The sequence below is a fragment of the Rana temporaria genome, chromosome 4 (genome assembly GCF_905171775.1).
Source record: "Rana temporaria chromosome 4, aRanTem1.1, whole genome shotgun sequence".
NCBI lineage: Eukaryota > Metazoa > Chordata > Amphibia > Anura > Ranidae > Rana > Rana temporaria.
In genome coordinates, this window is record NC_053492.1 from 462,556,977 (window position 1) to 462,828,416 (window position 271,440).

The window sequence follows — 271,440 nt, forward strand, 5'->3', positions numbered from 1 at the left end:
TGTAATCTCTTGCAAGAAACTCATAACAGTAAACTCAAACTTTTCTTTCATCACCATAACAGGGACCTAAATCTAAGAAATTCATAAAGGATGCATTTTATAGCACTAAAGCAGTAAAGGTTTACTTCAAGGGGAACTCCATTAAAAGTGAATCATGTGAATTTTATTGCTATAAACATCGAACAGTGCCAGTGTGTGCATATCTTCCATTATAGGTCCCTCAACGTTCCCTTTTTCATGTCACATCTCTCTAGAAATCCCTAGATAGCAGCTGTGAAAACTCAATATAAAATCCTTTACGATATATTTTATTATTATATACAAGTACAGCATCTCACAAAAGTGAGTACACCCCTCACATTTTTGTAAATATTTTATTCTATATTTTCATGTACACTGAAGAAATTACACTTTGCTACAATGTTGTGTAGTGAGTGTACAGCTTGTATAACAGTGTAAATATGCTGTCCCCTCAAAATAACTCAACACACATTTTATGTGGCCACCATTATTTTCTAGCACTGCCTTAACCCTCTTGGGCATGGAGTTCACCAGAGCTTCACAGGTTGCCACTGGAGTCCTCTTCCCCTCCTCCATGACGACATCACAGAGCTGGTGGATGTTAGAGACCTTGCACTCCTCCGCCTTCCATTTGAGGATGCCCCACAGATGCTCAATAGAGTTTAGGTCTGAAGACATGCTTGGCCAGTCCATCACCTTTACCCTCAGCTTCTTTAGAAAAGCAGTGGTCATCTTGGAGGTGTGTTTGGGGGTCATTATGTTGGAATACTGCCCTGCGGTCCAGTCTCCGAAGGAAGGGGATCATGCTCCGCTTCAGTATGTCACAGTACATGTTGAAGGATACAAAAAAGAGTTGGGACTTTAAATGAGATGCGTTTTTAGCAGTATGCAATTAAATATATATATATGGAATATAAAAAAAATGTTTCCATATTAGCCAGGCTCAAAGTTGTAAACCAAAAAAGCACTAAACCAAATTAATCTGTCTAAATGCATGTAAATAAAAACAGAGGTATAGTTGCACGTATCTGCAGATACCTGGGAAGCTGCAGGCCAGCGACAAGGCACTCTGTAAAGCTGCAGGTCCTACCTATGAATTTTAAGGTCTCCTGAAAAAGGAGCACAGGTGTGCTAATCAATAGATAGGGGGCAGGTGATAACCTAAAACCCACCCTTGCCTAAGGTTGGTCTAGCAAAAGAGAGCACTGGAAATCAAAAGAAAAGTAGGAGTGGAACAAAAAAGTACACACCTCCAAGACGACCACTGCCTTGCTAAGAAGCTGAGGGTAAAGGTGATGGACTGGCCAAGCATGTCTCCAGACCTAAACCCTATTGAGCATCTGTGGGACATCCTCAAATGGAAGGTGGAGGAGCGCAAGGTCTCTAACATCCACCAGCTCTGTGATGTCGTCATGAAGGAGTGGAAGAGGAAAAAAAAAAAAAAAAACACCACACATTTCCACGCTGAGTTTTCACAGCTGCTATCTAAGAATTACCAGAGTTCTGTGGAATGAGAAAGGGAGAGATGTACATTTTACTACAGCCTCTATGCACAGGTAATTTTAGCTTGAATAGAAAGATGAATGGTTTGTGTCACTTTAATGGTTTATATGAAGAGAGGGTGAAGTCAAACAGTTGCAGTCACTTACAGAGATGGGCTAGTCTATTAATTATTTAGACCCAATAACAATACACACTATGAGAAAATCAGACAACAGATCGTCCAATTTTTCTCATTATTTCACAGCAAAATCGGAATAGATGAACGAAAAAAGCTTTTCTGTTTCTGATCATGTGCAGGTCTTTTTCCAATTTTTCTTGAACGAAAATGGTACATATTAAAAAACGAAAATCGTTTGTTCCGTTCCCATACAAGAAAAACTTTGGAGTTCGTCCCTTTGGGAATTTTCATACGAAAAGTCGGAATTGGCTGTAGAAAGTTGTGTACACACTATACAAAAATCGTTTTTCGGACGTAAATATTTGCCCGATTTTCTTATAGTGTGTACGAGCCTCAACTTCCATATGCATCACCAGTTGGAGATTCTCATGAAACAGTCCATTTGGTGGAAAATCACATTCACAAGATTTTTCTACCCTATGGGGTTGATTTACTAAAACTGGAGTGTGCAAAATCCGGTGCAGCTCTGTATAGGAACCAATTTGCTTCAAGGGTTTTTATTTTTATAATTATTTTTTTGGCAAAGCAGAATTAACCACTATTCTACCGCCCGCCATCAAATGACGGCGGGACGAAGATCCTCTTGTTCTGGGCGGACGTCATATGACGTTGTGCCTTCCAGAGCCACTAGGGGGCCCGCTGCGTCACAGGGGACCCAATGCGTGCGCCCCTGGCGGCCGCAATGATCACCGGGCACCTGCGTTTTCCCGGTAACTGAGCAGGACCGTGGATCTGAGTGTGTAAACACACAGATCCATGTCCTGTCAGGGAGAGGAGACCGATGGCGAGTCCCTTGTACATGGGGACACCGATCGGTCACCTCCCCCAGTCAGTCCCCTCCCCCTACAGTAAGAATCACTCCCTAGGGAACACATAACCCCTTGATCGCCCCCTAGTGTTAACTCCTTCCCTGCCAGTCATATTTATACAGTAATCAACGCATTTATTTAGCAGGGATCGCTGTATAAATGTGAATGGTCCCAAAAATGTGTCAAAAAAGTGTCCGCCACAATATCGATAAAAAAATAAATAAAAAAAATGCCATAAAACTATCCCCTATTTTGTAGCCGCTATAACTTTTGCGCAAACCAATCAATATACGCTTATTGTGATCTTTTTTTTACAAAAAATATGTAGAAGAATACGTATCTGCCTAAACTGAGAAAAAATGTGTTTAAAAAAATAAAAGTAAATGGATATTTATTATAGCAAAAAATAGTGTTTTTTTTCAAACTTGTCCCTCTTCTTTTGTTTATAGCGCAAGATATAAAAAACGCAGAGGTGATCAAATACCACCAATAGAAAGCTCTATTTGTGGGGGAAAAAAATGATAAAAATTTGGGTACAGTGTTGCACGACTGTGCAAACGTCATTCAAAGTGTGACAGCGCTGAAAGCTGGCTTGGGCAGGAAGGGGGTGAAAGTGCCCGGTATTGAAGTGGTTAAAAAAGCTGAAGTTAGAAGTCAAATGGCTACCATGCACAGCTCCAACAGATTTTGCACTCTTCAGTTTTAGTAAATCAACCCGTAGGTGTCCGATACCCAAAGATTCAGTGATCTCAGATTACTTAAATTGTTACTAAAAGGCATTAGTTTTAAATAGAGTGGAGGGGAATTGGAACCCCTGTCAGTTTTTATTGCCGTCTGTGTCCCAGTTAGGGAGATTTGGCCTCTCCATCTGGTTTACCATTATCATTGAAAGTGAAAGTAAAGAACATGCCACATTTTGAGATGTCCCCTGGAAATGGGAAACACTAGTTTTGGTGATCTGGGGTCCTGAAGGAATTGTCTTAATCTGTAGAGAATTCCTCACTTCCTGTTTGGCTATGGGACAGGAAGTGAAGGGACATCTCCAAAATGGGACAGATGAGAGATATATATATATATATATATATATATATACATACATATATACACAAAATTGCCTATAGTTCTATTCTCTACCTCCTCCGCCTGTTGCACCAATCTTCTATTCTAAAGCTGTGGCATGTTCACCTCTGGTTCTAGTCCTCCACCATCCAGCTCTTTCCAAGCCAGAACCATCTAACTCCAAAAACAGAAAAGATGCAGATGCGCATGGTATAGGTACAGTGATGGCAAACCTTGGCACCCCAGATGTTTTGGAACTGAACTTCCCATAATGCTCAACTACACTGCAGAGTGCATGAGCATCATGGGAAGTGCAGGTCCAAAACATCTGGGGCCCCAAGGTTCACCATCACTGGTATAGGATATTAGAAGAGTAGATTAGTGGAACAGGCGTGTACAGGTAAGCGATATCACTTCAGTTTGAGGCTCCGTTCACACAAGCTGTGGCCGCAGCTCACAGCATGGGGTCCCGTTCACCGATTCAAGTGCGAATCAGGTCTGCATTTTGGCCTGAATTTGCACCCAAGTCGAACCATACGACGCACAGGACCCTTTCCAAATACGGACCGTGGACCCCCAGAGCTGTGTGAATCGGCTACATCGAGAGCCGGTAACACTCTCTCGTCATGCGATTTGGAGACCCACATATATGTAAACCCAGCCTCAATTCACCTCCCCAATCCCCAAAACTGTTCAATAAAGTTCCCCGTTAAAGACAAGATCCAGACTAATTTTCACAAACGGGCAAGTTTCATGTCTTGGGAAATGGTAAGGTTTACTTGGGGATCTTGAAAGGTCAACAATAGAACAGGGACTGATAATATATTTAGCAACTTCAATAATGCTATTCAAGCCTATAAATATATTAGTGGCCATTCAAGAGTTTAAAATCCTCAGTAAAATGCGTTTCCAAGTTTCATCCGAGGAGATGCTTGATTATTTATGAAAATTCACTGCAATCTGTCTGGTTGTTCTATGTTAATGACTTCCGTTATGTGGCACCTATTTAGCTCATTTGGGTTTATTAGCCGACATTCTACATGGAATGTGGACAGCCCAGTTTGTTGGCATATGAAAATGTTTCCACTGAGTGTTGTATGGCATTTATTTTAATTTCTTTGGAATGCTTTGAGAATGCAATTCATTTAATCCTCTCAGATTAAAATGCAAGCACCGTTACATAATATGAAGATTAAGCCCTCGTTCACATTGGAGCGACTTGTCATGCGATTTGACAGTTCAAATCGTATAACAAGGCGCACATTATTATCCGCAATCGCACTGTTCAAATCGGTGCAACGCCGACTTTGCGGTGCTGCATCATTTTGAAAAAAGGAGTAGTTAAATCCTACACTACTTTTAGCGATTTTGGGTGCGACTTGCATAGCAGTCTGTGCATGAAGCTGCACAAATGTCTTCCAAGTCACACTGACATGCAGCTTTGAAATTGTATGATTTCAGGTGAAGTCACACGATTTCAAAGTCGCGTTTAATGTGAACGAGGGCATAAGCTCAGATGTAACCCACTATAGTTTAAAGGTTATTAAAAGGGAACTCAACAAGTACATCAATGATCATCATCAATAATCCTCTAAATCCAGTGATGGTGAGCCTTGGCATCCCAGATGTTTTGGAACTTTATTTCCCATGATGCTCATGCACTCTGCAGTGTAGTTGAGCATCATGGAAAATATAGTTCCAAAACATCTGGGGTGCCAAGGTTCACCATCACTGCATCTATACCAAGGAACCTGGAGATCACCTGAATTCTGGGCACTGCTGCACAGAAGGCCTAGGCTTCTGATCAACTTAGTGCCAAGCCCTTCCCACATTTGGAACCTCTCCAACTACAGAGGGTCTGTAGTTTAAAAAGTCAAGGATAACACTTCATTTCCTGAAGAGAACAACTTATTTCAAAATGAAGTATAAAAGAGAAAAAAAAATGGGGGGGGGGGGGGGGGGAGAAAAGCACCACTACCTAAAAGCAGCATTTATTAAAACACATGGGTGAAAGGAAAAAAACAATATGCACTCACATTCAAGATATTAAATGGTGAGCCCCTCCGAGTGGATGTGATGTAAGGTGCTAGGAACCAGAAAGTTGGTCAGGGGAACACCAGGAAGTAGCAGACAGTGTGTAGATCACATGGACAACTACCACTGTGGGAGGTGCTTCTGGTGGCTCTTCCAGGTATTCCCCTGGTCAACTTCCTGGTTTGTAGCATCTTACATCACATCCACACAGAGGGGCTTGTTCACCCGCGGGTTGCTACCCGCGAGGAGATTTGATATGTTTTTTTTAAATGTCCTTTAACCTCTTCAGCTCCAGAAGATTTAGCCCCTTTTATGACCAGGCCATATTTTTGTTACAGCACTGTTATTATTATTGTTATTTTTGATACAGCACTGCGTTACTTTAACAATTGTGCAGTCATGCGACGCTGCACTTAAAAAATATATATAATAATAATAATAATAATAATAATAACCTTCCCCCCAAAAATAGAGCTTTCTTTTGGTGGTATTTGATCACCCCTGCGGTTTTAATTTGTTGTACTATAAACAAAAAAACGAAGACTGGAGATATAGATTTTTTTCCCAAAATTTTTGTCGATCCTTATTTTGTTTATAGCTCAAAATATAAAACCGCAGAGGTGATCAAATGTCACAAAAAAACAAAAAAAAACAATCAATCAGTAAAAATAGATAAAGGAGATAGAGATATAGATATATCTAGCTATATCTCTATCTCTCGCTATTATAAAAAATATTTTTACTTTTAAAAAACATATCCAAAACAAAATTGTAAATAAAATCTAATTTCCTTATCAATTTATGCCAATATGTACATATTTTGTTACATATTTTTGGTAAAAAAATGCGCCAATAAGCGTATATATTGATTGGTTTGCAGAAAAGTTATAGCGTCTACAAGACGATAAGATATATTTTTAGAATTTTTGGTGTAATGGTGGCGATCTGCGACTTATAGCGGAACTGCGGTGGACAAAATCGGACACAACACTTTTTGGGGACCAGTGACACGAATACTGTCACCAATAGTGATCAGTGCTAAAAGAAAAATGTACTGTCACTATACTAAGGACACTGACACGGAAAGGGGTTAACATCAAAGGGTAAAATGCAAGCCTAGGGAGCGCTTGCCAACTGTGTGTGTGTGTGTGTGTGTGATGGGGGTGCGCTTGTAATGTGGGATGGTTGCGCACTTATTTGTGTTTGGATTAAGTATTTAGATCTTAACAATTGCAGCCCCTTTATATATAAATAGGTTGTTTTGTGGGTAAGCGCGAGATTATATATATATATATTTTTTTTTTTTTTTTTACATAAGCAATCTATACTCTAAAAGAAAGATAGACTGGATTTATCACCATACCTAAACCTAGACTTTTTAAATTTTTTCTTGGTTATAGAAACGGGTTGTTTTTCTGAAAAATGTAGCCGTAATCTAAGCTCAGTCTGACATGTCAGCCATCCGGAATCCACCGTTTCAACGCCATCTGGCAAAGTAGATGAAAGTTATCAGTTGCGACAAACAACCTAAACATGTTCATGTTAATCAGATAAAAAAAAAATGCATTGCTTATACAACTGCTCAGTGACTTAAAGCGTCAGTCCACCCAAAACTCAGATTTGTACCGTATATTTGAAAAAAATTCAATAAAAATAAAATAAAAAAGGGGAAGAAGAAAGAGCAGAGACACCAAATAACTTAATTTGTCTCTTGGTGAGGAGATCTTTGCACCAGTTTCCAGCTTTTCCCTCCACACCACTATTTTTCTTTCATTTTTTTACAGAACAGACATTTTCTACCAGGGTGCCATGAAACCCCAGGGTTCCTCCAGAAGTTGCTCGGGGTTCCGTGAGTTGTGGCCGATTATTGTCTTATTTGATGGCACCTGCAAAGTTTTCAGGACCAACATTACTTGCCAAAGCCAGCAGAACACCAATTAACTTTTCAGCTGTCTTTAAAGGATATTGCGGGATCCCCGAACAGGCAAGTCTTCCGAATATTCAAATTCAGCAGCTACAATATTTGTAGCTGCTGAAATAATTTTTGGAGGGGGGGGGGGGGGTGGAGCTCCACTTTAACTTTCCAGATTAAGTAGCAGGGGATTGGTTGCTAGGATGCTGGGGGGGAGGAGATCAAAAGGGGGGGCCGGGACGTTAACAAAAGGGGGAGCCGGGACATTAACAAAAGGGGGAGCCGGGACATTAACAAAAGGGGGAGCCGGGACATTAACAAAACGGGGAGCCGGGACATTAACAAAACGGGGAGCCGGGACGTTAACAAAAGGGGAAGCCGGGACGTTAACAAAAGGGGAAGCCGGGACGTTAACAAAAGGGGAAGCCGGGACGTTAACAAAAGGGGAAGCCGGGACGTTAACAAAAGGGGAATGTAAAGAGGAGCAGTGCTGGGGGGAGGGTGCGAGCAGTGCTGTTGAGGGGGGGTTATGTTAAGCAGGGCAGAAATCTGGTATAAAATGGGGGTGTGTGATATAAAAGGGGGAAAGAGCAGTAGGGAGGGTGACATGAAGGGAGGCAAGTGCTTGGGGGGGGGGGGAGAGATGTAGAGGGGAGCAAAGCTGTGGAAGGAGAGGGGAGGGAGTTTCATGTGAAGTTGTAAAGAGGAGCAGTGCTGAGGGGGAGCTGTAAAGAGGAGCAGAGCTGTGTGTGGGAGGGAAATGTAAACTAATGTGAAGGGGAAACTGATGTAAAGTGGGGGGACTGTGATGTGCGGGGGGGACACTGATGCAAGAACAGGACTGTAATATAGAGGGCAGTGATGGGAAGTATCGGAGACTTCATACATACATGCGATTTGGACCTCTCCTGGAAGAATATTTTACTGATCGGACCTCCATGAATTTGAATTCAATACCCATTCTACAGTAGGAAGGAGAAGGCACATGCAGACACTTCCGAGGCAAACTTGCCTTAGTGAAAACAATATAAAACTGGATACCCCCCCTTCACCCAAATCATTATTAATTGCCCCAAGATCTTTCGGAGTGGGGTGTAATTTTAGGTTTCTGGCCAATCCTAAGCAAAAGGGGGGGAAAAACTGGAAACTACAGCAAGATAATTTCACCGTTGAATACCAAAGTAATTTGGAGGTCAGTGGGAGAGGAAGTCCACCGTTGTGGGAGGACCGACTTATCTGTAGAAATAATGTGACATCACCCATTACATGAACAAGAACTACAAGTGCACAACCACATTACCACAACACTCCACAGCAACTTGATCACTTGCCAGAGAAAGTTTCCTGGTGAAAAATTGGATTAAGCGTGAACACTCAAGATGCCAGAAGTCTCATGGAAATTTGGGATACCACAATACAAGGCTCTCCGCATTCATGTGAAAGCACATGCATGGTTAAATAAAGCGATGCAAAAAAACATCATAAACCAGAATATACTTTTCTATACATGAAGCTTTAGGTTAAAAAAAAATAAAAATAAAAAAAAATTGCACACAATGAACGCATTACAATTTTCTCTCTTTGGACACTTTTTTTTTTTTTTTTTTTTTTAGGTGGAGAATACTCTTCCTCTTTAAACCCCAATGCAGCATCATGTACAGTGCCTTGACAAAGTATTCATACCCCTTGAAATTTACAACATTTTGTCATGTTACAGCCAAAATGTTTTTTAATGTGATTTTATGTGATAGAACATAAGAAGTGGCACATAATTGTGAAGTGGAAGGAAAATGATAAAATATTTTCAAAACGTCAATACTTTGTAGAACCTCCTTTCTCTGCAATTACAGCTGCAAGTCTTTTTGGGGATGTCTCTACCAGCTTTGCACATCTAGAGAGGGACATTTTTGCCCATTCTTCTTTGTAAAATATCTTAAGCTCTGTCAGATTGGATGGATCAGTTCACAATGCCGCGACTTTGAAGCCAACATCCCAGCACAACTCATATGACTCCTTAAATAGAAGTCAAAGTCAATGGCCCAGATTCAAGAAGCTATTGCGCCCGCGCAACCATAGGTTGCGCGGCGCAATAGCCGTTTTGCTCCCGCGTAGCGAATGCCCCTGATTCAGGAACATCGCTACGCGGACTGCAGCCTAGGATATGACAGACATAAGCCTCCTTATGCCTTCATATTTCAAGCTGCATTCTTGCGTTGGCCGCTAGGGGGCGCGGCCATTGTGATCGGCGTATAGTATGCAAATTTCATACTACCACCGATTCACAAAAGTTGCGCGGGCCCTGCGCACGCAAGGTACGGAGTTTCCGTACGCCGACTTTAGCATAAGGCTGCTCCTACTCATAGTAGGCGCAGCCAATGCTAAAGTATAGCCACCCTTCCCGCTCGTGAAATTAGAATTTCACGTCGTTTACGTAAGTGATTCGTGAATGGCGCTGGACGCCATTCACGTTCACTTAGAAGCAAATGACGTCCTTGCGACGTCATTTGCCGCAATGCACGTCGGGAAAGTTTCCCGACGGAGCATGCGCTGTTCGCTCGGCGCGGGAGCGCGCCTAATTTAAATGATTCCCGCCCCTGGCGGGATCATTTACATTAGGCGCCCTTACGCAGGGCAAATTAGCATAGCGCCCGCGCAATTTACGGAGCTACTGCTCCGTGAATCGCGGGCAAATCGAAATATTTGCGTGGGCGCAGAGCAAAATCTTTGCCCTTTGCCCACGCAAATATTGCGCGGATCTACCTGAATCTGGGCCAATGCAAGTTGTGCCGAAGTCAGACCAAAAGTAGTGCAGGAATCTTTTTCCAAGCCAGAGCGACTCAAGTTACTTCTATTAGAACGGTTCCATTGCACTAAAAGATGCGGCATGTGCTCTCAAAGTCAGAGCTCATGTCGCAACCAGTGTGAACCGGGCCTCAATGCTTGGAAAAAATAAAAAATAAAAGGATGGACTCTGTCCAACGCTTAGGCCCCATTTCACACAAAGGGTTTGATCAGGTCTGCCTGCCACGTTTTTCTGGTGGACCTGATCAGACGGTCCCATTCACCCCTACACCCCTAAAACGGACCCGTGTCAGTGTACACCCGCCTACCTTCAATCCAATCTAGTCCATTAAAGAGGCTGCATATTTGCGTACTAGATTTTAAACAAAACTGTGCCAAGAGCTTGCGCCCCCAAGCACAGTAACTGGCGGCTAACTGAAAGTTCAGATTACATGACTGCTGTGCCAGCCAATCACGGTGGTCATATGATCATAAGCCCCGCCCTGCCTCCTGGCATCTGAAAATCTGATCCGTCCCAATCCATCTACGCTGATCAGATCGGAGGGCCGTCGGGTGCAAACAGACTGCAGAATCCTTTCACAACTACCAATCCATAGAGCAGAGAGGCCTCGGTCCATGTCCACTCTGAAGAAACTGACTGGACACAGACCTTTCATCCACCCGCTCTGATCTAGGGCAGTGTTTCTCAACTCCAGTCCTCGGGGCGCACCAACAGGTCATGTTTTCAGGATTTCCCTCAGATCAAACTGCTGTGGTAATTACTAAGGCAGTGAAACTGATAAAATCACCTGTGCACAATAATGGAAAGCCTGAAAACATGACCTGTTGGTGCGCCCCGAGGACTGGAGTTGAGAAACACTGATCTAGGGATCGACCGGTTATCGGTGCCGCCGATTATCGGTAGCCAATATTTACTTTTTTAGAATTATCAGTAAAAAACTGACCGATGGGAAGAAGGGTGACCGCTCCGATAGACCAAGAGAACTCTCTCACCAAATCCAAAACCCTGGGTGCCGGCAATGCAATGACATGCAAAAATGGATGAAAGCACTGTATGACAGTGTGAAACGCGTCAGATGTGTTTTTCTGATTTCTGCTGTGACATGTCAGTTTTGTGACCTATTTTATTAAAAAGGAACGCTTTTTTGGAGTGCGGCTGTCCTAGTCTTCTTCATCCATTTTTGCAAAAAACTGACCGATATTATCAATATTTCTTCAAGGGGTCTTACCGGGGTGATGCATGCAGCCGTTCTTTACAGCGGAGGGTCAGCTTTTTTAAAACAACAACCGATGCCGCTCAGCAGCCACTCAGCTGTTATTACAAGCAGCAGGAGGGGATGTTCCCCGTTTTCCCCCGCTCGCCCAGGCTCTCCTGTCCCACCGGGAGGCCCGAGCAACCAGCCAGCACGTCCGCCGGCTGGCCGAAGACCCCAAACAAAGCCGATGCTTCGTTCGGGTCTCTGATCTAGTAAACCGGAAGCAATGTCATGACATCACTTCCTGAATTACTGGCATCTTAATCACTTAAGGACCGACTCCTGCAGATATACGTCGGCAGAATGGCACGGCTGGGCACAAGCACATACCTGTAAGTCCTCTTTAAGCGCCCAGCTTAAACACAGCTTCCCCGTTCCCCGCAGAGGTGATCAAATACCACCAAAAGAAAGCTCTATTTGTGGGGGGGGGAGCCACTTCAAACGACCGCGCAATTGTCAGTTAAAGCGACGCTGTGCCGAATCACGAAAACTGGCCAGGTCCTTTACCTGCCTAAAAGGTCCGGGTCTTAAGTGGTTAAAAGGTGCCAGTTTTAAAAAAATAAAGTATCAAAAATGCTGATCTTGACATTTTGAATACTGTGAAGTGCCGAGGAGGGGTTTGGGGTCTCATAGACCCCCGATCCCTCCATAAAGAGTACCTGTCACATGCCTATTACTGTCACAAGCGTTGTTTACATTCCTTGTGAAACCAAGAACAGTGATTAAAAAAAAAAAAAAATGAAATGTACAAAATATAAATTGGCAAAAAATATTGTCTATCGTCAGGAGATGTAGCTTTTTTGTTCTGTCTTTGGCCGTGGCATGTATTTTGTGATCCATTTTTATTAAAAGGAGACTTTTTTTGGAGTGCGGCTGTCCCAGCCCTTTCTTTCATTCAAAGATGTAGCCGAAATATTTGTATGGTATCGGCACTGAAACAAGGATATCGGTCGATCCCAACTCTGATCAGCAAGGGAAGAGAGGATAGATTCATTACAGCAGTTTCTATGCCTAACCCTGGCTGGGAGGCCATGCCAATAGTGCCACTCTTGCCTCAGAATTCCTCAAGTATTTCTTAAAATTATATTACAGGAAATTCATCTAGGAAGGGTGATACAGTCACTATAATATGTATTAACCACAGCCACTAGGCAGAACTGGGAGTTCAGATAGTTTTATTTTTATTTTTTACATTTAAAGTCTCCAAGAAGTTTAAGCCAGCAGGTGGATGAGCTTGTCCGTAACCACGCAAAACTGAAATATATCAGTGATAATTGGAACAAAATAGTTTCCATCATACATGTTATTTATTAGTGATAACCTTCATGATCTGTGCACAATACCAGTGTCACTGCAATTATATGCAAGATGCAAAACATTCCAATTTTAAACTGGGTCAATGCAATTCAGCATTCTCACAGAGGGTCACCTATAAAGACTACAACAAAATGGCGGTCATCTGCACACAGGACACCAGCTCCCTGTTGCATAAATGTGAATGAGATGGGTAAAAAAAAAAAAAAAAAAAGAAATGGCTTCAGCTCCTGCTCTACTGTAGGGGATTCCTCAGACGTATTTTACCCCTCTACAATTAAGGCCCCCCCCCCCCCGAAACGTACCAAGTCTACCAAAACGTATAGTGTATTGCATTTGCAGGCGCTCCCATTGAACGTTAAAACACACACTACCACCCCAAACCACCCCTTAAGGCTGTGGACAGAGTTGTATACATGCTGCAGACATGATGCTTTGCAGTTGCAGCAGAAATTAAACTCCCTGTTTTGTTTGGTGGACACCAACCTGGCTGAACACAATTCATTCAAGTGAATGCACGGCATTGGTTTTGCACATAGCAGCCCCGATCCTCCTCTTCTCAGGTGTTCCACTGGCACTCCTGGTCCCTCCCCCCGCCATGTGCCCCCACAGCAAACCACATTGCGGGCGGTATTAACCCTTTATCGGACGCTAGCGGCTCATATAGCAAGGGCAACTGCCGTGTGTATGTATGTATGTATGTATGTATGTATGTATGTATGTATGTATGTATGTATGTATGTATGTATGTATGTATATATATATATATATATATATATATATATATATATATATATATATATATATATATATATATATACACACACACACACACACACACACACAAATAATGGTTTATTTCCCCCCCCCCACACTGCAAATGCATGCACCACAGCAATCACAAATTATAATAGATGATTTTACTTACTGTGAAGTCCAAACTCTCCATCATCTACGCAAGTTTCATCATCTGCAGATATTATAGAAGAGCAAAGAAAAACAAATTTACACATTGAAAAAAATAAAAGGCATTTACAGATACAAACATAAAGCTCCAGCAATACCTTGGAGGTCACTCATCCGCGTTCCCCTCCCCCCCTCCCCATACTGCTGTCTCCAGGGATTGGGCAGACTAATCTGGCCTATGTCAGTACAATATTGCTTAAGGGGTCCCCAGAGAGTATTTGAACACGGATGACGACATGGAAAGCCCATTGGTTGTGCTACACAAGGGGAAGATGGAGCAAAGCAGTTACTAATTTGGAAAATGTTTATTTAAAGCTCATGCTGAATCTGTTTATATATTTTGACTTCCCGTTTCCTTTTTTCTCCTCAACAACGTGCTAATTAATGGCTCTTTGGTTTGGGGACCTCAGATCCAATTATTCTATATTCAAATTTTAAGGAGGATGGTACCTTTCATTGTAGTATCTATATACTTCTCTTCAGAGGCTCTTATTTTTTAACGTGCTAATAAAGAACTTCCATTTTCATTACATACGTTTTTGAAGACCCAGTGATATGAATGGGTCTCTCTGCTTCTCTATCCAATGCACGCAGTTCATGGCTGGCAGGCAGGGCCAACAGGGTGCTGTACATACATAGCTTCCTGAACACATCACAGCACCCTGTCTCAGTACTGCCATCAGAAGCCCTCGGCCCTCATGCAAGCAGTGGGCTGTCTCTTGAGGAGGAGTTAATGCCTTGATGGGTGGATGTTATTCTGGAGAAGTGGGTGTTCCAAGGCAGACTACATTTGCATGCAGACCACCTACAGTGGGCATAAAAAAAGGAATCATCGCCTTTAAAACAATCCGATTTTGTTGCTTTGCAGCCTGAAATGAAGACAGACACAGATTTTGTTTTATCCAGCTGTATTTACTCAGTGCAACTTATAACATCCAAGTGAAAGATATAACACCAACATGTCAGAAAAAAAATCGAATTAAAAAAACAGAGAGAGTTGGAAAAAGGATCACCCCCTCCTAAAAATGACTCAGTCAGGTGTAGCCAATCACCTTCTCAATGGCACATAAAGCCATTTAACTTTCATCAGCTGTAGTCATTTGGATTAGCATGAAAAGAGCTTTCCTGGAGCATTTTAGTCCCTGGTAGTGCAACTGAAGCAAACCATTAACTATGGGTGGCAAGGCACTGTCAAAAGATCTTCGGGATAAAGTTGTGGAGAGGCACAAGTCAGTAAATGGATACAAAAAAAAGTAAAGCGGAGCTCCACCCTAAAGTGGAACTCCCGCTGATCGGAACCCTCCCCCCTCCGGTGTCACATTTGACACCTTTCAATGGGGGAGGGGGGTGCAGGTATTTGCACCCACTTCCGGCCACACAGTCTCGGGCAATCTGCGGGCATGACATTACCTATCGTAGCCCCCCCCACCCCCGTTGTGTTCTGGAAACATTCGGCTCCCAGAACACAGCGGGGGCCAATCGGCGGGCGTAGCGCGACTCGCGCATGCGCCGTAGGGAACCGGGCAGTGAAGCCGGAGCGCTTCACTTCCTGGTTCCCTCACCGAGGATGGTGGGGAGGGGGTCGCTCGTCCTCTGCTTCGGATGGTGCTGGACTCCAGGACAGGCAAGTGTCCTAATATCAAAAAAGTCAGCAGCTGCAGTATTTGTAGCTGCTGGCTTTTAATATTTTTTTTTTCAGCGCACATCCGCTTTAAGGCTTTATCAATGCTTAGAAGTACAGGGATGAGATGTAAACCTATGTGTTTTTTCACCTTAATGCATCCTATGCATTATGCCCCTTTCACACTGGGGTGGGAGGTGCGTCAGCAGTAAAGCGGCGCTATTTAGCGGCGCTTTACCGTCAGATTTGTGGCACTATTGGCCGCTAGCGGGCCGTTTTTTTGTTTTTGAAAAAACACCTTACAGTGTCCGGCCCCTCCCCCACCTGAGCCCCCGTTTTACTTACCTGAACCCTGAATTTCAGTTGGCGCGTCCCTGCCGTCCTTCTGTCCTTGGAGTCCCAGCTTTGATTGAATAGATTGATAGCAGCACAGCCATTGGCTCCCGCTGCTGTCAAATCAAGCTCACCAACCAATTAACACCATTCTTACAGTAAAGCATGAAGGTGGCAATATCCTGTTATGGGGGGGGGTATACTGGAGGAAGCAGTGTGCTGACAGAGGCATTCTAGAGGAGTGTGGGACCTTTCGTTACGGGGGTAATATCATATTATGGGGGTGTTTCTCTGCAGCAGGGATGTCAGGATAGAAGAAAAAAATGGATGGGAAAAAATACTGTCAAATTCTTGAGGAATAACTGATGCCCTCTGCCATAAAGTTGTCAATGGAAAGAAGGTTTATCTTCCAACATGACAATGACCCAAAGTACACAGCAACAAAAGGACCAGACAGGGGTTGAAGGAGGAAAAAAGGTGAATGTCCTTGCATGGTCTAGTCAGAGCCCAGACTTAAACCCCATTGAAAATCTGTGTAATGACTTGAAGACTGCAGTCCACAAACGGTCACAAACAAATTTAACGGAACTTGAGCAGTTCTGCAAAGAAGAGCGGGCAAATATTGCAAAGTCTGGATGTGGAAAGTTAGTAGAGACAAATCCCAACAGACTAAAGGCTGGAATGAAAGAAAAAGACGGTTTAACAAAATACTGGCACAAGCGGGTGATCCTTTTTCCAACTCAGTGATTCTGTTTTTGATTCCCCCCCCTCGCCCATTTTGATTGACATGTTGGTGTTTTATCTTCCACTCGGATGTTATAAGTTGCATTGAGTGCATACACCCGAATAAAACAAAAAACCTGCATCGGTCTTCATTTCAGGCTGTAAAGCAACAAAGTGTGATTATTTTAAAGTGGGCGGTTCTTTTCTATACCTGCTGTATATGTGAAGCTGAGCCTCCATGACTGAAAGAACTGACATGCAATGAATGAATGGAAGTGGGCCAGGTACAATCAGGCTGGGGAGGAAAGTGCCAGATGATGCTGGATGTCCTACAGCCAGGAAATGAGATGGGCCGACTTGCAGCAGGTTCTAATGAACACTGTAAGAAAACAGTGAAATTAGAATGAGGACTTTCGAGCGATATGAAACCCAAAACCAAAAATGTAACATATTGCAGCTTACCAATCATTAGATGTGGTGGTCGCATTTGTTTTCATTTTTTTAGGCTTTTTTTTTTTTGGAAGGAGCAGAGGAGGCACATTACTATAGCAGCATTGTCAGTCTGGGGCCTGAAAGTGTGATCTGGAGTTTGGCTTCAATTTGTTAGTGTGTCTAAATCAGCAATACATGGACATGGCATAGATCGCTGTGGTGATCTATCGCCGGAATTTGGAGAAAATACCTGTATTAGACAGGCATCTGCTCCCCCCTTTCTCCTAAAAAATGTCAAATGTGACACCGGGGGGGGTGGCAGTCCAGATAAGCGAAAGTTTAATTTTTGTCTGGAACTCCACTTTAACCACTTAAGGACCGCCTCCTGCACATTTACGTCGGCCGAATCGCATGGCTGGGCACATGCACGTAGAGGTACGTCCTGTGCTAGTACCCAGTCGTAGGTCGTGGGCGGGTGCGCGCGACCCGGTCCGAAGCTCCGGAACCGCGGGACCCAATCACCGCTGGAGTCCCGTGATCGGTCCCCGGAGCTGAAGAACAGGGAGAGATGTGTGTGAACACGGCTTCCCCGTTCTTCACTGGGGCGGCGTCATCGATCGTGTGATCCCTTTTATAGGGATCGCCGACATTAGAAGTAAAAAAAAAATAAAAAATTATAAAAATGCAATAAAACTATCCCCTATTTTGTAAACACTGTTAAACACTATAACTTTTGCGCAAACCAACCGATAAACGCTTATTGTGATTTTTTTTACCAAAAATAGGTAGAAGAATACGTATCGGCCTAAACTGAGGACATTTTTTTTTTATATATATATTTTTGGGGATATTTATTATAGCAAAAAGTAGAAAATACTGAATTTTTTTTCAAAATTGTCGCTCTATTTTTGTTTATAGCGCAAAAAATAAAAACCGCAGAGGTGATCAAATACCACCAAAAGAAAGCTCTATTTGTAGGGGGGAAAAAAGGATTGTCTGTTAAAGGGACGCAGTGCCGAATCGCAAAACCTGTCCGGGTCCTTTAGCTGCCTAAAGGTCCGGGTCTTAAGCGGTTAAAGGGGTTGTAAAGCCTCGTGTTTTTTCACCTTAATGCATCCTATGCATTTAGGTGAAAAAACACCTCGCAGTGTCCCCCCCCCCCCCCCCAGCCGTTTTACTTTCCTGAGCCCCGAATTTCTGTAGGGGCGATCCCGCAGCGCTCTCTCCATGGCTTCTCAGCTCTTCATTGGATAGATTGATAGCAGAGCAGCCATTGGCTCCCGCTGCCGTCAATCAATTCCAATGCTGAGTGTATGACACGGGAACGCACCCACAAGGTAATCACCTCGGGAGAGCGCTTTCCAGAGGGGGTTATCCAATGCGGAGAGGAGCCGCGGTGGGACCCCAGAAGAGGAGGATCGTGGCCACTGAGCAAAACGAACTGCACAGTGGAGGCAAGTATGATGTTTTTTTTTTAAAGAACAAACGGGAACCTTTAATACAGGGAAATGCAATTAGCGGACCTCCAGCTGTTGCAGAACTACAAGTCCTATGAGGCATAGCAAGACTGACAGCCACAAGCTTGACACCCAGAGGCATGATGGGATTTGTAGATTGCTGGAGGTCCGCTAAATTGCATATCCCTGTTTTAACATCACTTTAACCCCTTCCCGACCGCCGCCTGTACATATACGTCGGCAGAATGGCACGTACAGGCACATTGGCGTACCTGTACGTCCCTGCCTAGACGTGGGTGGGGGGTCCGATCGGGACCCCCCCCGCGACTTGCGGCGGTCGGGTCCCCTCGGGGAGCGATCCGGGACGACGGCGCGGCTATTTGTTTATAGCCGCTCCGTCGCGATCGCTCCCCGGAGCTGAAGAACGGGGAGAGCCGTGTGTAAACACGGCTTCCCCGTGCTTCACTGTGTCGGCGCATCGATCGCGTCATTCCCTTTATAGGGAAGACACGATCAATGACGTCATTACTACAGCCACACCCCCCTACTGTTGTAAACACACACACAGTGTACACCAAATCCTACAGCGCCACCTGTGGTTAACTCCCAAACTGCAACTGTCATTTTCACAATAAAGAATGCAATTTAAATGCATTTTTTGCTGTGAAAATGACAAAAATCCCAAAAATGTGTAAAAATTGTCCGAAGTGTCCGCCATAATGTCGCAGTCACGAAAAAAATCGCTGATCGCCGCCATTAGTAGTAAAAAAAAAAAAAATAATAAAAATGCAATAAAACTATCCCCTATTTTGTAAACGCTATAAATTTTGCGCAAACCAATCGATAAACGCTTATTGCGATTTTTTTTACCAAAAATAGGTACAAGAATACGTATCGGCCTAAACTGAGGAAAAAAAAAATTTTATATATGTTTTTGGGGGATATTTATTATAGCAAAAAGTAAAAAATATTGCATTTTTTTCAAAATTGTCGCTCTATTTTTGTTTATAGCGCAAAAAATAAAAACCGCCGAGGTGATCAAATAACACCAAAAGAAAGCTCTATTTGTGGGAAAAAAAGGACCCCAATTTTGTTTGGGAGCCACGTCGCACGACCGCGCAATTGTCTGTTAAAGCGACGCAGTCCCAAACTGTAAAAACACCTTGGGTCTTTGGGCAGCAATATGGTCCGGGGCTTAAGTGGTTAAGAATAAAAAAACCTTCTGACTTTACAACCCCTTTAACACTCCTCGCCCCAGACGGACAATGCTGCTGTGCCTCCTGTTCTCAATCCTCCGGAGTGGTCTCATAATATAGGTGGTGTGTTACTTGCCAGATCACCAGGTGAAAACAGAGGGGGGGAGTCATAGATAAGAAAACGAATGCAGTCACCAAATCTAATGATTAGTAGGCCGCAATACATAAAATTTTTGCTTTTGGGTTTAATAGCGCTTTAATAAAGGCAAATAGAGATTGTTGAATTGGGATTATTTCCCTTAGCTTAGTGAATGAGGCGACTTCTATCATCCAACCATTTACAAGCAAAAATGCATTTATTTTCCCTGCATGCGATCGGTATCTTTTGCAAAGAAAAAAGTTCAGTCTATTTGCCTTAAGTAAATTATACCCTTGCAGTTCAACAGTCTTTCTGTCTCCCCCCCCCCCCCCCCCTGTCTGGTTCAGGGGGGGGGCACAGATCATCATCGCAGATTAAAGAGAACCTGTCAGATGTAATAAACACATTCCTCATGTACGTTGGAAATTCATCCCCGATGCATGAGGTTTCCGGTGTTTATCTGTGGCTGGAGGGTACAGGTGCACCACCCAACCCCGGTCCTGGCAGCCTGTCAAACTAGGAAAGCCTGACAGCAGCTGCAGCTGGACAGGGCTGGGCGGTACAGAACATTGTGACCAACGATCTGCAGAAAAACAGAAGTTCTACCTCTTCTATTCCTTCTCTCTGCACAAGCCTGACAACTTGTGTTCATTCACCCAGAGACCTCATTTCAGATGAACACAAGCTCGGTTTTCCTTTAACTGACTATCTGCCATTTCAGATTTTATTCAGAAGAATAAAATGGAGGGTCAGCATGATTGGTGCAGGTGATTTGTGTAGGAAGTCTTTATGGATACAAGAAATTCTTCTCATCTAAACAATATCTAGTTTCCCCAGTTTTGGATCATTACTTTACTATGACAAAATCAAATACTCGCTGTAATTAAATGTCACTATAAAGCAATGCGTGCACAAGATTGTCAATGGGATCGATTTACTAAAAACCAGAGTGCAGAATCCGGTGCAGCTTTGCCTAGAAACCAATCAGCTTCCAGGTTTTATTGTCAAAGCAGAATAGAACAAGCTGAAGTTAGAAGCCGATTGGCTACTATGCACAGCTGCACCAGAATTTGCACTCTCCTGTTTTAGAAAATCCCTTCCATTGTGTCCTATCAGGCTTATTTTATAAGACATTGAAAAGTAAAAAAATAAAATAAAAAAATCACTATGGGAGAGAGTTACTAAAACTGGAGCACACATAATCTGGTGCAGCTGTGCCTAATAACCAATCAGCTTTCAGGTTTTATTGTCAAAGCTTGAGGCTGGGTTCACACTACTACACTACTTTCATCCTACTTTGCTCTGTGTTCAATGTTTCCCTATGAGAGCGTCTTGTAGCGTCCTACACAAGTCGGTCCGACTTTGAAAATGCTCCCTGTACTACTTTTGGTCCTACATTGATCCTACTTCAGGCCCATTGAATATCATTGAAGTCGGACCAAAGTAGTATCCTGTTCATGAAAGTAGGATGGATGTAGGACCAATGTAGGATAAATGTAGGACCAATGTAGCAGAGCAAAGTAGGATGAAAGTAGTGTAGTAGTGTGAACCCAGCCTGAATCGGAGTTCTACCCAAAAATGGAACTTCCGCTTTCCGGAACCCTCCCCCCCCCCCTCCGGTGTCACATTTGGCACCTTTCAGGGGGGAGGGGGGTGCAGATACCTGTGTAATACAGGTATGTGCACCCACTTCCGGGAATGACTGCCACGGGAGTCACTCCACTTCCTGTCCCCCCCGCTGCCTTCTGGGAAACACACTGGTCCAAGGAGACAGCGGGGACCACTGGGAAAGCGATGCGCGACTCGCGCATGCGCAGTAGGGAACTGGGCAGTGAAGCTGCAAGGCCGACGATGGCGACGGGGGCAGCAGAGAGACGAGCCATTGCTCGTCCTCTGCTGCCGATATGGTGGGCGAGCTGGAAAAGCAAGTATCCATTTATTAAAAGTCAGCAGCTGTAGTATTTGTAGCTGCTGGCTTTTAATATATTTTTTTTTTCGCGGGACCTCTGCTTTAAGGCCACTTAGTGCCAAAAAGGTCAAAAGGATAAAAACCGCCCGCCGGTTCAGCAGCACTGCCCATTGATTTCAATAGGCAGGGGCGCTTTAGTGGCAGTGTATTCACCGCTCCTACAGCGCCTCAAAGATGCAGCTAGCAGAAAAAAATGTTACCGTCCTGCCAGCAGGCCTTTCACACTGGAGTGAATGGAGCTGCTCTTTCAGCACGCTTTGCGGGCACTATTTTTTGCATTATAGCGCCTGCAAAGCGCCTCAGTGTGAAAGAGGTCTTACGCGTTTTTTGCGCTAAAAATAGCACCTGTAAACTGCCTCTCCTGCAGCCCCAGTGTGAAAGTCAGAGTGCTTTCCCACTGGGGGGGTGCGCTTGCAGGACAGGAAAAAAGTCCTGCGAGCAGCATCTTTGGGGCGGTCGGGGAGCGGTGTATACACCCCTCCCAAACCGCCCGTGCCCATTGAAATGAAAGGGCGCTGCTTTAAAAGGAGCACCAAGCAGGTGCTTTTAACCCCTTCTAGGGGGTTAAAAGTGCTGCTATAACAGTGGTAAAGCGTTGCTAAAACTAGTGCCGCTTTACCGTTAACGGGCACGTCGCTTCAGTGTGAAAGTGGCCTAATTGAAAAAGATTAAGTTAGAATTGGCTACCAGCCAGAGCTGCTTCAGATTCTGTGTGCACCAGTTTTAGTAAATCTTTCCCTATGGCAGGAGCCACACGCCTTTACATATTAATTTCTCTCAAGCATAAAAAAAAACTTTTGGTGGGATTTTTGAGGCAGAACTTACACAATACTCCAGTACTAAAAAAAATAAAAAAAATAAAAAAAAATGGAAATTACTACAAAAATTTAACACTAAAACAAATATTAATTAAAAACATTTCAAAGACTACCCGATTTGCCATACCCAATTCATCATCACGGTTCAGATATTTAACAATTTGTGAACTAAACCCTTCCAAATTTAATGTTTGGCGATCTCCCCAACACAGGACTTTATGGCTCAACGAGTTTCTTAAAGCTTGACTTCCTCAGAAGCAGGCGATAGGGTGATAAAGGACAGATACTCTAAACACCATAAAGAAGGCATGTCTGCCTTCCGCCTCGTATGTGTGGTGGTAAAGAAGTTTTCCGCTCTCCGTGTTGGCGAAAACGGTTGGCATGCTTGGATTCGGAGAAGGCCCATCTCTGGCAGCCAGACATCACAAGATGGCTGCCGGTAATCGGGCGCGCATGCACCCAAATGCCAAGAACCACCAAAATTTGTCATCTTGGACACCGGATGCATTGTTAAAAAGGGAAGTGAGGGTTCATACCCCCTGTAAAATTAAGTTAATTTGGAGTGTCTTACATGAAAGACTTTCTAGATAGAGACTCTGGTTCCCACTTCCAATGGGGAAGGCAATGTGTTTATGTATATTGGGTGGGGGTCTGGCAGATACACTATCTTTAGGAATTTTAGGTTTGTTTAACCGAGAACATGCTTAAAAAAATACATAAATACATTTAAAAAAAGTTAAGAAAATATATATATATATATATATATATATATATATATATATATATATATATATATATATATATATATATATATATATTTTTTGCAAGCATATAAATATATTTACATCTTAAGGGAATGAAGGTTTAAGTTTTTTTTTTTTACCTCACTGCAGTTAATCAGAGAGCCTGTGACGAGGGAGCTGGGGCCGGGATTGAGCTGGATTTGAGGACATGCAGAGCAGGGCTTGGGAGTGAGCATGCACAAGTGCCCCCATAGCAAGCGGCTTGCTAAGGGGGCACTCATCTGGGAGGTGGGTGAAGCCCAGAGCACAAGCAGGGGACAGCAGAGGAGGACCATAGCAGAGAGCAGGCAAGTATAGCATACTTGTTTAAAAAAAAAAATTATAATAATTTACAAACACTGGGGCAGTTTTCAGGCATTTTAGCGCTAGAAATAGCACCTGAACACTGTCTCCCCTGCCACCCCAGTGTGAAAGCCAGAGTGCTTTCACACTGGGGCGGTGTGCTTGCAGGACGGGGAAAAAAAGTCCTGCAAGCAACATCTTTGGGGCTGTTTTGGAATGAATGGGAAGTGCTTCCAATGCATCTGAAAGCCGCTTCGAAAACGCTGCAACATGGGCACTTTTAACCCCTTCTTGTCCCACATATAACATCTACTCTGAGGAATTTCAGGTTCTCTTGGACAACACATGGAACTTGCAATATACAAGTATTTTTTATTGAGGAATTTGATGCTGTATGTGGTTTTCTCTTGTGTTTAGAGTATTTATTCTTTATCACGCTCTATCGCCTGCTTCAGAAGAGGAGATCAAAGAAACGCGTTGAGCCATAAAGTAATCTGTTGAAGTGTTCACAGAGTGGTTGGGTGCACCAATTGTTAAATATTTAGACGATGACGAATTAGATATAGCAAATAGGGGTAATCTTGGAAATATTTAAGAGCCAGTTCACACCACATGCAGTCCAGTGTGTTTTTGATGGATTAAAAAAACGCATGGAAAGTAGGTTAAATGGTTTTTAATGGCATCGTTTACACCAGTGCTTGCAGTGCCAGGTAAAAAAAAAAAAAAAAAAAAAAGTAGAACATGTTGCATTTTTCCTGCAGTGGACTGTACTGAAACGCTGTAAAAACGCATCAAACACGCACTGGAACAAACATGTCCTTATTTAAAGTGATACTATGGGTTCGATTAAAACAAAAACAAAAAAACAAACCTGTCATACTTACCTCCACTGTGCAGCTCGTTTTTCAGTGTGTGGCCCCGAACATCCTCTTCTGGGGTCCTTTGGCTGCTCTCTCTGCTTCTCCCTGCATCAAATAACCCCCTCTGGGAAGCTCTCTCCCCTGAGGGGGGGTTACCTTGCGGGCGCGCTTCCATGTCCAGCATTTGGCATCCATAGCCGCCGAATGCAGTACTCGGCCCCCACGTCATTGGACGGGATTTATAGCAGCTGGAGCCAATGGCTGCGCTGCCATAAATCTATCCAATAAAGAGCCGAGAAGAGGAAGGAAGGAAGGAAGGAAGGAAGGAAGGAAGGAAAGAAAGGAAAGAAAGAAAGAAAGAAAGAAAGAAAGAAAGAAAGAAAGAAAGAAAGAAAGAAAGAAAGAAAGAAAGAAAGAAAGAAAGAAAGAAAGAAAGAAAGAAAGAAAGAAAGAAAGATCTTCGATTTTATATACTGACGAATTGTGCAAGTTGTGCCTTAAAAAAATAAAAACTTGTGGTGGGATTATTTTAACGATAAAAAAAAAAAAAAAAAAAATATGCTTTACAATTTATTGTGACCAGTTGAGGAAAAAAAATGATGATACGGATTACTGCACTTTGCCCGCCTTAGTAAATAAGCCTTTATGTATTTTTACTCATTCGCCATGCTGTGTATAGGAAATCTGATACAAGATCCCTTGCAGTAAATGGCCATACCTAAAGGATTTATCGATCGTGGCTGTAGATGGGTCTCCCACTTGTGAACTATGACTTGGCATGGACCGCCGGTGTTCTGCAAGTTAAAAAGTTAATGAACTGCATTCACGAATAGCATTACACCACTTTACCCCAATAATTTACCCTATCAAAGATTGCCGTGAGAACTGCCAGCAAGACCCGGTTACATTCATTCACCCAAATGAATCGTCATTGTCAGGGATACAAAGCATGTAACCATAAATTAATGAGAAAATATTTTTCTATACCTGAGGAAAGGGACAGAGCGATTCTCAGACTAAAAGGTTCATATTAAAAACAAATTAAATTAATAATTTTTGCACTTTTACATTGGTCCAGCATGAACCAATGTAAGGAAGCATGTGCCATACCAGAGGGATCCCCATGGAGGTTGGAAATCACTGTAGTAGGCACAGCCAAAAAGCTAAAACAAAACACACACACACACACACACACACACACACACACACGTACAAAGCTGTAACATGAAAGTAAGACACAAAGAAACCAAAACACATTTTGCACAATATAAATAAAAGTAGAACTATAGGCATTTTTTTCCCCCATTTGGATAAAGCAACGGAGGGTTAGAACCCCTGTCAGATTTTTATTTCTATTTATTTTTGTCATGTGTCCCATAGCCAAACAAGAAGTGAGAGGAAATCCCTGTAAATTAACCACTTCAGCTACGGAAAATTTACCTCCCTTCCTGACCAGACAATTTTTTGCTATACAGCACTGCGTTAATTTAACTGACAATTGCACGGGCGTGCAACACTGTACACAAATATAAGGTTTGCCCCCCGAAAATAGAGATTTCTTTTGGCCATTCGATCATCAAAAATCAACAATAGTAAAAAAAGTTTTTTTTTTACGCTATAAAACATAAATATATATATATATATATATATATATATATATATATATATATATATATATATATATATATATATATATATATATATATATATATATATATATATATATATATATATATATATATATATATATATATATAAATATAAATTTATCTTTACTAATTTAGGCCAATATGTGTTCTGCTACAAAAAAAAAAAAAAAAAAAAACGCAATAAAGTGTATATTGATTGGCTTGTGCAAAAGTTATGTATTTAGGGAATTCATTTTTTCACTAGTAAATGGCGGCGATCAGTGACTTATAGCAGGACTGCGATAGTGCAGCGGACAAGCGTATATTGGTTTGCGCAAAAGTTTAAGCATCAACAAACTATGGGATATTTTTATTGATTTTATTTTCATTTTTTTTTTTCTACTAGTAATGGCGGTGATCAGCGACTTGTGGCGGACATTCGGACACTGACACTTTTTTTGGGGACCAGTGACACTGATACAGTGCTAAAAAAAAGGATTTTTGTACTCACCGTAAAATCCATTTCTCTGAGTTCATAGACGGACACAGCCTTCATTGACCTTAGGGTTATGCTTCTTCCTACCAGGAGATTTAGGCAGAATTCTACAGCACTTAAGGTGTTAAAAACTTTCCTTCATGCCGCTCCTCCCAGGGGGCGTGGCTCCCCCAGGCATAACCCCCACTCTGCTCTAGCAGCTTCAGTTCGTAACAAGCAGTACAAACCAAGGAGGGGTGGGTGCTGTGTCCGTCTATGAACTCAGAGAAATGGATTTTACGGTGAGTACAAAAATCCTTTTTTCTCTTTCGTTCATAGACGGACACAGCCTTCATTGACCTTAGGGACGTCCCCAAGCAGTGTCAAAAAAATTCGAGGGGTGGGAAAATAACACAGCAAAAACAGGTTACACCCCAAACAAAACCGGAGTTACTCAACGGAGGAACTCCAACCGTAAACTGCCGCCTGTAACACCCTGCGGCCGAAGGAGGCATCAGAAGATGCACTCACATGCACTTTTAAGACTTAGAAAAAGTGTGGAACGACGACCAGGTCGCTGCCATACACCCCTGTAACACAGAGGCATGATGTCAGAAAGCCCAAGAGGCCCCGATCGCCCTGGTCGAATGCGCCGTAACCCAAAAGGGAGGCGCCTGCCCCTTCAGGGCATAGGCCTGAAGCACAATCCGTCGGATCCACCCCGGAAAAAAGGTGGCCGACGAGACTACCAGGCCCCCTGGTAGAACCAGCCAGCGACACGAACAGTGAGACCGACTTCCGGAACGGAATCGTAGCAGATAAGTACATACGTAGGGCCCGAATCACATCCAGAGGATGTAAAAGTGGCCACCTCCCTCCATTTCGGCCAAGGACATAAGGATGGAAGAACAATGTCCACACCAACGTGAAAAGCCGAAACCACCTTGGGGAGAAAAGACGGCTGCGCCGCAGCACCACCTCATCCTTATGGATGACCAAGCAGGGAACCATGCAAGACAAGGCCTCCAGTTCAGACAAACACTAGTCTGATCGAGGTAATTGCTACCAGAAAAAATCACAGTGGAAATGCCCACGACGAGCCACGGCCACGTGACAACGCAGACCTTCCTGGGCTAGAACCCAGAGTCAAATGCCTGAAGGGCAGGTACTCTAGCACTTGAGCTAAACCTGCTCCCGTCTCGTGACAGTCAACAAAAAACCTCCCGAATGTCCACAAAGGGAGCATCCAGAAGAACCAAAAGGACTAAATACAAGTCCCATGGGGGTAGTGGAGGGGCCATATGCCAGACCCCCAGAACAGACGTACGCACCAAGGAGTGAGACGCCAAGGCTCATTGAAAGTAACAGCCAGAGCAGAAAACTGATTCCCAACTGTACGTAAGGCGAGAGCCTGATCCACTCCCTGCTGTAAAAAACAGCAGAATCCTGGATACCACGTACGTACGTACGTACGTACGTACGTACGTACGTACGTACTAGGGTGCCATTTCATCTCCTCACCAGAGATGCAGGCCCTCCACGTATGATGTAAATCCTACGTGAGGTAGACTACCGTGCCGGCAGCACGGTCGAGACCACCGAGCCCAATAGGCCTCGGGCCTTCAGCCCCAGGCTCTCAACAGCCACGTCGCTAAGCCAGTGGCTGTAAAAACAGGGTGGAAGATCGGACCCTGTAACAGAAGATCAACCCCCAGGGGAAAATGCTAGGGGGCGTCAGCCACCAGACGCACCAGGTCCGCGTACCAGGAGCGACGCGGCCAATCTGGGGCAATCCGAATTGATAAATACCCTCGGCTTCCACTCTGCGCAGCAGGCGAGGAAGAAGCTACCGAGGAGGGAAGGTGTAAAGCAGGCGATAGCGACCCCAAGGAGCCACCAACGCGCCTGAGGCGTCAGCCCACGGGTCCCGTGACCTGGCCAAAAACATGGCACCTTCCGGTTGAGGCGGGACACTAGAAGGACCACGCCTGGAGTGCCCCACTTTCGGCACATATACTGAAAAAACCCCTACGGGTGGAGAGACCACTCTCCGTGGTCAAGCACAATCCGACTTAGGAGTCGGCTTGCCAATTCCGTACTCCCGGAATGTACGCGGCCAATAGAGCCGGAACGGACCCTTCGGCCCACCAAAGTATGTGCGCGACCCTCGTCGCTGCAACAGAGCTCTGTGTGCCTCCCTGAAGGTCAACGTACGCCACAGCGTTGACGGACAGGGTCCCGAATGGTCGACCCTGTAGATCCAGGGACCCCCAGGCAAGGCAAAGCTCGATTCAGAACAATGATTGGTAGGTGGGTCGCCACCTGAGTCCAGCACCCCAGGGCTGACTGGGTGCCCCAAAAACCCCTCCCACAACCGGAGAGGCTGGCATCCGTCGCGACCACTGTCCAGTGGCTTGGCCGAAACGACTTCCCGGCCCGAAGCACCGGAAAACATCAGCCACCACACCAGGGACTAGATGACTCATCCGAACCTGGTAATCCAGAGATGACGGAAGCTAGTCCCCACGTGACAACAGGTCCTCCAGTAGCACCCTGGCGTGGAATTGGGCATACGGAACCGCCTCGAAAGAGGCCACCGTCAGATCCAGAACCCTCAAGCAGAATCGCGGAGATGACCACCACTAGGTCGACAACTGCTGCCCAGCAGATTGCAGAGTCTTAAATTTTTCCGTTAGGAGAACAAAACTCCCGCCCCGGCGGAATCCAGGACTAGTCCCAGGAATTCCAGTCCCAGACAGGACCAACACTGACTTCTGGACAAAAACAGAAGCCAGCCAAACTTCCTGGAGAGTCTGACACGTGATAGACACGGCTCCACAAATGCAGAGTTCTCAGAAGCTCGTAGGAGAATGTCGCCCAGACACCCCACGATAAACCCCCGCTGACACAGCCGGGCCAGTATCGGGACGAGCACCCCGGTAAAAACCTGTGGTGTCGACACCAAGTCGAGCGGGAGGGCCACAAAAAGAAAAAGTCCTCCCTGACCGCAAAGCCCAGAATCTCTGGTGCTTAGAGCATATGGGAACATGCAGGTATGCGTTCATGACATCCAAGGACGCCAGAAAAAAATTCCCATCCTGAAATTTTGTACTTCACAAAAAAACAAACGAGGGCCCTGAGGCCCAGGATTGGACGGACCCCGTCCCCCATGGGGATTACCAACAGATTGGAGTATTACCCCTGAGACCGTTCCATTGAGGGAACTGGCACCATCACTCCCCCGATCAGAAGATCCTGGACAGAACCAACCAGCTAACCGGAGGAAGCCAGAGGACGGAGGAAAAAATCTGTTAGGCAGCCAAGAGAGAAAATCTATCTTGCACCGCGAGAAAACCTCGCAAAGCCAACGGTCGGAAAGAAGAGGCCTCAACCGAGCCGCAAAATCACAAAGCCAGCCCACCACCCGACACGGGCGGGGGCAGACCTACATGCGGAAGCAATACCGTCCGCAGGCCCATAAGGCACGTGGTGCCAGGCGCGTCACAGCCCCGCAGCGGGGGCCTTAGCACCGTGCAGAATACCCCCCGTGCTGGGCGCACAAACTGCTCGGGAGAGGAGGGCCCTCGCCGACGGCGAGGCTCCTTGCCCTTCCTAGCAGAGGAAGCAGTGTACTCTTACCACCCGTGGCATCCCTAGGGGTGCCAACCCGGGAGGCCCAAAAAGCCGCCCACCCCTAAAGGGGTGAGTCCACCAAGGACCCTTTGAGGATCGGTCCGAAGACCAGCATGTAAGCCACACGAGGCGGCGCAAACACCCCCACACAGGCGGAGGCCCTGGAAAGCAAGGGAAGCGCATCCAGGACCGACTCACAGACGAACTACAGACCCCGAACCAAACGTTCAGCTAGGTCCTTACAGGGCTCAGCAGCATCTTGTGCCCCCAGCTCCTGCAGCAGGAGCTACAGCCCTCTAGTCAGAGTCTGTGACACCAGAGACCGCGTCAAGACCGGTCTCAGCGGGGTACCCACAGGCAGGAGCCCCTTCCACGGGCAACGTGGCGGCTTTGCTCCATCCGGACACTGGAGGGTCCACAGGAGGAGAGACCCACCTACTTACAAAGGGGTCGCAAAGCATTCAGGGACTGAAAAAAATAAATATATATATATATATATATATATATATATATATATATATATATATATATATATACACACTGCGGTGTAACATAAAAAGTCCAAATAAGGAACACAGTTGCAGTGCGCTGCGTTTTTGCGGAACCCAAAAGGGACCGGTACAACTGGTACCTCCGCCAAAACCACAAACCGTCTAGTTACTGAGCTATAAGCTCTAACCGCAGAAAATAAGAGCTCCAACAAATTCCTTGGTCGCGTGGGTTTCTATAGCCCGCATCCACTGACACCACAGAACCAGACGCAATAGCCGGGCATAGTATAATGTCAGCGGCATCCCCCGAAGCAGGCTCAGGGAGGGGGGGCTTTTTTACCCCCCAACCAGGCACTAGCTGCTTCAGAAATAACACTCCCTCAACAGAAGTGGCAGGGGGAGGGGCATCAAGGGTTAACTCAGGCCTTAGTGGGGAGGATAGTACCTAGTACAGGCTCCAGGGCATCCCACCACCGAGTCAGCCAAACTGCTAAGCAGAGAACCACCCACGGTCACCTCCCGGCTGTTCCAGCTCTATTCTGAGCATGAGGGCCCCCAGGGAACTCACCACCCCGCCTGGTGCATCGCGCTGAGAGGAGCCTGATGATGTGCTGAGAAGCCGGCTGCGCTGCTGACAGTCCCCACGGAGAGATTCGCGGTCTCTCTGAGCGCTAAAACGGCCACACGAGGCCAAACGAAAATTAAAGATGGCCGCCGTAATGCAAAAAAACTGCCAAGGACCACAAGAAAATGGCCGCCGAGATATACATTTTTTTTTAAACAGACAGCCAGCAGCCACAGCAGCATAGTAAAACAGCACACAAGTCCCGCAGAGAACACTACAGCCCCCTGCAGTGAACACACACAGCCCCCGCTACGCACACAGGCCCCGGTGATAATAAAGAGACCCCAGAAAAAACCCCCCTCACAGCCGCTACCCAAAAGGGAAGGAAGGAGAGGAATAAGGGAGAGAGGAAAGCAGGGCGAACCCTCAGTCGACCTCCCCAGGGAAAATTCCAGCCAGACCACTTACCTGAGCAAGGGTCACTACTTACCTGTCCTGCGACTACCGGCTGGAGGTATCCCGGACAGAACCAACGTCCGCTAAACGGCATGGCTGTCGGCCAGACACACTGTGACAAGGCCATAAAGACCGGTCATATGTGTGCCCTAGAACCGAAGTTCCCCGGCCGCCCCTGGAGCAAAGGGGCCTGTCGTGGACGTCCCAAAGCTGAGCTGAGGGCCGGCACACGCTCGAAGGCCGAACCTGGGGGGACTACAAGGGTCGAGGACCCAGCCTGTCACCCAGTCGGCTGTTGATAGAAGAATCGCAGGATTCAAAAATGCAGGAACAAAATAATAAAAAGCGAGAAAAAATCGCAAGAAAAATCGCAAGAAAATTGCAAGAAAAACTCCAGAGTCCAGGACTCCAGAGAGAGCCTGACTCTCCTGACGGTTAGGCAGAAACAAACTGAAGCTGCTAGAGCAGAGTGGGGGTTATGCCTGGGGGAGCCACGCCCCCTGGGAGGAGCGGCATGAAGGAAAGTTTTTAACACCTTAAGTGCTGTAGAATTCTGCCTAAATCTCCTGGTAGGAAGAAGCATAACCCTAAGGTCAATGAAGGCTGTGTCCGTCTATGAACGAAAGAGAAATATGCACTATCACTGTACTAACGACACTGGCTGGGAAGGGGTTAACATTAATGGCGATCAAAGGGTTAACTGTGTGCCTAGCCAGTGTTTTCTTACTGTGGGAAGTGCTTGTACTAGGCAGGGATATGCAATTAGCGGACCTCCAGCTGTTGCAAAACTACAAGTCCCATCATGCTTCTGACTCTGGTGTCATGCTTGTGGCTGTCAGAGTCTTGCTATGCCTCATGGGACTTGTAGTTCTGCAACAGCTGGAGGTCCGCTAATTGCATATCCCCGTACTAGGGGAAGGCAAAGATCACAGTCCTTGCTTTGCAGGAACACAGGATCAATGCCTTGTTTACATAGGCAGATTGCCGTTCTGCCCATGTCCTTAAAGGGGAGGTTCACCCAAAAATACACTTTTTGACATTAGCTGTAGCATACTGCTAACATCTGCAGTATGCTGTTTTTTTTTTGTTTTTTTTACTTGTACTTATCGTTATATGAGCCCTTGTTTTCCGGCTCCGAGCGGGGAATCCTGCGGGGAATGGGCGTTTCTAAGCAAAGAGGAGTTGATTGACGGCTGCTAAGGTGCGTCTTGCCCTCTGTTTAATCTTCAACTGCCATGAGGCTGCACATGTGATCAGTTATGACACCAGCCATTGGATGGTTTGACAGTTTGGTTGAGAGCACAACCAATGTGACAGTTAGCATTCCCGGCATGCCAGGAATGTAACTGCTTTTTCAAACTGTTAAATTGATGGGTTTACTTCCGCTTTAAGGATGCTGGAAAGTTCATTTTGAGGGTGAACCTCCGCTTTAACGACCAGCGTAAGCCAGCGGACACCGGGTCTGAGCACTCGAGTCTGATACCTGAAGATGTAGGAACATGTACAAATACGTGATCCTGCGCAGCGCGGCCGCCCCGTAGTAGCAAAACTGCTATAGGGCGGTCGGCAAGTGGTTAAGGGAATCCTTTGGGGCCCCCAAAGGTCACCAGAACCAACGTCCTCATTGGACATTGGAAGAGTTCCCTTCTACTACTTTTCTGGGGACAACCCAAAATGTGGCATTTTCTTTTACTTTCAATGAAAATCGTAAACCAGACAAATAGGGTGAATCTCCCTAACGGGGCACAGATTGCACTAATAACTGAGGGGTTCTAACCCATCTCCCCTCTATCCAAAACAAAAAAAGTTTTGCCTTTAGTTATACTTTAATCTTAAACAAGAAATGTTAAAGAATATCTGACCCCAGCACTTCAAATTACTGATGTGCCTTCTGCACCATGTACTTGTGTTAAAAAAGGTATCCTGTTCTCTTTGTATTGCTTCCTTTGTGTGAAATCCCTGGTATTCCTGCCCATCCCTCTGCTTTCCTATCGCAAAACTGACCGCGCTAGGCATAAGAGAACATTCAGCCCAGTGTGGTCAGTTTTCTGGCTGTGTTGGGAGAACAGCCTTGCCTGTCCTCCAATGGCCAAGACCTGTGCTGACACGTCCCCCCTGCACAACCATTCGCTGGGAAGATCAGTGGACTGCCGTTTCTCCACCGCCAGTTCTCTATGTCCCTATGCAGCTCATGTTGTCACTTAGAAAAAAAAAAAGGGAGGAAAAAAAAAAAAAGTATTTATAATGAGATAATCACACACACGCGCACACACACAAAATGTTTTACCCTGCATCTCTATTTTTATACTGTACGGGGCGTTCTACAAGGAGAGGGTTCACATGTTACATACACATTCATTCAGTGACAGATGATTTGTTTACTTTTAGAAAACGCTACGCTGTCTAGACACCCAGGACCAGTAAGTAGTTTTATAATCATGTTTTATTGAAGTAAACCTTATAGTTGCACGCTAATAAAAGTAGATCATTTGCTAGCACAGATTAAAACGACCTGTAATTTCAGCTGACTCCTGTTAAAAAGGTATTTTAAAATGCTGAATTCTCCCCAATTTAAAGTTGATCTTCAGATTTTGTTTCAATTTAACCACTTGCTTACCAGGCCAATTCTGACACTCCTCTCAGACATGTAAAAAGCCGCGTTTTTTTTTTTTTTTTCAACCATTCTATATATTTTTTTTAGCAGAGGCTCTAGAGAATAAAATAACAGTCATGACAAAAATATAAATTGAATGAATTCAAAATAAAAAAAAAAAAAAAAAAAAAGGAAGAGAAACACAATATATAACCAAATTTATTGTAAAATATGAAGAATGAAGTTGCGCACAGTAAATAAATAGATAGCAAAAATTAAATAAAAATTGTGGACGCTCAAGGAATGGTGCCAAACTACAGTACTTAAAAATCTCTATAGGCAACGCTTTAAAATTTTCTACAGGTTACACGTTTAGAGATGTGAACGGACGTGTTGCTGCGTAGTTCCGGTCTCTCCCTCTACAATCCTGCTCCATCCTGACCGACCATAGACAGCAAACGACTCGTTCATTGCCCAATCCAGCCCAGAGCGTCTTCTGAAATCCCAGGGGGGCATTTGGGTGGACGCGAAAGTGACAAGGGAAGAAGCAACCCCTGGCAACAATGAGCATCACCACCCGCTCCTGCCAAGATGGCCGCCAGCAACACGGTTCATGGGCCTAGCACATCACCAGCCTCCACTCCTGATCTCTTTGAAGACGGCCAGGACATCTGCCCGCTGCTTTCTTCCAAGATTCCTGTACCCCAAGCCGTGTCCCTACAAGCGACCCCGGCCATGGCGGTCGCAGATGGCAGTAATGAGACTACTCTGTTGGAGGTCCTCGCCATCATAAAGGTAAACCACGCGGACCTTATAAAGGGGAAGGTGGATGAGCTAAAGATTGACTTAACAATCATGCGGCAGGACACGCAAGAATGACGTGGCCAAACAACGTATCAGTGACCTAGAGGACACTGTTCCCCCATCCTGCCCAAACTCAATACATATGGGGGATTGCAACCCTGGGGAGGATAAGGTTGATGACCTCGAGAACCATCTCCGCAGGAATAACCTGCATCTGGTTGGTCTCCCGGAGGGAGCGGGTGGAGGGATCTGACCTCGTAGCCTTCCTGGAGAGCTGGCTTGAGCAAGAATTTGGCCGCATTCAGCTTTCCCCCTGCTTTGCGATTTAGAGGGCCCATCAAGTCCCTGGATGCCCTCTCCCTGAAGGTCACCCTCCACGTACTGTGGGGATTCATCTCCTCAACTACATAGACCAAGATTCCATTTTGGGGGCTGCCAGGAGAAAGGGAAGTCTACAGATTAACAACGCTGTGGTTTCCCTCTCCTGACTACTCTGCGACGGTTCGCAACCGAAGAGCCAGCTACCAGCGGGTCAACCAAACCTTTGCAGAATTCTACCGCACACTATACGAGGATACAACTGTCCCTTCAGAACCAGACTTTCTAGGCTTCTTTTAATCTCTTGACCACCCAGCACTTGGTAGCCCCAGCAACTTCTCCTAGACAAACCCATCACGCTGGAAGTAACTACGGCCATACGCCCATTACCAACCAATAAAACTCCAGGCCTAGATGGCCTTCCTCAGAATGGTATCAGACACACATAGAGGAACTTGCTCCTCAAGATATTCCAAGACTCTTAGGCTGGGGAAACTTCCTGACTCTATGAACGAAGCACTCATTGTTGTCATACCCAAACCTGGTAAGGATAGGCTGCAATGTGGGTCCTACCGTCCAATATCCCTCTTAAACAATGACACAACACTAGCAAAGATTCTTGCCCTTAGACTTCAGACGGTCATTTTATGCCTCATACCGCCGGACCAATACGGTTTTATCCCTGGTAGGAGCACATATAACATTTGTAGATTATACCTGCATGTCCATGATGCAGCACGCACGAAACGTAGTGGATTGGTCCTATCCCCGGCAGAGATTGGGGGCATCCGATCTGGCCCAATAGAGGAGAAGATCTCGCTCTACCAGGACGATGCCCTTGTATACTTAGATGGTAGAGAGAGCTCATGTGCTAAACTATTGCATGTTGTAGAGGAGTTTGGTGCAGTTTCGGGGCTTCAGGTGGGTTGGGAAAAGTCCCAGGCCTTGCTCATTGGCCCCCGCTCTCCTGTTGAATATTTACAGAGGTCACATATTCAACCAACGTCCTCGTTTAAATACAAGGGTATTCAGATACATGCCTGAATATGAAGAACCTAAAGCGGAGTTCCAACCACAATTAGCATTTTTTAAATGTATGTCCTTTCATCCTGCGTTTTTATAATATAAATCCGGTCACTTACTATTTTACAATCCCCTGCCGATCCGCATAGATATTCAAAAAAGATCGTTTATAAAACTATGTCTACACAGTTGTCATTTTGCTTGTGGGCATTGTGAATCCTACAAGCACTTACTTTCTGGAAGTCTTGGATGGGGAGAGATAATTGGACAGCGCACTGCATCCTGGGAAATTATGACACACATTTCCCAGGAGCATTAGAGGGAGATGATGTCAGAATCCTAGGTGGTTTCAAAGGCAGATTTCGTGGGACTGCATAGCAACAGGCATTTCCAGATGAGTAAAAAATATATATATATATATTTTTTTTTTTTTTTTTTTTTTTTAACTTTAGGTCTAATGAGCACAATAATGAAAAAAAAATGTTTGGGATGGAAACTTCACTTTAATGTCATTCCTATAGTCAAACCGTACCTGGTCGTCATTGCCCCTTAATTTAATTGGCGGCAAAAATTGACTAAACCCTTTCCTCCTTTATCTGGAATGGTTACCAACCTTGTATAGCCAAGTCCTACCTACAGGCAGCAAAGGCCACGGGTGGCCTGGCCAAATTTATGGCATTATTTTCTTGCTTCCCAACTCACCAATGTCCATGGATTGGCTACACTCTGACCCCCAAACTCCCACCACAGCTCTCCTATTGACCCTCTTCGAACCTTCTACCTTGAACTGCATAGATCAAGGAGGTCTGGAGGCTCCAGATTTTACCGTTGAGGTTAGCTTTATGGCTTGGAGGGAGGAGACCTTTTATGGTCGCCTCCAGTTGGTGGGAGCGGATCCTTTGCAGAATTCTCATCGCAAATGGCTGTGGTCCATGCCTGAGCTTTCCGAGGACGACAGGGAAGAGGCAACCGAGATGTTTTCAGGATATAATTAGTACTGCTGACCTTCTGGTAAAGTTTAAGTTTATACACCATCTACATTACACACCAGCTAGGCTTGTTCGAATGGGTCTGGGCTGAGATATTGCATGTGCTAGATGTAATACGATTGCTGATTTCTTTCACACGTTCTGGACATGCTCTGGATTTTCAACCTTCTGGAAGTATTTTTTTTTTCTTTTTTCGACAACAAACTGCACCTACCGATACCTCACACTCAGAAGTTGGAAGTTGGACTTTTAGGAATTCTCAATGACCATGTTCCTCAGACACATGCCAGGAGTTTGTTACGTATACTGTTATTTTATGCACGTAAAATCCTACTACACTGGAAAGATGTGGGGCCCCTTTCGGCCCACGTTCCTTCCACATTGTTCATGGGATCATACCCAAATTCAAATTGATATACAAGAGTAGGGCATGCCCTAAGAAATTCACCCCAAAAATATGGCAACCATGGCTAGATGTCGGAGGATTTCTGGGGGGGTGGGGGTGTCCTCTCCTCACAGCTCTCCCAGTGAGTCTTCTACCAATGCAATCCAATAAACACTGCTCGGCAAAACGTCAAAATCGACATACAGAGATTGCCTTATATGAAACATCCAATACCTGGGGAGTTCCTTGATTTATATCATTGCTGTGGGGTCGTATGTGTTGTGGGCTTGAAGGTGTGGGAGCGTGAATGGCGGTATGTTTGTTGTTGGGGTACTTAAGTACAGACTGTTCAATTGATTTCTTTTATATGCCATCCGATTGGTACTGCCATGTGCACTTTACACACATGTAATAGCAGTGTGTTTTTGTTGTTTACTTTTGGTTTTTCAACAGATAAACACCTTTAGGACCCTTTCACATGGCTGGACCGTTGAGGTCCACCTGTCATTTTTTTCGGCGGACCTAAACAGGCGCTCCATGCAATTTTATGGAGTTTCGGATGTCAGAGGTGACATGTCCACTGACATCCGACCCGATCAAGAGAATTTTATTTTTTGAAGCACACCCATCCCTACCTGGACAGAAGTGAACACACACGCAAGTCGCGCCTACATATGTAAACAGCGTTCAAAATCACACGTGAGGTATCGCAAAATGCGTTAGGGTGTGAGCAATAATTCTACCACAAGACCTCCTGTAACTCTATACATGTAACCTGTAAAAAAAAAAAAAATGCAAAGCGTCGCCTATGGAGATTATTAAGTACAGTACTGAAGTTTGGCTCCATTCCATGAGTGTGCGTAATTTTAAAGCGTGACATGTTGGGTATCCATTTACTCGGTGTAACATCATCTTTCACAGTATATTAAAAAAACTCTCTCTCTCTCTACGCATTTGAAAAATCGCTGCGCAAATACTGTGCAGCATAAAAAGTAGCAACAACCGCCATTTTATACCCTATGGTCTCTGCTAAAAAAAAAAAAAACATATATAATGTTGGAGGTTCTGAGTAATTTTCTAGAAAGAAAATGATGATTTTTACAGTGAAGTGCCAGAATTGGCCCGGGTGGGAAGTGGTTAATAACAGAATGAGAGGTAAAGTGTGAATAAGTACATGCAGCTTTATGAAAGGAGGTAACTGGTAACGCTTGCCATACATACATATCTCACGAAAGTGAGTACACCCCTCACATTTTTGTAAATATTTTGTTCTATCTTTTCATGTGACAACACTGAAGAAATGACACTTTGCTACAATGTTGTGTAGTGAGTGTACAGCTTGTATAACAGTGTCAATTTGCTGTCCCCTCAAAATAACTCAACACACGGCCATTAAAGTGATTGTAAACCTTTGCGTTTTATTTTTTTTAAATAACAAACATGTCATACTTACCTCCACTGCTCGTTTTGCACAGAGTCTTCTGGGGTCCCCCGGCGGCTCCTCACCGCATCAGATAACCCCCTAGAAGAAGCGCTTTGCCAGGGGGTTACCGTGTGGGCACGCTCCCGAGTCAGGCATTTGCTTCCATAGACACGAATGCAGACTCGGCCCTGCCCCCCGGCACCCACATCATTGGATTTGATTTACAGCAATGGGAGCCAATGGCTGTGATGTCATCAATCTATCCGATCAAGAGCCGGGACCCCGTGCAGAAAGGGAGAGCGCGTCTCCGCAGAGGGAATGAAGGGGCTCAAGTAAGTAAATCGGACAGACGCTTTTTCACCTTCACACATTGGATGCATTAAGGTGAAAAAAACACGAGGGTTTACAACCCCTTTAATGTCTAAACCGCTGGCAACAAAAGAGCTCAAGGAGGAGAGCTCCGACAGCTGATTGGAGGGAAGGGACACACCCCCCTTTTCACAGCACACAGGAACAGAGCCGAGACTGTGAAACTGCTGGAGCTCCTCCCGTCATCTTTTTTTTCTCTTGGTGTCAGGATTTTTTTTTTGTCAGAAGTGATTCATGTGGATAGCAGAGAAAGTAAGCAGCAGACAGAAATGTCACTTCTGGATTTAGACACACTATAGAGCAGTGATGGTGAACCTTGGCACCCCAGATGTTTTGGAACTACATTTCCCATGATGCTCAACTACACTGCAAAATGCATGAGCATCATGGGAAATGTAGTTCCAAAACATCTGGGGTGCCAAGGTTCACCATCACTGCTATAGGAGGGATATGCTTTGTTCATATTTATCCTGTGAGGCCACTGGAAGTACAGTATCAACTGTATGTAGCTGCGGCCACATACCGCAGCATTGTGTTTTGGGTGCAAGGCGAGACTTCCTGTCTCATACCCGGGACACAGATCAGGCTACAGAGGAGTCTACAGCAGCAGCGCTCAGCCGCTCAGAGCAAGCAGTGTATTCTAGCTATGAATACAAAGCTTCTGCCGATTGGCAGAGTCAGAGATTGTGACATAATCAGACCACCTCTGACTCTAGCATTTATAGAATAGATTGCTTGCTCCGAGCGGCGTTGCTGTAAACTGATCTGTGTTCCGGGTATGAGACAGGAAGTCTTGGTTCCATGTGTTTCTTCATTATAGCACCAACTTTTTAGTACACAAGGTGCTTGGATGGATTGTCATTTTATTACATTGGTCATTAATAGCTCAATATGTGAGCAATTAAATTTGTTTTAATATTTTGTAAACAAAACGTTTTGATACACTTTATACATCACACATCCAGCGGCTGCACAGGTAAGGAACTCTTGCTTGCCCCAAACAAACAGGTGTCAAACTGGCAGCTCCTCCAGCTGTTGCTGAACTACAAGTCCCATGAGGCATTGTGATAGTTACAAGCATCACTCAAGGCAGAGGCATGATGGGACTTGTAGTTCTGCAACAGCTGGATGGCCGCCAGGTTTGACACCCCTGATGTAAAGTGTGTGGAAAGATGGAGTTCTTCTTTAACGTCTGGATGTTTACAACCACTTTAAGTCAGGAGAATCTCCACTGCTGGCTATTGTATTCAAGCAGCTGCAACACCCGCAGCTGTCTACATACCAGAACAGTGACCGTATAACGCTGGTATGTAGCGGCTTTTCCCAGCCGACTCCATCAGTTTTACAAATTGACTTGCTGAGTGGTGCCAGCAGGGCAACTCGCAACGCAAACTTAGCCCGATTCTGCAGGATTTGGCTGAAGTTCGAACCGTGTATGGCCAGCTCTGTAGGTTGAAATGGATGGACTTTTTTCAACCAGATTAACTATGTGGGCCAGTTCACACCACATGCATTTGTGTGTTTCTTTTTTTCTGCATCAAAAACGCATGGAAAGTAGGTTCGATGGTTTCCAATGACATAGCTCACATCAGTATGGTCAGTTCCAGAAAAAATAAATAAATACATTTATTATAACATGCTGCATTTTTCCTGCACTGGAACACATCAAAAACACACTGGAATGCCCTGGAACGCATCAAAAACGTACCGGACCCCAATACAGTGAAGAATAAATAAACCAGGAAAAAAAAAAAACACAAAAAAAAAAAAAAAAAAACACACGACATCTAGAATGCAACCGGAAACGCATAAAAAATGCGCATGCAGGAATGCATCCTGGAGTGCGTTTTTTGTGGTGTGAACTAGCCCTGTAACTTGAAAGAGATTTAACCCTCAATACAAGCTTCCAATTTACACCATTAGCAGCCTACGTGTAGATAGATGTATATTCAGCACTATGGCTGACAAGGCAGACAAACGCAAGCTGAATTCAGGGGACAGTCTTCGCCATTCGCCAGGAGCAGACATATAGAGCAGAGGCTGCCGGGCTACTGAAAGGTTTCCAGCTCTGCTTTATAACAAACGTAGTAAATCATTTACTGCACTCGAGGATCTACCAAAGTATGGTCATAAATAAAACAAACATACCCTTGGTTCCAGAAAGAAGCCCTTGAAATATCGATATTGTACTTTAGTTCCTTTTGGGAGTGTAACATTTGTTCTCCAGACCATACTGTAATGAAGGAACACAGAGACACTTATCACTATACAAGATCACTGTTCATTAACCACTTCAATACCGGGCATTTTCACCCCCCTTCCTGCCCAGACCAATTTTTTGTTTTCAGCGCTGTCATGCTACACTGTACCCAAATGAAATCTTTATGTTTTTTCCCCCCACAAATAGAGCTTTCGTTTGGTGGTATTTGATCATCTCTGTGGTTTTTATTTTTTGCGCTATAAAACAAAAAATACAGCGACAATTTTTGAAAAAATAAAACAAACAAACACTAAGGCGCCTTTCACACGGACGGCTGTTCTGCCGCAGTTAAAAGCATGTTTCTTTCTTTTGAAATTCAAGGCTCCAGGCACAGCGATCGCCTGCATTTGTACACTGCGATTAGCTGCGTTTACATGCAGCTACGTTTAGCTGCGGTTGGCCATTATTGTCATCCCCATAGCAACCGTTTTTATTTTTACGTGTCCTGTTTTTTCTTTTGTTGACGCGGCTATCCGCAGCTGACACAGTGCACTGCGTTTACCTGTAGTTATGTGCAGATAACTGCGCAAAATCGTTCCTGGACGCACTCAAATCTATTTTTTCTATCTGCACCAAACCGTATGTAATAAAACCGCAGCTAAACGTAGTGTGTGAATGGGGCCATAGGAAAGCATTGTGTGCTTTCAGCTGCGGTAGAAAATGATAAAATCCGCACCTAAAAGCACCATTCTATCCGCCCGTGTGAAAGAGGCCTAACACATATCGAATTTTGTTTTTTTAAATAATCTTTTTCCTCGGTTTAGGCCGATATGTATTCATGTACTAAGCGTATATTAATTGGTTTGCGCAAAAGTTATAGTGTCTACAAAATAGGGGATAGTTTTATGGCATTTTTTTTTTTTTTTTTTTGGCATTTTTTTTTTTTTTTTTTTTAAGTAATGGCAGTGACCTGCGATTTTTATTGTGACCGTGACATTGCGACGGACACGTTTTTGGGACCATTCACATTTGTACAGCAATTAGTGCTATAAAACTGCACTGATTACTGTGTAAATGTGACTGGCAGGTAAGGGGTTAACACTAGGGGGCAAGGAAGGGGTTAAATATGTTTCCTAGAGTGTGATTCTAACTGTAGGGGGAGGGGACTCACAAGGGGAGGAGACCGATCTGTGATTCTTTGTACTGGTAACACACATCGGTCTCCTCACCTCTGACAGGACATGGATCTGTGCGTTTACACACACAGATCCATTGTCCTGATGCGATCACGGTCAATCGCAGTTGCCCGGCAGACATTGTGGGCACCGGGTCCTGAGTGATGCTGGACGGCCAGGACGTCATCCTGGAGGGAGACAAGGTTCCTGCCGACGTCATTTTACAAGGACTCGTTAAGGAACTGGTTAAAGAATATATTACCCCAACATTTCATATTGCTAACATGTGGCTGCTGTACCATGTACTTGTATGAGAAAGTCTTCTGTTCTCTTTGTATTGCTTTCTTTTGTGTGTCCATCTCCTGTATCATAGCTGCTAGAGGGGTGCACTGCACTGAAATTTTGCTAATACTATTAGCAATGTGTATATTATATATATATATATATATATTTTTTTTTTTTTTAACTGTCATTTTTGGCCTAGTGCATTCTTTATTTTCGGTATCGGTTTTGGCACCAAAATTTCCATTCGGTGCTCCCCTAGTTAAAGGGGTTGTAAAGGTAAAAGTTTTTTCACCTTAATGCATCCCATGCATTAAGGTGAAAAAACTTCTGACAATACAACCCACCCCCCGATATACTTACCTGAGCCCTCGAAAGTCCCGTGCTCACCCTGGCCGTTCATTGGGTAGAGTGGATGGATTGAAAGCAGCTCAGCCATAGGTTCGCACTGCTGTAAATCACATCCAATGACACGCCGTGTCGGGGCCGAGTGATACAGTGAGCGGTAATAGCCTCTGGCTGTATCATGGGAGCGTGCACGCAAGGACTCCACACCATGCGAGCTCGCTTGCATTAAGGTGTGGAGTGCTTGCCTGGAGAAGCCGAGACAGCCGCGGGTTGGACCCCAGAAGAAGTAGTTCGGGGGCACTCTGTGCAAAACAGTGGAGGCAAGTATAAAATGTATGTTATTTAAAAAAAAAAATATATATATATATATATATATATATATATATATACACACACACACACACACACACACACACACACACACACACACACACACAATAAATATATATATATATATATATATATATATATATATATATATATATATATATATATATATATATATATATATATATATATATATATATATACACACACACACACACATACTTTTTTTTTTCTTTACTGATCCTTTAACTATATAGGATATACATAACATCCTTACCAAAAAGGGTGTCGTAGTACGAGGGCAAGCTCTCTTTTTAACAACAAACGAACAAGCAAGGAAAGCAGCAGTGACACATGGAACCCCCCTTTCACTTACCAATCATTGGGGTCAGGCTGCAGCATAACGGCATTTTGTGGCTTCCAGGCACCCAATTCTTCACTACTCCCACACAGTGCAATGACTTCCCCTGCAAAATAGAACATTTTATCTTTTAGACACAAGTATAGAAAACCAGGATATATCAGATTATTCCCAAATTTATACATGGAAGAGCGATTTGCTACAGGTGAAATGAGTACCGCTAAAGATCGAATTTTCCCCATGAATGCATGCAATTGGTTTTCCTATAGGCTTGTAAATCTAAGAGAGCTTGGTAAAATATGAACTACACTAAAATACAGTGCCTTGCAAAAGTATTCACCCCCCCTTGGCTTTTTACCCATTTTGTTACATTACAGCCTTTAGTTCAATGTTTTTTAATCTGAATTATATGTGATGGATCAGAACACAATAGTCTGAGGTAGTGAAGTAAAATTAGAAAAATATAAACATAAAACTATTTTTCAGAAATAAAAAAACTGATAATTAGCATGTACGTATGTATTCACTCCCTTTGTTATGAAGCCCATAAAAAGCTCTGGTGCCACCAATTACCTTCAGAAGTCACATAATTAGTGAAATGATGTCCACCTGTGTGCAATCTATGTGTCACATGATCTGTCATTACATATATACACCTTTATGAAAGGCCCCAGAGGCTGCAACACCTAAGCAAGAGGCACCACTAACCAAACACTGCCATGAAGACCAAGGAACTCTCCAAACAAGGAAGGGACAATGTTGTTGAGAAGTACAAGTCAGGGTTGGGTTATAAAAAAATATCCAAATCTTTGATGATCCCTAGGAGCATCATCAAATCTATCATAACCAAATGGAAAGAACATGGCACAACAGGAAACCTGCCAAGAGACGGCCACACACCAAAACTCACGTACCGGGCAAGGAGGGCATTAATCAGAGAGGAGCACAGAGACCTAAGGTAACCCTGGAGGAGCTGCAGAGTTCCACAGCAGAGACTGGAGTATCTGTACATAGGAGGACAATAAGCTGTACGCTCCATAGAGTTGGGTTTTATGGAAGAGTGCCCAGAAGAAAGACATTACTTTCAGCAAAAAACAAAAACTGCACGTTTTGAGTTTGTGAAAAGGCATGTGGGAGACTCCCAAAATGTATGGAGGAAGGTGCTCTGGTCTGATGAGACTAAAATTTTACTTTTTGTCCAAAGAAAACACTGTCGGGTGCAAACCCAACAAATTACATCACCCAAAGAACACCATCCCCACTGTGAAACATGGTGGTGGCAGCATCATGCTGTGGGGATGTTTTTCAGCAGTCAGGAAGGGGAAACTGGTCAGAGTTGAGGGAAAGATGGATGGTGCTAAATACAGGGATTTTCTTAAGAAAACCTGTACCACTCTGTGTGTGATTTGAGGCTAGGACAAAGGTTCACCTTCCAGCAGGACAATGACCCCAATCTGTGGTCAGACTTAAAGATTGCTGTTCACAAGTGCAAACCATCCAACTTGAAGGAGCAGTTTTGTAAGGAGGGAAAACATTTTTGTAATAAGCGTATATTGATCGGTTTGCGCAAAAGTTATAGCGTCTACAAACTATGGGAACGATTTATATGGCTTTTTTTTTTTATTATTATTATTACTACTACTACTAGCAATGGCAGCGATCTGCGATTTTTTGCAGTATGGCAACGTTGTGGCGGACAGGTTGGACACTTGACACATTTTTGGGAACATTTACAGAGCGCTCAGTGCTTCAAAATATGCACCGATTACTGTGTAAATGTCACTGGCAGGGAAGGAGTTAACACTAGGAGGCAATCAAGGGGTTAACTGTGTTCCCTCTTTTGTGTTCTAACTGTGGAGGGATTGGGACTCACTATAGGAGATGACAGACGTTTTTTCTACTTGGTAGAAAGACACAATATGTCCTTCTCTCCTCAGATAGCACAGGATTTGTGCGTTCACACACACACACACACACACACACACCCGTGCTCCCGCTCGTGCGTTGCCAGCGGCGATCACGCCCGCCGGCCATGCCCATTGGGTTCCCTGCTGTGATTGGACACAGCTGATCACATGGTAAAGAGCCACTGACTGTCTCTTTACCCTGATCTGAGATCATCTGTGTCCGGAGGACATGGCAATCACAGAGTAATCCATGGCGGGCACGAATAGGGGGGAGGACATCATATGACACCCTACCAAGACTGGCTAGCCATGCTGTAGCCGTCATTCGGCTATATTGCGGTCAGCAAGTGGTTAAAATCCTGATAAATGTGTTAGTCAGGGGCAGACTGACAACTCATGGGGCCCCCGGGCAATAGAAGATTATGGGGCCCCCGGGCTTACAGATGGCCACCACGCCAGGAGGCAGTGCAGAGGCGGGGCAGCTAAAATCTCTGGATTTTCACATCAAAAGCATGTGAGTTTCGGACATATCAGGAACAGATGTTAAAAAAAAAAAAACACAAACACACACACACACACACACACACACACACACACACATTTTTACATACTGTCCCTGGTTTTACTGAGCCTGGCAACCCTGAATCAGGGGCCCCCTAGTGGCATGGGGCCCTCTGGCAGTGCCCGAGTGACTCAATGGTCAGTCCGCCCCTAGTGCTAGTTCTCTCTTCTATTGGCCTTCAAACATGTCTGCCTTTACATCATTCCTCATGTAATAAAAACGAACAATTAACCGTTTACTCAACAAATACCTTTTTTTGTTTCAAGGTCAGCTCACAGGAAGGGACCACGCTCCATTTCTATCTACCGTATTTATTCGAGTATAACGCGCACACGTGTATAAAAAAAAAAAATCGGTATAAAATCATTGTAATTGCCAAAAATCATTTATTGTATTTACTGTATGTCCAGCCATGTCCCCCGCATGTGCAGCCATGTCCCCCGCATGTGCAGCCATGTCCAGCCATGTCCCCCGTATGTCCAGCCACCTACTGTTAATCACCGCAGCGCGGGAACATTACAGACAGCGTTCGTTTGAACAGCTGTTTTCCCTGCCGCGCATAGACACTCCCCCTCGCTCGCGATTGGACAGATCCGTCCAAGGGGGAGTGTCTATGCGCGGCGGGGAAAACAGCTATTCAAACGAAAGCTGTCTGTAATGTTCCCCGCGCCGCGGTGATTAACGTTGTAGCGACGTTGGTGGCGGTAGCAGGGGCTGCAGCGGGGGGGGGAGGGGGTAAGTATTCTATTCTAGTATCGGCGGTATTAGCGGGAGTACGAGTACTCCTGCTAATACTCGGTATTGGTCCCGCCACTGCCATCCCACCCCAGTCCTCGTTTATAACGCGCACCCAAAACTTTGATTTTTTTTGTTGGTATAAAATGTTGCGCGTTATACTCGAATAAATACGGCGTGATCTCTGTGCTTAGCAGTGGCGGCTGGTGCTCAAAATTTTTGGGGGGGCGCAAACGAAAAAAAAACAAAAAAAAAAAAACGATTGCAGCCTCACTGTACCTATCAATTGTCACCACTGTGCCATGCCATCAAATGCAGTCACTGTGCCATCAAAACGCAACCACTGTGCCATCAAAACGCAGCCACTGTGCCATCAAAACGCAGCCACCATGCCATCAAAACGCAGCCACCATGCCATCAAAACGCAGCCACCATGCCATCAAAACGCAGCCACTGTGCCATGCCATCAAAAAGCAGCCACCGTGCCATCAAAACGCAGCCACCGTGCCATGCCATCAAAACACAGCCACTGTGCCATCAATTGTCACCACTATGCCATCAAACACAGCCCCCAATTGTCGCCACTGTGCCCCCAATTGTCGCCACTGTGCCCCCAATTGTCGCCACTGTGCCCCCAATTGTCGCCACTGTGCCCCCAATTGTAGCCACTGTGCCCAGTACCCCCCCCCCGGCACTTACCTTTATGGCTTCTACGTCCCTCGATGTCCCTCGTCCCGCCATCGATGACGCTTCAGCCAATCAGGTTATCTGATTGGCTGAAACGCCTGTCAGTCTTATCCTCGGACGTACGGCCGGTACGCCCCGAGGATGAGCTTCAGGAAGCAGACTACAGCCTCAGGGCTGTACTCTGACAGCCTATCAGGGCCGCTGGCCCTGATAGGCACTTCCACACAGCCAGTCAGCTGCCGCTATTCAGCTGACCGGCGCTCAACTTCCGGCCAGCTGAATAGTGGACGGCAGCGGCGAAAATATACAGATTCATACAGTGTATGAATCTGTATATTTTACTGGCTGTGAGCGAGCCAGAGGGGGCGGCGCTCCTGCGTCCCTATGGACGCACCGCCACTGGTGCTTAGCCTTAAAAAAGCTAATGCAGCCACTAGATCCAAGGACTGGTAAACTGCAATATATGACATTTTTGTCCTTGGGTTTAGGTATGTTCCAAGCACAAACATCCTTTGCTGTACATAAAGGATTGGGTGACAGAACCCAGCATCATACTGGTCATTAAAGGGCGTCAGGTCATTTAAGGCCATGCTGTTTGACATGAAGTCATAAGAGAACAAAATCCTGGCTGCAATCCACTTCCTTAGACTGCAGAATGTCTGTCATGCAATATGTTTATCTTCTACTGCTTGAACCGAGAAGATAAACTTGTACACTTACGTGGCAGTATATTCCTAATCGTCACTGAACTAAAAAAAAAATCAACACAGGCATAGAACTAGTGTGCAGCCATCTCTCTTTAGAACATGAGATCAATCCAGGGCGATGATAGATGGAAGGTTATGCAAGATCCAGACTATGATGTCAAAACAATTGCCATAGGCACCCTGTGACTTCTGTAATCTCCCCGCCCAACCTTGGGAAAGTATTAGTCTCTCCCAGATGACCATCCTTCTTCATAAGATGAGGGCGGCACTGGAGTTGTGTCTATTCAGCACATAAACATGCAAGCTCAAAGGAAACTGACTGTGCATGTTTATGTCATAGCAAACAGATTACCAATTGACCTCCAGAAGATCAAAAAAAAAGTACTTGTACTCAGTCCTAAAAAAGTGGCATCGGGACAACCCTAGTTGTCGGACAATTTTAACCACTTAAGACCCGGACCAAAATGCAGGTAAAGGACCCAGCCAGTTTTTGCGATCTGGCACTGCGTCGCTTTAACTGACAATTGCGCTGTCGTGCGACGTGGCTCCCAAACAAAATTGGCGTGCTTTTTTTCCCCACAAATGGAGCTTTCTTTTGGTGGTATTTGATCACCTCTGCGGTTTTTATTTTTTACGCTATAAACAAAAATAGAGCGACGATTTTGAATAAAAATGCAATACTTTTTCCTTTTTGCTATAAGAAATATCCCCAAAAAAGATATAAAAAAAACGTTTTTTTTTCCCCTCAGTTTAGGCCGATACGTATTCTTTTCTTTTTTTTTTACACTACTAATGGTGGCAATCAGCGATTTTTTTCGTGACTGCGACATTATGGTGGACACAGACAATTTTGACACATTTTTGGGACCATTGTCATTTTCACAGCAAAAAGTGCTATACAAATGTACTGTTTACTGTGAAAATGACAATTGCAGTTTGGGAGTTAACCACTAGGGGGCGCTGAAGGGGTTAAGTGTGACCTCATATGTGTTTCTAACTGTAGGGGGGCAGGGCTGGACGTGTGACATCATTGATCGCCTTTCCCTATATCAGGGAAACACACGATCAATGACAGTGTCACAGTGAAGAACGGGGAAGACGTGTTTACACACAGCTCTCCCCGTTCTTCAGCTCCGGGGACAGATCGCGGGACTCCGGTGGCGATCGGGTCCGCGGAGCGTTGGATCGGGTCACGGGGGCGCGCCCGCGACCCACGATTGGGCACTTAAAGAGGACGTACAGGTATGTGCTTGTGCCCATCTGTGCCATTCTGCCGACGTATATGTGCAGGAGGCGGTCCTTAAGTGCTATAAAACATTTGTTGGAAAATCCGACAACAATTTCTCCGATGGAGCATACAAACGGTCTGAATTTTCTGCCAAAAACCCTGCCGTCCATACATTTGTTGTTTGAAAATTCGATCGTGTGTATGAGCTTTTACATGCTGGGAATGCACACACAAACTATATAATCTCTGCCTGATCAACTTTAGATCTACTAAAACCATCCAATAAATCTATACAATCAGGCAGGCAGGCCCTTGCACTGCATACTTGGTACCTCCAACAGGTATTGCACAATCAGATTGTAATGTGTGTGGCGAACCCAATATATATATATATATAGATGGCTGACTCACAGCTCTATATACAGTATAAGAAAGCAAAACACGACACAAATTCAGCATCACAGAACTGCAAACAAAGTGCTGAAGACCCATGTACAGGGTTACACATTGTGTAAGAAGTAATGTCTTAATTACACTCTCCAGGGATATTTATTACAACACTTGTTTTCTAACAGAGGATCAAATGGTTAGCAGGCAGAAGCAAACACTACAACGAAAGCTGGATACACACTATACAATTTTCTTTAGATATTTTCCTTTTAGATTTACCAAAACCATAGAAAATGGAGGTCAAACCTTAAAAACGGGAGTTCACCCGAAAAAAAAAAATTTAACATTAGATTGAGGCCAATTACGGGAAGCAGAATCGGGTGTTTTTTTTTTAAATCAATGCAGTACTTACCGTTTTACAGATAGATGTTCTCCACCGCTTCCGGGTACGGTCTTCGGGACTGGGCGTTCCTATTTGATTGACAGCCTTCCGACGGTCGCATACAGCGCGTCACAAGTTGCTGAACGTCAGTGCGGCTCTATACGGCGCTTGCGCACAGACGTTCGGCTACTTTCGGAAACTGGTGACGCGCTGTATGCGATGGTCGGAAGGCTGTCAATCAAATAGGAACGCCCAGTCCCCCAGCCCGGACCCGTAAGCGGCGGAGAACATCTATCTCTAAAACGGTAAGTACGGCATTGATTTAAAAAAAAAAAAAAAAAAAAAAAAAACACCCGATTCTGCTTCCCGTAATTAGCCTCAATCTAATGTTAAAAATTGATTTTTTGGGTGAACCTCCACTTTAAGAGCTCTAAACATATACTTATCTTGAACCCATGTTTGCCCTGCATGCTTAGCTGTAACGGCTCATTTATATTTGCTTCAACACACAACGGCTAGTTTACACTTGCTTCAAAACAAGGCTTCGCACACGCTTTGAGCTCTCTGAACACCAGTCAAAGCTCCTGTCACTAAAAAATTGGGCTAACTTTACTGTTTTTTTGTTTTTTTTTTAATTCATTGAAGTTTTGCATTTGAAAGACCGCTGGGCAAATACAGTGCGACAAAAAAAATTGAAGCAATTGCCATTTTATTCCCTAGGGTCTCTGCTAAAATATATATAATGTTTGGGGGTTCCAAGCAAAAAATACTGATTTTAACTTAAAGGGGTTGTAAGGGTTTGTTTTTTATTTTCTAAATGGGTTACTTTAAGCTAGTGCATTGTTGGTTCACTTACCTTTTCCTTCAATTTCCCTTCGAAATGTTTTTTTCTTTGTTTTCTTTGTCTGAATTTCTCACTTCCTGTTTCTCCTCAGTAAGGTGTTCAGTAAGCTGTTCTAAATGACTTTCCACCGCTCGGATGATGGGGGCAAGCTTACTGAGGAGAAACAGGAAGTGAGGAATTGAAACAAAGAAAAAAAAACATTCAGAAGGGAAATTGAAGGAAAAGGTAAGTGAACCAACAATGCACTAGCTTAAAGTAACCTATTTAGAAAATAAAAGACGAACCTTTACAACCCCTTTAAGAAACAAGTGTCAGGAAAAGATTTGGACTTTAAGTGGTTAAAGTGGGAGTTCACCCGAAAAAATTTTTTTAACATTAGATTGAGGCTCATTTTGTGAAAGGGAATCGGGTAGTTTTTTTTTAAAATCGAAGCCGTACTTACCGTTTTAGATAGCGATCTTCTCCGCCGCTTCCGGGTATGGTCTTCGGGACTGGGCATTCCTATTTGATTGACAGGCTTCCGACGGTCGCATACATCGCGTCACGAATAGCCGAAAGAAGCCGAACGTCGGTGTGGCTCTATACGGCGCCTGCGCACCAACGTTTCGGCTACTTTCGGAAAATCGTGACGCGATGTATGCGAACGTCGGAAGCCTGTCAATCAAATAGGAACGCCCAGTCCCGCAGCCCATACCCGGAAGCGGCGGAGAAGATCGCTCTCTAAAACGGTAAGTACTGCTTAGTTTTTAAAAAAACTACCCGATTCCCCTTCACAAAATGAGCATCAATCTAAGGTTAAAAATTAACTTTTCGGGTGAACCTCCACTTTAAGCTTCCTGCATTTACAAACAGAAGTTTGCTCCAAGAAGAAAGTTGGTTACAATGTTTCATGTTACAATCTTGGCAGACTGCCCAGATTTTTTCTTTACACACAGAAGTTTATCCCTTTGATCTAAGAAGGAAGCATTAGTTACAATGTTTCTGGTTAAGAACTTGGCAGACTGCCCAGATCTTTTCTTTTGACAGCTGAGTGAGCAGATAGTCTCTCCACTTGTTATATGAAAGAATCAGCAAACTGCATTGGAGATCTTCAGGGGGGTTGAATCGAGATCACGACTTTTTTTATTGATTAATTGTGCAGCTCCAATGTGGTTTGAAGCCGAAGCAAGTGTAAACGAGCCCTTAAAGCGTCAGCATACCAAGACATTTTGAACAATGTCATGCTCCCCACTTTGTGGGAAAAGTTTGGGGACGGCCCCTTCCTGTTCCAACATGACTGCGCACCAGTGCACAAAGCAAGGACCATGAAGACATGGATGAGCGAGTTTGGGGTGACTGGCTGCCTCCCCAGCATGGTTTTCCCAAGCTTACCCGTCTAACCAGGGAGCCAGGGATCCGATCGAGGTGTTGCGGCCGCTTACAATAGGGCTGATTGAGGACCGTAACTGTCCCTGTTTATCTCTATGATCAAACAGGCATCTCCAAACTACGGCCCTCCAGCTGTTGCGGAACTATACATCCCATGAGGCACTGTAGAACCCCGACATTCACAGACATGACTAGGCATGATGGGAATTGTAGTTCCTGAACAACTGGAGGGCCGTAGTTTGGAGACCCCGATAGGAGACTGGAAGCAACAAGCATTTTGTCACTTCTGGTTGGGGCAAATGTAAACAGAGCCATTATTTTTGGGAAAAGCATTAGATCCATGTATTTTTATAAAAAAAAAAAAAAATTGATCCGTTCTTTTCAAGGGTAGAGGAGAGATCTATGGTCTTATAGATAACCCTACAAGTCATCCTTGTTTGCTATCAAAAGGGATGTTTACATTTCTTGTGATGGCAATAAAAGTGATTAAAAAAAAAAAAAAAAAAAGGAAGGGACAGTGTGCAAAATGTATATATAATATTTTTTTTAAAAGCACCTCCGCCCTCCATGCTCACTTGCAGAATTGAACATATATGTAGGTCGTGCACACATATGTAAATGGTGTTCTCACCACACGTGAGGTATCACCACGGACGTTATAGCGAGAACAATAATTCTACCTCTAGACCTCCTTTGTAACTAAACATTTTGAAAGCGTTGCACAAGGAGGTTTTCTAGTAACTAGTATGAGCATGTGCCATTTTAAAGTGTGACATGTTAGCGATCTATTCACTCGGCACAACACCATCTTTTATAGCTTGCAAAAAAAAATTGGGTTTTAGGTTGTATTTTTTTGCATTAAAATTCATTAAAAAAGTGTAGTTTTTCACAAAAAATTGCATTTGAAAAAAAAAATTTAAATGTAAAAAATAAATAAAAAATTGTTGCGCAAATATCGTGTGACATAAAAAATTGCAACAACCGCCATTTTATTCATTAGGCCATTTGCTAAAAAAAATGTATATATAAATTTACATAATGTTTGCAGCTTCTAGGCAATTTTCTAGCAAAAAAATTAATAAATATACAGATTTTTAAAATGTAAACAAAAATAAAAATAGATGTCAGACTAGGCCTGGTCTTCAAGTGGTTTAAATTAAAGCAGAACCTCACAGAAAAATGGACGTTCCGCTCTTCCTTCTACTATTGGAACATATTTTTTTTGAGGGGAGTGGATTGGGCACATAGTTTGGGCAGGTACCTGTTCCCCAATTCATGCTGGAATCGCCAAGGTGATTCCACGGAAAGGTCGCTCCTCTCCTTCTCTGCTCTCAACCTTCACATCACAGATCCCAGGAGGCTGCAGGACCATTCACACAGTGCAACGCGGCTCACGCCTGCACAGTGGGGAGCCAACTGTGAAGACTTCAGTCGCCTTTCCATACTCAGCATGGAAGCACCAGGGACCCAATGACCAATAAAGAACCCGACCCGGGGGGGTGTTCGGCGCTGGATCGCTGAACAGGCAATCGTCTCACTCATTCATACCATGTGCAGTGACCTACATTTTCCTGCACAAGATAAATGCAGGATACTGAAAATGCACAAAGAAAACAATGTTTGTGTATGTGCCTCTTTCACACCACAACCTTGTGTACGTTTGCAGTCCAACGCAGTGCTTTAAAAAAGCACTGTGCATGTACTGTGTGCAATTTAATGCAATGCACATCAATGCAAATTAAAGTGATTGTAAAGAAGGAGGAAGAAAAAAAAAAAAAACACACACAGCTATACTTACCTGCTCTGTGCAAGAGAATCTCCTCTTCTCTGGTCACCTGATGACACTTTTGGCTCCTCCTCCATGTCTAGTGCCCCCATGGGAAGCCGCTTACCAAGGGGGCACTTGTGCATGCTCTCCTGAGCCACGCTGCAGCGTTCAAAGACACAGGCAATGGTACTCAGCACCCACTCCCTCGTTACTGACTTTGATTGACAGCCAATGAAACGTGAATGAGTCTTTCACGCTACTGTGAGTAAAGATGAAATAAATACTACAGAAAAAAAAAATGATATGAACGTAAAAAGCAGCAAAATGTGACAGTGTTCACCATACACAAAACAATAATAAAAATACAAAGAATGATCTTACGCTAAGAATTGATATCATACATACACACTAATAAATTATATATATATATATATATATATATATATATACACACACACACACACACATACATATACACATATACATATACACACACACACACATATAAAATGTGTGTGTGTATAGATTATATATGTGATATTTATAGTGATATCAATTCTTAGCGCAAGATCACTCTTTGTATTTTTATTACTGTGACACGCCAATGGCTCCTGGTGCCCCAGCAAAGCCAGCGAGACGCAGAAGTGAGGGGAGAGAAGATCAGCTGATGTGCACACGCTGGATTGAATGAGGGCTCAGGTAAAAAAAAAAAAGGGAGGGGGGAGGAGGCCAAGAATTTGATGCCTAAACATTTTTTACCCCATATAAAAATGCACGTTGCTGAACATGCATTTTCAATGTGTTGTGGATTTGTGCAGTATGATGTGAACAGGCTTGTATTGTCAAGGCTTCTTAGCACGAACCAGCTTCTAGTTCATTGTTGACTCTGTAGCAGGCTCAACATTATTACCAGGAACTGTTGTGCTTATTAGGCTCTGCACCAGATCTTGTCTGCAAAATTCTGGGAATCCACTTGAAATCCCCTCTGCAGCCCTCGAAAGACTCTCCTCTTTTGGAATACATGGAGGTCACTCCTAACCCTGCTGATTACAACAAAAGCTCAGTGCGTGAGCAACCAACTCTGCCAAACTTCTCAGCATCACACGGGAGGTGTACCTAAGCTTATTCAAATACGGCATTAGGGCTTGTTCCCAATACCTGAACAGGATCTGCATATAGATCAACACAAGGGCACAAAGAAAACAATTGTTTTTCTCTTATGTCACAATGACAATGGAGGAAACAAAGCCTTGTGTACACAAACAGCAAGGAGGCAGTAAAAACAAGTGTCAGGCGGTTGGATCCCAGGTTCACTGCCCTCTGCCTTGCCACCTAAAAAACTTAAAGTGGTAGTAAACTACAGCATGAAGAAAAAAAAAAAAAAAAAAAAAACTTGCCGCGATGGCATAATGCACTAGTACGCATACTAGCAGATCATAAAATACATACCATAGAACGAAGCACTCCAGCGGCGCTCTGTCACTGCGTGACAGGGCTTCCATCTTCCCCCACTCCTGGTCTTCCTTTCTGGTTCACGGGCTCTGGCTGTATGACTGGTCGAGGCCACGATGATGTCACTCTCACACATGCGTGCAGGAGCCCTCAGCTGCGGCATAGAGCTCTGAAGGTCCAGCATATCGTCACCGGCTACATTCAGTGTGAATATCTCCTGAACACCGCAAGTTTAGGAGATATTCACTTCACCTACAGGTAAGCCTTGTACTAGGCATACCTGTAGGTACAACTTACTAAAAAAAAAAAATGACTTTACTACCACTTAAAAGCGGAACTTTACCCATAACAATGTGATACAATATACAGTGGAACCTCGGATTACGAGCATAAACAGTTCCAGGAGAATGCTCATAATCCAAAGTACTCGCATATCAAAGTGAGTTTCCCCAAAGAAGTCAATGGAAACTAAAATAATTAGTTCCACATTGACTTCTATGGCATGCACTCACAAACCGAGTCAGGATTTCCCCCCAAAAATATGCTCATATTGTGAAACGCTTGTTAACCTCTTTACTCGCAATCTGAGGTTTCACTGTAATGCTTTTTAGCAAGGAACATACATTCCATAATAAATATGCTACTAACAGTGTGTGCTGTATCGCAGACACTATCCAAAATGTACTCTCTGCTTAACACACCACCCACACAGCCTCAACGACCCTTTTTTGAAGGGTGGGAGAGAGATCTGGACCGTAGATTCTCTGCGGCACAACACCACCACATTATCAGCTGTGCACTTAAATCGTCTATATGCGCCAAAATACAGGAGACAAATTATAAAATTCTGACCAGATGGTATTTTACACCGGCCAAGTTGCGCAGGTGTTTCCCGACCGCCTCAGATTGCTGCTGGCGGTGTGGGAAAGAGGTGGGCTCGCTACTTCAGGTCTTCTGGTCCTGTTCGGGATTGAGGGGCTTTTGGGGGGGGAGGTGCGCCGCATAACACAGACCTTCACGGAATATGAAATCCCAGACGATGCGGCGTTCTTCCTGCTTCACCACTCTACAATTCCCTTCAAATTGTACAAGAAATTGCTGGTGCGACATTTATTAAATGCCGCCAAGGCCTGCATCCCTCTGCTCTGGAAACATGCCCCCCCCCCCCCCCCGACCATTTCATGCTGGCTGAGAAAGGTGGAGGAGATAAAAAAAAAAAAAAGAAGATGGAGAATTTAGTCCTCACTGCACAACATAATCGTGAGCGGTACTCAGAGACCTGGAACATTTGGAATGCATTTGTTTTTTCTGATGAAGGGATGGCCCTTCTGCGACAGTAAATCAGCTGTGGACTGCCGTATGGCGCCGGAGTCATCCTCCGTTTCGATGCCTGCTCCCTGGATTGACCCCCCTCCCTTGTGTGTGTGTTCTCTCCTATTCTTTATGTTTTTTCTGTATCTACACTTTGCTTGTTCTGAGATTTCATAAGAAAAAGTGAAAAGGAAGTGGAGGGGTTCCGTATCTTTAGATGTCTACACTACGATGGAAACTCCCGTTTCCTGGGTGGTGCACTTACCTAGATGTTTATATTTTGTATTGCACGGTTGTGCGAAGACCCAGATATGAGTAATGTACTGTTGGGTGTGTCTGTAACCAGTTCAATGTAACACATACTGTCTGTAATGATGGGACCTCTCCCCTTGGTGTGATTCAATAAAAATTATATTTTGAAAAAAAAAAATATTAGTGTGTGCTGTAAATTGCCTCTAGCATGGTTCCCATTTCTTCTTGCTGGAGGCCACCATTTTGTTGAAGCCCAGAGCAGCAGTAAATCATAAAGCAGAACTAAACCTATCAATTTAACAGTATCAAAAAACCAGAAACATTCCTGGGATGCTGGGATTGCCAACTGTCACATTTGCTTGTGTCCTCAACCAAAACTGTCAAACCATCAAATGGCCTGATGTCATAACTGATCACTTGTGCAGCACCATGGCAATTGCAGATTAAACAGAAGCAGCTTCCTTAGCTGTAAAGGATAGGATGGTCTATTTCCGCTTTAGGGCTGTCAGCAGATCGGCCTCTACAAACTCGTCAGTGCCTAAAAATGGAGAGCAACTGAACATGTGCAGAGCAGGGTGAGACAGTGGGGGTTATTTACGAAAGGCAAATCCACTTTGCACTACAAGTGCACTTGAAAGCGCATTCGCTCTAAATCTAAGGGGTAGATCTGAAATGAGGGGGAAGCTCTGTTGATTCGATCATCCAATCATGTGCAAGCTAAAATGCTGTTTTTCATTTTCCTTGCATGTCCCCCTCGGATCTACAGAGACTTTACTTCCAAATGCACTTGTAGCGCAAAGTGGATTTGCCTTTATTAAATAACCCCCTGTGTATTACTGGATTTTAAACAGTATAGATCAGAGGTCTCAAACCGGCGGCCCTCCAGCTGTTGTAGAACTACAAGTCCCATCATGCCTCTGCCTGTGGGAGTCATGCATGTAACTGTCAGCCTTGCAATGCCTCATAAGACTTATAGTTTTTCAACAGCTGGAGGTCCGCCAGTTTGAGACCCCTGGTATAGATACTTTGTTTTAAAGTTTTACACTCTTAATTTTTTGACTAAAGTTCCACTTAAAGGGTCACTAAAGGATTTTTTTTTTAGCTAAATAGCTTCCTTTTCCTTACTGCAGTCCTGGTTTCATGTCCTCATTGTTCGTTTTTGCTTTGATGTTGCTGTAATTCCTCTCTGTTCTGGACACTTCCTGGTTGTCCGTTTCCTGATCACCACAGTACTGGGAGATTTCCCACTGTGGTGACTAATCAAGGAGGTGTGATTACTGTTTGTAAAACGAAACTGGATTGGTGCTGAGGGGTTTTAGACAAAGTATCACTGCCCTCTATTGGCTCTTTGTCTCTGTACATCAGAGAACCAGGAAACAACAGCAAAAACGAAACTAAACTGCAGGTAAATTATATGATTGGTTTTTATCTATTTTTAATCATTTTTAAAAATGAATCAGTTAACTATTATGTCTCTATACCCTGTAAACAGTTATTATAGGGAAAACATTTTTTTTTCCCCTTTAGTGACCCTTTAAACATGCAGCATGGAAAAGGGGGGGGGGGGGGGTAGGCCGTGCACCTACCATAGCAAATTAATTTCAGCAAATCACGTTTGACAGACCATTGAAATAACAGGACCATACTACAACTGCCAGTAAAATGGTTAGCTTGTGGTTGCGGGACAGTAATAAAAATACTTTGTCGGCAAAAAAATAAAATAAAAAGTAATTCAGGAGCTGGTAGTATTGCTTCCTGAAGGCCTGTAACATGCTTCTATACTGCCCTCTGAAATGCAATTCACTGTGAATAACTCTTCATAGGGGTGGTAGAGACCTGGCGCAGCTTTTTGTTTGTTTTTTATGTTTACTGTGTACTTCGCACGTTAGCTGCTGCCTTGAGATCATTGTGTTGCAGCGCAGTTTTCTTGTTTTTTTTCGGTAGAGACTGCCGCTGGGGTAAACAAGGCCAAGTGAGGGTCATTTGCTGAAAGGGAGAAAGAATGGTGACCAGGTTACATGTCACTGGAACCGAGCCCTTCTGGTTAAGAAAACGAAAGTCCCCGTCCGTACAAGAGCTCTGACCCGTTCTAAGTATCTGTTCTACGACATGCGTGTTATTTTGGCAATAGGCTTTTAATAGCCACTGACTGGAGACTTTCACATACACTCCTTGAAGACCAATTCCGTTCAAGGACAGGACAGTCTTGCACAAACCCTAAATTAGCCTCCTAATAATTTCACGACGGTTTTCCTGCCAGGAAAAAGGACAAAAACAATCACCACCTTTTATATGAATTTCTGAGAAGATGTGGAAGATTACATTTCCAATCAGCATGGAGAACAAGAAGCTAGCGGCATATTTCCAGCCAAATCCATTCCAAGCAGTTCCCCTTTCGGAGCACTTAACACTCATATTTAGGGAGTAACATGCTCCAGAACCCCTCAATTCCTCCCCCCACATGACAGCCTCCACATCTGATCTCACATATTTCAAAAATCACATCATTCATTCAAAGGAATCTGTGAATGAATAAAACTACATGTCCCGTCTGCCACGGATGGCTTGCAGTTTCTCAAAAGAACTTTGAGGGTTGCCAATGAGTGCTCTCATATTTCATAGACACTTCCTCCAGCTTTCAAGGGAACAACCCTTAGGCCTTGTACACATGAGATCCTCTGGCGGATTTTGATCTGATGGCTGTACACACCAGACGACCGGATAAGTCCGGCGGACAGGATTCCAGCGGATAGATTTCTTAGCATGCTAAGAAATTTTTATCCGCTGAAAATCCGTCGGCTGGATTTTTATCCGCCTGAAAATGTCCGCTAGGCCGTAGACACGACCAGATCCATCTGCTGGAACTGATCCGCGGATCAATCCCAGCGGATCGATCCGGTCGTGTGTACGGGGCCTAAGTGCCGGTTCACACTGCGGTGGTACGACTTCAGGGGCGACTCAGCAAGGCGTCCTGAAGACGACTTCAGAGGCGACTTGCAAAAAGATTTCTGTATAGAAGTCAATGCAAGTCGCCCCCGAAGTCGTACAAGAACCTTTTTCTAAGTCGGAGCGACTTGCGTCTCTCCTATTAGAATCATCCCGTTGAATAGAACGGGACGCAACTTGTCAGGCGGCTGAGTCGCCCCAGTGTGAACCGGCTCTTAGGCTGCATTCACACCTGAGCGTAGCGTTTTTGGTCGTTTTTTTCTGGCGTTTTGTCGCACGTATTCGCGCGTTTGCATACAGCGTTGTCCGACGTTTTTGAACTTCAACGTTTTTTATTTTAGCCAATAGGAAAAATGATCATCTCTTTCATCACTTGTTGCTATGTTTGTAGATTTTTTTATCTTCTGCCTGGTTGAAATGTTCCATTTCACAGAACAGATTAAAGCGACAAAACGCCAGTAGAAAAGCTCATTGTCGCGCTAGACGCGTGAATCGAGCGTTTCCATTACTTTCTATGGGAATACAAACGCCCAAATCCACCCAATTTGCGCGACAAAAAAGGGTCCGGAACTTGTTTGAGCTTCAGGCGTTTTGGAGTGGAGATGTGAACCACCTCCATAGAGAATGGATTTTTTCCCCTCTAACGTTTCGGAGCTTCAGGCGACAAAACTCTCAGGTGTGAATGCGGCCTTACAGGAGGTGCGAGCAAGAAAAATAAATAAAAATTTCCTAAAAATATCCCATAATTTGTAGACGCTATAACATTTGCACAAACCAAATCAATATACGCTTATTGGGATTTTTCTTTACCAAAAACATGTAGCAGAATACATATTGGCCTAAATTGATGAAGAAATAATATATATTTTTTTTTATTATTGAATATGTTTTATAACAGAAAGTAAATGTTTTTTTTTTCCCCCTTCTAAATTGCTGTTTTTGTTTAGTTTATAGCGCAAAAAACACAAACAAACTGCAGAGGTGATCAAATACCAAAAGAAAGCTCAATCTTTGGGGAAGCGGTTTTTGACGACGTGTACACCGAGGTTCACTCAGGAAGATGAGGACACACTTGGAACTCAATGGTGGAGAGAACAATGAGGGATGCTGCAAGTGGTGCAAAGTTTGTGGATTTCTTAGGCCCCTTTCAGTCGTGCGGACCGCATGTCCGCTTTTTCATCCATCCGTTTGCGGATGAAAAAGGGACATACATTGGTCCCTATGTGATTGCGGGTGTCAGCGGATAAACATCCGCTGACACCCGTAATCATCCGCCTTCGCAAACATCCGATTTTGCAGACGGAAGAAAACCCTATTTTTTCCTTCCGTCTGCGGATCGGATGAACACGGACACACGGTCCGTGTTCATCAGCTCCCCCATAGGGGAGAGCGGAGAAATGACAGGGCGGTCCCTGCACAGTGTGCGGCGACCGCCCTGTCATCCGACGGCTCCGCGGGGATCTACGGAGCGATCATTACTGATCCGCCCCGTGTGAAAGGGCCCTTAGAAGATTTCTAAATCACAAAAGTCTTTTGCACACAAGACTTGATCAACATTTTATGTCGTCACTTGTTATAGCTTATGAATGAAGCAATTGTTGTTTGCACATAATGTAGATAGAGAGAATGTGAGCAAGAGCGAGAGATTGATTCACATTGGGTGTTCATAGTTTATACATTGCTCAAAAAATTTATAAAAAGGAACACTTGGAGAACACATCAGATCTCAATGGGCAAAAATCTCATGCTGGATATCTATACTGATATGGACGGGGTAATGTGTTAAAAATGAAAGGATGCCATAGTTTGATGGAAATGAACATTAACCTACAGAGGGCGGACAGAGGGCTGAATTCAAAGACACCTCGAAAATCAAAGTGAAAAAAAAAATTATGCAACAAGCTAGTCCACTTTGCTTATATTTCATTGCAACAACTCAAAATGGTCCTCAGGTTTTTGGTATGGCCCCCAAGTGCTTGTATGCATGCCTGACAACATCAGGGCAAGCTTCTAATGAGACAACGGATGGTGTCCTGGGGTATTTCCTCCCAGATCTGGACCAGAGAATCACTGAGCTCCTGAACAGACAAGTACAACCTGGCGACGTCGGATGGACCAAAACATAATGTCCCAAAGGTGTTCTTTTGGATTTAGGTCAGGTGGGGGCCATTCAATGGCATCAATTCCTTCATCCTCCAGGAACTGGCTGCATGCTCTCGCCACAAGAGGCCGGGCATTGTCGTGCACCAGGAGGAACCCAGGACCCACTGCACCAGTGTAGGGTCTGACAAAGGGTCTAAAGAATTCATCCCAATACCTAATGGCTTTCAGGGTGCCATTGTGTAGCCTGTAGAAGTCTGTGCGTCCCTCCATGGATATGCCTCCCCAGACCATCACTGACCCACCACCAAACCGGTCATGCTGAACGATACAGGCAGCATAAAGTTCTCCGCGGTTTCTCCAGCCCTCTTCACATCTGTCCCATGTGCTCAGGGTGAACCTGCTCTCATCTGTGAAAAGCACAGGGTGACAATGGCAGACTTGCCAATTCTGGTGTTCAATGGCAAATGTCAATCAAGCTCTACGGCGCCAGGCAGTGAGCACAGGGCTCACAAGAGGACGTTGTGTCCTCAGGCCACCCTCATGAAGTCTGTTTCTGATTGTTTGGTCAGAGAGATTCAAATCGCTGCCCTGCTGGAGGTCATTTTGTAGGGCTCTGGCAGTGCTCAACCCTTGCACAAAGGAGCAGAAACCGGTCCTGCTGATGGGTTAAGGACCTTCTACGGCTCTGTCCAGCTCTTCTAGAGTAACTGTCTGTCTCCTGGAATCTCCTCCATGCTCTTAAGACTGTGCTGGGAGACACAGCAAACCTTCTGGCAATGACACCTATTGATGTGCCATCCTGGAGGAGTTGGACTGCCTGTGCAACCTTTACAGGGTCCAAGTATCGCTCGTGCTACCAGTAGCGACACTGACCCTAGCCAAATGCAAAACCAGTAAAAAAAAAAAACTGTCAGAAAAATCGAGTGGGGGGGGGGGGGGGGGAACAAAACACGTCAGTGGCCTCCACCTGTAAAACCATTCCTGTTTTGGAGGTTGTCTCCTTGTTGCCCATCTAGTGCACTTGTTTTTAAACTTAATTAACAACCCCCTCTGTATACACCCCCCCCCCCTTTGCTACTTAACTAACCAGATCAATATCCCAGGAGTTTCATTGACTTGATGCTATACTCTGATTAAAAAGTGTTCCTTTATTTTTCTTTAACAGTGTATATTGGTTTATGCATGATCACATTTTTAAGTTATTTTATTTGAATTTTATGGTTTTGAGAAAAGAGCTACACTAGTTCTTGGGATAATTTTGATTACTTCATGGATTCCTAAGCAAGTGTCTGCATGGATTTGAATGGCTCTTTATGGGAATACATAACCCTTCCTTGGGATTATACCATTAGAATTACTACAGTGGTCTTCTCTACAGAAGGTTCCAGTATCAAGATTTATCCACCATTTCCTCCACAGGCCTATATGGGTGAAGTGCATCCTCATGCATTTTGTTTGGATTATCTTCTGGGAACAGTGCCTTCATTATACAATATCTTTTCATCGGTGTCATGGAGATTCCTGAATGATTTAAAGTGGTTCTAAAGCCTCAAGGGTTTTTTTTTTTTTTTTTTTTAACATTAATGGAGCTGGCTGGAGGCAGAACAGTTCTCTAGTGTTTACGATGAGTAAGCCCTTACGCTGCACTTAATTGAGCCGCCTAGACTTCTGGTGAGTTACCACCCTGGAACACGTAAAAGAAAATATTTCCTTCTAGCACTCATTTCATATGTCTTATGAACTTTAATGTACAATTTTCATATTTGTTTCACTTATGTTTTGAACCTCATCACTTATTTATTGAACTTTGTAACAGAGAATTGAACCATTTTTGATATAGCACCGAAGCTTATTGATTGTAAAGGTTTTTTTTAATTTTGCACAGAGCAGCCCCGATCCTCCTCTTCTCTGGTCTCTCTTCTCCGCTCCTGGCCCCTCCCTCCTGTTTAGTGCCCCTCAGACAGCAGCTTGTTACAGGTTGTCACCCAAGCCGAGTCAAAGCTCTGTGCATCCATTCAGACACAGAGCCCCGACCTGACCTGGCCCGCCCCTCTCTCCCCTCATTGACTTTGATTGACAGCTGTGGGAGAAAATAGCACCACTGCTCTGTCTCAGCCAATCAGGAGGAGTGTACTGGGTGGCTGAGGGGGATCAAGGACATTGCCGGAGAGAGAAAGAGCTCAGGTAGGTAATTTTGGAAGGGGGGGGGGGGGGGTTTGCTGCTACACACAGGTGTTTTTTTTTATCTTAATGCATACAATGCATTAAGATAAAAAAAATAAAAAAAAAAAACTTCTGCCTTTACGGCTAGGTTCACACTGCTGCGAATTCAAAATCGCTGTACAATCTTGATTTTACCGCGATTTCGCGGCTGCGATTTTGCCACGATTTCGGCCGCAATTTAAGAGACATTTGTGCAGGGTTCAATGTAAATCGCGGCCCGAAATCGCAAAAAGTAGTACAGGAACTACTTTTTGAAATCGGTGCAGCGCCGCAGATGCGGCGTCGCACCGATTAGGACAGTGCCATTGCCGACAATTGCCGGCAAATGCCGCCGATTTGAGATGCGATTTGACATGTCAAATCGCATCTCAAATCGTACAGTGTGAACCAGGGCTACAAGTCCTTTAAGTATATTGCCTCTCTCTTGGTAGCAGCTAATGCTTTAGGTCAGTGGTCATCAACCCTGTCCTCAGGGCCCACTAACAGGCCAGGCTTTATGCATTACCTTGTGGGAGATGCAGACTACAATACTGCATTTACTGAGCAGAAAATAATATCACCTGTGATGCAATTCAGTCATCTTGCAAACCTGGCCTGTTAGTGGGCCCTGAGGACAGGGTTGAGGACCACTGCTTTAGGTGTTATCGCCGACTTGGTTTGCCTTCCAAAAACCTTCTATGCTCAGCTAAGGAGCAAGCACTCAGGGGTGCCCCTATGGAAAACGGCTTTCCATGGGAGCACTTGCTGAAGGGAGATGCCTGGAGCGCTGGCAGGGGACCCAAGAAGAAAAAGGATCGGGTCCATGGTGCCCCTTCCTCCCAAACACCCCTTTCTTGTTACTAGGTGAGAATTCTACCGGTGCTTTCTTTCTCTGGTTGGGTGCCCTGGGGTTTTATCGACACCTGACCCAATGAGTAACACTTTGCTTATCCATGATTTAAAAATATATTGGAAATATATTTTGAAATGCCCACTCATTGGGTTTTCGTTTGCATATTGTTCTTTTGTCCTATTTTTTTTTCCTCCTCTGCCTGCTCTTATTTCCCCTGACCTATATAGCTAAAATCTTGACTTTTGTTATATTGGTGGCATTGTAACCATATTAAAACATTTTTCAAATATGATATATGTTTTATCCAAGCCTTTGAATGAGAAAAAAGAAAGAAAAAAAGGAAAGAAAAGAAAAAAAGGAAAGAAAAGAAAAGAAAAGAAAAGAAAAGAAAAGAAAGAAAGAAAGAAAGAAAGAAAGAAAGAAAGAAAGAAAGAAAGAAAGAATTGGTGGCATTGTAACCATATTAAAACATTTTTCAAATATGATATGATATGATATATGTTTTATCCAAGCCTTTGAATGAGAAAAAAAGAAAGAAAGAAAAAAAGGAAAGAAAGAAAAAAAGGAAAGAAAGAAAAAAAGGAAAGAAAGAAAAAAAGGAAAGAAAGAAAAAAAGGAAAGAAAGAAAAAAAGGAAAGAAAGAAAAAAAAGAAAGAAAGAAAGAAAGAAAGAAAAAAAAAAAGGAAAGAAAGAATTGGTGGCATTGTAACCATATTAAAACATTTTTCAAATATGATATGATATATGTTTTATCCAAGCCTTTGAATGAGAAAAGAAAGAAAGAAAGAAAGAAAAAAAAAAAAGAAAGAAAGAAAGAAAGAAAAAAAAGAAAGAAAGAAAGAAAAAAAAGAAAGAAAGAAAGAAAAAAAAGAAAGAAAGAAAGAAAGAAAGAAAGAAAGAAAGAAAGAAAGAAAGAAAGAAAGAAAGAAAGAAAGAAAAAAGGAAAGAAAGAATTGGTGGCATTGTAACCATATTAAAACATTTTTCAAATATATGATATGATATGATATGATATATATTTTATCCAAGCCTTTGAATGAGAAAAAAAGAAAGAAAGAAAAAAGGAAAGAAAGAAAAAAAAGGAAAGAAAGAAAAAAAAGGAAAGAAAGAAAAAAAAGGAAAGAAAGAAAAAAAAGGAAAGAAAGAAAAAAAGGAAAGAAAGAAAAAAGGAAAGAAAGAAAAAAAGGAAAGAATGAAAAAAAGGAAAGAAAGAATTGGTGGCATTGTAACCATATTAAAACATTTTTCAAATATGATATGATATGATATATGTTTTATCCAAGCCTTTGAATGAGAAAAAAAGGAAAGAAAGAAAGAAGGAAAGAAAGAAGGAAAGAAAAAAAAAAAAAAAAAAAGGAAGGAAAGAAAAAAAAAAAAAAAAAAAAGAAGGAAGGAAAGAAAAAAAGAAGGAAAGAAAAAAAAAAAAGGAAGGAAAGAAAAAAAAAAGGAAAGAAAAAGAACGTGTTTGTTATTTTAAATAAAAAAAAAAAATTAAGCTTTAATATTTCTTTAAACTGATATCAACGTCAGGACTGTTTGGCCCGGTGGACAGTCAGGCATAAGATGTTATACACATAGAAAGGACTACATATCACAAATATTTGAGCATTATTGGAGATTAGAGGCTGAGATTTTATTATTGCAGTGACTGTATACTGTTATAAACAAACCATATTAGTATGATAACGAAGCGACTCATATAGCTTTGCGAGATTGCTTGACAGTTTAGATGGGCGTCACCTTGTGTGAAATGTTGACTTTATTGAAGATAACCAATAAATGGTCTGGGTGGATCTAGAATTGTATTATGTGACACATCCCTTTGGAATAACATTCACTTATAGGCTCCATGCACACTGAAGCTCATAAACTGCAGTTTATTGTTTTTTTTGTTTTTTTTAAAGCCCATAAACTGCACTCTAGGTTAGCCTATGTGTCCATGCACACATGGACGTTTTTTAGCGTTAATGAGCAGTGGAGATTATGGGCTTTTTTCTGAACGCCCGAAAATCGCGTTCAAAGTGCCGTTTTACGGTTAAAAAAAAATGCTAAAAAAAAACGCTCAAAAACGCAGCTCGCCAGCGTTTTTTATCCATTGAAAAAAAAAAAAAGCTAAAAAAACACTAATAAACGCTATTGCAAAGACGCTAAAAAATGTTGAAAGGCTCCCTGTAAAGCTACTGGCGTTTTTTATAGCTTGTTTTAGCTTCCAGTGCACATGGAGCCATACAGTACATTGCGAGGAATCTTTATTGAAGAATTTACGCATGCAAATATTAAATTTAAGCAAATAGCGCTGGTAGATCCGAAAATAACAGCTGGGGGAAAAAAAACGAGGCAAATGGTATACAAGTATAAATTGCCGCGCCAATATATAGAGACAATCCAAAATTCAAGGTGAACCATTAACTCAAATAAATAAATAATAAAAATAAAAAAAAACACAAGGTTTAGGATTGTGTCTATGGGAACGTTTGACCATTCTTTTAGAAGCACATTTGTGAGGTCAGGCACTGATGTTGGATGAGAAGGCATGGCTCACAGTCTCTGCACAAATTCATCCCAAAAGGTGTTCTATCAGGTTGAGGTCAGGACGCTGTGCAGGCCAGTCAAGTTCCTCCACCCCAAACTTGCTCAGAGTTTGGTATGAATTAGAGCGGAGACTGTGAGCCAGGCCTTCTCATCCAACATCAGTGCCTGACTTCGCAAATGCGCTTCTGGAAGAATGGTCAAACATTCCCATAGACCAGGGTTGCCAACTTTCAGTAAATTTAAGAAAAGTTTGTAAAATCTGTACTTTTTGCATCTGTCCTTGAATGTCCATTATGGACATGTAGGCTGCACGTCCGTAACTGACATTTAGCCTAGGTTCACACTGCTGCGAATTCAAAATCGCGGTAAAATGCACGATTTTGCCGCGATTTCGGACGCAATTTAATGTAAATCGTGGCCCGAAATCGCAAAAAGTAGTACAGGAACTACTTTTTGAAATCGCAGATGCAGCGTCGCACTGATTAGGACAGTGCCATTGCCGACAATTGCCGCCGATTTGAGATGCGATTTGACATGTCAAATCGCATCTCAAATCGTACCCAGTGTGAACCAGGGCTAATGGACAGATGCAACAGTTATGGATTTTCCAAACTGTTTGTATATTTACTGAAAGTTGTCAACCCGGCCATAGACACACTCCTAAACCTTGGGGACGGCCTTCCCAGAAGAGTTGAAGCTGTTATAGCTGCAAAGGGTGGGCCAACTCAATATTGAACCCTACAGACTAAGACTGGGATGCCATTAAAGTTCATGTGTGTGTAAAGGCAGGCGTCCCAATACTTCATATACACACACACACACCCATACGTGTCCAAAGGCCAAGTCTACTGCTGTGATGATGAAAATATTATGGGATCCAATGCCGGCAACACCCAAATGCACCGTCTCCTCAAATTAGGGAGTCTCCTCAAAGAGGCAACGGTGCACTTGGGTGTTGCCAGCATTGGATCACATAATATTTTCATCATCACAGCAGTAGACTTGGACACATTTGGGACTATATCTATCTATCTATCTATACACACACACACACACACACACACATATATATACACACATACATACACATACACACACCTGGATTCAGATAGCTATACGCCGACGTGACTCTGAATCTACGCCGTCCTAAATTTAAGCGTATTCTGGAAACCAGATACGCTTAAATTAGGCTAAGATACGAGCAGCGCAAGTCTCCTACGCCGTCGTATCTTAGGGTGCAATATTTACGCTGGCCGCTAGGTGGTGCTTCAGTTGAGTTCAGCGTAGAATATGCAAATGACTAAATACGCCGATTCAGAAACGTACGTGCGCCCGGCGCATTTTTTTTTACGTACGGCTTTTTCCCGGGTAAAGTTAGTCGAACAAATAGCTTGCTTAGTTAATGTTAAGTATGGCCGTCGTTCCCGCGGCGAAATTTGTCATTTTTACGTCTTTTGCATAAGTCGTCCGTGAATGGGGCTGGACGTAATTTCACGTCGAAACCAATACGTCCTTGCAGCGTACTTTGGAGCAATGCACACTGGGATATGTACACGGACGGCGCATGCACCGTTCGTAAAAAACGTCAATCATGTCGGGTCACCAATCATTTACATAAAACACGCCCCCTCATCCTCATTTGAATTAGGCGCGCTTACGCCGACCCCCATTTACGCTACGCCGCCGTAATTTAGGAAGCAAGTGCTTTGTGACTACAGCACTTGCCTCTCTGACTTGTGGCGGCGTAGCGTAAATACGATACACTACGCCGCCTGAAAGATGCGCCGCCCTACCTGAATCTAGCTAATATATTTTTTTTTTTATCCATTTTTATTTCTTTTCCATTTTTGAGTTAATCTTTATGAAGCTTGGATTTTCACTATAAGCGCAGCAATTTGAATATATGTAAATATTATTGATCTATATTTTACAAGAGCCTCTGTAATTTCCCAGGTGTGGCTGTAATATTTTAATTAATTGTTTTAAAGAGGACAATATGAATTCCTGCCAGCCAGTCTGTAATAAGATAAAACATACAGTGTGTGTGTGTGTGTGTGTGTGTGTTTTAATTCAGCAGCTAAAAACCTTTAGTGATTACATGGTACAAACCGCTAACCACAATAGTAATCAGTGGCCCGGATTCAGAAAGCAATTGCGCCCTTGTAACCATAGGTTACACGGCGCAATTGCTGACTTGCTCCGGTGTAACGAGTGCTCCCGATTCAGGAACCTCGTTACACCGGCTGCAGCCTAAAATCTGCGCAGCATAAGGCTCTTATGCCTCGCAGATTTTAGGCTGCATTCTTGCGGGGGCCGCTTCCATTGTGTATCAGCGTGTAGTATGCAAATTGCATACTACCACTGATTCACAAGCTTGCGCGGGCCCCGCGCAAGCCAGGTACGGAGTTTCCGTACGGCAACTTTAGCGCAAGGCTGCCCTTTCTAATAGTAGGGGCAGCCAATGCTAAAGTATATCCGGCCTTCCCGCGCCGTGAAATTTGAATTTCACGGCGTTTGCGTAAGTGAAACGTGAATGGCGCTGGACGCCATTCACGTTCACTTAGAAGCAAATGACGTCCTTGCGACGTCATTTGCCGCAATGCACGTCGGGAAAGTTTCCTGACGGAGCATGCGCTCTACGCTCGGCGCGCCTAATTTAAATGATTCCCGCCCCCGGCGGGATCATTTAAATTGTGCGCGCTTACGCCGGGCAAGTTTGCCGGCGCGCCCTCGCAATTTACGGAGCTACTGTTCCGTGAATCGAGGGCAGCGCAAAATATTTGCGTGGGCGCAGGGCAAAATCGTTGCCCTGTGCCCGCGCAAATATAGCGCAAGCTATGCTGAATCTGGGCCAATGAATAAATCAATTTCATTCAATAAAAATGGTTGCTTATACACCAGTGAAATTCACTGGTATAAGCAACCATAGTGTGTGTGTGTGGGGGGGGGGGGGGGGAATCCTGATCACTTTCCCAGAGTAGTACAATGTTATTATGGTAAGACTGTATTGCTCTGGTCACAGTGTATAAAAAATAAATAAAATTATAAAACATTTACATACTGTCACTAGTCAGTGTCCCTGATTACTTCCATGTCAGTTATACGATGATGCTGCTGTACTGCACTGGTGACAGTATGTAAAAAAATTAATTGTGAAAAAAAGGATTTTTCTTAATTTTCAAAAAAATTGTGACAACAAATTACACCTTGTTAAAAAAAAAAAAAAAAAAAAAAAATAAAATTCTCCATGCCTCTTACAAAATACATCATACTTCGGGGGGCGATTTGTATAGACAACTTTCCAGGAATCCGCACAGATGTCGGTCAGGCAAATCGCCCCTGAAGTCAAGCTGCATTGCCGAGTGGAAATAGTGCGACTTCAGCTGAACTTGTATGATTTCTAACCTGCACCAATGGGAACCTAGGCTGAATACATTCCAGGTGCATTAAAACAAAGTGTGCAAGACTTCGTACAATTTCACACTGGAAGTAATGTTAAGCCCCCCCCCCTCCTCCTCCTCCCTCCAAAAAGCAATCGGCAGTGCATTTTAGCATGTGCACATATTTGGGGGATGGGAGCTGTGTCTTTACCTGGCTCTGTTGCCCCTCTGATGTAGAAGGAGACCTGGGAAGGTGTCATGGTGAAGCCTTGTTGGAGGATTTCCCTGGAAAGACAGGAAACCGGAGACATCACACAGCTGTCAGCACTGATATAGGTGTCAAAACAAATGAGAAAAGAACCCCCCCCAGTGACCCCAACACACAAAGGGACACTCCAGGGACATTATAGAACATATACATCTCATACCAGTGACCTTCATCCCACCACAGAGGAGACACTCCAGACTCAGGGTAGAACTCCGCTATCCCACCACCACATACCCAAAAAGAGAGGGACCCCAGCACAGAGAGGACACTGCAACCACATGACAGACCCTCCTCCATCCCAGAGAGAGAGAGAGATCACCCACCCCCCCAGTAATGCAGAGAGGGCACCCCGTCACATGACAGAATCACCCCCCGCCCAAGAGTGCAGAGGGGACCCCCCAGTCACACGACAGAACCCCCCAGTCACACGACAGAACCCCCCCAAGAGTGCAGAGGCAACCCCCCAGTCACATGACAGAACCCCCCCCCCCCCCAAGAGTGCAGAGGGGACCCCCCCCAGTCACATGACAGAATCCCCCCAAGAGTGCAAAGGGGACCCCCCAGTTACATGACAGAATCCCCCCCAAGAGTGCAGAGGGGACCCCCCAGTTACATGAAAGAATCCCCCCAAGAGTGCAAAGGGGACCCCCCAGTTACATGAAAGAATCCCCCCAAGAGTGCAAAGGGGACCCCCCAGTTACATGACAGAACCCCCCCCCCCAAGAGTGCAGAGGGGACCCCCCAGTCACACGACAGAACCCCCCAAGAGTGCAGAGGCAACCCCCCAGTCACACGACAGAACCCCCCCCCCCCCCCCCAAGAGTGCAGAGGGGACCCCCCCAGTCACACGACAGAACCCCCCCCCCCCCCCCCGAGAGTGCAGAGGGGACCCCCCCAGTCACACGACAGAATCCCCCTCAAGAGTGCAGAGGGGGCACCCCAACACATGACAGAATCCCCCCAAGAGTCCACAGGGGACCCCCCAGTGACATGACAGACCCCCCATCCCCACCAGTGATCCTCCGACACACAGAGGACCCCTCTGACACCTGACAGAACCCCCCCCCCCAAAAGCGCAGAGGGGACCCCCCAGTCACATGACAGAACCCCCCCAAGAGCGCAGAGGGGACCCCCCATTCACATGACAGAACCCCCCCCCCCCCCCAAGAGCGCAGAGGGGACCCCCCAGTCACATGACAGAACCCCCCCCCCCCCAAGAGCGCAGAGGGGACCCCCCATTCACATGACAGAACCCCCCCAGAGCGCAGAGAGGACCCCCATTCACATGACAGAACCCCCCCCCCCCCAAGAGCGCAGAGGGGACCCCCAAGTCACATGACAGAACCCCCCCAAGAGCGCAGAGGGGACCCCCCAGTCACATGACAGAACCCCCCCAAGAGCGCAGAGGGGACCCCCCAGTCACATGACAGAACCCCCCAAGAGCGCAGAGGGTACCCCCCATTCACATGACAGAACCCCCCCCCCCCCCCCAAGAGCGCAGAGGGGACCCCCAAGTCACATGACAGAACCCCCCCCCAAGAGCGCAGAGGGGACCCCCAAGTCACATGACAGAACCCCCCCAAGAGCGCAGAGGGGACCCCCCATTCACATGACAGAACCCCCCCCCCAAGAGCGCAGAGGGGACCCCCCATTCACATGACAGAACCCCTCCAAGAGCGCAGAGGGGACCCCCAAGTCACATGACAGAACCCCCCAAGAGCACAGAGGGGACCCCCCAGTCACATGACAGAACCCCCCAAGAGCACAGAGGGGACCCCCCAGTCACATGACAGAATCCCCCCCAAGAGTGCAGAGGGGACCCCCCAGTCACATGACAGAATCCCACCAAGTCACATGACAGAACCCCCCAAGAGCACAGAGGGGACCCCGCAGTCACATGACAGAAACCCCCCCCCCCAAGAGTGCAGATGGGACCCCCCAGTCACATGACAGAATCCCCCCAAGAGTGCAGAGGGGACCCCCCCCAGTCACATGACAGAACCCCCCCAAGAGCGAAGAGGGGACCACCCAGTCACATGACAGAATCCCCCCAAGAGTGCAGAGGGGACCCCCAAGTCACATGACAGAACCCCCCCCAAGAGCGCAGAGGGGACCCCCCAGTCACATGACAGAATCCCCCCAAGAGCGCAGAGGGGACCCCCAAGTCACATGACAGAACCCCCCCAAGAGCGCAGAGGGGACCCCCCAGTCACATGACTGAAACCCCCCCCCCCCCCAAGAGCGCAGAGGGGACCCCCCAGTCACATGACAGAATCCCCCCCAAGAGTGCAGAGGGGACCCCCCAGTCACATGACAGAAACCCCCCCAAGAATGCAGAGGGGACCCCCCAGTCACATGACAGAATCCCCCCCAAGAGTGCAGAGGGGACCCCCAGTCACATGACAGACCCCCATCTCCACCAGTGATCCCCCGACACACAGAGGACCCCTCTGACACCTGACAGAACCCCCGCCACTGAGGGGTCACCTCCCTCCCCCCGGCCCCGTTCTTCCCTCACATTACCGAATACGGAGCCCCCCTCAGAAGGACGGAGCCGGTCCTCTAGAACCGTCACCAACGTCTCTCCTCAGACCGGTCTAAACCGGCTCAGCTCACCGGAAGTACTGACAGCTCACAGATACACACAGAGACTCTGCGGCACACAGCCACGCCCGCCAATTCCGGCACAGCCAACCCCAGAACAGCCCGCCCTCCGCCAATCACTAGGCGGACGGGGCAAAAGACGAGCGCCGATTGGCTGCGCAGGAAGCGCGTGTGTTGATGTTTATAGGGGGCGGGGTCATGCGTTGTAGATCTGCCCGCTGTCTCTGGTTTCCTTAGATGACCCGACAATTGTTGTCACAACTTGTTCCTGGAAAGGTCCCCGGAGAGCTCTGAGTCATGGATGGCTTCTCTCAGTAAACACCGCTAGAATGGGCCGGATCTATCCTGTATAGTAACAAATGTCAGGGGGAGCAGAGCATGGCATCTGCAGGTTGTAGGGCTGTGTATAGGAGTCAGCAGAGCAAAGGAGAGGGATCATCACTGCTGGAGAGGAGAGGGATCATCACTGCTGGAGAGGAGAGGGATCATCACTGCTGAAGAGGGATCATCACTGCTGGAGAGGAGAGGGATCATCACCGCTGGAGAGGAGAGGGATCATCACCGCTGGAGAGGAGAGGGATCATCACTGCTGGAGAGGAGAGGGATCATCACTGCTGGAGAGGAGAGGGATCATCACTGCTGGAGAGGAGAGGGATCATCACTGCTGAAGAGGGATCATCACTGCTGGAGAGGAGAGGGATCATCACTGCTAGAGAGGAGAGGAGAGGGATCATCACTGCTGGAGAGGAGAGAAATCATCACTGCTGGAGAGGAGAGGGATCATCACCGCTGGAGAGGAGAGGGATCATCACCGCTGGAGAGGAGAGGGATCATCACCGCTGGAGAGGAGAGGGATCATCACCGCTGGAGAGGAGAGGGATCATCACCGCTGGAGAGGAGAGGGATCGTCACCGCTGGAGAGGAGAGGGATCGTCACCGCTGGAGAGGAGAGGGATCGTCACCGCTGGAGAGGAGAGGGATCGTCACCGCTGGAGAGGAGAGGGATCGTCACCGCTGGAGAGGAGAGGGATCATCACCGCTGGAGAGGAAAGGGATCATCACCGCTGAGAGGAGAGGGATCATCACCGCTGGAGAGGAGAGGGATCATCACCGCTGGAGAGGAGAGGGATCATCACCGCTGGAGAGGAGAGGGATCATCACCGCTGGAGAGCAGAGGGATCATCACTGCTGGAGAGCAGAGGGATCATCACTGCTGGAGAGGAGAGGGATCATCACTGCTGGAGAGGAAAGGGATCATCACTGCTGGAGAGGAAAGGGATCATCACTGCTGGAGAGGAAAGGGATCATCACCGCTGGAGAGGAGAGGGATGGATCATCACTGCTGGAGAGGAGAGGGATCATCACTGCTGGAGAGGAGAGGGATCATCACTGCTGGAGAGGAGAGGGATCATCACTGCTGGAGAGGAGAGGGATCATCACTGCTGGAGAGGGATCATCACTACTGGAGAGGAGAGGGATCATCACTACTGGAGAGGAGAGGGATCATCACTGCTGGAGAGGAGAGGGATCATCACTGCTGGAGAGCAGAGGGATCATCACTGCTGGAGAGGAAAGGGATCATCACTGCTGGAGAGGAAAGGGATCATCACCGCTGGAGAGGAGAGGGATGGATCATCACTGCTGGAGAGGAGAGGGGTCATCACTGCTGGAGAGGAGAGGGATCATCACCGCTGGAGAGGAGAGGGATCATCACTGCTGGAGAGGAGAGGGATCATCACTGCTGGAGAGGAGAGGGATCATCACCGCTGGAGAGGAGAGGGATCATCACCGCTGGAGAGCAGAGGGATCATCACTGCTGGAGAGCAGAGGGATTATCACTGCTGGAGAGGAAAGGGATCATCACTGCTGGAGAGGAAAGGGATCATCACTGCTGGAGAGGAAAGGGATCATCACCGCTGGAGAGGAGAGGGATGGATCATCACTGCTGGAGAGGAGAGGGATCATCACTGCTGGAGAGGAGAGGGATCATCACTGCTGGAGAGGAGAGGGATCATCACTGCTGGAGAGGAGAGGGATCATCACTGCTGGAGAGGAGAGGGATCATCACTGCTGGAGAGGGATCATCACTACTGGAGAGGGATCATCACTACTGGAGAGGAGAGGGATCATCACTGCTGGAGAGGAGAGGAATCATCACTGCTGGAGAGGGATCATCACTGCTGGAGAGGAGAGGGATCATCACTGCTGGAGAGGAAAGGGATCATCACTGCTGGAGAGGAGAGGGATCATCACTGCTGGAGAGGAGAGGGATCATCACCGCTGGAGAGGAGAGAAATCATCACTGCAGGAGAGAAGAGGGATCATCACTACTGGAGAGGAGAGGGATCATCACTGCTGGAGAGGAGAGGGATCATCACTGCTGGAGAGGAGAGGGATCATCACTGCTGGAGAGGAAAGGGATCATCACTGCTGGAGAGGAAAGGGATCATCACTGCTGGAGAGGAGAGGGATCATCACTGCTGGAGAGGAAAGGGATCATCACTGCTGGAGAGGAAAGGGATCATCACTGCTGGAGAGGAGAGGGATCATCACTGCTGGAGAGGAAAGGGATCATCACTGCTGGAGAGGAGAGGAATCATCACTGCTGGAGAGGGATCATCACTGCTGGAGAGGAGAGGAATCATCACTGCTGGAGAGGGATCATCACTGCTGGAGAGGAGAGGGATCATCACTGCTGGAGAGGAAAGGGATCATCACTGCTGGAGAGGAAAGGGATCATCACTGCTGGAGAGGAGAGGGATCATCACCGCTGGAGAGGAGAGGGATCATCACCGCTGGAGAGGAGAGGGATCATCACTGCTGGAGAGGAGAGGGATCATCACTGCTGGAGAGGAGAGGGATCATCACTGCTGGAGAGGAAAGGGATCATCACTGCTGGAGAGGAGAGGGATCATCACTGCTGGAGAGGAGAGGGATCATCACCGCTGGAGAGGAGAGAAATCATCACTGCAGGAGAGAAGAGGGATCATCACTACTGGAGAGGAGAGGGATCATCACTGCTGGAGAGGAGAGGGATCATCACTGCTGGAGAGGAGAGGGATCATCACTGCTGGAGAGGAAAGGGATCATCACTGCTGGAGAGGAAAGGGATCATCACTGCTGGAGAGGAGAGGGATCATCACTGCTGGAGAGGAAAGGGATCATCACTGCTGGAGAGGAAAGGGATCATCACTGCTGGAGAGGAGAGGGATCATCACTGCTGGAGAGGAAAGGGATCATCACTGCTGGAGAGGAGAGGAATCATCACTGCTGGAGAGGGATCATCACTGCTGGAGAGGAGAGGGATCATCACTGCTGGAGAGGAAAGGGATCATCACTGCTGGAGAGGAGAGGAATCATCACTGCTGGAGAGGGATCATCACTGCTGGAGAGGAGAGGGATCATCACTGCTGGAGAGGAAAGGGATCATCACTGCTGGAGAGGAAAGGGATCATCACTGCTGGAGAGGAGAGGGATCATCACCGCTGGAGAGGAGAGGGATCATCACTGCTGGAGAGGAGAGGGATCATCACTGCTGGAGAGGAGAGGGATCATCACTGCTGGAGAGGAGAGGGATCATCACTGCTGGAGAGGAGAGGGATCATCACTGCTGGAGAGAAGAGGGATCATCACTGCTGGAGAGGAGAGGGATCATCACTGCTGGAGAGGAGAGGGATCATCACCGCTGGAGAGGAGAGGGATCATCACCGCTGGAGAGGAGAGGGATCATCACCGCTGGAGAGGGATCATCACCGCTGGAGAGGAGAGGGATCATCACTGCTGGAGAGGAGAGGGATCATCACTGCTGGAGAGGAGAGGGATCATCACTGCTGGAGAGGAGAGGGATCATCACTGCTGGAGAGGAGAGGGATCATCACTGCTGGAGAGGAGAGGGATCATCACTGCTGGAGAGGAGAGGGATCATCACTGCTGGAGAGGAGAGGGATCATCACTGCTGGAGAGAAGAGGGATCATCACTGCTGGAGAGGAGAGGGATCATCACTGCTGGAGAGAAGAGGGATCATCACTGCTGGAGAGGAGACATTGCGGCATCGCCGCTTAGCAAAGGCTGGACGGCTCGAGTTCTGCAAAGATAACGGCGTTCCTGCTTTGAAAAAAGTGGAGGGACGCCGTCCCCACGCGTTCCCGCAAGACTCGAGCCCTGACTGTAGCCAATCACATGGACAGTAGTAAACAATATGTCATTTTCTGGCCAGAGGTCAAGTGCTGGGAAAAAAAGTGTGGGAACTCACCCAAGATTCCCCACCCGCCCCATCCGTGTTAAAAAAAAAATGATAAAAATAAAATTTGGGTACAGTGTTGCATGACTGAGTAATTGTCATTCAGAATTACTCGAATTCACGAACGTACGCCCGGCCGATGCAGTACAGATACGCCGTTTAGGCTTTTCCCGGCGTAAAGTTACCCCTGCTATATGGAGGCGTACATGCGGCGTACCAATGTTAAGTATGGACGTCGTTCCCGCGTCAAATTTTGAAAATTTTACGTTGTTTGCGTAAGTCGTCCGTGAATAGGGCTGGACGTCATTTACGTTCACGTTGAAACCAATACGTCCTTGCGGCGTACTTTGGAGCAATGCACACTGGGATATGTCCACGGACGGCGCATGCGCCGTTCATAAAAAGCGTCATTTATGTGGGGTCACACAACATTTACATAACATACGCCCACATCTTCCAAATTTGAATTAGGCGAGCTTACGCCGGCCTATTTACGCTACGCCGCCGCAACTTACGGAGCAAGTGCTTTGAGAATACTGCACTTGCCCGTCTAAGTTGCGGAGGCATAACGTAAATAGGATACGTTACGCCCGCACAAAGATACGCCGATCTACGAGAGTCTGGGCCAGAGTGTATGACTCGGTCCCGCCCCCGGCGGCCGCATCATTGGATTTGATTGACAGCAGCGGGAGCCAATGGCTGGGCTGCTATCAATCTATCCAATGAAGAGCCGATCAGGCATGGGGAGAACGACTAGGGTGACCACGTGTCCCGGATTGCCTGGGACAGTCCCGCATTTTGCAGGTCTGTCACGGGCACATTCATTCCGGGACAATACAGTGTCCCAGAATGAAACTTGACACAGCCACGCCCCTGGGCCAATCTGATGCCCCCAAAAATGGCCGCCACATCACCGCTTTACTCACAGACAGTACTTGCCCTTGCGGGGAATGCCTGGAGAAGCACAATCCCTGCCCCCTGCTTGTGATTGGAGAAATCATAAATCCCGCCTCTTGTGTTCAATTACTGTGCTGTGATTCGTTACAGCACAAGCTGATTTTTGGGAATGGAGGGTGTCCCTGAATGGTAGTTTGGAAATGTGGTCACCGTAAGAACGACGTGGGGTCACGCCCTCAGAAATTCGGGGCTCAGGTAAGTAAAACGGGGGCTCAGGGGGGCCGGTGACTGCCAGGTGTTTTTTCACCTTAATGCATAGGATGCAACCCCTTTAAATCAATGTAAAACCAGCACAGGAAATAACATCCCCCCCCCCCCATTCACACAGAACAAATTTACTTTCACTGGGCAAATTGCTATGTAAATTCTTTATAAATAGACCCCTATGCAGTTGCAAAATATGTACAGTTATACTAACGCACAGGGCAGTCATCAGGAATTTAGGGGCCCCTTACACAGCTTCAGGCATGGGCCCCCTGGAGCAGAGAACCGGGGGGGGGGGGGGTGCTGCCACCTGAAATAAAGAAGCGGGTGGGGGGAGGGGGCTTTACAAAAAAAAGAAGAAATAAAGAAAATATATATAAAAAAAAGGGGGTAGCCACCTGGGGACCTCTGGGCCTTTTAATAAAAAATAAATATATATGTATATATATATATATATACATATATATATACAAATTATTATTATTTTTTTATAAAAATAAATTACAAAAAAGGGGGGTTGCCATCCGGGACCTCTGAGCCCTTTAATAATAATAAAAAAAAAAGAAACCTCTGGGCCCTTTAATAAAAATAAATAAAAAATATATATATAAAAAAAAATAAACATGTATAAAAAACGGGGGGTTGCCATCCTGGGTCCTTTAATAAAAAATAAATATATATAAAAAAAAAAAAATATATATATTTATAAAAAATAAAAAAAAGGGGGTTTGCCACATTGGGCCCTGGGGATCTCTGAGCCCTTTAATTAAAAAATATATATATATATATATTTATTATTATTAAAGGGCCCAGGGCCCCCGGATGGCAACCCCCCTTTTTTTATATTATTCTATTTCTTTCATATATATATATATATATGAAATAAATAGAATAATATAAAAAAAGGGGGGTTGCCATCTGGGGCCCTTTAATAATAATAAATATATATATATATATATATCAAAATATATAAAAAATATATTTTTTTTTATAAAAAAAGGGGGGTTGTCATCCGGGGCCCTGGGGATCTCCGGGTCCCCTGTACCCCTAAAAAATAATAATTAAAAAATATATTCAAAAAAATATATATTTTTTTTATAAAAAATAAATAAAAAAAAGGGGAGTTGCCATATTGGGCCCTTACAGGTGTACTGCCTGTACCCCCCTGATGGCGGGCCTGCTAACGCATGCCAGCGTAGCAAAGCTGGGGTTAGGTTTTGTGTTATCTTCCGCATTAATGGGTTAATTCATGAACCGATCCACCTCCACTGTAAATATTGCAGGGCAGGGAGAACCTGTTGCTGCACATCTGTTGCTGCCATCATTGCTGAATGTATGAATGGCCATGCCAAGGGCAGGGAAGACGAGTAGGGCAGCACATGGCCTAAGTCACAGAGCTGTAACGGTAATACGCCAGCGTGTAGCTGACTGCCATACACAAGGTCATCAGAGGACACGTATTCCTGGAACTTGTTATGTTGCCTCGTCCTGACTATCGAGGGAGAGATTAACATCATTGGAACAGGAATGCGGAAAAAATGGAAACGCCTGAGATATAGGGAGGTCAATGGGATGATTTCCTTCCGCTTATTAATTAACGTCTTCACAAAAATAATATTACGATGAATGCAGACAAATTGAATTAGCACCTTGATTCGTTTTTGAGTCATAATAAAAGGATATTTATTACTTTTATACCTAGCACACGTCTGCTCATTCATGGATAGATTGATTTCTAGAAGTGGGAGGAGCTTTCTGTAGAATCACATTGTTAAAGAGTGTTTGTTTTCATTAAAGATTTTTATTGGCAAAAATTCAAATAGTGAATAGGTACAAGACAAAACAATGCCAAGATTTTACCATAAATAGATAAAAATATTGTAGGGGGGAAAAAATTAACTGGCTTATCATGTTGGGCAGGGGTGTCCAAACTTTTTTGAAAGAGGGCCAGATTTGATGAAGTGAACATGCGTGAGGGCCGACTATTTTGCCCGACATTCTTAGAACTATCAAAATTCGGTCTAATGCCGCGTACACACAGTCGTTTTCCGGCATGAAAAAAAACCGACATTTTTAAAAACGTAATTTAAAATCATTGGGCCAGATTCTCGTAGATCGGCGTATCTTTGTGCGGGCGTAACGTATCCTATTTACGTTACGCCTCCGCAACTTAGGCCCCGTACACACGAGAGGATCGATCCGCTGAAATTGATCCGCGGATCGGTTTCAGCGGATAGATCCGATGGTGTGTACGATCCAGCGGATATTTATCCGCGGATATTTTTCGGGCCGACCGATTTCCAGCGGATAAAAATTTCTTAGCATGCTAAGAAATCTATCCGCTGAAATCGGCTCCAGCGGATCGATCCGGTGGTCTGTACAGACTCACCGGATCGATCCGTCCTAACCCATCCCTCGCATGCGTCGTAATGATTCGACGCATGCGTGGAATTCCTTATATGACAGTGTCGCGCACGTCGCCGCGTCATCATCGCGGCGACACGTCATCGCTATGGGAATTCGGCGCGGATTTCGATCCGATGGTGTGTACACTCCATCGGATCAAAATCCTCAGAGGATTTATCCGTGGAAACGGTCCGGAGGACCGTATCCACGGATAAATCCTATCGTGTGTACTAGGCCTTAGACGGACAAGTGCTGTATTCTCAAAGCACTTGCTCCGTAAGTTGCGGCGGCGTAGCATAAATAGGCCGGCGTAAGCCCGCCTAAATCAAATGTGGAACAGGGGGGCGTGTTTTATGTAAATAACTTGTGACCCAACGTGATTGACGTTTTACATGCTTTTCTCTGGTGGAATTGTTATGTAGAATTTTTATAAGTACACCCCTCAGTGTATCTGGGTGAATTATGTAAATGTTGTGTGACCCCACGTAAATGACGCTTTTTACGAACGGCGCATGCGCCGTCCGTGGAATATCCCAGTGTGCATTGCTCCAAAGTACGCCGCAAGGACGTATTGGTAATTGGTTTCGACGTGAACGTAAATTACGTCCAGCCCCATTCACGGACGACTTACGCAAACGACGAAAAAAAATTAAAATTCGACACGGGAACGACGTCCATACTTAACATTGGTACACCGCATGTACGCCTCATATAGCAGGGGTAACTTTACGCCGGGTAAAGCCTAACGTAAACGGCGTATCTGTACTGCGTCGGCCAGGCGTACGTTCTTGAATTTGTGTATCTAGCTGATTTACATATTTCTAGGCGTAAATCAGCGTACACGCCCCTAGCGGCCAGCGTAAATATGCAGTTAAGATCCGACGGCGTAAGAGACTTACGCTGGTCGGATCTAATACAAATCTATGCGTAACTGATTCTAAGAATCAGGCGCATAGATACGACGGCCCAGACTCAGAGATACGACGGCGTATCTGGAGATACGCCGTCGTATCTCCTTTGAGAATCTGGGCCATTGTGTGTGGGCTTCACATCGGTTTTTGGCTTCTGAAAAATGACAAAAAAAAATCGAACATGCTGCATTTTTTAACGTCGTTTTTTAAAATGTAATTTTTCGGGTTGTAAAAAATGATCGTGTGTAGGCTAAAATGACGTTTTAAACCCGCGCATGCTCAGAAGCGAGTTATGAGAAGGGAGCGCTCGTTCAGGTAAAACTACCATTCATAATGGAGTAAGCACATTCATCACGCTGTAACAGACAGAAAAGCGCGAATCGTCTTTTACTAACACGGAATCAGCTAAAGCAGCCCCAAGGCGAACAGAACTTCCCCTTCAGAGTGCCGCCGTACGTGTTGTACGTCACCGTGCTTTGTTCATCATTTTTCAAAAACGATGAAAGTGCCCGGTATTGAAGTGGTTAAAATTCAACATTTTGGCCCAGATTCTCAAAGGACTTACGACGGCGCAGCGCCATGTACGCCGTCGTAAGTCCTAATCTGACCCGTCGTATATATGTGACTGATTCTTAGAATCAGTTACGCATAGATATCCATTAGATCCGACAGGCGTAAGTCTCTTACGCCGTCGGATCTTAACTGCATTTTTTTTTACCGCTAGGTGGCGCTTCCGTCGAATTCCGCGTCGAGTATGCAAATTAGATAGATACGAGAATTCCCGAACGTACGCGCGGCCGACGCAGTAAAGTTATGACGTTTACGTTAGGCTTTTCCCGGCGTAAAGTTGCCCCTGCTATATGAGGCGCAGCCAATGTTAAGTATGGCCGCCGTTCCCGCGTCGAAATTTGAAAAAGTTACGTCGTTTGCGTAAGTCGTCCGTGAATGAGGTTGGACGTCATTTACGTTCACGTCAAAACCAATGACGTCCTTGCGGCGTACTTTGGAGCAATGCACACTGGGAAATTCCACGGACGGCGCATGCGCCGTTCCGCAAAAACGTCAATCACGTCGGGTCACAGTAGTTTTGCATAAAACACGCCCCCCTGATCCAAATTTGAATTAGGCGGGCTTACGCCGGCCGATTTACGCTACGCCGCCGCAACTTACGGAACAAGTGCTTTGAGAATACAGCACTTTCCCGTGTAAGTTGCGGAGGCGTAACGTAAATCAGATACGTTACGCCCGCACAATTTTTACGCGGCTGTACGTGAATCCGGGCCTAGAATTTACATATAGTCATTGGTTTGCGCTGAAAAAAAAATAGGATATGTTGCATTTTTGCACAGGATGTTACAATTCACCGCAATGTGTTGCGCACCATTATGCATGGAATTAAATTGAAGTTAAAAAGCGAGCACAAAGACGCATTTTAACGACTCGCTCCCCCAGGTATGAATGAGCGCCGTGATCCTGACATCCTGAGCTGTAATCCCGGATTTAATCCATTAATTAACAAAGCCGTTCGACTCAACCAAAGGCCAGACAGCCAACAGAATTCGTTACATTTGTTGATATGAATATCTCTGTCTCATTGCAGCTTCCTTTGATCTCGCACAGATTTTTAATTAATTGTTACCATAGCAACCTCGTCAGCACTAAATTGTGCATGAAATTACAGTAAAACATAGCTAAAAACTATAATTAGCTATTTTTAATTACCCACCACGGTATGTACTGTATGGGCTAGATTCAGAGAGAAATGCCTATCTTTAGGCGGGCGTAGCGTATCTCATATACGCTAGGCCGCCGTAACTTTGACAGGCAAGTCCTGTATTCAGAAAGAACTTGCCCCCAAAGTTACGGCGGCGTAGCGTATATGGGCCGGCGTAAGCCCACCTAATTCAAAATAGGCTGGTAGGGGGCGTGTTGTATACTAATTACTCGTGACCCCACGTATTTGACGCTTCTAACGAACGGCGCATACGCCGTCCGTGAAAGTATCCCAGTGCGCATGCTCCAAATTACGCCGCAAATAGTCAATGCTTTCGACGTGAACGTAACTTACGCACAGCCCTATTCGCGTACAACTTACGTAAACGACGTAAACAACGGTAAATTCAACGCTTTCCTGACGTCCATACTTAACATTGGCTACGCCTCATATAGCAGGGCTAACTTTACGCCGAAAAAAGCCTTACGTAAACGACGTACATCAATGCGCCGGGCGGACGTACATTTCTGAATCGGCGTATCTAGCTTATTTGCATATTCTACGCGGAAATCAACGGAAGCGCCACCTATCGGCCAGCGTAAAATATTCACCCTAAGATACGACGGCGTAGGAGACTTACGCCGCTCGTATCTAGGCAACAGTGAGGCGTATCTGATTCTATGAATCAGGCGCCGAGATGCGACGGCCCGCATCCGGAGTTACGACGGCGTATCTGGAGATACGCCGACGTAACTCCTTTCTGAATCTGGCCCAATGTATGTGTTACCTCAATGAACCTTATTGCTGACAGCAAAGCTGCGCTGTAGGGCTGTACAAGGTCAGAAGACAAGACCAGCAGAGAGAGAGTTAAAGTGTAACAAAAGGCAAAACTTTTTGTTTTAGATTTGGAAAGAGTAATGAGGTGTTAGAACCCCTGTCGGGTTTGGTATTGCTCTCTGGGTCCCTGTTGGGGAGATTCATTCTTTCTAATTATTCTGAACATTAATGTCATCTGGATATTGGAGAGGGGAAAGCCAAAAATTGCCACCAAAACAGAAATAGAGTGGAAATCTTCCAATGGGCACATTTGTTTCGGCTGTCTAAGGGCTCATTCACATGTGCGGCGCAAGTGGCGCAGTATTTTTTTCTATTCATTGTTTAGTAGTGTCAGTTGCACATAAAGGCTCCTAGACAGTGCAATGATACACAGGAAAAGTCACAAGCGTGCACACCAAGTGGTGTAGGGCTCCCCTCCTGCCGGCTACAGCTGCTGAATGAGCGGGAAGATCAGATTTCATGTTTACAAGTCCCTTCCTGCTGAATGAACTTAGTGACTGATCTGTACCAATCACTTCTGAGTTCATTCATCACTGAAGCATAGTTTTATGGGACAGACTGACCTGGGGGGAGTTATACGGGGGGACAAACTGACCTGGAGGGATTATACTGGGGAAAGATTGATTTGGGAAGGACGATTATACTTGGGGAATAGATTGGCCTGGGGGTTGTACTGGGGACAAAACAATTTGGGGAGGATTATACTGACTGACCTGGATGGATTAGACTGGGGATAGATTGACTTGGGATGGAGGATTATACTGGGGGACAGGCTGACCTGGGGGGGGGTGATTATACTGGGGGACAGATTTACCTTGGGGAGAGATTGTAGACAGACTGACCTGGGGGGATTATACTGGGGGACAGACTGACCTGGAGGGATTATACTGGAAAAAGATTGACTTGGGACAGAGGATTACACTGGGGAACAGACTGATCAGGAGGGGGATTATACTGTGGTACAGATGGACCTGGGGGGGGGGGGGGGATTGTACCGGGGGACAGACTGACCTGAGTAGGATTATACTGGGGGACAGACTGACCTTGGGAGGAGGGGGAAGGATTATACTGGGGGACATACTGACCCGGGGAGGATTATGGGGACAGACTGACCTGGGGGGGAGACTATACTGGGGGACAGACTGATCTTGGGAGGAGGGGGAAGGATTATACTGGAGGACAGACTGACCTAGGGGGAGGATTATAATGGGGGACAGACTGACCTGGGGGAAGGATTGTACTGGGGGATAGACTGACCTGGGGGGGAAGACTATACTGGGGGACAGACTGATCTTGGGAGGAGGGGGAAGGATTATACTGGGGGACAGACTGACCTGAGGGGAGGATTGTACTGGAGGATAAACTGACCTGAGGGGATTATACTGGGGAACTGTTATGTACGAACGTACGTGGTATTCAGAGCCTAGTTCGCAGGAGAAGGCCTCTCTTACAGCCCTGGCTCGGGAGTCGCTGAGGTGGGAACAGCAAGCTCACCGTGCACGCGTGAAGTATATAAAATGAAATAAATATATTGATATATTAATATGACATATATATTAGTGAATAGGCTGCTCCCCTGAAATTGAGACCAAGGTCAAAAGGTCAAAATTGAATAATAGTGATGTGTAAAGGGGGCGCTCTAAATAAATTGTGTAATCAAAAGTGACTAAATTAGAATGATCAAATAATCCGTCTGTGCCAACAAACTAATAAACAAAAATAGTGATAAGATAATATATACAATAATTGAATAATACAATAAATTGAAATAAGAATATATATAAAATATATATAAAAAGAGAGAAATTATAGTGATTAAATAAATAAAAAATATATAAATAAAGTCCATTCAAAAATTATTTGGGTGAAATCCATTCAAATATGTCCTTGGCAGATTCAACTGAGAGAACAATGTTGAAAATTCATGTGAAAGGTGTCGTCCTCCACCAAGAAAAGATCCCCCAAAAGTGCACTAATGGATGGCTTCTTACCACAAGAAGTTGACCTGATTGTTTAGAAAAGGTCAAATAAAGCGGTTGGTCACTAAACCAGTTGAAGGATTCAGCTGTGTAGCTTTGTGTCTCCTAGACTCAGGTACTTTTAGTAGTGCCTGGGACCCGGCACTGAGGCTAGTCGGCAAGGCAGATACACTGCAATGAAGGTTCCTCGTTGGGGAACTGACGTGTGAGATGGGATTCCTCGCTGGAGAGCCGGCGTGCATTCCAAGCACGGGAGCCAGCAGGACCGGAAGTGCGTCGTTCGTATGTAACTACGCGCCTCGACGTACGTTTCGTGGTAAACACGTCAGGACGCTTCCTGACGACGTATTATTCAATTATTGTATATATTATCTTATCACTATTTTTGTTTATTAGTTTGTTGGCACAGACGGATTATTTGATCATTCTAATTTAGTCACTTTTGATTACACAATTTATTTAGAGCGCCCCCTTTACACATCACTAATGGCAATAAATGACTTATCTAGTTAACATTCTAAAGTACCGGTAAACAATGATAGTGCTCCTACATGGTTTCCCATTACACCCCCCCCCCCCCCAGGTAAGGCACAGGTAGGGAGGGACGCGTTGCTTTCTTCTTTCTACTGAGAATAGACAGGCAAGGCAACCCTCATACTGTATGTGTCCTTTTCCATAAATATATCACCCCCCCCCCCCCCCTATACTAAATACTGCAGGTGAAGAAAACTTCCCTGCATCTGATTGGAGGGAGTCACTGTTCAGCCAACTATTTTCCGCTCTTTCAACAAGAGTTGGAAATTTTTGTCGAGCCCGGTGGGGCCAACAGGGCCATCCAAATTTTTTGCCAATCCATCAGGAATTGGCCAAAATTGAAGCCTTTTATGTCAGGCTTAAAAGCCTTGTGGCACTCAATAACATTTTACAGATTTTACTTTTATGAGTACTGACTTATGCCCTGTACACACGATCGGAATTTCCGATGGGATAAAATCCGATAGAATTTTCCGTTGGAATTCCGTTCAAGCTGTCTTGCATACACACTGTCAGACCAAATTCCACCGTCCAAAATGCGGTGACGTAAAACAGAATGATGAGCCATGCTTCCAAGCATTCGTCTACTTGATTCTGAGCATGCATGTTTTTTTCTCCGTCCGAGTTCCACACAGACGATTGGAATTTCCAATAGGATTTTTTTCCATCGGAAAAAAATAAAACATGTTCTATTTCTAAACTCCGACGGAAAAAAGGCAGATCGGAATATCCGATGAAAAAAATCCATCTGACTTTTTTCATCGGAAATTCCGATCATGTGTACAAGGCATTAGCCCTACACATGGCTAGAACAAAGACAAAGGGGGTCGGCACTGACAAAACAATGGAATCTGTCTGACAGTGAAAAAGGCAGTCCCACTTGCACTGCAGCAGATGGAGGACAATCTGTAAGGGGACACTCTGATGGGGACACCTGATGTAAGGGGGGACTCCAATGAGGACACCTGATGTGAGGGAACACCCTGATGGGAATACCTGATGTAAGGTAGCACGCCGATAAGGGACACCTGATGTAAGGGGGCACTGTGATGAGGACATCTGATATAAGGGAGAACTCTGGTGGGATCACCTGATGTAAGCTGGTACCCTAATGGGAATATCTGATGAAAGGGAACACTCTGATGGGGACATCTGATGTAAGGGGCACTCTGATGGGGACACGTAATCTAAGGGGGTACTCTGATGGAGACACCTGATGTAAGGGGGCTCAGTGATGGGGATACCTGTTGTAAGGGGGCACTCTAATGGGGACACCTGATGTAAGGGGGCTCTCTGATGGGGACATTTGATGTAAGGGGGCATGCTGATGGCGACATCTGATGTAAGGGGGCACTCTAACGGGGACACCTGATGTAAGGGGGCACTCTAATGGGGACACCTGATGTAAGGGAGCACTCTAATGGGGACTCCTGATGTAAGGGGGCACTGTGATGGGGACACCTAAAATAAGGGGGCTCAGTGATGGGGGCACCAGATGTAAGGGGGCTCTCTGATGGAAACACCTGATATAAGGGAGCACTTTGATTGGGACATCTGATGTAAGGGGGCACTCTGATGGAGACACCTGATGTAAGGGGGCACTCTGATGGGGACACCTAAAATAAGGGGGCTCAGTGATGGGGGCACCAGATGTAAGGGGGCTCTCTGATGGAGACACCTGATATAAGGGAGCACTTTGATTGGGACATCTGATGTAAGGGGGCACTCTGATGGGGACACCAGATGTAAGGGAGGATCAGTGATGGAGACACCTGATGAAAGGGAGGCTCAGTGATAGGGACACCTGATGTAAGGGAGGCTCAGTGATAGGGACACCTGATGTAAGGGAGGCTCAGTGATGGGGATACCTGATGTAAGGGAGGCTCAGTGATGGGGACACCTGATGTAAGGGAGAGCTCCGATGAGGACACCTGATGTAAGGGGTCACTCTGATGGGGACACCTGATGTAAGGGGTCACTCTGATGGGGACACCTGATGTAAGGGGTCACTCTGATGGGGACTTACCTGAGTCAAAGCAAAAGCATGATATTTGTATCTCTGCAGGAGGAAAATTTCACTGACCGCACCTCTGTGAATTTCAATGCAATGTCCCTGTTATAAAGGATGGTTTTCCTTGACTTTTGCCCCCGTAGTGACGCTCACTTTAAATGAAGCAGCCAGTATCCGCTTGGATATTACACGTTGAATGGAAAAACTCCTTGAACAAAGAATTTGGCTAATTTTATCGAAATAACTCAGCTTTGAGTGTACAGATGGAACCCAGCACCGCGTTCATATGTGATTACAGTCCTGCAAGCAACACCCCGCCAACATACCGCTGCCCTTTCCAACAACGAAAAGGTCACATTTAAAATACTTATTGTGTGTGGGAGATGTACGTCTTCTGTTGTTGCTGCGCTAAATAAACTCCGATTTATATAACATTCTCCTCTTAATGCCAAAATAAGCACATTTCATCCAAGATTATACAGCAAGTAGAGCTGAGATCCGAAGCCAGAACAAATATGGCACGGATTCCTGTACGGATCACGCTGTGAGTATTAATGCGCTGCTTGGAAGGAATGCAAGAAATGATGGTTCGCACTTTAAAGAAAACCAGACATGATTGAGCTTATGCAATAATTTGAATATTAATTCATCAACATTTTCATAAATATGCGGATTTACATTTGTTCAATTATTTTATACGACTTAAAGCGGGGGTTCACCCGCACATGACACTTTTTCCCCTTAGATTCCTGCTCGTTTTGTCTAGGGGAATCGGCTAGTTGTTTTAAAATATGACCTGTACTTACCGTTTACGAGATGCATCTTCTCCGTCTCTTCCGGGTATGGGCTGCGGGACTGGGCGTTCCTTCTTGATTGACAGTCTTCCGAGAGGCTTCCGAAGGTCGCATCCATCGCGTCACGATTTTCCGAAAGAAGCCGAACGTCGGTGCGCAGGCGCAGTATAGAGCCGCACCGACGTTCGGCTTCTTTCAGCTACTCGTGACGCGATGGATGCGACCTCTCGGAAGATTGTCAATCAAGAAGGAACGCCCAGTCCCGAAGACCCATACCCGGAAGCGACGGAGAAGATGCATCTCGAAAACGGTAAGTACGGATCATATTTTAAAACAACTAGCCGATTCCCCTAGACAAAACGAGCAGGAATCTAAGGGGAAAAGATAAAAAAACATCATTGGGTGAACTCCCACTTTAACCACTTAAAGCGGTGGTTCCCCTAAAAATAAAGTTTTGACATTGCATTTGCTATAATAATTACAGTTAGAATCGGCTGGTTGTATGTAAAAAATACCTCCGTACGTAGCGTTTGTATTATTCGTTCCCACCGCCACTTCCGGGTACGATGCTGGCGGTGGGCGTTCCTTATTGATGGACAGGCATCCGACCGACGCATCCATCGCGTCACGAGATGCCGAAAGAAGCCGAACGTCGGTGCGGCTCTATACGGCGCATGCGCAACGACGTTCGGCTTCTTTCGGCATCTCGTGACGCGATGGATGCGTCGGTCGGATGCCTGTCCATCAATAAGGAACGCCCACCGCCAGCATCGTACCCGGAAGTGGCGGTGGGAACGAATAATACAAACGCTACGTACGGAGGTATTTTTTACATACAACCAGCCGATTCTAACTGTAATTATTATAGCAAATGCAATGTCAAAACTTTATTTTTAGGGGAACCACCGCTTTAAGCCCCGAGCCTGTTTTTCAGATTCGGCGTTTACAAGACTAAAACAGCTTTTTTTGCTATAAATTTGCTTAAAACCCCCAAACATTATATATATTTTTTTCTAACACCCTAGAGAATAAAATGACGGTCATCGCAATACTTTTTGTCACACCGTATTTGCGCAGCGGTCTTACAAGCGCACTTTTTTTGGAAAAAAATCACTTTTTTGAATTAAAAAATAAGACAACAATAAATTTGGCCCAATTTTTTTATATATTGTGAAAGATAATGTTACTCCGAGTAAAATGATACCCAACATGTCATGCTTAAAAATTGCGCTCGCTCGTGGCATGGCGTCAAACTTTTACCCTTAGGAATCTCGATAGGCGACGTTTAAAAAATTCTATAGGTTTCATTTTTTGAGCTGCAGAGGAGGTCTAGGGCTAGAATTATTGCTGTCACTCTCACGATCGCGGCGATACCTCACTTATGTGGTTTGAACACCGTTTTCATATGCGGGCGCTACTCGCGTATGCGTTCGCTTCTGCGCGCAAGCTCGTCGGGACGGGGCGCTTTAAAAAAAAAATGTTGTTTTCTTATTTATTTTTATTGATTTTATAATTTTTTACACTGAAATAAAAAAAAAAAAATTATCACTTTTATTCCTATTACAAGGAATGTAAACATCCCTTGTAATAGAAAAAAGCATGACAGGTCCTCTTAAATATGAGATCTGGGGTCAAAAAGACGTCACATCTCATATTTAGACTTAAGTGCAAAAAAAAAAAAAAATGGAAATTTTGTCATTTAAAAAAATGACAACAAAAAAAATGTCTCTTTAAGACGCTGGGTGGGGGCCATCTTGCCCTCACTCGCATCCTCACACAACAGGTAGCAGCACCCGATCGCCCTCTCCCGCCACCAATAACGGCGATCTCGCGGCGAATCCACCGCGGAGACCGCCGTTATTGTTTACAGGCCTGCCCACTGATATCTCGGTTGTGGCAGCAGCTGCGCAGGTTTTTTACGTCGTTTTAGCCCACACACGATCATTTTTTACAACCCGAAAAACAACATTTTAAAAAACGACATTAAAAAATGCAGCATGTTCGAATGTGTTTTTTTTGTCGTTTTTTCAGAAGCCGAAAAACGATGTGAAGCCCACACACCATCATTTAAAATTACGTTTAAAAATGTCATTTTTTATTCATGCCGAAAAATGGCCGTGTGTACGCGGCAATATTGTAATTGAATGTTATTAAAAATTACCTTTCCTTTTCAATCTGCAGCGTTGTCATTTTCTGTAAAATGCAATATGGCAACCTGGAGGCGTTCTGTACACAGATGGAGAACAGAACGCCCCCTCCAGAAATGTCATTTTCCTGCTTTTGTGTGATTGGCTTATTGATTTTCCCAGAAGTCTGCACTAAGTTACAAGTCAGATTTTGGGCATCCCCTGCAACAAAAAAAAAATATTTTTGGTGAGGTATTACCAAAGGGAAATCATGTCTAAAGGGATGCTGACCCTGCCACTTTCCTCATTAGAGCCCTTCGGGTGCAGCAGCTGATTGATAATTGCACATTCACTCCCATTCACATCTGTTTTGCACATAGACACAGACAAACAGCTATTTCTTCCGAAAAAAAACAAAAGGTAGGAATCTGCAACAAAGTTTGTTAAAATCCATGCAATTTACATAGAGTTGCTCTTTAACTACTTGCCGACCTGCCGCCGTCATTCTACGGTGGCAGGTTGGCTCCCCTGCACGAGAGCCCGTAGCTCTACGTAGGCTCTCTCGCAGGCAACTAGGGGCGCGCGCCCCTGACTCCCGTGCGCTTGCCCGGCGGACGCGATCGCCGCCGGGCACACGCGATCGCTCGTTACAGAGCGGGGACCGGGAGCTGTGTGTGTAAACACACAGCTCCTGGTCCTGTCAGGGGGGGGGGGGGAATGCTGATCCTCTGTTCATACAATGTATGAACAGCGATCAGTCATTTCCCCTAGTGAGGCCACCCCCCCTACAGTTAGAACACACCCAGGGAACATACTTAACCCCTTCCCCGCCCCCTAGTGTTAACCCCTTCACTGCCAGTGGCATTTTTGTGGTAATCCAATGCATTTTTATAGCACTGATCGCTATAAAAATGCCAATGGTCCCAAAAATGTGTCAAAAGTGTCCGAAGTGTCCGCCATAATGTCGCAGGACCGAAGAAAATCGCTGATCGCCGTCATTACTAGTAAAAAAAAATATTAATAAAAATGCCATAAAAATACCCCCTATTTCGTAAACGCTATAACTTTTGCGCAAACCAATCAATAAACGCTTATTGCGATTTTTTTTGTACGAAAAATATGTAGAAGAATACGTATCGGCCTAAACTGAGGAAAAAAAAATATTTTTATATATTTTTGGGGGATATTTATTACAGCAAAAAGTAAAAAATATATATATTTTTTTAAATTGTCGCTCTATTTTTGTTTATAGCGCAAAAACTAAAAACCGCAGAGGTGATCAAATACCACCAAAAGAAAACTCTATTTGTGGGGAAAAAAAGGACGCCAATTTTGTTTGGGAGCCACGTCGCACGACTGCGCAATTGTCAGTTAAAGCAACGCAGTGCCGGATCGCAAAAAGTACTCTGGTCTTTGACGAGCAATATGGTTCGGGGGGTTAAGTGGTTAACCACTTGCTGACCGCGCTAAAGGCGAATGGCGGCTACAATGCGGACAGCTAGTTCTGGGAGGCTGACATGTGATGGCCTCCCACGATCCCACTCGCTGCGCGCCCACTACGGGACGTGCTCTGTGATCACAGATTGAGGAAACGAGCCAATCAGTGGCTCTTTAGCACGTGATCAGCTGTGTCCAATCACAGCTGATCACATATGTAAATAAAAGCCGGTTATCGGTATTCCTTTCCTCATGCTGACACGTGAGGAGAAGAGAGCCGGTCACTGGCTTCTCTAAAGGGGACATGTACACTGATAATTAGTGTCCTGATTATCAGTGCAGTCCCTACAGTGCTCATCAGTGCTGCCAATCAGTGCCTCCTCATCAGTGTCACTTATCGGTGCCGCCTACCAGTGCCCATCAGTGCCACTTATCAGTGCCTATAATTGCCACCTAGAAGTGCCCATCAGTGTTGCCTATCAGTGCCTCCTGATCAGTGCCTATCAGTGCCCATCAGTGAAGGAGAAAAATGACCTGTTTGCAAACATTTTTAACAAACTATGAAAAGGTATTTTTTTATTTCTGTCTTTATTCGTTTATTTAGCAAAAAATAAAAAACCCAGTGATGATTAATTATCACCAAAAGAAAGATCTATGGCCCGGATTCTCAGAGGACTTGCGACGGCGTAGCGCAATGTACGCCATCGTAAGTCCGAATCTGAGCCGTCGTATCTATGCGCCTGATTCTTAGAATCAGTTACGCCTAGATATCCATTAGATCCGACAGGCGTAAGTCTCTTACGCCGTCGGATCTTAACTGCATTTTTTTTTTTACCGCTAGGTGGCGCTTCCGTCGAATTCCGCGTCGAGTATGCAAATTAGCTAGATACGCGAATTCCCGAACGTACGTGCGGCCGACGCAGTAAAGTTACGACATTTACGTTAGGCTTTTCCCGGCGTAAAGTTGCACCCTGCTATATGAGGCGAAGTCAATGTTAAGTATGGCCGTCGTTCCCGCGTCGAAATTTTAAAAAGTTATGTCGTTTGCTTAATTCGTCCGTGAATGGGGCTGGACGCCATTTACGTTCCCGTCGAAACCAATGACGTCCTTGCGACGTCATTTGGAGCAATGCACACTGGGATATTTTACGGACGGCGCATGCGCAGTTCGTTCGGCGCGGGGACGCGCTTGATTTAAATGATACACGCCACCTACCCGCCGAATTTGAATTCCGCCGGGTGATTTACGCTACGCCGCCGCAACTTACGGAGCAAGTGCTTCGAGAATACAGCACTTGCCCGTGTAAGTTGCGGAGGCGTAACGTAAATCAGATACGTTACGCCCGCACAATTTTGCGCGGCTGTACGTGAATCTGCCACTTAATGTATAAAAAAAAAAATTGTTTGGTAACAGCGTTTTGCATGACCGCACAATTGTCATCCCTTCCTGCCCAGGCCAATTTTCAGCTTTCAGCGTTGTTACACTTTGAATGACAATTGCGCGGTCATACAGCGCTGTACCCATATGAAATGGTTGATTTGTTTCACACAAATAGAGCTTTCTTTTGGTGGTATTTAATTACCACTGTTTTTTTTTTTTTGCTAAGCACCCAAAAAATTGGAAATAATTTTTTTTTTTAATTTTGGTTATAAAATTTGACAAATAAGTAATTTTTCTACTTCACCGATAGGTACAGATATGCAGCACTGATGGGTACTGATTGGTAGCACTGATAAACTGCACCGATGGGTACTGATGAGGGGGTACTGATGAGGCTGCACTGATATGCAGTAATGATGAAAACTGATAGGTGGCACTGATGGGCAATGATGAGGCTGTACCGATACGTGACACTAATGGGCACTGATAAGCAGCACTGATAGGCAGCACTTATGGGCACTGATGACCTGCACTGATATATACCAACATAGTTTAACCACTTCTTGCCCAACAACGATGTCATATGACGTCGTCGACTTTTAGTGGGGATAAAAAAAAGGTGTTTAACCGCTTGAGGACCGCCGCACGACGATATACGTCGACAAAATGGCACGGCTGGGCACAAGAGCGTACATGTACGTCCCCTTTAAGATCTCAGCGTGGGTCGCGAGTGGGTCGCCGGCGGCGCGCTCGCAACCCAGTCCTCTACTCCGTGACCGTCCCTGTGGGAACAGTGGACCCGATCGCCGCCGGTGTCCTGCGATCGGGTCACAGAGAGGTTCTAGTGAGCCTGTCACTGATTGTCTGTTCCCTGTCATAAGGAACGACGATCAGTGACGTCACACGCACAGCCACGCCCCCCACAGTAAGAACACTCCCTTAGGGCACACTTAGCCCCTACAGCGCCCCCTCCTGGTTAACCCCTTCACTGCCAGTGTAATTTTTACAGTAATCAGTGCATTTTTATAGCACTGTTCGCTGTAAAAATGACAATGGTCCCAAAATGGTGTCAAAAGTGTCCGATGTGTCCGCCATAATGTCGCAGTCATGATAAAAATCGCTGATCGCCGCCATTACTAGAAAATTATTAATAAAAATGCAATACAGCTATCCCCTATTTGGTACACGCTATAAAGTTTGCGCAAACCAATCAATATAGGCTTATTGTGATTTTTTTTACCAAAAATATGTAGAAGAATACGTATTAGCCTAAACTGAGAAATAAAATGTTTTTTTATATATTTTTTGGGGGATATTTATTATAGCAAAAAGTAAGAAATAGTGAATTTTTTTCAAAATTGTCGCTCTATTTTTGTTAAAGCCTTTTTGGGGATATTTATTATAGCAAGAAGCCCCCCTACAGTAAGAATCACTTCCTTATGGCACACTTAACCCCTTAGCGCCCCCCTAGTGGTTAACCCCTTCACTGCCAGTGTCATTTTCACAGTAATCAGTGCATTTTTATAGCACTTTTTGCTGTGAAAATGACAATGGTCCCAAAAATGTGTCAAAAGTCTCCGAAGTGTCCGCCGTAATGTCGCAGTCATGAAAAAAAATCACTGATCGCCGCCATTACTAGTAAAAAAAAAAATATTAATAAAAATGCCCTAAAACTATCCCCTATTTTGTAAACGCTATAACTTTTGCGCAAACCAATCAATAAACGCTTTTTTTTACCAAAAATAAGTAGAATACGTATCAGCCTAAACTGAGGTAATAAAATGTTTTTTTATATATTTTTTGGGGGATATTTATTATAGCAAAAAGTAAAAAATTGTGAATTTTTTTCAAAATTGTCGCTCTATTTTTGTTAATAGCGTAAAAAATGAAAAACCGCAGAGGTGATCAAATACCACCAAAAGAAAGCTCTTTTTGTGGGGAAAAAAGGACGCCAATTTTGTTTGGGAGCCACGTCGCACGACCGCGCAATTGTCAGTTAAAGCGACGCAGTGCCGAATCGCAAAAAGGGGCCAGGTCCTTTGGCTGCATAATGGTCCGGGGCTTAAAGGGGTTGTAAAGGTTCGTCTTTTATTTTCTAAATAGGTTCCTTCATGCTAGTGTATTGTTGGTTCACTTACCTTTTCTTTCGATTTCCCTTCTAAATGTTTTTTTTCTTTGTTTGAATTTCTCACTTCCTGTTTCTCCTCAGTAAGCTTTCCACCATCATCCGAGCGGTGGAAAGTCAATTAGAACAGCTTACTGAAAACCTTACTGAGGAGGAACAGAAAGTGAGAAATTCAGACAAAGAAAACAAAGAAAAAAAATCATTTAGAAGGGAAATGGAAGGAAAAGGTAAGTGAACCAACAATGTACTAGCTTAAAGCAACATATTTAGAAAATAAAAAACAAACCTTTACAACCTCTTTAAAGGGGTTGTAAAGACAAGAATATTTTCCTCTTAAATTAAAGTCTGACAGTAGCTGATAAAGTAAAAAGTAATGTTTTGCATTATAACTAGTTTGATACCTGTGGAAATCGAGCCGTTTTATTCACCTCCGTCACTCCCGAATCATTATTCTCACTGGCCCAGATTCAGCATAGCTTGCGCGATATTTGCGGGGGAGCAGGGCAACGATTTTGCCCTGCGCCCCCGCAAATATTTTGCGCTGCCCTCGATTCACGGAGCAGTAGCAATTGCGAGGGCGAATTGCGAGGGCGCGCCGGCAAATTTGCCCGGCGTAAGCGCGCAAGTTAAATGATCCCGCCGGGGGCGGGAATCATTTAAATTAGGCGCGCTCCCGCACCGAGCATACAGCGCATGCTCCGTCGGGAAACTTTCCCGACGTGCATTGCGGCAAATGACGTCGCAAGGACGTCATTTGCTTCAAAGTGAACGTGAATGGCGTCCAGCGCCATTCACGAATCACTTACGCAAACGCCATGAAATTAAAATTTCACGGCGCGGGAAGGCCGGCTATACTTTAGCATTGGCTGCCCCTACTATTAGAAGGGGCAACCTTGCGCTAAAGTTGCTGTACGGAAACTCCGTACCTGGCTTGCGCGGGGCCCGCGCAAGCTTGTGAATCAGTGGTAGTATGCAATTTGCATACTACACGCTGATCACAATGGGAGCGCCCCCTAGCGGCCCCCGCAAGAATGCAGCCTAAAATCTGCGAGGCATAAGAGCCTTATGCCGCGCAGATTTTAGGCTGCAGTCGGTGTAACGAGGTTCCTGAATCAGGAGCACTCGTTACACCGGAGCAAGTAAGCAATTGCGCTGTGTAACTTATGGTTACACGGGCGCAATTGCTTCTTGAATCTGGGCCACTGACTTCCTGGTTTGCGGTGCGCATTCATTCTTGCTACATCACGGCCTAATGGTAATTACAGTTCCCATTAGGCTTAGCCTCCATGCCTGTGAGGGATAAGAGAGCATCTTCACACAGGGCTGTAGTCATAGGGAGGGGGTGAGCACATTCTGCTTTCCACCATGCAAAACCGCTCAGATGCTGGTGGAAAGCAAGAAGAGGAGAGAAAGGAAATGGCATTTTCAAACCTGGATTACTGTATTTTGGAGGTCAAAAGGAAAAACGAGGTAAGTGATATTTAAATGCTCTTGCTTACAGCAATCAATTGATCTAATAAAAAACCAACCTTTAGTGTTCCTTTAAGTGGTTTAAAAAATCTAAAGCCTCTAAATAAGCCATTTTCAAACCTCAAATGCAAACGTCCATAAAAAGACAACCAATGAAATAAAAAACAATGTGAAACAAAGTGTTCTAGTGTACGATATAATTCCAAAACAAAAGTAACAGAAAGTTCTGAAATGAATCTTCAAAGTTTTCTTTGTAATATTCTTCAAAGGCACATAAAACAAAAGGCCGGAAAACATTTTCTAGGTGTTTTATAAGTGAACAATAACGGTTCCAGCAAAGCACAGCGAGCTCTAAAGTCTTCCCCTCGGTGCTCTTCATTGAAACAAATTGTGCTGTATCCTTTCTCTCGGTGAGTACAGAAAAGCTCACAAGAACAATTTGACCTTTAGGTAATAAAAAAGATCTGAAAGTACTTATTACATAGAAACTCGGCTAATCATAGGCTCCTCCACCTCTTTATTGATCTTCCCTTCAGCATCCGGACAATTATTACTTTGTATGGAAACTCCGTTTTTCACAGCCTCCTCCATCTCCGCGTATTATCGGCTTTACACTCAATAACAACAAAAAATGGGGCAGTCAGGGGCGGACTGACAACTCATGGGGCCCCCGGGCAATAGGAGATTATGGGGCCCCCGGGCAATAGGAGAATATGGGGACTCCGGGCAATAAGAGATTATGGGGCCCCCGGGAAATAAGAGATTATGGGGCCGCCGGGCAATAGGAGAATATGGGGACCCCCCCGGGCAATAAGAGATTATAGGGCCCCCGGGCAATAGGAGAATATGCGGACCCCAGGCAATAAGAGATTATGGGGGCCCCGGGCAATAAGAGATTATGGGGCCGCCGGGCAATAGGACATTAGAGGGCCCCCTGGCAATCCATTATGGGGCCCACACAGTATACACACACATACTGTATACACACACAGACACACAATATACTGTAAGGGGTTTGCTTGGTAGCGGGGTGTGTGACCCCCTGGATGGGTTCACTACACACTGAATTTATACAGACAGGCAGTCGAAGACGGTTGAAAACAAAGATTTTGGTTTATTCTTCCATCCTGCTGGAAACAAGTGCAAGCATCCAAACAGCATAAACAAAATCAAACATAAAATCAACCCTGGGCACTTTGGGCGTCTACCTTCCACACAGGAACCTATCTATGGAGTCTGGCTCAGCCTAGTGCTGGGGAGACACTGCAGGTCATACAGCAGAAAAACAATAGTCTTTTGATTTTTATCACACAGAAAAATCTATTTCCTCCTCACCTTCTCAGAAGACCTTCAGCTACTGCTCTCTTTCACTCAGAAAGCCTCAGCATGCAGCCAATTAGTGGTAATCCTCTGGACTACTTATAGAGGCCTTAATTGCCTCATTCTGAACAGCTGAAGTCTTTCAACGGCCTTTAGCCTTTTCTGGCTACGTTTGCAGCCGACGCCTAATAACAATTGGTGTATTGTCTAAACAAGGCAGAAATGTATGTCCCGTCTGTGACAACACCCACAGATTTACCTGACTTCCTGTCACAATACACACACAGTATACATACACACAGAATACATACACACACTGAGAAGGTACTGGAGAGGCGGGGCAGCTATAACATACTGTCCCTGGTTTTACTGAGGCTGGCAACCCTGATGGGGCCCTCGGGCAGTGTAAAATTGTATAAAACCAAGATACAGTCACTCTTGTCTGATACATTCTTCACAAGTATAGGATCACTTCAAGCAGGGGTGCCTAACCTTTTGAAGTGCAAGGGCCACTTAAGCGACTTGGTAACCAGTCGCGGGCAACAATAAACGGAGCGGGTGGATGGCAGGTCCGTGTCCGCTCTGCATATGCAGAGTGGACACGGACACAGCCCACTATACTTTTTTTTGCGCATTGGATTGGAGGTAGGACACAAGTCTGTTTACATCTGCCACACTGTGGAGGTGAATGGAGGGTTCAATTGGGTCGGACTGACCGTGTGAAAGGGGTCCAAGGCTGTTTTCACACTGATGCGCTGCTGTTTACCAACGCAGTGTACCTTTGGCTTTCATGCACTTTGCAATAGACTACTATTATATTCTGCAGGTTTTTTCAGAAAGCTCACCAAACTCGCAGGCAATAACAGAAGTCTATGGCTTAGTGCAGGTAACCCGCAGGTGCGCTGCTCTGCATCTGCGGGTCAGTTTGAAAGCAGCCCAGTAACCACTGCAGAACAGATATGCTCGTATATACACTGTTAGGTAGATTCAAGTAGATTGGCTTAAATCTAGGTCGGCGTAGCCTAGCGAGTTTACACTACACCGGCCTAATCTGTAGAGCAAAGTTGATGATTCACCAAGCATTTGCGCGCCAATGTGCGCCGGCCAAACCTAAAGTTGGAGGCTTAAGCCGGTGCAAGTGGAAGTGGGTGTCAACTTATGTAAATGATTGTCTGAGCGTGGTGCAGTGGCTTACGCCCGGCCTGACTTCAATGGAGCATGCGCAGTGATGTTTTACCCGGAGCGCTTTCTTGTGCGCATGCGCGCATCTAGGTCGGCCGAACTTCCTGTTGTAGGCCGGCCTATTGGCTAGGCTCGAGCGTACTAGTACGGCCAGACATGCATCCAGTCGATGCAAAATTACATCCTGATTTCCCCCCCCTGAGCTTGGTAATTTTGCCCCTGGCTTTTACAGTAACGATGTCTGCTCCCGTGGTTGGTCCCGTGGATGCTTCCGTGGCTGGTCTCGTGGCTGCTCCTGTCACCCACAGGAAAAAAAAAATTCTCCCCGGGAGAGGGCTATTATTGATGCGATGGAGGAGTTTCATGAGTCCCTCCATGGCCCTTCCAGCCGGAATACCACCCGTGCCAGGAGGCAGGAGATATATGACACCATTGCCACCAGGGTCAATGCCCTTGGCAATGTCCCCTGCCTTGGCAAACATATTTAAAAAAAAATTAATGATATGCGGCTTCGGGTGCGGGAGAAGGTTGCCAAAATTCGGAAGCACTAGACTGGCACTGGGGGTGGCCCACCCTGTGCTGTCGAGCTGACCCCGGAGGAGGAGAGGATCGCCCGGTGTCTGCACAGGGAGCAGGTGGAGGGCATTGAGGGGTTTGATTCCCGGGAAGATGTCTTGAGGACAGGTAAGTGTGTTTTATATTTCCTATCTGGTGTGTAACATGTGTGGTTGGGGGAAGGGAACATGTGACAAGTGTGTGGGTCCTCCAACATGTGACTGCTTTATGTCATCCACAGATGTGCGGGAGGAGGCAGGCCCATCTGGGGTTGTTGGCCGTCCCACCACCTCTTCTGAGGAGCTTCCTGAAGACCCCCAAGACACTGTGGTGGAGGAGGGGACAGTCCACAGCACGCCTATAGCGGTGGTGCTGGATGACACCGTGGACCTTGCCCAGATTGGGCTTATTATTGAGGAGACCATGGTGATGGTTGGGCCCTCTACCACCTCCACCCCCATGATAGGAAGCCCCTCTCCCTCACCCACCAGCAGGGCAACCACCACCAGGGGCTCCCCATACACCCGCTCTGTCGCCTCTTCTGGCCCCAGCAAGGCGACCAGGAAGACCAGGGGTGTTGTGGGCGATGTCCAGGAGCAGATCGCCCAGGACCAAACCCTCCAGACCCAGCATATGGGGGATATTGCTGGGGATATGAGGAAGATCTCACAGGATGCTGGACATTTGAGAGAGGCTGTGCAGGAATTGAGCTGTAACAGCTCTTCTGTAGCCACCTGTATGGTAGACCTGGCCACCAAGGTGGATTGCCTTTCTGAGGCAGTAAATCAAAATACCTCTGCCATACAGGAGGAGGGGAGACGGAGACAGCGGAGTGAGAGGGCCAACCTCACAAGGAAATTGAGGATGCAGGCCCAGACCAACCTGGTCCTCACCAGGATCGCTGCTGCCTTGGAGGCCAGGCAGCCGTCACCTGGCAGGAGTGGGCCACCTGCCGATGTGCCACCTCCCGATCTCCCACCCCCCCCACCAACCCAGGCTCCGCCAAGCCAGCCGTCACCTGCAGATGTGCCACCTCCCGTGTGAAAGGGGTATGAATGTACAGCGACATAATTGGAGCCTTGGCGTGGCGTTGCTGCTCCCAAGTCCCGTCCGGTGTCCTTGGGTCTAATCCAATTAGATGAGGATGAGATGTGTCTGTGCTAGGGACCACAGTGGTGTGCATGCGTGCATTCTACTTGTGCCATGATTAATGTGTGTTTTTAACGTGTAAATATGTCTTCTGTGAGGCGTCTTCTGATTGCGGCTCCCACAGCAGACGGGGTACCCTTGGTTAGGGGGGGATTGTCTGGTTGGGGGGTCAGGTCATCACGTATATCAATCTCCAGGCCCTTTCTCACGGCGTAGTTGTGCAGCATGCAACATGCACCGATGATCTGGCACACAAAGTTTGGGGAATACAACAGGGTACCCCCAGACTTATCCAGGCATCGGAAACGGAACTTCAGGAGGCCAAAGGTGCGTTCCACCACTCCACGGGTACGTGCGTGTGCCTCATTGTATCTTCGCTCTCCTGGGGTTTAGGGAGTCCGGTATGGAGTCCAAGTGCATATGCAGAGTCACCTGGAAGGGAAAAGACAGGAGGATGTTAGTCATGCACGTGCCCCTCGTGATGTCTGCATCATGGGGGGGGACAGTCATACCTGACACCCATGTCACTCACCAACCAGCCAGGTGTCCCCATACATGTTCTGTTCGGGGGAGGGGGACAGGGTGGCGTTGGTTTGCCACCCCCCCAAAATATTGAGCACCAGCCGTCACTGATAGCAACCTAAATAACAAAAAAAAAAAAAAACAGTAAAAAAAAAAATGGATTAATTAAAAATAAATGAACAAAAAGGCTAATTTAATTCTCTACCGTCTTATATTACCTTAATCTCCTATACAGAATTAGTTAGCTATCAATCATTTGTTGAGGATAGATTTTGAGTCTTAAAGCGGTAATAAAATGCACTTTTTTTAAACCCTGGAAGACAAAGGCATAATGTGCTAGTATGCATCACTTACTAGCACATTATGAAATACTTACCTTAGATCGAAGCCCTCCGGCGGTGCACTGTCACTGCTGACAGGGCTTTCATCTTCACCCAGTCTTCCTTCCGAGTTTGCGACCCTCGTCCGTCTGATTGGCTGCTCTGCGATGACGTCACTCCCGCACGGGAGTCGTGTACTGCAGCACAGAGGTATGGTATGCCATCCCTTCAAAGCACATGCAATGGTGACGTCACTGACAACATCCCATGTGAATATCTCCTAAAAAGTGCATGTCTAGAAGATATTCACTGTACCTATAGGTAAGTAAAAAAAAGGGTTTACTTCCACTTTAAAAGGATTTTTGGTGTATATATCCGTGTGCGCACATAGAGCACATAAGAAAACGTACTATAGCACAGCCATTCATAGAACTCAAGCATAATTTATTGAAGTAAATGCAAACCCAACCACTAAAATTGCATTCAAGCTTTGACAAGCTATTATCACATGAAAAAAGGCAGTACATTTGAAATATGCCCTGAGAAAAACACATGAAGCCTGTTATCAGGAATCTATAGGAGTTCTGAAATCCTTTAAAATAGAACTTCAGTATATTGCGCATATTTTTTTTTTTCTTTTTTAGATTTTCTTTCATTTTGTTTTTTAGGATAGAAAGTGACTGGAAATCTCTCCAATGGTAACATACAGAAGAACACATTTTGAATACAGCATGAAAGAGTTAGAAACTCAGAAAGTTTTTTTTTTATATTTTTGTTTATGCCTTTCTGTCCCAGTGGCATCTGAACCCCCATTTTTTTATGGGTGTCACATGGGTGGAAATTGAGGAAAAAAATCTGCAATAGTGTAACAGACTGAAATAAAAACCTAAGAGAAATGGTAACTTTTCCCCACTGCACCCAACGCTAAAAAATTTAGCTAGTCTGGCTGGAGTAACCCCTAACCATGACCTTCAACCTAACCCTTAGGCCGGGTACACATGAACAAACATGTACGGTGAAAGCGGTCCGTCGGACCGTTTTCACCGTACATGTCTGCCAGAGGGCTTCTGTACGATGGTTGTACACACCATCGTACAGAAGTCCGCGCGTAAACATTACGCGGGGCGTGTCCGCGTCGTCGCCGCGACGATGACGCGGCGATGACGCGGATACGTGGGCAGGCCTGCCATTTAAAGGCTTCCACGCATGCGTCGAAGTCATTCGACGCATGCGAGGGACGGCGGGCGCCTGGACATGTACGGTAGGTCTGTACTGACGACCGTACATGTCCGAGCGGGCAGGATTCCAGCGGACGGTTTTAAAACACGTCCAGGAATATTTGTCCGCTGGGAAAAGGCCCGGCGGGCAAATGTTTGCTGGAATTCGGCCCGCTCGCGCCCACACACGACCAAACATGTCTGCTGAAACTGGCCCGCGGACCAGTTTCAGCATACATGTTTGGTCGTGTGTATGGGGCCTTAGGCCTCGTACACACGAGGGGACATGTCCGATGAAAACGGTCCTGTCCGCTCGGAGATTTCTGTCTGATGGTTGTACACACCATCAAACAGAAATCCGCGCGGACAGGATACGCGGTGACGTGTCCGCGCCGTCGCCGCGACGATGACGCAGCGACGTGCGCGACCCTGGAAGGTCAGTGCTTCCACGCATGCGTCGAATCACTTCGACGCATGCCAGGGCTTTCGGCCGAGCGGACATGTCCGGTGAGTCGTACAGACGACCGAACATGTCCGACGGACAGGCTTCCAGCGGACATGTTTCTTAGCATGCTAAGAAACATTTGTCCTCTGGAAACCTGTCCGATCCGCCGGAAAATTGTCCGGTCGGCCGTACACACGACCAAACATGTCGGCGGAAACTGGTCTGACGGACCAGTTTCAGCAGACATGTTCGGTCGTGTGTACAAGGCCTCAGCCTAACCGCTAACAGAACTAGTACCATATATACCATACCTTGGATGCAGGGCAACAACTCTGGTTTCAGTATTGCCGCGTACACACGACCGGTTAAACCGGCGAGAATGGTCTGATGGACCGTTTTCATTGGTCAAAACCGATCGTGTGTGGGCGCAATCGTTTTTTTAACCATCAGTTAAAAAAAAGCCAACTTGTTTTAAATTTAACCGATGGATTCCTAACCGATAGAACAAAACCGATCGTTAGTACGCACAACCATCGGTTAAAAATCCACGCATGCTCAGAATCAAGTCGGCGCATGCATGGAAGCATTGAACTTCGTTTTTTTCAGCACATCGTGTGTTTTACGTGACCGCGTTCTGACACAATCGTTTTTTTTAATTGATGGTGTGTATGCGCAACGGACCATCAGTCAGCTTCATCGGTTAACCGATGAAAACGGTCCATCGGTCCGTTCTCATCGAATGGACTGATCGTGTGTACGCAGCATATCAGTGAGCATAATTCCTATTTTTGCATTTGTTCCCTTGCCAAATAACACAGGATTACATTTAAAAAAAAAAATGCCATCCTGCAGTGTTTGAAATGAGTTCCTCTACTTCAAGGTTGAAATAATTGTATGATTATTTTAAACCTCTTATAAGATTCTTTGAAATATCAGCTGATTATAATGTGATCGCCAGTGTTACACGACATCTAAAAATAGATCATGTTAACCTTTAATTTTTCTGGATTTCATTTTTAAATAAAGATCCACAATCAATTTTATGGATCCCAAACAAATTAGATATGGAGGGCCAGATTCAGATAGATCAGCGGATCTTTAGATCCGCGTAATCTATCTGATTTAAGATCCGCCGCCGCAAGTTTTAGAGACAAGTGGGTAATTCACAAAACACTTACCTCCAAACTTGCGGCGGCGGATCGTAAATCCCCCGGCGGAATTCAAATTCCGCGGCTAGGGGGAGTGTAGTATTTAAATCAGGCGCGTCCTGCGCCGATTTAAATGCGCATGCGCCGTCCGCGAATTTTCCCGGCGTGCATTGCTCCCAATGACGTCGCTAGGACGTCATTGGTTTCGGCGCGAGCGCAACTTGCGTCCAGCGCTTTTGTGAATCGACGTACGCAAACAACGTAAAAAAAAAGAAATCGACGCGGGAACGACGCCCATACTTAACATTGGCTGCGCCTCATAGAAGCAGGGGTAAGTATACGCCGGAAAAACGCTTATGTAAACGACGTAAAGTGACTGCGTTGGGCCCGCGTACGTTCGTGAATTGGCGTATCCCGCTTATTTACATATCGTCGCCGTAAATCAGCGAGAACGCCCCCAGCGGCCATTTTAAAATTGCAGTTAAGATCCGATGGTGTAACACAGTAACACCTGTCGGATCTTAGGCATATTCTCTATGCGTAACTGATTCTATGAATCAGTCGCATAGATACGACCGGCCTAACTAATTTTTTTGAGAATCTGGCCCGATTAGTTTGTTTGTGACACATAGATGTTTTACCCAAAATGGGGAAAGGCATATGAGCTTGATCCCTTCTTGAGTATTCTCAGCTCTTTGAGGTCCTTCAAAAACATTGTTCATCTGTGAAATGCCGTAATCCTTCGGAGATATTGGCAATTATCGTTAATCAGCCTCAGCTTTCAGATATACAATTGAAGCTTGTTGGTTTATAGCTGGTGCATTGTGGACAGGGGATACTGTATGTCTTTGTACAAAGAAAAACTGTGTATACTTGTAGGCAGGTCCTACAAGTACTGTATGGGTTATTGTTTGGTTATTGTGGAGTTAACTGTGGACAGGGGGTGCATCAGCTTGAGGTAACATGCAGGGCCGTTTTTAAGGCAGGGCAAAAGGAGCAGCTGCCCTGGGCCCTGTCATTTTCTGCCTTATACTTGCCAACTATCCCAGTTTAAAGGGTCACTAAATGAAAAAAAAAATTCTTTAACCACTTACTTACTGGGCACATAAACCCCCTTCGTTCCCAGGCAAAATTTCAGCTTCCGGCACTGCGTCGCTTTAACTGACATTTGCGCGGTCGTGCGACGTGGCTCCCAAACAAAATTGACGTCCTTTTTTTCCCACAAATAGAGCTTTATTTTGGTGGTATTTGATCACCTCTGCGGTTTTTATTTTTTGCGCTATAAACAAAAAAAGAGCGACAATTAAAAAAAAAAATATTTTTTTTTTACTTGTTGCTATAATAAATATCCCAATTTTTTTTTTAAAAAACAATTTTTTTTCTCAGTTAAGGCCGATACGTATTTTTCGACGTATTTTTGTAAAAAAAAAAAAAAAAATCGCAATAAGCGACTGGTTTGCGCAAAAGTTATAGCGCCTACAAAATGGGGAACAGAATTATGATTTTTTTTCATTATTTTTTTTTTTACTAGTAATGGCGGCGATCTGCGATTTTTATTGGGACTGCGATATTGCGGCGGACTTATCGGACACTTTCGACACAAATTTGGGACCATTCACATTTATACAGCGATCAGTGCTATAAAAATGCACTAATTACTGTATAAATGTGACTGGCAGGGAAGGGGTTAACACTAGGGGGTGAGGAAGGGGTTAAATGTGTAGCCTGGGTGTGTTCTAACTGTGTGGGGGGAGGGGGGTGACTGGGGGAGGTGACCGATGCTGTGTCTCTATGTACAAGGGACACAGATCGGTCTCCTCTCCTCTAACAGCACGTGGAGCTCTGTGTTTACACACAGAGCTCCACGTCCCTGCTGTTACCGGCTGTGTCACCGACCATCGCGTGTACCCGGCGGACATCGCGGCTGCCAGGTACACGCATCGGGTCCCCAGCGATGCGGCGGCACAGTGGTTACCCGCCGCGCGCCCCCCAGTGGCGCGCGCGGGTAATGCTTTCAAATGACGTCCAAAGACGTACACTTGGCACCTGAGAACCGCGCTGTTGACGTCTTTTGTCAATAGCGCGGGTCTCAAGTGGTTAAAATAACAAACATGTTATACTTACCTCCACTGTGCAGTTAGTTTTGCACAGAGTGGCCCCCGATCCACATCTTCTGGGTTCCATTGGCGGCTGTCTCTGGTCCTCCCCGCAAGAACTCACCACATTCATGTGAGAGAGCTCGCATGGTGATGAGTCCTTGCGGGCTCGCTCCCGTGATACAGCGAGCGGCCATAGCTGCTCACTGTATCACTCGGCCCCGCCCCTCTGTGCATCGTGGCTTGAGTGCCTTGCAGGATCGCTAGCAGCGGAGCAGGACCGGAACTCCTGATGTGGAAGATTACCAGCATGGTGGAAAGGCCAGGAACAGCAGGCAGGCTGAAGACTGGAACAGGCCAACACTTGATGCTACGGCTCAGGGAATGGAGTAAGGGTTTAGAGGGAATAGGAACACAGGCAGGTGCAGGCAGGCCGGGTCATACACAAGCAAACAAGGTCGAAGTACAGGCTGGGTCGGTAGCAGGCAGGCAGCGTGGGAACCAGAGAAGCAGGCGGGTGCAGAGTCAGAGACAAGCTGGGGTCGGGGTGCAGGAGGATGGCAGGAGTAGTCAGAAAAAGCCGATTCAAACAACTGGAATGGGTACAGAGTAACAGGGAGGCAGGAATCACGGGGAACGCTGTAGACCAGATAGCATTGATCCTGGACATTTGTCTTGTTTAAATAGCCCATTTGGCACCAAGAACCATCACAACGTGCACGCGTACATGTGCCGTGCAGCTTTCTTCATTGGAATGTGGAGAACAGGCATCTTTCTGCGGCTGCCATCTTGGTTGCTGGCTTGCCTTTCTTGACAAAGGGTTTTCGCCCAACCAAGCTGAAACCAACAAGATCAGGTGATTTCTTAGAACTTCTATGGATATTTCATTTAGACCCCCTGCATTACGTGTGTTTGCGGGCATTGGCTGTGCTTCCCCATTTACTTGACTGGGTCGCATTTGGCAGGAATGCGTAAAGCCACCCACCCCACCCGTGATTGCGAAATGTTGCATAGTTTTTTCCACTGCTGCAAATCAAAACATTGCGGCCATGGAATGTGAACACATCCGTCATCTCTCATTGTAGTTTAACGGTATGAGGTTGGGGGGCTCAACTGTGCATTTTTATGGCCCCCCAAACCACACGTTTAACTTAGTCTTACTCTTTACCCCACAGCCTTTTTTTCCACAGTCTAATTTCTGTATTGATTAGGCCATTGTATTAAGGTACACACCTGTCTTAGGAAAACAAAAAGGTAAAAGTCCATTTACAATTAACAGAGTTATTCTTAGAAATAATGATGGAACAAGAGGAGATAAATGTGCGTCAGCGAATACTTACACAACAGGAATCAGCCTACACAAACCTGGCTAATAAGGGAAGATGGTCTACCAGAACAAAGGTCTTACAGTACGTGGAAAGAAGTGAAAAAAAAAACTGATGGCACAGTGCCTTGTTGTTTTATCTTTATTTTATATTCTCACCCTTTAGATAGAAGGTTTCCTGAGCAATCTATCTCCCAGTCTGGCAAACCCCTATTAGGGAAGGAAAACAGATCACTAAACATGGGCGATTTGTTTCGTCATCAATCAAAATTTACACAAAATCTCAGAATCACAATAGTATAGAATTTCAATAAATCAGAAATAAATTATAATAAAAAACAACAAATTCATTTGTAGTCATTCATTCATTTAATTCGGGTTGACATGATGCGATAGTTTGGGCCCTTTGGTAATGTTTGAAGCATCTGAAATAACAGACCCTTGATGACGTCATACATTGCCGACAAAACGTGCAGGATGGAGCCTTCTGGGATATGAAATTTTCGGTTGTTGGAGCGCAGGTGGAACGCAAACCGACATGTTTTAAATGTTGGATTTTATCTACCTAATTGTAAGTGTATTATTCTAGGTGACGTGTTATAATAAAGAGTTTATAATACTACACTATGAAAGCTCTTTTCTCTCTCTTTCTTCTCATCTGTAAACCTATGCTGATTGTGGCAAAATTCTTTGGGGGGCACAAAAAAGCTGAAAAATTCTGGAAAAAAACGCTCATTGAATGCTACCGGTAATTGTAAGTGCATTATTGTTGGTGTTATAATAAAGAGTCTATAATAGCACACCACAAGAGCTCTTTTCTCTCTCCCTTCTCATCTGCAAACCTATGCTGAGTTATATTAGGGCACTGGAGTGCCCTGTTATACAATCTTAAAGGACCTTTTAAATGGGATATCTGGTTGGATGCTAGCAGCAATCTGGATTCGGGTGTGTGGTGACCATGTTGTGTATTACCCCCCTTGCCGTCCTTGGCTCTCTGTAGTAGGGGAGTACGCTGTGCATCTATATGTTGGGGAAAGGACATCACTTCTGTCTTCACTTTCGGTGGATGAATATTTCACTGTAATTGGATCTTATTTGGACTTTTCTATCTTTATTTAAATTTTTATGGATTATTTTTCACATTAATGTCATTAACATCCATCACATCACCTTGTGGCATTTTCAATTACTTATAAGCATGGTGATTATATATTTGATTGTCACATCTTAAATGGGAGCGCGGTTACTATTATTACTATTTTAAATTTTCTTGGTAGTTGTTACACCTTATAACGGGCAGCTCCGTAAATACATTTTAAATTGTTTGTTTATTTTTTTTATTACACTTTTTTTTTCTTGTATTTTGGATACAGCATTAGCTATTAAAGGGGTTGTAAAGGTTTGTGTTTTTTTACCTTAAAGTGGAGGTTCACCCGAAAACTTAATTTTTAACATTAGATTGATGCTCATTTTGTCAAGGGGAATCGGGTGTTTTTTTTAAAATCGAAGCAGTACTTACCGTTTTAGAGAGCGATCTTCTCCGCCGCTTCCGGGTATGGGCTGCGGGACTGGGCGTTCCTATTTGATTGACAGGCTTCCGACCGTCGCATACATCGCGTCACGATTTTCCGAAAGTAACCGAACGTCGGTGCGCAGGCGCATTATAGAGCCGCACCAACGTTCGGCTTCTTTCGGCTACTCGTGACGCGATGTATGCGACCGTCGGAAGCCTGTCGGAAGCCTGTCAATCAAATAGGAACGCCCAGTCCCGAAGACCATACCCGGAAGCGGCGGAGAAGATCGCTCTCTAAAACGGTAAGTACTGCTTCGATTTTAAAAAAACTACCTGATTCCCCTAGACAAAATGAGCATCAATCTAATGTTAAAAAAAAATTTCGGGTGAACTCCCGCTTTAATGCACCTTAATGCATCCTATGCATTAAGATGAAAAAACACCAGGCAATCACGGGCCCCCCTACCGTTTTACTTACCTGAGCCAATTCACCTGCTCTGCGCATCCTCTTCTCCACGGAGTCTCAGCGTTGATTGGATAGATTGATAGCAGCGCAGCCCAGTGCCGATCCTGACCTCCCTGGGGCCCTAAGCAAAATTATGTCACATTAAAGTTGAGAAGCGGGGGGAGGGGGTGTTCTGCTGTTGGAAATTACATCTTACATTAAAGTGAGAAGTGGGGGGGGGCTGACTTCTTACCTCTTCTCCCATGCAGCCAGCGAGTTGAGAAGCTGGGTGAGGGGCCGAAAATAACTTCTCATCAGGCGGGGCCCTCTAGTAATTTGGGGGGCCCTCCGCAGCTTTGCGGGGCCCTAAGCAGCTTGCATAGTGAGCCTATAGGGCGGATCGGCCCTGGCGCAGCCATTGGCTCCCACGGCTGTCAATCGAATCCAATGATGCAGCCACCGGGGGACGCCGAGTGACGCGTCGGCTATGGACGCCGAGTGAATGACACGGGAGTGCGCCCACAAGGTAACCCCCTCTGGAGAGAGCTTCCCAGAGGGGGTTATCTAAAACTTGGAGAAGCCGCGAGAGCCGCCTGGGGACCCCAAAACAGGAGGATCGGGGGCCGCTCTGTGCAAAACGAATTGCACAGTGGAAATAAGTAGGACATGATTGTTGTTTAAAAAATATAAAAACTGAACCTTTACAACCCCTTTAAGTTTGTATCACATTTGGTTTAAGTCACTTATTGCGCAGGTGTAGGAACCAATTTGTAGGTTCCACATTTATTGCATCTAAAATAACATAACGACAAAAGAAGCGAAATTGCAAATTGATTTGAATCCTTTTCTTTTATTTGGATGATAGCGGCATGGTGGTCTTTGACTGTTGGATAATCAGCCGATTGTTTTTGCATTAACATTTTTCATTATTATAAAAAATGCAATACATATGAAATGGAAACATATTGCAATAAATTCAGGAAGGTATAAAAGTGAAACAAAAATCTCAACCACGACACTACCTGCTTAGAGTTTGCATGTGCGTTTCCACCGGGTACTCCGGTTTCCTCCCACACTCTAAAGACATGCTGGTAGAGTAATTGGATCCAGTCTAAATTGGTCCTAGTATGTGTGTATATGAATGTGAGTTCGGGAATTTAGATTGTAAGCTCCTTGAGGGTAGGGACTGATGTGAATGTACAATATACTACAGTATATGCGAGGTGCTTGTGTAAATTGACCCCTGTAATAAATAGATAAATAAAAGATGATTCCTACTTATTGTGATTGGGTTGGGTGGAATCTCAGAATCATAACATAACAAATGAATCGAAATGTATTTAGTTCCACTTGTTACTTCCAGATGTATGAAATAATAGATTAAAGGAGTTCTCTAAGCTAAAACTTTTAACCCCCGCTGTGCCCGGGCTGTAAAACTATACAAAATAAACTTTCACTTACCTGCCTACGATCCCCCGTTGTTCCGTTATCGGCGCCCGTGCTCCGGTTCCTGTCAGCTTCCTCTTCCTGCGGGTCGGTGACTCACCGTGCGCTCAGCCTATCAGCGGCCGCGGCGGGACATTGCTGCGGCCGCTGATAGGCTGAGCGCACGGTGAGCCTGCACACACTGCGCCTGCGCATCGCCGTTCGGCTCCTTTCGGCAATCGTGACGCAGCTTACGCGATGGGGAGCTCGTTTTTTGTCAAAACGTCAATCACCAGCATGTTAGGAACGCCCACTCCCGCGGGACTCGCATCCCGGAAGCCACGGGTGAATTAGCTGTACCAAGGTATGTACAGCATCAAAAAAAAACTAATAGGCATAATCGTATTGTAATGTGGGGGGCCAGTGTAATAAGAGAAAGTCGTTTTTTTTTTTTTGGAAAACAATTTTTATTGGTTTTTTAGACAAACACATCCGGAAAGGAAAAAAGGCACAATGGTTGTCACAAAATCAGCATGAGGTGGCATAAAAACTAACATTTCAAACCCCCATGCCCCGTCCCCTCCCGGAACGTAACTGCACCAGTCCCTCAACGGAGGGGTAATTTGACGCCAGATGACCCAGCCTGAGCCCAAGCTGGTCCACCGGCGCAAATACTTGGCTGTCAGTAAAAGGAACAGATAGAAACATGGCATATCATCCACTGCCAACATTCACACCAGCTCACACCCACATACAACCATACTGGCCTCCCAGCCCATCCCCCCCCCCACACACACACCCCAGCCCAGGCCGCCCGGAGCCCCCCCCCCACCCGCAGCCAGTTATGGCTGAGAGAGCGGGGTATCCCCCCAAAAGGAGTCCGCTATGTCTAGCCAGGGCTGCCAAATCTTGTAAAACTTCTTGGGACAGGCCCTTCCCTTATATATACACTTAAACATAGGTAATACCTTATTCACCATACGATACAACATTTGGGTATTCGGGGCAGAGGCACTCTTCCAATGTAGCAAAATCAGTTTCCTGGCATAGAATAGAACAATTCGTATCAAAGTTCGAGCATGGGTGGTAGGTACAGAGTCATTGAGCACCCCCAACAATCCGGTCTCCGGGGTTGAGAGGAACAGAGATGTGTAAAGTGTCCTTAAAAAAAGAAAATAATTCCCTCCAGTATAATAAAACAGCGGGACATGACCAAAACATATGTGAATAGTCGGCCTCAGTGGAGTCACACCTGGGGCAGGAAGCACTGGGATTCAGACCCATACGGGCCAACCTGGCAGGAGTATAGTGCAACTGGTGAATGAACTTAAATTGTATGTATTGATCATTAGAGCCTATAAGATCAAGGTACACACCTCCGAGGCGAGAAAGTCGTTTTTAGGGTGAACCTCCCCTTTAAGTGGCGCTCTGGCGTCCAGGCCTGTGAGAGAGGTCTGTCCAGGGGCACTTCGCCCTCGTTTTGCACAGAGTGGCCCCGACCCTGGTCTTCTGGGGTCCCTTGATGGCTGTCTCGTCTCCTTCCTGCTTCTGGAAATTCCCCTGGGAAGCGCTCTCCAAAGGGGGTTACCGTGCGGGCATGTACCAGAGTCCTGTATTCGGCGTCCATAGCCGCCAACTACAGGACTCAGCCCCCGCCCCCCACGTATTTGGAGTTGATTGACAGCAGCGCGAGCCAATGGCTGCACTGCTATCAATCTATCCAATGAAAAGCCAAGAAGAGCCGAGAAGACCAGGCCGAGATCAATCGCATTCTTGACGCGGGACTTTCGAGGGGTCAGGTAAGAAAACCGGGGGGCTAGGGGGCCGGCAAACATCAGATGTTTTTTCACCTTAATGCATAGGATGCTTTTTAATGGCATAGTTCACACCAGTGCTTGCAGTTGCAGTGCGTGGGGTGCCGATATCATGGGCGCCCTGGACAGGTAAGTGCCCTAATATTAAAAGTCAGCAGCTACAGTATTATCACCCAGGCTGGACCTCCTCTTTAACCACTTCATAACGTCATATGACGTTCACCAGGATAACATGCCGGCGCGCGCGCACCGACCGTGAGTGCGGCGTGTCAGTCTGACACGCCGCATCTCTGATCATGATAAGGAGCCTCTGTCAGAGGATTCTTGCAACGTGATCAGCTGTTACCAATCACAGGCCTAGGGTGACCACGTGTCCCGGTTTGCCCGGGATCGTCCCGTAATATACACTTTTGTCCCGTGTCCCGGGAGCCTTCAAACCGGGACAATGGAGAGTCCCGGAATCAACTGCCTGCCACACTCACTGCCGCTGCTGCAGCTGTAATTAAATGATTCTAAATCACTGGTTGCTAGGGAAGCCCCGCTTGGCTTGTAGCAACCAGTGACGTCACCGCAGTGTCCCGCTCTCTCTGCGGCTCCGACTCCACCCCCACCTCCTCCTCCTCCAGCGGCCAGCCGCGGTTCTTGCTGCAGAGAGAGCAGCAGCGTAACAGGCAGTGAGTCACTCACCGTTAGCGGCACAGACCAAGACCTCCTCCTCCTCCCCTCCAGGCATCGGTTGCACAGCTGGACTCGATCCGCCGCCCGTCCTGAGTCCCGACCTCCCGCGAGTCCCGACTTCCGCTGCGCCGCGGCGCCGGCCATCCTTGGAGCAGGGGCAGAAAAGGTAGGTGCAGGGGAGGGGGGGGGGGTTGACCATGCAATGGGGGGAGATATTATACAGTCCAGATTACAATTTGCAGGGGCAGCAGAGGTGACAGTGAGAGAGGGGGGGGGGGGTTGGTTGCATGGTGCACCCCCCTTTCTCTGTCACCTTTGCTGCCCCTGCAAATTGTAATCTGGACTGTATAATCTCTCTCTACCCAGTCCTCTGTCACCCAGTCACTCTGTCACCCAGTCCCTCTGTCACCCAGTCACTCTGTCACCCAGTCACTCTGTCACCCAGTCACTCTGTCACCCAGTCACTCTGTCACCCTGTCCCTCTGTCACCCAGTCACTCTGTCAGTGTCACCCAGTCACTCTGTCACCCAGTCCCTCTGTCACCCAGTCACTCTGTCAGTGTCACCCAGCCACTCTGTCACCCTGTCCCTCTGTCACCCAGCCCTCTGTCACCCAGTCACTCTGTCACCCAGTCACTCTGTCACCCTGTCCCTCTGTCACCCAGCCCTCTGTCACCCAGTCACTCTGTCACCCAGTCACTCTGTCACCCTGTCCCTCTGTCACCCAGTCCCTCTGTCACCCAGTCCCTCTGTCACCCAGTCCCTCTGTCACCCAGTCACTCTGTCACCCTGTCCCTCTGTCACCCAGCCACTCTGTCACCCTGTCCCTCTGTCACCCAGCCCTCTGTCACCCAGTCCCTCTGTCACCCAGTCACTCTGTCACCCTGTCCCTCTGTCACCCAGCCCTCTGTCACCCAGTCACTCTGTCACCCAGTCACTCTGTCACCCTGTCCCTCTGTCACCCAGTCCCTCTGTCACCCAGTCCCTCTGTCACCCAGTCACTCTGTCACCCAGTCACTCTGTCACCCTGTCCCTCTGTCACCCAGCCACTCTGTCACCCTGTCCCTCTGTCACCCAGCCCTCTGTCACCCAGTCACTCTGTCACCCAGTCACTCTGTCACCCTGTCCCTCTGTCACCCAGCCCTCTGTCACCCAGTCACTCTGTCACCCAGTCACTCTGTCACCCTGTCCCTCTGTCACCCAGTCCCTCTGTCACCCAGTCCCTCTGTCACCCAGTCACTCTGTCACCCAGTCACTCTGTCACCCAGTCACTCTGTCACCCTGTCCCTCTGTCACCCAGTCACTCTGTCACCCTGTCCCTCTGTCACCCAGTCCCTCTGTCACCCAGTCACTCTGTCACCCTGTCCCTCTGTCACCCAGTCCCTCTGTCACCCAGTCACTCTGTCACCCAGTCACTCTGTCACCCAGTCACTCTGTCACCCTGTCCCTCTGTCACCCAGTCACTCTGTCACCCTGTCCCTCTGTCACCCAGTCCCTCTGTCACCCAGTCACTCTGTCACTCTGTCACCCAGTCACTCTGTCACCCTGTCCCTCTGTCACCCAGTCCCTCTGTCACCCAGCTCTCCGTCACCCAGCTCTCCGTCACCCAGCTCTCCGTCACCCAGCTCTCCGTCACCCAGCTCCTCTGTCACCCAGTCCCTCTGTCACCCAGTCCCTCTGTCACCCAGTCCCTCTGTCACCCAGTCCCTCTGTCACCCTGTCCCTCTGTCACCCAGCTCTCCGTCACCCAGTCCCTCTGTCACCCAGTCCCTCTGTCACTCTGTCACCCAGTCCCTCTGTCACCCAGCTCTCCGTCACCCAGCTCTCCGTCACCCAGCTCTCCGTCACCCAGCTCTCCGTCACCCAGCTCTCCGTCACCCAGCTCTCCGTCACCCAGCCCCTCTGTCACCCAGTCCCTCTGTCACCCAGTCACTCTGTCACCCAGTCCCTCTGTCACCCAGTCCCTCTGTCACTCTGTCACCCAGTCCCTCTGTCACCCAGTCCCTCTGTCACCCTGTCCCTCTGTCACCCAGTCCCTCTGTCACCCAGCTCCTCTGTCACCCAGCTCTCCGTCACCCAGTCCCTCTGTCACCCTGTCCCTCTGTCACCCAGCTCTCCGTCACCCAGTCCTCTGTCACCCAGCTCCTCTGTCACCCAGTCCCTCTGTCACCCAGTCACTCTGTCACCCAGCTCTCTGTCACCCAGTCCCTCTGTCACCCAGTCACTCTGTCACCCAGTCACTCTGTCACTCTGTCACCCAGTCACTCTGTCACCCAGTCACTCTGTCACCCAGTCCCTCTGTCACCCTGTCCTCCGTCACCCAGCTCTCCGTCACCCAGCTCTCCGTCACCCAGCTCTCCGTCACCCAGCTCCTCCGTCACCCAGCTCTCCGTCACCCAGCTCTCCGTCACCCAGCTCTCCGTCACCCAGCTCCTCTGTCACCCAGTCCCTCTGTCACCCAATCCCTCTGTCACCCAGCTCTCCGTCACCCAGCTCTCCGTCACCCAGCTCTCCGTCACCCAGCTCCTCTGTCACCCAGCTCCTCTGTCACCCAGCCCCTCTGTCACCCAGTCCCTCTGTCACCCAGTCACTCTGTCACCCAGTCACTCTGTCACCCAGTCCCTCTGTCACCCAGTCCCTCTGTCACTCTGTCACCCAGTCACTCTGTCACCCAGTCACCCAGTCACTCTGTCACCCAGTCACTCTGTCACCCTGTCACTCTGTCACCCAGTCACTCTGTCACCCAGTCACTCTGTCACTCTGTCACCCAGTCACTCTGTCACCCAGTCCCTCTGTCACCCTGTCCCTCTGTCACCCAGCTCTCCGTCACCCAGCTCTCCGTCACCCAGCTCTCCGTCACCCAGTCCCTCTGTCACCCAGTCCCTCTGTCACCCAGTCCCTCTGTCACCCTGTCCCTCTGTCACCCAGCCCTCTGTCACCCAGCCCTCTGTCACCCAGTCCCCTGTCACCCAGTCCCCTGTCACGGGCCCGCTGATTTCATGATACGCCCCTGCCCCCAAAACTGGCAAAAAAATATGTAAAAAAACGTATTTTTTTTGGGGGGGGGGGGGGGGTGTCCCTGAATGGCAGTTTGGAAATGTGGTCACCCTAATCACAGCTGATCATTGCCTGAACCAGGAAGTGCTGGTAAACAGCTTTCCTCGGTCCGCGCTGACAGGGGGAGACGATCAGTGGCTCTGCCTGTCAGAGTGGGGGGCTCTGTGCTGATAATCAGCACATTGATTATCAGCACAGCCCCCTCAGATGTGCCAATCACCTGACAATCAGTGCCCAGCAGTGTCCCCATAATAAAAGACTGCCAGTGTCCACCACAGTGCCAATCAGAGCCCACCACAGTGCCAATCAGTGCCCACCACAGTGCCATTCAGTGCCCAGCAGTATCACTTGTCAGTAATTTATCAGTACCTATCATCAGTGCTGCCCATCAGAGCCACCTGTCAGTGCCAATCAGTGCTGCCCATCAGAGCCACCTATCAGTGCCAATCAGTGTTGCCTATAAGTGCCAATCAGTGCAGCCTGTCAGTGCCCATCACAGCCGCCTGTCAGTGCCCATCAGTGCCACCTATCAGTGCCCATCAGTGCTGCATAGCAGTGCCGCCTATTGGTGCCCATCAGTGCTGCATAACAGTGCCCATCAATTCTACATATCAGTGCCTCCTCATCAGTGCCCATCAGTTCTGCATAGCAGTGCCTCCTATTGGTGCCCATCGGTGCTGCATATCAGTGCCTATCAATTCTACATATCAGTGCCTCCTCATCAGTGCCAACTCATCAGTGCCGCCTCATCAGTGCCCATCAGTGAAGGGGAAAACAACATTTTATGACAGAAACTAAGGAAAATTTTATTTTTTTCAAAAATGCTGGTCTTTTCTAGTTTAAGAAGGAGAGAGATTTAACAAGCCTCTGGACTTTAACCACTTAAGGGCCGCCTACTGCACCTATACGTCGGCAGTTTGGCACGGCTGGGCACAGGCACGTACAGGTACGTCGCCTTTAAGAGCCCAGCCGTGGGTGGCGCTCGCGCACGCGACCCGGTCCGGAGCTCTGTGACCGCAGCCGTGGGACCCGCGGACCCGATCGCCGCCGGTGTCCCGCAATCGGTCACAGGAGCTGAAGAACGGGGAGAGGTGTGTGTAAACACACCTTCCCCATTCTTCACAGTGGCACTGTCATTGATCGTCTGTTACCTGATATGGGGAAAGACGATCAATGACGTCACACGTCCAGCCCCGCCCCCCTACAGTTAGAAACACATAGCGTTTTTTGCTGTGAAAATGACAATGATCCCAAAAATGTGTCAAAATTGTCCGATGTGTCCGCCATAATGTCGCAGTCATGAAAAAAACCGCTGATCGCCGCCATTAGTAGTTAAAAAAAAAATATTAATAAAAATGCCATAAGACTATCCCCTATTTTGTAAACGCTATAAATTTTGCGCAAACCAATCGTTAAACGTTTATTGCGATTTTTTTACCAAAAATTGGTTGAAGAATACGTATCGGCCTAAACTTAGGAAAACTATTTTTTTTTATATCTTTTTTGGGGATATTTATTATAGCTAAAAAGTAAAAAATATTGAATTTTTTTCAAAATTGACGCTCTATTTTTGTTTATAGCGCAAAAAATAAAAACCGCAGAGGTGATCAAATACCACCAAAATAAAACTCTATTTGTGGGAATAAAGGACGCCAATTTTGTTTGGGAGCCACGTCGCACGACCACGCAGTTAAAGCGACGCAGTGCCGAATCGCAAAAAGGGGCAAGGTCCTTAACCTGCATATTGGTCCGGGTCTTAAGTGGTTAAAGGTGTCAGGTAAAAAATAATAAATTACAATTTAATAAAAAATAATATTTTATTAAAAAGGTAAAAACACGATAGAAAAATCTATATTTCATCCCATCACTTTGACCATTCTCTAAAAAAAACTGTCTTCATGGTTGTGACAAGAATTTAACCCCACATCACGTTCAGCCTGAATAGCACCCATTTAAGTGAATAGGGCTGGGCGGCAACTGCCTCGCAATTGTGTGCAATTTGCGTCGTTGCTTCATTTGTAGGGTTAAAGCAGACGGTGAGGAGTCAACATAGTGTCTCTTCACTGCTTTTCTAATGCCTCTGAAAAGTAATTCAAGTGGGGATAGCTTTTCAGAGGAGCGACAGTCCTTGCCGCATGTGTAAACAAACCCTTATAAGTAAAAATAAATGAATCTGAGAGGGAGTTTATGGTTTATTAGGAACCTGTCAGACAGATTTGTTAGCTGTACGCAGCTCCAGCATATGAAATGGCCTCAGACCAGTAGTGTATTATTAGTGCTTTATTAAATAACTGGACAATTATCCGGCTCAAATCCACACTAAATAATATCGCATAACATTTTGCCCTTTTACAACATTTGCCTCAGCCAAGACACCGTAGTACAAGCTGCAGCCATGTTTGGTTAGGCTAGGAAACCCCATAGGAGATGCCAGCAGCGGCCATCTTTAATGTGGGCAATGTTCACTTCGTTTTTATTCGGTATCTGTTTCCTTTTGCCTTGAATGTTATCCTGAGGTAAGCTGACAGACACAATGAAATGCGGGAGATTTAAAGGTTAAAGATTCTGCTGTACAGGCTGCAGGAACTACAACTCCCAGCAGCTCCTCTTCCTTTTTGCTGCTGCTTTTAGCTGAACATTATATGTGTGCTGACCATCCCCTGCACCCAGGAACATGGGGGGTTGCTGCAAATCATTATTTCTCTAATGGGGGGGTTTCTACCATTGTTCATTATTGTGCTTCATGTAGATAGACACTTAGCAGCGCCTGAGTGCTGAGGCGCAACCCCCCCCCCCCAGTGCGTGCAGTGGTTCTGTCCAAACACACAACCACTGTATGCGCATGCGTGTGTAATCACTGATCTCTGGTTCACACTGATGCAATTTCAGATGTGAATCGGATCGCACGACAAGGGAAATAACATTGGTTCCTATGGAGCCTGTTCACATCAGTGAAGCACAGCTGCGATCCGACTTTGACAAAGGATACTGTGCTTCTTTGGTGCGATTCGGTAGTCCATAGGCTTCAAAGGAAACGCTTTCCCTCTGCCCTCTTCTGCACTGTCACTGTACTAATGACACTGGACAAGAAGGGGTTAATATCTAGGGCGACCAAGGGGGTAAATATGTGTTTATGTGTGTACAGTGTGCTGCTTTTACTGGGCGCATAGAACACGTGCAGAGCCCGCCAGGAAGTGTGCACGGCGCTGTGCTAATCACAGCCAAGGAGACATTGTCCCGATGCTCGGCTGCAGGGATCGTGAAATGTCTCCCTGGCTGTGATTAGCGCAGCGCCGTGCTCACTTCCTGGCGGGCTCTGCACGTGTTCTATGCGAACACGCCAGAGCTCATCCTTACTGGGGATCTAGTGGTTTTCATCCCCGGTCACTGAACACAGAGCTGTGTTCGGGAATATCAGAGCTGATCGCTGGGTGCCGGCGGTCAATCACTTACTGGGATTCGTTGATCGGCATGTGCTGTGACGAATCACAGCACAGCCTGACCCACACATGCACGGCCCCTGCCCCAAAGCACCCGCTCCCCATGTTGAGGACATGTGGCCTGGTATGGTTCAGAAGCAACGCTTGCTCGCCCCCCCCCCCTCTGTTCTGGCCTGCCAGGCTGCATGCTCGGATAAGGGTCTGGTATGGATTTTGGGCCCCATCCGCACCCATTTCCTGCACTTATTTTTTTTTTTCCATTTTGGCGTGGGGTTCACCTTAGATTGGGTAGGGGAGGGCGCGCCATTAAAAAATAAAAAACTTTTTTTTTCTTCCGCTGTCAACGGGGAAGCCTATTGACAGCTGATGACTCATTTGTTGTTAAGGACGCTGCGGCCGGCATCCCGACCCCTCTCCTTAACTACTTCCATACAGGGCATTTTTACCCCCTTCCTGCCCAGACCAATTTTTAGTTTTCATTTTGAATGACAATTGCGCTGTCATGCAACACTGTACCCAAATGAAATCTTTGTTTTTTCCCCCCCCCACAAATAGAGCTTTTGTTTGGTGGTATTTGATCATCTCTGCAATTTTTTTTTTTTTTTTTGCGCTATAAACAAAAGAGTGACCATTTTTTTTAAAAAACACAATATTTTTTACTTTTTGATTTAATAAATTTAAAAAAAAATAAAAAAAATTCCCCTCAGTTTAGGCCGATACGTATTCTTCTACATATTTTTGTAAAAAAAAATCACAATGAGTGTATATTGATTGGTCCGGCAAAAGTTATAGCGTCTACAAAACAGGAGATAGATTTATGGCGTTTTTATTTATTATTTTTTTTTTTTTACTAGTAATGGCGGCGATATGTGATTTTTTTTTTAATTGTGACCGTGACATTGCGGCGGACACTATTGACACATTTTTGGGACCATTCACATTTATACAGCGATTAGTGCTATAAAACTGCACTGATTACTGTGTAAATGTGACTGGCAGGGAAGGGGTTAACACTAGAGGGCGCTGAAGGGGTTAATATGTTGCCTAAAGTGTGTTCTAACTGTAGGGGGGAGGGGACCGATGTGTGTTCCTCTGTACTGGGAACACAGCATCGGTCTCTTCACCTCTGACAGGAGGTGGATCTGTGTGTTTGCGCACGCAGATCCTCACTCCTGCCGTGATCACCGGCAATCGGGGGTGCCCGGTGGACATCGCGGCCGCCGGGCACGCGCGCCGGGTCACGAGCGGTGCCGCGCGCACCCTAGATTGCCGGGAAGAGAGGACGTCATAGGACGTCTGCCTGGATCGAGGGAGGGTTCCTGCCAGCGTCATTATATAATGGCCCGTTAAGAAAGGGGTTAACAACCAGCTTTCGGTTTTTCAGAAACGCACTACAGTCCATATAACATGGTTTCCTATGGACGTAGTTCACATCTGTGCATTTTATGGAAAGGGCCGGGGTGACTTTTTTTTTTCTGGTTTTTGGTTCCATACAGAGGCGTCACTAGGGGGGTGCGACCCGCACCCGGGTGACACCTGTCGGAGGGGTGACACCATCGCAAGTGTAGTCCTGGCCTCCTTTTAGGATTTTTTTTTTTTTTTTTGCCGGAACACTTCCGGCGCCACGGCCGCACCTCCTCCTCCTTTCTACTTACCGGTGTAAAGCGGTAGCCGTGCCGCTCGGGTGGAGAATAGATAGCTGGGGAAGACGTCACACAGAGACTGAGAGCCGCTCTCAGATGTGCGGTAATTAGTGGGGCCCGGGGATGTCGGATTGCAACCGCCTGAGGTGCTGAGGTGAGCTGTTGTGCGCAGAGTTACAGCTCAGCCGGGGGGGGGGGGCAGGTGGTGCTGCTGGACACAGCTGTGTATGTATGTATGTATATTATTATATATATTAGTAGCTGAGCTAATCTGATGACTGCAGGGGTGGGTGGGCGGTTTTGGAGTCGGACACAGCTGTATTTTTTATATATATATATATATATATATATATATATATATATATATATATATATATATTAGCTGAGCTGCCCACCCTGAGCTGGTCTCATAACTAGGGGGGTGCTGTTAGTCACAGATATATATATATACACACACAAACACAGCCCTCAAAAAATCGTTTTGCGAGTGGATTTTGAGGGCTGGCGAGGAAGAGCTGCCTGGGAGAGAAAGGGGCGAGCACTGCTGGTTGTATGGGAGTCCTTCTCCCGACGCTCGCGGAGGGGAAGAGAGAGCGCAGGGGACATCACTAGCAGCTTTAATTTCAATACCCAAGTGTTCCCTGTACTCGCTGTCACACACAGCCCCGCCCCTGGTCCTGGGGAATTTGATAGACAGATCACCCGTCCAATCCCGGGACAAGTGACGCGTTTCAAAGTTCCCCGGCCAGGGGGCGGGGCTGTATGTGTTGGCGGGGAATTGAAATGAAAGCTGTTCCAGTGATGTCCCTCTGCGCTCTTATCATCCAGCCGGCAATGCTCTTCCTCTCCTCTGCTTCCCTGCATTATGGACACAGGTAGGCTGCATTGGTCAGGCTGTATTGGTGGACATTGGTAGGCTGCATTATGGACACAGGTGAGGCTGCATTGGTGGACATGGGCAAGCTGCATTGGTGGTCACGGATAAAGTTGCTTAATTCTGCATAAAACATTTAAAGTGGAGGTTCACCCCAAAAAATTTTTGTGGAGGTTCACCCAAAAATTTTTTTAACATTAGATTGGGCCTAATTACGTGAAGCAGAATCGGGTGTTTTGATTAAAATCAATGCAGTACTTACCGTTTTAGAGATAGATGTTCTCCCGCCGCTTCCGGGTATGGTCTGCGGGACTGGGCGTTCCTATTTGATTGACAGCCTTCCGACCGTCGCATACAGCGCGTCACCAGTTTTCGAAAGTAGCCGAACGTCGGTGCGCAGGCGCTGTATAGCGCCGCACCGACATTCGGCAACTCGTGACGCGCTGTATGCGACCGTCGGAAGGCTGTCAATCAAATAGGAACGCCCAGTCCCGAAGACCATACCCGGAAGAAGCGGAGAACATCTATCTCTAAAACGGTAAGTACTGCATTGATTTTAATCATAACACCCGATTCTGCTTCCCGTAATTAGGCCCAATCTAATGTTAAAAAATGTTTTTCGGGTGAACTCCCGCTTTAAGTGTAATTTCATGAGATAGTTCATGAGGGCGTGTTTAGAAGCGGAATTAGGGGCAGGGTAGGGGTTGGGTGGGGCGACCCTTGAGGCCTGGCTAGTAGCTCAGGACTTGAAATTTTGTATATATAGTAGCTGACTCGCCCACCCTAAGCTGGTCTAATAAAGGGGGGGGGGGGTGACACCAAGTTTTACTGCACCGGGTGACACCAACCCTAGTGACGCCACTGGTTCCATAGACTTCAATTGTTTAAAAACGTGTATTAAAAAAACACAAAATGCACTTGGAATATGCAAACTACAACCTGCATAGGTGTGAATCAGGCCTTACTGCACCCTGATTGGGCAAAGCTTTGCCCAATCAAGGCACAGAATACAGTATTCTGTGCAACGTGCAGTACACCCGCCGCACACCCTGCGAATTCGGGTGTTACCTGAACGGGGCGAACAGCCAATGTTGGGCCCGAACTCATGTTTGGGCCCAACCATTCCCCCAACTGTAATAGGATTGTGTATACAGTAGTACCTTGGATTACGAGCATAATCCGTTCCAGAGTCATGCTTGTAATCCAAAGCACTTGTATAGCAAAGCGAGTTTCCCCATAGGAATCAATGGAAACTGAGATAATTTGTTCCAGTGTCACTGCTAGGGTATGCAGTACTGCATGTGGCCAGAGGTGGGGGGGGGGCGACGAAAACAATCGGAGACACTCGAAGACACTTGGGAACCGAGTGTTTCTGAGCATCTCCAAGCATCACCAGCGCTGCCGCACCTCTGGCTACATGCGGTATGGAACACCCCAAGACTTGAACCATTCTCATCTTGTGAGACAACGCTTGCAAATCGAGTCAGGATTTTTTTTTAACCACTTGCCGCCAGCCATATAGCAAAATGACATTGGTAAAGTGGTTATGTTATCCTGACCGGACGTCACATGATGTGGTCAGGATAACAAGCAGCTGTGCACCCCCGGGGGTGCGCGCATCGCCGCGAACGTTGTTGTGGCGTGTCATTGCCAAACAATAATGCCTGCCACTTAGTGATGCCCATCAGTACCGCCTATCTGTGAGTAAAACTTCTTTACCCGGGGTCCCCCTTTGCCATAAACGCGCCGTTAACCTCTGCTATTTTTACCGACGACGCTATGGGCGGATTTCGGCGCATTTCGGACACTAGCGGGGCGGTTTCTATGGGCTGAAGCAGCGCATTGCGAGCGGTATAGCTGCGCTATTTATTTCAATGGGCAGCAGCGGTGATAGAGCGGTAAACTAGGGGTGCAACGGATCACAGTTGATCCGTGATCCGAACAGGTCACCCCCTTCGGATCGGAACACACTGTGATCCGCGGATTGCCGCGGCTCCGGAGCTAGGCCGAATCCGCGGCTTTTTCTAATGTTATGGCCGTGGCTCCGGAGCTAGGCCGAAGCCACGGCCTTTCCTAACGTTATGGACGCGGCTTGGAAAGGCCGCGGCTTCGGCCTAGCTCCGGAGCCGCAGGAATAACATTAGGAAAGGCCGCGGCTTCGGCCTAGCTCCGGAGCTGCGGCCATCTTGGTACACCCGGCGGCGGCCCTCCTCTGTTTACACCCACAGAGGAGGAGCCCGCACTCGTGGGACACACGCTGGGAGTGCCTGTACTGCCCGAGGGGGCTCTCTTGCCCTGAGAGGAGTGGGGGGGGTCTCTTGCCCTGAGAGGAGGGGGGGGGGGTCTCTTGCCCTGAGAGGAGGGGGGGTCTCTGTACTGAGAGGAGGGGGGGTGTCTGCACCGAGGGGGTACTATAGTGGGGGGGGGGGGTGAACAGTGGGCGGGGAGATGTGTATATTAGAGTGGGGGGTGGGGGGAGATGTGTATATTACAGTGGGGGAGAATTTTTTTTTTTTTTTGCCGATCCGAAAAATTATCCGATTCGTGACTCTTGATCCGAGGAACGATCCGAACCGTGAGTTTTTTGATCCGTTGCACCCCTACGGTAAACACACCGCTCCTTCTCTGCTCAAAAGATGCGCCTAGCAGGACTTTTTTTTACCGTCTTGCTAGCGCAACGCTCCAGTGTGAAAGCCCTCGGGGCTTTCATACTGGAGTGAATGGGACAGCTGTTTAAGGGCAGATTTCAGGCACTATTATAGCGCCTGCAAAACACTCCAGTGTGAAAGGGGGTCTAAAAGTGGTTGTAATGGTTCCCGTTGAAAAAAAAAAAAAATAACAAACATGTCATACTTACCCCCACTGTGCAGTTCGTTTTGCACAGAGCGACTCCGATCCTCCTGTTCTGGGGTCCCTCGGCGGCTGTCTCGGCTCCTTCCCGCAAGAGCTTACCCCCCCCCCCCGGGAAGTTCTCTCCCGAGGGGGTTACCTTGCAGGCGCACTCCTGTATCATACACTCGGCGTTCATAGCCGCTGAGTGTGAGACTCGGCCCCGCCCACCAACACCAGTGTCATTGGATTTGATTGACAGCAGTGGGAGCCAATGGCTGCGCTGGTATCAATCTATCCAATGAAGAGCCGAGAAGCCGCGGGGAGAGCGACGCGGGATCGCGCCCACTGAAATTTAGGGCTCAGGTAAGTAAACCGGGGGCTGGGGGGGGGGGGGCGGACACTGCAAGGTGTTTTTTCACCTTAATGCATAGGATGTATCAAGGTGAAAAAACACGAAGGTTTACAACCCCTTCCCTGCCAGTGACATTTATACAGTAATTAGTGTATATTTTTGGCTCTAATCGCTGTGTAAATGTCAATGGTCCCAAAAAAGTGTCAAAAGTGTCCGATCTGTCCGCTGCAATGTCACAGTCCCGCCTAAAATCAGTGATCACCACCATTAACTTCTTCAGACCCATTGTAAAAAGACGGCCACGAGGTGGCTCTACAATGCCGGGAGGCCGTCTTTTTACGGCCTCGGGTCCTCCATCCACTGGGGGGCGCACATGTGTACCCGGCGCATCACTGAGATGCCGATGTGCGTGCCTGGTGGCCGCGATGTCCGCCTTGTACTCACGATTGCTCGTCACAGAGAAGGGATGTGGATCTCTAGATCCAAGTCCTGTCAGGGAGAGGAGACAGATGCTGTGTCCCTTGTACATAGGGACACTGATCGGTCACCTCCCCCCAGTCAGTCCCCTTCCCCCACAGTTAGAATCACTCTCAGGGAACACATTTAACCCCTTCCTCGCCCCCTAGTGTTAACCCCTTCCCTGCCAGTCAAATTTATACAGTAACAGTGCATATTTATAGCACTGATCGCTGTATAAATGTGAATGGTCCCAAAAATGTGTCAAAAGTGTCCGATGTGTCCGCCGCAATATCGCAGTCCTGACAAAAATCGCAGATAACCGCCATTACTATTAAAAAAAAAAAAAAAATGTCTGAATTATTTTCCCTATTTTGTAGACCCTATGGGCCAGATTCACAAAAGAGATACGCCGTCGTATCTCTGTTTTAGGGGCTTCCTAACTATGCGACTGATTCATAGAATTAGTTACGCATAGTTTGCCCTAAGATCCGACAGGTGTCATTGAATTACACTGTCGGATCTTAGGATGCAATACCGCGGTCGCCGCTGGGGGGAGTTCGCGTCGTAAACCAGCGTCGGGTATGCAAATTAGTACTTCCGGCGATCCACGACGGTTTTTCGCGTTCACTACGTCGCTGCTAGTCTAGTTTCCCGTCGCAAAGTTAGTCGTTGTTTTAGCTGCCCTAACTTTACACAGCCCATGTTAAAGTATGGCCGTCGTTCCCGCGTCGAAATTCAAAAAAAAAATTCTTGCGTAAGACGTCCGGGAATACGAAAGTACGCTACGCACATCGCCGTTCGAAAAAATGATGTCACTTCCCGCAAAGCACGCCATGAAATTAAAAAGTGAGCATGCGCAGTAGGTCTGGCCGCGGGAGCGCGCCTAATTTGAATGGCACACGCCCCTTTGAATTATGCGGGCTTACGCATGAGGCCGTAGGTTTTCATTGCAAGTGCTTTGTGAATCAGGCACTTGCGATGAAAACTTGCGGCGGTGTAACGTATCTACGATACGTTACGCCGTCGCACTTCTACGTGAATCTGGCCCTATAACTTTTGCGCAAACCAATCAATATACGCTTATTGCAATTTACCAAAAATATGTAGAAGAATACGTATTGACCTAAACTGATGAAGTAATTTTTTATTTATTTTTTAAATTGAGGGGATATTTATTATAGCAAAGAGTAAAAAAATATTGGGCCAGATTCAGGTAGGAGATACGACGGCGTATCTCCAGATACGCCGTCGTATCTCTGAGTGTGTGGCGTCGTATCTTGGCGCCTGATTCTCAGAATCAGTTACGCATAGATTTGACTAAGATCCGACCGGCGTAAGTCTCTTACACCGTCGTATCTTAGTTGCAATTTTACGCTGGCCGCTAGCTGGCGCTTCCGTATATTTGCACGTCAAATATGCCAATTAGGCAGATACGCCGATTCAGAAACGTACGTTTGCCCGGCGCATTTTTTACGGCTTTTTCTGACGTATAGTTACCCCTGCTATAGGAGGCGCAGCCAATGTTAAGTATGGACGTCGGGACCGCGTAAAATTTTTCACGTTTTGCGTCGTTCGCGCAAGTCGTCCGTGAATGGGGCTGGGCGTAAGTTACGTTCACGTCGAAACCAATGAGTCTTTGCGGCGTCATTTAGAGCATGCGCACTGGGATACTTTCACAGACGGCGCATGCGCCGTTCGGAAAAAGCGTCATTTACGCGGGGTCACAATAAATTTACATAAAACACGTCCACATCTTCCACATTTGAATTAGGCGGGCTTACGCCGGCCTATTTACGCTACGCCGCCGCAACTTACGGCGCAAGTGCTTTGTGAATACTGCACTTGCCTGTCAAAGTTGCGGAGGCGTAGCGTAAATAGGATACGCTACGCCCGCACACAAATACGCGCTCCCTACCTGAATCTGGGCCATTGTGTTTTTTTTTTTTCAAAATTGGCGCTCTTTTTTTGTTTATAGCGCAAAAAAATTAAAACCGCAGAGGTGGTCAAATACCACCAAAAGAAAGCTCTATTTGTGGGGGGGGGAAATTTTTTTGGGTACAGCGTCGCACGACCGCGCAATTGTCACTTAAAGCGACTCTGTGCCGTATTACAAAAAAATGGCCTGGTCATTAAGGAGGAAAATCCTTCTGGGGCTGAAGTGGTTAAAAGGAAAGGAAACTGTTGAGAATTAAGGGGTCTTCTTTGTGATTTTAGTAGAAAAATAGACGGTTTTGGTTGAGTTTGCAGCTTGTAGTTCTATGTCCTCAGATCTCGGCACTGACCAAGAAATGGCCAGGGCGCGCACCTTGGCACTTGCTGTGTGGATGTAGGCTGGCTGTAGAGAGGGTTACTCTGCCCTCTAGTGGTTTGTGATGGTAAATCCAGCTGTTCTCAGGTTCCAGTCTTGATAACAGATGTTCTGATAGAAAAGCAGATGCCAACAGTCCTGTCCCCTTATAATGAAGATGTTGGCCCGGATTCAGATACATTATCGTATCTATCTGCGGGCGTAGCGTATGTCAGATACACTACGCCTCCGTAACTTAGGGCGCGAGTTCCGTATTCAGAAAGAACTTGCGCTCTAAGTTACGGCGGCGTAGTGTAAATGTGTCAGCGTAAGCCCGCCTAATTCAAATGTGGGCGTGTTTTATTTAAATTACTTGTGACCCCTCACGTAATTGACGTTTCTTACGAACGGCGCATGCGCCGTCCGTGAACGTTTCCAAGTGCGCATGCTCCAAATTACGCCGCAAACTGTCAATGCTTTCGACGTGAACGTAACTTACGTACAGCCCTATTCGCGAACGACTTGCGCAAACGACGTAAAATACGCCGCTGTTCGTTCGTTTCCGACGTCCATACCTAACATGACTTACCCCTGCTTTATGCGGGGTAACTTTACGCCGGAAAAAGCCTTACGTAAACGACGTAAAAAAATGCGCCGGGCGGACGTACGTTTCTGAATCGGCGTATCTACCTAATTTGCATATTCCTTGCGTAAATCTACGGAAGCGCCACCTAGCATCCAGCGTAAATATGCAACTAAGATACGAGGGCGTAAGAGACTTACGCCGGTCGGATCTTAGGGAAATCTATGCGTAACTGATTCTAAGAATCAGGCGCATAGATACGACGCCGCACACTCAGAGATACGACGGCGTATCCGGAGATACGCCGTCGTAACTCGTCTCTAAATCCGGGCCCCTCTCTGCCTACTTGGCTTTTTTGTTTATTTTTATTTTTACTGCCAGCAACAGAAATCATCACCTATCAGTGACGAGCTAAAAAATAAAAAGTCAAACAATTATACCGTATTCAGGAAAACCGTTCTCTCTATGTCTGTGTCCCTTTTTCTGCCATAGGCAATGTCCCCCCTATTGTGCCAATGCCATCATCCTTTCATGTTCTTATGGAAGAGACGGTGACAGGAAATAGACGGGCAATAGATGGTGATTCCAGCTGCCAACAGATTTTGCTTTCAACCTTTTGAAATGATGTTATTTGGTTAAATGATGTGCTACTATAGCTGTAGGGATCCCTGTTACTGCCATAGACACCCAACGCATGGCATAACTGGGCACAGCACCCGGATTTGCGTCACTAAACCCACAACAGTAAAATGAGACTGTATATGCAGTAAAACATGCTGGTTATTCTCACTGTGGAGACTAAGGGGTTAATCCTCTGCATTGTGTAGAAAGGCTGTTGATTTGTCTTCTCTGATCCTCTCCTTCTTTCACTGTCTCCAATCCATCTCTTGATAGTACAGAGCCCCAGGAGGCGCTCTGCACATGCTCAGTTTGGCATGTACTGCTAGAGGGCTAGATTCAGAAAGATAAGCGTATCTTTCTGCGGGCGTAACGTATCTCAGATACGTTACGTCGCTGTAAATTAGGGCGCAAGTTCCGTATTCAGAAAGAACTTGCGCCCTAAGTTACGTCGGCGTAACAAATGTTGTGTGGCGTAAGCCCGCCTAATTCAAATGGGGATGATGTGGGCGTGTTTTATTAAAATGAATGGTGACCCCGCGTATTTTACGTTTTTTACGAACGGCACATGCACCGTTCTTGAAAGAATCCCAGTGCGCATGCTCGAAATTACGCCGCAAATCGTCATTGCTTTAGACGTGAACGTAACTTACGTACAGCCCTATTCGCGAACGACTTACGCAAACGACGTAAAATTTTCAAAACTCGACGCAGGAACGACGTCCATACTTAACATAGGATACGCCTCATATAGCAGGGGTAACTTTACGCCGGAAAAAGCCTAACGTAAACGACGTAAAAAAACGCGCTGGGCGGACGTACGTTTCTAAATCGGCGTATCTACCTAATTAGCATATTCCTCTCGTAAATCTACGGAAGCGCAACCTAAGGGCCAGCGTAAATATGCAGCCTAAGATACGACGTGTAAGACACTTACTTACGCCTGTCGGATCTTAGGGAAATCTATGCGTAACTGATTCTATGAATCAGGCGCATAGATACGACGCCGCACACTCAGAGATACGACGGCATATCCAGAGATACACCGTCGTAACTGCTCTCTGAATCCGGGCCAGACTGTATATGCAGTAAAACATGCTGGTTATACTCACTGTGGAGACTAAGGGGTTAATCCTCTGCATTGTGTAGAAAGGCTGTTGATTTGTCTTCTCTGATCCTCCCCTTTTTTCACTGTCTCCAATCCATCTCTTGATAGTACAGAGCCCCAGGAGGCGCTCTGCACATGCTCAGTTTGGCGTGTACTGCTAGAGTGTTTTTTTTTTTTTTTGGGAGGGTGCATGTGTTTAGCACAGGGCCAATCGGCACTGTCCAGACAGATGGTCAGGGGTCATGCAGCCTCATAGGACATTCAGAGGAGAATGACAACTCCTCCTACAAGCTTTAACCAGACACTGATATAAGTCACAGGACTGCTATGTACTGCTGATGAGAAAAAGGTATTTAACAGTTTATAGTTACTACAATAATTGCATTTCGATGTTCTGTGTCCTGTGGGAGACCAGATATAGTGACTGCAGGGTCCTGGGTTTAGTAACACTTTACACCCCCTATACGCTATTTAAAATTCAAACAATCGCTCAGTGGGTGGTCCTGACGGCCGCATCCCACTCATCATCCTGTGATTGAAAAAGTGAGGGTGCCCAGGCAGAAAATTGTCAGCCAAACTGCGTCTGCATCCAATCAGATGCAACCTCGTTCTGCTATTCTGACAGCTGCTGGCGCCAACTATCGGAATACTATAGACAAGCAGGGGGATTCGTCCATCTGTGTTATATAGCATGGATGGAGGAATCTGTTAGATCTTTTTTCATCCAACCCTCAGGCTGAATGAATAAATCTAATAGTGTATCGCCACCTTTAGCGTGTGACAGTATCGCACAATCCTCTCAGTTTGATCATTTGGTTTGGGCTTTGAATTTTAAATACTTAAAAAAAAAAAAAAAAGTGATCTAGATACAGTGCCTTAAAGTATTCACACCCCTTGAAATTTTCCACATCTTCTCATGTTGCAACCAAAAACGGAAATGTATTTTATTGGGATTTTATGTGATTGACCAACACAAAGTGTCACATAATTGTGAAGGGGAAGAAAATTGATAAACGGTTTTCAACATATAAGTATCTGAAAAGTGTGGGGGGCATTTGTATGGCGCCCCCCGGAGTCAGTACTTTGTATAACCTCCTTTCTCTGCAATTACAGCTACAAGTCTTGGGGATGTCTCTACCAGCTTTGCACATCTAGAGAGGGATATTTATGCCCATTCTTCTTCTTTGTAAAATATCTCAAGTTCTGTCAGATTGGATGGAGAGCGTCTGTGAACAGCAATTTTCAAGTCTTGCCACAGATTTTCATTCGGATTTAGGTCTGGACTTTGACTGGGCCATCCTAACACATGAATATGCTTTGATCTAAACCATTCCATTGTAGCTCTGGCTGTATGTTTAGGGTCGTTGTCCCCTTGGAAGGAGAACCTCCCCTCCAGTCTCATGTCGTTTTCAGACTAACAGGTTTTCTTCTAAGATTGTCCTGTATTTGGCTCCATCCATCTTCTCAGCAACTCTGACCAGCTTCCCTGTCCCTGCTGAAAAAAGCATCCCCATAACATGATGCTGCCACCACCATGTTTCACGGTGGGGATGGTGTGTTCAGGGTAATATGCAGTGTTAGTTTTTCGCCACACATATAGGTAGATTCACAAAGAGTTAGGCCGGCTTTTCAGTAGATAAGCCGACCTAACTCTGAATCTACGCCGGCGTTTGTTTAAAGCGGTAGTTCACCCTCACTTACATCATTTTTCCATCGAGACAGCCATTGTAGCGCGAGCTACAGTATGCCTGTCCCGATTTTTTTACCCCCGTACTCACTGTGTACTCGTACATTAAAGATTTCGGCTCCCGCGGGGAATGGGCGTGCCTATGGAGAGGGAGGATGATTGACGGCCGGCCCTGGCACGTCACTCTCCCCGAAGACAGCCGGAGTAGGTCTCGGCTCTTCACGGCGCCTGCGCACAGGCTATGCGCAGGCGCCGTGAAGAGCCAAGCCTATTTCGGCTATTTCCGGAGAAGCGTGACGCGCCAGAGCCGGCCGTCAATCACTTTCCGTCTGGATTGGAACGCCCATTCCCCGTGGGCAGACGGAATCGTCTAGGTCGGATTAAACAGTGAGTACGGGGATAAAAAATGTAAGACCGGCATACTGTAGCTCGCGCTACGTTGCCTAATTTTATGATAGAATAAAAAAAAAAAAAACATTTTTTTTATTCTAGGGTGAACCCCCGCTTTAAGTGTATTCTCAAACAGAGATACACTTAAACATATCTAAAATAGGCCTGCTTGCACCGTTCTATCTTAGCTTGCAATGTTTCTGTTGGCCGCTAGATGGCGCTTCCATTGCGGCCGGTGCAGATTATTTAAATGAGGGGGATACGCCGATTCACAAATGAACGCAAGGCCTACACCGTCGCATTACGTCGTTTCCGTAAGGGATAGGCCGCCTAAAGTTATTCCATCTATGAGGTGGAATAACAATGTTAAGTACGGCCGCCGTTCCCGTCGCAAGGTTCGAATTTTTTACGTCGTTTGCGCAAGTCGTCCGCGAATCGGGATTTACGTCGTTTACGTACACGTCGAAATCAATAGGCCCGTACGGCGTACTTAGCCGCATTGCGCACTGGGAAATGTAGTCGCCCGGCGCATGCGCAGTGTCAAAAACGTAAAAAAACGTGAGGTAAAGCCTCATTTCCATACAACACGCCCCCTCCAAGCAATTTGAATTAGGCGCGCTTACGCCCGCTCGTTTTAGGCTACACCGCCGTAGATTAGCAGGTAAGTGGTTTGTGAATCACTACTAGCCTAAATAATTTTCGGCGGTGTAGCCTAAACAGGCTAGGCCGTCCTAATTTTAGGCCAATGTGTGTGAATCTACCTAATAGAGTTTTTCTTTTAGGCCAAAAAGTTCAATTTTGGTTTCATCTGGCCAAAGAACTTTCTTCCACATGTTTGCTGTGTCCCCCACATGGCTTCTCACAAACTGCAAACAGGACTTCTTATGCCTTTCTTTCACCAATGTCTTTCTTCTTGCCACTCTTCCATAAAGGGCAGATTTGTGGAGAGACCACTAATAGTTGTCCTGTGGACAGATTCTCCCCCCTGAGCTGTGGATCTCTGCAGCTTCTCCAGAGTTACCATGGGCCTCTTGTCTGCTTCTCTGATAAATGCTCTCCTTGCCCGGCCCGGTCAGTTTAGGTGGACGGCCATGTCTGGGAAGGTTTGCAGTTGTGCCATACTCTTTCCATTTTCAGATGATGGATTGAACAGAAGCTCCGTGAGATGTTCAAAGCTTGGGATATTTTTTTTATAACCTAACCCTGCTTTATACTTCTCCACAACTCTATCCCTGACCTGTCTGGTGTGGTGTATTACTTGGCCTTCATGATGCTGTTTTTTCACTAAGGTTCTCTAACAAACCTCCGAGGGCTTCACAGAACAGCTTTATTTATACTGAGATTAAATTACACACAGGTGGACTCTATTTACTAATTAGGTGACTTCCAACAGCAATTGGATCCACTAGATTTTAGTTAGTTGTATTAGAGCAGGGGTGTCAAAGTAAATTTGTGGGCCGCATCAGCATTATGATTGCCCTCAAAGGGGCCGGTTGTATCTCTAAGATTAGATGTCCAGCGCATCCCCTCCTCTTACATTAGATGTCAAGAGCCCCCCCACCATCAGAAGTTGAGTCCCCCACTCTCCCTTACATCACAGTGCACCCCCCTTTCCTTATGCTGCTGCTGGGAAGAAGATGGATGCATTGCTTGAAAGCAGAAAGTAAGGGTCTGGAGGAGGACCAGAGGAGGACTGGAGCTCTCCTGCCGCTGCAGGAGAGGTGCGAGGGCCACATGAAATGGCCTGGAGGGCCGGATTTGGCCCACGGGCCTTGTGTTTGACGCCTGTGTCTAGAGTAAAGGCCAGTTCCCCTTGGTGCGATGTCCGACATCAGATGTGATTCGCACTGCAGTACAAATCACACACGATCTCTGTGCAATGCGATTCCAGCCATACAGATAGTATGGCTGAATTTGCATCGCACTCAAGCCAAACTCGCACAGGACCCTTTTTTTTTGGTTTGCAGCAGAATCGATTCGATTCCTGTCAAAGTTTGCAGATTGCACTGTGATGTGCAAACTGATTTGGGGGTGTCATTAACTTTCAGTTGACACTCCCAGCAGTTGGCATAGGGCAGTGTGAGCTGCCGCCGGTAGACGGCGTGATCCGGGTCTCTAGGGGGGCTGAATACAAATACACGTAGAGGTCGACTGATATATCGGCCGATATTTGTCCGTTTTGGAGAAATCGGCATCGGCCGATTTTTATCCAAATTAGGCCGATATTTTACATGGCCGCTAACGGTGCCACAGATCCGGAGCTAGGCCGAAGCCGCGGCCTTTCCTGATGCTGTGACCGCGGATCCGTGGATTGCCGCCGCGGTCACAGCCTCAGGAAAGACCACGGCTTCGGCCTAGCTCCGGAGCCGTGGCCATCTTGGTACACCCAGCGCGGCGGCCCTCCTCTCTGTTTACGCCCACAGAGGAGGAGGGGCCCGCGCTCGTGGGACACACACAGCTCTCTGGTGTCTGTAGCAGGGGGGTGTGTCTATACTGGAGGGAGAGGGGGTTTGTACTGAGTTGGGTGACACCATTTTTTTTTGTGCTTGTGCCAATTAGTGCCACTTGCCATCCAGTGCCATCTGCCAGTGGCAATACCAGTGCCAATTAGTGCCACCTTCCATCCAGTGCCATCTGCCAATGCTACCTGCCAGTGCCAATACCAGTGCCACCATCCAGTGCCAATTAGTGCCACCTTCCATCCAGTGCCACCTACCAGTGCCAACTAAAACCATCAGTGCCACCTGCCAATGCCAACCAGTGCTAACTATTGCCACCCAGTGCCACCTGCCAGTGCCAATTAGTGCCACCTGTCAGTCAGTGCCACTTGCCAGTGTCACCTGTTAGTGCCACCTGCCAGTGCCACGTGCCATCTGCCAGTGCAATCTGCCAATCAGTGCCACCTGCCAGTGCCAATAAGTGCCACCTGCCAATCAGTGCCATCTGTAAGTACCATCTTTCAGTGCCATCCAGTGCAACCTGCCAGTGCCAATAAGTGCCTTCTGCTAGTGCCATCTTCCAGTGCCAATTAGTGCCATCCAGTGCCACAAGCCAGTGCCACCAAAAAAAATCGGCCTAAAATATCGGCCGCAAAAATCAGCATCATATATCGGTCATCGGCCGCCCTGATTTCTAAATATCGGCATCGGCCAGAGAAAAACCCATATCGGTCGACCTCTAAATACACGCCAAACTTTTTAGATATTTATTTGCTACAAACGTTGAAAACCATTTATCATTTTCCTTCCACTTCACAATTATGTGCCAGTTTGTGTTGGTCTATCACATAAAATCCCAATAAAATACATTTACGTTTTTTGGATGTAACGTGACAAAATGTGGAAAATTTCTAGGGGTGTGAAAACTTTTTTAAGGCACTGTATGTGTTTTCTGATACAATCAGGCTCTCTGGTGATGCTTGTCTGCAGGATCGGTGTACTTTCTCCATTCTAAGATTTCTTATTGTTTGTCATGGCAGGAGAATGGAGCCATCGGGAGCAGCAGCAGCCAGCCAATCCTCTCCCTCGAGCGGTGTGCTGGACCTTTCCTGTACATATGATCCATCAAAGAGTCTTCTTCAGCCGGAACCCCCAACTGGAACATTGGAGGAGGAGGAGGATTCCAGCTGTGCCTGGACCTTGGCTTCACAAGCATCTTCACTGAACTACACTGGTAGGGGGGGTTACTCTTCCTTTTTGGGTGTTTTGGACTTTTAGTAAAGGAAAGATATAGGGCCAGATTCACGTAGAATCGCGGCGGCGTAACATATCGTAGAAACGTTACACCGCCGCAAGTTTTCATCGCAAGTGCCTGATTCACCAAGCACTTGTGAGAAAACTTCCGCCGGCGGCCTCCGGCGTAAGCCCGCGTAATTCAAAGGGGCGTGTGCCATTTAAATTAGGCGCGCTCCCGCGCCGGACCTACTGCGCATGCTCCCTTTTGAATTTCCAGCCGTGCTTTGCGCGAAGTGACGTCATTTGTTCGAACGGCGACGTGCGTAGCGTACTTCCGTATTCCCGGACGTCTTATGCAAGAAGGAACAATTTTCAAATTTCGACGCCGGAACGACGGCCATACTTTATACAGCACATACGTGTGCTGTGTAAAGTTAGGGCACCAAAAACGACGACTAACTTTGCGACGGGAAACTAGACTAGCAGCGACGTAGCGAACGCTAAAAACCGTCGTGGATCGCCGTAACTACTAATTTGCATACCCGACGCTGGTTTACAATGCAAACTCCCCCCAGCGGCGGCCGCGGTATTGCATCCTAAGATCCGACAGTGTAAAACAATTACACCTGTCAGATCTTAGGGCTATCTATGCGTAACTGATTCTATGAATCAGTCGCATAGATACTCTGAGAGATACAACGGAGTATCTGAGATACTCCGTCGTATCTCCGCTGTGAATCTGGCCCATAATATGCAAACTATAATGATAATTAATTACTAATTTAACGTTGTACAAAAACAAGGCTTTTTTTTTTCAGCGGGAAAGCATGCAAATGCAGTTCCGGCCCCCTCATCACTGAAGGGGTGCTGGGGTGGTCTGGAGGGTCTGTTGTTGCTGGCGGGTGATCTATTGTTTCTGGGGCTTCTTATGTTGCTGGGGCTTCTTATGTTGCTGGGGAGGTCAGTTGTTGCTGGGAGGGATCTACTGTTGCAGGATGGGGTCTATTGTTGCTGATGGAGGTCTGTTGTTGCTGGGAGGGTATTTTGTTGTAAAGGGGATTTATTGTTGCTGGGGGTCCAATGTTCCTGGTTGAGAGATCTATTGTTGCTGGGGGGGGGGCTGTATTGCTAGGGAGGTCAATTGTTGCTAGGAGGGATCTACTGCTGCGCCAGGGGTCTATTGCTGCTGGGAGATTTAGGCTGGGTTCACACCATTGCATATTGGATGCGGTCTCGCCACATCCAATTCGCAATAGCAGGAGATTTTGATTGGCTCTCTATGGAGCCGCTTCACATATTTCCAGTGCGGATTTGCACAGGAGCCATGTGTGTCTCTTGGTCCGTTTTAGGCTGAAATCTGGCCTGAAACATTGAACGGGGACGCACAGGACCCCTGCTGTGAGCCGCATCGGTATTAGGTGTAAACGCAGCGCTAATGTTGCTGTTTGTTTATAGCGCAAAAAAGAAAAACCCCAGAGGTGATCAAATACCACCAAAAGAAAGCTCTATTTGTGGGGAAAAAAGGACGCCAATTTTGTTTGGGAGCCATGTCGCACGACCGCGCAATTGTCAGTTAAAGCGACGCAGTGCCGAATCGCAAAAAGGGGCCCGGTCATTGAGCAGCAATATGGTCCGGGGCTGAAGTGGTTAAATAGAAAACTATCTTTAGATAGATTTTTACTCCAAAAGCCATTTATTAAAATAAATTTGATTAAAAATAAAAAAATCTGATTTTAAATTAAAAAAAAAATCTGATTTTTTTTTAACCCCTTACGGACCGCCGCACGACTATTTACATTGGCAGAATGGCGCGGCTAGGCATATGGACGTACAGGTACGTCCCCTTTAAGAAGCCCAGCCGCGGGTCGCGAGCGCGCCGCTGGCGGCGCGCTCACGACCCCGTCCTGTGCTCCGTACCGCGCCCATGCGACCCGCCGACCCGATTGCCGCCGGTGTCCCGCGATCGGGTCACAGAGAGGAAGAACAGGCAGAGGTGAGTGTAATCAAACCTTCCCCGTTCTTCCTAGTGAGCCCGTCACTGATCGTCTGTTCCCTGTCATAGGGAACGACGATCAGTGACGTCACACGTCCAGCTACAGTAAGAAACACAAATTAGGTCACACTTAACCCCTTTAGCACAGGAACCCCCTACAGGTTAACCCCTTCGCCGCCAGTGTCATTTTCACAGTATTCGGTGCATTTTTATAGCACTTTTCACTGTGAAAATGACAATGGTCCTAAAAATGTGTCAAAAGTGTCCGATGTGTCCGCCATAATGTCGCAGTCACGAAAAAAAATCGCTGATCGCCACCATTACTAGTAAAAAAAAAAATATTAATAAAAATGCCATAAGACTATCCCCTATTTTGTAGACGCTATAGCTTTTGTGCAAACCAATCAATAAACGCTTATTGCGATTTTTTTTTTTACCAAAAATATGTAGAAGGATATGTATCGGCCTAAACTGAGGGGAAAAAAATATTTTTTTTAATATATATTTTTTGGGGGTATTTTTTAGAGTAAAAAATATAGGCCCGATTTCAGAAAGGACTTACGACGGCATATCTCCAGATACGCCGTCGTAAGTCCAAATGCGCGCCGTCGTATCTTTGCGTTTATTCAGGAACTGAGATACGCCTGAATTTTGAAAGATACGACCGATGTAAGTCTCCTTACGCCGTCGTATCTTGGGTGCATATTTACGCTGGCCGCAAGGGGCGCTTCTGTAGATTTACGCGTCGAATATGCAAATGACCTAGATACGCCGATTCACGAGCGTACTTGCGCCAGGCCGGATTTAGCTACACCGTTTACGTAAGGCTTACATCCGGCGTAAGTTTACCCCTCATAAAGCAGGGGTAAGTCATGTTAAGGTATGGACGTCGGAACTGCGTCGTATTTTACGTCGTTTGAGTAAGTCGTACGTGAATGGTGCTGGGCGTAAGTTACGTTCACGTCTAAAGCATTGAGCCGACGTATCTTAGGGAGTATTTGCGACGTGATTCTGAGCATGCCCACGCAAGCGCCGTTCGATCTGCCATGCATTTACATGGGGTCACGCTTCATTACAATACAACACGCCCACTGCCCTGCTACTTTGAATTACGCGGGCTTACGCCGGCCCATTTACGCTACGCCGACGTAACTTTGGGAGCAAGTGCTTTCTGAATACAGTACTTGCCTCTCAATGTTACGACGGCGTAGCGCATATGAGATGCGCTACGCCCGCTCAAAGATACGACAATGTATCTGAATCGCGGCCACTGAGTTTTTTTTTAAATTGATGCTATATTTTTATTTCTAGCGCAAAAAAGAAAAACCGCAGAGGTGATCAAATACCACCAAAAGAAAGCTCTATTTGTGGGGGGAAAAAAAAGACTCCAAATTTTGTTTGGGAGCCACGTCGCACGACGGCGCAATTGTCAGTTAAAGCGACGCAGTGCCGAATCACAAAAAGTGGCCTGGTCTTTAAGCTGCATAATGGTCCGGGGCTGAAGTGTTAATAAGCTAAATACACTGACCTAGCTATAAAAAGATCACGTCTCTCTATTCCTCTTTGATTTGAACACCTTGGGGTAGATTCAAGAAGCAATTGCGCCTGTGTAACCATAGGTTACACAGCGCAATTGCTTACTTGCCCCGGCGTAACGAGTGCTCCTGATTCAGGAACCTCGTTACGCCGACTGCAGCCTAAGATCTGCGCGGCATAAGGCTCTAATGCCCGCATATCTTAGGCTGCATTCTTGCGGTGGCCGCTAGGTGGCGTTCCCGTTGTGCTCAGTGTATAGTATGCAAATTGCATACTAACACCGATTCACAACGTTGCGCGAGCCCTGCGTACGCAATTTACGTTGTTTACGTACGGCGGTTTTCGCGCAAGGCTGCCCCTGCTATTAGCAGGGGCAGCCCATGTTACGTATACCCGTCGTTCCCGCGTCGCGAAATTAGAATTTTACGTAGTTTGCGTAAGTGAATCGTGAATGGCGCTGGACGCCATTCACGTTCACTTTGAAGCAAATGACGTCCTTGCGACGTCATTTGCCGCAATGCACGTCGGGAAAGTTTCCCGACGGAGCATTCGCTCTACGATCGGCGCGGGAACGCGCCTAATTTAAATGATTCCCGCCCCCTACGGGATCATTTAAATTGTGTGCTCCTGCGCCGGGCATTTTGCCGGCGCGCCCGCGCAATTTACGGAGCTTCCGCTCCGTGAATCAAGGGCAGCGGAGCAGATTTGCGGAGGCGCAGGGCAAAAACGCTGCCCTGCGCCTCCGTAAATAATGCGCAAATCTCTTTGAATCCGGCCCCTTGTTATTTAATCTTCCCAAAATACATATAACAACTTCCGCCATTGGTTAAAGACACACACAGCTTCAAAGAGAAACTCCAATGAACATCTTAGGCCATTACCCACCAGCCACATTAAATATACATTTGTACAGCTTGCTAGTGCTGAGATGAGGAATCCTTTGAGCTTTCTGTGGACTTGCAAAATATGTGAAGGAAGAGCAGCGGAAATGAATTTCCAGATAGGGAAGACTCGTTCGTTCAGCTGCATTATTAAATCTGGGGAGAGTCAGTTCATCTCCGGGATTATCTTCATTATGAAGCTGGAACCAAAAAATATCTGCACTTTCCACGGGATATTATAACCTTAAATGACTCTACATAATTTGTGTGAGTGGTGACGGTTCCAATTGGATAATGGCGCCAGTGGAGGGTCTCCTCCCTAAACTAATTTCCCAGTATACATATACAAAACTGAGATTATTCAAAACCCCTCCAGTGGACACAGATACGTGAGATTATGGGCCAGATCCACATACGTGTAGAACGGCGCAGCGTATCAGAGATACACTACGCCGCCGTACCTTACCTGGCGCATTTTCGAATCCTCAGCGATTTTGCGCCGTAAGTTACGGCGGCGTAGTGTATTTTTGGCGGCGGATTTGAAATTGGGCAGGGTTGGGGGCGGGTTTCATTTAAATGAAGCGCGTCCCCGCGCCGAATGAACTGCGCATGCGTCCTCCCCGAAAGTTCCCGCCGTGCATTGCGCTAAATGACGTCGCTAGGACATCATTTTTTTAACTTAGACGTGAGTTACGTCCATCCCTATTCACGGACGACTTACGCAAAAAATTTTTTTTTTAAATTTCGTCGCGGGAACGACGGCCATACTTAACATGGCAAGTCTATGTATACGCCGAAAAATACCAGCTTTAACTATACGCCGGGAAAAGCCGACTAGAGACGACGTTAGAAAATGCGACGGGCGTGCGTACGTTCGTGGATCGTCGTAAATCGCTAATTTGCATACCCAACACGGAAAACGCCACCCAGTGGACGCCGAAGTATTGCATCTTAGATCCGAAGGCGTACAAAGCCGTACACCTGTCGGATCTAACCCAGAAGCCGTCGTATCTTGGTTTGAGGATTCGAACTAAAGATACGACGCGGAAAATTTGAAAGTACACCGGCGTATCAGTAGATACGCCGGCGTACTTCGTCTGTGGATCTGGCCCTATATATTTAAAAATTAAATACAAAATGTTATTTCATCCAGTAAAAAAAAAAAATATTCAATAAAAACGTATACCATACATGCATGGACATGTAAACCCGAATCATGAAATGTAAGCTGGATACGCATATCTGCAGTGTTTTCTTATCTTGCTTCAAAGAACTGAGTCCTGTGGCTTTCTTCTGCTCCGTTCTTCTGTTATCAGCATGATAACTTCTTTTTTTTTTTTATTTATAACAGGGACAAGGCCCCAACGGGCCAACACAGTCCAGAGAATGCGTATGATAAAACAATAATCCATTTACAGAACATAGTGAATAAGATTATGCCAAATGGGACAACATGTCCGTCAACTGAGTGCTTTATGACGGCCGACATCTCTACATCATGACAGTGAGAGGTGTCTCGTTTGCCCCTGATGGTTGTCTAGACGTTACTTCTGTATGGAACATAAGATGGTAACAGGAAAAAAACTCCAGCGCTGCACATCTCAGTGATGTGCAGCGCTGAACTCTGCACTCTGTATGTAGCGCACCCCTGAACTCTGTACATGGCGCCCCCCTGAACTCTGCACTCTGTACGTACTGCACCCCTGAACTCTGCACTCTGTACGTAGCCCACCCCTGAACGCTGCAGTCTGTACGTAGCCCACCCCTGAACACTTCACTCTGTACGTAGAGCACCCCTGAACTCTACACTCTGTACATAGAGCACGCCTGAACTCTGCACTCTGTACGTAGAGCACCCCTGAACTCTGCACTCTGTACGTAGAGCACCCCTGAACTCTGCACTCTGTACGTAGAGCACCCCTGAACTCTACACTCTGTACGTAGACCCCCCCTGAACTCTGCACTCTGTACATAGAGAACCCCTGGACTCTGTACATGGCGCCCCCCTGAACTCTGCACTCTGTACGTACTGCACCCCTGAACTCTGCACTCTGTACGTACTGCACCCTTGAACTCTGCACTCTGTACATAGCCCACCCTTGAACTCTGCACTCTGTACGTAGAGCACCCCTGAACTCTGTACGTAGAGCACCCCTAAACTCTGCACTCTACGTAGCGCATCACTGAACCCTGCATTCTGTACGTAGTGCACTCCTGAACCCTGCATTCTGTACGTAGCCCACTCCTAAATCCTGCACTCTGTACGAAGCACACCTCTGAACTTTGCACTATGTATTTAGTGCACTCTTGAACCCTGCACTCTGTATGTAGACCGCCCCTGAACCCTGCACTCTGTATGTAGACCGCCCCTGAACCCTGCACTCTGTACGTTGCTCCTGGTATTTATTGTCCCTTTTAAGATCCTCCCACTGTTAGTGCAATTTTGCTACACCCAACTTTCGACGTGGTTTAGCTGGGGGTGGCATGGTTGAGTACCTGCACCTATTCTATGAGAAACAAAGCCCTGCTATATACGGTAATTTATTCTACAGAGAAGAGAGTGTTTAAGGATCAGAGACAAAGTCCCCGATCCAGAGGTAACAGATACTTTGCAGAAACATGTCAGCGCCGCCGCGCTAACTTATTGGTTTTGTAATTGAAGTTTATTTGAAACTGTGATGGACAGATTGATGAAGCAACTTAACGAACAAATGAATCACCCGCCTATCTTCACAGTGACAAGGCAAAGAGCGGCACAACAAATTAGACATGAGCTCAATACAAGAGAGATAGATGTTGTCTGCTTACTGCAGATCTGAATTGTAAGTGTGCATTTGCTTCGTTTAAAAATAAGAGCAGAACATACGACATTGTACAACGCTCAGTTGTTGTCAGATACAATGTATTTCCATTTCATTTAAAGGGATTTCCACTTTACCAGTCGAGGTATTTATCCTTTGTGATCCTAGAAGAAAGAAAGGTGGGTATTATTGAAGATATTTACGTCTTATGTTATGGCTTACTGTAATTAAAGTGGAATTATGGTCGCCGGTTTAAAAAACAAAAACGTGATCCAGCACTTAACCACTTCAGCCCCGGAGGATTTGGCTGCCAAATGACCGGGCCATTTTTTGCGATTCTGCACTGCGTCGCTTTAGCTAACTGTCGTGCGACGTGGCACCAAAACAAAATTAACGTCCCTTTTTTTTTCCCCCCACAAATAGAGCTTTCTTTTGGTGGGATTTGATCACGTCATTGGGTTTTATTTTTTTGCGCTTCAACCACTTAAGGACCTTGGGTGTTTTTCAGATTTGGTGTTTACAAGACTAAGGCCGTGTACAGACGACCAAACATGTACGATGAAAGCGGTCTGCCGGACCGTTTTCACCGTACATGTCTGGCTGGGGATTTCTGTACGATGGCTGTACTAACCATCGTACAGAAATCCGCGCGTAAACAATACGCGGGGCGTGTCCACGGTGTCGCCGCGACGATGACGCGGCGACGTGGGCGGGCCTGCCAGTTAAATGCTTCCACGCATGCGTCAAAGTCATTCGACTCATGCGAGGGATGGCGGGCGCTCGGACATGTACGGTAGGTCTGTACAGACGACCGTACATGTCTGAGCGGGCAGGATTCCAGCGGACTGTTTTAAAACAAGTCCAGGAATATTTGTCTGCTGGGAAAAGGCCCGGCGGGCAAATGTTTGCTGCACGCTCGTGCCTACACACGACCGAACATGTCTGCTGAAACTGGCCCGCAGACCAGTTTCAGCAGACATGTTTGGTCGTGTGTACGGGGCCTAAAACATTTTTTTTTGCTAGAAAATTACTTAAAACCCCCAAACATTATATATTTTTTTTCTAACACCCTAGAGAATAAAATGCCGGTCATTGCAATACTTCTTGTCACACCGTATTTGCGCAGCAGTCTTACAAGCGCACTTTTTTGGAAAAAAACACTTTTTTTTATATATTGTGAAAGATAATGTTACGCGGAGTAAAATGATACCCAACATGTCACGCTGAAAAATTGCGCCCGCTCGTGGCATGGCGTCAAACTTTTACCCTTAAAAATCTCGATAGGCGACGTTTAAAAAATTCTATAGGTTGCATCTTTTGAGCTACAGAGGAGGTCTAGGGCTAGAATTATTGCTCTCGCTCTAACGATCACGGTGATACCTCACTTGTGTGGTTTGAACACCGTTTTCATATGCGAGCGCTACTCACATATGCGTTCGCTTCTGCACGTGAGCTCGTCGGGGCGGGGCACTTTAAAAAAAAAATTGTTTTTGTTTTCTTATTTATTTTTATTTATTTTATTATTTTTTTTACACTGAAAAAAGTAAAAAAAAAATTGATCACTTTTATTCCTATTACAAGGAATGTAAACATCCCTTGTAATAGAAAAAAGCATGACAGGTCCTCTTAAATATGAGATCTGGGGTCAAAAAGACCTCAGATCTCATATTTAGACTTAAATGCTAAAAAAAAAAAAAAAAAAAATGGAAATTTTGTCATTTGAAAAAATGACAACAAAAAAATGTGCCTTTAAGACGCATGGGCGAAACTGATGTTTTGACGTCACTTCCACCCTGCTATGCTATGGGGACGGGTGGGGGCCATCTTGCCCTCACTCACATCCCCACACAGCAGGCCGAAGGACCCCATCGCCTCCGCCGCTACCGACGGCTCCGGCAAGCGGCGTAGGGCACGGGAGAGCGGCGGGAGGCCCTCTCCTGCCGTCGATAACGGTGATCTTGCGGCGAATCCGCCGCGGAGACCACCGTTATCGTTTACAGGACCGCTCATGCTAAAGATGGATACCTCGGTTGTGGCAGCAGCTGCTGCCGTTACCGAGATATCCATCTTTAAAAAAACGACGTATATATACTTATGTATATTTTGAAAGAAAGCTATATTTTTTTTATTTTTTTGCTATAATAAATATCCCCCCCCAAAAAAAAAAAAAAATATATATATATATATATATATAAAAAATATGGGCTCATATGTATACTTATACATATTCTTGGTTAAAAAAAATCGCAATAAATGTATATTGATCGGTTGGTGCAAAAGTTATAGCGTCTAGAAAATAGGGAATAGATTTATGGCATTTTTATAAATATTTTTTTTTTTTACTAGTAATGGCGGCGATCTGCGCTTTTTTTTTTAAATCGTGACTGCGACATTATGGCGGACACATCGGACATCTTTGACGCTATTTTGGGACCATTGTCATTTATACGCCGATCAGTGCTATACAAATGCACTGATTACTGTGTAAATGACACTGGCAGTGAAGGGGTTAACCACTAGGGGGCAATGAAGGGGTTAAGCGCGTCCTAGGGATTGATTCTAACTGTGGGGGGGCTGGACTACAAGTGACACGACACTGATCACTGCTCCTGATCACAGGGAGCAGTAGATCACTCTCCTGTCACTAGGCAGAACAAGGAAATACCTTGTTTACATAGCATCTCCCCGTTCTGCCGCTCTGTGAGACGATCGCGGGCACCTGGCAGACAACGAGTCCGCGGGACCCATGGGCACGCTCACCGAGCATGCGGCACGCGCCCGCGCGTTGGTAAATTCGAAGGGACGTAGAGGTACGTCTCTTTGCACAGCCATGCCATTCTGCCGACGTGTATATATACATGCGGCGGTCGGCAAGTGGTTAAAGCGTAACTGAAGTTCCCCTGTTACAAATAGCAAGCAGGCAGGATTTTATTGCAGAAGAGACATAAAATATATGTATCCCTACCTGCCTGCTTGCTGTTTTCACTGGGGCTGTAAAGTGTTTGGCAATGTAGCTGGCAAGGTGATGGCTGCTCGATACTCCCCCCCCCCCCACACCCCCGGCGTTCTTCTTGCCGTCGCTTGTCTGGCTGGAGCAAGTGCTCGGAAGCGACACTTATCAATTGGTCATCTCCTCGCTAGGCGGCTGGGGTGTGGTGGGGAGGTGGGGTTTGGGACACACCCTGTCTACCTATGCTCTAAGCCAGTGGTCTCCAAACTGCAAGCCTTTATCCGGGCCCTTGGGGCACTATCCCTCCCACTGATACAAGACCATATTCTGTCATCTGACACCAACAATGAAGCACAATTTCTCCCACTGACACCACTAATGGGGCATTATTCCTCCCTATGGTACAAACAATGGGGCACTATTCCTCCCCCTAATACCAGATGTTTTATAACACTGATTCCAGGAAAATTTCCACTCCGGCTAGCCAAAGTCCGGCCCTCCAATAATCTGAAGGACAATAAACCGACCCTTTGTTTAGATTGTTTGGAGACCCCTACTCTAAGCACATAGGAGCAAGGAACAAAGTGCTATACGTGCTTTGTAAGCCTAGCTACGGGGTCAGACAGGGCACCCCTCTCACCCCTTGTAGCCATCTGACAACGCAACCCTCTTGCCTTCGCTTGTCTGGGGCAAGAGCTTGGAACCGAGACAATTAGCCATCTCCTTGGTAGCAATGTTGTTGGCTGGCCACAGGGGGCGGGGGAGCGCCCTGTCTTCTTATGCTGAAAGCACATGGGAACATGGCCCAAAGTTCTGTGTAAGCCTAGTTATGAGGTTGGACAGGGCTCCGCTCCCATACCTTGTAGCTATCTGACAATGTAGATGACAAGGAGATGGCTACTTTATAACCCCGCCCACCCCCCTGCATTCCTTTTGCCATCACTTGACTGAAGCAAGTGCTTGGAGCCAAGTGCCACTGATCAATCAGTCATCTCCTTGCTAGTTGTGTTGTCAGATGGCTGCGAGGGGATGGGAAGCGCCTTGTCTACCTATGCTCAATGCACAAGGGAACAAGGGACAAAGTGCTATGTGTGCTTTGTAGGCCTAACTATGGGATCAGACAGGGCACCCCTCTCACTCCCAACAACGTAGCTGGCAAGGGGGCGGCTGCTTGATAATACCCCCATTTATCTTACCTTTGCTTGTCTGGGGCAAGAGCTTGGAGCCGAGACAAGTGCTGCTTATCAAATAGCCACCCCTCTCATAGCTTGCAGCCATCTAAACAGTAGCTGGCAGGGAGAAGGCCAATTGATACCTCTTGCTCTCCCCCTGCATTCTTCTTGCCTTTGCTTGTCTGGGGCAAGAGCTTGGAGCCAAGACAAGTGCTGCTTATCAAATAGCCACCATACATTGCAGCCACCTATACAGTAGCTGGCAAGGAGACGGCCAATTGATACCTCTTGCTCTCCCCCTGCATTCCTCTTGCCTTTGCTTATGTGGGGCAAGAGCTTGGAGCCGAGACAAGTGCTGCTTATCAAATAGCCACCCCTCTCATAGCTTGCAGCCATCTGAACAGTAGCTGGCAAGGAGATGGCCAATTGATACCTCTTGCTCCCCCCCTGCATTCTTCTTGCCTTTGCTTGTCTGGGGCAAGAGCTTGGAGCCGAGACAAGTGCTGCTTATGAAGTAGCCATGTCTTTGCTAGCTATGTTGTTGGATGGCCACAGTGGGGCGGGGGAGCGCCCTGTATTCCTCTGCTGAAAGCACATAGGAACATGGGACAAAGTGTCTGTGCTTTGTAAGCCTAGTTATGAGGTTGAACAGGGCACCCCTCCCATACCTTGTAGCCATCTGACAATGAGAAGGCTGCATGATAACCTCGCCTCCCCCCTGCATTCCTCTTGTCTTTGCTTGTGTGGCCACAGGGGGGGCGGGGGAGTGCCCTGTCTACTTATGCTCAAAGCATATAGAAACATGGGCTAAAGTGTTATGTGTGCCTTGTAAACCTAGTTATGAGGTTGGACAGGGCACCCCTCCCATACCTTGTAGCCACCTGACAACATAGCTAGCAAGGAGATGGTTGCTTGATAACCTTTCCCAGCCCCTGCATTCCTCTTGCCTTTGGTTGTCTGGGGCAAGTGTCTGGATCTGAGACAAGTGCTGCTTATTAAAGCGGAGGATCACCCAAAAATTAAATTTTTAACATTACATTCAGCCGAGTTGTCATAATGACAATCGGCTGTTTTTTTTTTATTTTACCCCGTACATACCGTATTTTCACCGCCGCTTCCGGGTATGTCTTCTGCGGGACTGGGCGTTCCTAATTGATTGACAGGCTTCCGACCGTCGCATACTGCGCGTCACGAGTTGCCGAAAGAAGCCGAACGTCGGTGCGCAGGCGCCGTATAGAGCCGTACCGACGTTCGGCTTCTTTCGGCAACTCGTGATGCGCTGTATGCGACGGTCGGAAGCCTGTCAATCAATTAGGAACGCCCAGTCCCGCAGAAGACATACCTGGAAGCGGCGGTGAAAATACGGTATGTACGGGGATAAAATAAAATAAAAACGTAATGTTAAAACATTTTCTGGGGTGAACCCCCGCTTTAAGGCTGCATTCACACCTGAGCGGCGGTCGTTTTTTCGGGCGTTTTGTCGCGCGTATTCATGCTTATTTGCGCGTTTGCATACAGCGTCGTCCGACGTTTTTGCACTTCAACGTTTTTTATTTTAGCCAATAGGAAAAATTATCATCTTTACATCACTTGTTGCTATGTTGGTAGATTTTTTTTATCTTCTGCCTGGGTGAAATGTTCTATTGATTTAAAGCGTCAAAACGCCCGTAGCAAACGCTCGTTGTCGCGCTAGTCGCTTGAATCGAGCTTTTCCATTACTTCCTATGGGAAATGAAAACGCCCAAAACGCCCCGATACGCGCGACAAAAAAAGGGTCCGGATTTTGTTTGAGCTTCAGGCGTTCAGCGTCGGGCGTTTTGGAGTGGAGATGTGAACCATCTCCATAGGGAATAATGTATTTTTTCCCCTCCAGCGTTTTTGAGCGTCGCGCTTCAGGCGACAAAACGCTCAGGTGTGAATGCAGCCTAAGTAGCCATCTCCTTCCTAGCTATATTGTTGGGTGGCCACAGGGGAGTGGTGGAGCGCACTGTCTGGCCCAGTTACGGAGTCAGACAGGGCCCCCCTCCCATACATTGTAGCCATCTGACAACATAGTTGGCAAGGAGAGGGCCACTAGATACCCCCCCCTCCCGCCCTGCATTCCTCTTGCCATCGCTTGTCTCGAGCAAGTGCGCTGTGTGTAATGTTCTTTGGAGAACAGGAGAATAAAAAAATAACGCCAGTGTTCTTCTGTAAATTCTCCTCCCTTTATAATCTTTGTGCAGAATGATGGGCAGGTCTCAAGTAGAGCTGCTTCCCCCTCTAAATGTGAGAATAGAAATATGGCGTCAGCCTTACCGGTTGGCTGGTACAATCTGCAGGCTCCAGCGCTGTCCTCCGGGTCATAACTTCCCTGCTGGGTAAATCGCTGACTGCAAACACGCAGCAAGCAAAGTGTGAAAAGTCAGATCTCCCATTCTACATGCCTTTTCAGGTTAGTGACTCACTCGGCAGTGAAGCCCTGGTCATGGATAATGGCGCATCCTGGGATTAGTCACTTTTATTATTTCCCTATTTCTGTCTCCCATCTCAGCCAACACTGCTGGAGGAGAATGCGTCAGTCTATTATCAAAGGCCCAGATTCACAAAGGAGATACTCCGTCGTATCTCTGAGTCTATCAGTTACGCATAGATTTCTATTAGATCTGACCGGCGTAAGTCTCTTACGCCGTCGGATCGTAACTGCATATTTACGCTGGCCGCTAGGGGCGTGTACGCTGATTTACGCCTAGAAATATGTAAATCAGCTAGATACGCGAATTCACAAATGTACGCCCGGCCGACGCAGTACAGATACGCCGTTTACGTTAGGCTTTTCCCGGCGTAAAGTTACCCCTGCTATATGGTGGCGTACCAATGTTAAGTATGGACGTCGTTCCCACGTCGAATTTTACGTCGTTTGCGTAAGTCGTCCGTGAATGGGGCTGGACGTAATTTACGTTCAAGTCAAAACCAATACGTCCTTGCGGCGTATTTGGAGCAATGCACACTGGGATATGTCCACGGACGGCGCATGCGCCGTTCGTGAAAAACGTCAATCACGTCGGGTCGTGGTTATTTTACATAAAACACGCCCCCCTGTTCCACATTTGAATTAGGCGAGCTTACGTCGGCCGATTTACGCTACGCCGCCGCAACTTACGGAGCAAGTGCTTTGAGAATACTGCACTTGCCCTTCTAAGTTGCGGAGGCGTACCGTAAATCGGATACGTTACGCCCGCCTATAGATACGCCGCTGTACGAGAATCTGGCCCAAAGTCTTTTGTTGCAAAGTCTTATGTTTTGTTGTATATTGTTACAATAATGTGCTCCCAAATTTTGGGTTTTCCCCAGAAAAGTAATAGAGGGAAATCTTCCAATGGGGACACTAGTTCTGGGGGGGGGGGGGTTGTAAAGGAAAATGTTTTTTTAACTAACAAACATGTTATACCTACCTCCACTGTGCAGTTTGTTTTGCACACAGTGGCCCCGATCCTGGTCTGCTGGGGTCCCTTGGCGGCTGTCGCGGCTCCTCCCCGCAACTACTACACACAGATATGACCCCCCCGGCGGGGGGGTTGACAGCAGCGCCAATGGCTGTGCTGCTTTCAATCCATCCACTGCAGCCAATCATTGACCGGGCTTCGACTCGAGGAGGATGATGGGGGCGAGCGCGGGACTTTCGGCATCATCTGATGTTTTTTCACCTTAATGCATAGAATGCATTAAGGTGAAAAAAATGTACCTTTACAACCCCTTTAAAGGAGTTGTAAACCCTCATAGCCAGATTCACATACATCGGCGTATGTTTAAGCTGGCGTAGCGCAGCTCATTTGAGCTACGCCAACGTAAAATAGAGAGGCAAGGCCAGTATTCACAAAGCACTTGCTCCCTAAGTTACGTCGGCGTAGCGCAAATGGCCCGGCGTAACCCCGCCTAATTCAAAATAGGCAGGTAGTGGGCGTGCTACATGTAAAGTAACGGCGACCCCATGTAAATGAGGGCAGTTGGTACGGCGCATGCGCACGCATGCTCAGAATCACGTCGCAAATACTCATTGCTTTCGACGTGAATGTAACCTACGCCCAGCCCCATTCACGTACGCTTACACAAACAACGTAAAATAAGACGGCAGTTCCGACTTCCATACTTTGCATGGGCTGTGCCACCTACAGAGGTGTTTTATCTTTACGCCGGCGTATGTCTTACGTAAACGGCGTAGCTTACTGCGACGGGCGTACGTACGTTCGTGAATCGGCGTATCTTGCTCATTTACATATTCAACGTGTAAATCCACGTACACGCCCCTAGCGGCCAGCGTAAATATGCAGCTAAGACACGATGGCGTAGGAGACTTACGTCGGTCGTATCTTAGCAACAGTGAAGCGTATCTCAGTTTGAAAATACGCTTAAAGATACGACGGCGCTCATTCGGACTTATGACGGCGTATCTACTGATACGCCGTCGTAAGTCTCTATGAATCCGGCTATCCATCAATCAAGCAATGGAAATTTTGCTTTTCAGAATCCTCTCCCCCCTCCGGTGTCATATTTGGCACCTTTCAGGGGGGAGCAGATACCTGTGTAATACAGGTATTTTGCTCCCACTTCCGGGCATAGATAGCTGAGCCACCCGCGGCTATCTACGCCACATTCGGCGTCTCTTCAGCCCTGCCTCGCTGTCTTCTGGGAGACACACAGGTCTCCGAAGACAGCAGGGACCAGTAGGATCGCGCAAGTCGCGCATGCGCAGTAGGGAACCAGGAAGTGAAGCCCGAAAGGCTTCACTTCCTGATTCCCTCACCGAAGATGGCGGCGGCAGCACCCGAGAGCCGAGGCACAGATCAGCTTCGGGTGCTGACATCGCCGGAGCCCTGGACAGGTAAGTGTCTTTATTTTAAAAGTCAGCAGTTGCAGCCGACTTTAAAAAAAAAAAAAAATTGGCGGAACTCCACTTTAATGCACGCTGCAGCTGGACCCCCCCCCCCCCCCCGAGGCCCCTTTTTTCTTACCTGAACCCGATCGTTCCGGCGACGAGCACAAGCCCAGCAGCTCCAGCCGCTGTCTCAGGTCCTCGTTGGATATAAAAAAAAAAAATGTGCAAATGAATAAGATCAATAAGCTCAATGAGTCCGATCGAATTATTGAAACACATCAAAAAGGGATAACAACAAACAGGACAAATAATGAGTGAGCATTAATAATAAATGAATAAATCCACGGTCTTTGAAACTTAAAAAAAAAAGATAAATGTTTGTTGAAACACCCTGTGATCCAATCTTCCGTGACTTCAAATGAGACAACGTGAATCCACCACCACATAGAGTGCAAGCTTGTCAGCTGCTCAAGCCTTCTAAGCTTGTGGCTAATACCCAGCCGGGGCCTTTGATCTTCCCAGCACCTCCGGTGACCGATAAGCCAAACGTTTCTGGAGACTCATAGGTAGATTCACGTACAGTGGAATAAAGTTACGGCGGCGTAGCTTAGTGTGTTTAGGCTACGCCGCCGTAAATTAGCTAGGCTAGTAGTGATTCTCAATCTACTTACCTGCTAATATACGGCGGCGTAGCCTAAAACGAGCGGGCGTAAGGGCGCCTGATTCAAATTGGTTGGAGGGGGGCGTGTTGTATGGTAATGAGGCTTGACCTCACGTTTTTTGACGTTTTTTGCTACTGCGCATGTGCCGGGCGCCTACATATCCCAGTGCGCATTGCGGCTAAGTACGCCGTACGGGCCTATTGATTTTGACGTGGACGTAAACGACGTAACTCCCGATTCGCGGACGACTTGCGCAAACGACGTAAAAAATTCGAACCTCGCGGCCATACTTTAACATTGTTATTCCACCTCATAGGTGGTATAACTTTAGGCCGCCTAAGGCCTTACGGAAACGACGTAATTCGACTGCGGCGGCCGTGCGTACCTTTGTAAATCGGCGTACAAGCTCATTTACATAATCTACGCCGGCCGCAATGGAAGCGCCACCTAGCGGCCATCCGAAAAATTGCAATCTAAGATAGGATGGCACAAGCCGGCCTATCTTAGATATGTTTAAGCGTATCTCTGTTTGAGCATACGCTTAAACATACGGCGGCGTAGATTCGGAGTTAGGTCGGCTTATCTACTGATAAGCCGGCCTAACTCTTTCTGAATCTACCTATCAGAGTATGTCCAGGGGTCAGCAGCCAGCCATGAGAATTACCTCGGTATGGTTATTATACCAATTGAAAAAATAGAAGAGAGTCACCATCGGTAAAATCGGGTGGTGTTTTATTTTGATAAAATCTGTGCTAACAAGCAGAGAATGCATAAGTAAAAAATGGCACCCGGCAATAGTAGTACAAACACGCCTGTACAGCACGGTGACGTCAGCACGTTGCTCCATCCTACGCGTTTCATCACTAAACTGACGTCATCCTGGGGCATGGGTGGCGTACTGACGCACTGCTGTAAATGGTCCACATATCCCACCCAAGCCTCGGTCTGAGCTTGGAGCAGCTGACATTGTTGACGTCATTTTGGTTGAGGGAAAACTAAAAAGACAGAACCCATTCGCCGACGCACAATTCTTGCCATACCATCACGTATATCATGACTGTCCTCATTGGATCGATTCATAGCAGCAGGAGCCATTGTCTACCGCTGCTGTCAATCAAATCCAGTGACACAGGAACCGGGGGGGGGGGGCGAGTCCTGCTGTCTGTGTCAATGGCACGAGTGCCCCCCATGGAAAGTGTCTCTGTGGTGGCACCCGATGAAGAGGAGGAGCCAGGAGCGCTGCCGGGACACCTCGGAAAAGGAGGATTGGAGACGCTCTGTGCAAAACTCTCAAAAAAGTCGAGTGCCCCCACAGCCAGCAGCTTGCTATAGGGGCACCCAAGCCGAGTCACAGCTCTCTGTGTCCATTTAGACACGGAGCCCTCCCCCCGACCCCTCCCCCCGACTGGCTAACTGACTTTGATTGACAGCTGTGAGAGCCATTGGCTGGGATCTGGGGCTCAGATAAGTAATAAGGGGGTGCTGGGGTAGCTGCTACATGCAGAACCTTCTGCCTTTACAACTCCCCTAACCACTTGGAGCCCTGACCATAGACAAAAGACAGCCACAAGGTGGCTCTAAAATCCTGGGAGGACGTCTATTGACGTCCTCGGTTCCTCTGGCCACTGGGGGGGGCACGTGAGCGATGCCTGCGCATCACTGAGGTGCCGATGCGCGTGCCTGGTGGCCGCGATGTCCATCAGGTATCCGCGATCGGCTGTTACACAGACAAGGACGTAGATCTGTGTGTGTAAACACACAGATCCACGTCCTGTGAGGGAGAGGAGACTGATGCTGTGTCCCTTGTACATAGGGACACAGATCAGCCACGTCCCCCAGTCAGTCCCCTTCCCCCACAGTTAGAATCACTCCCAGGGTACACATTTAACCCCTTCCTCGCCCCCTAGTGTTAATCCCTTCCTTGCCAGTCACATTTATACAGTAATCAGTGCATATTTATAAAACAGTTCGCTGTATAAATGACAATGGTCCCAAAAATTTGTCAAAAGTGTCCGATGTGTCCGCCATAATGTTGCTGTCCCAATAAAAATCGCAGATCGCCGCCATTACAATAAAAAAAAAAAATAATAAAAAAAATGTGATAATTCTGTCCCCTATTTTGTAGGCGCTATAACTTTTGCGCAAACCAATCAATTTATGCTTATTACGTTTTTTTTTCTTGTTTACCAAAAATATGTAGAAGAATATGTATCGGCCTAAACTGAGAAAAACATTTATTTTTTATTTATTTAAATTGGGATATTTATTGTGACGGTATTGGTATGATATCCCCGTCAAAGATTCCCTTCTTCCATAAGAACGTCACCCAATATTCCACTAGGAGGAATATTCCTGAGATCGCCCATTAAGCCACACATTAGTCCAGGCTTACTGCTAGAACAAGACAGACTTTAATGTTATATCACACAGCTTATATGTCATTTCCAAAACTGTTACAATGACAAATCTCCGCCCCCCTCACACTGGGGCTTCCATACAGATGATTAGGCAGACACGACGGAGCCGAGTCTGAAAACACATTTTCTTTAGACAATGACATAAATGACGCTGAGTACTAGTTGTACTGAATACATTAACTAGACCGCTCGACCCCGCATATAGAGAGATAATTACCACAATGAAGCAATCAGAATAATTAACACAAGCCACTTAAACACAGATCTCCTTCACACAACACAATAGATCAATTAACCTTTAGAAATAGTGAGGGGACATTAGCACGTCAATAACCTGTTAGCCAGGACAGAATCGCACAGGGCAAGCAGGGAGAATTACACTGAGACATATAGGCAAATGTATCACATTTATTATAGCAAAAAGTAAAAAATATTTAGCTGGATTCACATAGGGCGGCGTATGTTTCAGCCGGCGTAGCGTATCGTATTTACGCTACGCCGCCGTAAGTTAGAGAGGCAAGTGCTGTATTCACAAAGCACTTGCGTCCTAAGTTACGGCGGCGTAGCGTAAATGTGCCGGCCTAAGCGCGCCTAATTCAAATGAGGAACAGGGGGGCGTGTTTTATGTTAATGAATCGTGACCCGACGTGATTGACGTTTTTAACTAACGGCGCATGCGCCGTCCGTGGACATATCCCAGTGTGCATTGCTCCAAAGTACGCCGCAAGGACTTATTGGTTTCGACGTGAACGTAAATTACGCCCAGCCCCATTCACGGACGACTTACGCAAACGACGTAAAATTTTCAAAATTTGACGCGGGAACGACGTCCATACTTAACATTGGCTAGGCCAGCTTTTTGGTGGAATAACTTTACGACTGAAAACGCCTTACGTAAACGGCGTATCTTTACTGCAACGGGCAAGCGTACGTTCGTGAATAGGCGTATCTCGCTGATTTACGCATTCTAGGCATAAATCAGCGTTCACACCCCTAGCGGCCGGCGGAACTAGGCAGCTAAGATACGACGGCGCACGCTGTCGTATCTTAGCTAGATTTAAGTGTATCTCAATTTGAGAATACACTTAAATATACGACGGAGCAGATTCAGAGTTACGACGGCGTATCTACTGACACGCCGGCTTAACTCTTTCTGAATCTAGCTGATTGTGTTTTTTTTGCAAAATTGTCGCTCTATTTTTGTTTATAGCGCAAAAAAAAAAAATCGAAGAGGTGATCAAATACCACCAAAAGAAAGCTCTATTTGTGGGAAAAAAAGGACGTCAATTTTGTTTGGGAGCCACGTCGCACGACCGCGCAATTGTCAGTTAAAGCGACACAGTGCCGAAAGCTAAAATTTTGCCTGGGCAGAAAGGGGGTATATGTGCCCAGTAAGCAAGTGGTTAAGAGGAAAGGCTGCAGGAAAGGCCAATACAATCGCTTTTTTTAATAGCTTTTTGCTCCTAAAACAAAACCGTTCATTAGCAGCTCCCATATTTCTGTTTTAAGGTTCCATTTATATAATTGCAGAAATTCCTTGAAGATCACATGATATTATTGTTGCAGTAATTGCTGTCCGAAATGACTTTTACATCCGCTTCTCCTTCAAAGAAAGAGTGAATGGCTTCAAGGCTCCAGAAAGTAAATGAGTTCTTGGTGTGTCATTTATCTTGTATATCCTCAGACCTTCATTTTCTGGACAACATTTATAAGGAAAGTTCTAGGCTTGGCAGTTGTGTTTTGTGAACATGGCCTGATATAATTTAAAGTGACTCTAAGAAAAGAAAATGTCATGCTTGAGGGTTTGCTTAAAGCGGTTGTATACCCGCATATGCAATTTGTTTTTTACACCTGCAAGGCAAAAGACATAATGAGCTAGTATGCACCCCATACTTACCTCGGAACGAGGAGAAGAGAACTTACCTGGTCCACACCGGGCGAGATGTCATCTTGACTCGGCGTGTCTTCTGGGTATCGCCGCTCCAGCGCTGTGATTGGGTGGAGTGGCGATGTCGTCACTCCCGCGCATGCGCGTGGGAGACTTTAATTCGGCAAGGTCTGGCGGCTGCCGGTGACTTGTGCTTAAGGTTCCCCTAACGAGAAAGTTCCTTCAAGGACTGCGCAGGCGCAAACTTGCCGACAGAAATCTCCGAACCTCGCCCGGCATCCAGGCTCATTCTTTAACATCCCCGTGGATTGGAGGATGTTAGGGCGGGGGTTCACCCTAAAAAAAAAAAAATATATTTCTACCATGCTATCCAGCATACTAGCGCGAGCTACAGTATGCCTTTATGTATTTTTTTGGCGCCGTACTCAGTTTAATCCCTTAGTTAAGTTTCAGGCAGAGGGGAACATGATTGACGGCCGGCTATGGCGCATCACGCTTCCCGAAAATAGCCGAAATAGGACTTGGCTCTTCACGGCGCCTGCGCAGTCAGCTCCTAGTCTGTGCGCAGGCGCCGTATAGCGCCGTGAAGAGCCGAGTCCTACTCCGGCTATTTTCGGGAAGCGTGACGCGCCATAGCCGGCCGTCAATCATGTTCCCCTCTGCATAGGAACGCCCATTCCCCGCGGGTGTCTGAAATTTAACTAGGGGATTAAACTGTGAGTACGGCGCTAAAAAAATAAATAAAGGCATACTGTAGCTGACTCTAGTATGCTGAATGGCAAGGTAGAAACTTGTTATTTAGGGTGAACCACCGCTTTAAAAAAAGAGCCAGGAGGCCGAGCGAGCGGAGCGAGGACGTGAGGCTGACTGGCCACTTTCCTCAAAATCCACGTCGCCCTGAATCCTGGCCGAGGTTCGAAGATTTCGGTCGGGAAGTTTGCCCCTGCGCAGTCCTTAAAGGAACTTTCTCGTTAGCCGGAACCATATCGGCAGATCAGATTGCACCTGCGCAGGAACTTTCACGTTCGCCGGAACCATATCGGCAGATCAGATTGCACCTGCGCAGGAACTTTTTACGTTCGCCGGAACCATATCGGCAGATCACCGGTCCTTTAGCCGAGGATCCCCCCTGCGCATGCGCCGCTGCAATCAGCGGCGCATTGCGAGGGGAATATCTCCTAAACCGTACAGGTTTAGGAGATATTCTCTATACCTACAGGTAAGCCTTATTATAGACCCTTATTATAGGCTTACCTGTAGGTAAAAGTTAAAAAAAGGAGAAAAGGAGGAGCCTGGAGTGCCAATGGGGGACCTGAGAAGGAGGAGCATGCTGGGCTGCACAGAGCAGGAAATTATAATATGTCATTTAAAATAATGCCCTTTACAATAACTTTAAAATAGAGTTTCAGTCAAATCTAACTAGTTTTAAAAATGCTCCCTTCCCTGTCCCAACACCAATGCTGACTAACCTATGTAAGAAAGATGTATACACTTACCTATTTTCAGTCTACTCCGGTCCGGTCACATGATCCTCTTTGTCAGCCAACGACAACTGCAGGGAAGAGGAGAGCGCGCTCAAGGTCAGCTGGAATTCCTGGGAGCGGTGACACCACCCATAGACTCCTAGAGCCCATCCATTGTTGGTGCTCCCACCTTTCCCCCGCAGCAGCTGCTGGTTAACACAGGGGAGCCAGATCACATGACCAGATTGGACCATAGGCTCCTATTGTCCATCCATTGTTGGCACTCCCTCCTCTCCCCCGCAGCAGCTGCTGGTTAACACAGGAGAGCCAGATCACATGACCAGATTGGACCATAGGCTCCTATTGTCCATCCATTGTTGGCGCTCCCTCCTCTCCCCCGCAGCAGCTGATGGTTAACACAGGGGAGCCAGATCACGAGCCCGGATTGGACCATAGGCTCCTATTGTCCATCCATTGTTGGCCCTTCCTCCTTTCCCCTGCAGCAGCTGCTGGTTTACACAGAGGAGCTGATCACGTGACCAAATTGGACCTATGGCCCATCCATTGTTGGCGCTTAGTTCTGTCCCCTGCAACAGCCACTGGCTGACACGGGAGCTTGATCCCATGACCGGACTGGAGCACAGGCTGTCTAACCACACCATGGGCAGAAGTGTTATAGAGAAGCAAGGGGCTTATCACCACTGTGGTGATGCTTTCACCCAATCATTGTGGGAGGGTGCTCCAGAATTAAAGGGACATACAAAGTGAGATATTGGAACCGTGTTATATCAACCATCAATGACACTTATCAAGTTCAGTTGACGGTGGACTCGCTGACGTGCTTGTTGGGGAGCCTTCATGAGGAGCTATACTCTACTTCTAGTTATATAGCTCTTGTTCGGTTTTTATATTTAGCAAGAAAATTGATTGCGAGGGTTTGGCTTTCTGCCCAATCGCTGACATCCGCACAGTAGATCCAGGCAGTCAATGCCATATTTATTCAGGAAACAAATACTTATTCCCATAGGAACTCCCCAAAGAAATTTGTGAATATTTGGCAATGTTGGTTGGATAATCCAGGGGTGACACCAACACAACTTCTTATGGCTAGATTATTACAAATGTAATTGGGATATGACTAAGAGTAATATCTATGGTATCTTACAAAAGTGAGTACACCCCTCTTCTTTTTTTTTTTTTAACAATTTTATTCTATCTTTTCATGTGACAACACTGAAAAAATGACACTTTGCTACAATGTTGTGTAGTGAGTGTACAGCTTGTATAACAGTGTACATTTGCTGTCTCCTCAAAATAACTCAACACACAGCCATTAACCACTTCTCTACTTTGGGTGTTTTTCAGATTTGGTGTTTACAAGACTAAAACATTTTTTTTGCAAAAAAATTACTTAAAATAAAATGGCGATCATTGCAATACTTTTTGTCGCACTTTTTTTGGAAAAAATTCACTTTTTTGAATTAAAAAATAAGACAGCAATACATTTTGCCCAATTTTTGTATATATTGTGAAAGATAATGTTACGCCGAGTAAAATGATAACCAACATGTCACGCTTAAAAATTGCGCCCACTCGTGGCATGGCGTCAAACTTTTACCCTTAAAAATCTCGCTAGGCAACGTTTAAAAATGTTTATAGGTTTTACCTCACTTGTGTGGTTTGAATACCGTTTTCATATGCGGACGCTACTCACGTATGCGTTCGCTTTTGCACGCGAGCTCGTCGGGACGGGGCGCTTTAAATATTTTTTTTTTTTTCTTATTTTTTATTTTTTTTACACTGGAAAAAAATTTTTTTTATCACTTTTATTCCTGTAAACATCCCTTGTAATAGAAAAAAGCATGACAGGTCCTCTTAAATATGAGATCTGGGGTCAAATTTTGTCATTTAAAAAAATTACAACAAAAAAATTGTCTCTTTAAGACGCTGGGCGGGACTGACGTTTTGACGTCACTTCCACCCAGCAATGCTATCGGGACGGGTGGGGGCCATCTTGCCCTCACTCGTATTCCCACAGAGCAGGCTGAAGCACTTGATCGCCTCCGACGCTACAGACGGCTCCGGTAAGCGGCGTAGGGCGCGGCAGAGCGGCGGGAGAGGGGCCCCTCCCGCCGCCGATAACAGTGATCTCGCGGCAAATCCGCCGCGGAGACAACCGTTATCTTTTACAGGATCGCTCACACTAAAGATGGATACCTCGGTTGTGGCAGCAGCTGCTGCCGTTACCGAGATATCCATCTTTAAAGTGCCGCCGTAAAAAGACGTAAGGCGGTCGGCAAGTGGTTAATGTCTAAACCGCAGGCAACAAAAGTGAGTACACTCCTAAGTGAAAATGTCCAAATTGGCCCCAAAGTGTCAATATTTTGTTTCCACCATTATTTACCAACACGCTAGTGGCTGAAATGCGCCGCAAATACAACGGTAAATCGGTGTTTTAACACCGACGCTCGGGGCGGCACAGTGTGAAAGGGGTCTAAAGCTGTATACTACTATTCTTCCTCTTACTCATAATGACTCGGCATTTAAGTATTGACCATTTATTGGCCATGCATCGAAAGCTCAGAGTATTCCAGGATATTTAGTTGTTGTTATGTGAGATCCTATTTTGTACATGTTTAAAAGTACAGCGTAACCTTGGATTACGAGCATAATCCGTTCCAGGAGAATGCTCGTAGACCAAAGCACTCGCATATCAAAGCGAGTTTCCCCATAGAAGTCAATGGAAACTAAGATAATTCATTCCGCATTGACTTCAATGGCATGCAATACCGCATGTGGCCAGAGGTGGGGGGGTGCCGGAGAGCCTCAGAAATGATCGGAAAGGCACAGCTCGGCTGAACTCGGGAACTGAGGATTTTCCGTGTATTTTCGAACGGCTCCGATCCGCTCGGCTCCGGCGCCCCCCCCACCTATGGCCAAACGCATTACTGCACACTGTTGTGGCTTGAATCTTACTTGTTTTGTGAGACAACACTCGCAAACCGAGTCAGGGGGTCAGATTCTCTAAGATTCTGCGGCGGCGTAGCGTAAGCCATTTACACTACGCCGCCGCAACTTACTGGAGCAAGTGCTGTATTCCTCAAGCACTTGCGCCGTAGTAGTGTAAATGGCCTGGCGTATCCCCGCGTAATTCAAAGGGGGCGGCTTGTATTTAAATTAAGCGCGCCGCCGCGACGATTGGACTGCGCATGCGCCGGGCTGAAAAATAGCCCAGTGCGCATGCTCCAGTTCACGACGGAAAACGTCAATGACGCCGACGTGTGCGTCATTGACGTAAAGTAGTATTCAAGAATGACTTACGAAAACGACGTAACCGACGGAAAAAGACGACGCGGACCCGACGCCATACTTAACATGGCATACGGCGGACTGGCGTAAGGTTACCCTTCATATAGCAGGGGTAACCTTACGCTTACGGAAACGACGTAAGCGACGAGTACGCGACGCAAATTAGTTCGGGAATCGGCGCATCAGGCTCATTTGCATAGTCAAATGAGACCGGAACGTAAACGCCACCTAGCGGCCGACGGGGAATTACATTTAAGATCCGACAGTGTAAGTGACTTACACCTGTCGGATCTTGGCCGTATCTATGCGAAAATGATTCTAAGAATCAGACGCATAGATACCCGGGCTCAGAAACAGAGATACGACGGTGTTTGCTGAGATACACCGTCGTATCTCTTCTGAGAATCTGGCCCACGATTGTTAAAAATACAGTGCTTGTATTGCGAAACGCTCGTTACTCGTGTTACTCGCAATCCGAGGTTTCACTGTATAAGGTAATTTTTCTATCACTCACAAGAACTGCTTTCTATGTTGACTAATGTACAATTGCTGTGAGATTTTCTGTTTTGATATGCTATGTATTCTACAGTTGAGGCTAGACATGCGGACTATCTGTATATTGTACCACCTTTTACTTTTACAATAAAAGTTATTTGATTTAAAAAAAAAAAAAAAAAGGGCATATCAGTAGAACGGGGGGTGCACACACGTGGCTCTCTGTCACAGTACATGTTGGCATTCATGGTTCCCTCAATGAACTGTAGCTCCCCAGTGCCGGTGTAATAGAAAATATCTCGAAATGGCTGTTCACGAGTCTTTACCTTGCATGCGTGACTTCACCACTGTTTTATCACGCATGCACGGATGCAAATTTCGGGGTCCAGAAAAATTATAGCCCCGAGCGGGTGCACGGGGCCCGCCCCCCTCTAAAAGCATTTCTCTATCTCCCCCTCCCACTTTCCTTCAGTACGGGTTAGTAGAAAGAACAGCGCGGGGGCGGGGCTGGACGCAGTTCTGCCGATGACGAGTTTAAACAAATCACCGCTCCGCCCACCCGCTCGGGTCTATAATTTTTCTGGACCCAAAAATTTCACCTGGGCATGTGCGATAAAACAGCGATGAAGTCCCGCATGAACGGTAAGGACCCGCGAACAGCTATTTCGTGACGTAGCCACACCGGAAGTGACGCGGTCGAGTTGCTGCATGAGTCTAGATCAGGAATGGGCAAACTACGGCCCGCAGGCCATATACCGCCCGGCAGACCTTTTAATCCGGTCCGCGGAGCGCTAGCTAACGGAATGGTAGTGGCTGGGCCGGCCAGCAGCTAGTGGGGGGGGGGGCGGGGCCGTGGGCAGAGTACGGATTGAGCCGTACGTGCAGGCGCAGGCAGGGAGTTGACGTCACGTCAGATGACGTCAACTGCCTTTCCGCGCACCTGCTAGTGAGGAGCGATCCATGTGTGTGTCCAGTCTCGCCGCCACCACTCTCCTGGCAGCAGATTGCCTTTGAAAAGAAGAGAGAGAAGACCACAGTCTGGAACTCTGTAAGTTAACTAGTTATTCACTCATGTCTCAGCCTATATATACTGTTTGCTAGCTGGTGAGGTAAGGGCGGCGGCAGCAGCAGTAAGCGCGCAAACTCCGTACAGTGGCGGCTCTGACTGGAGCACTATACAGGGGCCTTTATGGTACATTGAGGAGGCATTATGAAGTAAATAACAAATTGAATAAAATAACTTGTATCAGGCAGGGTAAATTAACAGGGGGTACATAACTAGGGAGGGGTATGCCATCAGGGTACACATAGGCTGGGTAATGTAACTGAGGAGGGCTAAGCTACTAGCAGATAATATACGGGGGTAATATAACTTATATATTACCCCTCACTCCTGTATTATGTCTCCGATAGCCCTCCTCAGTTATATTACCCCTGTGTAATGTACCCTGATACCCATCAGTTATGGAAGTATAACTGAGGGGTATCAGGGTACATTAGACAGGGTGGGGTAATATAAATAAGGGGTATCAGGCAGGTACATTATTATACAGGGGTAATATAACTGAAAAGGGCTATCGTGGGACATTATACATGGGTAATATAATGTATATTACCCTTGTATAATGTACCCTTGTACAAATTTAAATGTAATTTATATTAATTCTCACATACACACCGTCCATCTACTCTTGGTCCGGCCCCCGGGTCCAATATATGAACCCTTTGCGGCCCTCGAGTCAAAAAGTTTGCCCACCCCTGGTCTAGATATTTTTTTATTACACCGGCACTGGGGAGCTACAATTCATTGAGGGAACCATGAATGCCAACATGTACTGTGACATAGAGAGCCACGTGTGTGCACACCCCCCCCCCTGCTTTACTGATATGCCCCCTTTTTTGTTCGTTATTTTAAATCAAGTAACTACGGGCTAGTAGAAAGAACAGCCTAGGGTCGGGGGCGTGGATGGATGCGTTGCTGCCGATGACGAGTTTAACCACTTGCCGCCCGCCAATGACATATTGACGGCGGCAAAGTGGTTGTAGAATCCTGACTGGACGTCATATGACGTCCTCAGGATTCTGAGCCGCTGCGCGCCCCCGGGGGTGCGCATCGCGGCGATCGTTGTTGCAGGGTGTCAGTCTGACACCCCGCAACACCGATCTAGGTAAAGTGTCTCTCACGGAGACACTTTACCACGTGATCAGCCATGTCCAACGGCTGATCACGATGTAAACATCAAAAGCCGGTAATCGGCTTTTCCTCACTCGCGTCTATCAGACGCGAGTAGAGGAGAGCCGATCGGCTGCTCCTCTGACAGGGGGGGTTTGTGCTGATCGATTATCAGCACAGCCCCCCCTGAGGATGCCCTCTGGACCACCAGGGATGCCCACTGGACCACCAGGGATTCCACTAGATCACCAGGGATTTAAATCAAAGGTATGCCACCCTAGACCACCAGGGATGACATATAATGGATGCCAATCAGTACCACAATGGATGCCAATCAGTGCCCACAATGGGCATCACTGATGGCAGGCATTGTTTGGCACTGATTGGCATCCATTAGTACAACACATTAGTTAGTGCCCATCTATGCCCATCCATGCCACCTATCAGTGCCCATCCATGCCACCTATCAGTGCCCATCCATGCCACCTATCAGTGCCCATCCATGCTGCCTATCAGTACCCATCCATGCTGCCTATCAGTGCCCATACGTGTCGCCTATCCCTGCCCATCCGTGCCGCCTATCCCTGCCCATCCATGCCACCTATCCCTGCCCATCCGTGCCGCCTATCCCTGCCCATCCGTGCCGCCTATCCCTGCCCATCCGTGCCGCCTATCCCTGCCCATCCGTGCCGCCTATCCCTGCCCATCCGTGCCGCCTATCCCTGCCCATCCGTGCCGCCTATCCCTGCCCATCCGTGCCGCCTATCTATGCCCATCTGTGCCACCTATCCGTGTCGCCCATCAGTGCCGCATATTGGTGCCCATCATCAATGCCTCCACATCAGTGCCACCTCATCGGTGCCCATCAGTGCCACCTTATCAGTGCCAGTCAGTGCAGTACCATCAGTGCCCATTAGTGAAGGAGAAAACATACTTATTTACAATGTTTTATAACGGAAACAAAAACATTTTTTTTTTTTCTAAATTTTCGGTCATTTTTTTATTTTTTTTTGCAGAAAATAAAAATCGCAGAGGTGATAAAATACCACCAAAAGAAAGCTCTATTTGTGGGTACACAATGATAAAAATTTAGTTTGGGTACAGTGTAGCATGACCGCACAATTGTAATTTAAATTGCAACAGCACTGAAAGCTGAAAATTGGTCTGGGCGGGAAGGTGTATAAGTGCCCAGTATGGAAGTGGTTAAAAAAATCGCCGCCCGGGTCTATAATTTTTCTGGACCCAACAATTTCACCCGCGCATGCACGATAAAACGGCAGTGAAGTCGCACATGAGCGGTAAAGACCCGCGAACAGCTACCCGGAAGTGACGCGGTCGAGAGATCTCATGGGTCGAGATTTTTTTTATTACTCATGCAGCCCCAGACCATGACACTCCCACCACCACGTGGCTCTCTAGCCATGGGGATTGTAAGATTAGCCATGGACATACATTAAAACATTTTTTAATTGGGATGCATAGGCACACTAATTAATGATGTGTGGGATTTCCAGATGACCTATCAGCGCCCTTTTAAAGCTGAATTGTGACAATTCTCAGCGGGGCTACAAATGACTCCATCGCTGTATTTCTAAACTCTCTGGAGTGTTACCGTTGTCAGGAAATTCAGTACAAGTGACCCCCGGGGGTCTTCGTTTGCTCCTCAGCCTTCACTAATGACGTTACAGCCATTTGGCTTCTGCTATTTAAGCTTGGCTTCATTTAGCAGATAAGCTCATCCGAAACGGAAGGAGATGTCTTCAGGTATCTTCTGTTCCTCGGCACAGTGTGTGGGAGAAGCAAACTAATGAATCCACTTTCCTTCTTCCGCTCCAGTGGGCAGGTGGATGGGGTTATGCCTTCTGAGATGTGCTGCTCTCTCACTGTGCTAGACTCATGAAGAGCGTATAGAGAAGGATGAGCTGGCTACTGTAATGGGAAAGGTGAGGAAAAATAATATAAATGGGAGGAAAAACTTTCCTCCTGTGCTAATGTTCTCCCAACCTTATATGACCTAACCAATGCAGAGAAGGCTCATCAAAGTCTCCTGATCAGGATCTGGTCCCTCTAGGGAGGAGCTTAGGTCAGGGCTCCTCTTAGGACGGCAACCATCAAGAATTGTGTGACATATTATGCATATAGTATATGGTAGCTACACAGATATTACTGTGTGAGAGCGCTGACGTTCAGGTGTGGCTCATTCTGAACAAAGAACAAGTCCAACACTAAACCAAACGCACAAGATTTTACATTTTCAGGCCATTTTTATCCAGAAAAGTAAAGAAGTATGACATTACTCTCCATTTTTTTTCTCCAAGTGGATGTAAACCCGAATTTTTATTTTTTGATGTCACAATGTAGAGAATAAGATTTCCTATCATCTGTGCCCCATCTTGCCACACAGAGTTAATCCAGCTCTGAGCAATCCTCTTTTATTGTTCAGTGAAATAAAATGTACTTACAGAGAAAAACCTTATGCCGCGTACACACAATCATTTTTCGGCTTGAAAAAAAAACAACGTTTTTAAAAACGTCATTTAAAATGATCGTGTGTGGGCTTCACATCGTTTTTCGGCTTCTGAAAAAAAAATAAAAAAAAAATTCGAACATGCTGCATTTTTTAACGTCGCTTTAAAAAATTACGTTTTTCAGGTTGTAAAAAAACGACGTTTTAAACCTGCACATGCCCAGAAGCGAGTTATGAGACGGGAGCGCTCGTTCTGGTAAAACTACCGTTCATAATGGAGTAAGCACATTCATCACGCTGTAATGACGTGTACAGACGACCAAACATGTACGATGAAAGCGGTTGGCCGGGGATTTCTGTACGATGGCTGTACTAACCATCGTACAGAAATCCGCGCGTAAACAATACGCGGGGCGTGTCCGCGGTGTCGCCGCGACGATGACGCGGCAACGTGGGCGGGCCTGCCAGTTAAATGCTTCCACGCATGCGTCAAAGTCATTCGACGCATGCGAGGGATGGCGGGCGCTCGGACATGTACGGTAGGTCTGTACAGACGACCGAACATGTCCGAGCGGGCAGGATTCCAGCGGACTGTTTTAAAACAAGTCCAGGAATATTTGCCCGCTGGGAAAAGGCCCGGCGGGCAAATGTATGCTGGAATCCTGTCCGCTCGGGCCTACACACGACCGAACATGTATGCTGAAACTGGCCCACGGACCAGTTTCAGCAGACATGTTTGGTCGTGTGTACGGGGCCTTACAGACAGAAAAGCGCGAATCGTCTTTTACTAACACGGAATCGGCTAAAAGCAGCCCCAAGGGTGGCGTCATCCGCATGGAACTTCCCCTTTATAGTGCCGTTGTACGTGTTGTACGTCACCGCGCTTTGTTCATCATTTTTAAAAAACGATGGTGTGTGGGCAACGTCGTTTTTAATGATGAAGTTGGAAAAAAATCGTTTTTTGGACATGCTGAAAAACAAAGTTTTTTTTAATGCTGAAAAATGATCGTGTGTACGCGGCATTAGTCCGTTCCGCCCCCTTGCTGTGAGTGACAGGTTATTTACATATCTCATGCACTAGCCTGGAGACAGGCATTATTTTTTAATTCCCACCCCCACTCTTTTTCTGAAGTCATGTGGTTACTTTTCTGGATTTTGACTGGATGTTGGTGATCACAGCAGAATTTAGTGTAAGGAATACACAGGAAAAAGTGCATGTTGACGAGGAGAGTGTAGAGGAGGGCGGGGAGTCTACTGACATCACGACTCCGCCCACAGAGCTCCAGACAACAGACCCACCCACAGAATCTGCAGTTTTTCAGTTCTTACAACAGACAGAGGGAAGACATTTTACAGGCAAGGATACATGCAGGAGGCATCTATATCCTTATAGATCAGCACTATGGCAGTAGTTTAGAAAGGATGAGAGTGGCTTTACATTCACTTTAAAGGTATTTACATGGCACCCACAATATACGGTCCATATCCACTTGCCAACTGCAATACGTATATATAGGTGGATTCAGAAAGACTTAGGCTGGCGTATCAGTAGATACGCCAGCCTAAGTCTGAATCTGCGCCGACGCAAATTTAAGCGTATTCTGCTAACCAGATACGCTTAAATTAGGCTCAGATACGAGCGGCGTAAGTGTCTTACACAGTCGTATCCTAAAGTGTACTTTTTAGGCTGACCGCTAGGTGGCGCTTCCATTGCGGTCGGCCTAGAATATGTAAATAAGTAGATACGCCGATTCACGAACGTACGCTTGCCCGACGCAGTAAAGATACGCCGTTTACGTAACGCACTTTCAGGCCTAAAGTTATTCCATCAAATAGCTGGAATAGTAATGTTAAGTATGGCTGTCGTCCCCGCGTCGAAATTTGAAAAGTTTACGTCGTTTGCGTAAGTCGTCCGTGAATAGGGCTGGACGTAATTTACGTCCACGTTGAAACCAATACGACCGCGCGGCGTACTTTGCCGCAATGCACACTGGGATATGTACACGGACGGCGCATGCGCCGTTCGTAAAATACGTCAATCACGTCAGGTCACCCCCCCCCCCATTAACATAAAACACGCCCCCTCAGCCGTATTTGAATTAGCCACGCTTACGCACGCCCGATTTAGGCTACGCCGCCATAACTTAGCAGGCAAGTACTTTGTGAATCATGTACTCGCCTCGCTAACTTACGGCGGCGTAGTGTAAACACGATACACTACGCCGCCGCAAAGTTAGGGCGGTCTATGTGAATCTAGCTTTTACTATATATGTTGTGGTTTGCAAGTGGTTTATCGGGGGTTATGGCTGAAGCTGTCATGAAAGCGGTCCGAGTGGCTAATTGCCACTGGATCGCTTTCCGAAGCTTGCCGGTGTTTCTCAGGCTTACCGTTTTTACCTGTGCACCTGGGAAAAAATCCGGTGGTGCGGCTGGCTGGTCACAGTGGCTACCAGAGACAAGATCGTCTCTGATCACCTCTATGGTCTTGGAGGACCGGTGCGACGTTGTGTTCATTCCTTGAAATAGGAAAGACGAGGTTAAAATTAAAATTGAAGGCACAGGCCCGGATTCACAAAGCACTTACGCCGACTTATAACAAGTTACGCCGACGTAAGTGCAAATGTGCGCCGTCGTATCTGTGCGCCAGACCCACAAACTAAGATACGCCTAAAAATAGGCAGACGTAACTTGCCTACCCCGGCGTAGGATGGGCGCACATTTAGGCTGGACGCATGGTGGCGCTCCCATTGATTAGCTATTCAAATATGCAAATTAGGGAAATACGGCGATTCACGAACGTACGCGCGCCTGGCGCAGGCTACGCGAGGTGCGCGCAATTTGTACGTCCGCCGTAAAGTTATGCCCCATAAAGGAGGTGCAACCCAGCAGCAGACATGCAAAGGTCTGCACCAGGGAACACAAGCCGGCGTATTTTACGTTGGACGTGTCTGGCTGGGCGTAGGTTACGTTCACGCCCTACGCAGTGATCCGGCGTAGTTTAGGTAGTTGTTCCGACGTGGTTGTGAGCATGCGCAGGGGGATGCGTCCACGTCTCGGCGCATGCGCAGTTGGTGATACGTATCTGTCTGACGCTCGGCCCATCATTTGCATGGGGTCACGCCCACTTCCACCTACGCCGGCGTACGCCTTCGAAACCCAGCGCAGCGTTGGGAGGACAGGCTTGGTGAATTCCATGCTTGCCTCTCTGCGCTGCGTTGGCGTAGCGTAAATTATTTGCGCTACGGCGGCGTAATGTGCGCCCGCTCCCTGTGAATCTGGGGCACAGTGTAAAGAAAAGAAGAAAAGCAAAGCCCCCCACCCCACATACCTCCGTGCCTGTGTGTAGAAGCGAGCGCGCATACATAAGTCATGCACACATGTAATCGGTGTTTGCACCACACAGTGTTTGACTGCCGCCCAAATGTGCCCCCTGTGCTCCTTCATCCAGAGTGGGGGGGGGGGGGGGGGCTCTAATACAGGAGGTGTGTTAATGGCCAGATCACCAAGTGAAAACAGAGGGGAAAAAGCCTAAGAAAAGAAAACAAATGCAGCCACCACATCTAATGATTGCTAACCTGCAAGATAAAAAACGTTTGGTTTTGGATTCATTTACTGCGCTGTTAAATGGGAAATCTCAAACTTTCTTGCAAACACATAAATTAATGTACCGTATTTATCGGGGTATTGCGCGCTCTGGCGTATAGCGCGCACCCCTAAAATGGACCCGCATTCCTGTGGAAAAAAGATTTTTGTACTTACAGTTTTGGTGTCTTGCACGGCGTCCATCGGCGGCCTCGTCGGGTCCGGCGTCCGTCTGCGGCTTCGGGTGTCCTCTTCGTCGGGTCCGGCGTCCTTCTGCGGCGTCCTCCCCGCTCGTTTCCCGCTTTCCCCCGCCAAGTTTGAATACTGCGCCGGCATATACCGAGCGCAGTACACTCGTGTATGGTCAGGCAGGCTTGGCTACTCTCGCGCTGACGTCCTGTACGTCCAGGACGTGAGCGCGAGAGGAGCCGAGACTGCCCGACTATACACGAGTGTACTGCACTCGGTATATGCCGGCGCAGTATTCAAACTCGGCGCGGGAAAGCGGGTATCAGCGTATATCGCGCACCCACGATTTTGCCCTTTTCAGGGCAAAAAAGTGCGCGGTATACGCCGATAAATACGGTAATCTCTCTTTTCTTCCCAAACTCTCTTGCTGATTTTTCTTGTAAATGTGGGGGAGGGGTGCGGAGGAGGGGGGAGGTGAGAGAGTACACCGGTTTTAATGAAAACTTTGAGATTCTCCTGAAGTTTCAACTGATTATATTTCTGAAATTACAAATTGTTATTAAAAACCAATTTAGCAAATATATTTAGTATGTATCAAGGTTCACAGAGCTGCATTCATTTGTGTGTTTTTTTTTTTTATCTACCTGGAGTTCACTTTAATAACATGAAATGATAAAAACTGTTTCTATAGTAACCGCCTACCTACCGGGCACTTTCCCCCCTTCCTGCCCAGGCTGATTTTCAGCTTTCAGCGCTGTCACACTTTGAATGATAATTGCGCGGGCATGCAACACGGTACCCATATGACATTTTTATCATTTTTTTTTTTCACACAAATGGAGCTTTCTTATGGTGGTGTTTAATCACCACTGGGGCTTTTAATTTTTTTTGCCAGTTTTCATAGTTTTTTACAACATTTTGCAATGTGCGCTAATGAGGCTGCATTGATGGGCATGGATGGACAGCACTGATGGGCACTGATAGTTGGCACTGAGGCTGTACTGATAGGTGACACAGATGGGCACTAAGAGGCGGCACTGATACGTGGCACTGATAGGCGACACTGATGATGAGGCACTGATAGGTGGCACTGGTGGGTACTGATTGGCAGTACTGATGGCCACTGGTAGGTGGCACTGGTGGGCACTGGTTAGCAGTACTGGTGGGCACTAATTGGCGGCACTGTGTGGGAATGATGTCCCTGCACTCTGTATGTAACACATTCCTGAACTCTGCACTCTGTATGTAACACATTCCTGAACTCTGCACTCTGTATGTAGCACACCCCTGAACTCTGCATTCTATATGGAACACACTCTTGAACTCACGCCATGTACACCTGAACTCTGCACTCTGTATGTGACACACTCCTGAACTCTGCACTCTGTATGTGACACACTCCTGAACTCTGCACTCTGTATGTGACACACTCCTGAACTCTGCACTCTGTATGTGACACACTCCTGAACTCTGCACTTTGTATGTGACACACTCCTGAACGCTGCACTCTGTATGTGACACATTCCTAAACTCTGCAAGTTACATTCCTGAACTCTGCACAAGAAACAGTCATTAACTGATGTGTTCAGTCAGCATAAGGGCAAATGCTTTATTGTTGCTTGTTTTCAGCACCAGAAGCCACACACTGCTGAGCCGGGCCGAAAAACAACTTGCCTCCCGCATAAGATCAGTACATGAGGCAAGATTGGACCGTTTTATTTTCTGCTCTACCTTTTCTCACTTTGCCTGTAGCTTTAACCACTTGAGACCCGCGCTATTGACAAAAGACGTCAACAGCGCGGCTCTCAAGTGCCGGGTGGACATCTTTTTAAAAGCATTACCCGCGCGTGCCACTGGGTGGCGCGCAGCGGGTAAACACTGTCCCGGCGCATCGCTGGGAATCCGATGCGTGTAACTGGCGGCCGCGATGTCCGCTGGGTACACGCGATCGGCGGGAACACAGCAGGGACGTGGAGCTCTGTGTGCAGAGGAGAGGAGACTGATCTGTGTCCCTTGTACATAGGGACACAGCATCGGTCACCTCCCCCAGTCAGTCCCCTCCCCCCACACAGTTAGAACACACCCAGGGAATACATTTAACCCCTTCCTCACCCCCTAGTGTTAACCCCTTCCCTGCCAGTCACATTTATACAGTAATTAGTGCATTTTTATAGCACTGATCGCTGTATAAATGTGAATGGTCCCAAATTTGTGTCAAAAGTGTCCGATACGTCCGCCGCAATATCGCAGTCCTAATAAAAATCGCAGATCGCCGCCATTACTAGTAAAAAAAAAAACTAATATAAAAAAATCATAATTCTGTTCCCCATTTTGTAGGCGCTATAACTTTTGCGCAAACCAGTCGCTTATTGCGATTTTATTTTTATTTTATTTTTTACAAAAATACGTTGAAAAATACGTATCGGCCTTAACTGAGAAAAAAAATTGTTTTTTAAAAAAAAAAATTGGGATATTTATTATAGCAACAAGTAAAAAATATATATATATTTTTTAAATTGTCGCTCTTTTTTTGTTTATAGTGCAAAAAATAAAAACCGCAGAGGTGATCAAATACCACCCAAATAAAGCTCTATTTGTGGGGAAAAAAGGACGTCAATTTTGTTTGGGAGCCACGTCGCACGACCGCGCAAATGTCAGTTAAAGCGACGCAGTGCCGGAGGCTGAAATTTGGCCTGGGCACGAAGGGGGTTTATGTGCCCAGTAAGCAAGGGGTTAAATTATTTGAGAATCTGGTCTCCATCTCCAGTACATTATGTGAAAAATCGGGAGGGTGTTCCAGCACTGCGCTCATAAGGCTTTGATACACGATGCCCCACATTCTCTATACACAATTTGTTTCCCTTTTAGTGCCCGTGGATGATCAAAGGCAGCAGAGCTCTGCAGCTTATCTTACTGCCTGTCTTTGGTTATTTTGCTGTAACAGTAATAGGCAGAATTTTTTTGCCGTGAAACAGTAAGCCATGTGAGATCGGGTTTACATTGTGATTAAAGTGAAACTATCACCTTTATACTCTGGAGAAGAAAGAAAAACTAAAGAAATGGTATAGTCATGGCGTACACTTTTATTTTATGATATCAGTATTGTAATATTAATACAAGCAATCGTTATTTTGAACAATCCAATATAAGCTTACTTGAAAAATCTCCTTTCATGTTGTGAGTGCTGCCTGTCTGCTGGCCGTCTCCTTCCAAAACTTCCTGGATTCCCCGCATGCTTTGTAGCCTCTATCTCTAAGGACTACATATCCCATGGTACATTTCTGCCTGCAAGCAGGGATTTCTGTACTGACTCCGCCTCCTAAAACTCCCAGAACCTCTGTAGTTCAGAAGGCAGGCTCCGTGAAATGTGTAACACAGCAGTGCCCATACCTCCCAACTTTTGAACATGACAATGAGGAAAGCGAATTAATGTATGTAACACGCAATGGCAAAAGTGGGCATGGTCAATGTGGGTGTGGTTTAAGAGACAGCAGGACTGGGGGGGAGGCACAGAGACTGCAGGTCTCAGCAAGGGATACAGAGACCACAGGACTGAGGAGCGGACACAAAGCCTGCAGCGCTGAGGAAGAAACACATAGCCCCTAGGGCTCTGAAGGGGAACCAAAGACCACAGAGCTCAGGAGGGGACACGTGGCTCCCAGGGCTCGGGAGGGGACACGTGGCTCCCAGGGCTCGGGAGGGGACACATGGCTCCCAGGGCTCGGGAGGGGACACATGGCTCCCAGGGCTCGGGAGGGGACACGTGGCTCCCAGGGCTCGGGAGAGGACAAGTGGCTCCCAGGGCTCGGGAGGGGAACCAAAGACCGCAGAGTTCTGGAATGGAATCATAGACCCCAGGGCTCAGGAGCAGACACATAGCCCCCTGGGCTCGGGAGGGGAACCAAAGACCACAGAGCTTGGAAAGGGCCACATAGCCCCCAGGCTCAGGAGAGGAACCAAAGACCACAGAGCTTGGAAAGGGACACATAGCCCCCAGGGCTCGGGAGGGGAACCAAAGACCGCAGAGTTCTGGAATGGAATCATAGACCCCCAGGGCTCGGGAGGGGACACATGGCTCTCAGGGCTCAGGAGGGGAACCAAAGACCACAGAGATCGGGAATAGGGACACATAGCCCCCAGGGCTCAGGGAAGACACATAGCCAACAGGGCTCTGACCCCTAGTTGTGCCCTAATGTCCCTTGACTCCTAACTGGCACACCTCTGACCCCTAGTTGTGCCCTCCTGTCTCTTGACTCCTGGCTGGCACGCCTGTGACCCCTGATTGAGCCCTCCTGCTTCTTGACTGGCAGATCTCTGACCCCTGGCTGTGTCTTCTTGTCTCTTGACTCCTGGCTGTTGCACCTCTGACCCCTGGTTGAGCCCTCCCGCATCTTGACTCCTGGCTGGTGCACCTCTGACCCCTGGTTGTGCCCTCCCGCATCTTGACTCCTGGCTGGTGCACCTCTGACCCCTGTTTGTGCCCTCCTTCATCTTGACTGTTGGCTGGCGCACCTGTGACCCCTGATTGAGCCCTCCTGTCTTTTTACTCCTGGCTGGTGCACCTCTGACCCCTGGGTGAGACCTTCTGTCTCCAATATGGGTCTTCAAACGGTGAGCTCTGAGCTATCCTCAGGCTTGAGTATACAATGACCCTGCACACCTGTGTACTTATACAAGCTGCTGGGACCCAGTAAAATCCGGACACGCAATTGAACGTTCCGTCTCACCCAAGACACTTTGGCTCCTTCAAGCTCTGGGCTCCGATCCAGATTTACAGAATCCAGAGAAAACCAAAAACACAGCTTTCTCCACTCAGAAATGATAGTCTGAAACCTCGCATTAACCCTTAATGCAAATCACTTTATCCTACATTTGCACTGGGGCAGGGCCTCACACTATCACAATACTTCAATAAAATTGATTTTTTTTTGAACAGAGTATAAATACTGCAGCAGTTCATCTCTCCTGCGCAAACCGACTTACCCGTACATCGGTCCGTGCATGTTAAGCGAGCAGGCGCTCGCTGTTGATGTCCATGAAAACAAGTCCGATCCTCATTCTGGCAGGGGACAACTCTGAAATCTGCTGTTTCTAGTGATCAGGAACAGCGATCTCTTTGTCCCAGTAAGCCCATCCCCCCTACAGTTAGAACACACCCAGGGAACACAGTTGACCCCTTGATCGCCCCCTAGTGTTTACCCCTTCCCTGCTAGTGTCATTTATACAACGATCAGTGCATTTTTATAGCACTGATCACTGTATTGGTGTCTTGATATAAGAGTAGCGTCATGTCACAACTGAGTATAAAAGAGAAGAGAGGAGCCTCTAAGTGTAGCAATATTGTTACATTTCATGAAGGTACAACATTTAGAAACTTATTGCTACACTTAGGCCTCGTACACACGGACGGATTATCCGATGAAAATGGTCCGCTGGACCGTTTCCATCGGACATGTCCGCTGCCGGATTTTGGTCTGATGGCTGTACACACCATCAGACCAAAATCCCAGCGGAAAACAAACGCGGTGACGTGTCGCGACGTGGCCGCGCCGTCGCCGCGACGATGACGCGGCGACGTGCGCGGCCCTGGAAGTTCAATGCTTCCACGCATGCGTCGAATCAGTACGATGCATGCGAGGGATGGCGGTCGGTCGGACGTGTCCGGTGAGTCTGTACAGACGACCGAACACGTCTGACGGACAGGTTTCCAGCGGACAGGTTTCCGTCGGACTAGTTTCAGCGGATAGATCCGGTCGTGTGTACGGGGCCTAAGAGGTGCCTCTCTTCTCTTCTATACTCTGTAAAAAAAATGCTTTGATATACAAGTGCTTTGGATTACAAGCATGTTTCTGGAACAAATTATGCTCGCCAACCAAGGTTTTACTGTACGTTTATTGCGTTTTTTTTTTTACCAAAAAAAGTGGCAGAATTTGGTCTAAACCGGGGGTCTCCAAACTGCGGCTCGGGGACCAGATGTGGCCCTTTGCCTGCCTTTATCTGGCCCTTTGGGGCACATTTCATCCCACTGATATGAGACATTATTCTGCCCTCTGATACCAAAAATAGGGTGCCATTTCTCCCACCGACACCAACAGTGGGCACTATTCCTCCCCCTAATACCCAAGATGGGGCATGGTTTACTTCCACTGATGCCAGAAAAATATTCTATTCCTACTGGCCACAGTGTGGCCCCCTAAAGTCTGAAGGACAATAAACTGGCCCTCTGTTCCGAAAGTTTGAAGACCCCTGGTCTAAACTGATGAATAAATTCTTTTTTTATATATATGTATATTGGATATGTATTATAGCAAAAAGTAAAAAATATTGTTTTGTTTTTTTAATTATTCTGTTTATAGCGCAAAAAAATAAAAATCGCAGAGGTGATCAAATACCACCAAAATAAAGCTCTATTTGTGTATTTGTGAGGGGAAAAAAGGACGTAAATTTTGTTTGGGTACAACACCGCACCGTCAGTTAAAGCACCGCAGTGCCGTATCGCAAAAAAATGGCCTGGTCATTAAGGGGGTAAAACCTCCTGGGGATAAAGTGGTTAATGGGAGTTCAGTTGGCCTCCATCCGAATTGACCCCATATTCAGCTGCCTCGGGGTCATTGGATAGTACAGGCTATGGCAAGCAGAGAGATTGTAAGCTCCTTTGAGCCAGGGACTGATATAATTGGTTTGCATACCTTGTATAGTTCTGTAGAATTGGGTTAATAAACACTCAACATCTGCCCAGTATTTTCTGTATTCTACAGATACAAGAAGCCGGTTTTCCCATCCTGCCGGGAACCTCATTTATAGATTAGGGAAAGCTGTATAAAGTATAGCCAAAGGCTGTGAGCCGGCAGTTTTCTGAGACCCGCGGGCCAGGTTTCCAGAAAACAAATGCAAATGAATGATTTTTGTTTAATTACCTGCTGTTTGGCCTAACGATACTTAAGTTATGCATATGAATATAGGTTAAAAGGATAGAAGCATTGGCCTGGAGATAAATGGCAGGATTCATTTGGAGGAATGTCTTGGTCAGCACAGTGTAGGCAAATATGAAGACACTTCGCATATGGTGCTGATAATGGATCCAACTGGCTTATACACAATATGGGAGATGAAAGAAGTGCCACTGTGCCATCCTGGTCAGGACAGCCTTGGTTAAACTGTAATGCCGCGTACACACGATCGGTTCGTCTGATGAGACCGTTTTCATCAGACGAACCGATCGTGTGTGGGCTCCATCGTTTTTTTTCCCATCGGTGAAAAAACGTAGAACCTGTTTTAAAATTATCTGATGGTTAAAAAAACGATCGTCTGTGGGGAAATGCATGCTCAGGATCAAGTCGACGCATGCTCGGAAGCATTGAACTTCATTTTTCTCAGCACGTCGTTGTGTTTTACGTCACCGCGTTCTGACACGATCGTTGTAGTGTGTAGGCACGACTGATGAAAGTCGGCTTCATCGGATATCCGATGAAAAAGACTGTTTTCATCGGATGAACCGATTGTGTGTACAGGGCATAAGGGCTCATTACACGTGTATACTTAACCACTTAAGACCCGGACCTTTAGGCAGCTAAATGCCCAGGCCAGGTTTTGCGATTCGGCACTGCGTCGCTTTAACAGACAATTGCGCGGTCGTGCGACGTGGCTCCCAAACAAAATTGGCGTCCTTTTTTCCCCACAAATAGAGCTTTCTTTTGGTGGTATTTGATCACCTCTGCGGTTTTTATTTTTTGCGCTATAAACAAAAATAGAGCGACAATTTTGAAAAAAATGCAATATTTTTTACTTTTTGCTGTAATAAATATCCCCCAAAAACATATATAAAAAAGTTTTTTTTCCTCAGTTTAGGCCGATACGTATTCTTCTACCTATTTTTGGTAAAAAAAATCGCAATAGGCGTTTATCGATTGGTTTGCACAAAATTTATAGCGTTTACAAAATAGGGGATAGTTTTATTGCATTTTTATTATTATTTTTGTTTTACTACTAATGGCGGCGATTAGCGATTTTTTTCGTGACTGCGACATTATGGCGGACACTTCGGACAATTTTGACACATTTTTGGGACCATTGTCATTTTCACAGCAAAAAATGCATTTAAATTGCATTGTTTATTGTGAAAATGACAGTTGCAGTTTGGGAGTTAACCACAGGGGGCGCTGTAGGAGTTGGGGTTCACCTAGTGTGTGTTTACAACTGTAGGGGGGTGTGGCTGTAGGACTTACGTCATCGATCGAGTCTCCCTATAAAAGGGATCACTCGATCGATGCAGCCGCCACAGTGAAGCACGGGGAAGCTGTGTTTACATACGGCTCTCCCCGTTCTTCAGCTCCGGGGAGCGATCGCGATGGAGCCGCTATAAACGAATAGCCGCGCCGTCGTCCCGAATCGCTCCCCGCGGGAATCCGACCGCCGCATGTAGCGGGGGGGGGGGGGTCCCGATCGGATCCCCCACCCGCTAGAAGGCAAGGACGTACATGTACGCCCATTTTTTTTCAATATGAAACCAAAATCAAGAACACAGGGGCATGACCTTAAACTAACTAGAGCACAGGTGTCAAACACAAGGCCCGCGGGCCGAATCCGGCCCTCAAAGGCCATTTCATGTGCCCCTCGCACATCTCCTGCAGCTGCCGGAGAGCTCCAGCCCTCCTCTGGTCCTCCTCCAGACCCTTACTTTCTGCTTTCAAGCAATGCATCCAGCTTCTTCCCAGCAGCAGCATAAGGAAAGGGGGGTGCACTGTGATGTAAGGGAGAGTGGGGGACTCAACTTCTGATGGTGGGGTGGCTCTTGACATCTAATGTAAGGGGAGGAAATGCGCTGGACATCTAATCTTACAGATACAACCGGCCCTTTTGAGAACAATCATAATGCTGATGCGGCCCACGATGAAATTGAGTTTGACACCCCTGCTCTAGAGGAAAGTTTAAAACACTAATCTTAGGATGTATGGGCTAGATTCAGCATTGATTTACGCCGGCGTATCTATAGATACGCCGCGTAAATTCAACGCTGCACCGGCGTATCTTCTTTCTGTATTCAGAAAGCAAGATACGCCAAAATTGGCCTAAGATCCGACTGGCGTAAGTCTCTTATGCCGTTGTATCTAATGGCCCGTACACACGATCCGAATATCGTACGACGGATCGTACGACTTTTTTCGCTTAATAGTCGCAAGTAAAGTGAAATAGGTTATTAAAGTCACGAAAATTCTCGTACGACCGAAAAAAATAATCGGAAGTGATGTCATGTGTTGTAATGTATTTGTATTGTATTGTCGGACGACAACTGTACTGACTAAACGAAAATCGTACGATCTTACATCGTACGAGGAAAATTTTCGTGCATGTCCGATCGAAAAATATCGGATGAACGGTCGTGATCGGCTCTCGAAAGTAGTGTACACACGATCCGAAAATCGTACGATTCTTCATCGGACTATCGTTTTCGTCCGATATTCGGATCGTGTGTACGGGCCATTAGGGTGCATATTTACGCTGGCTGCTAGGTGGCGCTTCCGTAGTAGAATATGCAAATGACCTAGATACGCCGATTCACAAACGTACATGCGCCCAGTGAATTTTTTTTTCGTCGTTTGCGTAAGGCTTTTCCGGCGTAACATTGCTCCTGCTTCTATGAGGCGTAGCCAATGTTAAGTATGGACGTCGTTCCCACGTCGAATTTTAATTTTTTTTTAAGTCGTTTGCGTAAGTCGTTCGCGAATAGGGCTGGACGTAATTTACGTTCACGTCGAAACCAATACGTCCTTGTGGCGTACTTTGGAGCAATGCACACTGGGATATGTACACGGACGGCGCATGCGTCGTTCGTAAAAAACGTCAATCACGTCGGGTCACCGCCCATTTACATAAAACACGCCCCCTCATACTCATTTGAATTAGGCGCGCTTACGCCGGCCCCATTTGCGCTACGCCGCCGTAACTTAGGAGGCCAGTGCTTTGTGAATACAGCACTTGCCTCTCTGATTTACGGCGGCGTAGCGTAACTACGGTACACTACGCCGCCGTAACAATGCGCCCGGCTACCTGAATCTAGCCCTATATTTTTTTACTGAAAAGGGTAGTTGAAGCTTGGAATAGGTTTCCAGAATAGGTGGTCAGTCAACAGTAACATGCTTGGGACAAACATACTGTAGATACTCAGATAAAAAAAGTTAACAAAAAAATACAAAACCATGTACAAGTAAAAATAATAATTAAAAATAATAAAAATAATAATAAAAAAAACTGGCAGACTCGATAGACCACTTGGTCTCTTTCTGACATTTCCTTTCTATGTAGCTGTAGATAGAAATATGATATGGGAGGAGCTCCAGCACACACCCTGTGATTGACAGCCTCGGCTTTGTTCCTGTGTACTGTGTAAAGAGGGGTGTGTCACTTCCCTCCAATCAGCTCTAACAGCAGCTCCATGCCCCCCTGCTTTCTGAAAGCCCAGACAAGTTGTATAAATTCTGAAATTTGAATGGATGACGAGAAGACTGCAGATAAACAGGTACAACGTATGAAGGAGGCTTTGTCTTCATCTCTGTGTATCACCTGAGGACAGTCACTTCACTGGGTACATGGAAGGGTTTACAGCCACTTTGAATTGGGCTAATGGTGAAAAATAGGAGACAAAAGTTTTAAGAGGGATCAATGGCCCGGATTCAGAGAGCAATTGCGTCTGCGTAACCATAGTTACGCAGCGCAATTGCTTACTTGCGCCGGCGTAACGACTTCTCCTGATTCAGAGAGCTTGTTACGCCGACTACAGCCTAAGATATGCGTGGCATAAGGCTCTTATGCCCTCATATCTTAGGCTGCATTGTTACGCAGGCCGCTAGGTGGCGTTCCCGTTGTGCTCAGCGTAGAGTATGCAAATTGCATACTAACGCCGATTCACTACGGTACGCGCGCCCTGCGTACGCAGTTTACGTCGTTTGCGTACGGCGTGTTTAGCGTAAGGCTGCCCCTTCTAATAGCAGGGGCAGCCAATGCTAAAGTATACCCGTCGTCCCCACGTCGCGAAATGTGAAATTTACGTCGTTTGCGTAAGTGAATCGTGAATGGCGCTGGACGCCATTCACGTTGAAGCAAATGACGTCCTTGTGACGTCATTTACCGCAATGCACGTCGGGAAAGTTTCCCGACGGAGCATGCGCCGTCCTATCTTAGGTTGCAATATTTCTGCTGGCCGCAAGGTGGCGCTTCCATTGCGGTCGGCGTAGAATATGCATATCACTAGATACGCCTATTCACGAACGTATGCCCGGCCGCCGCAGTACATTTACGCCGTTTACGTAAGAGATAGGCCGCCTAAAGTTAAAGCTGAGCCCTAGATGGCGTAGCCAATGTTAAAGTATGGCCGCCGTTCCCGCGTCGAAATTCGAAATTTTTACGTTTTTTTGCGTAAGTCGTCCGTGAATAGGGATTTAGGTAATTTACGTTCACGTCGAAATCAATAGGCCCGTGCGGCGTACTTAGCCGCAATGCGCACTGGGAAATGTAGGCGCCCGGCGCATGCGCAGTTGGAAAAAACGTCAGGTCAAGCTCCATTGACATAAAACACGCCTCCTTAGACAAATTTGAATTAGGCGCCCTTACGCCCGCCCGCTTTAGGCTACGCCGCCGTAACTTAGCAGGCAAGTAGATTGTGAATCATGTACTTGCCTCGCTAACTTACGGCGGCGTAGCTTAAATGCCTTAAGCTGCGCCGCCTTAAAGTTGCGGCCAGGTATGTGAATCTACCTATATATTTTTTTCAGATTATAATTCTTTTTTTTTTTTTTATAATTCACGTCATTTACGTCATAATGCGACGTCATTTACCGCAATGCACGTCGGGAAAGTTTCCCGGCGGAGCATGCGCCCTACGCTCGGCGCGGGAACGCGCCTAATTTAAATGATTCCCGCCCCCTACGGGATCATTTAAATTGCGCGCGCTTACGCCGGCATTTTGCCGGAGCGCCCACGCAATTTACGGAGCTACTGCTCCGTGAATCGCGGGTAGCGCAGAAAATTTGCGGGGGCGCAGGGCAAAAACGCCTACGTAAAAGAAGCGCAAGGCTACCTGAATCTGAGCCAATGATTCCACTACTTGGGAAAGAAGAAGATTCATTATTTTAGACTTTTTTTGTAACTCCTGAAAACATCTTGTACCTTCCTCTGTTAGTCAGACAGCGATGGGAAATGAGTGATAAAACAAATCGGTTTCTGAGATAAGTTGGATGATAATCACGATGGTAATAAAAGCAGATGAAAGCGGCAATGACGGCATCTTTTCCTCTGGGAGCCAAACCGTCCTAACAAGTGTTTGATGTTGTGTGAATTTACATATTCGCTGTGTTTCTCTGCCCAGCGGTGGGACGCTGTGTTCCCAGGGAGCGCACAGTCAACAGGCATCAAAGGATCGCTTTCCTGTTCTCCCAAATTGCTCCCAGCCCCCGCTAAAAACTCAAGGCGGCAGCTCCTTCCATAGGAGTCGTGTACCTGTCTCAATGTCACAGAACAAGGCTTTGTTGGCACTGCCACCAACCACGGGGCACTATTCCTCTCACTGCCACCAACCACGGGGCACTATTCCTCTCACTGACACCAACCACGGGGCACTATTCCTCTCACTGACACCAACCACGGGGCACTATTCCTCCCACAGACACCAACCACGGGGCACTATTCCTCCCACAGACACCAACCACGGGGCACTATTCCTCCCACAGACACCAACCACGGGGCACTATTCCTCCCACAGACACCAACCACGGGGCACTATTCCTCCCACAGACACCAACCATGGGTTGATGGCTCTTCCTCACTCGCATCTGACAGATGCGAGTAGAGGAGAGCCGATCGCCGGCTCTGCTGACAGGGGGGGGGGGGGGTTGCCCTGATTGTTTATCAGTGCAGCCCCCCCGCCTCGGATGTCCACACTGGACCACCAGGGAAGGGCAGAAAAAAAAGGGAAGTAAAAAAAAAAAAGGAGAATAGATGCCAATCAGTGACTGGCAACATGGGACTGGCACTGGGATAAACAAGTGATGCCCAGCAATGCCATCAGTGCCACCCCTCAGTGTCCATCATTGCCACCCCTCAGTGTCCATCAGTGCCACCCCTCAGTGCCCATCCATGCCCAGTGCCCACCTATCAGTGCCCATCTGTGCCACCCATAAGTACCCAGCAGTGCCGCCCATGAGTGCCCATCAGTGTCGCCTATGAGTGCCCAGTGCCGCCTATGAGTGCCCATCAGTGCCACCTATGAGTGCCCATCAGTGCTGCATGTCAGTGTCCGACAGTGCCGCCTCACCGGTGCCCATCAGTGCCACCTCATCGGTGCCCATCAGTGCCCATAATCGAAGTAGAAAACGTACTTATTTACCCAAAAAAATTACAGAAAAAAATAAAAACTGAATTTTTTTCAAAATGTTCGGTCTTTTTTTAGTTGTTGCGCAAAAAATAAAAATCGCAGAGGTGATCAAATACCACCAAAAGAAATCTCTATTTGTTGGAACAAAATGATGAAAAACTTGTTTGGGTACAGTGTAGCATGACCGCGCAATTGTCATTCAACGTGCTTCAGCAATGAAAGCTGAAAATTGGCCTGGGCAGGAAGGTGCGTAAGTGCCCTGTATGGAAGTGGTTAATCCAGAGATTTAATTTCTCGTATTGGTTGGCATCCATCGTTGGGTGTCGGGTAAAGCTCCTGGTCCTGGATAGAAGTGACCTGCGATACGATTTATTACAAATGTAAGCTGTTTAAAAGGACTTTTGGCGAGGATAAACATCACAGTAAATCACATTAGAGTCGGCGTTTAATCACCCACTTGTACAATTATAGAAAAGAGAAAACATTGAGGCTTTGCAGGAAAAAGGTGGGATAGGAAAAAAAGAAAAGAAAAGGCAATTAGCTTGCAGCAGATGTAGAAGCAGCAGCAATACGGCACCGAGACAGAACTCCAGATTTGTATCTTTCCACGTTTTAGAAGGACCATCTGTACACGTTTTCTGTCAGGTCTTCAGACAACCGGGGGGGGGGAAAGCAGAATCTAATTACCTTTTTCAAATATCAATATCCTGTTGTTCCTGGGACTAGCATATGTCCCCGCAGTCACATGCAAGCTTTCATTTCCTTTGCTAAGTTTCGTGCTACATATTAAAAGATGAGAAAGATAGGTGTAAAGTCATCATAGAGAACAAAAGTGTAAAATCATAAAAAAATATATATATATTAATACAAGGAAGAGTCGCATTAAAACCCAGTGTTGTTACTGCAGGGGAACTGTTGATATTATCCAATAATATACTGAGATTTTTAATATGATAACTGTTTATTATAGGATGTCGCTTTGTGTATCCAACCTAAGACTTTTAAAGGAGTTGTAAAGGAAAAACATTTTTTTTTGCCTAAAATTAATGTCTGCATGGTAGACAGACAGAATAGTGTAAGGATTCTGTTAAAAAACGAGTAAATACCTATTAAATTCCTTCATCTATATCACCTCCGGCATTCTAGTTTCTGTTCTCTCATTCACTTCCTGGTTTGCGGCGCTCGTTCATGTAAGAACTACATTTCCCAGTATGCATTGCGGCACACCCAGTAATTCACACCTCCTTGAAGTCTCTAAGGCCTTGTACTCACGAGCAGACATGTCCGATGAAACCGGTCCGCGGACCGTTTTCATCGGACATGTCTGCCCGGGGACTTCTGTTCGATGGCTGTACACACCATCGAACAGAGGTCCGCGCGTAAACAATACGCGGGGCGTGTCCGCGGTGTCGCCGCGTCGATGACGCAGTGACGTGGGCGGCCTGCCTTTAAAATGCTTCCACGCATGTGTCGAAGTCATTCGACGCATGCGAGGGATGGCGGGCGGCCGGACATGTACGGTAGGTCTGTACAGACGACCGTACATGTCGGGGGGACAGGTTTCCAGCGGACTGTTTTAAAGCAAGTCCAGGAAACAGTTGTCCGCTGGAAACCTGTCCGATCCGCCCGAAAATGGTCCGCTCGTGCCTACACACGGCCAAACATGTCTGCTGAAACTGGTCTGCGGACCAGTTTCAGCAGACATGTTTGGTCGTGAGTACGGGGCCTAACATGTAGAGAGCGTCCTGCCGCACAGATGTAGTTCCCAGGAGGAAGCGAGCTTGTCACTGACCACCGCAGTAAAGCCTCCCTTCACGGTGGTGAGTAACAATCCGACAAGCAGGAAGTGAACAGAACAGAAAAGAAATAGAGCAACTTCTGAGCAAAAACGAACAATGAGGAAGTGAAAAGAGGAATGTCTGGTATTGAAGTGGTTAAGACCCATACACACAATCTGACTTTTTTCGACAAAAAGCGGTCCGACAGACGTCTTTTATCGGACAATCCCACCGTCTGTATGCTTCATCGGACAATTGTTGTCGGTTTTTCCACGGACAAATGTTCGCTGTGCACGCTCTCAAACTTTCCGACAACAAATGTCCGACGGAGGATCATCCGATCGTGTGTACATCGGACTAAAATCCAAAGTACAAACACGCATGCTCAGAAGCAATGCTAAACATCGGACAACTGTAGCAGAAGTTGCCCAAAGGGTGGCGGTAAAGAGCTGAAAAACCAGGTGGTTTGGTGAACGTTGGCTGAAAATGTTGTGCCGTGTGTATGCAGAACAAGTTCACGGCCAACGCTCCTTCGGACCAAAATCCACGGAAAAGTCAGATGGAGGTCCGATCGTGTGTATGCTTTCAGGCAGGGCTCGACAAATCCCAGGCGCCAGGTCGCCATGGAGACTAGAAATGGTGTCCTGGCGACTCGGCTTGGAAGGTCTGGCGCCATCAGGTGGTGGCCATTGGTATTACAAGTTAACCACTTAAGGACCGCCTCATGTACATATACGTCAGCAGAATGGCACAGGCAGGCACATCAACGTATATATACGTCCTCTGCTTGACGTGGGTCGGGGGTCCGATCGGGACCCCCCCCGGTACATGCGGCGGTCCCCGTGGCTTCAGGAGCGATCCGGGACGACGGCGCGGCTATTAGTTTATAGCCGCTCCGTCGCGATCGCTCCCCGGAGCTGAAGAACGGGGAGAGCCGTATGTAAACAGGGCTTCCCCGTGCTTCACTGTGTCGGCGCATCGATCGCGTCATTCCCTTTATAGGGAAGACACGATCGATGACGTCATTCCTACAGCCACACCCCCTATGTAGGGGGTGTGGCTGTAGGAATGACGTCATCGATCGTGTCTTCCCTATAAAGGGAATGACGCGATCGATGCGCCGACACAGTGAACTAGTAAACACATACACAGTGATCCCTAAATGTTACAGCGCCCCCTGTGTTTAACTCCCAAACTGCAACTGTCATTTTCACAATAAACAATGCAATTTAAATGCATTTTTTGCTGTGAAAATGACAATTGTCCCAAAAATGTGTCAAAATTGCCCGAAGTGTCCGCCATAATGTCGCAGTCACGAAAAAAATCGCTGATCGCCGCCATTAGTAGTAAAAAAAAAAAATGCAAAAAAACTATCCCCTATTTTGTAAGCACTATAAATTTTGCGCAAACCAACCGATAAACGATTATTGAGATTTTTTTTACCAAAAATAGGTAGAAGAATACGTATCGGCCTAAACTGAGGAAAAAAAAAATGTTATATATGTTTTTGGGGGATATTTATTATAGCAAAAAGTAAAAAATATTGCATTTTTTTTTCAAAATTGTCGCTCTATTTTTGTTTATAGCGCAAAAAATAAAAACCGCAGAGGTGATCAAATACCACCAAAAGAAAGTTCTATTTGTGGGGAAAAAAAGACGCCAATTTTGTTTGGGAGCCACGTCGCACGACCGCGCAATTGTCTGTTAAAGCGGCGCAGTCCCGAACTGTAAAAACCCCTTGGGTCTATAGGCAGCATTTTGGTCCGGGGCTTAAGTGGTTAAACATCAATTTTAATGTAATTTTTCACTATTTTTCACTGCCATCTTCTTCCCTCCAATTAGAACCCCCAAACATTATATATATTTTGTATCCTAACACCCTAGAGAATAAAATGGCGATCGTTGCAATACTTTCTGTCACGCCGTATTTGCGCAGCGGTCTTACAAGCGCACTTTTTTGGAAAAAAATTACACTTTTTTTAAATGAAAAAATAAGACAACAGTAAAGTTATCCCCATTTTTTTTAATATTATGAAAGATAATGTTACGCCGAGTAAATTCATACCCAACATGTCACGCTTCAAAATTGCGTCCGCTCGTGGAATGCCGACAAACTTTTACCCTTTAAAATCTTCATAGGCGACGTTTAAAAAAATCTACAGGTTGCATGTTTTGAGTTACAGAGGAAGTCTAGGGCTAGAATTATTGCTCTCGCTTTACCAATCGCGTTTACATATGCGGGCGCTGCTCACGTATGTGTTCGCTTCTGCGCGCAAGCTCGTCGGGACGGGGTGCGTTTTCTGGCTCCTAACTTTTTTAGCTGGCTCCTACATTCCAAGCAAATTTGTCAAACCCTGCTTTCAGGTCTTTGCTGGCATCTGGATACCTGTTGAAGCAGAGCGGGCTTGAGAAAACATTTCTTTTTGGGACTCTCTCTTTTCCTTCTAACCCTGAGAAGCCCCCGGGGTAATTTCCTGCCGAGGTGTCCGTTTCATGCGCTAGCAGAGCATGTTTGCCAAGTATGCTTGCTTTGCATATTGTATGTTCTTTATTTGCATAGAAGGCAGTGTTACCTGGTGCCAGTGTCGGATGTTACTTTTTTTAATAATGATTTACTCATTGTGTGTCTGACATACTGCAAGATTGTTTTCTCCATATCATTCATCGACCTTGGAGCTCCTCACCATGGGGAGGTGAGAAAACCTAGGTAACATAGAGTGCGTTCATAAAGTATTCACAACCCTTCACTTTTTTCATTTTTGTTATGTTGCAACCTGATACTACAGTTGCTTAAATTCATTTTTTTTCCCTTTCATTAAAAAAGTGGATATAGGGCCATATTCTGAGTAACAATACGATGTAGTATAACAGGATACTCCATCGTATCTCTCTTTTTTGGCCCGTGTATCTATGCAACTGATTCTTAGAATCATTTTCGCATAGATACACTTAAGATCCGCCATGTGTAAGTCACTTACACTGTCGGATCTTAAATGTAATTATGCCGCCCGCCGCTAGATGGCATTTACGTGAAGGTCTCATTTGTTTATGCAAATGAGCCTGCTACGCCGATTCCCGAACGATTTCGCGTCGCGTACCCGTCGCTAACGTCGTTTGCGTAAGCGGAAACTTACGCCTGCTATATGAGGAGTACGTTTCCGCATGTCCCACGTAGGCCATGTTACGGATAGCGTCGGGTCCGCGTCGTGTTTTTCCGTCGGCTACGTCGTTTCCCCAAGTCGTTCTTGAATACGACTTTACGTCAATGACGCACACGTCGGCGTCATTGACGTTTTCCGCCGAGAACTGGAGCATGCGCACTGGGCTTTTTTAAGGCCGGCGCATGCGCAGTTACTTAGAATCGGGGGCGCGCTTAATTTGAATAGAAACCGCCCCCTTGAAGATACGCGTGGCTACGCCGGGCCATTTACACTCCGCCGCCCCAAACTACGGAGCAAGTGTTTGGGGAATACAGCACTTACTCCTGTAGTTTGGGGCGGCGGAGTGTATATGCCTTACACGCCGCCCGCGGACATTTAGAGAGAATATGGGCCAGAAACCCTAATGCCGCGTACACACCATCACTTTATGTGAATTAAAAAAAACAAAATTTTTAAAAACGTCAATTTAAATGACCGTGTGTGGGGGGAAAACGTTGTTTTATGTCTTGTGAAAAACGACAAAAAAAAAATTGAAGCATGCTTCAATTTTATGTTTTGTTTTTCAAAAAGTTGTTTTTTGTTTCACAGAAATTGACCGTGTGTAGCAAAAAACAACGTTTAAAACTATGTTTTTAAACCCGCGCATGCCCAGAAGCTAGTTATGAAGCGAGCTTCAATGGAAAAAAGTGGTGGAACGTAACCTCACTTTGCTAGAGCATTCTGAAAAAACGATGGTGTTGTTGGCAACGTCGTTTTTGAAAACTGTCGTTTTTTACTTCACAGAAAATGTCGTTTTTTTTTCCATCACATAAAGTGATGGTGTGTACGCGGCATAAGGCCTTGTACACACGACCGAACATGTCCGCTGAAACTGGTCCACGGACCAGTTTCCGCGGACATGTCCGACCGTGTGTACGGCCTAGCGGACAGTTTTCCGGCCGAGCGGACAGGTTTCCAGCGGACAAAAGTTTCTTAGCATGCTAAGAAACTTGTCCGCTGGAAAGTTGTCCGTCGGACATGTCCGATGGTTAGTATGACTCATCGGACATGTCCGCTGGTTATGACGTATAACCAGCGGCCCGAAATCCCGCGCATGCGTCGAATTGATTCGACGCATGCGTGGAAGCATTGAACTTCCGCGTCAGAGAACATCGGTGTCGTATATGTCACCGCGTTCTCTGTCCGCGGGAATTTTGGTCTGATGGTGTGTACACACATCAGACCAAAACCTCCCAGCAGACATGTCCGATGAAAACGGTCCGCGAACCGTTTTCATCGGACATGTTTGGTCGTGTGTACGGGGCCTAAGGGGTAGATTCACAGACAAGATACGACGGCGTATCTCCAGATACGCCGTCGTATCTCTGAGTCCGGCCGGTCGTATCTATGCGCCTGATTCATAGAATCAGTTACGCATAGATTTCTATTAGATCCGACCGGCGTAAGTCTCTTACGCCGTCGGATCTTAACTGCATATTTACGCTGGCCGCTAGGGGCGTGTACGCTGATTTACGCCTAGAATATGTAAATCAGCTAGATACGCGAATTCACGAACATACGCCCGGCCGTCGCAGTACATTTACGCCGTTTACGTTAGGCTTTTCCCGGCGTAAAGTTACCCCTGCTATATGGTGACGTAAGTGCGGCGTACCAATGTTAAGTTTGGCCGTCGTTCCCGCGTCAAATTTTTAATTTTTTACGTTGTTTGTGTAATTCGTCCGTGAATGGGGCTAGACGTCATTTACGCTCACGTCTAAACCAATGACGTCCTTGCGGCGTACTTTGGAGCATCGCACACTGGGAAATTCCACGGACGGCGCATGCGCCGTTTGGGAAAAACGTCAATCACGTCGGGTCAAGCCTGATTTACATAACACACGCCCACCTCTTCACAATTTGAATTAGGCGGGCTTACGCCGGCCTATTTACGCTATGCCACTGCAACTTTCTTTTAAGAATATGACACTTGCCTGTAAGGCCCCGTACACACGACCGAACATGTCTGCTGAAACTGGTCCGCGGACCAGTTTCAGCAGACATGTTCGGTCGTGTGTACGGCCGACTGGACAGGTTTCCAGCGGACATTTGTCCACCCGACCGTTTTCGAGCAGACAAATGTTTCTTAGCATGCTAAGAAACATGTCCGCTGGAAGCCTGTCCGTCGGACATGTTCGGTCGTCTGTACAGACTCACCGTACATGTCCGATCGGCCGCCATCCCTCGCATGCGTCGAAGTGATTCGACGCATGCGTGGAAGCTTTGAACTTCCAGGGCCAGCGACGGCGCGGCCACGTCACCGCGTATCGTGTACGCGCGGATTTCTGTCTGATGGTGTGTACAACCATCAGACAGAAATCTCCGGGGCGGACATGTCCGCTAAAAACGGTCCGGCGGACCGTTTTCAGCGGACAGTCCGTCCGTCTGTACGAGGCCTAAAAGTTGCGGAGGCGTAACGTAAATAGGATACGTTACGCCCGCACAAAGAAACGCTGATCTACGTGAATCTACCCCAAAATGTTTTTATTTATTTTTTGCTGTCACAATGTAGAGTATAAGATTTCCTATCATCTGTGCCCAGTCTTGCCACACAGAGTTAATCCAGCTCTGAGCAATCCTCTTTTATTGTTCAGTGAAATTAAAACGGACTTACAGAGAAAAACATTAGTCCGTTCCGCCCCCTTGCTGTGAGTGACAGGTTATTTACACATCTCATGCACTAGCCTGGAGACAGGCATTATTTTTTAATTCCCACCCCCACTGTGACTGGATGTTAGTGATCATAGCAGAAGACAAAAAAGAACAGTTACTCGAAAAAACGGTAATTGATGGTCGGATTTTAGAGGCAAGACGGGAATATAAAAATATTAATTTTATTACAAAAATAGAAAATTAACAAAAGCAATAAAGATTATAAAACCATATAGGATATATAATATGTAATGAGACCCTTGCTCGCTCGGTTCCACTCTCCCGACACTCCTCTGCTGCTATTGGATCAGATTGCAGATCGCAACGTCTGATGGTTCGGTCATCCAAGGCTCCGGGATCCGAACTACAGCTATGTGCAGTTCGGGATCCATTAGAACAAACACCAGGCAGGCTGTATGTAAGTTCAAACAGGAAGACCTTTTAATGGATGCACACAACACACTTTTATACAGCAGTTCGAACACCCTGCCCCCAACAACCGCTTTCCTATTGGTCAATTGTAAAATACATTGTAGTTCTCAATTAGGTCCTCTTAGCCATGCAAATGAGGGCTTGAAAACAGGGTCAGCAGGGATTGGTCAGATAGCTTGAATAGAAGGACTGCTATGTGTAATGAGACAGAAGCCCCAGGGGGCAATCAATGTACACAACCAGCCAGATACAGAACACTGCTTTTCCTCCAGACCCTGGAGACGTCTGGAGGGGGGGGGGGGGTTAGCCTTAAGACAGGGCAGAAGACCCCCCACTGTGTAATAGATTTCAAGGAGTTACACTTCAGCATTCCAATGTCAATGACATAATATACATGGACAATATCCTCTGTACATCATTTTTTCGAGTAACTGTTCTTTTTTGTCTACTAAATTTACGGATGTGGCAAATGCAAGGGCTCCCCCCTTTCCCCCTTTTTTCGTTTTTTGATCCATGATCATAGCAGAATTTAGTGTAAGGATTACACAGGAAAAAATGCATGTTGACAAGGGGAGTGTAGAGGAGGGCGGGGAGTCTACTGACATTACGACTCCACCCACAGAGCTCCAGACAACAGACCCGCCCACAGAATCTGCAGTTTTTCAGTTCTTATAACAGACAGAGGGGAGACATGTGACAGGTGAGGATACATGCAGGAGGCGTCTATATCCTTAGACATCAGCACTATGGCAGTAGTTTAGAAAGGATGAGAGTGGCTTTACATCCACTTTAACCACTTTCGGACCGCCGCATGTACATTTACGTCGGCAGAATGGCACAGACAGGCACATTGGCGTACCTGTACGTCCCTGCCTAGACGTGGGTCGGGGGTCCGATCGGGACCCCCCCGGTACTTGGGTCGGTTCCCGTGGCTTCAGGAGCGATCCGGGACGAGGGCGTGGCTATTCGTTTCTAGCTGCCCCGTCGCGATCGCTCCCCGGAGCTGAAGAACGGGGAGAGCCGTATGTAAACACGGCTTCCCCGTGCTTCACTGTGGCGGCTGCATCGATCGAGTGATCCCTTTTATAGGGGAGACACAATCGATGAGGTCAGACCTACAGCCACACCCCCTACAGTTGTAAACACACACTAGGTGATGCCTAACACCTTCAGCGCCCCCTGTGGTTAACTGCAACTGTCATTTTCACAATAAAGAATGCATTTTAAATGCATTTTTTGCTGTGAAAATGACAATGGTCCCAAAAATGTGTCAAAATTGTCCAAAGTGTCCGCCATAATGTCGCAGTCACGAAAAAAAAACGCTGATCGCCGCCATTAGTAGTAAAAATTTTTTTTTATAAAAATGCAATAAAATTATCCCCTATTTTGTAAACGCTATAAATGTTGCGCAAACCAATCGATAAACGCTTATTGCGATTTTTTTTACCAAAAATATGTTGAAAAATACGTATCGTCCTAAACTGAGGGAAATTTTTTTTTATATATGTTTTTGGGGGATATTTATTACAGCAAAAAGTAAAAAATATTGCATTTTTTAAAAAATTGTCGCTCTATTTTTGTTTATAGCGCAAAAAAACAAAACCGCAGAGGTGATCAAATACCACCAAAAGAAATCTCTATTTGTGGGGAAAAAAGGACGCCAATTTTGTTTGGGAGCCACGTCGCACGACCGCGCAATTGTCAGTTAAAGCAATGCAGTGCCCAATCGCAAAACCTGACTTGGGCATTTAGCTGCCTAAAGGTCCGGGGCTTAACCGGTTAAAGTGGAGGTTCCCCCTAAAAAAAAATTCTAACAATACATTCGGAAGACTGGTTACACTGCGGGTAGGCTGTTTTTTTTTCCGTACATACCTCGATATCGCCGTTTAATCCCTTGGCTTCCGGGTATGATTCTTGTGGGGCAGTGTAACCAGTCTTCCGAATGTATTGTTAGAAATGTCTTTTTAGGGGGAACCTCCACTTTAAGCTACACCCAATAACCCACAATGACCAAGTGAAAACAGCTCTGGGAGGACGTCATATGATGTCCTTGCCAAGCCACTAGGGGGGCGCGCACAACCACGAAATTATCAGTCAAAGCAACGCAGTGCCGTATCGCAAAAAAATTGCCTGGTTTAGAAAGGGGGGTAAAACTTTCTGGGGCTGAAGTGGTTAAAGCATGAGATCAGTTTGTAGTTCCCATGCTTGAGATATTCTGGGCTTGCTTTAAATCTATGATCCCAATTACACTGTACATGGAGTGTAAGGGATTTTAGAGTTGATCTTGTCTTTTGTTCTAATGGTTCAGCGCTTATCAGATTCACAAACTCCTGACACTTTTATTATAAGGTGACACTCCCTTTGCTACAGTCTGTCAACCAAAATAGAATATTGGATCACGCTCCACTGCCTGTACAAGAGCTCATCAGACAACGACAAGATCGGAAACACGAGGCAGCTCTCTCTCTCTCTCTCACTCTCTTTCTCTTTCTCTTTCTCTTTCTCTTTCTCTTTCTCTTTCTCTTTCTATCTCTCTCTATCTGTCTCTCTCTCTCTCTCTCTCTCTCTCTTTCTCTCTCTCTCTCTTTCTCTCTTTCTCTCTTTCTCTCTTTCTTTCTTTCTTTCTTTCTTTCTTTCTTTCTTTTCCAGGCACTAATCCCAAATCTCCAAAGATCTCTCTACTTGTCAAGCAAATTGACAGCTGAAGAGCTCAGTAACATCGGGAAATCATAAAACAAAGAGGAGAGGCATTTTGGAAAAAAGATTGATTTTGCAAGTAAATGAGTCATAAAAAGTCCAAAAATAACGTGATTATACTGCTAAGCTTACTTTATTCTATTTGGGCTCATATAGTACATACAATTAGCTATATTCAGGATGGCGAGCGCATAGTTGCGGCGGCGTAGCGTATGGCATTTACACTACGCCGCCGTAAGTTAGCGAGGCAAGTACATGATTCACAAAGTACTTTCCTGCTAAGTTACGGCGGCGTAGCGTAAATTGGGCGGGCGGCTAATTCAAATTCAGCTGAGGGGCCGTATTTTATGTTAATGGGGCTTGACATGACATGATTGACGTATTTTACGAACGGCGCATGCGCCGTCCGCCTACATATCCCAGTGTGCATTGCGGCAAAGTACGCCGCACGGTCCTATCGATTTCGACGTGGACGTAAATTACGTAAATCCCTATTCACGGACGACTTATGCAAACAACGTAAAATTTTCAAATTTCGACGCGGGAACGGCGGCCATACTTAACATTACTATTCCAGCTATTTGATGGAATAACTTTAGGCCTGATAATGCGTTACGTAAACGGCGTATCTTTACTGCGTCGGCTGGGCGTACGTTCATGAATAGGCGTATCTAGTGATTTACATATTCTACGCCGACCGCAATGGAAGCGCCACCTAGCGGTCAGCCTAAAAATTACACTTTAGGATACGACGGTGTAAGACACTTACGCCGCTCGTATCTGAGCCTAATTGAAGCGTATCTGGTTACCAGAATACGCTTAAATTAGCGCCGACGCAAATTCAGACTTAGGCTGGCGTATCTACTATACAAATATACGCTTATTGGGATTTTTTTAACAAAAAATATGTAGCAGAATACATATTGGCCTAAACTGATAAAGACATTTGTTTTTGTTTTTTTTTATTTATTAGATATGTTTTATAGTAGAAAGTAAAAAATACTGTTTTTTTTTTTTATTGTTGTTTTTTTTTTTTTTGTTTATAACGCTTGTTTATAACGCAAAAAAAATAAAACCCGCAGAGGTGATCAAATACGACCTAAGACGCTTACCCCGACTTGGTTGGGGTAGGCGGTACACTTTGGTGGGGGATGGGTCAGCCACGCCCTGTGACCTTTGACCTCTGGGGGAGGTCCCTGTTCCAATTCCTGAATCCTAGCCATATTCTTCAATGGGAAACCCTAACTCTAACCCTGACCCTCTATTTGTGGGGAAAAAAAAGAACATACATATTGTTTGGGTACATCGCTGCATGACCGCGCAATTGTCAGGTAAATTGATGCAGTGCTGCCGTATTGCAGAAAAATGGCCTGGTCATGAGGTAAAATCTTCCAGAGGTCAATTATTCATTACAAATTATGACGTACATTATAATTAAAAGTCAATCGGAATTGTTCCTGGTCCGACTTTCAGATATACAATCCTGTTGTCTGACCTGGCGATTCGGCGCAGAGAAATCTGGAAAGTTGCGGAAACGGGAAGAGCAGCACTGTTCATGGCTTATGTGTCCCCAATCATAAAATAATAAAGGACTTTCTTGGTGCCACCCAAAAATCAGAAACACAAAACTTTGTATTTATTACATAGGTCATTAAAATAGTATAATAAATGAGTGTAGTCCACTTGAATTCACATATCACGAATAATATGTCCCCTAGCATATAGCAAAAGCCTTTGGGGACTAGTCCCTTATCACGTATTCACTGTGTATCACAGATGGTTGGATGTCATAGGTCATACACAATTTCCTTCAGTATATAGACCAAGGCACAAATCAATGCATTTCGTAGAAAGCTTTATCAGAGGCGCTAGAAAAAAAAACAATAGTTATGATTTAAATATATATTGTGGTAAAGCAGGGCTTTTTTTCAGGGGGAACTTGGTGGAACTCAGTTTCACCACCTCTGGCTCAGACCCTTGGCGGGGGGGCGATCTGCTCACCACAATCACATGTAAACACAGAAGTCCGGTTTCTGTGTTTACAAGCGACAGCTCTGCACTCTGTGTGTAACCCCCCCCCTGAACTCTGCACTCTGTATGTAATGCAATCCTGGTATTTAATGCCTCTTTAACCACTTGATCACTGGGCACGTAAACCCACTTAATAACCAGACCAATTTTCAGCTTTCGGTGCTCTCACAATTTAAATGACAATTACTCAGTCATACAACACTGTACCCAAATGACATTTTCGTCCTTTTTTTCACACAAATAGAGTTTTCTTTTGGTGGTATTTAATCACCGTTGGGTTTTTTTTTTTTTGCGCTATAAGAGAAAAAAACTGAAAATTCTGTAAAAAAAAAAATTCTTTGTTTCGGTTATAAAATTTAGCAAATTTAGTATTTTTTCTTCATTCTTTTGCATAATGTGAAAGATGAAGTTACGCCGAGTAAATAGATACCCAACATGTCACCCTTCAAAATTGCACACGCTCGTGGAATGGCGCCATACTTCGCTACTTAAAAATCCCCATAGGCGACGTTGCAGGGTATTGTGGGGTATTGCAGAGTATTGTGGGGTATTGCAGAGTAGTGTGGGGTATTGCAGAGTAGTGTGGGGTATTGCAGAGTAGTGTGGGGTATTGCAGAGTATTGCACAGTATGGGTATGGAGCAGAGTATTGTCAGTATGGGGCAGGGATGGCTGAGCAGGGATGGATGGCTGGATCTGTGACTGCATTTGTCACAGATCCAGCCCACAGCACTCGTGCTGCTTCCGCTCTCTCCCCCCCCTCTCCTCTCACACTGTACCGTTCGGTACAGAGAGGGGAGGGAGGAACCGGCGTCATCACATGACCCTGGTTTGTTTACAAGCGATCGCTCCATCATTGGACAGAGCGATCACGTGGTAAACCACCGCTATCGGCGGCGATTTACCGTGATGCGCCGCGGTCACGGACATTCCCGTGTGCGCGATTCTCTCAGAGTTAAGAAACCGCCTTGTAGACGTCTTTCGTCTATAGGGCAGGGAATTAAGTGGTTAAGGTCCTCCTACTGTTTGTGAAATTTGTGTGACCACACCTACTATTTGTTGTGATTTGGAGGGTGTGTATAGGGAGATTTTCTTTTTTTTTGGGGGGGGGGGGGGTGAGTTCCAGCAGCTATTGTTTGAGAAAAAAAGCCATGTGGTAGAGTATTAAATTAAAATTGGGTTTACATCCACTTTAAGGTAAAAATACCTTTAGGAGCACTTTAAATATTTTAACATACTGAGCATTCCTTTAATTGTACATGTTAGTTATTCTACATGCCATGGGAATCAAACCACTAGTCCATTGTGTGGTCAAAATCAAGACAAGATGGCTCTTTTGCAAAGAAGAGGTTGTCTGTGAATAGTAACAAATAAAGGTATTACAGAGACCAACATGACTAACTTTCCAATTACCCAGTGGAAAAGAAAATGTTTTAATATATAATTGATCAGTTCAGGAGATGGTGACACTAATTGTATAAATACCATATAGACAGTTCACATAATAGACACACAAGCCATAGCAATGCTCTCTCTCTCTATCAAAGTTAAATGACCTGCAGTGCCACTATATATATATACACTTAGGGCAAGATTCAGATACAATTACGTTGCTCCACGGCAGCGTAACGTATCTGATTTACGTTACACCGCCACAGGTTTACAGCGTAAGTGCCTGCTTCTCAAAACTCTTACCTGTAAACTTGCGGCGGTGTAACGTAAATGCGCTCAGCGCAAGTCCGCCCAATTCAAATGGGGCCGGCACCATATAAATTAGGCGTGTTCTCGCGCCGAATGTACTGCGCATGCTCCGTCGGGTAAATTACCCGACGTGCATTGCGCTAAATGACGTCGCACGGACGTCATTTGTTTCGACGTTAACGTAAATGGCGTCCAGCGCCATTCACGGACGACTTGCGTAAACGACGTGTTTTTTTAAATTTCGACGCGGGAACGATGGCCATACTTAACATGGCTTAGAACAACTAGGGCTCAGCCCTAATTTTACGTGGCGTAACTCGACGGAAACGACGTAAAGTTAGATCGACGGGCAGCGCGGACGTTCGGGGATCGCCGTAACTAGTCATTTGCATATTCTACGCCGACCGCAATGGCCTCGCCACCTAGCGGCTGGCCTAGAATTGCATCCTTAAGATCCGACAGTGTAATTCAATTACACCTGTCGGATCTTAGGGCTAGCTATGCGTAACTGATTCTATGAATCGGTCGCATAGTTAGGACGGCCGTAACACAGAGATACGACGGCGTATCAGGAGATACGCCGTCGTATCTCTTTTGTGAATCTGGCCCTATATTACCAAAAGTATTGTGACGTCTGCCTTTACATAGACACACTCCTAAACCTTGTGGACGGCCTTCCCAGAAGAGTTGAAGCTGTTATGGCTGCAAAGGGCGGGGCCAACTCAATATTGAACCCTACGGACTAAGACTGGGATGCCACTAAAGTTCATGTGCATGTAAAGGCAGTTGTCTCAATACTTTTGGTAATATTCAGTAGTGTATATAGAAATGGGCACTAGTTTCCCAAAATTATAAAAAATCTGCAAGAGAAATTAGCCAGCGTCATAGAAATCCCCCAATCATAAGAAAATAATGGTGGTAGAATCAGGTCTAGGTGGTAGATGGTGGAATTATTTTTCCACTATTTATGGGTACAGGTAAACTGATCTGGCAGCAGTTTTTCCAATGGTGAAGATATAGGGCTTTTTTAACCGATTCCCGACCATCTGCCGCAGCTTTACTGCAGCAGAATGGCACGGGTGGGCGAAATGACGTTGCATTACGTTGGTTCGGCTTTTGACCACTAGGGGGCACGCACTGCTGGAGGCACGTGCTCGCAGATTGCCGCTGGTGCCAATGGGAGTGCCCAGCGAGCGCGATGACCACCCACAGATCCCGGTTTTCTCAGGGGAGAGGAGACTGATCGTGTGTTCATACTGAGTATGAACACCAATCTCTCTCTCTCTCTCCTCGTCAATCCAATCCCCCCCACAGTTAAAACACACAATAGGGAACACAGTTAACCCCTTGATCACCCCCTAGTGTTAACCCCTTCCCTGCCAGTGACATTTACACAGTAATCGCTGTATAAATGTGAATGGTCCAAAAATGTGTCAAAAGTGTCCGCCGCAATATCGCAGTCCTGATAAAAATCGCTGATCACCACCATTACTAGTAAATAATAAAAATGCCATAAATCTATCCCCCATTTTGTAGACGCTATAACGTTTGCGCAAACCAATCAATATACACTTATTGCGATATTTTAATTTTTTTTAAGGAATAGCGCCCCATCGTTGGTGTCAGTGGGAGGAATAGTGTCCCATCATTGGTGTCAGTGGGAGGAATTATGTCCTATCATTGGTGTCAGTGGAAGGAATTATGTCCTATCATTGGTGTCAGTGAGAGGAATTATGTCCTATCATTGGTGTCAGTGGAAGGAATTATGTCCTATCATTGGTGTCAGTGGAAGGAATTATGTCCTATCATTGGTGTCAGTGGAAGGAATTATGTCCCATCATTGGTGTCACTGGAAGGAATTATGTCCCATCATTGGTGTCACTGGAAGGAATTATGTCCCATCATTGGTGTCAGTGGGAGGAATTATGTCCCATCTTTGGTGTCAGTGGAAGGAATTATGTCCCATCATTGGTGTCAGTGGAAGGAATTATGTCCCATCATTGGTGTCAGTGGAAGGAATTATGTCCCATCATTGGTGTCACTGGAAGGAATTATGTCCCATCATTGGTGTCAGTGGGAGGAATTATGTCCCATCTTTGGTGTCAGTGGAAGGAATTATGTCCCATCATTGGTGTCAGTGGAAGGAATTATGTCCTATCATTGGTGTCAGTGGGAGGAATTATGTCCCATCATTGGTGTCAGTGGGAGGAATTATGTCCTATCATTGGTGTCAGTGGGAGGAATTGTGTCCCATCATTGGTGTCAGTGGGAGGAATTATGCCCCATTGTTGGTGTCCGTGGGAGGAATGTTGCTCCAAGGGCCAGATGAAGGCAAGCAAAGGGCCCCTGGGCGGCTGCAGCTTGGAGAACACTGCTCTAGTGTAGACATTGCTGGAAACATCAATAATAAAAATAAATATAACAATATGTCTCCTGACCAATAATGCCAAAAATAAGTACAATTTCAGATGAAAGTCCATGTTTAAAAGTGAAACCGTCTCTTGTTCACATCAAAAATTCTCCAGCCAACTCTCGCTCCACTCGATACCACTTGTGATTCCATTACTCGTATGAAAGGACACTCGATAAAAGGGAGCGACCTTGAAATGGTAAAAGGTCGTCTGCACACTTTGCTCCAAATATCTTGGTACTGCCATGTGCCGGTGGATAATACTTCCAGTATCATACATGATGTAACCCGGTCTATGGGGTATTGCCCAATTTAATCTCTTGACTTTGGATAATGCCTCCAGTATTACACAACAAATAATGCAACAAAACAAAATCTTCCTGTAGCGCCGGGCTATTTTCATGTTAAATTTAGGGGAAAGTTCAGAGAAATAGTTGGCTCTGAACTAGTTTGATTGTTTGAATTTAGGGTCTCTGCTCTAGCTTGGCTGTACTGTGGGCATTCCTTTTTTCCGGGGACTCCCGTCACCCCTGGACGGCAGGTGGCAGCAGTGGGGTCAAGTGTGTCTGAGTTTCACTCCTTAGCGGCCTGGCGGGGGTGGGCCACCTCGCTGTGCATGGGGGGGGGGGGGGGGAATGAAGAGGGCAGACGCCATTCGTTTGAGGTTCTTCCTTGTGTGGCGCCCACCATTGGGGTAGCCATTCCACGACACCCCGGCATATGGCCCTCCTGGCCGGGCTGTGCGTGGGCAGCAGTGTCCCTGGTTCTGGGACCACGTTGGCCCAGAGCAATTGATCTGCTGTGCGGGCCCAGTGATCGACTGGGTCCCCCAATCTGGAGGGGGTCCCGAGCTGTCCGTCCAATTGGAGGAAGCTGACCGATGAGGAGTCTGTCCGAAGGATACCAAGCACGAGGCTGGTGTTCCAGGAGGGGCCTGTCCATTCATCGGGGGACCACCTGAGTTCTGACAGGCTGGGTGTTGGTCGCCTGTCAGTTGCTAATTTTGCAAAACTTCCTGAAGGAGATCCGGGTGCTGAATCTACAGAGAGAGGATTCCGGACCATAATTGTCTCCAATCTTTTAGGAGGGTCTTAAAGCGGTTGTATACCCTCCGGTCCTAATTTAACCATGCATATGGTATTGAATATCAAACAGTTCTAAAACGATTGAGCGCTATGGTTTGAACTACATTCGTTTACTCACTGTTTTACAGATGATCGCGTAAAATAATTTCCGCTGTTATATCCGCGCCATGTTAGTTGTGGTCTTCCTTGTTTAGTTCCCTTTCTACTTCCGCCCACAGTTTCTTCTGCGCTGTGTAATCCCGCGCGTGCGCAGTAAGTTAAAGCGGTGGTTCCCCCTTAAAAACAACTTTTTTTTATTCCACTGGCCCCCCACATTACAATCGAATTAAGGCTCTTATTTTTTTTTTGCTGCTGTACATACCTTGATAGAGCATCTTCACCCGTGCATCCGGGTTGCGAGTCCCGCGGGAGTGGGCGTTCCTCACATGCTGTTGATTGACGTTTTGCCCAAAAACGAGCTCTCCCCCCGTCGCGTAAGCCGCGTCACGATTGGCGAAAGGAGCCGAACGGCGATGCGCATGCGCAGTATAGCGCCGACTCGCCGTTCGGCTCCTTTCGCCAACCGTGACGCGGCTTACGCGACGGGGGGAGAGCTCGTTTTTGGGCAAAACGTCAATCAACAGCATGTGAGGAACGCCCACTCCCGCGGGACTCGCAACCCGGATGCACGGGTGAAGATGCTCTATCAAGGTATGTACAGCAGCAAAAAAAAAATAAGAGCCTTAATTCGATTGTAATGTGGGGGGCCAGTGGAATAAAAAAAAGTTGTTTTTAAGGGGGAACCACCGCTTTAACTAATCAAACCATCTTGTATGCAGCCCAGATGCATACAACGTTTATCTGGCACTTCTCTTTAGTTCTCCTTTTTTGATAATGGCGCCGTCTGTCTCCTTTAGCCCTGTGACGTTGGAGTCACATGGTAACCATGATCCTCTTGGGGTGAAGACAGCTGCCTAACCATCGCGGGATGTTGGGGCTGACGTCAACAACAGGAAATGATGCAGCCCCGACAAACGGAGAATGTATCCGGCCGGGTCTCGGCTTGCCGGATTTAACGACGATACGGCGCCTGCGTGTGTCTACGTCATCACTCGGGAATACAGCGATTATAGGAAAAACAATGCAGGTAGGCAAAAATAACACATTGCAATTGATTAAGGAGATTAGGAGACGTATTTACATGTAAAGTTAAATTTTTGGGTATACAACCACTTTAATCCTAAGTTCGAGTGACACTCTGGCTGCCAGGCTGGTGAGAGAGGCCTGTCCAGGTGCGCTGTACCCACTCTGGCTGGAGTGGCAAAGTAAAGTGTTGTTGGAAGCAGGACTGTTTCCCGTATTCAGTTACACCTGAATCTGCTGTCTCCTATTTGCTATCCCTTCACCTTTCTACTAGGGTTGTCCCGATACCGATACTAGTATCGGTATCGGGACCGATACCGAGTATTTGCGGGAGTACTCGTACTCCCGCAAATACCGCCAATGACTAAATAGAATACTCACCCCCCCCACCCCCCCGCCGCTACACAGCATCCCGCCGTCGCTTGGTTAATACGAGCGGGGAACATTACAGCTTTCATTTGAATAGCTGTAGTGTTACCCGCCGCATATAGACACTCCCCCTTGCTCGGGTGATTTTTCCAATCCCGAGCAAGGGGGAGTGTCTATACGCAGCGCATAACATTACAGCTATTCAAATGAAAGCTGTGATATTCCCCGCTCGTATTAACTAAGCGGCGCGGCAGCATGCAGGTAAGGGGGGGGGATGGCTGCATATATGGGGGGACATGGCTGCTTATAAGGGGGACATGGCTGCTTATAAGGGGGGACATGGCTGCTTATAAGGGGGGACATGGCTGCTTATAAGGGGGGACATGGCTGCTTATAAGGGGGACATGGCTGCATTTGTGGGGGGACATGGCGGCATTTGTGGGGGGACATGGCTGCATTTGGGGACACATTTAAAAAAAAGTATCGATAATCTGTATCGGCGAGTACTTGAAAAAAAGTATCGGTACTTGTACTCGGTCCTAAAAAAGTGGTATCGGGACAACCCTACTTTCTACTCTTTGATCGTTTTTACCCGGCTGGGTAAAAAAAGCACAGAAAAGACATTCCCTTTATTACAACTCTCATCAAGTACCCTAGACGGCGGAGATATAGAGGTAACATGCCACCCAAAACAAACCAGCAGCTCCTTCGGGGGTAGTGCTACATATCTCCTACGCAATGTGAACCGTAGTTCTTGTTTTGTTGCACTACATTGGTGAGACTGCAGGCATGTTCCATAGACAGGACATGGTATTTATCTATACCGAATAGTACATCGGGTCACATCTTATGTCACATTAGAAACATTATCCACAAACACAAGACAGATCCAGGCTATTTCCAGCAAAGAGTGCAAAATGACCTTTCCTAATCTTTGGGTTTGTCTCTCTTTGTTGAGCGTCTTGTCATTCAGGTGAAGGAGTCACCAGTGGTGTTGAGTGTAGCATTTATATTGGTTGGAATATCACAGTGGAGGAGAACTGAGGGTTGTTGTTTCCACGTCGAGGTGAGTTGGTTCCACTTTAAAACACAGACTTTTTTTTTTTTTAGATGGTATTTACACTATATTAGGTTTAACAGAAACTGGCCGACATTCAGCCTGTGTGTACAGCAGCCTGTCCGCAAGAAGACGGTCTAAAAGACAGGCTCTTATTGAACATGCGTGCTGGAAAACCATCACAAACAAAATATTTCCCAGCACACTTACCAGCCAGCCTGCAAAACAATCAAATTGTCCATCTAACAATTTACATTAACCACTTTTTGCTATAATAAATATCCCCCAAAAATATATAAACAAACATTTTTTTCCTCAGTTTAGGCCGATACGTATTCATCTACATATTTTTGATAAAGAAAAATAAATAAAAACGGAATAAGCGTTATTTGACTGGTTTGCGCAAACGTTATAGCGTCTACAATCTAGGGGATAGTTTTATGGCATTTTTATTAAGATTTTTTTTTTTTTACTAGTAATGGTGGTGATCATCGTTTTTTCATCCTGACTGCACCATTACGGCGGACACATCGGACACTTTTGACACCATTTTCATTTATACAGTGATCAGTGCTATAAAAATGCACAGATTACTGTAAAAATTACACTGGTAGTGAAGGGGTTAACCTGTAGGGGGCGCTGAAGGGGTTAAGTGTCACCTAGGGAGTGCTTCTAACTGTTAGGGGGCAAGGCTTGCAGTGACACATTACGGATCGCTGTTCCCGATGACAGGGAACAGACGATCAGTGACATGTCACTAGGAAGAACGGGGAGATGTTGTGTTTACACTGACATCTCCCCGTTCTTTAGCTCTGTGACCCGATCGCGGGACACCAGTGTCTCCCCGATCGCGGGACACCAGCGGACATTGAGTTCACGGGTCTCGCGGACACAGTCATGGCGCTCGCGACAAATGCCCGGCAAATTAAAGGGGACGGATATATATAGGCCCATTTGCCCAGCTGTGCCATTCTGTCACCGTATAAGTGCGTGTGGCGGTCGGCAAGCGGTTAAAGCTCAGTGCACATCGCAAACAACCACAAATTTCCCAGCACACTTGCCAGCCTGCAAAACAACCAAATTATAGGCTGGGGTGGTCGCCACTTTTTTGTACAGTTGGATGAATTGGGTGCAGGGACGCACTGGATGCCATCGCTGTATGCTATTGTGCCCATATGTCTGCTGTTGTGTCCATATGTATGCTATTGTGTCCATATGTCTGCTGTTGTGTCCATATGTATGCTATTGTGTCCATATGTCTGCTGTTGTGTCCATATGTATGCTATTGTGCCCATATGTATGCTATTGTGCCCATATGTATGCTATTGTGTCCATATGTATGCTATTGTGTCCATATGTCTGCTGTTGTGTCCATATGTATGCTATTGTGTCCATATGTATGCTATTGTGTCCATATGTATGTTATTGTGTCCATATGTATGCTATTGTGTCCCTATGTATGTTATTGTGCCCATATGTATGCTATTGTGCCCATATGTATGCTATTGTGCCCATATGGCTGCTGTTGTGCCCATATGGCTGCTATTGTGCCCATATGGCTGCTGTTGTGCCCATATGGCTGCTGTTGTGCCCATATGGCTGCTGTTGTGCCCATATGGCTGCTATTGTGCCCATATGTCTTCTGTTGTGCCCATATGTATGCTATTGTGACCATATGGCTGCTGTTGTGCCCATATGGCTGCTGTTGTGCCAATATGGCTGCTATTGTGCATCTATATGGGCACAACAGCATCTATATAGGCACAACAGGCTGTTCTATGGGCACAGTAACCTCTTTATGCTGAGGAGGGCGTAAATGTCGGCAAATGTAGCACAGCAATATATCACAGTCTGTAACCGGAAACCTTTAATGGCGTTACAGTGAGAATTTTCAGCTCTGATGTGACTTGAAGGATTTATTAGTCTCCTTCTGAAATGTGGACACTTACAGCTATCTCATAGACTGAGCAATGGATATAAGAACTTATCTCCTTTTCATTGCTTTATCATTTTGTGCCTGACAACCATTCACAAAACAGATCCAGGGAGAGTTTAGCTGAGCCATGCTGATGGTTGTCAAAGAATAAATGTGTCCCAAGAGGGATTTTGGCCAGACAACACAGGCCTCTGCAGCTAGAGCAAAATCGCGTATCTGCGCACATTGTAATGTCATCGTGAGGTTTCCAGTTATGACTGATTTTATTTTTATCTGGTCGCTCTATTGCTGCAGATTGTTTTATCATAGAGTTGTTAAGACCTACTGGGGGCCCCTTGATTGTATAGGTTATTTTCTGAAAAGGATGAACTTAAAGGGGTTGTATGGGTTCTTTTTTTTTGTAAATAACAAACATGTCATACTTACCTCCACTGTGCATCTCGTTTTGCACAGAGTGGCCCCAATCCTCGTCTTCTGGGGTCCCTCGGTGGCTCCTCCCCGCTTCTGGTAACCCCCTAGGGAGAAAATGTATAACATTTTAACCATCTTTCTTGTCATTCCCCAACGGGAATGAATCCCCCCTTCCTTTCCCTTTTTTTTTTATTATGATTTTCTCTCTCTAGGTTTACTACCTCTTTTTTACATATCTGAAGTGTGGTTTAATAGCGTCTAATTTGCCAATTGTATGATGTGGTTTTTCATATGATATGGGAGGTTGAAATCCCAATAGGCTTTGGCACTTTGTGATGTTAAACAGATTGTCATATAGCTACTTATAGAAAAAAGTAACGCTGGTATGTATTTCTTTTTATTCTTGAAGAAAATTAATAAAAACTATTGAAATACATTTTAACCATCAAACTGGTTGTTGGCTAGGATTTACAGTGTTACAAAAATGTCCAGGTGGACATCTTATTTGTACACACTTGGCCTTACCGTGGGCCGCATCAGCATTATGATTGCCCTAAAAAGGGGCCGGTTGTATCTGTAAGATTAGATATCCAGCGCATCCCCTCCCCTTACATTAGATGTCAAGAGCCACCCCACCGTCAGAAGTTGAGTCCCCCACTCTCCCTTACATCACAGTGCACCCCCTTTCCTTATGCTGCTGCTGGGAAGAAGATGGGTGCATTGCTTGAAAGTGGAAAGTAATGCCTCGTTTCCACTGAGCGGATCGGTTCGGTACGGTACGCTTTTTTGGGTGTTTCCATTATGAAAGCGTGCCAAAAAAGCGAAACGTACCAGACCATTCTGGGTCCTGCTTCAGATGTGGGGCCATAGAGAATGGAACGGTTCCATTAGGGTGGACCTACAAATACATCTCACTGATTGGTGGACGTGTTAGGCTTTTTTTCTAAACCTTGCATGGTCCCGGATGGTCCGATTTGCAGTGGAAATGCTCAGCAGAATAGACCGGTCCCATTCTAACCGCTCCATTCTTTCAGACCCGAACCGATCCGTGCAGTGGAAACAAGGCAATAGTGTCTGGAGGAGGACCAGAGGAGGGCTGGAGCTCTCCTGCAAAAGAGGTGTGAGGGCCACATGAAATGGCCTGGAGGGCCGGATTCGGCCCGCATGCCTTGTGTTTGACACCTGTGCCTTAGAGTCTCCATGGGATGGGTGAGACGGTGACGGAGTTCCTCAGTGAGTACTGACTGTATCTAGAGAATAAATAGCAAGTTACATTTTCTAGAAGGAAATTTTGATTCTTGTGTAAAAGCAAATTGGATTGCACTTAGTATTATGAGGGCACGTCAACATGAACTGCTTTCTGTGCTAAAGGCAGCTCCGTCTATACTGCTGTTATCACTGACTTTATAGACAGAGCAAACTTGTAACAGGGCAACTGAGTTCTGTATAAATCTTTAATCGTTTAAGTAAACTTGTTACTTGCCCTGACCCTACAAGCTAACTTTAACCACTTAAGCTCCGGACCAATATGCTGCTAAATGCCCAAAGGCGTTTTTACAATTCGGCACTGCGTCGCTTTAACAGACAATTGCGCGGTCATGCGACGTGTTTTCCAAACAAAATTAACGTCCTTTTTTTCCCACAAATAGAGCTTTCTTTTGGTGGTATTTGATCACCTCTGCGGTTTTTATTTTTTGCGTTATAAACAAAAATAGAGTGACAATTTTTTACTTTTTGCTGTAATAAATATCCCCCAAAAACATATATAAAAAAAAATGTTTTCCTCAGTTTAGGCCGATACGTATTCTTCTACCTATTTTTGGTAAAAAAATCGCAATAAGCGTTTATCGATTGGTTTGCGCAAAATTTATAGCGTTTACAAAATAGGGGATAGTTTTATTAGTTTTTTTTTTTTTTTTTACTACTAATGGCGGCGATCAGCGATTTTTTTCGTGACTGCGACATTATGGCGGACACTTCGGACAATTTTGACACATTTTTGGGACCATTGTCATTTTCACAGCAAAAAATGCATTTAAATTGCATTGTTTATTGTGAAAATGACAGTTGCAGTTTGGGAGTTAACCACAGGGGGCGCTGTAGGAGTTAGGGTTCACCTAGTGTGTGTTTACAACTGTAGGGGGGTGTGGCTGTAGGTCTGACGTCATCGATCGAGTGTCCCTATAAAAGGGATCACTCGATCGATGCAGCCGCCACAGTGAAGCACGGGGAAGCCGTGTTTACATAAGGCTCTCCCCGTTCTTCAGCTCCGGGGAGCGATCGCGAGGGGGCGGCTAGAAACGAATAGCCGCGCCCTCGTCCCGGATCGCTCCCCGCGGGTATCCGACCGCCGCATGTAGCGGGGGGGGGGGTCCCGATATGCCTGTACGTGCCATTCTGTGGACGTACATATACATGCGGCGGTCGGCAAGTGGTTAAAATGGAAGATCTTGCATCACTAGTAGCTAAATGCTGCTCTTTTCTTCCAGCTCTGATGCCATAGAAACCTCTGCAATTCTGAGCTACTGCTGTTAAAATATAACTGAACTCAAAAAGTGAAGATTTTCTGTTAAAGGGCAGTGTTTCTCAACCTTTTTTCAGTCAAGGAACCCTTTAAAAATTATGGACAGTCTTGCGGCACCCTATAAAAATCATGGACCGTTTCGAGGCGCCCCAAAAAAATTAAGGACGGGAGGGCGCCCATGGACATCCTCCCATGCTCGAGCGGCCTGCACGCCCCTGCAGGGTGCGCGCGGCGCGCTCTGTGATCAGGGAGACTCGGCTGATCGGAGTAAGGGGTCGATCCCGACCCCTTACCACATTGTCAGCCAATGACAGCTGATCATGTGATGTAAACAGTGCCGGTAATCGGTTATTTGTTCTCCTCACGCTGATGGTGTAAGGAGAAAAAAAAAGCCGCTCATCAGCGGCTGTTAGAGGGACATCGATCCCGATCAAGGAGAGCAGCCCCTGCACATCTGTGCCGCTGGCCAGTGCCATTTACCAGTGCACAACAGTGCCGTCTACCAGTGCCCACAGTGCCACCCATCAGTGCCCACAGTGCCACCTGTCAGTGTCACCAATCACTGTCACCTACCAGTGCCGCCCATCAGTGGTACCTATCAGTAACACCTATAAGTGCCCATCAGTGCCGCCTTATCTGTGCCTATCAGTGCCCACCAGTGCCGCTTCATCAGCGCATATCCTGTAAATGACAAGTGGAAAATTTGTAAACCCTGAAAAGGAGACTAAAGTACACACGGGCCGAATATCGGGTGGTATCAGGCGGTTCAATAAAAACCGGCTGACATTTGGTCCATGTGTACGGCAGCCAGTCCTCCAGAAGTCAGCCGAATGTCCAACTTCTGTTTAAGGTGCATGACTTCAAATGGTCTGCCGATCAGCATCCGATCAGTGCTCTCAGCCAATGACTGAGAGCAATGACCGTTGTTTTCTAGCGGGGGCATCCCCCTGTTAGAACACAATAGCTCACTGGGGAAGATTGGTGTACTAACATTGAACAGCGATGGTACAGAATCTCCTCCCTAGTTCTTTTGGGGTTTTTTTTCTCGTTAAGCCCCAGCATAATTTACATTATGGTAACTCCTGCATTCTGTTGGTGTAAATGGGCCCCCCGAAAGACCAAATTAGCTAGCAGATGATTTAAAGCGGGAGTTCTCCCATAAATGTTTTGATACCCCTAGATGGATGCTCATTTAGTCTAGGAGAATCGGCTAGTTGTTTTAAAATCCGAGCAGTACTTACCGCTGTAGAGGGCGATCTTCTCCGCCACTTCCGGGTATGGGTCTTCGGGACTGGGCGTTCCTTCTTGATTGACAGTCTTCCGACAGGCTTCCGAAAGGCTTCCGACTGTTGCATCCATCGCGTCACGAGTAGCCGAAAGAAGCCGAACGTCGGTGCGGCTCTATACTGTGCCTGCGCACCGACTTTTCGGATACTTTCGGAAAATCGTGACGCGATGGATGCGACCGTCAAAAGCCTGTCGGAAGACTGTCAATCAAGAAGGAACGCCCAGTCCCGCAGCCCATACCCAGAAGTGGCGGAGAAGATCACTCTCTAAAAAGGTAAGTACAGCTTCGATTTTAAAACAACTAGCCCATTCCCCTAGACAAAATGAGCATCCATCTAAGGGTAAAAATAGCAATTTAGCGGTGAACCTCCGCTTTAACTTGCAAGACCTGGACTCTGATTGGTTGAGCTCTTATTTTTTTCCAATAGGCCCAGAGTTTAGTAATATATTGAAAACTTGTATTCCACATCTCCATTGCTCCTAATAGGTTAAGCTCGGGTCTATGAATACAAATAGTACTCCTAAAGTGCTCCTGATAAGCATTGTGATAACGTTAGTCCGTTTCCTGAAAATACAGATTAGGAAACTTCTGCTTCTTGTCATGCTTGCCATGTTTATAGGAAGTCACGCAGCAGTTGCGACAGTTGAGACAAACGAATAGGGCCCATTCAGCTGTTATTGCTGTGCTTCCCTTCATTGGTACCCCAATTTCTGTTATTTGCGACAAGAGTAAGGGATTTTTTGGACTCTCCAGACAATTGTTTGGTGCTCTTTTTGGTTTACTTATATGACAAATTCTCAATTTGGGTGACCCCTTTATTTTGGGTGGGGGGTTCCCCCTTTTTTTGGAGAACTTCCAAATTCAGGCCATTAGACTCAACCAATGGTTCCTTTTTATTTTTTTTTCTTATGGGCTAAAAATATGAACGCAAATTACTTACTTGGGGGAAAATTTAGGGGATGGAAAAACGGTCCTGGTTGATCACAGGCTCAACAATGGCATGCAATGCCAAACTGCAGCAAGCAAAACCAGCAGACTATTGTGCCGCGTACACACTACGGACATTCCGATCACACGGTCACACAAATGTTGCTTGAAAATTCCGAACGTCAAGAATGTGGTGATGTACAACACTACGACGAGCCAAGAAAAATTAAAGGGGTTGTAAAGGTAAATGTTTTTTCACCTTAATGCATCCAACGTTACCGCCCACCCCCGAACCCCCGTTTTCCTTACCTGACCCCTCGAAAGTCCCGCGCGCGCGTCCACGTGATCCTCTTTGGTTCCCAGCCTGGCCGTTGATTGGCTAGGCTGGACGGATTGATCGCAGCGCAGCCATTGGCTGGCGCTGCTGTCAATCACAGCGGATGACGCGGCGCACCGGGGGGTGGGGCCAAGTGATACAGTCGGCGGCTATGCCCGCCGCTGTATCACGGGAGCGCGCACGCAAAAGCTTTCCAGCTTGACGTCACTTCCGCCCAGCAGAGCTATGGGGACGGGTGAAGGAGATTTTTCCTTCAGTCTCGTCCCCAGTCAGCAGCCGAACGCACCCGATCTCCTCCGCCGCTACCGACGGCTCCGGTAAGCGGCGGAGGGCGCGGGAGAGCGGCGGGAGGGGGGGGGCCCTCTCCCGCCACCGATAACGGCGATCTCGCGGCGAAGACCGCCGTTATTGTGTACAGGACCGGGCACACTAAAGATGGATACCTCATTGTTGTGGCAGCAGCTGCTGCCGTTACCGAGATATCCATCTTTAAATAGAGGACGTACATCGTCGTGCGCAGGTCTGGAAGTGGTTAAGTTCAATGATTCCGAGCATGCGTCAAATTGATTCCGAGCATGCGTAGGATTTTTGTACTTCGGAATTGGATAAGAACTTTTGTTGGCGGAAAAATTGAGAATCCGCTATCAATCATTTGTTGTCGGAAATTCCAATGGCAAATGTCTGATGGAGCCTACTACACGGTCGTAATATCCGACCAAAAGCTCAGATCGAACATATGTTGTCGGAAATTCCAATCATGTGTATGCAGCATTCGCCTGCATTTAAAAGGTATTTACTATAGAGCAGCCATTTTTAAACAGGGTTTCCTCCAGAGGTGGCTACTGGTTCCTTGAGCTGTGGTTAACTGACCTCCCATGTGATGGTGCCTGCTTAGTTCCAGGTTCAACACCACTTGGCAGAGCTAGAACCATGTCTGTAAAGGGAACATTCATAAATTGAACGAGATGGGTAAAAGATGTCTACATCTACTGTTTCCCACCTTTAGAGTCTCCTAAGTTCTCTACAGGTGAAGAGGAGTTTTCTACAGTTAGAGAACAGGAGCTGAAGCTATCTTTTACCCATCTCATTCCCATTTATGCACCAGGTGTCTGCATGCAGATGGCCACCATTTTGTTGAAGTCTACTGGAAAAAAAAAAACAGCTGCAAGAAGCCTACATACATTTCTGGTAGGGTTGTCCCGATTCCACTTTTTTGAGACCGAGTACAAGTACCGATACTTTTTTTTCAAGTACTCGCCGATTCCGAATACCGATACTTTTTTTTATTATTATTATTATTATTTACATTTTATTTTTTTAATTATTTATTGCAAATTTTGGTTTCTTTTTTTTAATTAGCCCTGTTGGGGGGCTTTGGTGAGATATCAGGGGTCTTAACAGACAGAGAAAGGGACTAGGGTCACATATTCCCCAGTCCCTTTCTCAGCTGCACTGGAAATGAATGGACAGGAGACAGAGGCTCCTGTCCATTTATAAACTGAAGCATCGTAAACACAGTTGAATGGATATGAATGGACAGAGTCAGTGATCATGGACTCTGTTCATTCAGAAAAGGTAGGAGCCGGGTTTAGCGGCTCCTACCGCCGCTCTCCATCCTGACAGAGGGGGCGGAGGAGGACATGGAGGGGGGACACTGATCACGGAGGGGGGAAGCAGTGGCACGGAGGGGGGACACAGATCACAGAGCGGCGAAGCAGCGGCACAGAGGGGGAGAGCAAAACAGAGGACGGCAGCGGCACGGAGGGGGAAAACAGAGGACGGCAGCGTCACGCAGGGGGAGAACAAAGGACGGCAGCGGTACGGAGGGGGAGAACAAAGGGCGGCATGGAGGGGGAGAAGAAAGGACGGCACGGAGGGGGAGAACAAAGGACGGCAGTGGCACGAAGGGGGAAAACAAAAGACGGCAGCGGCACGGAGGGGGAGAACAAAGGACGGCAGCGGCACGGAGGGGGAGAACAAAGGACGGCAGCGGCACGGAGGGGGAGAACAAAGGACGGCAGCGGCACGGAGGGGGAGAACAAAGGACGGCAGCGGCACGGAGGGGGAGAACAAAGGACGGCAGCGGCACGGAGGGGGAGAACAAAGGACGGCAGCGGCACGGAGGGGGAGAACAAAGGACGGCAGCGGCACGGAGGGGGAGAACAAAGGACGGCAGCGGCACGGAGGGGGAGAACAAAGGACGGCAGCGGCACGGAGGGGGAGAACAAAGGACGGCAGTGGCACGGAGGGGGAAAACAAAGGACGGCAGCGGCACGGAGGGGGAGAACAAAGGACAGCAGCGGGCATGGAGGGGGAGAACAAAGGACGGCAGCGGCATGGAGGGGGAGAACAAAGGACGGCAGCGGCATGGAGGGGGAGAACAAAGGACGGCAGCGGCACGGAGGGGGAGAACAAAGGACGGCAGCGGCACGGAGGGGGAGAACAGAGGACGGCAGCGGCACGGAGGGGGGGAACAGAGGACGGCAGCGGCATGGAGGGGGAGAGCAGAAAGGCAGCGGCATGGAGGGGGGACACAGGAGCATGGAAGGAGAGTCAGGTATCGGTAAAGTATGGGAGTATTTTCCCTGAGTACAAGTACTCAGGGAAATGCTTGGTATCGGTCCCGATACCGATACTAGTATCGGTATCGGAACAACCCTAATTTCTGGTGACTAGTTTTTTGCTCCCTGCTTCCCTTTTTTAGGCATAGCTTCCATGGTACCATTATAAGCCATTTTTTACCCATCTCATTTATGCACCAGGGAGTCAGTGTCTGTGTGCAGACAGCCACCATTTTGTTGAAGTCCACTTAAAAAAAAAAAAAACATCTGCAAGGAACCTACAGACATTTCTGGTGACTAGTTTTTTACTCTCTGCTTGCCTATTTGAGGCATAGCTACCACAGTATGGGTCTTCTACAAGAGTGTATATTTGGATTCTTATGCCGCTTACAGACGATCGGACATTCAGACAAAACCGTGGATTTTTTTTCTGACGGATGTTAGCTCAAACTTGTCTTGTATACACATGGTCACACAAATGTTGTCGGAAATTCTGAACGTCAAGAACGCAGTGACGTACAAGACGTTTGACGAGCCAAGAAAAATAAAGTCCAATAGCCAGTGCGGCTCTTCTGCTTGATTCCAAGCATGCGTGGAATTTTGTACGTTGGAATTGTGTACACATGATCGGAACTCCCGACAACAAGTTTTGTTGTTGGAAAATTTGAGAACCAGCTCTCAAACATTTTGTTGTCGGAAATTCCGACAGCAAATGTCCGATGGAGCATACCCACGGTGAAATTTTCCGACAACAAGCTCACATGGAACATTTGTTGTTGGAAATTCCGACCGTGTGTACGCGGCATTACAATTGCCCATTCCTGATTGGCCTTGTGCAAATTGTCAGTCATTCTAAACTTTTCTGAATGGCTTTGTAGCATGCCAAGGATCTGGGGTTTGGCTATCCTCATGGGCCTTCATTAAATACCCTTCAAATCACCTGCGACATGAGCCAGCCTAGCCTTTCAATAGTTCTCTACTGTTGGAGAACAGGAGCTGAAGCTATCTTTTACCCATCTCATTCACATTTATGTACCAGGGAGTCGGTGTCAGCATGCAGGTGGCCACCATTTTGTTGAAGTCTACTGGGAAAAAAACATTGAAGTCAGGATCTGCTCTTACCGCAGTGGGTGGACCCTCTATTATGGATGGTTAAATGTGCATTGAGGCATAGTTACCACAGTATGGGTCTTCTTCAAGAGTGGAGATTTGGGGCCAGATTCTCGTCCAGCGGCGTAATTTTGTGCGGGTGTAACGTATTTGCTTTACGTTACGCCTCGCAACTTAGACGGGCAAGTGCTGTATTCTCAAAGCACTTGCTCTGTAAGTTGCGGCGGCGTAGCGTAAATCGGCCGGCGTAAGCCCGCCTAATTCAAATTTGGATCAGGGGGGCGTGTTTTATGTAAATGTACTGTGACCCGACGTGATTGACGTTTTTCCCGAACGGCGCATGCGCTGTCCGTGGAATTTCCCAGTGTGCATTGCTCCAAAGTACGCCACAAGGACGTCATTGTTTTCGACGTGAACGTAAATGACGTCCAGCCCCATTCACGGACGACTTACGCAAACGATGTAACTTTTTCAAATTTCGACGCGGGAACGACGTCCATACTTAACATTGGTAGGCCGCAGTTATGCCTCATATAGCAGGGGCAACATTACGCCAGGAAAAGCCTAACGTAAATGGCGTATCTTTTCTGCGTCGGCCGCGCGTACGTTCGGGAATTCGCGTATCTAGCTAATTTACATATTTCGACGCTTAAATCAGCTTACACGCCCCTAGCGGCCAGCGTAAAAATGCAGTTAGGCTCCAACGGCGTAAGAGACTTACACCAGTCGGATGTAATAGAAATCTATGCGTAACTGATTCTAAGAATCAGGCGCATAGATACGACGGCTCGGATTCGGACTTACGACGGCGTACATGGCGCTACGCCATTGTAAGTCGTCTGAGAATCCGGGCCTTGGATTCTTACAATTGACCATTCCTGATTGGCCTTGTGCAAATTGGCAGCCATTCTAAACTTTTCTAAATGGCTTTGTAGCATGCCAAGGATCTGAGGTTTGGCTATCCTCATGGGCCTTCATTAAATACCCTTCATAGCCTATCAAATCGCCTGCGACATGAGCCAGCCTAGCCTTTCAATAGGCAATCATTAGGTATTGATGGATTGTGGTGACATTTTTTGCTCTCATAGACAGTGCAGTGATTTATTAATAGCCTTGTCCAATAAGCCTTCATTCTAATTCTGCATCGCTCACGTCACATTGAAATCAAATAAGAAAAAAAAGAAAAAGCGCCGGTCTATTTTTATCTAACCTGTCATGCCTCCCGTGTTTGTTTTCACTCATTATTTAACGGAAATGCAGCCGCACGCTGTCTAGAGATAGAATAGATGTGACGGTATTATTTTATTGTATGATATTCTATTGGCATTCAAACACAAGAGCGCTGTCCCAGTGGAAATGTGATAACAAGCGCGTAAAAGAATATAACGACATGCATTAACAAGCTTACCATTTTCTCTCCCCCCCCCCCCCTGGTCTTACTTTGTCAGTCTTGTCTGGAAATACCTGGAACTAAGAATGATATTTTATCAAAGGCAATCAAATAGGGAATACATTGGATTATAGCTGTTTGGATGTACTTGAGTTTAACTAACATCTCAATCAACAATAAAGCGATTGTAAAGGAAAAAAAAATAGCAAACATCTCTATACTTACCTGCTCTGTGCACCACTGCTGCGTCCATTGACACTGACAGCGGGACTCGCTCCCCGTCACTGGTTTTGATTGACGGCACAGACAGTGACAGTCACTGGCTCTCTGATCACGGAGCACTGAGAATGTCAGTCTTAGGCCCCATACACACGAGAGGATTTATCCTCTCGTGATTTATCCAGCGGACCGTTTCCGCGGATAAATCCTCTCGAGGATTTGCGCGGATTTCTATGCGATGGAGTGTACTCACCATCGCATTGAAATCCGCGCCAAAATCCTCTGGCGATGACGTGTCGCGCCGTCGCCGCGATTATGACGCGGCGACGTGCGCGATGCTGTCATATAAGGAATTCCACGCATGCGTCGAATCATTACGACGCATGCGGGGGATCCCTTCGGACGGATGGATCCGGTGAGTCTATACAGACCAGCGGATCCATCCGTTGGGATGGATTCCAGCGGATAGATTTGTTTAGCATGTCAGCAAATATTCGATCTGCTGAAATCCATCCCAGGGGATAAATATCCGCGGAAAAACATCCGCTGGAGTGTACACACCATAGGATCTATCCGCTGAAACCCATTCGCTGGGATTTTTCAGCGGATGGATTCTATCGTGGGGCCTTAGAGCCGGCGGGGGACCGATGCCGCATTCATCTAGGGATGTATGATTTAAAAATCAAAAAAGCCTTAACTTCTCTTTTAACCACTGTGATGTTGGGGGTTATTTAGCGTCTGTGTACAGCAGGGGTCCTCAAACTTTTTAAACAGGGGGCCGGTTCACTGTCCCTCAGACCGTTAGAGAGCCGGACTATAAAAAAAAAAAAAAAAAAAACTATGAACAATTTCCTAAGCCACAATGACGCTACTCCCAAGCATGCACGCGGGGGCCGCCAGTGACGGCATGGACTCAATGAGGAACGGCACGCTACAGTGCGCCTGCGCCGCTGTCTACAGCGCATGCGCCATAGACAGCGGCGCCTGTGATTTTAGTAAATACCTCCTAAACCGTGGAGGTTTAGGAGATATTTGTTGCACCTACAGGTAAGCCTGAGGCCTCGTACACACGGCCGAGGAACTCGACGTGCCAAACACGTCGAGTTCCTCGGCGAGTTCAGCCCTGAAGCCGCCGAGGAGCTCGGCGGGCCGAGTTCTCCCATAGAACAACGAGAAAATAGAGAACATGTTCTCTATTTTCTCGACGAGTTCCTCGGCGGCTCCATCGGGCCGAAAGTGTACACACGACAGAGTTTCTCGGCAGAATCCGGCTCTGACCGAGTTTCTCGCTGAATTCTGCCGAGAAACTCTGTCGTGTGTACGAGGCCTGAATCTAGGATTACCTGTAAGGCCCCGTACACACGATCGAACATGTCTGCTGAAACTGGTCCGCGGACCAGTTTCAGCAGACATGTTCGGTCGTGTTTACGGCCGATCGGACAGGATTCCAGCGTACATTTGCCCGCCAGACCATTTTCGAGCGCGCAAATGTTTCTAAACTTGCTTAGAAACATGCCCGCTGGAATCCTGCCCGTCGGACATGTTTGGTCGTCTGTACAGACTTACCGTACATGTCCGAGCGGCCGCCATCCCTCGCATGCGTCGAATGACTTTGACGCATGCGTGGAAGCATTGAACTTCCAGGGCCGCGCACGTCGCCGCGTCATCGTCGCGGCCTCGTCACCGCGTATCGTGTACGCGCGGATTTCTGTATGATGGTGTGTACAGCCATCATACAGAAATCTCCGAGCGGGCATGTCCGCTGAAAACGGTCCGGCGGACCGTTTTCATCGTACATGTTTGCCCGTGTGTACGAGGCATAAAGGGTTTACAACCACTTTGTTATCCTGACTGGACGTTATATGACATCCAGCAGGGTAAGCTGTGATTGGGCGCCCGCTGGGACGCACAGCACGGCGATCGTTGGTGTGTCAGTCTGACACACTGCAACTCTGATTGTGGTAAAAAGCCTCTGACATAGGTTCTTTACCTCTTTTTCAGCTGTGACCAATCACAGCATGTAACCAGGTTTTCCTCGGTTCACGCTGACAGGAGAGTTGATCGGCGGCTCTCCTGTCAGAGGGGTGTCTGCGCTGATAATTGGTGCATTAATTATCAGCTCAGCCCCCATCAGAGGTGTCCACCACATCTGCCAATCACTGCCTGTCAGCTGCCAGTGAGTGCCCATCAGTAACACCCATCAGTGCCCTTCACAGATGCCAATCAGTGACCATCAGTAATGACTGTCAGTACCTTTTTATCAGTGCCATCTATTAGTGCCCATCAATTCTAGATCTAAGGCCACGTACACACGATCGGTCCATCCGATGAAAATGGTCTGATGGGCCGTTTTCATCGGTCCAAACCGATCGTGTGTGGGCCCCATCGGTTAGTTAAACTTTGGTCAAAAAAATAGGAACTTGCTTTAAAATTTAACCGATGGACGCCTAACCAATAGGTCAAAACCGATCGTTAGTACGACCATCGGTTAAAAATCCACGCATGCTCAGAATCAAGTCGACGCATGCTTGGAAGCATTGAACTTCGTTTTTTTTCAGCACGTCGGACCGTTCGCATCGGATGGACTGATCGTGTGTACGAGGCTTTAGTGCCTCCTCCTCAGTGCCCATCAGTGCCAATTTATCAGTGCTCATCAGTGCCGTCAGAGAAAACACAATTTTATAACAGAAACAAAGAAAAAATGAAAACCCCAGTGGTGATCAAATACCACCAAAAGAAAGTTCTATTTGTGGGAAGTAAATGATAAAAAATGTAGTTTGTGTACAGTGTAGCACGACCGCGCAATTGTCATTCAAAGTGCGACAGCACTGAAAGCTGAAAATTGTCCTGGGCAGGAAGGGGGAAAGTGCCCGGTATTGAAGTCTTCCGACAGGCTTCCAACGGTCGCATACATCGCGTCACGAGTAGCCGAAAGAAGCCGAACGTCGGTGCGGCTCTATACGGCGCCTGCGCACCGACGTTCGGCTACTTTCGGAAAATCGTGACGCGCTGTATGCGACTGTCTGAAGCCTGTCGGAAGCCTGTCAATCAAATAGGAACGCCCAGTCCCGCAGCCCATACCCGGAAGCGACGGAGAAGATCGTTCTCTAAAGCGGTAAGTACTGCTTCGATTTTAAAAAAAACTACCCGATTCCCCTAAAAAATGGAGCATCAATCTAATGTTAAAAATTAAGGGCCAGATTCACAGAATAAGTACGCCGGAGTATCTGCTGATACTCCGGCGTACTTTCAAATTTGCCGCGTCGTATCTTCATTTGTAATTCACAAACAAAGATACAACTGCATTTGGCTAAGATCCGACAGGCGTACGGCTTCGTACGCCTTCGGATCTTAGGATGCAATACTTCGGCGGCCGCTGGGTGGAGATCGCGTCGTTTTCCGCGTCAGGTATGCTAATTAGCTGTTAACGGCGATCCACGAAGGTACGCGCGTTCGTCGCATTCTTTTACGTCGTCGCTAGTCGGCTTTTCGCGTCGCAAAGTTACGGCTGCTATTGAGGTGGTGTAACAATAGACAGCCCATGTTAAAGTATGGCCGTCGTTCCCGCGTTGAATTTCAAATTTTTTTTTTAGCGTAAGTCGTCCGGGAATACGAAAGTAGGTTACGCACGTCGCCGTTCAAAACATTACGTCGGGGCGACGTCATTTCGCGCAAAGCACGGCGGGAAATTTCAAAACGGAGCATGCGCGGTACGTCCGGCGTGGGAATGCGCCTAATTGAAATGGTCCCCGCCCAATTTGAATTAGGCGGGCTTGCGCCGGACGGCTTTACGCTACGCCGCCGCAAGTTTACATGCAAGTGCTTTGTGAATCAAGCACTTACGATGAAAACTTGCGGTGGAGTAACGTAAAGGACATACGTTACGCCGCCGTAATTTTTCGTGAATCTGGCCCCTAAGTTTTCGGGTGAACCTCCACTTTAAAGAGACAACAGCCTTTGCTGTGCCACTTTCACTTAATATGGCCGACAATGAAATCAAAGATAAATCCTCCCTTTTGTGTGATTACAGCAATAGAGACGAGGAGGCAGGCAGGGTATGAATGTGATTTACAGGAAGATAAATCCCACATTTGTTATGAATAATTAAACTAAGATCTTTGCTATGATGTGACAATTACTTGCAGAGAAAATAATAGAAATGATATATACAGGAAGGTGAAACAATCCTTCCTTAAAGACGGCTTTATGGGTAAAATCTCCGATAATACACAGCTGAGATGACATTATAATTACATTTTCGGAGCAAATTCGTTTTTTTTTTGTGCCAGAGAGACAAACGCGGTGTTATAGTGATAAATTATTCTCATGAAGATGCAGCGTATTCTTAGACGTGTGGAATCGCTGTTAGTGTCGTCTGTGCGCATTTTAACCACTTAAGGACCGGACCAATATGCTGCTAAATGACCCAAGGGGTTTTTACAATTCGGCACTGCGTCGCTTTAACAGACAATTGCGCGATCGTGAGACGTGGCTCCCAAACAAAATTGGCGTCCTTTTTTCCCCACAAATAGAACTTTCTTTTGGTGGTATTTGATCACCTCTGCGGTGTTAATTTTTATGCACTATAAACAAAAATAGAGCGACAATTTTGAAAAAAATGCAATATTTTTTACTTTTTGCCGCCCCCTCGTGGTCGTGCGACGTGGCTCCCAAACAAAATTGGCGTCCTTTTTTCCTCACAAATAGAGCTTTCTTTTGGTGCTATTTGATCACCTCTGCAGTTTTTATTTTTTGCACTATAAACAAAAATAGAGCGACAATTTTGAAAAAAATTCAATATTTTTTACTTTTTGCTGTAATAAATATCCCCCAAAAACATATATAAAAATTTTTTTTTCCTCAGTTTAGGCCGATACGTATTCTTCTACCTATTTTTGGTAAAAAAAAATCGCAATAAGCGTTTATCGATTGGTTTGCACAAAATTTATAGCGTTTACAAAATAGGGGATAGTTTTATTATTATTATTTTTTTTTACTACTAATGGCAGCGATCAGCGATTTTTTTTCGTGACTGCGACATTATGGCGGACACTTCGGACAATTTTGACACATTTTTGGGACCATTGTCATTTTCACAGCAAAAAATGCATTTAAATTGCATTGTTTATTGTGAAAATGACAGTTGCAGTTTGGGAGTTAACCACAGGGGGCGCTGTAGGAGTTAGGGTTCACCTAGTGTGTGTTTACAATTGTAGGGGGGTGTGGCTGTAGGTCTGATGTCATCGATCGATTCTCCCTATAAAAGGGATCACTCGATCGATGCAGCCGCCACAGTGAAGCACGGGGAAGCCGTGTTTACATACGGCTCTCCCCGTTCTTCAGCTCCGGGGAGCGATCGCGAGGGGGCGGCTAGAAACGAATAGCCACGCCCTCGTCCCGGATCGCTTCCAAAGCCACTGGAACCGCCGCATGGGACCCCCGACCCACGTCTAGCAGAGGACGTACAGGTACGCCAATGTGCCTGTCTGTGCCATTCTGCCGACGTAAATGTACATGCGGAGGTCCGGAAGTGGTTAAATCATTTAATTTTTTTAAACACGCAGCGGCTTATCTTTATACTATAGTAATATTCTTGAAAAGTAACTCTGTTTTTTAGTTTTTTTTCTATTTTTCTTTTATTTTTATGTGGAAACAATTAAAGTGGATGTAAACCCAAAAATGTTATTTTTATTTTTGATGTCACAATGTAGAGTATAAGATTTCCTATCATCTTTGCCCAGTCTTGCCACGCAGAGTCAATCCAGCTCTGAGCAATCCTCTTTTATTGTTCAGTGAAATAAAACAGACTTACAGAGAAAAACCTTAGTCCGTTCCGCCCCCTTGCTGTGAGTGACAGGTTACTGTATTTATCGGGGTATTGCGCGCTCCGGCGTATAGCGCGCACCCCTAATGTAGACCCGAAATTCCTGTAAAAAAAAAAAAACATTTTATTACTTACAGTTTTGGTGTCTTGCCCGGCGTCCATCGGCGGCCTTGTCCGGTCTGGCGTCCGTCTGCGGCCTCGGTGGTGTTCTCCCGCGCTGTCTTCGAGTCGAATCCCCGCTTCCCGCGCTCAGTTTGAACGCCTCCGCCGACATATACAGAGCGCAGTACACTCGGGCACGCTCGGCTTCTCACGCATAAACGTCACAGAGCGTGACCACGAGCGAAGCCGAGCCTGGCCGAATGTACCCGAGTGTATTGTGCTCGGTATATGCCGGCGGAGGCGTTCAAACTGAGCGCGGGTATCGGCGTATATCGCACACCCACGATTTCCCCCTTATTTTAAGGGGAAAAAAGTGTGCGGTATACGCCGATAAATACGGTATTTACATATCTCATGCACTAGCCTGTAGACAGGCATTATTTTTAAAATTCCCACCTCCACTCCTTTTCTGAAGTCATGTGGTTACTTTTCTGGATTTTGACTGGATGTTAGTGATCATAGCAGAATTTAGTGTAAGGAATACATAGGAGAATATGCATGTTGACAAGGGGAGTGTAGAGGTGGGCGGGGAGTCTACTGACATCATGGCTCCACCCACAGAGCTCCAGACAACAGACCCACCCACAGAATATGCAGTTTTTCAGTTCTTATAACAGACAGAGGGGAGACATGTGACAGGTAAGGATACACGCAGGAGGCATCTATATCCTTATAGATCAGCACCATGGCAGTAGTTTAGAAAGGATGAGAGGGGCTTTACATCCACTTTAAGCCATGCGTGTGGCGCCCAGAGGCAAAATAGAGCCCTATTTTATTATTGTTCTGCCCCTGAAATGCGTTCTACACTGCCTTCTTCCCCCATCCCTACCCTACAGTGGTTGTGAACAAAGCATATCCCTCTATAGTGTGTACATGTCTCAATCCAGAGCACTAAGTGTAATTTCTGTCGGATATCAGCATATGTCAAGGCTAACAAGCTTGCCTGACAAACAGCCTGTGATTGATTGCATCAGCTCTGTTCCTGTGTGCTGCGTGAATGCAGGGCCGGTACACGGGGTTGACATAGGGTTGCCAACTCATCCTTTTAAAACCAAACACATATTAATTACACAGGTTCTGTGGCTGATTATGGTGGTAATTAAACTCACTTGGTGCCTTAACTGCATTAAATTAGCCTCAGAACCCGTGTAATTCATATGTGTTCAGGTTTAAAGGGATGAGGTGGCAATCCTAGGTGGGCAGGAGGGGAAGTTGCCCTAGGTGCAGTGAAGCAAAGGGGCAAAAAATGGATGCTGGGTGGCAACACTGTCAGGTCACCTGAGTCCAGGTGACAGATGGACACCGTTGGATTCAGGAGTGCACCGCTAGGGTAGTGGACCCTACGACTGATGGAACTCTGTGAGGTTCAGGAAGGCTGGTCCACCGGAGCACCAACAAGGATCCCACTGGGGGTTAGTCTATAAGATTCCCCAGGGCACGGAATCTAAGAGCCAGCAGGTGTTCACCAGAGCCTCTAGAGGTGAAGATGGACTGCGCTGCAACTGGCTCCAGGTCGCGGCCCCCAGGGTCTTTTTGCCTTCCTCTGGATCAACTGTGGGTATGGAGTTGGGTGTATGGGATTGTACTGTGTTTTTTATTTTGTTTGTTTATTTTTTGTATTTGAACTGGATGGACTTGTGTGTTTTTTCAGCCTGACTAACTATGTAACCATGCATCACCATATCATGTACTCTTCAAAAGCTGCAGGAACCAACCAAAAATAAACAAAATGAGATGAAAGTTGCATTATAATTTTTTTTTTTTCCAATCTTGCATTAGAAGAGTAGGCCCAATATTCGGGTGCATACACTGGCTGTAGTCTATTACAGGATGCTAATATGCTGTTGGCAATCCTGGGGTGTGTGGCAATGCCCCACAGCAGATGGAACATCCATGCCATGCAATTGTGGGAAAGGAATAGGTTTATAAACTCTGGGCTTTGAACGGATGACAAGAAGACTGCAGATAAACAGGTACAACTTGTGTAGGAGGGTTTTGTTTAATCTCTGTGTATCACCTGAGGCCAGTATAAGGGTTTACAACCACTTTAACCACTTCCCGCCTGGCCTATAGCAGAATGACGGCCGGGCGGTGGTTCGGTTATCCTGACTGGGCATCATATGACTTTGCGCGCCCTTGTGGTGCCTGCAGCGTGGCGATCAGTGGTGTAGTGCGGTCTGACACACCGCATCACTGATCTCGGTAAAGAGCCTCTGAAGGAGCCTTCCGCCGTCACACCGCCTATCTCCCGTCTCACAAGAGCTGGTCATGGACGTACCCTTGCTCCTCTACGTGGGCTGCCAATGGTGGAATCTGCAAGAGGATACCAAATGCAAAGCCTCATGCCCCGTACGCACGATCGGAAATTCTGACAGCAAAAGTCTGATGTGAGCTTATGAATGGAAATTCCAACCGTTGTTAGGCTACATCAGACTTTTACTGTCGGAATTTCCGCCAACAAAAGATTGAGAGCTGGTTCTCAAATTTTCTGACGGAAAAAATTCCTATTGGAAAATCCGATCGTCTGTAGCAATTCCGGCGCGCAAAATTCCGAATCATGCTCACAAACAATTTGACGCATGCTCGGAAGCATTGAACTTAATTTTTTCGGCTCGTCGTAATGTTGTACGTCACCGCGTTCTTGGCGGTCGAAAGTTCAGAGATCTTTTGTGTGACCGTGTGTATGCAAGCCACGCTTGAACGGAATTCCGATCGTGTGTACGCAGCATCAGAGTTCACTGCTAACAAATACATTTCACATCATAATTGGGCATAAATAGAAATATGACATTATCGCGCGTGCTACAGCTCAGCTTTAAACCTGGCAGGGTCAATTTCTGCGGCTTGCCAGATGTGTGGGAATCGGATTATTAATTTTAAGTGCGTCAGTCAATGGATCACCTCCAGCAGGCTCACGCGGCGAGTTAAGGATTTCCTCCTTTCATAGGCCCTCTCCATCCCAGAAGAAATCATCGTAGAGGAAAGGTTATTATTACCTCTTCATAAAAAAACTGTTGGCTGCGCCGCTGTGCGGGCTCTTAGGACGCAGCGTGATTGTACTGGGTTTACAATGGATGGATTTTCACCTTCTGCACGTCTGCGCCATCATCATCATGTTCCTTATACCCATAGATCGTCTGCTGGAAAATAAACACACACGCTTTAATTAAATGCAGCCTATTGCACTTTTCAGGAAGGTGCGGGGGAGGGACGGGGGGATTGGTAATGTCCCTAATTGTATAGCAGTCACTGAAATATTAGCATTGTGTGTGTTGTGAAATGTTAACACGATTCCTGTTTAACAAATCGGTATTCAGCAGCGTGCCGGATAACCCCGCCATGACTTGTAAAGGAGAATTCCGCAACATACCATTGCCAGAAGCCCAGGGAAATTTCCCTTTCTGTGAAAGGAAAAAAAGGCCCAGATTTTTGTAGATGGGCGGAAAATTGCGGCGGCGTAACGTATGTCATTTACGTTACGCCGCCGCAAGTTTTACAGGCAAGTGCTTTATTCACAAAGAACTTGCCTGTAAAGTTGCGGCGGCGTAGCGTAAATCCCCCGGCGCAAGCCCCGCCTAATTCAAATGAGCCGGGTAGGGGGCGTAGAGCATTTAAATTAGGAGCGTTCCCGCCCGAACGTACTGCGCATGCGCGGTCCCTAAAATTTCCCGCCGTGCATTGCGCTAAATGACGTCGCAAGGACGTCATTGGTTTCGACGTGAACGTAAATGGCGTCCAGCCCCATTCACGGACGACTTACGCAAACAACGTAAATTTCGACGCGGGAACGACGGCCATACTTAACATTGGTTGCCCCTCATATAGCAGGGGCAACTGCGTCGACCGCGCGTACGTTCGGGAATTTGCGTATTTTGCATACTCGACGGAGAAACGGAGGAGGCGACACCTAGCGGAGAAAAAAAAAATTGCATATAAGATCCGACAGTGTAAGATCCTTACGCCTGTCGGATCTAATGGATATCTATGCGTAACTGATTCTAAGAATCAGTCGCATAGATACGACGGCCCAGATTAGGACTTACGACGGCGTACATTGCGTTGCGCCGTCGTAAGCCCTTTGAGAATCTGGGCCAAAGACTCTTCCACATTCCCTCGTATTGTGCTTTTTTAATGGATCTCAAAACATATTGAGCCAGATTCAGAAAGACTGCTCAGAATCACGTGGCAAATACTCCCTAAGATACGTCGGCTCAATGCTTTGTCGACGTGAACGTAACTTACGCCCATTCACGTCCGACTTACGCAAACGACGTAAAATACGACGCTGTTCCGACGTTTCCGACGTCCATACCTTAACATGACTTACCCCTGCTTTATGAGGGGTAAACTTACGCCGGACATACGCCTTACGTAAACGGCGTAGCTAAAGCCTACAGGCGCAAGTACGTTTCTGAATCAGCGTATCTAGCTCATTTGCATATTCTACGTGTAAATCTACGGAAGCGCCCCTAGCGGCCAGCGTAAATATGCACTCAAGATACGACGGCGTAAGAGACTTACGTCAGTCGTATCTTGGACAAATTCTGGCGTATCTGATTCTTTGAATCATGCGCATAGATACGACGCCTCACATTCGGACTTACGACGGCGTATCTGGAGATACGCCGTCGTAAGTCCTTTCTGAATCTGGCCCATTGTTTGTGGGCCTGTGCACAAAGTTATGTAAAGCATGGGAGGCCCATCCATTGTAGGCACTTAGGTGCCTCCCCTCCTATCCAGTGCCGCCACCCTCCCTATCCATGCGCCCAACCCCTTTCAGGACGCTGGGTGCATGAATTCCTATGGTGGAGATGGGCGGGAGGTGTGTTTTTTGAAGCACTGGTTAGAGCCAAAGGCTCTAATAGGCTTCAAAATAGGATGAGCTCGGGGGATGCAGAGCATTGCGTCTGGAGCCTACCCAGATGTGTTGCAACAGCAACATATGAGTAAACACTAAAGTTAGTGTGAAACGCGTCAGCTGTCCTAGGTTCCGCTGCTGTGACTTGTAGTGCCTGTTTCCAGTTTTTTACATTAAAGACACGTTGGATTGGAGTGCGGCTGTCCTGATCATCTTTTGTTCTTAAGTGGATCTGATTCCCGTCACCCGACTGGCTGAAAGGACAGGTTATCCTATTGGTTGCCTAGGAGGAGGGGGGAGGGCATAACGTCGGAAGCGAGGAGGAGAAGAATCAGACACAGGAGCCGCTGCCTGATGCCTGGATGCCTCTGCTGCATCTTGATGTCCGATCCCCACAGCTGCCCAATGCCTGGATCCCTGCGCCGCTTCTTGATGTCCGATCCCCACAGCTGCCCGATGTCTGGATCCCTGCGCCGCTTCTTGATGTCCGATCCCCACAGATGCACGATGCCTGGATCCCCGCGCCGCTCCTTGATGTCCGATCCCCACAGCTGCCCGATGCCTGGATCCCCGCGCCGCTCCTTGATGTCCGATCCCCACAGCTGCCCGATGTCTGGATCCCCGCGCCGCTCCTTGATGTCCGATCCCCGCAGCTGCCCGATGCCTGGATCCCCGCGCCGCTCCTTGATGTCCGATCCCCACAGCTGCCCGATGCCTGGATCCCCGCGCCGCTCCTTGATGTCCGATCCCCACAGCTGCCCGATGTCTGGATCCCCGCGCCGCTCCTTGATGTCCGATCCCCGCAGCTGCCCGATGCCTGGATCCCCGCGCCGCTCCTTGATGTCCGATCCCCACAGCTGCCCGATGTCTGGATCCCCGCGCCGCTCCTTGATGTCCGATCCCCGCAGCTGCCCGATGCCTGGATCCCCGCGCCGCTCCTTGATGTCCGATCCCCACAGCTGCCCGATGCCTGGATCCCCGCGCCGCTCCTTGATGTCCGATCCCCGCAGCTGCCCGATGCCTGGATCCCCGCGCCGCTCCTTGATGTCCGATCCCCACAGCTGCCCGATGTCTGGATCCCCGCGCCGCTCCTTGATGTCCGATCCCCACAGCTGCCCGATGCCTGGATCCCCGCGCCGCTCCTTGATGTCCGATCCCCACAGCTGCCCGATGTCTGGATCCCCGCGCCGCTCCTTGATGTCCGATCCCCGCAGCTGCCCGATGCCTGGATCCCCGCGCCGCTCCTTGATGTCCGATTCCCACAGATGCACGATGCCTGGATCCCCGCGCCGCTCCTTGATGTCCGATCCCCACAGCTGCCCGATGTCTGGATCCCCGCGCCGCTCCTTGATGTCCGATCCCCGCAGCTGCCCGATGCCTGGATCCCCGCGCCGCTCCTTGATGTCCGATCCCCACAGCTGCCCGATGTCTGGATCCCCGCGCCGCTCCTTGATGTCCGATCCCCGCAGCTGCCCGATGCCTGGATCCCCGCGCCGCTCCTTGATGTCCGATCCCCACAGCTGCCCGATGTCTGGATCCCCGCGCCGCTCCTTGATGTCCGATCCCCGCAGCTGCCCGATGCCTGGATCCCCGCGCCGCTCCTTGATGTCCGATTCCCACAGATGCACGATGCCTGGATCCCCGCGCCGCTCCTTGATGTCCGATCCCCACAGCTGCCCGATGCCCATGTTTGTCCAATGAAGCGTACACACGGTCGGATTTTCTGCAAAAACAGGTCCGAAGGATCCACCTGCATCCTAGCAATGAAGGCCCCTAGCTGGCAGGAGCCTACTATGTCCTACCAATGAATGACAATAGGCATTAGGAGCCTCCTGCATCCTAGCGATAAAGACACCTAACTGGCAGAAGCCACCTGCCTCCTAGCAACAAATGACGCTAGCTGGTAAGATCAGCCCGCATCCTACCAATGATTGACACTTGTTTTTTTTTACTAAAGGCAAATAGACTGCTCTTTTTGCCTTTTGTAATCAACCCCCAATGTCTCCTGCCTCTCAGTGGGCTGGATTCAGATAGAATGCTCTATCTTTCTTCTGGCGTAATGTATATCAGATACGTTATGCCGCCGTAACTTTGGGCGCAAGTTCCGTATGCAGAAAGAACTTGCGCCCTTAGTTACGGCGGCGTAACGTATGTGTTGAGGCGTAAGCCCACCTAATTCAAATAGGGATGTTGGGGACGTGTTTTATTTAAATTTCACTTGACCCCGCGTTTTTGACGTTTTTTTTTGAACGACGCATGCGCCGTCCGTAAAATATCCTAGTGTGCATTGCTCCAAATTACGCCGCAAGGACGTATTGGATTCGACGTGAACGTAAATGACGTACAGCCGTATTCGCGAATGACTTACGCAAACAACGTAACATTTTCAAAACTCGGCGCGGGAACGACGGCCATACTTAACATTAGCTACGCCTCATATAGCAGGGGTAACTATACGCCGAAAAAAGCCTAACGTAAACGACGTAAAAAAATGCGCCGGCGGGACGTACGTTTCTGAATTGGCGTAAATACCTCATTGGCATATTTCTTGCGTAACTATATGGAAGCGCCACCTAGCGGCCAGCGTAAATATGCAGTTTAAGATACGACGGTGTAAAACACTTACGCCAGTCGGATCTTAGAGAAATCTAAAATGTGTAACTGATTCTCTGAGTTGGGCGCATAGATACGACGGCCCGCACTCAGAGATACGACGTCGTATCTCGTTTCGGAATCTAGCTCAGTGTGTCTTCCCTACTTGCTGTTCCATTCTTCTTGCACACTCTACGCTCATTTCCCTTTGACATCTCTATGCCCTCTACCTGTCTTTTTTTTTCTACCCAGCTTTACCTTCTCCATCTCCATATACATGTGTTACATGTACTGTGAATTTAGGTATTTAAAAGTGCCCTTTAGCTGGTCACTGGATACTTGTTAGATCAAATGTTCCATCTTGTGTCTGCTATCCTCCCGCTAATCTTGCTATCCGGATACCTTGTTCCTTCTGACCTTCTGTAACCGTATATCATATATCAGAACATCTGATTACTTCACATCTTGTTGCACTGTATCTTCACCTTGTTTTGTCACCTTGCACCTTTGCCATACTTAAAGTGTTTCTAAACCCACAGCAGTAAAATCAGTCTTTTATATGCAGCAAAGCATGCTTGTTATACTCACTGTGGAACCTAAGTGGTACTACCTCCACATTGTGTAAAAAGGCTGTTTGATCCTGTCTCATCTGATACTCCCCTTCTATATAGATATAGTGAATGCAGGCTCCTGGGTTTAGTAACCACTTGCCGGCCAGCCGCCGTCATTATACTGCGGTAGGTCGGCTCTTTCCCATGAATCGCCATACTGTACCTGTTGCCGAGAATGTGTTTCCAGCACGACAGCATTGCGCTGATTCTCGGCGACAGCCAGAAAAGGTGTGGGTGACGAACGATCGCCCCCCCCCCCTCCTGAGCCGTACCAGGCTGCATGCCCTCAACATGGGGGGGGTTGGGTGCTCTGGGGCAGGGGGGGGCGCACTGCGGGGCCCCCCCACCCCAGAGCACCCTATCCCCATGTTGATAAGGACAGGGCCTCTTCCCAACAACCCTGGCCGTTGGTTGTCGTGGTCTGCGGGCGGGGGCTTATCGGAATCTGGGAAACCCCTTTAACCTCCCTGGCGGTATGATTCTGTCAGAAAAAACATGCTGAAAGCGGTACCATTATTTGCAAGGAAATTCGGCGTTTTATATTGTAGGTCTGTCATTTTTAGAAATAACTCACTTAAATCTGACCAAACAAGATTCTAATAGGCATCCCGGGTATGACATTTTTTTAAAAACAAAATTATAAATTATAATATAATAAATAATTATAAATAATTATAACAAATAATAATATAATTATAATAAAAATTATTCAATAATGTAATCAAATCAAAATCACTGAAATTTGCTCAGTTGCAGAATTGTTGCTGTCATTATTTTTTTTTTTTTATGACGAATTTCCCCACAAATCGCTATCGCACAATTCTGCAAGTGATTATAATTTATTATCGCTGTTTTTTAGCTGATCTAAAACTATTTTTGACATAAAGGGACACTTTTGGTTGCTATGGACAATCTACAGTTTGCAAGGAGAAAGAAACGTTTTTATTATATAAAATGACATGCATGACACAGGACAGACCACTAGGGACAAGGGGGGTGTGTTTTTTTTACATACAGTACTGTAATCTATAAGATTACAGTATACTGTATGTATAGTGTTTGTTTACTTTTTTGAATTTGGCGCCGTTCTCCGTCCCCGTGCGTCGTAACGTCGCAGGGAACGGAGATCGGCGTCACACGGAGGCACTGTGTGAATCGAGCGAGGTCCTGCTCGCTCACACAGCGCGGTGGCATCGCTGGATCCAGGGACAAGGTAAGTAAAACTCCCTGTACATCCAGCGAGGCGAGCCCGAGTCTGACTCGGGGTTACCGATCCTAGCCCAAAAATCTCACCCCGAGTCAGACTCGGGAACACCGCCCAGGAGGTTAATAAGGGGGCCCCCAGATACCGCCCCCCCACCCTAGGTGAATGAATATGGGGTACATCGTACCCCTACCCATTCACCTGGAGGCAAAGTGTAAAAGAAAAAAAAAACACACAACACAGGGTTTTTAAAGTAATTTATTAGTCAGCTCCAGGGGCCCCCCTGTTTTCTTTAGCTCTTTTAGCAGGGGGGGGCCTTCTTCTTCTGCTTTCCGGGGGTCTTCTTACGCTCTCCGGGGGGTCTTCTCCGCTGTCATCTCGGCCCCGGTTCTTCTCCCGCTCGCTCTACGGTGCCTTCTTCTTCAGGGCTGGCCGCCGCTATCTTCGTGTGTTAGCTCGATTACTAGCAGCGGCCAGCCGGCTCTTCTTCTGTTCTTCTGTTCTTCTTCCCATGTTGACACGACGCTTCTTCCCGCCTCTCTTCGTCCCATCATGCTCCGGTACCTACCCACGTGGTACCTACCCACGTGGGTAGGTACCGGTTTTCTTGTCGGAATTTCCGTCGTGTGTACGCGGCATTAGTCTTTTGCAAAAGTTCCCAATGCTCTATTACTAACTGAGGCCCATGTGAACGAAGATTAAAACATCCAAATTGATGACCACAAGTGCAAAAAGTCCGAGGCAGATGGGAAAATGTTATCTTCTGATGATATCCACGTTTGCATGATTCTTATTTACATATAAAAAGCAAAATGGCCTTTGCCTATCTATGTTCAATTTCTATCATATATAGCAGGAAGCAAATTCACTTTGAAATGCCCTATAGTGCTCTTGAATTCTTTTTCATGTTCTGACGATTTCTGCGAAATGAGATGAAATTACGGAGCGCACCCGCTTTTGTTTTGCTTCAGTGACGGCAAATGTGAGTTCTTTCACAAAGGACATTTCTTCTCATCATCAAATCATTAGTCCAAGGTCGTTCTGATCCTTTAACAGCTATGCAGTTATTTGGTTTTTGCCAATTTATTCAGCACTCTAAATAATAAGACAAGTTTTGAAAGATATAAAGATGCGTTTGGAATGGGGATGCAGGTGGGTCATGGGGATACAGGTGGGTACCAGCACACTGACTGAGCTGTCAGTGACCTCTCCTGATCATGAGCCAGCAGGGTCGGCTCCCTATCATGTATACGCTGTAAGAGCCAATCACAGCAGTCACATGATACAGAACCCGCACCACTTCCCACCACTAAAGCCCATTTAAACACTTCCATACAGGGCATTTTCACCCCCTTCCTGCCCAGACCAATTTTTAGTTTTCAGCGCTGTCTTAGGGTGCATTCTCACGCTGGCCGCTAGGTGGCGCTCCCGTCGTTTTCGGCGTAGAGTATGCAAATTACCTAGTTACGCCGATTCACAAATGTACGTGCGCCCGGCGGTAGTTTTTTACGTCGTTTGCGTAAGGCTTTTTCGGCGTAACGTTGCTCCTGCTATTAGGGGGCGCAACCAATGTTAAGTATGGACGTCGTTCCCGCTTCGAAATTTGAATTTTTTATGTCGTTTGTGTAAGTCGTCCGTGAATGTGGCTGGACGTAATTTACGTTCACGTCGAAACCAATACGTCGTTGCGGCGTACTTAAGAGCAATGCACACTAGGATATGTACACGGACGGCGCATGCGCCGTTCGTAAAACACGTCAATCACGTCAGGTCATCACACATTAGCATAAAACACGCCCCTCCTTCCACATTTGAATTACGCGGGCTTACGCCGGCCCCATTTACGCTACGCCGCCGCAACTTACGGAGCCAGTGCTTTGTGAATACTGCACTTGCTCCTGTAAGTTGCGTCGGCGTAGCGTAAAAACAAAAAACGCAATAAGCGTATTTGATCGGTTTGCGCAAAAGTTCTAGCGTCTACAAAATAGGAAATAGAATTATGGCATTTTTTTTTTTTTTTACTAGTAATGGCGGCGATCTGCGATTTTTTTTTTATTGTGACCGTGACATTGCGACGGACACTTTTGACACATTTTTGGAGCCATTCACATTTATACAGCGATTAGTGCTATAAAACTGCACTGATTACTGTGTAAATGTGACTGACAGAGAAGAGGTTAACAATAGGAGGCGCTGAAGGGGTTAAATACTGTATGTTCCCTAAAGTGTGTTCTAACTGTTAGGGGGGAGGGGACTCACAAGGGGAGGAGATGTGTGTTCCTCTCTACTGGGAACACACATTGGTCTCCTCACCGCTGACAGGACATGGATCTGTGTGTTTACACACACAGATCCATGGTCCTGCCGTAATTGCGGGTAATCGCGGGTGCCCGGCGGACATCGTGGCCGCCGGGCACGCGCACGGGTCCCGAGCAATGCGGCGGGGGCGCGCACACGCCCCCTAGCGGCCGGAAAAGCCAGGACGTCATATGGCGTCCAGTTTGAAGGACGAGAGGTCTCCACCGACGTCATTTTACTATGGCTCGGTGGGGAAGAGGTTAAAGTAGGGTCACCAGACATCCCCGGTTTCCGGGGACAGTCCCCGGATTGAGGACACTGTCCCCGGAGCCAGTCAACCCCGGATTTGGCCCCATAATGCAGTGGCATGGAGGGGGGGCATCTGGTACTCTCACCCGGGTGCAACATTTGAGGGGGCGCAAAATCATTACTGTGCCCCCCCAAGTTTGTTGTGTTGCCCCTCCCACCCATGGACTCCTGTAGTCCAGCCTGTCCTGTGTGTGTGAGAACATCGGAGGGGAGGGGCGGTACAGAGCGTACGGCGGCTATTGGAGAAGCTTTTGGCAGGGTATATTGAGGAGTGACTGGGTGTTGGGAACAGTACTTGATGCTGGGAAGAGCCCTGCTCCGATAGAACATCATGGAGGCCATGGAGAGGTGAGCAAAATCAACCGATCTACACTGTTCATGTGGGGGGGGGGGGTGAGTAGTGCAGGAATCAGGTAGGTCAGTGTAGTGGTCAGTATGGAACTCAGGTAGGTCAGTGTAGGAATCAGGTAGTCTTGTGTAGTGGTCAGTATAGGAATCGGGTAGGTCAGTGTAGTGGTCAGTGTAGGAATCAGGTAGATCCGTGTAGTGGTCAGTGTAGGAATCAGGTAGATCCGTGTAGTGGTCAGTGTAGGAATCAGGTAGGTCAGTATAGGAATCAGGTAGTCAGTGTAGGAATTGGGTAGTTTAGTGTTGTGGTCAGTATAGGAATCAGGTAGTTCAGTGCAGTGGTTCTTCTGTCTGTAACTCCACACAGTAATGCAAGGCTTTCTCCCTGGTGTGGAGTGTCGTGCTTGCCCCCTCCCTTGAGGGGGCGAGCAGGAGAGTCAAGACGCCCACTAACACACAGCTCCTTTCTCTATCTGCAATGTAGAGAGCGTCCTGACTCTCCTGTAGTCTAAGGGAGGGGGCGAGCACAAAACTCCACACCAGGGAGAAAGCCTCGCATTACTGTGTGGAGTTACAGACAGAAGAACAGGAAGTGAGGATTTTCTCAGAAGAAATAAGGACATTTAAAAGCAAAATGGAAGGATGAGGTAAGTGAAGGAGGACTGCACAAAGGTAAAGGAAGCTAATTAGGAAAACATTTTTTACCTTTACAACTCCTTTAATTATTTCTGAGGATGAAGTTGAAACACATAAGGTGTGATGTGACGTCATCACGCATGCTACATAAGGCACGCTGCAAGGTCTGCCGGCATTCTACAAGCTGCTTGGAAGGGTGAAAAGCCTATTGAGTCCTCTGTGACTCCATATTACATTAATCCAGGGTTTGACAAATTTGCTTGGAATCTAGGAGCCAGCTAAAAAAGTTAGGAGCCAGAAAACGCGCCCTGTCCCGACGAGCTTGCGCGCAGAAGCGAACACATACGTGAGCAGCGCCCGCATATGTAAACAGTGTTAAAACCACACATGTGAGGTATCGCCGCAATAATTCTAGCCCTAGACCTCCTCTGTAACTCTAAACATGCAACCTGTAGATTTTTTTAAACGTTGCCTTTGAAGATTTTAAAGGGTAAAAGTTTGTCGCCATTCCACGAGCGGACGCAATTTTGAAGCGTGACATGTTGGGTATGAATTTACTCGGCGTAACATTATCTTTTATAATATTAAAAAAAGTGGGGATAACTTTACTGTTGTCTTATTTTTTAATTAAAAAAAGTGTAATTTTTTTCCCAAAAAAGTGCGCTTGTAAGACCGCTGCACAAATACGGCCTGGCAGAAAGTATTGCAACGATCGCCATTTTATTCTGTAGGGTGTTAGGATAAAAAATATATATAATGTTTGGGGGTTCGAATTAGAGGGAAGAAGATGGCAGTGAAAATAGTGAAAAATGACATTAGAATTGCTGTTTAACTTGTAATGCTTAACTTGTGATACCAACGGCCACCACCAGATGGCGTCAGCTCACACAAGGAAGAGCTGGGGACTTAAAAAAAAAAAAAAGGATGCTATTTCTAGTCGCCATGGCGACCTGGCGGCCGGGATTTGTCGAGCCCTGTATTAATATCAGCCATATTGCGATGCTCATGCATGCGCAAAGCGTCACACGCACTTTTATGATGTAAGGGGAGATTTCTGTAATGCTGATAAATTTACTTTCCTCCATTAATTATTTTACGTTTTTTTCTTTAGGTTACGGAACAAGCGATTGTAAAAGAATAAGACTAGAAGATGAGGAAAGATCGTCACCCAGCAGCAGTTCCTCCATTGTGAGGGAACAAAGGAGCTCCTCCCCTATCACCTCCTCCTCACCCAGACTAGAAACCAATGAAGACATGGAGGAGGAGGCCCAACTTCGGGCAAATCTAGATGCATTTTATGAACTCAGCTCCTTGCCTGGAGACGACGAGTTTTCAAATCAGCTTTCTGAGAAAATCTTGGAATTAAAGCAGAAGAAACATCTATATGCTCTCCGTTGCTTCCAGATGGGAAAGATTATTTTACGTCAGGAAGGATCCAAAGTTTTGCAGAGCAATGTCGCGGATAACGCCTTCTCTTCCTTCGGAGAGACCCTGGATATAAAACCAGTGTCGGGGCTTTCTGATGATGTCATCAGGTTCCTAAAGGATAAGAACTCTAAAAAAACGGGACCTTAAAGTGGAGTTTCCATCCCAAAATGTTTTTTTTCATTATTGTGTTCATTAGACCTAAAAAAATAAAAAAAATGTTTTTACTCATCTGGAAATGCCTGTTGCTATGCGGTCCCACGAAATCTGCCTTTGGAATCACCTAGGATCCTGACATCATCTCCCTCTAATGCTCCTGGGAAATGTGTGTCATCATTTCCCAGGATGCAGTGCGCTGTCCAATTATCACTCCCCATCCAAGACTTCCAGGAAGTAGGGGCCAGATCCACAGCCATTTGCCGTAACTTAACTTTTCCTATTTAAGTTACACCGCCGCAAAATCTCTACCTAAGTGCCCGATCCACAAAGCACTTACCTAGAAATTTTCAGCGGTGTAACTTAAATCCGTCCGGCGCAAGGCGGGCCCAATCTAATGGGGCGAGTCCCATTTAAATTAGGCGCGCTCCCGCACCGGACGTACTGCGTATGCTCCCAACGCGATTTTCCCGACGTGCTTTGCGTGAAGTTACGTTGCGCCGAGTTTTGTGAATCGCGCCGGGTAAAAAAAGTTGCGTCGGGAAAAAAAAGAGATGCCGTGGGAAAAAAAAAATGGAAAAAAAAATTTGACAGCGTCGCGGGAAAGAAGGGTATACTTTTACAAGGTGTACTAACTTTACACTTTGTAAAAGTAGCCCTATCTTTGCGTTTGCAAACTAACAATTTACGGAGACTTCACGAAGGGAAACCGCTTTGTGGATCTCCGTAAGTGCTAATTTGCATACCCGAAGCGGAATTTCGACGAGAAATGCCCCCAGCGGCGGCCGCGGTACTGCATCCTAAGATCCGCCAGTGTAAAACTATTACACCTGCCGGATCTTAGGAATATCTATGCGTAACTGATTCTATGAATCAGCCGCATAGATAGAAACAGGGATACGACGGCGTATCAGCAGATACGCCGGCGTATCCCTTTTGTTGATCTGGCCCTAAGTGCTTGTGGGCTTCACAATGCCCACAAGCAAAATGACAACGATGTGGACATAGTTTTATAAACTATCTTTTTTGAATAACTATGCGGAGCGGTGGCGGATTGTAAAATAGTAAGTGACCGGATTTATATTAAAAAAACGCAGGATGAAAGGACATACATTTAAAAAATGCTAATTGTGGTTGGAACCCCGCTTTAACCACATCCGGAAGGTTTTACCCCCTTCATGACCAGGACATTTTTTTTTTGCTATTTAGCACTTGGCATTTGGCTGCCCAATAACCGGGCCATTTTTTTGCGATTCGGCACTGCGTCACTTTAACTGACAATTGCGCGGTTGTGCGACTTGGCTCCCAAACAAAATTAACGTCCTTTTTTCCCCACAAATAGAGCTTTCTTTTGGTGGTATTTGATCACCTCTGCGTTTTTTATTTTTTGCGCTATAAACAAAAATAGAGCGACAATTTTGAAAAAAAGCAATATTTTTTACTTTTTGCTATAATAATAATTTTTCCTCAGTTTAGGCCGATACGTATTCTTCTACATATTTTAGGTAAAAAAAAAACGCAATAAGCGTTTATTGATTGTTTTTGCGCAAAAGTTATAGCGTCTACAAAATAGGGGATAGTTTTATGGCATTTTTATTATACATTTTTTTTTTGCTAGTAATGGCGGCGATCAGCGATTTATGTCAGGACTGAGACATTGCGGCGGACAGTTTGGACGCTTTTGACACTATTTTGGGACCATTCACATGCGACACTTTTGAAAAAAAAAAGCAATATTTTTTACTTTTTGCTATAATAAATATCTCCAAAAATATATAAAAAAACTTTTTTTTTGCTCAGTTTAGGCCGATACGTATTCTTCTACATATTTTTGGTAAAAAAAAAAACGCAATAAGCGTTTATTGATCGTTTTTGCGCAAAAGTTATAGCGTCTACAAAATAGGGGATAGTTTTATGGCATTTTTATTATACATTTTTTTTTTTTGCTAGTAATGGTGGCGATCAGCGATTTTTATCGTGACTGCGACATTATGGCGGACACTTCGGACACTTTTGACGCTATTTTGCCACCATTGTCATTTATACAGCAATTAGTGCTATAAAATACACTGATTACTGTGTAAATGACGCTAGCAGGGAAGGGGTTAACCACTGGGCGGGGCGAGGAAGGGGTTAAGTGTATCCTAGGGAGTGATTCTAACTGTGTGAGGTGGCTGGGCTACCAGTGACACGACATTGATCACCGCTCCCGGTGACAGGAAGCAGTAGATCAGTGTCAATGTCACAAGGCAGAACAGGGAAATGCCATGTTTACACAGGCACCCCCCGTTTTGCCGCTCCGTGACACGATCGCGGGACCCCGGCAGACATAGAGTCTGCGGGTCCCGCGGACACGGTTGCAGATTTCAAAACGGCGTATATATGAATGAATGAATGACTTGTATAGCGCAACGCATGCGAACTGAATCGCCTCTGGGCGCTTTTTCCAGCCAGTATCTGCTTGGCTGGTGTGGTCATTTTTACCCCGTAGGATCATGACACGCTAGGGACACACATATATACATATATACATATATACTGGGCTAATTTGGACGAGATCCAATTTTACCTACCAGCATGTCTTTGGAGTGTGGGAGGAAACCGGAGTACCCGGAGGAAACCCACGCAGACACAGGGAGAACATGCAAACTCCAGGCAGATGGTGTCGTGGTTGGGATTCGAACCAGCGAACCTTTTTGCTGCTAGGCGAAAATGCTACTCACTGCACCACTGTGCCATTGCTTTGCACAGCTGTGCCATTTTGCCGACGTATAAGTGCGTGACATGGTCGGCAAGCAGTTAACTGGTAACTGTGCAGTCATGGAAAACTGTATGCAAATAAAATTTATATCGTTTTTTTTTTTCACACAAATGGAGCTTTCTTGTGGTAGTATTTGATCACCACTGGGGTTTTTTTTTTTTCAATATAAACAGAAAAAGACAGAAAATTTGGGGGGGGACGGACATATATATTTATATATATATATATATATATATATATATATATATATATATATATATATATATATATATATATATATATATATATATATATTGTCATTTCTGTTATAAAACATATCCAATAAAAAACAAAAAAATCGAATTTCTTCATAAATTTAGGCCAAGAATGTATTCTGCTTCATGGTCAAAAATAAAACCCAAAAACCCAATAAGTGTTTATTAATTGCTTTGTGCGAATGTTATAGTTACATAGTAAGTGAGGTTGAAACAAAGACACAAGTTCATCAAGTCCAACCTATTAGCTAGATTCAGGTAGGGGCACGCAACTTTAAGGCGGCGTAGCGTATCGTATTTACGCTACGCCGCCTTAAGTCAGAGAGGCAAGTACTGTATTCTCAAAGTACTTGCCTCCTAACTTACGGTGGCGTAGCGTAAATGCGGCGGGCGCAAGCGCGCCTAATTCAAAATAGGCTGAGGGGGCGTGTTTTATGATAATATGCTTTAACCTGACATGATTGACGTTTTTTTGGAACGGCGCATGCGCCGTCTGCCTACATTTCCCAGTGTGCACTGCGGCTAAGTACGCCGCACGGTCCTATTGATTTCGATGTGGACGTAAATGACGTAAATCCCTATTCACGCACGACTTACGCAAACAACGTAAAATTTTCGAATTTCGAAGCGGGAACGGCGGCCATACTTTAACATTACTATTCCAACTATTTGATGGAATAAATTTAGGCCTGATAATGCGTTACGTAAACGGCGTATCTGTACTGCGTCGGCCGGGCGTACGTTCGTGAATAGGCGTATCTACTAATTTACATATTCTACGCCGACCGCAATGGAAGCGCAACCTAGCGGCCAGCCTAAATATTGCACCCTAAGATAGGACGGCGCAAGCTGTCGTATCTTAAATAGGTTTAAGTGTATCTCTGTTTGAGAATACACTTAAACTTAGGTCGGCGCAGATTCCGAGTTAGGTCGGCGTATCTACTGATACGCCGACCTAACTCTACCTGAATCTAGCTATATGTGTGCACTTTTATGTCAGTATTACATTGTATATCCCTGTATGTTGTGGTCGTTTAGGTGCTTATCTAAGGCTTCATTTCCATTTACAGCCACTTTTCTGAGCGTTCTAAAGCTCCAGCGTTAGAGCTGTAAAAACACCAGACGTTTAAAAACGCGCAAAAACGCTACCGCAGCGTTTTTGAGCTCCAGCTAAAAAAAAAATATATATAAAAAAAAAATTAGAAATTGGATGAAAGGTTTTGTACTGGGAAATCCTTTTTGAAAGAAAAAAAGTGCATTTCATATACAACTATATAGATCAGACCAACATGAGGGACACATGAAGGAGACAGAGGGACATTGCTTCAAATCAGGGACAGTTGGGAGTTATGCCAAAGGTGTTCTATCAGATTAAGGTCAAGACTCATTCATCTCTTTATGGACCTTGCTTTGTGCACTGGTCCAAATCATTTGGTGGAGGGGGAATTATGGTGTGGGGTTGTTTTTTCAGGGGTTGGGATTGGCCCCTTAGTCACAGTGGAGGGAACTCTTAAGCCTCGTACACACGATAGGTTAACCAGAGGACAACGTTCTGAAGGATCGTTGTCATAGGTTAACCGATGAAGCTGACTGATGGTCCGTCACGCCTACACACCATCGGTTAAATAACCGATCGTGTCAGAACGCGGTGACGTAAAACACAACGACGTGCTGAAACAAACGAAGTTCAATGCTTCCAAGTATGCGTCGACTTGATTCTGAGCATGTGTGGATTTTTAACCGATGGTTGTGCCTACTAACGATCGGTTTTGGTTAGGAATCCATAGGTTAATTTTAAAGCAAGTTGGCTTTTTTTTAACCTATGGGGCCCACACACGATTGGTTTTGACCGATGAAAACAGTCCATCAGACCATTGTCCTCTGGTTAACCGATCGTGTGTACGAGGCCTTAAGGTATCAGCATATCGAGACATTTTGGACAATTTCATGCTCCCAGCTTTGTGGGAACAGTTTGGGGACGGCCCCTTCCTGTTCCAACATGACTGCGCACCAGGGCACAAAGCAAGGTCCATAAAGACATGGATGAGCGAGTTTAGGGTGGAGGAACTTCACTGGTCCTGACCTCAACCCGATAGAACACCGACGGACCATCAGTCAGCTTCATCGGTTAACCTAGGACAACTGTCCTTCAGACCGTTTTCATCGGATGGACTGATCATGTGAACGAGGCTTCATTGTGTTATTTACCTTTTCACATTTTTTTCTATTTAAAATTTTTTGGATTCACTATTATTAACCACTTAAGCCCCGGACCAATATGCTGCTAAATGCCCAGAGGCGTTTTTACAATTCGGCACTGCGTCGCTTTAACAGACAATTGCGCCGTCATGCGACGTGGCTCCCAAACAAAATTTGCGCCCTTTTCTTCCCACAAATAGAGCTTTTTTTATGGTATTTGATTGCCTCTGCGATTTTTATTTTTTGCGCTATAAACAAAAATAAAGCGACATTTTTGAAAAAAAAACAATATTTTTTAATTTTTGTTTTAAGAAAAATTGAATAAACTAAATTTTAGTCAAACATTTAGGCCAAAATTTATTTAGCCACATGTCTTTAGTAAAAAAAAATCCCAATAAAAAAAAAATTTGCTTCCTAGCGGCAACAGTGACACTAATACAGCGATCAGAAAAATGATCGCTTAGTGACACTGGCAATAGGGAGTGAAAGGGTTAACTAGGGCGGTGATCAAGGCGTTAAAACTTTATTAGGGGGGGTACGGGGCTACCCTGGACCTAACACTAACTATGTGCCTGCGTGTGTGGTGTCAGTGTAGTGTTAGGTGCGACTCTTCTCTCATCTTGGCGGTTTGAAAATACCGCCGAGATGAGAGCTGCATCACTTCCTCTGCCTATGTTTACATTTTACAGGCAGAGGAAGTGACACGGCGGCGGATCACGGGATTGGCTGGAAGCGATCACGAGGGGGCAGACGGAAACGAACAGTCGTCCCCTCGAGTCGGATCGCTCAGTAAGGTAAGCCGCACGCAGCGGAGGGGGTCCTGATTGGACCCCCGACCCGCTAGAAGGCAAGGACGTATATATACGCCCTTCTGCCTGTCCGTGCCATTTTGCGGACGTATATAGTCGTGCGGCGGGCGAAGGGAAACCACAGGAAGTGAGAGGAAATCTACCCCTGGGAAGGGAAATTCACTCCTGTAATGCCCCGTACACACTATCGGACCTTTGTCCGACCAAATTCACATCGGAATTCCCCCGGAATTCCATCTGAGGAAAAGCGAACATGTTCTCTATGTAAACTCTATGTCAGGGGTGTCCAAACTTTTTTCAAAGAGGGCCAGATTTAATGAAGTGAACATGCGTGAGGGCCGACCATTTTGCCTGACATTCTTTGAACCATTAAAATTCAGTCTGTGTTCGTCCGAGCACTAATACACTGACTGATTGGGCGTGTTATTTGGATATATAAAAAATATATATATCTCTTTTGTTGCCCCAACGAATCCTTGAGTGCCGCTCAGGACTAAGGATGAGCTTGCAGTCGCACCATTGCCCATCTGCAGCCTCACCATTGCCCATCTGCAGCCTCACCATTGCCATAAATGCAGCCTCACCATTTCCATGAATGCAGCCTCACCATTGCCATGAATGCAGCCTTATCCATACCCATCTTCAGCCTCAGAGGGTACAGAGAGGGGGGCGGGACGAGCGCCAACAGATTAGACAGGAGAATCCCCTGTTTAATCAGGGGCCTCTTTATTACAAAGTCCTGCCTCCTATGATAGTCATCAAAAGGCTGCCCAGGAGACAGGACTTCCTATTACAGATGCCGCCGAGTAAACAGGAGATTTCTCCTGTATGTAATCTGACGGCGCTCGTCCCCGCCCCCTCCCTGTCCCCTCTGAGGCAGCACTGATAAATACAGTGGCCCGGATTCACAAAGCACTTACAAAGACGTATCTCGAGATACGCCGCGTAAGTGTAAATGTGCGCCGTCGTATCTGTGCGCCGTGCCCACAAAACTAGATACGCCTGAAAATAGGCTTCATCCGACCAACGTAACTTTCCTACGCCGGCGTATCGTGGACGCATATTTACGCTGGCCGCAAGTGGCGCTCCCATTGATTTTCTATTTGCATATGCAAATGAGGGAGATAAGCCGATTCAGGAACGTAGTTGCGCCCGGCGCATAATATATGCGCTTTGCGTAAGTCGTACGTCCGGCGTAAAGTTATTCCCCATATAGGAGGCGCAAGTCATGCAAAGGTATGGACCAGGGAAAACAAGCCGTCGTATCTTTTGTTGTTTACGTTGTACGTGAATATGACTAGGCGTAGGTTACGTTCACGTCGTAGGCAGTGATTCATCGTATCTTAGACAGTTGTTTTGACGTGATTCTGAGCATGCGCACTGGGATGCGGCCACGGGACGGCGCATGCGCCGTTCATTTTAAGCACTTCTATGACGCTTGGCCCATCATTTGCATGGGGTCACGCCTCATTAGCATGCCTCACACCCACTTCCACCTACGCTGGCTTATGCCAAAGAAACCCAGCATATCTTTAAGAGGGAGTGGGAGCAAGTGCTTTGTGAATCCAGTGCTTGCCTCTGTGCGCTGCGCCGGCGTAGCGTATATTAGATGCGCTACGCCGGCATAAATATGCACCGATGTATGTGAATCCGGGCCAGTATATATATATATATATATATATATATATATATATACAGTATATCCAAACTACCAGGGGGTCACATTAAACCGAAACGCGGGCCGCAATTGGTCGTTCAAAATGTTCAAAATCCATTTGTCATTGGGACAGAAAGTGAGGTGAAATCTTCTGAACAGATGCACACAGACCGCAAAACAAATGTTACAGGGGTGATAACCCTTCTCTGTGTTTTCAGAAAAGCTTAAAAATCTTTTTTTTAGCTGCAGCTACACTTAAAAAATGTACATGTTCTGACTTACAAGAAGATTCAACTAAAGAACAAACCTACAGACCCGATATTGTTTGTAACCCGGGGACAGCCTGTATGTATAATAGACACATGCACAGGATCTCAGAGATCAGGGGAGGGCTGGCAGGGGGGGCAGGTTGGAAATCTCCCCCCAGGCTGGTGACACTATGCACAGCCACCGGCTGCCACTACCAAATGCTGTTTTTGCAGAGCAGGAATATGCCTGCTGGAGCTCTGTTAACACAGGTCACGGCCGCTGTTCACCTCCCACTGTGCAGCCGTGCCTGTGTCAGCTCCGAGGTAGATGGCTACAGAGCTGAGCTATGTCTCGTCTCGCACATAGCTCAGCCTCAGCGCACACCAGCGCTGACATCCCCTTCTCTCTCTGCACAGACACGAGGAGAGATAGAGCTCATCTGCTCCTCCTCCTTCTGAGTCTGCCCTGCCCACACTCCCCGGGCATGTGTGGGCACTGGACAGGAAGCTTGAACCCAAAAAAGCATCAGACAGCCTGCCTGCGCCTCAGCCTCCATCCTGGTAAGCTTACCCTCTCTAGTCTCTCCTGCCTCCCAGTGTATAAAAAGGGGTGCTCTGTGAACTTTGTTAAAGGGGAGGGGGGGCAGGCTTTGGTGAGCAGAGACCCTCTTTACACAATAGTCCACAGCATGCACCCTTAAATCAAGTTTCCCAGAACACCCCTTACATCAGATCTGATGTATATGGGGTCTGTGCGGACTCTGATGTATATGGGGTCTGTGCGGACTCTGATGTAAGGGGAGGCTCTGTGCGGACTCTGATGTAAGGGGAGGCTCTGTGCAGACTCTGATGTAAGGGGAGGCTCTATGCGGACTCTGATGTAAGGGGAGGCTCTGTGCGGGCTCTGATGTAAGGGGAGGCTCTGTGCAGACTCTGATGTAAGGGGGGCCTCTGTGCAGACTCTGATGTAAGGGGAGGCTCTGTGCGGACTCTGATGTAAGGGGAGGCTCTGTGCAGACTCTGATGTAAGGGGAGCCTATGTGCGGACTCTGATGTAAGGGGAGCCTATGTGCGGACTCTGATGTAAGGGGAGGCTCTGTGAGGACTCTTGTGATCATGAAAAATCTTAGACTGTTTTCCTCGATCCATCACTTTTCCACGCTCTATGGGCCACTTGACTGGACTTCCCCCCCCCCTAGGCCTAAGGCTGCCAGCCCTCCCCTGTCCGAGATATGCTACTTTTACCATCATTGGGCCAGATTCAGGTATCTTTGCGCTTTTCTTACGGAGGCGCAGCGTACCGTTTTGCCGCTGCGCCTCCGCAAATTAGCTGCGCTACCCTTGATTCACGGAGCAGTAGCTCCGTAATTTGCATGAGCTCTCCGGAAAACTGCCCGGCGTAAGCACGCGTAATTTAAATGATCCCGTAGGGGGCGTGGATCATTTAAATTAGGCGCGTTCCCGCGCCGAGCGTAGTGCGCATGCTCCGTCGGGAAACTTTCCCGACGTGCATTGCGGTAAATGACGTCGCAAGGACGTCATTTGCTTCAAAGTGAACGTGAATGGCGTCCAGCGCCATTCACGATTCACTTACGCAAACGACGTGAAATTCAAATTTCACGTCGCGGGAGTGGCGGCTATACTTTAGCATTGGCTGCCCCTACTATTAGAAGGGGCAGCCTTACGCTAAAGACGCCGTACGGAAACTCCGTAACTTGCGTACGCAGGGCCCGCGCAACATTGTGAATCAGCGTAAGTATGCAATTTGCATACTATACGCTGATCACAATGGGAGCGCCCCCTAGCGGTCAATGCAAGAATGCAGCCTAAAATCTGCGTGGCATAAGAGCCTTATGCCACGCAGATTTTAGGCTGCAGTCGGCGTAACGAGTTCTCTGAATCAGGAGAACTCGTTACGCCGGCGCAAGTCAGCAATTGCGCTGCGTAACTATGGTTACGCAGGCGCAATTGCTTACTGAATCTGGGCCATTGCTTTTTAAGATAATAGATGAATAAAATATCTCGGAGGATTTGGCAGGTCATATAAAACGGCACACAAATAAGACACCTGGGCGGACTGCCAACACTATTATGTATCAGATTGTTCAGCCGCTGCATTACTTAATTCCAATGTTGTTGCATTAAAATTATTTGGCTGAAGGTTTCTGTTTTTACTATTTTTATATCTAAACTGGGCACATGCATAGAAGGATTACGTAACTTGTTTTTTTTTTAAATCTTTGGCAGATAAAAAATTATTTAAATTTTGAAAAAAAAAAAAAAAAACGATCCATGCTTTTTGTAACCGGAGCAGTTCCATGAATGATTTAGGGAAACCTGTGTTGTTCCATCTGTTGTCGGTCGGCTGAGTCATGTAGGGTACCCGTCATCTCTAAGTGGGAACAATTATTCCTCCACCTCATTTCCATAGACATGGATCAGTCTATTGTTTCCGATTTTACATGGAATGTCACAAGGAGCTCAAGGTAATTGTACTGGAAATAAAGTCCTGTGTACAATACAAAACAAACTACTTGCGTGAGAGAGAGCATAAAAGAAAAAGGTAAATACCGAGCAGCTGAATAGTCATTTAACTTCTCTTTGGTAGCCATAGAATTGTTCTAAATGGCGGATATGACATCACCAACTCATCAAACATTAAAACTCCAGGCAAAGCAGCTAATACCCTTGTAAAAATACTTCTATTGTAGTTCTGTTCAGCCACTCCTCCGCATAGCCAGCAGGACAAAAAAACAACGTAAATGTAAAGTGATTGTAAGGCTCCGTGCACACTGTAAGCTCAAAAAATACTGATAATGGTGTTTTTTTTAGTAGTGTTTAGGAGTGTTAGCATTTTTTTTTTAGCATACAGGATCGATTTAATTTTTTTTTTAACCCCCCTGGCGGTATTCCCGAGTCTGGCTTGGGGTAAGATTTTTATACCAAAAGCGGTATCCCCGAGCCAGACTCGGGCTCGCCTCCCTGCAGCCACAGACAAAGTTACTTACCTTGTCCCTGGATCCAGCGATGCCACCGCGCTGTGCGAGCGAGCGGGACCTCGCTCGATTCACACAGTGTCCTCCTGTGCCGTCGATCTCCGTTTCCTGCGACGTTACGACGCACGGGGGCGGAGATCGGCGCCAAATTCAAAAAGGTAAACAAACACCTTACATACAGTATACTGTAATCTTATAGAATACAGTACTGTATGTAAAAAATACACACCCCCCTTGTCCCTAGTGGTCTGCCGAGTGTCCGACATGTACTTTTATATAATAAAAACTGTTCTTTCTGCCTGTAAACTGTATATTGTCCATAGCAACCAAAAGTGTCTTTATGTCAAAAATGGTTTTAGAGCAGCTAGAAAACAGCGATAATAAATTATAATCACTTGCAGAATTGTGCGATAGCGATTTGTGGGGAAATTCGTCATTAAAAAAATAAAAGTAATGACAGCGACAATTCTGCAACTGAGTGAAAGGGTAATCGAAACGTGAATTGAGGTTACGACGATCTCAGATCACGCCCCTATAATCTTAAAAATTAACATATCCACACAGAAAGTTAATCCACCTGAGTGGAGTCTGGACAAAAGTTTATTGTGTGATGAGGAGGTAGTGGGCAGAGTACAAAAGGAACTGGAATTCTACTTTCGAGAGAATGATATGGAGGGGATCTCCAGGGCCTCCCTCTGGGATGTGCATAAAGTATATATAAGAGGGATCTTTATTGCGGAAGGGGCAAGGAAAAACAAAGAAAGAACTAGGAAGCTAAAATCACTAATGGAAGAAATATATAAGTTGGAACAAATACATAAAACACAGGGCCAAAAGCGAGAAATACTCCATGAATTGACTTTAAAAAGAGATGAATATAGAGCACTATCAGAGCAAGAAACTAAGAAATCCATAAATAGTTTGGTGAGGGAAAGATACGTATGGGGGAACAAATCCAGTAAGAATTTAGCTAGAATGGTACAAAAAAAGAAAAATAGAAATTTTATTGAAAAAATAAAAAAAAAAGCACGGGGAACTGGCTCATGCGACAAGCGAAATAGCTGACGTCTTTAGAAGCTATTATGAAGACCTATACGCGGTACAACAAAAGCCCTGGGATCCTGGTGAGAAAGAGGCCAAAATAAGGGACATACTACAGAAAGCTAATTTGCCAAAGATAGAGGACCATGAAACCGCAAAAATGGACAAAAGTATAACGGAGGAGGAAATTAACTGCGCCCTAAAAAATTCGGCCAGGGGGAAAAGCCCTGGGTCAGATGGTTTTACGACCCTATATTTACAAAAGTTTAGCGCCACCCTGGTACCTAGTCTCTGCCAATATTTTAATGGGCTGGGAGTAGAGTACCAGATGAGCAGGGATGCATTAGCAGCAACGATTACAGTCATAAAAAAAGAGGCTAAAGATAATACACTCTGCTCAGGCTTTAGACCCATTTCTTTATTGAATGCAGACACAAAATTGTATGCCAAGATCCTAGCTGGACGAATGAAGGCGATAATGACAGATATGGTCCATCCAGACCAGGTCGGCTTTATACCCGGCAGGGAGGGGAAGGACAATGGGGTTAGGGCAATTCTTCTCCTTCGACAAATTAAAGAAAACGGGACCCCCGGTCTATTCCTGTCAGTTGACGCTGAAAAAGCGTTTGACAGGGTAGACTGGGGGTTCATGATACAAACATTAGAACAAATAGGAATTGGCCCAAGAATGATCGCGTGGATTAAAACATTGTATTTCCACCCCAGTGCAAGGATCAAAATTAATGGCAATTTATCGGCACCCTTCGAGATGAGGAACGGGACCAGGCAGGGGTGCCCCCTGTCCCCTCTCCTATTTGTTCTATCATTGGAACCCCTGCTGGCAATGGTGCGGAATAACCCCGACATTAGCGGAGTAAAAGTGGGAGAAGAGGAGCACAAACTGTCCTCAAGGCACACCAACAGGTCATGTTTTCAGGCTTTCCATTATTTTGCACAGGTGATTTGATCAGTTTCACTGCCTTAGTAATTACCACAGCCGTTTCATCTGAGAGAAATCCTGAAAACATGACCTGTTGGTGTGCCTTGAGGACTGGAGTTGGGAAACACTGTTCTATGTTACTGGTAAATTTAAAACAGTATGGGGAGGTTTCTAATTTTAAAATGAATGTACCCAAGACGGAGATTCTGAATGTCAATATTCACAAGGAGGAAGAACGACATCTCCAAAAGGAGTTTAACTTCTCTTGGCAGAAAGAGATAAATTACTTGGGTATAAAATTAGCAAACTCCCTTAAAAAGATGTACAGAAAAAACTTTATCCCCCTGTTAGATGAGCTTAAAAGAGAAATTAAAAATATATATAATAGACCAATCTCGTGGTTCGGTAGAATAAATGTTGTAAAAATGGTCTTGGTCCCAAAAATGTTATATAAATTCCAAATGGTTCCAGTAGCTTTACCACAGTCTTACATTAAAATAATAAACTCTCTGTTAATGAATTATATTTGGAAAAATAATAAACATAGGATTTCCGCACAGGTATTAAAACAGAACAAGAAAAGGGGGGGATTGTCGGCTCCGGATATTAGAAAATATTACTACGCTTCGGTCCTTTCACGGGTTATAGAGTGGGCCAAAGAGACCCATGATAAAAGATGGATTAAAATAAATCGAAAGCGCACTAGCAAGGGCACAATTAGGGAGATTAATTTGGAATCCACCACAATATAGAACTCTACACACATCTACACATGCAATCACACTTAATGCACTACGGATTTGGGATAGAATGCATAAACAATTAAAATCAAAATATAACTCTCCACTTATAGATCTTAAAGATAACGAATATTTTGCACCAGGGACAAAAGGGGTGGGTGGAAATTGGATAAAAAATAGAACCCAGGTAAGGGATATTATTCACAAGGGGGAAATCATGACACTTCATGAGATTAAATCCAAGATAGAATTCATGGCGTTGGACGAATGGCGATATTTACAGCTATCATCATTCATTAACCACTTCGTTACCGGGCCTATTTTGGCACTTTTCTCCTTTATGTAAAAATCACAATTTTTTTGCTAGAAAATTAATCAGAACCCCCAAACATTATATATTTTTTTAGCAGACACCCTAGGGAATAAAATGGCGGTCATTGCAACTTTTTTTTCTCGCATGGTATTTGCGCAATAATTTTTCAAACGCCTTTTTTTAGAGAAAAAAACAGTTTCATGAATTAAAAAATAACAAAACAGTAAAGTTAGCCCAATGTTTTTGTATAATGTGAAAGACGATGTTACGCCGAGTAAATAGATACCTAACATGTCACGCTTTAAAATTGCGCACACTCATGGAATGGCGCCAAACTTCGGTACTTAAAAATCTCCATAGGCAACGCTTTAATTTTTACTAGGTTACTATTTTTGAGTTACAGAGTAGGTCTAGTGCTAGAATTGTTGCACACGCTCTAACGCACGCGATGATACCTCACATGTGGGGTTTGAACGGTGTTTACATATGTGGGCGGGACTTGCATGCGCGTTCGCTTCTGCACGCGAGCGACCGGGACAGGGGCGTTTTAATTTTATTTTTTTATTATTTTATTTTATTTTTTTACTTCATTTTTTTATTTTTACACTTTTTTTAACTTTTTTTTTTTTTTTGATCACTTTTATTCCTATTACAAGGAATGTAAACATCCCTTGTAATAGGAATCAGTGTGACAGGTCCTCTTTATGGAGAGATGTGGGGTCAATAAGACACCACATCTCTCCTACAGGCTTACAAGCATGAAATCGGTGGAAAAAAATTTCACCGATTACATGCCGACAGCCGCGATAGCTTTGTTTACTTCCGGGTACCGGGCGTGACGTCATAACGTCGCGCCCGGGCCTCCGACGGTCAAAGGGATGACTGTGGGCCCCCCGATGGCACGGGAGAGCCCGGAGAAGCACCGGATGGCGGCGGGAGGGGGGGGTGTCCCCTCCCGCTGCCTAGAAGAACGATCGAGCGGTGGAACCGCCGCTTTGATCGTTCTTCTGGTGCACAGAATCGCCAGCTGAAGACGGCGATATCTGAATGATGCCTGCAGCTGCAGGCATCATTCAGATATCACCGCTCAAAGTGGAGGACGTCCTACGGATCTGAAGTGGTTAAAAGCCTACCGCAACCCTTGCGCCCAGGGGAGGAATACACAATGGTGGAACAACTGTGTATAACTGAAAGTTCTAAGGGGAATATCTCTAAAATATATCGTTTTCTGTTGAAAGCGGAAGCGCCGGAGTCGTTAAAATATATTGAAAAATGGGAAAAAGAACTGGTAGTCCCAAGAGGGAAAACGACAATAGGAAGAATCCTCAACCTGACCCACACCTCGATAGTCGACGTAAGGACGGCTGAGATGAATTTTAAATGTATTACGGGATGGTACGCCACCCCAGATAAAACTTGCAAATGCAGAGAAGGGCAGTCAGCGGAATGCTGGAGAGGCTGTGCTGTAAGGCCCACCTGTGGTGGGACTGTCCTAAAATAAAAACCTTCTGGAAAAAAATCCTGATTTTGATTAAGGTCATAACCAAGAAAGAGATAGAAGAAGACCCTTGGGTAGTTCTATTCCATGGGGGTGAAGAGACCTTAAAAGAATATAAAAGATCCCTGATCCCCCATCTGCTTAATGCCGCTAAGCGATTGATACCTAAGAAATGGAGGGAAGTGGAAAGCCCACAAGTTTGGGAGTGGATTGACTCCGTGGAGGACACATATAGGAGGGAGGAGTTAAAGTACGGGGTGGTGGAGGACAAGGCAGGATCCAGGGACAATTGGGCAATTTGGAAAGCATTTAAAAAAACTTGGAGATTTGCGGAAAACTTGAGAGAGCAACGAGAATGATATAGCAGAAAATTGGTTTAAATTTGCAAATGTGGTGTCACGAGAAGGTGGGGTGGGGGTGGGCGGGGATCGGTGGGAGGCGGGGGTAACGCCGGTCCAATGCTCCTTATTCCTTTTTCGTTTATATATACTTTCTCAAAAAAAAAGGGGAGGGAAGGGAGGGGGAAAAAAAAGAGAGAAAATAAGCATACAAAACGTATTTAAAAATAATCATTTATCCGCATATAATGCTAAACTTTTACGGAGACGATGGGGGACCATCTTCCATGAGAAAGTCGCCAAGATTGTTAAGACTGAGCGAAAAAAAAAAAAAAATTCTGCAACTGAGCAAATTTCAGTGATTTTGAGTTGATTACATTATTGAATAATTTTTATTAGAATTATATTATTACTTGTTATAATTATTTATAATTATTTATTATATTATAATTTATAATTTTGTTTTTAAAAAAATGTCATACCCGGGATGCCTACTAGTCTCTCGCTGGGCGGCAAAGTTAAAGGGACGTACAGGTACGCCATTGTGTTATTGTGCGGCGGTCGGCAAGTGGTTTAAAAAAAATAGCTGAAGGAGAAAGTGTAAAACTCAAGCGGACAAACGTTCCGATTTAATCACCTGGATCTCTGTAATAATTGTATTTCTTTTCTCTGTGTATCCTGTCATTTTTTAAAATCACAATAAAGAATGAAAAAAAGATTAACGTATTTATCGGCGTATACCGCGCACTTTTTTGCCCTTAAAATCAGGGCAAAATCGTGGGTGCACGATATACGCCAATACCCGTTTCCCGCGCCGTGTTTAAATCACTGCGCCGACATATACCGAGCGCAGTACACTTGGGCGGGCTCGGCTCCTCTCGCGGTCACGTCCTGTGTGTCCTGTACGTCCTTTACGCGAGAGGAGCCGAGCCTGCCCGAGTATACCCGAGTGTACTGCGCTCGGTATATGTCAGCGGAGTGCTTCAAACACAGCGCGGGGATCGGCTGGAGAACACAGCGGGGAGGACACCACGATGGCCGCAGAAGAACGCTGGACCGGACAAGGCCGCCGATGGACGCGATGGACGCCGGGCAAGACACCGACGAGGGGCATCCAAACTGTAAGTATTTATTTTTTTCCAGGAACTTTTCTTCTAGGTTGGGGGTGCGCGCTATACACCGGGGCGCGTTATAGGAAGATAAATACGGTATTGTGAGGATAATTAAAAATAAATTATTATTAGAACTTTGCATCGGCCTTTAACCACTTGCCGCCCGCCAATGACATATTGACGGCGGCAAAGTGGTTGTAGAATCCTGACTGGACGTCATATGACGTCCTCAGGATTCTCAGCCACTGCGCGCCCCCGGGGGCGTGCATCGCGGCGATCGTTGTTGCAGGGTGTCAGTCTGACACCCCGCAACACCGATCTCGGTAAAGAGTCTCTCACGGAGACTCTTTACCACGTGATCAGCCGTGTCCAACCACGGCTGATCAGGATGTTAACAGGAAGAGCCGTTGATGGCTCTTCCTCACTCGCGTCTGACAGACGCGAGTAGAGGAGAGCCGATCGGCGGCTCTCCTGACAGGGGGGGTTCGCGCTGATTGTTTATCAGCGCAGCCCCCCCTCGGATCGCCACACTGGACCACCAGGGAAGCCCACCCTGGACCACCAGGGAAGGACAAAAAAAAAAAGTCTTGAAAAAAAAAAAAGTCTGAAAAAAAAAGCAATACAAAAGATGCCAATCAGTGCCCACAAATGGGCACTGACTGGCAACATGTGTCAATCAGTGCCGCCCCACAGTGTCCATCAGTGCCACACCACAGTGTCCATCAGTGCCACCCCACAGTGCCCATCCATGCCCAGTGCCCACCTATCAGTGCCCATCTGTGCCACCCATAATTATCCATCAGTGCCGCCCATGAGTGCAGATCTGTGCCGCCTATGAGTGCCCAGTGCCGCCTATGTGTGCCCATCAGTGCCGCCTATGTGTGCCCATCAGTGCCGCATACCAGCGCCGACAATCAGTGCCACCTCATCTGTGCCCGTCAGTACTACCTCATCGATGTCCATCAGTGCCATCTCATCAGTGCCGCCATATCAGTGCCCGTAATTGAAAGAGAAATCTTACTTATTTGCAATTAACAGAAAAAAATAAAAACGTAATTTTTTTACAAAATTTTCAGTCTTTTTTTAGTTGTTGCGCACAAAAAAAAAATCGCAGAGGTGATCAAATACCACCAAAAGAAAGCTCTATTTGTGGGGAAAAAAGGACGCCAATTTTGTTTGGGTACAGTGTAATGCCCCGTACACACCATCACTTTATGTGATGAAAAAAAATGACGTTTTTAAAAACGTCACTTTAATTGACTGTGTGTGGGGGAAAACGTCGTTTTATGTCTTCTAAAAAACGACCAAAAAAAAATTGAAGCATGCTTCAATTTTATGTGTAGTTTTTCAAAACGTCAACTTTTACTTCACAGAAATTGACCGTGTGTAGTAAAAAACGTCATTTAAAACGACGTTTTTTCACCCGCGCATGCCCAGAAGCTACTTATGAAGCAAGCTTCAATGGAAAAACGTGGTGGAACGTAACCTCGCTTTGCAAGAACATTGTGAGAAAAACGATGGTGTGTAGGCAACTTCGTCTTTGAAAATTGAAGTTTCAAAAACGTCATTTTTTACTTCACAGAAAGTGTCGTTTTTTTTCATCACATAAAGTGATGGTGTGTACGGGGCATTACATGACCGCGCAATTGCCATTCAGAGTGCGACAGTGCTGAAAGCTGAAAATTGGCTTGGGCGGGAAGCTGCGTAAGTGCCCGGTATGGAAGTGGTTAAATGAAGGTTATCGATTCCATCGTTGAAACATTTCATACAACAAAAATCTCTTCGCATTTCCAATGTAAATCTTGATCTCTGCTGTAACGGGGGGTTATATATTCTTATCTGACGTGCGTTTGTCTCTTCCAAAAAGATCGTTGTCGGAAACGTAGTTTTAGAATATGCCGATCGATGAAATAATTGCCTTTTATCTACATCTGGAACATTTTGTTTTGAATGCAGGTTTAGTACAATCTCATGTGATCGGCAGGTGAAGAACACTTCTATATATATATATATACAGATAGGAAGGTAGCCTGGAGGTGGGTGTCATCTGCTGATCTCAATTACAGCGGCTCATTTTGTTTTAGTCTTCAAAGAGGAAATTGTGGGATTTATGTAGCAATAGAAACGCGTAGATTCTCCCTGCAGTAAGTCTGTGCGCCTCTAATTGATCCTGAGTACTTCAATTTTCTGCTGGGTTGGAGAAGAAACTTAGTTAGGAATAAACATGTTTCCTTGAGGGCACACAATGTGGTTACCATCTGCCTGCACCAATCCCAGTTTGTGTTACTAACAGGTAGCTGTAATTCAGTTACACATAATTGTTTTTTAGCCTGCGCCAAACAGACGTTAGAAACCTATGATAGGGATCGCGCCGTGTCCTGCAGAGCTGAATGTGAAATGAACATACAACATGCCAATCTTTCCCAATCCTATGGCTTTTATTCAATCTTATATCTGTGTTCTAAAGAATAATGGCCCGGATTTAAGAAGCAATTGCGCCTGTGTAACCATAGGTTACACAGCGCAATTGCTTACTTGCCCCGGCGTTACGAATGCTCCTGATTCAGGAACATCGTAACGCCGACTGCAGCCTAAAATCTGCGCGGCATAAGGCTCTTATGCCACGCATATATTAGGCTGCATTCTTGCGATGGCCGCTAGGGGGCACTCCCATTGTGCTCAGCGTATAGTATGCAAATTGCATGCTAACACCGATTCACAATGTTGCGCGAGCCCTGCGTACGCAATTTACGTCGTTTCCGTACGGCGTGTTTAGCGTAAGGCCCCGTACACACGAGAGGATCGATCCGCTGAAATTGATCCGCGGATCGGTTTCAGCGGATAGATCCGCTGGTGTGTACGATCCAGCGGATATTTATCCGCGGATATATTTCGGGCCGACCGATTTCCAGCGGATAAAAATTTCTTAGCATGCTAAGAAATCTATCCGCTGGAATCGGCTCCAGCGGATCGATCCGGTGGTCTGTACAGACTCACCGGATCGATCCGTCCGATTCCCTCCCTCGCATGCGTCGTAATGATTCGACGCATGCGTGGATATCCTTATATGACGGCGCGACACGTCACCGCGGACGGAATTCCGTGGGGATTTTGATCTCCTGGTTAGTACAACCAGGAGATCAAAATCCGCCAGAGGATTTATCCGCGGATACGGTCCGGAGGACCGTTTCCGCGGATAAATCCTCTCGTGTGTACCCAGCATAAGGCTGCCCCTTCTATTAGCAGGGGCAGCCAATGCTAAAGTATACCCGTCGTTCCCGCGTCGCGACGTTCGAATTTTACGTAATTTGCGTAAGTGATTCGTGAATGGCGCTGGACGCCATTCACGTTCACTTTGAAGCAAATGACGTCCTTGCGACGTCATTTGCCGCAATGCACGTCGGGAAAGTTTCCCGACGGAGCATGCGCTCTACGCTCGGCGCAGGAGCGCTCCTAATTTAAATGATTCCCGCCCCCCTACGGGATCATTTACATTAGGCGCCCTTACGCAGGGCAAGTTTACACAGCGCACACGCAATTTACGGATCTACTGCTCCGTGAATCGCGGGTAGCGCAGGAAATTTGCGGGGGGCGCAGGGCAGAAACGCTGCCCTGCGCCTCCGTAACTAAGGGGCAAATCTACCTGAATCCGGGCCACAATGTGTACAGTTGATGCAGGGGCATAGATAATGGGGGGGTCCAAACCCTCAACCAGAATGTCTGTAGCACCGCAGCCAGCACTGAAGCATTACAGCTGCATTTCTGCTGCCTGTCAGACTTCAAGCTCCTCCTTATCTCTAGTCACATGACGCAACTGGAAGCGGGATTCCCCTCTGGACTCTCTGCTATGTGCAGCGGTTTTGAACAGGGCAGCCCCGATCCACTTTTTCTCGGATCCCCCGCTGGTGCTCCTGGCCCCTCGCTCCTGGCCAAGTGCTCCAAGAGCAAGCAGTTTGCAATGGGTGTCCTTTCATACACAGAGCCACAGCTCGGCCCCAGCCCCACTCTCTCCCCATTGGCTCACTGGTTGTGATTGACAGCAGAGAGAGCCAATGCCTCCCACTGCTGTCTCAGCCCGTGAGAAGGGAGAGTCCCTGGAGAGCCGAGGCTCTCATGCCCAATGAGCGAAAAATTAAGTTTCAACAGTATCACATCAGAACATGCGTGAGCCCCTGTGCGTCAACGCGTTTCGCTGGATCGCTTCTTCAGGACACACATTGGGGGGGTATAGGAACAAATCTCACTGATCCGGACATACGCCACTGCCTGCACAGGACTTTCCCTGGATGGGGGCCACAGCACCAAGATAACCAAAGCCAGGGTTGAAATATATACATAAAATGGTTCAGCCTCTAGGGGAAAATGAGAACTTGTATAGTACGCCTGTCATCAGAGATGGAACACATATTGGCTGCACTGACGTCAATAGTCACATCCACTCCAAACAGTGATTACAGCCTATTGAAAGCAATACATGGAGATCATTTATTTCACAAGTCCAACTGCATAAATCCACAGAAGGACAACACCTGTATCGTCCCCATGACAAATTAACCACTTAAGACCCGGACCTTTAGGCAGCTAAAGGACCTAGGCAGTTTTTGCGATTCGGCACTGCGTCGCTTTAACTGACAATTGCGCGGTCGTGCGACGTGGCTCCCAAACAAAATTGGCGTCCTTTTTTCCCCACAAATAGAGCTTTCTTCTGGTGGTATTTGATCACCTCTGCGGTTTTTATTTTTTGCGCTATAAACAAAAATAGAGCGACAATTTTGAAAAGAAAACAATATTTTTTACGTTTTGCTATAATAAATATCCCCCAAAAATATATATATAAAAAAAAAAATTTCCTCAGTTTAGGCCGATACGTATTCTTCTACCTATTTTTGGTAAAAAAAAATCGCAATAAGCGTTTATCGATTGGTTTGCGCAAAATTTATAGCGTTTACAAAATAGGGGATAGTTTTATTGCATTTTTATAAAAAAAAACAATTTTTTACTACTAGTTGCGGCGATCAGCGATTTTTTTCGTGACTGCGACATTATGGCGGAAACATCGGACAATTTTGACACAGCAAAAAATGCATTAAAATTGCATTGTTTACTGTGAAAATGACAATTGCCGTTTGGGAGTTAACCACAATGGGGCGCTGAAGGGGTTATGTGTGACATCATCTGTGTTTCTAACTGTAGGGGGGTGTGGCTGTAGGTGTGACGTCATTGATTGTGTTTCCCTATATAAGGGAACACACGATCAATGAAGCTGCCACAGTGAAGAACGGGGAAGCTGTGTTTACACACAGCTCTCCCCGTTCTTCAGCTCCGGGGAGCGATCGCGGGACTCCAGCGGCGATCGGGTCCGCGAGTCCCGCGGCCATGGTCACGGAGCTTCGGACCGGGTCGCGTGCACGTGCCGGCGGGGCGCGCGTGCGACCCCACGGCTGGGCTTAAAGAGCCACGTACAGGTACATTGATGTGCCCAGCCGTGCCATTCTGCCGACGTATATCGGCGTGAAGGGGTCCTTAAGTGGTAAATATACACTCATTGGGATTTTACCAAAGACTTGTAGCAGAATACATTTTGTCCTAAATTTATGAAGAAATTGTTTTTATTTTTTATTGGAGATGTTTTACAAAAAATAGAAAATTAAAATTTTTTTTCAAAATTTTCATATTTTTTTCATTTATATCACAAAAATAAAAAAAACCCAGTGGTGGTCAAATACCACAAAAACGATGGGCAAGATTCAGATAGGTCAGCGGATCTTTAGATCCGTGTAACCTATCTGATTTACGTTACGCCCCCGCAAGTTTTTGAGGCAAGTGCTTTATTCAGAAAGCACTTGCCTCTAAAGTTGCGGCGGCGTATCGTAAATCCCCCGGCGGAATTCAAATTCCGCGGCTAGGGGGCGTCTACAATTTAAATCAGGCACGTTCCCGCGCCGATCGAACAGCGCATGCGCCGTCCGCAAATCTTCCCAGCGTGCATTGCTCCAAATGACGTCGCAAGGACGTCATTGGTTTTGACGTGAACGTAAATTACGTCCGGCCGTATTCGCGAACGACTTATGCAAATGACGTAAAAAATTCAATACTCGGCGCGGGAACGACGGCCATACTTAACATAGGATACGCCGCACTTACCCCTCCTATAGCAGGGGTAACTTTCCGCCGGAAAAAGTCGAACGCAAACGACGTAAAAAAAAATCGCCGGGCGGTCGTTCGTTCGTTTCTGAATCAGCGTAAATGCTCATTTGCATATTCGACGCGTAAAAGATACGGAAGCGCCACCTAGCGGCCGGCCTGGAATTGCAGCCTAAGATCCGACGGTGTAAGACACTTACACCTGTCGGATCTTAGGCATATCTATGCGTAACTGATTCTATGAATCAGGCGCATAGATACGACGGCCGGACTCAGAGATACGACGGCGTATCAGGAGATACGCCGTCGTATCTTCTTTCTGAATCCGGCCCGATAGCTCTATTTGTGTAAAAAAAAAAATATTACAATTTTGTTTGGGTACAGTGTTGCATGACTGCGCAATAGCCAGTTAAATGAGTGCGGTGTTGAATAGAAAAAAAATGCTCTGGTCATGAAGGGGGTAAAACCTTCCGGTGGTTAAATCATAAAAATACAAAATGGAGTGCCAGACTAAAACCAGATAAAAGAGTGCAAGATACTTTTAATTGCTGATAAAAAGTAATATAAAAAAAAGCCAACGCGTTTCAAAGGCGACAACACTCCCTCTTCATCAGAGCTCAACACAGGATACAACTTCACAGATCTATATTAGAACAAGCATTGAACTCCCCTTAATGGAGGAAAAAGCTGACCTGTTTGGCTATTGGCCTTTGAGAAAACGATTTGGGTGGCTGGTTACATAACATCGAGGAATAAGTATTATAGATACCCAACTTTCTAAACAAAGGGCCAGTTTACTGTCCTTCAAGCTCTAGGTGGGCAAGACTGTGGCTAGTGAGAGTAGAAAATATCTTGGTGTCGGAGGGAGAAAACAATGCCCCATGATTGATATTAGGGGGTGTAATAGTGCCCCATCATTGGTATCAGTGGGCGGGATAATGCCCCATCATTGGTGTCAATGGGAGAAAACAATGCCCCATGACTGATATTAGGGGAGTAATAATGCCCCATCATTAGTATCAGTGGGAGACATCATAATGCCCCATCATTGGTGTCAATGGGAGGAATAGTGCCTCATCATTGATGTCAATGTGAGGAATAGTGTCCAATTATAGGTGTCAATGGGAGGAATATTGCCCCATCATTGGTGTCAATGTGAGGAATAGTGTCCAATTATAGGTGTCAATGGGAGGAATAGTGCCTCATCATTGGTGTCAATGGGAGGAATAGTGCCTCATCATTGGTGTCAATAGAAGGAATAGTGCCCCATCGTTGGTATCAATGGGAGGAATAGTGCCCCATCGTTGGTATCAATGGGAGGAATAGTGTCCCATCATTGGTGTCAATGGAATGAATAGTGCCCCATCATTGGTGTAAATGGGAGGAATAGTGCCTCATCATTAGTGTCAATGGAAGGAATAGTGCCCCATCGTTGGTATCAATGGGAGGAATAGTGCCCCATCGTTGGTATCAATGGGAGGAATAGTGCCCCATCGTTGGTATCAATGGGAGGAATAGTGCCCCATCGTTGGTATCAATGGGAGGAATAGTGCCTCATCATTGGTGTTAATGGGAGGAATAGTGCCTCATCATTGGTGTCAATGGGAGGGATAGTGCCCCATCATTGGTGTCAATGGGAGGAATAGTGCCCCATCATTGGTGTCAATAGAAGGAATAGTGCCCCATCGATGGTATTAATGGGAGGAATAGTGCCCCATCGATGGTATTAATGGGAGGAATAGTGCCCCATCGTTGGTATCAATGGGAGGAATAGTTCCCCATCATTGGTGTCAATGGGAGGAATAGTGCCTCATCATTGGTGTCAATGGAAGGAATAGTGCCCCATCGTTGGTATCAATGGGAGGAATAGTGCCCCATCTTTGGTATCAATGGGAGGAATAGTGTCCAATTTTAGGTGTCAATGGGAGGAATAGTGCCCCATCTTTGGTGTCAATGGGAGGAATAGTGCCCCATCTTTGGTATCAATGGGAGGAACAGTGCCCCATCATTGTTGGTCGGAGGAGGAATAGTGTCCCAATGTCGGTGTCAATGGCAGAAACTATGCCACACTGTTGCTGACAGTGGAGGGAATAATGCCCCAAGGGCCGGATAAAAGCAAGCAAAGGGCCGCATCCGGCCCCCAGGCCACAGTTTGCAGACCACTGCTCTAAGCCCTAAACCTAATGAGCATTTGACCCTTGTAGGGGGGAGGGGGTTCACTGCAACTAGTTTTGTGTAAGCTTTAATGTATGTGTATTTTAGCATTGAATGGCATTGCACTAAATCACAGGTGCCAATAAGGTTCATCATACAGGTGGAGTAATATAATGAAATTAGAATTCAAAGTATAAAATAAGAAGTAAAGCTTTTGTTCATCCGTGATAAATTCTTCTGTTCAATTGAGAATTCAAACATGAATTCGATAGAAAATGAGGGCTAGATTCACATCCGATCTGTATCCGATTTACGTTACGCCTCCGCAACTTAGACGGGCAAGTGCTGTATTCTCAAAGCACTTGCTCCGTAAGTTGCGGCGGCGTAGCGTAAATCGGCCAGCGTAAGCCCGCCTAATTCAAATTTGGATCAGGGGGGCGTGTTTTATGTAAATGTACTGTGACCCGACGTGATTGACGTTTTTCCTGAACGGCGCATGCGCCGTCCGTGGAATTTCCCAATGTGCATTGCTCCAAAGTAAGCCGCAAGGACGTCATTGGTTTTCAACGTGAACGTAAATGACGTCCAGCCCCATTCACGGACGAGTTATGCAAACGACGTAACTTTTTCAAATTTCGACGCGGGAACGACGGCCATACTTAACATTGGTACGCCGAACTTACGCCTCATTTAGCAGGGGTAACTATACGCCGGGAAAAGCCTAACGTAAATGTACTGCGTCGGCCGGGCGTACGTTCGGGAATTCGCGTATCTAGCTAATTTGCGGAATTCGACGGACGCGCCACCTAGCGGCCAGCGTAAATATGCAGTTACGATACGACGGCGTAACACAGTTACGCCAGTCGGATCTAATAGATATCTGTGCGTAAATGATTCTAAGAATCAGGCGCATAGATACGACCGCGCAACTTAGAGATACGACGGCGTATCTCGTTTGAGAATCTGGCCCTGAGTGTTTCCCTCTCTTTGTTCCGTTACCGTTGTAGATTGCACACAGTGAGACGTCCTTGGAGGAATCGATTATGGAAATGTCGTGTTTCCCTCGCAGAGCTTCTCAAAAGTTTAAAAAAATTGCAGGAAAATAATCATATTTGCATTTTCTAGTAATTCACAAGTCTCTGGCTTCATCTTTCTAAGGTACAATTGTCGGTAAATGCAAATGTGACACCACTGCACTGATTAATGAAAGGGCCAATAGGAAATCTGCTCAGGTTCCTCTCATTCTTCTTGTGCAATATGGGGGAATAAAATCGAGAGTTTGGCTTCTATGGGCTACAAAAAAATGTTCTTTCTGTTTATTATTATTATTATTTTTGGTTCTGGAAATTTTATAGATAGGCAACTCCTATCCTCATATTGATTAATAATTACTACTGCAGAACACACACAAAAAGATACACTTATGTAGATATCACAATAATATAACAATTGTACTTTTATGGAAACACGGGGCGTAACATAGGCAGGCTGAATTCTAATCAGGACTCGCATAAATGCAAACATGCAGTGTGCAATACATACAAAATAGTATACAATAATATGTAACATGTTACAAATGTATCCTTTCACCACTTAACCACTTAACCCCCGGACCATATTGCTGGTCAAAGACCAGAGCACTTTTTGCGTTTCGGCACTGCGTCGCTTTAACTGACAATTGCGCGGTCGTGCGACGTGGCTCCCAAACAAAATTGGCGTCCTTTTTTTCCCACAATCAGAGCTTTCTTTTGGTGGTATTTGATCACCTCGGCGGTTTTTATTTTTTGCGATATAAACAAAAATAGAGCGACAATTTTGAAAAAAATTCAATATTTTTTACCTTTTGCTATAATAAATATCCCTCAAAAATATATAAAAATATTTTTTTTTCCTCAGTTTAGGCCGATACGTATTCTTCTACCTATGTTTGGTAAAAAAAATCCCAATAAGCGTTTATCGGTTGGTTTGCGCAAAATTTATAGCGTTTACAATATAGGGGATAGTTTTATTGCATTTTTATGATTTTTTTTTTTTTACTACTAATGGCGGCGATCATCGATTTTTTTTCATGACTGCGACATTATGGCGGACACTTCGGACAATTTTGACACATTTTTGGGACCATTGTCATTTTCACAGCAAAAAATGCATTTAAAATGCATTGTTTATTGTGAAAATGTCAGTTGCAGTTTGGGAGTTAACCACAGGGGGGCGCTGAAGGAGTTATGTGTGACCTGACGTGTGTTTACAACTGTAGGGGGGTGTGGCTGTAGGTGTGACGCCTAACCTGAGAGAAAAAAATATTTTTTTTTCAAAAATATTAATATTTATTATAGTAAAAAATATTGTTGTTTTTTTTCAAAATTGTCGCTCTATTTTTGTTTATAGCGCAAAAAAAAAACGCAGAGATGATCAAATACCACCAAAAGAAAGCTCTATTTGTGGGAAAAAAAGGACGTAAATTTTGTTTGGGAGCCACGCCGCACGACCGCGCGATTGTCATTCAAAGCGTGATAGTGCTGAAAACTGAAAATTGGCATGGGCAAGAAGGGGGTGGGGTGAAAATGCCCGGTATTGAAGTGGCTAAAACCCCAAAACATTATATATATATATTTTTTTAGCAGAGTCCCTAGAGAATAAAATGGCAGTCGTTGCAATATTTTATGTCACACTGTATTTGCGCAGCGGTCTTTTAAACGCGATTTTTTTGCCCAAAAATACACTTCAGTGAATAAAAAAAAGAAAAAAAAACTAAACGATAAAGTTAGCCCAATTTTTTTTTGTATAATGTGAAAGATGAAGTTACGCTGAGAATCGCGAGAGAATTGTGATTTTTATTCTAAACGAAAAAATTACGATTCTCATTTTATAGAGGATTGTGCAGCTTTAACCCCTTAAGGACCTGCGCACGTCTATATACGTCCTCTTTTTGAAGAGGGATATCTCAGGCTGCATTCACACTATAACGCGGCGTACGCGGCATATTTTGCCGCGATTTGTAAACTTTTTTTTTTTTATCACAAAACATTTTACATTGATGTCTATGCCGAACGCCGAAAGCCGTCTGAAAAAAAGGGCCCGGGACTTGTTTTCAGGCGGCAGGCGTACGGCGTTTCGGCGTTCGGCGTGAGATGTGAACCATCTCATAGACATCAATGTAAATTCGCCCCTCCAGCGGCAAGAGCGTCGCGCTTCAGGCGTATATATACGCCTAGGTGTGAATGGGCTCTTAGTAACGACAGCAGCTGCTGCCACAACTGTGGTATCTATCCCTTCAGGCGCCGGTCCTGTAAACGATAATGGTGGTCTCTGTGGTGGATGCGCCATGAGATCACACCGTTATCGGTGGCGGGAGAGGTGCCCCCCTCCTGCCGCTCTCCCGCGCCCGCCGCCGCTTACCAGAGCCGTCGGTAGCGGCGGAGGTGATCCTAGCTGGGTATGGAGACGAGTGAGGGGAGGATGGCCCCCACCCATCTCCATAGCAGGGCGGAAGCGACGTCAAAATGTCACTTCCGCCCATGCGTCTTAAAGGCACATTTTTTTTCATTGCATTTAAGTCTAAATATGACATGTGAGGTATTTTTGACCCCAGATCTCATATTTAAGAGGACCTGTCATGCTTTTTTCTATTACAAGGGATGTTTACATTCCTTGTAATAGGAATAAAAGTGATCATTTTTTTTTTAAACTGTAAAACTAAATAAAATCAAGTAAATAAGAAAAAAACATTTTTTAAAGGGCCCCGTCCCGACGAGCTCGCGCACAGAAGCGAACGCATACGTGAGTAGCGCCCGCATATGTAAACGATGTTCAAACCACACATGTGAGTTATCGCCGCGATCGTTAGAGCGAGAGCAATAATTCTAGCCCTAGACCTCCTCTGTAACTCAAAACATGCAACCTGTAGAATTTTTTAAACGTCGCCTATGGAGATTTTTAAGGGTAAAATTGTGACGCCATTCCACGAGCGGGCGCAATTTTGAAGCGTGACATGTTGGGTATCAATTTACTCGGCGTAACATTATCTTTCACAATATAAAAAAAATTGGGATAACTTTACTGTTGCCTTATTTTTTAATTCAAAAAAGTACATTTTTTCAAAAAAAAAAGACCGCTGCGCAAATACGGCGTGAGAAAAAGTATTGCAATGACCGCCATTTTATTCTCTAGGGTGTTAGGGGAAAAAAAAACAATATATAATGTTTGGTTGTTCTAAGTATTTTTATAGCAAAAAAAAACAGTTTTAAACTTGTAAACACCAAATCTCAAAACGAGGCTCGGTCCT

General features: G+C 46.4%; 2 protein-coding genes and 1 long non-coding RNA gene across 5 annotated transcripts in view; 1 reads left to right on the forward strand and 2 right to left on the reverse strand.

Moving 5' to 3' along the window:
• GPCPD1 (glycerophosphocholine phosphodiesterase 1) overlaps positions 1-74,910 on the reverse strand; it is a 131,156-nt gene extending 56,246 nt beyond the window's left edge. For 2 of the 3 annotated variants that reach the window (XM_040351681.1, XM_040351682.1), the window contains exons 1-7: positions 74,733-74,858; positions 72,153-72,226; positions 44,348-44,438; positions 41,788-41,872; positions 25,206-25,281; positions 13,817-13,858; positions 6,968-7,091 (exon numbers count right to left, since the gene is read on the reverse strand). In XM_040351681.1, the coding sequence (XP_040207615.1) occupies positions 6,968-7,091; positions 13,817-13,858; positions 25,206-25,281; positions 41,788-41,872; positions 44,348-44,438; positions 72,153-72,201 (467 nt within the window). In that variant the 5' untranslated portion in view covers positions 72,202-72,226; positions 74,733-74,858. Of the gene's footprint in view, positions 1-6,967; positions 7,092-13,816; positions 13,859-25,205; positions 25,282-41,787; positions 41,873-44,347; positions 44,439-72,152; positions 72,227-74,732 lie in introns of all 3 variants that reach the window. The other variant, XM_040351683.1, reaches the window with a different exon arrangement.
• A 47,650-nt stretch (positions 74,911-122,560) lies between these two features.
• LOC120938028 lies at positions 122,561-242,004 on the forward strand. Its single transcript, XM_040351684.1, has 3 exons — positions 122,561-122,665; positions 139,901-140,094; positions 241,482-242,004. The coding sequence occupies exons 1-3, from the start codon at positions 122,577-122,579 to the stop codon at positions 241,943-241,945; spliced, it is 747 nt and encodes a 248-aa protein (XP_040207618.1). The 5' UTR covers positions 122,561-122,576; the 3' UTR covers positions 241,946-242,004.
• LOC120938029 lies at positions 147,151-153,878 on the reverse strand. Its single transcript, XR_005748774.1, has 2 exons — positions 153,728-153,878; positions 147,151-147,471 (listed from the first exon to the last, which is right to left on the reverse strand). It is a non-coding gene; the product is annotated as an uncharacterized LOC120938029 (long non-coding RNA).
• Positions 242,005-271,440: the final 29,436 nt, after the last annotated feature.

Excerpts from the sequence above, each read along its gene's own strand:
- LOC120938028 (XM_040351684.1), top strand. The coding sequence starts at position 122,577 with ATGCCAGCAGCGGCCATCTTTAATGTGGGCAATGTTCACTTCGTTTTT. Across the intron at positions 122,666-139,900 it reads GCCTTGAATGTTATCCTGAG|GAGAATGGAGCCATCGGGAG; the intron begins GTAAGCTGACAG and ends TTGTCATGGCAG. Across the intron at positions 140,095-241,481 it reads ATCTTCACTGAACTACACTG|GTTACGGAACAAGCGATTGT; the intron begins GTAGGGGGGGTT and ends TTTTTTCTTTAG.